The sequence below is a fragment of the Grampus griseus genome (genome assembly GCF_964374135.1).
Source record: "Grampus griseus genome assembly, chromosome: 11".
Lineage (NCBI taxonomy): Eukaryota > Metazoa > Chordata > Mammalia > Artiodactyla > Delphinidae > Grampus > Grampus griseus.
In genome coordinates this window covers 33,311,633-33,526,895 of record NC_139005.1, presented here as the reverse complement: position 1 = coordinate 33,526,895, position 215,263 = coordinate 33,311,633, and the positions used below count along the sequence as shown (strand labels likewise).

The following is a 215,263-nucleotide window of genomic DNA, read 5'->3' as shown; positions in this document are numbered from 1 at the left end:
CTAAAAGGATGATCCTTCCAAACACCATGGCTCATGGGAGTTGGGAACTGTAAAGGCGGTTGGTGCTTTTTTATATTAATGCTTGGGACTCTGAATGGGCAAGAGGTTAAACTAAACCGTGAAGTTTGGAAATGGTTATCTCCCTATCAGAGCATGTAGGCAGTCTGGAGATGGCATAGAGTATGTGGAAGACAAGATATTTTCCTCCCAAATGTTGTTTCTCCCCAATTAACAGGATGAAAAGTAAGATTTTTTTTCTACAATGCTATTGGCAGCATAGTCCGGAATCTCTGAACAAGTTGTAAGCAAAGCTGAAAAAGTGTTAACTGTTTAATCTTGGCTCCTAGAATAGGAGAGTTGAATTACCAGGCTCATTCCACTGAAATGGCTCTTGGCAAACCACAGTGGGTCGAGTACCGCAGCCAAAGAGCTCTGGCTGTGGGAGCTGTGACCCTACCTGCTACCTGCCCCTTAACAACCGCCTCTTAGGAGCCTCAAAGGTGTATTCTAAACTAACTAACTCCAAAGCACAGGTCATGGGAACTGACAGGTGAAAACCAGGAAAAATCTACCGAGCTAGGATTTGAAAGTTATCGAAACTTTTTTGTAAAGTTACTTTTATATATTGCCCATTACAATCATATCACACTTTAACTGTACATACCAATAGCTAGCGTGTCCTGGAGTCAGGATTGGAACCTAGTTCTGAGTGACCACCGAACTTCCACTTCTTCCAAGAACACTGAGTGTAGCGTTGAAAGATTTGGGTAAAACCTTGCCTCTGCCCCTTCCTGCTATATGACCTTAGATGACTTATACCTTCTGCCCTTAACAGTAAAGTGAGAAAAAAATCCCTATTGGCTTATAACATGTGAAAGTGTGTGTGAATCTAAAGAACACTAGTGTGGTCATTCTAACCTTGTTCAGATAACGAAACAAATGAAAAACATGGTGTTCCTCTCTGAATCCTACATTTAGTATCTTAAACCTGAAATGTACTGTAAGCTACATCCGATATGGTACATTAGAGTCTATACAGAAGTAACAGAACACAAAGTTTTTAAAAATGGGAAATTCCTACAAGGCGGGACTAGTCCCAGGCCCCTCCCCCCGCTTGGAGGGCGTATCTCCTTCACTCAACATTCCCACCTCAGGACAGGGAGGCCGTGGCCTTTGCAGCAGAGGTTGAGCTGCCCCAGAAGATGAGATGTTGAGAAAGCAGTGCCTCTCCTCTTGGCCGCTGGGGTGGACCAGGTTGCTCTTGTGTTGGAAAGGTGATTTTCACACAAGACTCGCCTCTCAGTTGAGTAAGCCCCACAGGGTTCAGCAGAACTCCACCCACTGGGATGGTGGAAAGCCACACTGGCCAAGCCCACATCATGGCTAAGGTTCAGTCCTGGCCAGTGAAGGAAAGGGAACACGAACGCTTGAGCACGAAACATACCTCAGCCTGCTGAGCTGCAGTTCTGCTGGGCTGTAGCTTCTCTCTCCCCTCCCTGAGCCCTCCACTCTCTCTCTCTCACACACACACAGCCCCATCTGCTGGGGGCTGACCCCCTTTCTGGCCTCAGAAGCCTCAGGCAAGCGTAGGGTGTGGGCACACCAGTCGGCTGGTGCTGGGCCCGCTTGAAGGCATCGCAGACGTTTGGTCCGTGTGTCTTTCTCAGGGGTTTGGTTATGAAGGATGGCCTCTTCCCACTCGAAGGATGCAGGGACAGCATACCATGTCTTGTCACCGGGTCCTCTCCCTCTCCCTGGGCAGCTTGCCCAGGCTTACCCTCTCAGTGAACCCTCGCTGCCCTCAAGGACAACAGCAGGGTCTCAGCCAGAAAGCCTGAGTGGGGGCACCGGCAGGAGTCCCAGAACAGGGCCCTGAGGCAGGAGGAGCTTTCCCGGATGGTGCAGTCCTGAAGGCCATGTGCCAGTCAGTCAGGCCTACTCTGTCCTCGCGTCCCCCCATCTCATACATGTTCTAACCAGGAGAACCGGGACAGCACATGGGCAGCTCAGGTGGTGGATAGAGACCTCAGATGTCCTCTTGCAGCAAGCGTCTGTATATGTTGTGGTTATTTTCTATCTTACATGTCCTCGAATGTTTATATTTCAATAAACTTCAACCTTTTCTCTCTCTCACATACACACACAAATGGGAAAAAGATTTAAAACCTTACACAATTTTAAACAAGTGTTGGTGAAGACGTGGAGGAAAAGGAACTCTCATACACTGTTGGTGGGAATATAAATTGGTGCAGCCACTACGGAAAACTGTATGGAGATTCCTCAGAATAAGTTAGAACTATCATATGATCCAACTATCCCACTTTTGGTATTTATCCAATGAATATGAAAACAGTAATTTAAAAAGATACATGCACGCCTATGTTCACAATAGCCAAGATATGAAAACAACCTAGAAGCCCATCTGATGAATGGATAAAGATGTGGTACATATATACAATGGGCTACTACTCAACCATAAAAAGGAATATCTTGCCATTTGCAGCAACATGGATAAACCTTGAGGGTATGCTAAGTGAATAAGTCAAATGGAAAAAGACAAATACCATATGATTTCACTCATGTGAAATGTAAAAAACAAAACAAATGAGCAAACCAAACAAAAACAAACATGTAGATACAGAGAACGGAGCAGTGGTTACCAGAGGGGTAGGGGTGGGAGGGAGGGTGAAACGGCTAAAGAGGATCAACTGTATGGTGACGGATGGAAACTAAATTTTTGGTGATGAGCACACTGTAGAGTATACAGAAGTAGAAATACAAGGTTGTACACATGAAACATATAAACAAATGTTACCTCAATAAAAAATAAAACACAACCCCCCCAAGAAAACCTTACACCATTTCAATAATAATGGTCTAACATTAGAACACCATTAATCTATGGGAGCAGAGCTCAAAAAACAACATGCTATAAAAAGCAGGCTGTCTCTACTGCTATACAAATGTGCACGCAGCCTTAAAAATATTTATCATCAAGTGACATCCTAAACACAACTTGAAATAGACTCAGGAGACTAGCAAAGCCTTTTATATAATCAGTCCCCATTACTTCAAGATCAATTATTATCGCACAACGGAAATGCAGGACTGGTGCAGCCTGCTGAAAGCCAACTTCAGTGAAGCTAACCCTCAAATATCATTTGTATTAGTTTGAGCAAAAGGTGAGCTGCTAACCAGAAACCAATAATATGGCTTAAACCGTAAAGACATTGATTCCTCTTTCACATAACAGTTCAGCACTCCGTATGGTCACACAGGGATCCAGGTACCTTCTATCTTGTGGCTCTGCAACAGTTCAAGGCTGGGTTGCTATTCCTATTACTTTAGGGAAGGGATAAGAGAGAGCATGAAGGAGGTACATCCACTGTCCTAAGGGTCCCAGCCCAGAAGTAGCAGCACTTCCACTCAAAAAAAAATCAGTGGTCACCTGATCACAACTGTGACAAGAGGGACACAGCAAATATAGTCCTAATTAGGCTGTCATGTGACTCAATTTCAATTCCATTACCACGGAAAAAGGGAAGAATAGATTCTGCTAACTATACCTTAGTTTTACTAGCTGCCCCCGCCCCACCACTTTTTTCTTTTTCACTGAATTGGGTACCATCAGTGCTCTCAAGAGAACTGGCAAGAAGGAGATGCTAACCCACAAACCTTGGTCTAACAAGCAGAATGTGGCCATTACTCACTGGAGGTGCCGGTGCCAGCCTGAGCAGTGTGACAGACATTATGCCGCTTGGGTGGCTGGCTGCCCAAAACACTGAATATTGTCCACCATGAATATTTCAGGGATGACCAGATCACCATCTCCAAAGTTGTTGCCAAAAAACTGTCAGCGTTTTCCTAGGAGTTTAGGATCCCTCGTGGGAAAAAGTGTGAAATGAAGCTGAAACCACTATACAATATTTTGGCATTGTAGCACAGTCCTTTCTTAAGGGGATCTGCCCTCCCTTTCCTTCATGAGGTTCTGGGTCTGTGAATTGGCTCAGGGCTGGGGCGCTGTGAGAAATCAACATTTTTGGCAAGAATAAATACAAAGGTAATTATTTTAAAATCTTATTATTCTTAAGTAGGAGATTTCGGATTCAAAGTCCTTCATATTCTGCTCTCAACCTACCTTTTCCTACATTCGTCCCCTATTGTCTTCCCCAACCTGAACTTCTAATACTTTTCCTTCTCTCCCTGAATAAGTCCTATTTCTCCAAGACCCGGGGGATCAAATGCCACTTCCTTTGTGAAGCATCAAAAACTAGGAGGACCTACAACGTTCCAAACTGTGCTAGGAACTGGGGTCACAGAGACAATGTGGTTCCTGTCCGCCAGAGGTTACTATAAAGACAAAGGATTTTAATTCTGTAATTCTCTGAAACTCAGAGTCCTAATTACACAATTATTGAGCACTACTGTACACTCAATCTTATCTCGCTTAACTGCTTTCTCAGATATGGAGACTCCCCAAGTCACCAAAGTTAATAGCTTCTCAAACTTCCTCCATCCTGCTGCTGAGTCAGGAGCAATCTTTCTGTAGACAGTAATAAAAATCTACATTTAAGCAAAACACTCTAAGCCTGTTAAGAAAAAAAAAAAAAAAAGACAATCTAATTATTTAAACCCAGTTGCTTTATTTTGCACTTTTAAAATTCACAAAAAGCTTCACAATATCTGCTCTTCCCCTGTTGATCATCAAGGCTTAATGGTAAGACAGTGAAACCTTTATCACAGGAATTGGGCATACTCAAAAACAATGGATCATTTACAAACAAATTTCTTTAATCAAGAACATTTTGCAACATACATACTCTGGCACTATCTGAATTCATCTATCTTAAAATAAGACTTTAAAAAGCTTTAAAAATAAAACAGATTTAACACTGACAAGCCTACCAGAATAATGCTGATGGCAAGCTATAAATAGCTTTAAATGTTGAATGTAATTTGGGGAAAGGGGAAAAGGAATTATCTGTTGAACCTATATTTAAATGCATCTGTGAGTAAAACGTCTCTAGTTTAATGAATTTCAACAAAGTGAACAACTCCTTTGCCTCAAGGTAGTTGAGTCTCAAGTTTTATTTTTAAACTTGTGACATATTGACTTAAGGAAATGAATCCTGGAATTAGAATATTTAAGAAGAAAAACATTGGCGCAAGAGAGAAACAAGACTACTTTCTTAGTCTTTCTAATGTGGATAACAGATAAAACCACTGTTCACATTAGGGAAGAATAGCAAAGATGATACGCAGGGTTTAGTTCTGGCTTATGTACAATATCTAAATTCAAGGTGGTCTCATATAGGAAACTTAATAATTGTTGCCTTCAATTAGTTTTTTAATTTGTGGAATGGCATAATACATATTTTGAGGCACGCATTACAGGATCCACTACAATTATTTACACTGCTGTTTTCACTTTTAATATAATTTTTATCTACTCTGGGGTAGCTCTCTGGATATAATCAATAGAGGCCACTAAAAATAATGCCAGAATTCAAGTGAGAAGAGAGTGGAAATGGAAAGAGGATGGGAGGATAATGAAATTGGGTAGCAATAACAAACATTTTTAAAGGTTTCCGAACACATGCCATGAAATTACATATTTTGGCTAAATGCCATTGGGCAGCTGGAAGTGATCAGGAAATGAGTGGAATATCCTAATTGTCCCAGTTAGATTCTTAACTAACCCGTGATTTGGATGGCTCGCTCATGAAGGACTGTTTACATAGGCTGCTTGGTGAAGGGTAGTTGTGCTAGGCTTACAGCCTACTCTGCTTTGTTTCGTTCAAGAACACTTTTAGAGGGCTATGCATCCCTAAAAAGGGCAGCAGAACAATCTGTTAGACTACAAACCGAGATTAACAAAGGCATAATCCGTAAATGGCTTAATTATGGATATGTCATCAATCACCTTCTTTCTTGAGATGGGGAATATGGGCCTATGGAAAAAATGAAACTCCACTACTCCCCCATATTGTAAATTTTTCTCTTCTGGTTAGAAAGTTTTAAAGAAATTTCAACTTTAAAATAGGCCTCATCTTTCATCTTGAATTGCCCCTTCTCTTAGTCTTATATATGATATTGTTTAAAACTCACACATCAGTGAGACTAGTCAGGAGTTTCAGGACCATTTTAATAGAAGACACTGAGTTTATTTACTTGGAAAACAGGATTTTATTATGGGGTGACTTTTAGAGATTTAAGTGCTCTGTTTTATCACAATGAGAATTATCCTCAAAGCAAATATTCTCTAAGATAACAAAGTATTCAGTTTACTTGGGTAATATACTTAAACATATTAAAAGTTACAAAGCCTAAGATAAGCAAGCAACAAGTCAATAAAATCGCCTCAGGATTCTAACATCTTCACATGGTGTCACTGACTATGAAATGCAAAAAGACTATAAATGTTTAAGTGGAATGGTCTCTAACCTATACATTACACTAGTGTGACCAAACAAATGATCGCATAACTAAGGAAGACTACAGGACATGAGTAAGTGCAGAAAGTTGCTCTCCAGGACTGCATTTTCAAGAAAGCTTGAAAAATTAACTGACCCATCACTTTAGGAGGGAAAAAAAGATAAGTATGGATTAGGAAGCTCTACATGTAGATAAAAAAAATTCTAATTAAAATATCTTAGACTATTTTAGATGTTTATTTGATATTGGAAATACGGTCACTATCATAAAGTATTTCTCTTCATCACAAAAATTCCATATATTAAGGATTTACACAATCCAGGGGGGGAAAAATCTAGAAACTTTTTTTTTGCCTGAGCAGGTGATCTAAAAAGGCTCTCCAAAATCTTGACTAGAGGTATCATACTCTGCAATAAAATGCTTGAGTTCTTCAACACACCGCTCACCTATTTCATGTAAATTCTGTCTCAATGCAAACTGTATAGACTTTTCTAATGAAGGATCTTTTTCAATCAGCATTTTCACAACCATCCCAAAAGTTTCACAGTCTTGTCGGTAAACCTAGAAAGATGAAATACATTGTGGTTAGCTAAGAATAATTAGCCAAACATTGAGCTGATTCAGCTGGCAGAACTATGGTGCTAAAAATCTAAAAGGGAGACACAATACTGCTGAACCTCTCTTGGCTCTGAGTATACACTACTGCCAAAGGCCATTTAAACCTCTGTCTCTGAGATTTGCTGACAAGTTGAATGAGTAGAAAAGCACTGATACACCACATCACTGACTATGGAAATCTGGCATGGCATTTGTCAAGCATAAGGCAGTCTACTAACAGGACATCAGACTAGAAACAAGAAGAACTGAAAACAAATGCCAGCTAGGTAAGGCACGTTGATGGCTTTATTCTTTACTTGTTTGGAAGAAGTAAGTTACCAAGCCCCTAACTTCAGATTATTTGTTTGAATCATGACCAGATGACAAATTTAAAATTGTTTAGTATACAAAAAACAACTATAAGGAGGCTGAAAGTATTTATTTGAAAAAAGCTTTTCAAGTTATAAATATTTAACCATAATTAAAATCACCAAGGCAGAGTTAAGATCAAAACAGTATGTTATACACGTACATGTTCATGCATGCATGTGTGTACACATATATGTATATATAGATACACATATGTATACATGTGTATATATGTATATATTTTTTCCACCTCAATGTATACATTATACTATTTTACTTCAATATGTATATATAATTTTTATCAATGGCAATTAGGTATTATTTCCTGTCCAAAAATTGCTAAATTTTCTCCAGACTAAATGTTATTTCTTCAGTTTACAGTCACAAAATGCACTTTAGACTTCTATGCTATTTTTCACTCTGCAATTCATGTATTTAAAGAAATATTACAGTTAAGTCTTCATGAAAATTAAGTGAAATACAAATTGTCTGATTTAAAAGAACTGTCACATTAATTTTAACTTTTCCAAATTTAACAAAAACAATCAACATAACATGTTTATTCTCTGAAAAAGGATTTTATTCATTTTTTAAAACCTTAGAAAGAAGTAATTTGAGACACTGCTTCGCTTATGATAGTTTTCATTCCTCAAATGATCACTGCTAGTTGTGGTGGTTGCTGCTAATATTTTTTAAATGTCTGCAAGATTGTTTTTATCCTTTAAAATAGCTATTTAAAGAAGAATATTTATTTTTGACTATCAGTACTAGGTTGCTAAATTATACTAAATTCACTTCTTTGCTCTTGAAAACTATTCACAAGCCCCAAATTAAAAAGAATAAGTTTTTCAAATGACCTAGAAATTAAAATATATAAAACCCTCAGCTGCCTTCTCCATCTCAGCACAAACACACACACACAAACACACACACACACACACACCTTTTTCTAAATAGTGATGAAATTTACTAATAGCCATTAAGTTTAATCCAACTATTTAAACCAAACATTTATTCCAGTTTATCTTAAGGTTTACATGACCCAGAATTGACATTACTAACTACTCTAATAAACCAACTTAGGAAACAGTATACCACTCACATGATATTACATAGGCTGTCAAGGCAATAGAGCACAGGAACTGGCCTAACAAACACAGAGTACCTAACCTAATGAAGCCAATGCAGTCCCCATGGGAGAAGGTAAATTCCTTACCAAACCAGTCAAGCCACATAATAACAGCATTCTAACACCAACCACAGGCCTCAGAAGACCACTTTGTGGGTGGCCTAAATTTTATAGGCTTCTTTATAGCAGATGTAACTAGATGAGGATAAGGTTACACTGTGAATTAACCTGCAAATTCTTTAATGTAAATCTGCTGTTTTACCTAAACTGTAACTCTTTGTTTAGCATATTTACAGAACATAAATGTACTACAGATTTGCATATCAAAAGTAAAACCATATTAAAATGTGTTCATACATTTAAACTGCAAACTACTGTCACTCTGGAGACAAGATAATACAAGCATTTAAAGGTTCTGTTTTATTTTTTAATTGTAAATCCTTTTTGAATTATTCACTGAAATAGACAAATTTTTGTACATTAGTTGACAAGAACAACTAGAACTGCCCAAAGCAATGTAATTCTCTACTACAGGGTAGATTTTCTAAAAACACTGCTTAAAATGCAATGGTTGGGCATTAGACAGGAAATAATCAGTTTTTTGTTAAAGGAAGAACCTCACCCTCCAAACTTTTATAAATAAAATTCACAACGGTCAGAAACATATTTCCGAAATCTGTTCCACAGTAAACTCAATCCCAAACAGGAAGGGTGTAGTCATCTGTGGAAGAGTTTGTTTGCTTATGGTCCCAAGCTGGAAATGCATTAATAATCTTCAGATCTGATATCTACAGGCCACACAGGAAGATTTTTTGTTGTTGCATTTTCCCTTGATTGGACCTCATCAAAATGGGAAACATGTTAAAGTTTGGGTGGGGCTCACATACACTGCATAGAAACATAGTTAAGTTTGCCAGCATAATGAAAACACTATCCAAATGTGCTTTCACACAGTCCCTTATTATAGTAGTCTGTGTTAATAGTTGAATTCTCATAAAGTGCTTCTAGGAATAAAGGGATATGATAAAATAAACTACCAAGGCTTTTTACTATTAATTATGCTGTCTAGTGACTGAAAGAAGAATATCTGGCAAAACAAACTACATACTTATACATACTTATAATGACATAAAATTCCTCTAAAATGTATATATCATTGTAGACCTTACCTCTGTTCCCACAAAAAAAGAAAACAAAATAGGCAAAATGAGTTGTTAGAATTTTCATTTCAGACAAACCATCTTTAGCATATATATTACAGCTCCATAAGAGTAGTTCGGTGGAATGATAGAACAGAGCCATTAGCCACAGGAAGCTACTTAAATTTAGGTAAATATGCATATACTTATCTTAATATTTAATTTATAATTTATATTAATATTAGGAGGTACATGGATAAACTGCAAAAGTCAGACATGCACACAGCCTTAAAAGACTGAGGAATCAAAAACAATGATTTTTCTCTATTGTTGATACCTCAACATTCCATATAATTTCCTTTATCTGAACTAATTTGGTTCAAATCCTATGTGTCCTATTTCAGGAGAGTCACATCCTAACGGGAAAGGTAAACACAGACAAGTAAAACACAGCACAAAGGAGATAACTAGATGTGGAAGGTGACGGGGAAGCTAGAAAAACTGAGTTCAAATCCTGACTCTACTACTGTGGTGGGCTGAATAATGTTCTCCACCCCCACCCCATCCCCAAGATGTCCATATCCTAATGCTTGGAACCTAGGAATATGTTACCTTACACGGTACAAGAGACTTTGCAGATACGTTTATGTCAAGGATTTGAGAAAGGGAGATTAGCCTGGATTATCCAGGTGAATAAAATATAATCACAAAAGTCCTTAAAAAGAAACGCAGAAAAAGAGAGGAAATGTAATCACAGAAATAGAGGTTGAGTGATGACCTTTAAAGATGGAGGAGGGAGCTACCAGCCAAAGAGTACACACAGCCTCCAGAAACTGAAAAAGGCCAGCAAAGAGATTCTCCCCTAGAGCCTTCGGAGTAAGTACGGCCCTTGCAGACACACCCTTGGACTTTACACATTCTTCTTAAGCTCACATGGAACGTGCACCAAGATACACCACATTCCAGGCCATAAAACACGCCTTAGCAAATTTAAAAGAACAGAAATCATACAAAGTATACTCTCAGACCACAGTGGAATTAAGTTAGAAATCAAAAGAAAGAGAGCTAGAAAAATCCCAAGATACTTGGAGATTAAACAACATACTTCTAAATAACACCCAGATCAAAGAAGTCTCATCAGAAATTTTAAAATATTTTGAACTAAATGAAAATACAACTTACCAAAATTTGTGAGATGCAGCAAAAGCAGTGCTTAGAGAGAAGTTTATAGCATTAAATGAGTATGTTAGAAAAGAAGATAGGGCTTCCCTGGTGGCGCAGTGGTTGGGGGTCCGCCTGCCCATGCGGGGAGCGCGGGTTCGTGCCCCAGTCCGGGAGGGTCCCGCGTGCCACGGAGCGGCTGGGCCCGTGGGCCGTGGCCGCTGGGCCTGTGCGTCCGGGGCCTGTGCTCCATGGCGGGAGAGGCCCGCATACCGCCCAAAAAAAAAAAAAAAAGAAAAGAAGATATAAAATAAACAATGTAATAAGCTAGGATTCTAGGAAAAAAAGAGCAAATTAAATGCAAAGTAAGTAGAAGAAAATAATAAAAATCTGAGCAGAAATCAATGAAATTGAGAAAAGAAAATTAGAAAATCAATAAAACCAAAAGGTGGTTCTTTAAAAAGATGAATAAAATTGATAAACCTCCAGCCAGGCTAACCAAGACAAAAAGAGAGAAGACACAAATTATTAATATCAAAATTGAAATAGGGGTCACTACTACTGACCTCCCAGGCATTTATAATAAAGGAATATTAAGACAACTCTATGTGCACTAATTTGATAAATCAGATGAAATGAACCAATTCCTTGAAAGATACAGTCTAGCAAAACTCAAACAAGGAAAAATAGATAATATAAATAGGCCTATATCTATGAAAGAAATTGAATTAACAATTAATAACATACCAAAACAGAAAGTACTAGGCCCAAGTGGTTTCACTGGTAAATTCTACCAAACATTTAAAGAAAAAATGATACCAATTCTTCACAATCACTTCTAGTAAACAGAAGCAGAGGGAACATTTCCTACTGTTCTATGAGGTCAGCATCACCTTATTACCAAAACCAGACGAAGACATTACAAGGAAGAAAAATTACACACCTGTATCTCTCATGAACACAGATGCCAAAAAATTCTGAAATCTAAAATACAATAAAAAGAATTATACATCACAATCAAGCGGTATTTACTGCAGGTATGCAAGGTTGGTTCAACATTTGAAAATCAGTTAATGCCATCCATCACATCAATGTGCTAGAAAAGAAAAATCACATGATCATATCAATAGACACAGAAAAGCATTTGAAAAAAATCCGACATTCATTCACAACAAAAAGTCTCTGGCAAACCAGGAATAGAGGAGAACTTCCTCAACTTGATAAAAATATCTACAATAACCCTACTGCTAAATCATGGTGAGAAAGTAGATGCTTTCCTCCCAAGACAGGAAACAAGACAAGTATATCCCCTTTTACAACTCCTATTCAACACCATACTGAACACAGATAATGCAGTAAGACAAGAAAAGGTATACCAATGATGAAGGGAGAAATAAAACTCTCTTTGTTTGCAGATGACATGACTGTGTAGAAAATCCCAAAACTGACCAAAAAACTAGTGGAACTAATAAGTGATTAGAGTAAGGTTGCAGGATACGAGGTTAATATACAAAAGTCAACTGCTTCCCTAGATGATAGAAATGAACAAATGTAATTTGAAATTAAAAACAAAACACAGCACCAAAAAAACTAAGTATAGTATAAATCTAACAAAATAGATACAGGATCTATATGAGAAAAACTATAAAACACTGATGAAATAAATCAAAGAAGATATAAATACCAGCATACCTCATTTTATTGCACTTTGCTTTATTGCACTTTACAGTGCCTGCAGTGTTTTTTTACCAATTGAAGATTTGTGGCAACCTTGCATCAAGCAAGTCTATTGGCACCATTTTCCAACAGCATTTGTTCACTTTGTGTTTCTGTGTCACATTTTGGTAATTCATGCCATACCTCAAACGCTTCACCAGCAAAAAGATTATGGCTCACTGAAGGCTAGCATTTTTTAGCAATAAAGTATTTTTTTAATAAGGTATGTATATTGTTTTTTTAGACATATTGCTATTACACCCTTAACAGACTACAGTATAGTATAAACATAACTTTTATATGCATCGGGAAACCAAAAAATTCATGTGACTTGCTTTATTGTGATATTTTCTTTATTAAGGTGGCCTGAAACTGAACCTGCAATATCTCCTAGGTATGTCTGTAAATGGAGATATAGTCCATGTCTATGGATAAGAAAATTCAGTATTGTTAAGAAATCAGTTCTTCCCAACTTGATCTATAAATTCAACACAGTCACAACAAAAATTCCAGCAAGTAATTTTGTAGATATTGACAAACTGATTCTAAAGTTTATACAGAAAGGTAAAAGACCCCAGAAGAGTCAACATAATGCTGAAGAAAAAGAACAAAGTCAGAGAACTGACACTCAACTTACTATAAAGCCACAGTAATCAAGACTGTATGGTATTTTCAAAAGAACAAAGAGATCAGTTGTACAGAATAAATAGCCCAGAAATACATTCATACAGTTGAACAGTCAACTGATCTTTGACAAAGGAGCAAAGGCAATTCAATGAAGAAAGAATAGTCTTCAACAGATGGTGCTGGAAGAATTGATCATCCATGTGCAAAATCTAGACAGAGATGAACTCAGAATGGATCATAGACCTAAATGTAAAATACAAAACTATAATACTTTTAGAAGATAACAGAGGAAAAAATCTAGGTGACAACACCAAAAGCATGTCCCAAGAAAAAAAAAAATTGGATTTCATTAAAATTAAAAACATCTCCTCTGGGAAAGACAATGTTAAGAGAACAAACAGACAAGCTAAACACTAGGAGAAAAATCTTTGCAAAGCGTATATCCAACAAAGCACTAGTATCCAAAATATACAAAGAATTCTTAAAACTCAAAAACAAGCTCAATTTAATAAATGGGCAAAAGATCTGAACAGACACCTCACCAACAAAGACATTTACATAGCAAATAAGCAAATGAAAACATGTTCAACATCATATGTCATTAAGGGTATTGAGTATTAAAACAGTGATGAAATGAGATACCACTACACACCTATTAGAATTGTTAAAATCTGAAACAATGACAACCCCAATTTCTGGTGAGAATGCAAGCAATAGGAACTCTCATTCGTTGCTGGTGGGAATGCAAAATGATACAGGCCACTTTGGCAGACTACTGAGAAGAATCACACAAATGAAAAAAAGAGGGAAAACGTTAGGTACCCTCTGTACCTTAGTTTCAGTATCTACAGACCTAACTACGCTGTTGTAAGGACTGAGATAACAAACAGCACTCAGTATAGTGCCTGCTCTGTAGGAAGCATTTAATATATGTTAAAGATAGTGATGCTGATGACGGAAAGAGGAAAAACACTCTTCTGACTTTGCCTAGAGAAGGGAGTATTAGAAAATGATATTGTAACTTCTTTTTAATGTTTAACATCTAATTATATTTCTAACATCAAAGACTACAGTTAAAATTTTATCATTAATGCTTTTATTTTGGTTTTAGTTTTATCTCAAGTCCTTTGCTTTCTGCTGACAGTAATCACATGCACATTGAAAAAAAAAAATCAATGTGAAGACCACATTTCCCATCTCAAGAGCTGATTAAACATGAGGAGTTCTCACTAGGAAAACATGGAGGAGGAAAAGGAAATAGCATTTTGGGGAAACTCAACTGGCTTGGCATAGTTAAAGCATGTTAACCTCAAAGTAGGTCATGAAGAGCTTTCTTTCAAGGAGTTTAGATGTCAACTTATACATTAACAATTAGCAAATGAGTAAAAAGCTACAAGCAGGAAGTGGATTCTTTTGATGTATCAGGGAGATAATGATTAGGAATCAATGAAATGGGTTCCTGAGAACCAGAACTATGAATGCCACATGGTGTGTTAAAGAAAGAGGCTTAATTCAGAGTAATTAAGAAGCAATATGGATATGATAATATCAAAAAAACAAACAACCCAATCCAAAAATGTGCAGAAGACCTAAACAGACATTTGTCCAAAGAAGATATACAGATTGCCAACAAACACATGAAAGGATGCTCAACATCACTAGAGAAATGCAAATCAAAACTACAATCAGGTATCACCTCACACCAGTCAGAATGGCCATCATCAAAAAATCCACAAACAATAATTGCTGGAGAGGGTGTGGAGAAAAGGGAATCCTCTTGCACTGTTGGTGGGAATGTAAATTGATAGAGCCACTATGGAGAACAGTATGGAGGTTCCTTAAAAAACTAAAAATAGAGCTACCATATGACCCAGCAGTCCCACTACTGGGCATATATACCCTGAGAAAACCATAATTCAAAAAGAGTCATGTACCACAATGTTCAGTGCATCACTATTTACAATAGCCAGAACATGGAAGCAACCTAAGTGTCCTTCGACAGACGAATGGATAAAGAAGATGTGGCACATATATACAATGGAATATTACTCAGCCATAAAAAGAAACAAAACTGAGTTATTTGTAGTGAGGTGGATGGGCCTAGAGTCTATCATACAGAGTGAAGTAAGTCAGAAAGAGAAAAACAATTACCATATGCTAACACATATATATAGAATATATATTTTTAAAAAAAAAGGTTCTGAAGAACCTAGGGGCAGGACAGGAATAAAGACGCAGACGTGGAGAATGGACTTGAGGGCACGAGGAGGGGGAAGGGTAAGCTGGGACGAAGTGAGAGAGTGGCATGGACATATATACACTACCAAATGTAAAATAAATAGCTAGTGGGAAGCAGTCACATAGCACAGGGAGATCAGCTCAGTGCTTTGTGACCACCTAGAGAGGTGGGATAGGGAGGGTGGGAGAGAGGTGCAAGAGGGAGGAGATATGAGGATATATGTATATGTATAGCCGATTCACTTTGTTATAAAGCAGAAACTAACACACCACTATAAAGCAATTATACTCCAATAAAGAGGTTAAGGGCTTCCCTGGTGGCACAGTGGTTGAGAGTCCACCTGCCGATGCAGGGGACAGGGGTTCGTGCCCCAGTCTGGGAAGATCCGACATGCTGCGGAGCGGCTGGGCCCGTGAGCCATGGCCGCTGAGCTTGTGCATCCAGAGCCTGTGCTCCGCAACAGGAGAAGCCACAAGAGTGAGAGGCCTTCGTACCGCAAAAAAAAAAAAAAAAAAGAAAGAGGTTAAAAAAAAAAAAAGAATAATGGGTGGAAGGTTTTAATTTATTTCAAGGGGGAGGGTATTGGGAATGGGAGATAAGGTCAGTACCTAATATGTAATTGAGGCACCTATCAAAGGGAAGTTGAGTACTGAGTCTAGACTTTAGGAGAAAGAAATAGAGGAGGGAGAGAGAGATCATTTTCAGCACCAGTGCCAGCTGAGGCCATGGGAGTTCCTTGAAGAACGGGATAAGTTCTTTCCAGCTCCAGTATCTGATAAAGTAGATATTCAGTAAATGCTGAATGAATAGCTAAAGTCAGCTGAGAGAATGTGTAGCGTAAGAACAAAAGACGGCCCAAAGTAGACATCTAAAAACGTCAATACCAACCCTAAAAGTGACAATAAGGAAGACTAAGAACCAGGAGAGAATGAAGGAGAAAGTTTGTAAAATAAGGACACAGTCAATCAAATGCCAGAGAAGGGTTTAAGAAGCTGACAAACAAAACATGTTCATCGGATGTGGAAATTAGGGAGTAGGTGGTTAACTGCAGAAGCAGTTTACTGGGCTGGTGGAGCTTATGGAGCTCTGCTGCCCAATCCAGTAGCCACTAGCCATATGTGACTACTTAACTTTAAATCTTAATTAATTAAATCAAAAATTCAGTTCCTCAGTTGCACTTCAGTGGCTTCCATATTGGGTAGTGCAAATACAAAACGTTTCCATCGTCAGAGAAAATTCTATTAAGCAGTGCTGTTACAGAAAATTGAGCAGTGAAAAAAGGGTGAAGTGACAAGTGTTGACCTGGTAAATTAATTAATATATATTTGCAACTATTTTACCATTAAAGTAGAAATAAAAGCTTTTACCACTTTTAAATAAGCACTGTGAAATATTAGTACCTGTGAAATATTCTATAATCTTTTGGTGAAATTCATATCAAAATGTAAGTTAAAAAAGGTAACTCCAATTGAGGCTTAATATACAAGGGAACATTCATAATGTCTAATGTGTTGATGAGGCTGGGAAAAAAGTGACAACGTACTGATGTTCAATACTGGAGCAAACTTAAACCTTTTAATTTGGGTCTGTGGTAATGCAGAAGGTATCAAAACTATTGTCATCTATGTTGCTCCTTGTGCTATATTAATAGAAAAAGATATCTTTGAAACATCCTCCTCAAAGCTGCACTGGCTCTTAAAAACACAGCTCCTAAAAAGAACACTGATGGTTGCTAAGAAATGCATTATGAATACATGGATTAGATCTCAACCGCCTACATTCAATATGTGGGTACAACTACTACAGTCACATAAAAAAGTAAGTCCAAAATTAATGACAAAGTAGTTAAATGCTAAAAAACCTTAGCAATTAATGTTTGTAGAATTCTCATCCATAAATACAGATCAGTTTATAAACTTACACAATTCAATCAAAGGTTAATATTTAAATGGTTTTCATTTTATCCTTTCCAGCTTATTGGTTCTTCCAATCCTAATATACTCAACAGACAAAAATAAAAGAAATAATTCCAAAGAGTCTACAAAATTTTTCGCTGATGCCAAAACCAGGGACCACTGAGATTAAATACAGGAACAAGACAAATCTCAAATTAACACTGAGCAAAAAAAGATGCAAAGGAAATTAGAGATACCATTTATGCATGTCTTTAAAAGTTTATTTCATTTAGGTATACATACATATAAACTAAAAATACATAAGAATGACAACCCTGAGAAGGGAGGGAGCCAGCAGGGATCTGCGAGGGGCTTTATCTACATCTGTAATATTTTATTTATTTAAAAAGAGGGGGGGAAAGCCACAAATATTAAACTCTAGTTAATGACATACATGAAGTATTTAGGTGTGAAGTGTACTGAGATGGGCAACATATGTTGACATGCACCTAAAAGTAAGATGAATTAATGGACGAACAGAAGCGTGGATAGATATGTCAAAGCAAATAAAACAAAATATTAATTAGAGAATCTAGGTGATCAGTATATGGGTTTGCACTGTATAATTCCTTATGCTTGGAATTTTTATAATAAAATACTAAAGGGAAAGAGAGATCTAAAGCAAAATAAGGCCTAATGATGGGTATATGGGTCTGGGCATCTCAGCTTACAAATGAAGATGGATCTCTCTTTTGCTTGGACTCTGGGTACTGAACTTTGCATCTTATCAAAGTGGGTTGAGAATTACAGATATTAATGAATCTGTAAATGCAGATATAAATTTGAATCACAGATAGCTGTGCCTGTCAACTAAAGCTCACCTACTATGTGCAAGGCACTGGATTTAGTCAGTAATAGAGCAGACCCTGCCCAAGGAAATTAGATTCTAATAAAAAAGAGTAATATGTTTAAGATAACCATAAGGCAAGGTAAAATACAGAAATACCTCAGAGATATTGCGAGTTCAGTTCCAGACCATCATAATAAAGCAAATATCACATCCCATTAATTTTTTTGGCTTGCCAGTGCATATAAAAGTTATGTCAGATAACCTATGGACTAGGAGAAAACATTTGCAAACGATGCAACCAACAAGTGGTTAATTTCCAAAATATACAAACTGCTCATACAACTCAGTATCAAAACCCCCAAAATCCCAATCAAAAAATGGGCAGAAGAGCTAAACAGACATTTCTCCAAAGAAAACGCACAGGCCAAAAGGCACATGAGAAGATGCTCAATATTTCTAATTATTAGAGAAATGCAAATCAAAACTACAATGAAGTATCACCTCACACCAGTCAGAATGGTCATCATTAAAAAGTCTGCAAATAATACATGCTGAAGAGTATGAGGAGAAAAGGGTACCCTCTTTCACTGTTGCTGAGAATGTAAACTGGTATAGCCACAATGGAAAACAGTGTAGAGGTTCCTTAAAAAACTAAAATTAGAGCTACCATATGATCCAGCAATCCCATTCCTGGGGATATATCTGGAAAAGATGAAAACTCTAATTTGAAAAGATACATGCATCCCAATGTTCATAGCATCCCTATTTACAACAGCCAAGACATGGAAGCAACCTAAATGTCCATCCAACAGATGAATGGATAAAGAAGATGTGGTATATATCTACAATGGAATACTACTAAGCCATAAAAAATACTGAAATATTGCCATTTGCAGCAACATGGATGGACCTAGAGATTATCATACTGAGTGAAGTAAGTCAGACAGAGAAATACAGATATTATGTCACTTATATGTGGAATCTAAAAAATAATACAGACAAATTTATTTACAAAACAGAAACAGACTCACAGACATAGAAAACAAACTTATGGTTACCAAAGGGGAAGGGGGTGTGTGTGAGGGGATTAACAGATACACACCACCATATATAAAATAGATAAAACAATAAGGATTTACTATCTAGCATAGGGAACTACATTCAATATCTGGTAATAACCTATAATGGAAAAGAATCTGAAAATATATATATATATAACTGAATCACTTTGTTGTATATCTGAAACTAATACAATATTGTAAATCAACTACACTTCAAAAAACGAGTAATGCTGGGACTTCCCTGATGGCGCAGTGGTTAAGAATCCGCCTGCCAATGCAGGGGTCACCGGTTCGATCCCTGGTCAGGGAAGATCCCGCATGTCTAGGAGCAACTTCTGAGCCTGCGCTCTAGAGCCTGCGAGCCACAACTACTGAAGCCCACGTGCCTAGAGCCTCTGCTCTGCAACAAGAGAAGCCACCGCAATGAGAAGCACGCGCACCACAATGAAAAGCGGCCCCCATGCGCCGCGACTATAGAAAGCCCACGCGCAGCAACGAAGACCCAACACAGCCAAGAATAAATTTTAAAAAGTTATGTTGACACTATACTGTAGTCTATTAAGTGTGTAATAGCATTATGTCTAAAAAATTGTGTATACCTTAATTTTAAAATATTTTATTACTAAAAAATGCTAACCCTCATCTGAGCTTTCAGTGAGTCATAATCTTTTTGCCATAATGACATCAAAGATCACAAATCACCATAACAAATAAAATAATAGTGAAAAAGTTTGAAATACTGCAAGAATTACTAAAATGTGACACAGAGACACAATGCGAGCAAACGCTGTTGGAAAAATGGTGCCAGCAGACTTGCTAGATGCAGGTTGCCACAAACCTTCAATTTGTAAAAAATGCAATATCTGCAAAGCCCAGTAAAGCGAAGCACAATGAAACAAGGTATGTCTTTACAGTAAATGCCATAAGACAAACACAAAATATTGATATTATAGTAATTCCAAAGAAAAGATCATAATGAGTGGAGAGGGGGAGGATTAAAAGCACTTAGAATGCTGGCTATTTTCAGGAATCCTGGAAGATTGCAAACAAAAAAGCATAGAAAGAAGAATGAATCTTGGAAGATAGGGAAGATTTGGAAAAGATGGCTAATGGATAGACTAGAATCAAATGGAGCGAACATATGAACAGACTGGACTTGAAATAACTTATGATTGGCCTACGGTTTAACTTCTCCTTGGACTTAACTTATACTACATTGTAGACAAACTTATATTACACTGTAGACATTTTTTCCTTATTCACCAGACAACAAACAAACCTCTGAAGATTGCTGATTAGAGGAAAATGAATGTATTCATTACCAATATCCTCTTCAAATCTGATTCAGTAGACCAGGAAAAGTAATTTGGTGCTCAATGCCAGTTTAAGAAAAGAAATTCTAAGATTCAAAACATTTTATAAAGAGGCTATATCTAGGGACTTCCCTGACGGCGAAGTGGTTAGGAATCCACCTGCCAATGCAGGGGACACGGGTTCAAGCCCTGGTCCGGGAAGATTCCACATGCCGCGGAGCAACTAAGCCTGTGTGCCACAACTACTGAGCCTGCGCTCTAGAGCCCGCGAGCCACAACTACTGAGCCCGTGTGCCACAACTACTGAAGCGCACACACCTAGAACCTGTGCTCCACAACGAGAAGCCAAAAAAACAAAAGGCTATATCTAAAGAAAAATAGTCATAATGAAGATAAAAGGCAATTAAATAAAATAGGTTTAAAAATTCTAATTGCTGAGAAAATGGTTAACAATAAGCATTTTGCAAAATGACCAAATTTATCTGGTGGCTTTTAATATTCTCAGGTCTAAAAACAATAAAAATTCTTTAATAAAGGCCAGGAAGGATAGGCTCAATTTAGACATTTTCCCAAGTTAATGTCTAAAACGTTCATCACCGTGAAAACAGATCACAGGTTAAGATGACAAGTCAGCTCCTTAAAAGATACTTGTCACTTAGAAAGTATTTCCCTTGAATAATAATAAAAAAATCAAATGTAAAATTTCTCATGTATATACTGAGCTGATTTTTTTAACATATAGCTATTTGTTATAAAAGAAATTATTAGTTGAAAATTAAATGAAGCTAATGAGTATACAACCAAAAGAAAAACCTAACATACAGTTTAAGTTAGTGTTATCCAAAGAAAATTTATTTTAACTAAGATTACTTCCAAATAAATCTTTTTAGAAATTAATAGATTTTAAATTGTTCATGAGGTTAGTCTAGTCCTCAAATGATTTAACATTATCAATCAGAAAAGTACAAAGTCCTGCCTTACAAAAGGTCAGATTTTAGATTTGAATAAGGCTAAAAGAAAGTAAATAATTAGCAACAGCTTGTTCCATAAGCGAAAAATCTTACACTGGTTTGAGAGAAGTAAGAGGAGCAACCTCCACCCACCCAGTAACCCTCTGACAGGAGAAACCATTAGGAGTGACTAAGCAGGAAGCAGCTTAGCTACTTCATGACCCGTCCACCACACCCCCTTCCTCCTGGTTCGTCTCTCACAAAAGAGGTCGGCGAGAATCCAAAAGTAAGGTTGCTTTAACCTTATGAAGATATGGAAGAACGACTAAGAACCTAAGCCCAGTCAGTGAGCCATCAGGAAGGGCTCACTACGCAGGAAGAATTTTAAGAAAATGGGGAGGCATCCTAAGCAAACGTCTCTATGACTAGAAATGGTTATGGGTTACAATTCTAAAGGCTTCTTTTTGTTGTTTGTTTAAACGTAACAGCATTTAGAAATTACTGGCATATTAGAAACATTAAGTCACTAACAACATCTTCTCATAGGCTTTTTACATTATTTTATGTACCAGGACTATCCTCATTTTACAAAAATACTGAAGCAGAGTGATTAAAGTTCACAGTTGCAAGAAGTATGACTAACATTCACAGCCTAGGTTTCTAATTTAACCTTTACAATACTGCTGCTATAATCCATGAGAATTATTTAAATCCAAAATTAGAAATAAAGCCACGACTGAGACTAAATCTTTGGCAAAGATAAATTAATCTGCTTGGTTTTGAAGAGTGGTGTAAAGAAAGATGACCTGGAAGGCAGGTCATCTGATCACGATTCCTAACTGTCTTAAGAAAATGAGACATTATTTCTGTGTGTGTGCTTCATGTCTAATACTTTATAAGTCATTCCCCTAGTGCAATCTGAAACTTGGGTTATTTTTCCATACAGTTTAAGGGATGCCACTAAAATAAATTTATGAAAAGTAAGTCAGATCAGCCATCTTCCCCATGCTGAGAAAAAGCACTAATGTTCTGTAAACTACTTATGCTGTTGGTTTAAAGAGCATTTTATGGCTGAAATGGGACATTTTCAATGAATTCTACAGGGGAGGCTAGTTCTTCTCTAGCTTTTTTGCCAGGTGATTCAGTGCACCTTTTTTGCTATGTGATTCACTCTATCATCCCATTTCTTTCAACATTAAAATTCTATACTGTAAAGTTGATTTTAAGGGAAATTACTTTTCCTACTGTGAAATTTCCCCATGTCTCACACTGAAAAAATTAAGTTATGGTTCAGCACATATGTGCTGTTGTGCTACTTTTTCTTTTCCTCTGTTTTCAGCAACACTAGACAGTTTAAATATTTTGCATGTAGTGCAGTTTAGAAAAACTTTCATTTTCGTTACAGTATCAAGGTACTGTGAATTTTCAGCTCAAGATAAGAAGTCCTTGCTAATAGTTTTGGGAGACTTAAAATGTATGCCATAGTCTCTTTTAGTGAAGGTAATGGGAGTGGGGGTTATGAAGAGGTCGCTGAACCAGAAGGTGCCAGTGAAGGGGTTGGACGCACTAGAGGTGGTCAGAATTAACTATAACTTCAGTATTCTGGCAGCTTCAGCAGTTTCTGCTTAGCTGTACCTTACCCACCCCCACCCCGACCCCCATCCTGAGAGAGGCCTCTGGCAGCTATATTTATATTATATTCCAATTGAAAAATATATATTTATAGAACAAAATTTAAGGGATTTTGGTGAAAGACATATCCCAGGGAGTACTAGTTTATGAATTGGGTTTATGATGCTGCATTGTCAAGGAACAGGAAAAGTAGACAGCTGGTGGGGAGGGAGGCATGGGGAGAAAGAAGGAAAATTAAGGAAGAAGTTCAGAAACTGCCTGGTAGCCTTCCAGTTCCAGGCTCTAAACCTGGTTTTTGCCTTGTATTTCATGAGAAATCCCCATAAGCTTTCAATACTTCCCCTTTATTTGCTAAAGGTAGTCTGAGTGGATTTTATAACTTGCAGCCAAAGAGAACTTCCTCCAGATACCTAGCATGATAGCCTGCTGCATGTAGTAGATGTCATCTGGCCTTCTGGGCTGGGGTGACGATCTGCAAGCCGCAAAGACCTGTGCAGTTACACCTGCACTGCAGCATATCTGCTCATCAGCAGTGCTTTCACACTGGCAAGAGTGCCAAGGTGATGGTAGAACTCTATTTTCTCTTCAATACAGTTGCAAACCTATCAAAAAGGTGCTTCACAAGGCTTTATCCAACATAGTTGAAGACAGGCTATACTGTTTCATGGTGAAAACTAAACAACTGCCAATCCTTGGAGTTCCATTGAAAATACAGCTTTTGTTACTCCTACTGAAAAAAAAAAAACAATGTATCTGCTTTCAACTCATCATATGCAAATGTAAGAAATAGAATATTATCAGTCTACTTAATTGTACTTCTACCAGAGAGAAGCTTTTCAATTAGATAACATATAGTACCACTCTGAATACTTCTAATATGTGTCCTTTTTTCTTTCCAGAAGAAAGGAATTATTCATAACTAACACAAATAGCACAGCTTCATTTTAAAAATAGGAACTGCAGTAACCGGTATATTAAAAGTAGGTTAAAATTAATGAATGTTTAAAATAATTTATTATTTAACTGTTATCTCTGAAGGTATTTATATTATGTACAGTGGGAAAAGTCCATAAATCCCACTACATATGAATGGAAATACATATTTTCAAGGTCTCTCTGCAAATATTTTCTAGTCTATACACTTAATAGCAAAGTCTACAGAGTAATTGGTATGTGATTTAAAATTAGTCTTGATATGTCTACTTGACATTACAAATAAAACTACTAATGACTTCTCAAATGATACTGAAGTACCTTCCAAGAATCAGAGACACACTTATAACAATACTGTGCACACAAATGAACAGACACATGCTAGAATCATGATGCTGTCATCATTACATCAACCAATTATGCCACTACTTCCATTTTATGTTCAAGATAAGGACTATGTGTTGTTATCTGATGTTATTAAATTTTTGTAAATAAGATGTAAATCTGGTCCTCAAAAAAGCCTTTTTGAAGATGGAATTTAGCTACAGCCAAGGATTTGAGATAGGAATCCAGTCAAATGAAATTTTCTGTTTACAGATAATTTGGGGTAAGCTGCTATTACAGAATATGACTACGTATTTCTAATTTGTGGTAAGCTGCTATTACACAATACAACTAAATACTTCTATTTATTTGAAATTATGAGGATAAAAATGAAAGTACTAAAACTGTACTTTTAAATTAATAACTTTTTTTAGCTGGCAAAAGTCACTAAAATTGGAGTGATCGGTATATTTTAGATAAGAATAAAGGGGAAAACCAGACATTAAATCTTTGTTTGGATTAGCAGCACTGAACACTGAATTGTTTCAGATAAAATAATGGTCAAAAGGCTGGCCACCTTACTACAAGAGCCAAAAGAAACTGTAGGCTATAGTTTCCCCTTTAACCTTCATTCAAGATTCTCATGTGCTCATGTTGATACAACATAGACACAAGTTTTTCATACAAACACATCCTGGAAAAATGCATTAAACCATTTTTCCCCCATACATATTTTCAGTGTCCTATGTCAAATAAAAAGCATAAATATCAAAATGTGGCTTCACTCTCTGAGGGTTCAGTGTGCTTCATGTTATAGTAATTAAAAGGCCAGAAATTAATATTGAAGGTTAGGACTTACTGCCTGAGAAAACACGAAATCATCTATAAAAATTAATTGCTAAAGTATTCTACTGCTAAAAGGGACTGTTTACACACTTTAGGAAGTACCATAGTGCTGAAATCTGACTCTGTTGTATACCTCCTTATTTCTTTTTTTTTTTTTTTTTTTTTTGTGGTACACGGGCCTCTCACTGCAGTGGCCTCTCCCGTTGCGGAGCACAGACTCCGGACGCACAGGCTCAGCGGCCATGGCTCACGGGCCCAGCCGCTCCGCGGCATGTGGGATCTTCCCGGACCGGGGCACGAACCCGTGTCCCCTGCATCGGCAGGCGGACTCTCAACCACTGCGCCACCAGGGAAGTCCCTCCTTATTTCTTTGTGCTATTTCTATAGTCACAATACTGGTGTGAACCTAACCAGTACAACTCTTTTATAACACAGTAGTCTTCTTTCTAATTGTTTTGTTTCTAGTCTTTTTATTCTAAACTCTCCTGCTCACAGAAACCATCATCCTATTGGCTTCTAAGATATGACTCAAATTCTTTAATAAAATCTTAGCTACTAAAATAGTCTTATCACCTTCCAAAATATCATGCACTACATTTTTCAGGATTTTACCTGCTCTCATATGCCATTTGCATTTCCTTGGTTGCTTTTCTACTTTAATTTATTCAAAATTTTGTTCAAGATATATTTCATGAAGTTTTTCCAGATCAAATTTTTCCAGTTACTTGAAATATCTAAGAAGTATACATTTATTTCTGGCCATCGTACCTCTATTATATTGAGGGTAAATACAATTTATTTTGCTTCCTTTGTAACTGTCTCCCATTAGGTATAAGGCTGGGAACAAAATGGATCTTTAATTCTCTGATTAATTTAAAGGCTTAACATTATATATTTTGGCCTTGGCTCAAACTTTAATTAGACGTTTTGGCCATCCATCCAATTGATCCTAAATGCAAATTCTTTGAGATTAGTAAATTAATCTGTTCATAAGTGTTGTGAATAAATATTGTTCCTTGATCAAGTAAATATCATAATTAAATTTTTAATTGATTTAGCATTACAAGGAAGGTATAACCAGCCCTGCCCACACCCACCAGTCTGTAGGCGTCAGTACTGGAACACATCAGGCCAAGCAACTAACTGGGCAGGGACACAGCCCCACTCACCAGCAGACAGGCTGAACCTGAGCCCACAGTCGCACTTGGACATGGCCCTGCCTACCAGAGGGCCCAGGAACTGGTCCCACACACCACTGTGCAAGTACTAGACCCAAGACCCCCAAGCCCTGCAGCCAGAGCACCAGGAGCCACCAGTGGGCAGAGAGTAGGCCCAGAATCCCCTGGGACTTGGCCCTGCCCACCAGCAAGCCACATCTAGCCTTGGGAAAAGTCTCATCCACCAAGAAGCAGACTCAAGCCCCAGGACCACTACAGCCACAAAGCCTGCCATCAGGCTAGTATCAGCCCTAGGATGGGATGGGCCACGGCCCTGCCAACCACAGGTCCAACACAAGCTTCAGGACGCCACAGACCACACAGTCAACTGTGTCATGAACTGGCAGAACACACCAGCAGTCCAACACCAGCTCTGGGACCCCTGGGCCTTGCACCCAGACGCCAAGACCCAGCTCTGCCCCCCCCCAGTGGGCTAGCACTAGTGTGAGGACTTTGCTTCATCCATCCACTGGTAGGCAGGCACCAGCCACATGATTTCCTGGACCCCGACTCTGCCCAACAGTGAACCAGCACTAACCCCAGTGCCCGCCGGGGTTCTGCAGCCAGGCACCTCATGATGCAGCCCTGCCAACCAGCAGCAGGCAGCCTCCACACAAGGCAGAACCTGGCAAACAAGCGGACTGGGAGCCAGCCACGCCTACCAGACTGCCAAGAGCAGTCAGCCCGCCAAAAGGGAACAACCCACACAGCCGACATAGGAGGGAACCCTGGGGCAGATAACTCTGGTTACCAAAAAAGAGTGCACTGCTGGGACCCATAGGATGTCTCCTACAAAAGGTCACTTCTTCAAGGTCAGGAAATGTAGTCAACCTACCAGATACACAGAAACAAAAACAGCAAGTTAGGCAAAATGAGGAAACAGAGGAACATGTTGAAAATGAAGGAACAAGATAAAACCCCAGAAGAACAACTAAGTAAAGTGGAGACAGACAATCTACCTGAGAAAGAGTACAAGGTAACAGTTGTAAAGATGATCAAAGAACTAGGGAGAAGAATGAATGAACAGAGCGAGAAGTTAGAAGTTTCTAACAAAGAGTTAGAAAATATAAAGAATAACCAAACAGAGATGAACACCATACCTGAAATGAAAAATACACTAGAAGGAATCAACAGTAGACTAAATGATACGGAAAATAGATCAGTAAGCTGGAAGACAGAGTAGTGGAAATCACTGAAGCTGAATAGGAAAAAAAGAAAAAAAAGAAATTAGGACAGTTTAAGACACCATTGAAACAACATCAAATGTACTAATATTCACATTATAGGAGTCGCAGAAGGAGAAGAGAAAGGGGCAGGGAACGTTTTTGTAGACATAATAGCTGAAAACTTTCCTAACCTTGGAAAGCAAACATACATCCAAGTCCAGAAAGCACAGAAGCATACAAAAACTGCAGAAAACCCAAACATGTGAAGGCTAAACAATATGCTACTGAACAACCAATGAATCACTGAAGAAATCAAAGAGGAAATCATAAAATACCTAGAGACAAGTGAAAATGAAAACACAATGATCCAAAACCTATGGGATGCAGCAAAAGCAGTTCTAAGCGGGAAGTTTATAGCAATACAAGCCTACCTCAAGAAACAACAAACATCTCAAATAAACAACCTAACCTTATACCTAAAAAGAAAGTAGAGAAAGAACAAACAAAACCCAAAGTTAGTATAAGGAAGGAAATCATAAAGATCAGAGCAGAAATAAATGAAATAGACACACACACACACAAAAAGGCAAAGATCAATAAAGCTAAAAGCTGGTTCTTTCAAAAGACAAACAAAATTGATAAGCCTTTAGCCAGACTCAACAAGGAAAAAAGGAACAGGGCCCAAATCAATAAAATCAGAAATGAAAAAGAAGTTACAACTGACACCACAGAAATACACAAGCTCATAAGAGACTGCTATGAACAACTATATGCCAACAAAATGGACAACCTAGAAGAAATGGACAAACTCCTAAGGCTGAACCAGGAGGAAAGAGAAAATATGAACACACCAATTATTTTAGAAATTGAATCAGTAATAAAAAAAAAATTCCAGAAAACTATAAAGTCTAGGAACAAGTGGCTTCACAGAATTCTACCAAACATCTAGATGGGAGTTAACACCTATCCTTCTCAAGCTATGCCAAAAAACTGCAGAGGAAGGAATGCTTCCAAACTCATTCTATGAAGCCAGCATTATCTTGATACCAAAACCAGACAAAGATATCACAAACAAAAGAAAATTACAGGCCAACGTTCCTGATGAACATAGATGCAAAAATCCTCAACCAAATATTAGCAAAATGAATCCAACAATACATTAAAAGGATCACACATCATGATCAAGTGAGGTTTATCCCAGGGATGCAAGGAATGTTTCAACATCCAGAAATCAATGTGATACACCATACTAACAAACTGAAAAATAAAAACCATATGATCATCTCAGTAGATGAAGAAAAAGCTTTTGACAAAACTCAACATCCATTTATGATAAAAACTCTCCAGAAAGTGGGTATGAGGGAATATTTCTCAACATAATAAAAGTCATATTATGAAAAGCTGACAGCCAACATCACACTCAGTGGTGATAAGTGAAATGCATTTCTTCTAATATCAATAACAAGACAAGAAGGCCCACCCTCAACACTTTTATTCAACACAGTATTGGAAGTCCTAGTGAAAGCAATCAGACAACAAAAAGAAATAAAAGATCCAAACTGGAAAGGAAGAAGTAAACTGACACTATCTGCAGATGACATGATACTATTCATAGTAAATCCTAAAGACACCACCAAAAAACTACTAGAGCTCATGAATAAATTCAGTAAAGCTGCAGGATACAAAATTAATATACAGAAATCTGCTGCATTTCTATCCACTAGCAATGAATTATCAAAAGGAGAAACTAAGGAAACCATCACATTTACAATCACATCAAAAAGAATAAAATACCTAGGAATAAACCTACCTAAGGAAGTAAAAGACATGTACTTGGAAAATTAAAAGACAGTGATGAAAGAAATTGAAGATGACATAGATGGAAAGACATGCTGTGTTCACAGATTATAAGAATTAATACTGTAAAAATGACCACACTATCCAAGGCAATCTAGACTTAATGCAGTCCCTATCAAAATACCTATGGCATTTTCCACAGAACTAGAATAATTTTAAAATTTGTATGGAAACACAAGAGACTGTGAAGAGACAAAACATCTTGAGAAAGAAGAACAGAGCTAGAGGTATCCTGCTCCCTGACTTCAGACTATACTATTCAATACAAAGCTACAGTATTCAAAACAGTTTGGTGCTGGCACAAAAACAGACACACAGATCAATGAAACAGAAAAGAGAACTTAGAAATAAACCAATGCACTTACAGTCAGTTAATGTACAACAGAGGCAAGAATATACAGTGGGGAGAAGACAGTCTCTTTAATAGGTGGTGCTAGGAAAATTGGATAGCTACATATAAAAGAATGAAATTAGAATTTTTCCCACACCATATCCAAAAAATAAACTCAAAATGGATTAAAGACCTAAAAGCAAAATGATAAACTATAAAAACTTGTAGAGGAAAACATGGGCAGAAGACACTGCCTGTCTCCCTAGGCAAAGGAAACAAAAGCAAAAATAAACAAGTGGGACCTAATTAAACTTAAAAGCTTTCACACAGCAAAGAAAACCATCAACAAAACAAAAAGACAACCTAGAGAATGGGAGAAAATATTTGCAAATGATATGACCAATAAGGGGTTAATATCCAAAATATAGAAACAGCTCCTACAAGTCAATACCAAAAAACAAACAACCCAATTCAAAATTGGGCAGAAGATATGAACAGCCGTTTTTCCAAAGAGGAAATGCAGATGTCAATAGGTACATGAAAAGATGCTTTACATTGCAAATCATCAGAGAGATGCAAATCAAAACCAGAATGAGACATTACCTCATACCTCACACCTGTCACACTTTTGGCTATCATCACAGAGACTATAAATAACAAATGTTGGCGAGGATGTTGAGAAAAGGGAACCCTTGTACACTGTTGGTGGGAATGTAAACTGGTATAGCCACTGTGGAAAAGAGTGGAGGTTCCTCAAAAAATGAAAAAAAGAACTACCAAATGATCCCTTTTCCACTCCTGGGTATACATCTGAAGGAAATGAAAAAAATAATTCAGAAAGATACATGCACCCCATGGACTTCCCTGGTAGTCAGTGGTTAAGACTTCGCACTTCCAGACTCCCCCCCTGCAGGGGGCGCCAGTTCGATCCCTGTTTGGGGAACTAAGATCCCACATGCCATGCGGCACAGCCAAAAAATAGAAAAAAAAAAAAAGATACATGCACTCCAATGTTCACAGCAACATTATTTACAACAGCCAAGATATGGAACCAACTTAAGTGTCCATCAACAGATTAAAGGATAAAGAAGATGTGGTACATATATACAATGGAATACTACTCAGCCATAAAGAAGAAGGAAATTTTGTCATTTGCAATAACATGGATGGACTTGGAGGGTATAATGCTAACTGAAATAAGTCTGACAGAGAAAGACAAATACTATATGATATCACTTAAATATAGAATCTAAAAACTACACCAAACTAGTAAACATATAACAAAAAAGAAGCAAGACTCACAGATATAGAAAACAAACTAGTGGTTACCAGAGCGGAGAGGGGGAAAGAGAGAGGCATGATAAGAGTAGGGGATTAAGAGGTACAAACTACTATGTATAAAATAAGTAAGCTATAGGATATATTGTACAACACAGGGAATATTAGCTAATATTTTATAACTATAAATAGAATATAACCTTTAAAAATTGTGACACTACGTTGTACACCTGAAACTTAATAATAATAATAATACTGTAAATCAACTATAACTCAATTTTTAAAAAATTGGTCTAAAGTTTTTTCCCTGTAAAACAATCATATTGTAGAAAACTAATAAAATTCAATTAGAAACACTGTGCTTCACTATACATTCATATAGTTTTCACTACGAAAACTGAACACCAAAGGAGAAAATAAGTTTTTTAAAAAAAGGCTATTATACAAAGAGACAAGTTGCAAAATGTCTAAAAATATACTTATATTGCCTTGTACAGAAAACAAACAAAACATACACAGAAAACCACAAGAACAACCACAAAACCCAAAGCAAAACTCATCCAGAAATGGTACCATTCAGATGACAGTACTTAAAATGTGAAGAGGATTGCATGTTACTAAGATGAAGCAATAATTAAAATGTAAACATATTGCATGTAAAACAACGGAAAATTCTGCCTCTGTCTCTACTGTGTAGGTGTGACAGGAAAGCTCTAAATTTTTCCCTCAAACACTGAATCATCTCCAGTGATTCAAGCCAGTGTTTATCTCATATAACTCAATTGTGTACCAGCTGCATTCTGTATTTTTCTTTAAATGGCACTTAAGTTATTTCAGTTTTAGAGAAAAAAGAAACCACATTAAATGGGAAAAACCAAATACAATTTTAAAAGTCAAATTTTGACTATAACATCCTATATCTCTGTCAAAAAGAAAAAAAAGAATAATATACCATTCTCCTCACATACAGAACACATTCTGAATTATCCATATAAAAATCAGATTAACTATGTTTTCTTAGCCTTCTATCATATGTGGGACATAATTACACAGTAAAAGCTTCAAATTGAAATCTTTTGCACAATAAGAATCAACTTGTTATGACCTTGAGGAATGAGCCACTTATATCCACAGATATTCCAAAAAAGAAAGGAAAACAAAATGTAAAAAATTATCATAGGTATCATTTCTTATAATTTTCTTTCTACAAAATAAGTAATTTTTTCATTCATCCTGAACATAAGTAGTTTAAATATAATTCAATATTCAAAACTAAAAAAAAAATCTTAATTCTCCAACCCTTTAAAAAATTCCCACAGATGCCACTATTATAAAAGGTAGGCTCATAAGCATTTTAAATGTCTAGTTTTATTTTTTCTTACTTTTAAAAATATGTATGAAAGAATTTAAATTATTAACAGGATGGAAGGGGAATATGGCAGAGTGATGGAGATGATGGATTTTAAGGTCATGGAGTCCCTAGATTTGGGTTGCTGTGTGTCTCTGGGCACAATATTTAATTCTGTAAGCCCCAGCTGCCTTGTTTATAGTGTGGGTATTGTAACAGGACCTTACGTCACAGGGCTTTTGTGAGTATTAAGTGACAGAGCAAACATAAAGTACTTAATACTCAGAAACCATTCACTCAACAAACATTTGAGGGCCTACTAGCCAACAAATATTTGAGGACTTACTATGTACAAACCCTGTGCAAGTGGTGAATAAAAAAACATACAGTCCCTATCCTCAGAAAGCTTTCTTTTTAGTGGGAAAGATATGCAATAAAAAGTATAAAAACATATAAACATATGTATAATTGTGGGAAGTGTTATAAAGGAAATAAAGTAGGTTCAGTGATGGGGGAACTACTTTGATTGGTCAGGGGGATAAGGAAATGTTTCAGTGAAAGGGTAATGTTCAAGCAGGGGCCTGAAAGATGAGAAGAGGCCAGCAAAAGCATTCCAGGCAAAAGTAATAGCATCAACAAAGGCCACCCAAGAGGGGAGAAAGTGTGTCCTATAAGAGGCCAGTACGACTGCAGCACAGTGAACCACGGGGGTAATACGAAAGAAATTTGGAGGGAGAGGTGGTAGAAAGAACCAGCAGATCTCTACAGCCACGGTAAAGACTTCCGATTTTTATTCTGAAATACTATAATGGGAAGCCACTGGAGGGTTTCAAATGGGAAACCATTATATTTAACAGGTTTAGAAGTCAGGAAATAACCATAGCAACATTCCATTTGGCTAAAAGATAGAGATTCAATGCATCCTGGAGCACTGCAACTCGCTTGTTTAAAATACTATTGTTTGGGACTTCCCTGGTGGTCCAGTGGCTAAGCCTCCGCGCTCGCAATGCCTGGTCAGGGAACTAGATTAGATCCCACACGCCCCAATTAAGAGTTCGCATGCCGCAACTAAAAGATCCCGTGTGCCTCAACGAAGATCCCGTGTGCCGCAGCTAAGACCTGATGCAGCCAAATAAATAAATTTTAACAAAGTATATATTCCCTATTTAAAAAAATAATATAATTTGTTTCTTTTAGGTGGAAAATTCTGAAATACATTAGCCATTTCCTGCCTAAGGCTAATATATATGTATTTTTAAAAAGACACCTCAAAATCATTAAAAGCTAAAGTAGTTTTTTCTTTTCTCCCCTTTTAAATGTATCATGATCAACCATTATGCGAAGTTATGAATGTAAGTTTAATTTTTATCACTTGCCTCTTCGATTTTGAGTTGCACTATATGTAGCTGTTCAAAAGCCTGGGCAACAGAACTGGTCAAACTTCCTGGCATATAAATAACTGAATTAAAGACCTTTAAAAGAGACTAAGTTTGTGTCTTTTTTTTTTTTTTCAGTAAAATCATCACCTTCATCTATCAGTGAGCTTTTTTTGATTGTTTAGTCATATTTAAGGTGTTCTTACTTGGTTAGCTATGGATAAACAATCTGGTTTGCTTTTCTACTCTTACTCAAAGGATACTGTGAATTGCTGGAAAAAATCCAAAACTGCAATTATTTGATCCACCACAAACTCTTTAATCTCCCTGTTGAGTTCTATATCAACATGCACCATTTGGGGTATCCTAAGCCCTTTCCTTGCCCAAATCAGGAACTCCAACTGCTATAGGACTCTCTCCTCCGTACCCATTTCCCCTTTTACTCTGAGCAAAACTGCCTCTCCTAAACTGATCCTCCTCTTCACCTCAAAAATGCTGCCACTTTATTCTCCTTTGCCCTAGTCGCAGGATAAAGGGTTCTCTAAATTTTCAAGGTTAAGTCCCTCTATCTGTGCTACTGATAGCCTCTCTTGCTTCATCAATTATTTCATCTGTTTTTTTTAATCTCTCTCTCTCTCATATTACCCTTAACCTTTCACAAGTGGTCAAAAGTAAGTAAGTAAATAAATAAATAGGGCATCAAGTTTTGTTTGTTCTCCTGCCACATGTTCTCACACACTAGCACTCCATTGCTGACTTCACCAATCTAATTCAGGCTCTCATCATCCCTCACCCGAAGAGTAGCCAAACAGCTCTACACAGCCAAACTCATCTTCAAAACAATCCTGATCCTAATTCTCATGTATTTGAAATTCATCCATAAACCATACTGCCTATCAACAGAATTCAAACTCTCTTTTTCTAGCACTTAAATTTTTCAGCAATCTGGCTTCAATCCACCTATCCTCAGAAAACTATCCTAGGCTTGCTATCTACTATCTTTTCCCTACCAACAAATTTCTGTAAAATACAGTCTATAATCACACCCTTTCTCACACTACCTTAGTTTCTCATCTTCTACTTGGAGACTGTGCCCTTTAACTTGTGGGATCTACACTAACTGTGAGTGGTTAATGCCAGAATTGAATTGCAGTACACCAGTACACCAGCTGAAACAGAATACTTCCTTCCTGATTTGTATCCTTTATAACAAAACTGTAATCAGAAGTTTAGCACTTTCCTGAGTTCTGTCAGTTGTTCTAGCACATAATTGGACCTGATGGGATCATGGGGAACCTCAAATTCGCAGCCAACTGGTCAGGAGTTCAGGGAGCCCCAAAGTACAGCCAGCTGGTATCTAAAGTAAGGGCAGTCTCGTTGTGCCCTTTAACTTCTGGGGTCTGCACTAACTCTGGTGGTTAGCAACAGAACTGTAGTACACCAGTTGGGACTGAAACAAAATACTTCCTTCCAAAGCCTTTCTTCCAAAGCAAGACAAAGATCTTAAGCCCATTACTCGAGACTATTCAAGATCTTTCTAATAATACCACAGGAAATAAAATTTTGTCAACATCTACTCTACGAAATCATAGCAATAAATGCTGTGGCTGGGGAGTGGAATAGGAGAATGAAGGGTATGGGGGAAAGATTAAAAAATATTCTTGTACAGATGGGCAATAGGCACATGAAAAGATGCTTGCCATTGTTAATTATTAGAAAATTGCAAATCAAAACTACAACGAGGATCTTCCCTGGTGGTGCAGTGGTTAAGAATCCACCTGTTAATGCAGGGGACACGGGTTCGAGTCCTGGTCCGGGAAAATCCCACATGCTGCAGAGCAACTAAGCCCGTGAGCCACAACTACTGAGCCTGCGTGCCACAACTAATGAAGCCCACGCACCTAGATCCCGTGCTCCACAACAAGAGAAGCCACTGCAATAAGAAGGCTGTGCACCTCAACGAAGAGTAGCCCCCCGCTCGCTGCAACTAAAGAAAGCCTGCGCACAGCAAAGAAGACCCAACACAGCCAAAAATAAATAAATAAATTAAATAAATTAAAAAAACCCACAAACCTACAATGAGGTACCACCTCAGAATGGTCACAATGGCCATCATTCAAATGTCTACAAATAATAAATGTTGGAAAGGGTGTGGAGAAAGGGAACCCTCTTGCACTGTTGGTGGGAATGTAAATTGGTGCAGCCACTATGGAGAACAGGATGGAGGCTCCTGAAAAAACTAAAAGTAGAGTTGCCATATGATCCAGCAATCGCACTCTTAGGCATATACCCAGACAAAACTGTAATTCAAAAAGATACATGCACCCCTATGTTCATAGCAGCACTATTTACAATAGCTAAGACATGGAAACAACCTAAATGTCCATCAACAGAAGAATGGATAAAGAAGATGTGGTACATATATACAATGGAATACTATTCAGCCATAAAAAAGAATGAAACAATGCCATTTGCAGCAACATGGATGGACCCAGAGACTATCATACTAAGTGAAGTAAGTCAGAAAGAGAAAAACAAATACCATATGGTATTACTTATATGTGGAATCTAAAATACAACTTATCTACAAAACAGAAACAGACTCACAGACACAGAGAACAGACTTGTGGTTGCCAAGGGGGAGTGCAGCGGGGGAGGGAAGGATTGGGAGTTTGGGATTAGTAGATGCAAACAATTATATAAAGGATGGATAAACAACAAGGTCCTACTGAATAACACAGGGAAATGTCTTCATTATCCTGTAATAAACCATAATGGAAAAGAATATGAAAAAGAACATATATGTGTATAGCTGAGTCACTCTGCTGTACAAGCAGAAATTAACACAATGTTGTAAATCAATTATATTTCAATAAATTTTTTTTAAAAGTAGAACCCCCCAAAAAATTCATGTGGAATATGGTTTTACCTAAACTAAACTATTTGTAATTGTTGATTGTTCCCTACAGTGTCCTATTTTTCATCTTATGTTCATGTCATTCACCACTATCTAGAATCTTTTACCTCGTATTCCTACCTATGAGACTCCTACCTGAATTTTAAGAGTCCAAACAATTGTCACTTCCAAAATGAAACCTTTCTGGTTCTCCTAACTGAAACTGATTCTTTAACTCTCAGCTTCAAGGCAAACAAGAATAACAGAATGCAATAAGTTAAGAAGCAGTCACATTTTTACCATTTCCAGTATAAACTTGAATAAGTCACTTGAGCTTTTTAAACTTGTAAAATAAAGATAGGGCAAAACAACATACTATTATTTCCCAGAAAACTCTCCTTCCTTAAAAAACTTAGAAACACATTCTTTTAGAAGCATAGCTAAGCTCTTAAAATAAGTAAGGGGAACTGTCCTTAACAGTCACAAACGAAGAAAGAAAAGAAGCAATAAACCAGAGTGCTAAGCTAATATCATGAGCCATGGCTGCCCCAAAGAGCCAGGAACTCACAGCCTGTTGGGCAATGAGAGACACGACTTCTGGCTCAATCAAGACAGAGTTGGTTTTAAGGCCTCTGTATAAAGCTAAGATTTTTGTGAAAGGTCGAACTAGAAAAAAACAAACAAAAATCACCTGTCAGTAAAAGAAAATGACAGGAAAACTTCTCTGCCTTGGTCTAGGCTCTCGAGGTGAAGAGAGGCAGTTTCCTCTGAGAATTCATAAGCACAGTCTACCTTCATATGCATTTGTAGTTCTAAATATAATATCACAACTCCAAAATACAAATTACGTAAATGAGGGAACATGCTACCATAAGCAAGGGTTAGCAGAAACAACAGCTGGATTAAAGACCTGAGACTTCAGCTATTAAAATGATCAGTTACAGAAAATAAGATGTTTAAAGAAATGAGAGAATGAAAACATAAGCAATAAACAATCTAATTCTAGGTAGATTTACAAAAAGAACCAAATTGAACTTCTAAAAGTGAAAAATATTAACCGAAATTAAGAACTCAGTGGATAGGTTAAACAACAAATTAGATACAACTGAAGACTTAGAGGGAGTCCTGAACAAAATACCCATAATTTCAAATAGAAAAAGATAGAAAAGACAAAAGAAAAAAATTTAAGAGAAATGAAAGATGGGATGAAAACCTGTGTCCAACTGGAGTACATAAAAGTAGAAATACAGGATACTCAAAATTCAGAGAGGTAACAGTTTATAATTTTCTAGCTCTAATGAAAAATGTAAATTCTCGGAAAGCATAAATTATCTTACACAGAATAAATTTTAAAACATCCTTATCTAGACACAGTATAGTGAAACTGCACTTCAAAAGTAAATAAATTTTAAAATAATAATCTCTTCCTTGTCCCTTCATAGGTTGCTGTAAAGATCTAATCTTTTACATCAATAACAATTTCTTACATCAATCTTCTAATATGTATTTTAGTCATATGTAATAAATATATGAGAAATCCTCTCAACCTTGTAGACTATGAAAACCATTAAAATCTGGCTATGTTTTTGCAACAAAATGAATGAAGATGGTTTTCCTTCTTCCTTTAGTTCCCAATCCCTTGAAGGGAAAGATCCTTGAAGCTAAAATGGCAGAGCAAAAACTACGTGGGACCAAGGTTGCTTTGGGCACTGCTTCTAGTTCCATTCGTTCAACTGGTAAACACTCACTGTGAGTCTACTGTAGACAAGGAACTAGATGATACAAAGATGATTAATTGGTAATTGTCCTTTCAGCCTATTAGAAAGGTAAATAGCATTGTGGATGAACATATGTTAACTACCAGTAGGAGAAAAAGATGTTATTAACTTTTGGCTGTGTAACTTTCATGGGCAAACAACAGTTGGCTGTGCAACTGACGAATTCAGTGAATAAAAATAAAGTTTTAGCATAAATAAAACAAAATTTAGAAAAGTAAACATGCTGCAAACAAACTGCCCTCTCTTAATACCCGGTTTCAACTAGAAAATCAATAATTTAATATTTTTTACACTTTTGCTTTACGTGGGGCCCTGATCTCTTTCACAATTACAATCAAGAATGTACTACGTTAAAAAAATGGAATGGAGGGCTTCCCTGGTGCGGCAGCAGTTGAGAATCTGCCTGCCAATGCAGGGGACACGGGTTCGAGCCCTGGTCTGGGAAGATCCCACATGCTGTGGAGCAACTGGGCCCGTGAGAAAGCCCTTGCACAGAAACAAAGACCTAACACAGCGAAAAATAAATAAATAAAAAGAAAGGAAAAAAAAAAGGAATGGAAAAATATTTTTATGTAAGAACAAATTCTTTACTGAGAGAATCAGATGCATTTCTTCTAGCTTGGTTTCAATAGTACCAAGACTTTTTACTAACATAGTTTGTGATTAAACACTTAAGTAGAATAAATGAGTACTATTTAACTCTCTAGATTAAAAAATCTGTGTTGGGCTTCCCTGGTGGCGCAGTAGTTGAGAGTCCGCCTGCCTATGCAGGGGACACGGGTTCGTGCCCTGGTCCGGGGGGATCCCACATGCTGCGGAGTGGCTAGGCCTGTGAGCCACGGCCGCTGAGCCTGCGCAGCGGGAGAGGCCACAACTGTGTTATTATTAAGACCTTATTTGATCTATAACTTTTGAACAACAAATATAAAGGACAGAAAAACACACGCAGTTGTTGAAGTAGTAAGTACAAGAGGTTTTTCTTAGTTCTCCTCAAACAGTGTCGATGAAGGATGTTAATAAACAGAATAAAATTTCAGGGCAGAGTAACGTAAATCATAATTAGAGAGCAATATAGTATGGAACTGCCCAAGCTCTGGGCAAAATTATAATTAAGAATCCTCAAAAGAAGTGTATGTATGCCTATATGTAAGAGAGAGAGAGAGAGAGAGAGAGAGAGTGTGTGTGTGTGTGTGTGTGTGTGTCTGTGTGTATATACACCCCTATAATTAAGCCAATGAAGCTAATGAAAACAGATAAATAATCTTCAAAGTCAGAAATATCCTGAAAATAAAGATAGAAATAAGCACCACAATTCAATACAGTCTATATATAGTAAAAGACAATGGAGTATATATGTTCAGGAAAATGTTCAAGAAAAACTGGATACAAAGAAGTGGTTTGGGCTTCCCTGGTGGCGCAGTGGTTGAGAGTCCGCCTGCCGATGCAGGGGACACGGGTTCGTGCCCCGGTCCGGGAAGATCCCACATGCTGCGGAGCGGCTAGACCCGTGAGCCATGGCCGCTGAGCCTGCGCGTCCGGAGCCTGTGCTCCGCAACGGGAGAGGCCACAACAGTGAGAGGCCCACGTACCGCAAAAAAAAAAAAAAAAAAAGAAATGGTTTAATGGGAGAAAGGCATACTACTACATCTGCTGACATGGAATTTTAAAAACTTTGTAACTTGAATTCACATACCATAAATGATTATTTCAAAATCCCCGGAAATAAAATACTTCCTATCAATCTAACATGCGGATTGTATGGATAAAGCAATAAATAAAAGACAAAGCCCTATTCAAAATATGAAATTTCTAATACATCTTTTATAGACTTTTTCCAAGCAAATTAATCTTTTAAAGATATATATACAAAAATTAAGTCCTACTATAGCCTCAATATAATCACTACCATCATAGGTAAAATGGAGATGACAATATAGCATCACATTATCACCATCCTACATGTTTCAGTTATTCAACATCTACTTTGCCTTTCACCTTTCACTGCTAGTAAGAGGGACTCACTAGATGAAAGTGAGAGTTGTCATTTTTGTCCTTTGTTTCAATGACGTTAATTATAATTTTAACCCATTCACAAAGATTATAATTTAAAATACAAGACTACCAAAGGAACAGATTATTTTTCAGTGTGACTTACAAGTTACTTGGTCAGTTTAAGCCTTAATTTTTCTAAGTTGGGATTCCATGAGAATCCACAAAAATCCTGTAAGCACACAAGACTTAATACTTTTCATCTACTATGAAAAATAGTACAAAACAATAATAGCAGCCATGTTGATACTGACAATATATTAGGCAACTTAAATATGCATTCCCACTTAATTCTACCTTTACTATGAAGTGGGTAATATCACCATTCCCATTAGAGTAGTGAGGAAAAACCAAGGCTCAGAAAAAGTTAAGTGACGTTCCCGAAGAAGCACAGCAAGCGGCTGAACTGGGATTCAAGCCAAATCCCCTAACTCTACAGTTCCTACACTACTTATTCTAACTTCTAAAATACTGCAGCAGCACTGTGGTAATTCTCCATAAATCCTTCTACTGAGTATACAGAATTCCATAGTGTGGATGTGCTGGAATCTATTGAGTCATTGTTCTTCAGGTAGAAGAAAATGATCCTTGATGGAAGTTAGAGATATAAGAAGCAATGAAAATAATACAAACGGTGAATATTTAAATAAACCAAATGAACATTAACTGCATAAAATACTATTAAGTATCTTGTGGGGTTTAAAATACATATGGGAGTAAAATACAAACTAAATCAAATCAATCAAGAGGAAGTTCAATGGATTTCAAACGATCTATGGTGCCTGCATTGATCATCAATGAGTGAAAAGTATTAGTTTATATTAGACTTCAATACGTCAAGGATGCACGGTGTAAAGAATGTATAACTACAAAGAAAATGTGGGAGTATGGGAGATGAACAATAAATTTAAAAATACCAAAGAAAGAGAAAAGGACTACAGAACAGGAAGAACAACTAAACATAAATATAACAGTAACTACAGTAAATGGAAATGATTCAAAGAAAAGACATATTTTATTCAAGATGGATTTTTTAAAAACGTAACTATATGGCTGCTTACAAGAGAAATAACTTAAATACAAGAATGAAAGTAAGGTAACAAAAACAGATATCATGCCCAAACTAACTTAGATAAATATGAGACATTAGAGATTAAGGGGACTATTTCATAAAGACATAAAATAATTCTAAACTCATATGCACTTTACATCATAGCCTCAATATATAAAAGGAATAGAAACATTTAAAAGAGATATGCAAATCCACAAACATATTTGAAGGTTTTGACACAACTCTTTCAGAAACTGTTAAGACAAGCAAAATCAATACGGATATGAAAGAGTTGACACAATAATAAACTTTACCTTATTGACATACTAATAGAACAATGCACTCAACAAATAAAAGGTACACCTTCTTTTCAAGTATATGGAACACTTAGAAAAACTGACTGGACTTCCCTGGTGGAGCAGTGGTTAAGAATCCACCTGGCAATGGAGGGGACACAGGTTCGATCCCTGGTCCGGGAAGATCCCACGTGCTGCGGAGCAACTAAGCCCGTGTACCACAACTACTGAGCCCGTGTGCTACAACTGCTCAAGCCCGCATGCCTAGAGCCCGTGCTCCACAACAAGAGAAGCCACTGCAATGAGAAGCCCACGCACTGCAACGAAGAGTAGCCCCTGCTCACTGCAACTAGAGAAAGCCCATGTGCAGCAATGAAGACCCAACACAGCCAAAAAAAAAAAAAAGAAAAGAAGTAAAAAAGAAAAACTGACGATGTGTTGGGCTGCAATGTAAGTTACAACAAATTTCATAGGGCTAAAATCCTAAAGAATGTTTTCTGACTAGAGTGGTTTAGAAATAGAAATTTATTTTTTTAAAAACCTACAAAATCCCCATATGTTTGGAAATTAAGAAATATTCTAAATAACTCTAAATAAGAAATCCAAGGAATATTAGGAAAATATTCTAAACTGAATGACAATAAAAATAACATCAAAATTTGGAAGATGAGCTAATGCCATGTTGAGAGGGAATTTATAGGTTAAAAGAAAAACTACAGGGCTTCCCTGGGGGCGCAGTGGTTGAGAGTCCGCCTGCCGATGCAGGGGACATGGGTTCTTGCCCCGGTCCGGGAAGGTCCCACATGCCGCGGAGTGGCTGGGCCCGTGAGCCATGGCCGCTGAGCCTGCGCGTCCGAAGCCTGTGCTCCGCAACGGGAGAGGCCACAACAGTGAGAGGCCCGCGTACCGCCAAAAAAAAAAAAAAGAAAAGAAAAGAAAAACTACAAATCAGTAAGTATCTATCTCAAAAATTTTTTCAATAACAGCAATTAAACCAAAAAATGAAGAAGGAAAGAAAACAATAATGTCAGAATTTAGTGAAATATAAAATCAAAACAAGAAAAAAAAAAGAACAAAACCAAAAGTTGGTTCTTTGAAAAAGACTAATAAAGCTGGTAAATTCAGGTTACAATGATCATGGAAGATGTGGCAGCCAACCCCCAGAGAGCCCCCAGTGATCCCCACCCTCCTGGTATTTTCATCCTTGTAATCCCTTCCTGTTGAGTGTTGGCTGGGCTTAGTGACTCACTTGTAATTAACAGAACAAGGTAGAAGTGACAGACAGTATGTGACTCAACAGACCAAAAAAGGCAGCAAAGCATTGCTCTTTTTTGCTCACTCTTGGGGGAGGCAATGATTACATGCAAGAAACTGAAACTCATGCCAACAGCTACATGAGTGAGCTTGGAAGTGGATCTTCCAACTCCAGTCACATCTTAAGAAACTATAGCCCTTGTTATCAGCTTGACTGCAGCCTCGTGAGAGATCCTGAGCCTAGATCCCAACAGGCTTTGTTTGTTAAACTGAGAACATGAGAAACCAATTCTAAAGTTTCTACAGAAATTCACAGTTCCAAGTACAGGTACCCTTGAAAAAACAACAACAGGGAGGAGGATTTGCTCTACTGGATATCAAGACTTAATTGTAAAGCTACAGTAATGAGGACAGTGCAGTACTTTTACACGAATCAAAAGACCAACAGAATAGAACAGAGTTCAGAAACAGATTCACACATACATGGACACCTGACTTATTACACAGGTGTCAATGCAGAACAGTGAGGAACACATGGTCTTTCCAAAAGATGGTTCAGTGTCAAATGGATATCCACATGGAAAAAAGTGAAACTCGATCTCAGCTACATTTAATATACACTATATATAAAATCATTTTCAGATGGATTGTAACTCAATGTAAAAGACAAAACAGAAAAGCTTCTAGAAGATAATAAAAGAGAAAGATATCTTAAATAGGAGACAAATAAAAGCAATATAGAATAAGACTCAAAAGTCTGGGCTACATTAAAAGTAAGAATTTTTATTCCTCCATAGATATCAAAAGAATGAAAAAGCAAGACACAAAATGGGAAAAGGTATCTGCAACACACATAACTAACAAAGGGCTTGTATATATATATATAAAGAATATATAAAGAACTTCTACAAATCATTTAAAAAAAAAGAACTCAACAGGAGAACTAGCAAGAATCTCAACAAGTACTTTACAAAAGAGTACTTGTGCTATGTGCGAATAACCATACGAAAATATCCTCAGCATCATCTGTAATCAGGGAAATGCAAATTAAAACCAAAAGGAGCTATATTACATGTAACAATATCAATGAATCTCATAAATACAACGGTGAACAAAAAAAAGCTAGGCACAAAATAATATATACTGTATGATTCCATTTGTGTAAAGCTCAAAAACTATACTACAATGTTAGGAATCAATTTAGTGGTTACCTTTGGGAAAGGAGGGGCAGTGATTAGGGAGGGGGTATGATGGGACTCCTGGGGTGCTGGTAATCTCTATTTCTTGCCCTGAATGGTAGTTTTCACTCGTGCTTGCTTTGTGAGAAATCATTCAGGTTAACAACTCTGTTTTGAACACTTCTCTCTGTACATGTGTTATACATCGCTAAGGTGACTTTCTTAAAGTAGAGCATATTAGCAATCATAGCAGAGTTTAGCATAATTGAACATCAGCTAACCAGAAAACTGAACGATGCTGAACTGCTCATTTCCTCTCAAGTCCAGATAACTGAAGGATTAGAAATCTTAAGATTCAGTTCAGAGGCAGACAAAAAAATCTCCAAATAATCTCCTGGCTAATTCAAGTAAACAAGTATTCTAAACAGAAATGATATACACTGCATTGTCCAATTTCCTGTACTACTTTTTTTAAAAACAAAATTTTAAAAAGAGAAAGAATAAAGGAAAAGTACACAAAATAGATAATTATATAAGTGACTCCCAACATCAACTCACTTCTAGTGTTTAATTTCAAGTTACCTTTAAGCAGAAACATAAGATTATCTTAGTGCAACTTTTAAAACACCGTCTGTAAATGAATTGAGAATATCAATTAACTCACACTGTAGTCAGCAAATGAGTGTATATAACGGACAAGCTTGTTATCTCCTTGCACAATACTTGAATTAAACAACAGTTAAGAGAAGACAGCAGATGTTATAGGAGGGATCACATGTTAAAAATAAGGGATGACAAGTGAAGGGTGATATATGGGAACAATTTATGTTTTAGGAATGGGAAGGGAAAGCAGGGAATTCTAAGGAGAAGGAAACATTAATCTTTTATGGTACTTCTTATGTCTAGAAAAATAGATAAGGACCAGTGAGATAAAAAAGCAATCCAAATGGAAAATGTGAAAGGAAAATTACAAAGCCGCCCAAAATAAATAAAATATTTCATAGTAAAATTATTTTCACATTTCATTTTGAACAAATAAAGGGGAAATCCCCCAAAATAAAAACAGAAGTAAAAGGACAAGAGGTAAACAGCCCAAATCTTCACACTGATGAGAAAATGGGCTCTCAAAGTTAAACTTATACAGGAAACTTGCTATAAAATATTCCTAAGAGGTAATCTGAAAGTAGTCAATATTCCAAGGTTGCAAAGAAACAGGCAAAGTAATACTCAACACAACCATAACCACTTGTATAGTGATTTTCAATATATAAAGGGCTTTCACATACAAGAGCTTGTTAATTCTGCAGGAAAACATGCAACTAATCCCATTTAACAAATGAGGAAAAGGCTCTGAGAAGTTAAAGCACTAAATGGAAGCATCCAGCAATTTCTATGCCACACTACTTAGAAATGTTCCCAATGTGAAGTACTCAGAGACTAAATAAAATTGTTAACTTACAAAAGGGGAACTGAATAGCAAGTGACAGTAATTTGGAACCACTAGAGAAAATCCTTACCTAACACTGGTTGACAGGAAACAAAGAAGGGAGGTGAGAGAAGGAAGCTCACACATGGGCTTACGCCATGGGGAATACCTGTATTGGGTACTTTTGTTTAAATGATGACATTCCCAGGTATAATGTCCAGGATGGCCTCATCTCTTCTGGTACTTGCAACATTTTAAGTATGGTTTTTATAAGGCTTGGTATTTGTATTGTCCAAATTTTATATTTTATGTAAAAATTGTATCTTAACAGAGTCATCAATCTCCGTATTTATGAATTTATATCAGGTATAAATAACTTACTTTTAATTAAACGTAAAAGCTAAGACACTTGGTTTTGACATTTCAAATATGATACAAATTACCTTCTGAGACAGCTTCCAGATGAAACTCCCTTAAAGTGAAAACTTTACACTTACGTTTCAGCAACAAGCATCTATAGTAAGAGCATGCACAGAATCTGACTGATAAATTTCAAAAACTCTGAAATTTAGCCAAAATAAATGATTTATTTTCAATGGATTTTGGGAATAAGAGATTTTTTCAGAGGTAAATCATATGTGAGTATATTTTACTAAATCTATATATGTAAGGTCCGAATAAGTGGTTGGTAATAATGGACTGTTAAATACAGTAGGGTAGACTTGATGTCTAGACAAGATAGTGGTAAGAGCTACACTTTTAAAAAGTTCGTTACTTGCTCTGATAAAAAGAAAAAACAAAGAATGTTTCTATCATGTAGGACTAGTATAAAATGCTTATTAGATCATGCATATACAATGATAGAGTTGCCACTACTTTGGAAACAATTTCGTTTTAACCCATCATGTGTGACTCTTCTCCATGTCTGCAACTCTAGTTGACATTTCAGGAAGATGGTTCATTTGATTAATTTTCAAGCCTTTTCTCTGTAAAAGTAAAACAAAAATATCCTATTTTATATTGAGGGAGAAAGAGCGACCCAGTGAGAGGACTGGGAAGAATCAGCTATATAGTTAGACGGTGACTGAAACTAGACACTCGAAGAAAAGAAGAGGGCCACAGGCAGAATGGTGACTAACGGAACGTCTTGTCTACTGAAGAAAACCCTTTCTGCACAATTCATTAGCTCAACAAGCACTATTTAATTACTGACTGATGCATAGCAATGATAAATATTTGAGTTTTTAAAAAGCATTTTAATGTAAGTACACTGTGTCCTCATTAAGAGGTTTAAAAAAGAATCAACGCTTAAATATTCTATAGTTAAATCTGAAATTAGCTTCTTTATGTACACAATGAATAGTGTGTACAGAAGAAGCAATATTTAGCTTTTAATTTTTAATATGATTTAGATTAGGAAGAGACCTAAGATTATTCAGCCTAACTTTTTTATTTTGAGGAAGAAAATGAAGAAAAGCCAGTGAGCAGCCCATATGGTCACAAAATGGTTAACACGTAGAATTCAAATTAAAATAAAAATCACATATTAAGTAGATTGATCTAGACTTACAGCAAAACTGTATTAACCTATAAGACTGATGACCTAGACAGGCAACAAAATGATTTCTGAAGTAACTTGATTTTTATTAACTAGAGTAAGGAAAGTGGCCCCAACATGGCTAAGAAATAAAATTTCCTCAATATAACAAGGCTGGCATAGCTATGATTGACTATAAAAAATAATGTCTTTACCAAAACAAATGTATATTCAGTTTAAGTCTTTGGAAGTTAAAAGAAGGAAAGAAGAAAAATACACAATCCCCCCTATCAAGAGTCTCTGAGTAGTCTCTCTGTTTTAGAACATTAGATTGGCACCCTCTCTGGATCTAAAATGATTCCTGTCTATATTTCAATTATAAATTATCAGATAAATATAGTAATCAACCATTCTGTTAATAGAGAGACTTAACTTGCAGGTAGAAATATCAGCTTTTTCATAAAACAGCTTTATTTTATTAGGATAGTGTCCTGAAATAGCCAGAGGTCTTAAAAATGAATTTGCCTTCATGGTACTTGTTCTTTTTTGAATTACTCACCAAATAAGAAGAAAGAAGAGATGGACCTTCCCCCTTACAAATGATGACTTTCTGCGATTTGAGGAGCATCATGAGTAATGTATTTAAAGAATATTATCAGGTACATCCCCGCAATTAGATTGGCTTAGATTTTATTAATTGCATCTACTAACATAATTTTTAAGAAAGGCTGATAAAGATTGGTACAAGCAAGAAATTCAGATTCTCTACAAACTCACATATTACAGTTACGCTCAAACTTGACATGCCATTAGAACCATAAGAGGTAAACAGGCACTCTGGTGATCTCCTATGCAGTTACTAAAACCTGTACAGCACTTCACAAAACATAAACACAGGCATTTGACACCCACAGTATTAAAGCAACTCCACAGCCCCAAAATGTATATATTAAATGTAATATTTTGTTTATTTAAAAAAATACATATATATACATTTTTTTAATGTGGAGAAATCAGAGGACCTATATTTTGAAACACGGTTCCCAAGGTATTATAAATGTCTATTAATAGGGGACTAGTTATATATACTGATATAGAATGGTCACTAAAACATTGAACAGGGTACAGAGTATGGTACTGTATTTAAAGAAAAAGCATGGAGACACACACACCAACTTTTATCTCCACTCATCTGAATCAAACATGCTCCAGATGTGTGTGTGTGTATATGTATGTATGTGTGTATACACACATACATAAATACTGTATATAAACTCTGTGTATACACATACATATGTATATATACACATATATACACATACATCACATATACAGTATATCTACACTCTGGGGAAAGAAACTGGGCAGCTAAGAATTATAGGTGAGAAGGAAACTTGTTTTCCCTGCATAATCTCTTGTGCCTTTTGAATTTTATCCTTGTGTATTTTATCACTTAAAATACAGCTTTCAATGGATGGGCTGGAGGACATTTTAACATAATAGAAAAGACTTTCATAAATAGTTGTTTTGGGTGATATTTACAAAGTGCTACAACTGTTACAACTTATCCAACTGAATATTTAAGATCTATGCATTTTATTGCATGTTAATTATACCACAATTAAAAAACAGACAGTACAAAAGTCTCTTAATTTACATAAAAGGTGGTCATAGTTTTCAACCTTTCAGTACATTAGAAAGTATAGAAGAACCTAAGAAAAAACAGTCACCTCCTTCCAACTCCTTGTTACTCCAAATATGGTACAGACTAGTAAAATCAGCGTCACCTGGGAGAATGTCAGACATTCCAATCTCAAGCCCCATCCCAGATCTACTGAATCAAAATCTGTATTTTAACAAGATCCCCCAGTGATTTACACCCACATTAAAGTTTGAGAAGCTCTGATAACTAACTTACCGGAATATTTATGGCAGATATCCAACAAGCTCTACTTTTTAAAAGCCCCACAGATGTACAACAAAAGCAGAGAATTACAATATAAGCATGGTGCCTTGAGAGTGAAGAGATGAAATGTTCTTTTTTTTAAGACTAGTTGTCAGAGCAAAAGATCCTAATAAACTTCAGTTACACACCAACTATCCTTACAGTTGCTTCACTAGGCACCTGCTTCTCTACAACTTCTTGGGTCTTTAGGAGGATTTTAGCCACCTGACACTCTTAGTCATATGATCTGCTAGGCCAACAATGCATATGCATATTTTTTGTCTGTGTATGTATACATATACATATGTGTGTGTGTGTGTGTGTGTGTACCCACCCCAGATCTACTCATATTATCTGATTCCATCTGAAGAAAGAGGAAGGTAGAACAATCAAAGCCAGATCTTGCCAGTGGGAAATTACAAGAAGACTTAAATATCATTAGATGCCAGGTCCCCAAGAAAACAGAGGATCTCACTGACAGGCTATGTCTAAGCACAATTTTATCAAAATTTATGAGGGATTTTGCAAATCTTAAATAAGAGAATTCCAAAGAGTTAAAGTAAATATTGCTTTATCCCTCAAGGTATAATAAAGGGAAGAAGGGTATGTAATAATGGAGGATTTCAATTTGCATCGTTCATTCAAAGTAACAATTTGTTAAAAGCCAAGATTCCTCACTGGTAAAATATCAAGGAGTAGGATGCACTTTCAAATCAAATAGTTCAGTAGTAGTAGGTATGTGAGGACTTGAGAGATATATCACGATCAAGGGGTTAATGCCAAATACCTGAACCAGAATATGAATCACCTATATATTTCTTTTGAATTTTAGAATTTTATTTATTTTTTATACAGTAGGTTCTTATTAGTTATCCATTTTATACATATTAGTGTATATATGTCAATCCCAATCTCCCAATTCATCACCTATATTTTTGTGGATTAAGTCTCTCTAGGAATTACCATAATGACAGAAGAAATTCTGAAGTTCGCCTTTCTAAGCTCAGAAGCCAGAAAGCCTAGGAAAATATTCCAGTATTTGAATGTAAAAGGTGGCCCAAACTGGGTAAGAGGGGATAATCTGGGGAAATAGGGGGAAAAGATACACCACAGGATCCAAAGCATAAGGAGGATAAATGTGCTGTAGCAAGAGAATGAATCATATCCACTAAAAGATATTTATGTAAAAGTGAGATGATTCAAATGATCTCTAGCAACATAATATTCAGAGATGCAATCTGATGTCTTCTGGCTCAAGGATTTTAGACCAGTGGTTCTCCACCATATACGACTATAAGCTGGCAGCTTTTTCAAAAGACACCTGTACCTCTACCCTACCGAATTCTTATATGCCCAGGAATGAGATGGCAATAATATGGCAAAGAACATGAATCTGCTCTTATTGAAGTGATTCTGATACACTCTATATCCATATGCGTGCCCTTAAACATCGAATAAGCCACATTTGTAGGCCCTCTGAATTAAATTAAATTTTGGCCTGAAGATTTAGTTTATTACATATTGTAATACTGCCTCAAGTTAATGACTTTCTTTGGATTCAAGGGCTGAAGGACCTAATTTATATAAACCCTCAAAAAACATGTGGAAATTTATAAGATATCTGAACATATTGCACTTGACATAACAGGGAGAAAAAGCAACTTGGCTATAACACCAATATTTACATTCCTACATTATTCTAAGTTTGATTTGTTGGCCTCATCTATGCAGGCTCTTTTTGGGGGGGCTATTATTCATTTTTTAAATCATGCAATATTTCAAGCATATGGAAAAATATAAATTACTAGACAGCTGTATAATAACTACCATCTAGCTTTCTCAAACCTTTATAATATTCCTATACATCTGGTATTTAATCTCTAAAAATAAAATGTGCAAATGTTGGAGAGAAATCCCCTTAAACCTAATTTTTTCATTTTCAAAAATCACTGTAACATTAAGACATGATTTATAAAATAATTACATGTCATTATTTACTAGCTTTGTGACATTTTGAGGAATTCTGGTTTGATTTTCTTGTCAATATATGAAAACCAAAGTACCCTAGCAACACAGTAGTTACATTCCAATATTTAACATCATTAAGTTCTCTATTTTATAATGGTTTTACTTCTCTAGTACATCAGAATACAGTAATGACCTTTTAGAGTTATTTTTCTTTCTTTAGTTCATCTTTCCTTGTTCAATATACTTTAGTATCAGATTTTTCATGTGTTTGAACAATGGACAGATGAAAACAGAAATACAGTCATACTTACAGGTCAAACATATATGGGTGTCTGTAAAGTATACAAACGCTGGTTTCATACTAAATAATTTTATGTGTGTGCTGCTAAGCTAGGCTCTACCTCTGACTGGTAACCCACCTTTTCAAGATCAAATAGATCACCTATGACTAATAACAAGAGGAGACAGTACAAAAATATTAATAAATAACAACCCAAAATACTCCCTCCCAATAGGGGAGTCAGTCAAGTTTTTCTACCAGTTATATTCTTAAGAAAACCTCTCCTTTAAAGAGCTGCAATTTAGGTGAAAAAGAAAAATAACATTAAGTAATTCATTCACTTAACAATCATTTATCAAGCACTTACTAAGTGCTGGGCCTAGGCACTCTGTTAAGTGGTCAGGTTAAGACACACTCTGATTTCAAGTGACTCAGTGACTATTCATACAACACATATTTCTTGTGAGCCCACTACATGCCAATCGCTATTCTGGGTAATGAAGATAAAGCAGTAAACAAAACAAAGTCCTTGCTCTCATGAAGCTTCCATATGGAAGGGAGACAAGCAAACATATGTCAAATGGTAGGGAAAAAAAAAAGCTACAAAGAAAAATAAGTCAGAGTAAAAAGACAGTAATTTTATATAGGGCAATGATATTCATATTCGTACTGGAAGATACACCTAGTGAGCAAACCATTTATTTACTCCCATTTAATTGATATCTTGAAAGGCACCAATCTGCCTTTCACATCACCAAATTAAACTGGATTTTCTCAGTCACCGTTTTCCTATATAAGCTGCACAATCATATCTAGGATTTAAATAAGATCTTCTACTTAACCAAGGGAAATAGATTTTAATTGATGTGGAAATGGACAGCGCCTTGAGAAAAGGTTTAATTTTGTTCTTAATTTCCAACAGTTTTTAGAAGATTATATAACAATATAATGACATTTACTCAAGGCACTAGAGAGTAACAACATCAAAAACAAACAGCTGTACAACATGTCACATTTTAGAAAGCCCTTTCACATTTCATTTACTTCATTTAATTCTCATAAAGTGATAATACCCTATAAAGCAGGTAATATTTCCATATTGAAACACTTTCAACTTTTCTATGCATAATGAGCATATGCGAGGAGGATTAAAGAGGAAATGATGGCTACTTTTTAAATCTTAGGTAAGACAAAGCCTCTAGGCTTATTCTATTCCAAAATTACATTTCACACTGTATTAAGATACAGATAGAAGGTTTTGTCCTATAACTATTCCTTAAGCAATCTATTCAATCTATTAAAAACAAGACCCTGACTTTTCAAAATGACATCATTAAAATTAGATTTAAATACCTATCCTTTATTTTTTCTTTAATATTTGAAAAATACTTAAAAGTATAATGAAAACCATCAAGAAACATCTGTAATCCCAGTATTCAAAACTAACATTTGCTATTATATTGGTATATTTAATATTTTTCAACCCATCTCTAAGTTTAATAGTTCTTTAATTGCTCCACACTAACTAGAATATTAATATTCTCTAAAATAGAAGCTTGCTTTTTATTAAAAAGAGAAAAAAAAGTAAGCAGGGGTGGAGGACCAAACTGATCAAAATTACTGTGAAATCAAATCAAACATTTTTTAGAATTTTTTACATTGTAATTTCAGGGTCACAAATGGAAAAAGACAAAATGAAATATTTATTCAATAAATATTTACTGTAACTACTGTGTACAAAATGACAGGAACAAAAGATTTTATACTTTAAGCAGACTGGATTCTCACCTGTTCAATCTCTTTGGTTTTTGAGGCTATTGCTTTAGAGCGACTGGTTAGCTGACTGTCTTCGAATAATTCTATGCCATCTGTTGCATTTGTCTCAGGTTCTTCTGGCTGGTCAATGAACAATGGTGCCGTGGATCCCGCCTTTAAAAAGAATTAGAAATCTTTTATTACTTTCTTAAAGGACATACAGCATTTTAGATGACTGAATATAAGCACCAATTGGCAGATTATCTCAAGAGAAAGTGCTAAATTTAACCTGTCTTAAGAAAAGAAACACTTTCAATCTTGCTATGCATAATGAACTTATGTGAGGAGGATTAAAGAGGAAATGATGGCTACTTTTTAAATCTTAGGTAAGACAAAGCCTCTAGGTTTATTCCATTCCAAAATTATATTTCATACTATATTAAGACAGAGCTAGAAGGTTTTGTCCTGTAACTATTCCTTAAGCAATCTATATAAGAAACACAGAAGAAAAAAGTCCAACTGGAAGTGAGAAGTGTGAACACACATAAGCAAATATATTACACAGAAACATAGAAAAGGACTCTACTTCAGAAGTTAAAAATACCCTGCCTCCTGTAACCTAAGAATTTATTGAAATAACTGAAAAGAAAACAACTCCAAACAGCAATAATTATTACTTCAACAATACTGCAATAGTTCATTAATGAGTAAATGATCCCATAAAAAGCCCAAGGCCGATTATCTTACTTTCTAAAAATACTTTTGATGAAAAGAGGAAAACTAAATAAATGAGGGAAAACTATTATTTAACTACAATGCATTAGTTTACTCAAAAATTTATTCTATGATAAATGCCAAGCACTGCTCAAGTGACACTAGATCTATCAATGAACAGAACAGACAAAAGTTCTTGGCTTCATGGAGCCTGCAGTAAGCAGTAACTTGGAAAGAGTAAAGTTTGAGCTAATATATTTTACTGTTGTATATTTTAGTTGGGTGGGAGGTGAAGGAGGAAATAAGAAAACTGTACTTATCACAAGTTTATCAAAAAACTTACGGTTTTTGTGATTGACGTAGCAGCAAACAGCAGTAGGTTTACAGAAGTCACAAGATATATATTAATTAGTGGTATTTTTCACCTGTAAGAGCAGTGGCATTCCAACACCTAATGTGTTGTACACTGCCACAACCTCTTTAGAGAGTAATTTGGCAATATTTATCAAAATGTACCACATATCCCTTTCACCAAGCACCTTCACCTGTAGGAACTTAATCTACAGATACACACATGAGCAACGAATGCTAAGATATGGTTGCCGTTAGTGGCAAATGATTGAAAACAACCTAAACGTCTATCAAGTAAATTATGCACTATCTAGAACCATGGAATACTAAGAAATCATTTAAAAGAATAAGAACAGTCTAAATATACTGCATAATGTATCCTAATTTTTCTCCTGGCAAGTCCTGAAGGTCATTCCCCATAAATATACTGCCAGTTGTGTCAAAAACAAAAGGGAAGAGGGAAGCATGGGTATATATACCTTTATGCATATATATGAACACACTATCTCTGGAGGGATATAACCTATGGGGAAAAAAATGATAGAAGAGGCTGTCTCAATAGGGATAACTTAGAAGACACTGTACCTATTCCAATGCCTTTTGAATTTCTGACATGTGCATGCATAATCTACTTTTTTAAAAAACCTGGTTTTTATAAGTCTGAGTTATATATCTTAAGGGATTTAAATTGAAAGTATACAAATCATTTAAGGGGAGAGGATTCTGGGAAGACAGCAGAATAGGAAGCACTAGCAATCTGTCTCCCAACCTACACAAAAAATTACACTGGCATAATGTCTGATTTAACTATTGTGGAACTCTGGACTCTCTTGAAGTCTTGTCCCTTCCGAGGAAGACATGGGTGGTAAAACTGAGGTTAAATTCAGCTCTTCACACAGTAGCAGCTGCCCATCTCCCACCCCTACCCACTTGGCAGGAAGCTGTGTACATGTTCCTAGAGCAGCTTACACATTGCTTATGGGAGTCAGACTGGGGAAAAAGTACCCTATCCTTCAAATATCAGGGAACTGTGCTCCGATCACTGATTGCTGCTTCTGATCAGAGGGGCAGACAAACAGGCGAACAGCCATTATTATTATACCTCCCCCGACTGTTGCAAGCCCCTCTTATTCTGACTGAAGTGACTTCCAGGGGATATAAAGGACCAGAACCCTCCCCCCTTCATTTTTCACACCTTCCTCTTTTGGGAGCCAGACATTAAAGATAAGAATGTTAAAAAAAAAAACTGTATACATGGGGGAAGTTAGAAAGTAAATGGGCACAACAAGGGAAAGGCTCAGAAAGAACAGAGAAGACTTTGTTTACACCTCAGACTGATCCTCAGTACAGAAACAGCCAACAATAAAAAACAAACAGTAACAACAACAACAACAAACCCAGCAAGCCCAGGGGAACAGGGGGAATCTGACTTACAGAGTTACCACATTATTAGATTCAAATGCCCAGTGTTCAACAAAAAAAATCACAAATCATACAAAGAAATGGCAAAGTACTGCTCATTCAAAGAAAAAAATGAATCAACAGAAACTGCTCCTGAAAAAGACCTAATGGCAGATCTACTGGATGAAAAAACTTTAAAATAACCATCTCTAAGATGCACAAAGAACTAAAGAAAGTTGTGGGAAAAGCCAAGAAAGCAATGTGTGAACAAAATAGAAATATCAATAAAGAAATAAAAAACCTAAAAGGAAATGAAAAAGAAATTTCATAGCTAATAAGACCAATAATTACAATAAAAAATTCACTAGAGGGATTCAAAGGCAGAAGAAAGAATCAGTGAACTTGAAAAACAGGACAAGGAAATAGGAAATTATTGCCTGAAGGACAGAAAGAAAAAAGATTGAAGAAAAGTGAACAGAACCTAAGGGATCTGTGGAGCACCATCAAGTGGACCAATATACACTTAATATATACATCCTTCTGGGAATCTCAGAAGGAGGAGAGAGAGAAAGGGGCAGAGAAGATACTTGAATGAATAATGGCTGTAAACTCCCAAATCTGATGAAAGACATGAATATAAACATCCAAGAAGCTCAAAAAAACCCAAGATGAACTCAAAGAAGCTCAAAAGACACATTATAATCAAACTTTAAAGATAAAGACCAAGGGAGAATCTTGAAAGCAGCAAGAAATCATCATCATCAATACAAGGAGTCTTCAACTAAGATTAAGCAGATTTCTCATCAGAAACTTTGGAGGCCAGAAGACAGTGGACTGATATGTTCAAAGTGTTAAAAGAAAAAACTGCCAACAAAGACTGCTATATCCACCAAAACTGTCCTTCATAAGTGAGGGAGAAATTAAGACATTCCCAGATAAACAAAAGCTGAGGAAGTTCATGATACTAGATCTGTCATGCAAGAAATGCTTAAGGAAGCCCTGCAAGGTGAAATGAAAGGACTCTAGATGGTAACTCGAAGCTGTATGGAGGAATAAAGAGCTCAATGAAGTTAAATGCATAGTTAAAACAGCTAGTATTACTGTAAATAGTTGGAAGCTGCACTTTTTATTTGCAACATGATTTAGGAGACTATGACATTTAAAGAAAAAAATTATTAGTGTAAAAACTAGTATCACTGCAATGTTGGTTTATAACTCCAAGTCTTATTTTCTAGATAATTTAATATGCTAATGTATTTAAAATAATTATTAGTTTATGGTTTGGGGCGGCACACAATGTATAACGATGTAATTGTGGAACATCAACAAATGAGGAGGTAGACACAGAGCTGTAAAGGAGTACAGGCTTTGTATGTTATTGCAGGTAAGCTGGTATAAATTTAAATTAGTGTTACAATTTTAGGATGTTAAATGTCTTCTCCATTGTACCCACAAAGAAAACAGCTATAAAATATACACAAAAGGAAACAAGATAGAAATTTTAACATTTCACTACAAAAAATCAACTAAAAACAAAAGAAGACCTGAATGCAGGAAATGAAGAACAAAAAAGTTACAGGGCATATAGAATACAAATAGCACAATGACAGGAGTAAGTCCCTCCTCAGTAATTACTTTCAAGTGTAAATGGTTTAAATTCTCCAGTCCAAAGACAGAAATTGGCAGAATGAATAAAAACATATGATCCAACAATATGTTATCAACAAGAGATTCACTTGAGACCCAAAGGCACAAACAGGTGGAAACTAAAAGGATGGAAAAAAAGATATTCCATGCACATAGTAAACAAAAGAGAGCAAGAGTGGCTATAATAATATCAGACAGATAAACTCTAAATAAAAAAAGGTTACCAGAGACAAGGACATTATGTATTAATAAAAGTTTCAATAAAGCAAGAAGATATAACAATTACAAACATTTACACACCTAATGACAAACTATAAAAATATATGAAACAAAACCTGACAAAACTGAAGGGAGAAATAAACAGTTTCACGATAATAAGTAAGGAAATAAGTAAGGGAATAGTGGGCTTAAGCAACACAATACACTAACTACATCTAACAGACATATACAGAACAATCCACCAAACTTCAACAGAGTATACATTCTTCTCAAGTGCACATGGAACATTTCCCTGTATTGGGGCACATATTAAGTCTCAACAGATTTAAAAAGAAAAATCTGGAAAATTCACAAAATTCTGGAAATTAATGTACTTTTAAACAAACAAAGAAAAATCACAAGGGAAAGTAAGAAATACTTAGAGATGAATGAAAATGAAAACACAACATACCAATGAAAAGAAAACAAAATGCAGTACACACACACACTGCTATACTTAAAATAGATAACCAACAAGGACTTACTGTAAAAAAATTTTTAAAAAAAGAATGTACTCCTAGCCCATCCAAAAACCCCAATCAATTTCCCAAAATATCACTAAAGTATCTTTTAAACCTATTTAAAAATCCAGAGGACTTCCGGGAAGATGGCGGAAGAGTAAGACGCGGAGATCACCTTCCTCCCCACAGATACACCAGAAATACATCTACGCGTGGAACAACTCCTACGGAGCACCTACTGAACGCTGGCAGAAGACCTCAGACCTCCCAAAAGGCAAGGAACCCCCCACGTACCTGGTTAGGGCAAAAGAAAAAACTAAACAGAGACAAAAGGATAGGGACGGGTCCTGCACCAGCGGGAGAGAGCTGTGAAGGAGGAAAAGTGTCCACACACTAGGAAGCCCCTTCGCGGGTGGAGACTTCGGGAGGCGGAGTGGGGGAGCTTGGGAGCCGCGATGGAGAGCACAGCAACAGGGGTGCGGAGGGCAAAGCGGACAGATTCCAGCGCAGAGGATCGGGCCGACCGGAACTCGCCAGCCGAGAGGCTTGTCTGCTCGCCCGCCGGGGCGGGCGGGACTGGGAGCTGAGGCTCCGGCTTTTGTCGGAGCGCCGGGAGAGGACTGAGGTTGGCGGCGTGAACACAGCCTGCAGGGCGTTAGTGCACCGCGGCTAGCCGGGAGAGAGTCCGGGGAAAAGTCTGGACCTGCCGAAGAGGCAAGAGACTTTTACGTCCCTCTTTGTTTCCTGGTGCACGAGGAGAGGGGATTAAGAACGCTGCTTGAGAGAGCTCCAGGGACGGGCGCGAGCCGCGGCTAAAAGTGCGGAGCCCAGAGACAGACATGAGACGCTAAGGCCGCTGCTGCCGCCACCAGGAGGCCTGTGTGCGAACACAGGTCACTAGCCACACGCCCTTCCGGGGAGCCTGTGCAGCCCGCCACTGCCAGGGTCCCGGGATCCAGGGACAACTCCCCCGGGAGAACGCACGGCGCGCCTCAGGCTGCAACGTCACCCCGGCCTCTGCCGCTGCAGGCCCGCCCCACACTCCGTGACCCTCCCTACCCCCCGGCCTGAGTGAGCCAGAGCCTCCGAATCAGCGGCTCCTTTAACCCCCTCCTGTCTGAGCAAAGAACAGACGCCCTCCGGCGACCTACACGCACAGGCGGGGCCAAATCCAAAGCTGAGCCCCTGGGAGCTGTGAGAACAAAGAAGAGAAAGGGAAATCTCTCCCAGCAGCCTCAGAAGCAGCGGATTAAAGCTCCACAATCAACTTGATATACCCTGCATCTGTGGAATACCTGAATAGTCAACGAATCATCCCAAATTAAGGAGCCCTGTGGATGAAAGGCTCTTGGTGCTGCAGCCAGGAGTCAGTGCTGTGCCTCTGAGGTGGGAGAGCCAACTTCAGGACACTGGTCCACAAGAGGCCTCCCAGCTGCACATAATATCAAACAGCAAAAATCTCCGAGAGATCTCCATCTCAACGCCAGCACCCAGCTTCACTCAACGACCAGCAAGCTACAGTGCTGGACATCCTATGCCAAACAACTAGCAAGACAGGAACACAACCCCACCCATTAGCAGAGAGGCTGCCCAAAATCATAATAAGTCTACAGACACCCCAAAACACACCACCAGACGTGGACCTGCCCACCAGAAAGACAAGATCCAGCCTCATCCACCAGAACACAGGCACTAGTACCCTCCACCAGGAAGCCGACACAACCCACTGAACCAACCTTAGCCACTGGGGACAGACACAAAAAACAACAGGAACTACGAACCTTCAGCCTGCAAAAAAGGAGACCACAAACACAGTAAGATAAGCAAAATGAAAAGACAGAAAAACACACAGCAGATGAAGGAGCAAGATAAAAACCCACCAGACCTAACAAATGAAGAGGAAATAGGCAGTCTACCTGAAAAAGAATTCAGAATAATGATAGTAAGGTTGATCCGAAATCTTGGAGATAGAATGGACAATAGAATGGACAAAATGCAAGAATCAGTTAACAAGGACCTAGAAGAACTAAAGATGAAACAAGCAACGATGAACAACACAATAAATGAAATTAAAAGTACTCTAGATGGGATCAATAGCAGAATAACTGAGGCAGAAGAACGGATAAGTGACCTGGAAGATAAAATAGTGGAAATAACTACTGCAGAGCAGAATAAAGAAAAAAGAATGAAAAGAACTGAGGACAGTCTCAGAGACCTCTGGGACAACATTAAACGCACCAACATTCGAATTATAGGGGTTCCAGAAGAAGAAGAGAAAAAGAAAGGGACTGAGAAAATATTTGAAGAGATTATAGTTGAAAACTTCCCTAATATGGGAAAGGAAATAGTTAATCAAGTCCAGGAAGCACAGAGAGTCCCATACAGGATAAATCCAAGGAGAAATACGCCAAGACACATATTAATCAAACTGTCAAAAATTAAATACAAAGAAAACATATTAAAAGCAGCAAGGGAAAAACAACAAATAACACACAAGGGAATCCCCATAAGGTTAACAGCTGATCTTTCAGCAGAAACTCTGCAAGCCAGAAGGGAGTGGCAGGACATATTGAAAGTGTTGAAGGAGAAAAACCTGCAACCAAGATTACTCTACCCAGCAAGGATCTCATTCAGATTTGATGGAGAAATTAAAACCTTTACAGACAAGCAAAAGCTGAGAGAGTTCAGCACCACCAAACCAGCTCTACAACAACTGCTAAAGGAACTTCTCTAGGCAAGAAACACAAAAGAAGGAAAAGACCTACAATAACAAACCCAAAACAATTAAGAAAATGGGAATGGGAACACACATATCGATAATTACCTTAAATGTAAATGGACTAAATGCTCCCACCAAAAGACACAGATTGGCTGAATGGATACAAAAACAAGACCCATATATTTGCTGTCTACAAGAGACCCACTTCAGACCTAGAGACACATACAGACTGAAAGTAAGGGGATGGAAAAAGGTATTTCATGCAAATGGAAACCAAAAGAAAGCTGGAGTAGCAATTCTCATATAAGTTTTATATATATATATATATATATATATATATATGTAGTTTGCTTGAGTGCAGTGTTTTTTGTTTTCTGTACTGAATTCATTAGCATGGGTCGGTATAAAATTTAGCATAGGTCAATATGTAATTTGTAAACTAATAAGGTCTTAAAAGTGAGGAATTAAGTCTTTTAAATTTAATTATTTATTGTAAAGAGCAGAATAGCATACATAAACAGGTGCCTAAGGAAAACTTGTATTCTAATATGGAACTCTCATGAACACCTTTTTTTTTTTCTTCTAACGGTATGATAGTAGGCCATTTGATTATTTTTATGGCTTTAACTTTACAACAATGAAATATTCGTAAATTTTAAAAAGTATTTTTCTTTATTTGATGCGGGTGGGATACTGGAGAAATGAAAGGTCAAACATCTATTGAGGAATCCATACTTGTCTATATATTGTGTACTTTTATTTCAAGAACTGATTTAAAATTCCTAAAAGGATGCTATAATAAGTTATTATGCCATTTTACAGACTGAATTAAGTGAATTTCAGGGAGGTATGAAACTTGCCTAAGGCTATCCAGCTACCAAGCGGTAGAAGTGAGAATTAAAACCAGGTATACCTATCGCCAAAAAAAAAAAAAAAAAAAAGTAAAGGCATTAACCCTTTTTTGTCATATTATATCAAATGTCTCAATTTGCATTCGTGTCTGTATTGACTGTGCTTTTGCGTGTGTGGTAGGGGAGGCACTGGTATGTATTTTCTTTGCCATATATAAGTTTTAATATAATTAATATTAATGATATTATTTCATGTAGATACATCTTCCTTTACCTTTAGAATATCAATTTTTGGTGTACTGATAAAAAATTATTTCCCCATCTAAAGATTTTTTAAATATTTTCTATTTCCTATAATACTGGTATTTTTTATTCCAGATTTTAAACAATTAATCCATTATAAAATTATTATTGAGGATAATGCAAGTTTTATAGATTTTTTTTCAAATGGAGATCAGATTTTTCCTGATTTAAAAATATCCTTACGTTTAATACAGAAATAACTAAAGGCTTTACCTTGCATAATCATGGTGCAGTGTCACACTCAAGGAAATGTGGGAGTAAATCCATCCCTCTCTAGAACTGGACAGTGATTGGTGCAGAATGTTCAACTTGCAATCCGGAGTATCACTTCTTGAAAGCCCTTGTTGCTTTTTCCTCTTACTGGCCATCCTCCCAGCTGTACCATCTTTTCATTCTTGGCACAAGTTATAGAGTGATTTGCTAATAATTAATTTAACTATTTGTGTGTATAATCTGTATTATTTCCCATAAAATCATTTTGCTTATACAGCAATATAATACATTTTAAAGTAATGACATAAAACAAATACTAACATAATTCATTAATTTTCCCTTGATTACCACTAGATTAGGTTTCAAAATATTAAGAAATATTCAACATAATTGCCAACTCCTTTAATTATTTATTGGCAATATATTCCTTAATTTATTCAGAAAGGAATGGCCTTGATTATTGTAAGCTACTAATGTTGTTATTTATTATCAAGCAATATTGATTTTTTACTAGAATAAAAAATGTTGCAGAATATTCTTAATCTTAATTTTCTATAGGCGAAGAAAAATTCACCAATCTAATTCAGTTAATATCATTTTAATAAAGTGACAAATACTACCACAGGGATGAATGAATAAATGCTAAGATATGTTTTCTTACTTAAAATTATAATTAATTCTATTTATGTTTATCTTGTTAAATTTGTTATATGTTTAGAATGTGTTTATAATATATTTTGAATATATTTTGAACACTTTTAAAGGACGATCTCATTGTGAATAAAACAATGTAATTCCTTAAAAAAAATAAAAATAAAAATAAAAATCCACTAAGGAATTCTAAATAATATAAAGCATTTAACACACACACACACACACACACACACAATATAGTACACACATACACAGTGGAATATTACTCAGCCTTTTAAAAGAAACAGGAAATTCTACAATATGCTACTACATGGATGAACCTAGAAGACACTATGCATAATGAAATAAGCCAGTCACACAAAAAAAATACTATATGATTCCACTTAAGTACTTAAAGTAGTTAAAATCATAATGACAGAAAGCATAATAGTGGTTGCCAGGGACTGAGGGAGGGAGAGAATAAACTGATAAAATTGCTTTGGAGAGTTGTTGTTTAATTGGTGTAGAGTTTCAGTTTTACAGGTGAAAAGAGTTAAGGGGATGGAGGGTAGTGATGTGCATAATAATGTGAATGTATTTAATACCACTGAACTATACACTTAAAATGGTTAAGATGAGCCTTAAATGACACAATAGACCAGATAGATTTAATTGATATTTATAGGACATTCCATCCAAAAGCAGCAGATTACACTTTCTTCTCAGGTGCACATAGAACATTCTCCATGATAGATCACATCTTGGGTCACAAATCAAGCCTCAGTAAATTTAAGAAAACTGAAATCGTATCAAGCATCTTTTCTGACCACAACGCTATGAGGTTAGAAATCAATTACGGGGAAAAAAACGTAAAAAATACAAACACAAGGAGGCTAAACAATACGTTATTAAATAACCAAGAGATCACTAAAGAAATCAAAGAGGAAATCAAAAAATACCTACAGACAAATGACAATGAAAACATGACAATCCAAAACCTATAGGATGCAGCAAAAGCAGTTCTAAGAAGGAAGTTTATAGCAATACAAGCCTACCTCAAGAAACAAGAAAAATCTCACATAAACAATCTAAACTTACACCTAAAGGAACTAGAGAAAGAAGAACAAACAAAACCCAAAGTTAGCAGAAGGAAAGAAATCATAAAGATCAGAGCAGAAATAAATGAAATAGAAACCAAGAAAACAATAGTAAAGCTCAATAAAACTAAAAGCTGGTTCTTGGAGAAGATAAACAAAATTGATAAACCATTAGCCAGACTCATCAAGAAAAAGAGGGAGAGGACTCAAATCAATAAAATTAGAAATGAAAAAGGAGAAGTTACAACAGACACCACAGAAATACAAAGCATCCGAAGAGACTACTACAAGCAACTCTATGCCCATAAAATGGATAACCTGGAAGAAATGGACAAATTTTTAGAAAGGTATAACCTTCCAAGACTGAACCAGGAAGAAATAGAAAATGTGAACAGACCAATCACAAGTAATGAAATTGAAACTGTGATTAAAAATCTTCCAACAAACAAAAGTCCAGGACCAGATGGCTTCATAGGTGAATTCTATCAAACGTTTAGAGAAGAGCTAACACCCATCCTTCTCAAACTCTTTCAAAAAACTGCAGAGGAAGGAACACTCCCAAACTCATTCTATGAGGCCACAATCACCCTGATGCCAAAACCAGACAAAGATACCACAAAAAAAGAAAATTACAGACCAATATCACTGATGAATATAGATGCAAAAATTCTCAACAAAATACTAGCAAATAGAATCCAACAACACATTAAAAGGATCACACACCATGATCAAGTGGGATTTATCCCAGGGATGCAAGGATTCTTCAATATAGGCAAAGCAATCAATGTGATACACCATATTAACAAATTGAAGGAGAAAAACCATACGATCATCTCAATAGATGCAGAAAAAGCTTCTGACAAAACAACACCGATTTATGATTAGAACTCTCCAAAAAGTGGGCACAAAGGGAACCTACCTCAACATAGTAAAGGCCACATACGACAAACCCACAGCAAACATCATTCTCAATGGTGAAAAACTGAAAGCATTTCCTCTAAGATCAGGAATGAGACAAGGATGTCCACTCTCACCACTATTATTCAACATAGTTTTGGAAGTCTTAGCCACGGCAATCAGAGAAGAAAAAGAAACAAAAGGAATACAAATTGGAAAAGAAGAAGTGAAACTGTCACTGATTGCAGATGACATGATACTATACATAGAGAATCCTAAAGATGCCACCAGAAAACTACTAGAGCTAATCAATGAATTTGGTAAAGTTGCAGGATAAAAAATTATTGCACAGAAATCACTTGCATTCCTATACACTAATGATGAAAAATCTGAAAGAGAAATTAAGGAAACACTCCCATTTACCATTGCAACAAAAAGATTAAAATACCTAGGAATAAACCTACCTAGGGAGACAAAAGACCTGTATGCAGAAAACTATAAGACACTGATTAAGAAAATTAAAGATGATACCAACAGATGGAGAGATATACCACGTTCTTGGATTGGAAAAATCAACATTGTGAAAATGACTATACTACCCAAAGCAATCTACAGATTCAATGCAATCCCTAGCAAATTACCAATGGCATATTTTACAGAACTAGAACAAAAAAATCTTAAAATTTGTATGGAGACACAAAAGACCCCAAATAGCCAAAGCAGTCTTGAGGGAGAAAAATGGAGCTGGAGCAATCAGACTTCCTGACTTCAGACTATACTACAAAGCTACAGTAATCAAGAGAGTATGGTACTGGTACAAAAACAGAAATATAGATCAATGGAACAGGATAGAAAGCCCAGAGATAAACCCATGCACCTATGCTCAACTCATCTATGACAAAGGAGGCAAGGATATACAAGAGAAAAGACACTCTCTTCAGTAAGTGGTGCTGGGAAAGCTGGACAGCTACATGTAAAAGAATGAAATTAGAACACTCCCTAGTACCATACACAAAAATAAACTCAAAATGGATTAGAGACCTAAATGTAAGACTGGACACTATAAAACTCTTAGAGGAAAACACAGGAATAACACTCTTTGACATAAATCACAGCCAGATCTTTTTTGATCCACCTCCTAGAGTAATGGAAATAAAAACAAAAATAAACAAATGGGACCTAACGAAACCAAAGCTTTTGCACAGCAAAGGAAACCATAAACAAGACGAAAAGACAACCCTCACAATGGGAGAAAGTATTTGCAAACGAATTAACGGACAAAGGATTAATCTCCAAAATATATAAATAGCTCATGCAGCTCAATATTAAAAAAACAAACAAGCCAATCCAAAAATGGGCAGAAGACATAAATAGACATTTCTCCCAAGAAGACATACAGATGGCCAAGAAGAACATGAAAAGCTGCTCAACATCACTAATCATTAGAGAAATGCAAATCAAAACTACAATGAGGTATCACCTCACACCAGTTAGAATGGGCATCATCAGAAAATCTACAAACAACAAATGCTTGAGAGGGTGTGGAGAAAAGGGAACCCTCTTGCACTTTTGGTGGGAATGTAAATTGATACAGCCACTATGGAGAACAGTATGGAGGTTCCTTAAAAAACTAAAACTAGAATTACCGTATGACCCAGCAATCCCACTACTGGGCATATATACCCAGAGAAAAACATAATTCAAAAAGACACATGCTCCCCCAGTTTTCATTGCAGCACTATTTACAATAGCCAGGTCATGGAAGCAACCTAAATGCCCATCAACAGACGAATGGATAAAGAAGATGTGGTATATATATGCAATGGAATATTACTCAGCCATAAAAAGGAACAAAATTGGGTCATTTGTAGAGACGTGGATGAATCTAGAGACTGTCATACAGAGTGAAGTAAGTCAGAAAGAGAAAAACAAATATCGTATATTAACGCATATATGTAACCTCAAAAAATGGTACAGATGAACTGGTTTTGCAGGGCAGAAATTGAGACACAGATGTACAAAACAAACGTATGGACCCCAAGGGGGAAAGCGGTGGGGGCGGGGTGTGTGATGGTGGGATGAATTGGGAGATTGGGATTGACATGTAGACACTAATATGTATAAAATGGATAACTAATAAGAACCTGCTGTATAAAAAAAAAAAAAGATACCTGTGTCCCTACTGCCACCTAATGGTTCTTTGAGCATTAAGGTTTCCATTGCGTAGTTCTTTTTTTCCCAACTGCTGACACTATACCAATAAACTGGCTAAATGTGACCATATCAAACTATGTACCACTAGTCTTACTGTGGCAAAACTCTGGGGCTCATTCTGGCTTCTGGAAAAAGTCATGTTAACTGTCTCCTTTTTCCTCTTTGCATTTGGGAATGTATATCCCCGTACTCCCCATGGTTGTTTGGTGTAAGTATCCTTTTAAAAAAAGATTGTTTTATTATCTATCCACTGTGCAATAAAAGTGATGTGGAACGTAAAAAAAAAAAAAAAAACCAGTTAAGATGGAAGTTTTATGTTATATGTATTATACTACAACAAAAAATAATTTAAGAAATAAATCACAATATCAGTATATGGTTTCTAACACTAGACAGACAACAGTTCATTTCAGATGATGTCAAGAAAGATTATTTATACTGTGTTCTGACTACCCCACAGTCAAAATAATTCTGCCACTAGATTCCATCTTAGTTAGGTCAATGCAAAACAAACAAAACAAAAAGTTATTAAAACACACTCAAAATAGGAACTTCAAGCTTCATCATAATTCTAGACCTACATACAAAAATATAAATTGATGAGCATAATAAACACATCAGAGTAGATGAGTTTTGGGAAAATAAAAGGCAAGTAACGAAGAGAGAAATAACTTGAATTGACACTAAAAGAGCTCATTAGTTACAGTAATCAAAACAGTATGATACCAGCATAAAAAGAGACACATAGGCCAAATGGAACAGAACTGAAAGTCCTGAAATAAACCCATGCATATATGGCCAACTAATATTTCACAGAGGAGGCCAGAATACTCAACGGAGAAAAGAAAGTTTCTCCAATAAATGGTGCTGAAGAAATCAGGTTATTCACATGTCAAAGAAGGAAACTAGAGCCCTAACATACACTATTCACAAAAATTGACTCAAAATGCACTAAAGACTTAAATGTAAGACTGGAAACCATAAAACTCCTACAAGAAAACAGGAAAGAGAGTTCCTTGATATGGGTCTTGGCAATGACTTTTTAGATATGACATCTAAAACACAAGCAACAAAATAAAAAATAAACAAGTGATATTACATCAAACTATGAACCTTCTGCACAGCAAAAGAAATGATTAACAAAATGAAAGACAAACTACAGAATGGGAAAAAATATTTGCAAATCATATATGTGGACAAAGAGTTAATATCCAAAATAAAGAACTCATACAACTCAATAGCAAAAAAAACAAAAAAACAAAAAAAACCCCACACAAAACCAAATAATACGATTAAAAAATGGGCAAAGGACCTGAATATAAATTTTTCCAAAGAAGATACACGAATGGCCTACAGGTACATGAAAAGGTGCTCAACATCCCTAATCATTAGGGAAATGCAAATCAACACCACAATGAAATATCACCTCACACCTCTTAGAATGACCAGCCTCAAAAGGACAAGATGTAACAAATGCTGGGAGGATGTGGAGAAAAGGGAACCTTTGTGCACTGTTGGTGGGATTGTGAATTGGTACAGTCGCTACAGAAAACAGTATGAGATTCCTCAAAAAATTAAAAAGAGAACTACCATATGATCCAGCAATTCCACATCTGGGTATATATTTGAAGAAAATGAAAACACTAACTCGAAAACGTACATGCACCCCAATGTTCATAGCTGCATAATTTACAATAGCCAAGATACAGAAGCAACCTAAGTATCAATCAACTGATACACAGACAAAGAAGTTACATGCACAATAAAATATTATTCAGCCGTAAAAGAAAGAAATTCTGCCATTTGCAACAACATGGATGGACCTTGAGGGCACCATGGTAAGTGATATAAGCCAGACAGAGAGAGACAAAAACTGTATGATCTCACTTATATATGGAATTGTTTTAAAAACTCATAGAAAAAGAGATCATATCCATGGTTACCAGAGGTGAGGGCTGGGGAGTAGTGGGGTGGGAATTGGATGAAGGTGGTCAAAAGGTACAAACTTCCAGTTATAAGATAAATAAGTACTGAGGACGTAATGTACAACATGGTGTTTATAGTTAACAATGCTGTATGGTGTATTTGAAAGTTGACAAGAGAGTAAATCCTAAGAGTTCTCATCACAAGGAAAAAAATATTTTTCTTTTTTGTGGTGTTTATATGAGACAATGGATATTAACTAAACTTACTGTGATAATCATTTCACAATATATGTAAGTCAATTCATTATGCTGTACACCTTAAACTTATACAGTGCTGTATGTCAATTACATTTCAGTAAAACTGGAAAAAAAGAGCTTATTAGTAATTAAATTTAGTTTAGTTCATTAGATATATATTATCCAAGGTACTGGAGGGAAAACAAGACATGAGATACATTCTATCTATCTATCTATCTAAATAACTAGACAAGTAAAAGAAATTTTTAATAAAGGCAATATAAGGTCATCAGTGAAATAGTGGCAAAAAACTTTACAACAGGAAAGGAAGAAAAGTGGAATCAAGAAAGATATTGAGTCTTATTATCTCGAGCACTATTGATTTCACTGAATGGATCTGAATTTGAAAGAGGGCCATGGAACTTGGGCATACTTCACTAGGGACAGGGTAAGCGGAAAATAACACCTGATACATGGAAACAACATAATTCACATTTTCACATTTAAATAAGAAACATTTAAAATTTTTCTTCTGCAGCAAGAAGCAACAACCTGCTCTACTGCGACATTCTAATAATCTCTGAATAATTTGCTTTTCATTTTGATAGCCAAAAGCAAAACTCTCATGGCCATATATTTACAGGTAGTAAATTATATCTCTACCAAACTTGACTGCAAGCTCTTTGAAAGCTAAGATGATGTCTCTAATGCAGTGTTTGACACAAACAGACACAGAATGAATATTTAGTGAATTTAAATAAACTACGAGAAAGCCAGTATAGTATTATTTTCTGAAAATACATGCCTTAAAACACTAATCCTAAAATTAGCACTGTGAAAAAAAATTCAAGCCAAAAATTTGATAAATTATGCAAACTTTATTATTCATCCTCCTGTCACAGACCACTGATGAGCATATTAACATATTAAAATCTCTGAAAAGTGCTGAAGTGCCAAAATCAACCTACTCTTTTAAATCTAGCATTTCCCAAATGTAAGGGGGCTAACAGAATCTTTTTTGTTCTTCCTCAGACCACTAAGACCCTTCAGAATTATCATTCTATCAAATACTTTGGGAAATTCTCTATTAGAGTCCAAAAGGTAAATGTATGCAAACTGTTACAGAAGAATGAACTATAATATTCCTGAATATTTAAACATATCACTGAATTTACCTTCAATTTCACTGGACTCTCTATAAACTACATGGTCTCCCAACCAAATTGCTTAAAACTATATTGATGACAGCAAGAGAAGATAAACTGGAAACTTAAATATTTAATCTCCTCTCTATTCAACAGCTAATATAAAGATTGTCACAATCAGATTTAAACACACACACACACACACACACACACAGCACTATGCCAAACTCTTCCACAGCATCAAAGTCCTTTTTTCCTTCCACCTTATTCTTTCAAATCAGAAAGGAGTTTATAGAACCAAAGTCAAAATTCTCAAAAAGTTTATTTCTCATAAAACATAGATCACTGAAATGAGCAACTATTTAAAAACTACCCAAAAACAAATGTGACTATCTGTGCCCAAAAGACAGAGTATCGTTAAGAATTTCTCAACTGCTTTATCTCCAGTATGGAAAAGTATCAATGTAACTTGAAGAACATTTAGATGCTACAAGATTGATAATGCTGCTCAACACTCATGATGCACACCAACTAACAAACATACTCAAGTAATCTCAACCCTGTTCTCACCTTGCCTTTGGTCCAACAAAAAATCATGTCTGACCTATGACCCACATATAGATTTTTAGGATTACTGACTTCTCATTAATTCAAAACCTAGCAAATTCTGGGCATATTTTAGAGAAAAAACAAGAAGCCTGAAAAAAAAGTCTTTCTAGACCCAATGTCACTGACTATTCAGAGTCAAAATCCAGTCAAGCAATGAAAAAAGACTATAAATAGAATATTTAAAATCTGGAAAAGGTGGATAATGAGATTTTTTTTTTTAAATTAAGAGATATCAAAAATGATGAGGGGGGAGAAAGAATGTATCTTAATAAAGCTTTGCTAATTGAAGATTTAGGAAACAAAAAATTAAGTATTTTTGGAAGTTTTTGGTTTAAGTACTCTGAGAAAAATTATCAGCTGTCCAAATTAGCAATTTTAAAGCACATATTTCTATTATTAATATAAAAACCATTATTCTAAATTATTAAGGAAAATAGGCAAACTGACCCTATTAATGTATTAGTGTATTGTTCACGCTTTTAAATAGTGCTAGAAAGGTACCAAAGAAGGACAGCTTGATATATTTATATCTTTACTTGAAAATACACGTAAATATCTATTATTATAGCTACAGTAACAAGGAAACCTTGACCTATTTAAGAACAACTGATAGCTAAATGACAGATCAGCATTTTAAAAAAGAAAGGCTCTATTTCTGAGTACTGATAGGGTTTGTACTGGTTTGTACTTTCTATGAGCAGTGTACATTAGTAATTTTGGAAAGGATCTTTTCATAGTGTATTAAGATGTATGTAGGTATACAATTTGTACATCGAATTCTAATGCTTGATCTGTTTTATCAAAGGACCTTCCTTAAAAGGCAACCAAAAATATATTGTAAAGTGAGAAATCTCCTCCGAATATACATAATTTGTCATCGTACAGAGATTTTTATATTCTCTGCCAGGTCAAAATAATTCCTCTAGTAACAAATTTTAAATCTAGAAGCTTAACTTGGCCCACAAAATATCTGTATTTCCCTCTATTACAGGTTATAGAGAAATTTTTCAGTTCATTTTCAAATATTTTAATGAAAACATTCTATAAAGAGTATTCTGTGGACCCAAAAATGTTCTCATTTTTTGGTACTCAAGACTCATCAAAAAGTACAGGTAGACCAAATAATGCATAATTGCATTTCTTGGAATATTTATGAGATAATTTGCATAGAATATAACATGCAATATAAATATAGCCCAAGATCAAAGGTTTAATTAGATTTTTGTTCTGAATTCACTGATTTATGACTAGTGGCTTAGCATGATTTCTAGAAATACTTTTAAAAGCTCACAAAAGAAGGATATAAATATTGCATTTTCCTTATACTCCATATTTATACTATTCTTACACTTCTAAACTACTAGAGACATTCAGACATAGTGTAATTACTGAATTCAGAGTCATTTATATTCATTCTATTATTGTGTGTGGTAAAATTTAATAATCCATGAGGACATTTTCCCCAAATATACTTTAAAACACTAGAACAAACTAAAATTTTCATCAATAATTTAAAATCCAGGCAAAACTCTCAGATGTGCAACATAAAGAAGAAATTTTGCCTTACCTCATACTCAGAAATTTCAGGTAAGTTACTTTCATCTGCCTTCTCTAGCTTTTCAGCAGCCCACTTGCTTGCAGCCTCAGCAAGTTCCTTTTCCGTTAGCCGACTGGGTTTATCTAACACCTAATAAAAACAAAAGAATGGTTCTGTTACAGTTCTCAAGGGCTTTTAAATTTCAAATACATCAAGAAGTATACCCCACTTACACATGAAATCATTTAAGCCTTCAAATTTATAAAGAGAACAAGTACGTTCTTCGCTTTTTCAAAAATATTCAACACAGAATTTCGTTAAGTTGCAATTTTGGGGGGACATATAGACTAAATCTGACTCCTACTTTCATTTATATAAAGCTTTAGAAATTCATCTAAGGAACGAAACGAAAAACACTGACAGCTAATATACTAAATATTATTTAGAATATACAAGACATTATACTGATTTCAACTTTGTATCTTTAATTATATTCAATGAAATAACCAATGCCAAAATTTCATCAAGGTAAATTTCTAATTAATGAAACAGAAAAGTCCAGATATGCTATTTTATACTTTGTAATAGTTTATATAAATCCTACTCTTTACATGAAATGTATACACTTAAATTTCATTTTTTGATACTATCACTACTTCCCTTCTCCAACCACATACAATACTAAACAAAGTATAGGATTTGGAGTTACAGACAAAGCTGGGTTTGAATAGCGGTTTCATCACTAGTGAGGGTAGATGATTTTATATACATAACTTATGACACTGTGAGCCTTCATTTTCTCATTTACAAAACAGGGATTAATAATATTATATTCACTCTTAAAGTAGTTGTGAGAATCAAGGGAAGTAACAGACCTGAAAGCATCCAGCATAACGCTTGGTACTTTAAATTTTGTCTCCATCTCTTACTTCTATAAAGTCACATCATTGATTCTAAATATACCTCCTCTGGATGACAGTGTCAGTAAAAATCCCCATGTTATGGTATACTATCATTTATAAAGCACTTACACATGCAAACCAAAAAAAGGTATTTTAATTAAATGGAATTCCATGAAGGTGGCTAGACTTTATCACCCCCAACTTATAAACCAAAAAACTGAATGTCAAAAGGTTAGTGATTTGTACACAGTTACCAATAAATGCTGAGCTGGAAGTTAAAACTAGGTCTTCTAGATGAGTAAGGCCCTTGACCACCTTCAATTCAATTTACCAAAAAACTGGTTTGCCATCCATAGTGTTTACTAGAAGATAATCACAGTGTATCTACATGGAGTATTTCCATGGCCACTGAGTAAGTCTCAATATCTTATTCCAAAGTCCTACCCATACATAAGGTTAAAAAGATATAAGCAATACCTTTACTATTACTTAGTAATAAGGTTAAAAAGTTTTTTTAAAAATAAGAAACACAAACAAAAATATTTTTTTAAATGTACACCTCACTTTTCTTTGGTACCTGTTTTGAAGAGAAAGAGCAAAAACAAAACAAAACATTGTAAATTATCTCTAGTAAAGAAGGAAGCAAAATCTTTTATAACTGAATCCTTCTATTCAACCATCATTAACTCTGTACACTTAAAAAACTCTCATTTGAAACTGACTTCTAACAGCAGAAAATAAACTCTGAAAAACTATTCCTACATGACAGTAACCATAATGTTTCAAAGAAAAAGTCCTCCACCATATCAGGAAATCTAGGTAATAAAGCTAGCATGTAACCCTGGGAAGAGGACACAGGAAGCTATACTTCCCCAATACATAAAATGATTATAGATCTAAAATTCTGAAATTTTAATTCCATTCTAAGACAAAAATGCAAACATCTAAAATAAAATGTCAGATGAAAATATCTAAAATCCATTAGGGTTGGATTTGATGGTTAAAATATATTTTCATCACGTACCACAAAGTCCTATGCTATAACATATTCACACCACATTATAGTTCAAGGGAAATAAATATTTCAAATATCATAATTTAAATATTCATAGTGACTTAGATGGGTATTATTTACTCTTCATTCATTTCTAGCTGGGGAAAAAAAAAAAAAACAAAACCAAGCCAGTGTTTCAGATGGGTAAAGCACCCTTGATATGATAAGAAAGAACCAAAAAATCCAATCAATCTTTCCTATTCAAAATCCAGCATTCTAGCATCCTCAGACTTCTGGGAAAGCTCCAAAAACACAAGTTGTCACAAAGACACCTTTTCTTTTTTCCATTTGAGGCAGAGAAGCAGCTGCCCACTGAACACCAGCACAGACCACCAACTGATATCTTTTCTTACAGAAAAGCCAAACATACCAAAGACAGAAAACAAAAAGAAGTGAAGAAAGACGAGAATAGAAGTAACAACAGTTATGGAAAGAGAAACAGTGTGAGGTTGGTGAAGAGAACCTCAGCAACACCCCAAAGTTTTAAGTTTTGAGGATTAGAACCATGCACCTTTTCAACACGTTTTCAGATGCTGAGAAGGAAGGACTGAGAAGAATGATGCAGTGAAAACTGGCTATGTCCTTGAGAAAATTATTTAACATCTAAGCCTTTTCCATAAAATGGAGATATATACCCACTTTTTTTAAATTGCAAAATAATCACAACCTTAGCATTAGCTAACACCTGCATCATGTCACATAATTACCATTTCTTTTTTGTGGTGAGAACATTAAAGATCTCTTAGCAAATTTCAATTATACAGGAGAGTATTATTAACTATAATAACTATGCTATATATTAGATACCCAGAACTCATTCATATTATAGCTTCAAGTTCATAGTCTTTGACCAACATCTCCCCTTTTCTCCTGTCCCCCAGACTCTGGTAACAACCCTTCTTTCTGTGAATTTGACTTTTTTAGATTCCACATGTCATCAGGATCATAGAATACTTGTCTTTCTCTGTCTGGCTTATTTCACTTAGCATAATGTCCTCAAGGTCCATCCATTTTGTCACAAATGGTAAGATGTTCACCTTTTTCATGGTCGAATAATATTCCATCATGTATGTATACAATATTTTCTTTATCCATTCATTGAGGGCAGGTTAGGTTGTTTCTACATCTTGGCTATAGTGAATAATGCTGCAACGAACACAGAAATGCAGGGGAGTTCCCTGGTGGCCTAGTGGTTAGGATTCAAGGCTTTCACTGCCATGGGCCAGGTTCAATTCCCCCCGCCAAAAAAAATGCAGATATCTCCTTGAAATACTGTTTTCATTTCCTTTGATTTCTTTAGTGATCCATTGGTTGTTTAGTAGCATACCGTTTTGCCTCCAATGTGTTTGTGTTTTTTGCAGGTTTTTCCCTTGTAGTTGATTTCTACTCTCATAGCCTTGTGGTCAGAAAAGATGTCTGATACGATTTCAATTTTCTTAAATTTACCAAGGCTTGTTTTGTGGCCTAGCAAGTCATCTATCCTGGAGAAAGTTCCACATGCACTTGAAAAGAATATGCATTCTGCTGCTTTCCGGATAGAATGCTCTCTATAAATTAATTAAGTCCATTTAGTCTAATGTGTTATTTAAGGCCTATGTCTCCTTATTGATTTTCTGTCTAGATGATCTGTCCACTGATGTAATAAGTGGGGTGTTAAACTCCCCTCCTATTATTGTGTTACTATTGATTTCTCCTTTTATGTCTGTTAATATTTGCCTTATACATTGAGGTGCTCCAATGTTGGGTGCATATATATTTACAACTGTTATATCTTCTTCTTGGATTGACCCTTTGATCATTATGTAGTGTCCTTCTTTGTCTCTTGTGACAGTCTTTATTTAAAGTCTATTTTGTCTGATATAAGTACTGCTATACTTATATAGCTTTCTTTTGATTTCCATTTGTATGGAATATCTTTCTTCATGCCCTTCCTTTCAGTCTGTATGTACCTCTACATCTGCAGTGAGTCTTTTGTAGACACCATATATATGAGTCTTGTTATTGTATCCATGAAGCCACTCTATGTCTTTGGTTGGAGCATTTAGTCTGTTTACACTTAAGAGAATTAGCAATATGTATGTTCTTATTGCCATTTTGGTAGACCTTTTCCCCCCCTTTCTTCATTTTTTCTCATCTCTTGTGATTTGATGACTAATCTTAGTATTATGTTTGGATTCCTTTTTCTTTTTTGTGTGTATATATATATTATAGATTTTTGGTTTGTGGTTACCATGAGGTTTCTGTATAACAGTATATTAAGTTGCTGATCTCTTAATTTCAAATGCATTTTTAAAACCCTGCATTTGTACCCTCCTCCCCTCACGATTACTGTCTTTATCTTATTTTACATCTAATTGTTTTGTGTATCCCTTCACTGCTTATTGTGGATACAGATGATTTTACTACTTTTGTCTTTTAACCTCCTTACTAGCTTTGTGTGTAGATGATTTCCTACCTTTACAGTACGTTTGCCTTTACTGGTAAGCTTTTTCATTTCATAATTTTCTTGTATTCTTGTTGTGGCCTTTTCTTTTTCACCTAGAGAAGTTCCTTTACCATTTGTTGTAAAGCTGGTTTGGTGGTGCTGAATTCTTTTAGCTTTTGCTTGTCTGTAAACCTTTTGATTTTAAATCAACCCTGACTGAGAGCCTTGCTGGGTAAAGTATTCTTGGTCACAGGTTTTTCCCTTTCATCACTTTTAAATATACCGTGCCACTACCCTCTGGCCTGCAGAGTTTCTGCTGAAAAATCAGCTGATAGTTTTACGGAAGTTCCCTTGTATGTTATTTGTTGCATTCCCCTTGCTGCTTTTAATACTCACTTTATCTTTAATTTGTGTCATTTTGATTACTATGTGTCTCAGCAGGTTCCTCTTTGGGTTAATCCGGAACAGGGCTCTCTGCGCTTCCTGGACTTGGGTAACTGTTTCCTTTTCCAGATTAAGGACATTTTCAGCTATTACGTCTTCAAATACGTTCTCTTCCCTTTTCTCTCTCTCTTCTCCTTCCGAGACCCCTATAATGTGAATATTAGTGTGCTTCATGTTGTCCCAGAGGTCTCTTAAACTGTCCTAATTTCTTCATTCTTTTTTTTCTATTCAGTGGCAGTGATTTCCACTGCTCTCTCTTCCAGCTCACTGATCTGTTCTTCTGTATCATTTGGTCTACTATTGATTCATTCTAGCATATTTTTTATTTCAGTTATTGTATTCTTCACCTCTGCTGTTCTTTATATTTCCTAACTCTTTGTTAAAAACTTCTCACTCTGTGCATCCATTCTCCTCCCAAGTTCTTTGATCATCTTTATGATCATTACTCTGAACTCTTTTACACGTAGACTGCCTATCTTCACTTAGTTCTTCTTCTGGGGTTATAGCTTGTTCCTTTCTAGAACATAGTCCTCTGCTGCCTCATTTTGTCTAAGCTGCTCTTTGTATTTTTATGTATGTGGTAGGTAGGTTATGTTTCTCCACATTGGAGAAGTAGCCTTCTGTAGGAGATCCGTTGTGTCCTAGCAGTACACTCCCCCCGCCCCTCATCACCTAAGCTATATGCTCTAGGCGTTCCCCCTAAAAGGGCTGTGTGGGTCCTCCTGTCATGGTGGGCTAACTACGTGGGTAGTCTGGTAGGCTTGGTTGGCCCCTAGTCCAGTTGGCTGCCCCCTAGTCCAGTTGGTTGCCAGGCCCTGCCTTGTGAAGATGCTGCTGGCTACTGTTTAGTGGGGCCTGGTCACAAGTTGGCTGGTTGCAGAACCCTCGGGGGCCCCAGAGCTAGTGCTGGCTCACTGGTGGGCAGAGTCAGGGTCTCAAAGACTCTAGAGCTGTTGCCCACACACTGGCAGGTGAAGCCAGATCCGGGGTTAGTGCTGGACTACTGGCAAGCAGAACTGCTTCCTGGAGTCTGGCTGCAGGGCCAGGGATCCCAGAGCTCATTTCAGATTGCTGGAGTAGGGGAGAGGCAAGTTCCTGAAACAGTTGGGTATGGGGTCTGGGGTGTCCTGAAGGTTGTGTTGGCCCGCTAGTGGTCAGGGCCAGGGCACAGCTGGTCCCAGGGTAGGGTCTGGCTTGCTTCTGCTGGTGGGTGAGGCTGGTCTAGAGGCTAGCGTAGGCTTCCTGGCAGGAAGGGCTGGTGCCTGTCCTCTGGTGGTTAGAGCTGGGTCTTGGCCCTTTGGTGGGTAGGGCTGTGTCTAGGGGTGTGTCTAGAGGTCAGGAAGTCTTTAGGCAGGCTGTCTATTGATAGATGGGGTTGTGTCCCCACTCAGTTAGTTGTTTGACCGAGGCACCCCAGCACTGATCCCTACAGGTTGCTGAGTGGGGCCAGGTCTTGGTGCTAATGAGCCAAGATGACAGCAGCCAGCAACAGTGTTCATGTGTTTGAGCGTTCCCTAATATGTCTGCCACCAGTGTCCATGTCTCCAGGGTGAGCCGCAGCTGCTCCTGGCCTCTCCAGAAGACTCTCCAAGACCAGTAGGTGGGTCTTGTCCAGGCTCCTATCAAATTACTACTTTTGCCCTGGGTCCCACTGCACATGGGATTTTGTGTGTGCCCTTTAAGAGTGAAGTCTCTATTTCCCCCACTCTGTGGGGCTCCTGCAATTAAGCCCTGCTGGCCTTCAAAGCCAAACGCTCTGGGGGCTTGTATTCCTGGTGCCAGAACCCCAGGCTGGGGAGCCTGACATGGGGCCCTGAACTCTCACTCCTGTGGGAGAACTTCTGCAATATAATTATCCTCTAATTTGTGGGCTGCCCACCTGGGGGGTATGGGATATGATTATACTGTGAGTCCATCCCTCCTACCTGTCTCGTTGTGGTTCCTTCTTTATGTCTTTAGTTGTAGATCTTTTCTGGTAGGTCCCACTCTTTTTCACTGATGGTTGCTCTGCAGGAAACTGATTTTGGTGTGCTCCTGAGAGGAGATGAGCTCAGGGTCTTTCTACCTTGCCATCTCGGCTGCTCTCCGTATGAGAGCAGTATGAGCAGTGGTCATACGTGCATACTGAAGCATCATGGCAGATGGACACCAAACTCCCAGTGTTGACACGTGGGCTGAGTTTTGTGGCCAATAGGAGGCAGTTTATGATAAAAGATGCTTAGGCAAGGTTAAGTGAAGGTGTGCAGAGCTTCCTTGCACTCTCAGAGCTGCCATGTGTTCACCCTGTTTTCAATTCCTTTGCATACATAACTAGAAGTGGCTTGCTGGATGATAGGATAGTTCTAATTTTTTTGGGGGGGGGGGAATCCCCATACTGTTCTCCAATTTACATTCCCACCAAGAGCACACTAGGGTTCCCTTTTCTCCATATCCTCTCCAACATTTGTTATTTGTACACTTTTTGATGACAGTCATCCTGGGTGTGTGAGGTGATATCTCATTGTGGTTTTGATTCACATTTCTCTAATAATCAGCAATGTTGAGCATTTTTTCATATGCCTGCTAGCCATCTGTATGTCTTCTTTGGAAAAATGCCTATTCAGGTCTTCTGCCTCTTCTTTGATATTGAGTTGTATGAACTATTTATATATTTTGGATATTAATCCCTTGTTGGTCATATCATTTGAAAATATCTTCTCCCATTTTGTAGGTTGTCTTTTTATTTTATCAATGGTTTCCTTTGTTTTGCAAAAGCTTTTAAGTTTAATTAGTTCCCATTTGTTTATTTTTGCTTTTATTTCTTTTTAGGGTTTTCTACATATAAAATCATGTTATCCACAAATAGTGACAGTTTTACTTCTTCCTTTCCAGTTTGGGTGCTTTTTATTTCTTTTTCTTGCCTAATTGCTCTGGCTAGTACTTCCAATACTATGTTGAATAAAACTGGTGAGAGTGGGCATCCTTGCTTGTTCCTGATCCTAGAGGAAATGCTTTCAGCTCTTTGCCATTGAGAATGATGTTGGCTGTTGGCTTGACATATATAGCCTTTATTTTGTTGAGGCGTGTTCCCTCTATGTCCCCTTTGTTGAGTTTTTATCATAAATGGATATTAAATTTTCTCAGCATCTACTGAGATGATCATATGATTTTTATCCTTTACTTTATTAATGTGGTGTATCACACTAATTGATCTGCAGATACTGAACCATGCATGCTAGCATGCCTGGAATAAATCCCACTTGATCATGGTATACGATCCATTTAATGTGCTTATGAATTTGGTTTGCTAACATTTGGATGAGGATTTTTGCATCTATCTTCATCAGAGATGCTGGCCTGTAGTTTTCTTTTCTTGTAATGTCCTTGTCTGGTTTTGGTGTCAGGATAATTCTAGGTTCATAAAACAAGTTTGGAAGTGTTCAATCCTCTTCTATTTTTTGGAAGTTTGAGAAGTACAGGTATTCTTAAACGTTTGGGAGAATTCATCAGTGAAATAATTTGAGGAAATTATTTAACTTCTGAGCCTGTTATATAAAATGGAAATATACACTTACCTACATCATAGAATTTTTATATGACTTAATAACAGAAGAAAATATATAATATAGTACATAGAATCAAGTCATTATACAATAAATGTTAGGTCTCTGCCTATTACCCCACTTCCAAAATAAAAGCACAGTCTCTCAAATATGCCTCATCTGGATATTCATTCCCACTCGGCTATGGTCAAGATGAGAAGGGGATCAGTAAATACTAATTTTAGCATAACCTGTGGAAATAATTCTATGAGAAAACTGCTCATTTACTCTGGAGGCAACTTTTAAGTTATGGTTACTTGAAACTCAAGCTTTCAATGCAGCAAATTACCTCCGTTAGGTGTGACAGTAAAGAATAAAAGCACCTGTACTATACAATCCATCTCATTTACTTTGTGTTTCCTCTTTGAATTGATTTTAGAAGTACAACAAACCTTTGATGAAGGAACTGCTGAAGAACTTGAGGGTGAAGTGTCTCTTGATGTTTTCAAAGACTGAACAGGTCTTTCTTTACCTATATAAGAAAATATAAAATGCAATTTTCTAGCTTATTTGTTTTCAACTAGAGTGTTTTTGTAAATGAATAAGGGGTGGAAGTCATACACTTATTTTAATAGTGAAATCTTTATTACATTATTAAATTAAATCTGTTAATATCTAAATCCTCCTATCTGTCTTTGAGGCTGGGCACCATCAAAAATTTCAAATAACCTAGAACCAAAGGACAGTATATATGGCAATCTAGGCCATATCAATGCCAGTTAGCAAACACGGAACCACAGAGAAGACCTCAGGAAAGGCAAAAAACATTTTAAAATCATAAATGCTTCCTCCTCCAGTTCCGAAAAGTTAACTTTTAATACATCACACTAAAAATCCAATGGAGGTTATTATATAGATGCTACCAAAGAGAATTAGCTAATTATTAGCTAATTAAACTATAGCTCAAAGAGAAGGGTATGTAGGAAACTTAGCAGGTATTCATGAAATGTTTTAAAAAAATTAAAACTAGAAAACTATAATAGAGCACTAATCCGGTACCTGATATGAATGAGTACCCAAATATTTGTTAAATGGTGAAAAATAAATCTATATGAGATAAAGTCACTAAACTTTATCTTTGGTCACTTCAGACACTCACATAGTGCTCTATGTATACTATTATTTTTATGGAAATATAAGCCAGAAAATAAATTTAAATACTATTTTAGCCAGTTCAACGAAAACAACAACAAAAATGGGTTTAGTTAAATATAATCTTAAAAATAACAGTGAGCTGTTGCTAACAGAAAAATGTTTCATTAAATTATCTATATGTCAACTGTAACAGATAGCCTCTGCTTTCAAGTGCTACGAAAACTTTAATTACAGAGAAGAGGAAAAAGCAGCACCAAGTTTGGAGTGACACAGAAACTGGTCAAGACTGGATAGTGGATTAAGGCCAGGAAAGCAGTCAAGAGCAAAAGCGGAGAAAAAACGACCTTGAAACTGAGGCAAAGCCAGCTTCAGTCAAAAAGCCTCTTAAGCTCTTCCTGCTATAGTCAAGACAGCAAAGTAAGGGCCTGGAGGTCAAGGGCTTCCAACCACCTGGGGACGTAGTGAATAACATCTCTTTCCAATGTCCTGCAGAGCCGGAAAGGCTTTCTCAAGATGCCCCCCACAGCTCCCCGCACCCACAACACGTGGCAATGTGTGAAGATATTTCTGATTTTCACAGTGGGTGAGTGCCACTGGCACATGGTTAAGTAGAGGTTAGGGATGCTGCTAAACATGCTACAAATGCACAGGACAGCCCTCCACAACAAAGAATTATCCAGCCTCAAATGTCAGTAGTGCTGAGGTTGAAAACTCCTGCTCTAGGCACAGTATTCCAACTGTGAAGCTCCAATAGTCTTAAAAAAGACCTAACTCTAGAATCTTTTAACTTGTGGTACCATTAAGAGACTTTCGCACTAAGCAAGTTTAAAAGTTCTTACAGACCTTAAAAATCAAAAGCAAAATGATACAACCATCACTACATCCCCAAATGGCTAAGAACATGGCTTATTTAGTCATTCCCTACTGCATTTCCATTGCACATGGCAAATTCCATATCATAATGTGACAGTGTCAGTCTATCCCACTGCACCAAAAGCCCCTAGAGGAACAAGTATCATAGCTCATTTTTTCCCGAATACCCAAGGCCTACCAAGCTGAGTCCTTTAAGAAAAGAGTAGGTACTCACAAACTTGTGAAAAGATGAATTATTTTTCTACCCTTAGGATTCAATGACCTCCCCAGTCTACTCTGATTAAGTATTTCCTTGAGAGATGAAGAACTGGACCAATCAGCACAGCACATTATGTTAATTAAAGACATAATTATAGGCTCAATTCTGGCACACAGCAGCTAAACACAGCAAAAAACTTTCACAAGCAGCTGTTAATCTCTTATTTAGCACCTCCTTTACAAACAAAGCATCAGCTCTACAGGTATGCCAAGTATGGTGACCAAGTGTAGTCTTAGGATCTTTCATGATTTTAGCTGCATAAGGCTAATTTAAGCAGATTTCAACCAATCTCAGTGTGCAGAAGCAAAGGAACATTGAAGGAGAGGGCAGTGGTTTATCAAATATCAACATATATTCATATATACCGGTGGCATGAGGGCAGGGACAGGCAAGAAGCAAAGGATAAAGAAAAAGGATGATACAGATGGCAGCAGAAAGAGCACAAAAATGGTAAATAGAAATATCCTGATCCTACTGATGTTGGGTCCTTTCTTCCAGTGACTTGTCTACTCTACAGATCTCAACCTCCTATGAGGTGGCAGTTGAACCCACATGTCTCCCCAAATCCTACTACCTGAGTCTGCTATTGTTCAGCTCTGGTTCCAACAGCAGACTAATGGAGCAGTTATACACTTTTCCCATTTCTATAACCTCTACAAATTATAGCCCCCCACCCTTCACGATCCCAAATCACAATCTAGCTCAAAACTCACCTCTTTCTGGCTTTCCTTCATTCTGCCGTTTGTAGGAGGCACCAGCACGCACGGACTCTAGGGAAAGGTGGGCAGGGAGGAATTAACACCAGCACCTCTGTGCCCAGGAGGAACAGGAGAAGAACCCAGAAGTAGGAGTAATGAGAACAGGAACTTCTGAGCATTTGCCGGTGACCCTAACCACCTTCCTACCCTGCTTTCAAGTTGGGCTGCCTGAGCAAACACCAATAAGAGAAATAAATAACAGAATAGGAGAAAAACTCTGTTTAAGATTGGGTCCAACAACAATGATGTATGAAGATGAGGCTAACCAAGGACAGCATGAGCAGAAAGAAATGAGAAAAGGATCCTATGATAAGACACCAAAAGTTAAAGACGGGGATCGCACGTCTTACTTATCACTATAAGCATCTAATCTAATCTCCTCCATAAAGTCAATATTCAAAGGATTAAAGAATGACACCAAAAAAATCAAGAGTGAAAGATGAATCACCACTAGAAATCAAAAAGGACACCTGGGAAAGTTTTCATGGTATATCATATCAGTTCCCTGAGCATAGGACGGCTACCTGCAAGTAATCATTCTGACTTGTTCTCAACAGGTAGCCTGTTACTAAATCTTGCTAATTCTTTTCATGCAAACTCTCTCATATATGGATTTTCCTTATAAACAAATCCACAGCTACTTGATCTCCTAATTATCCCATACTTAGAATCTTGTAAATATTTTGTTAGTTTCCTTACCTGCAAACTCTTAATGATGCAGATGGAATCGGCTTTCTAAATAGCCTAAATAAACTAGAAGGGGCTCTCAGCTATATTTCCAATATGTTTTCTTATCATTTATTTCAAATTATTCTATTATAGATCCCAAATTGCCAATTTTATCCTTTTTTCTGAGAAAATAATACATTTTCTGAATCACTTTGGCACTGTCAGCACCTTGCACTAAAAAAAAAATTCAAGAAATATCACACAAATATTGCCATCCTACTTTTGCAAGAATGTTGAAGCAGTATCCTTATCTAATTGTTCACTGATGTCATCAGAAAGTTTTGTTCCTCGTGCGCAGCTGATGTGTTTTTATCTAAGCTTCACTATGAACACTATCTATTGCTCATTTCCTCTTTGTTTTAGGCAAATCCTTAGCTCACTTATAGTAATTGCTGAAATCCTTATCATAGGCATCTATTTCATAAACTACTAACTTTATTCTTTTATTTTCACACCCTTATTTCCCTTTTTTATAAAATTCTTCACCCGTTTACTTAATCCTGTTTTAATAAGTGTTTATTTTTGTTAACCTGCCTCAAATTCTTTGTAGATGAAGAGGTCAGGACAACGATATTTTTTTATAGGAGTGTCTGGGGCTTGGGCTTGGCTCACACTAGCTGTTGAGAATGAACTGTCTGTATGTCTTCCAAACTCTTAAGTTCAGTGACTCCACACTGGTAGCCTGAAATCAGCCATGGTAAAAGTATTCACTCCACAAATACTGGCAAATGTCACAATCAGGTGTTTTTCCCCTGAAGAGTCGGTTTACTAACACACAACTGGTGCTGTGTTGATTGATTTTGATTCCAAATTTCAGAACCACTGTAGGAATGACTGCATTTAACTACAGATTCCCATCCATGTTACCTTCAACAGACCTGGGCTATTTAATAATATCCTAACAGACAGTAAAACCAGCTGAATCCAGCTCAGATTGCAAAATCATAAACAAGTAAGTGGTTGTTTTAGCCCACGAAATTTTAGAGTATTTTTTTTAACATAAGAGGTAATAGAAACAACCCATTGTGCTTAAACTCTTCATCCCAGAGTTTCCAATGATCTGCTTATATTAAAACTGAAGGTCTTTCTTCTTGTGCTCTACTACTGCAGCTTAATGATTCATACACAAGTTCTTCTTAATATTTTAGCATTTGCTTTTCATGCCTTTGTACGTTTCTGTTTGTCATCCTACATCTTCCTACCTTTCTCTTTCTCCTTTGTTGGTTATTGTTCCTTAAATATGAATGTTCCTCCTATCCTCAATCCTTTTAGTTTTGTTATTCTTCCGTGGCTCCAACCAATACTATGAAGACAAATGTCTCTCAAATCCACTTCTTTCACTCACACTTCTATATTTCTAACTGACAGAATGCTACTCCTTGGCCACTTAGCCATTACTTCAAATTCATCTCACATGTGATCTTAGTAAGTAGAAACTAACTCCTACTTGAGAGCAGGGCAAGAGGCTCAACACATTCCTGCCTTTGCTGTGACTTGCTAAAGAAAATGAGTTCTAAAGTAGAATGAAGGAAAGAAACCAGGAAAGAAAAATTCTAAAGTTGGCAATATGGAAATCAAAATCCAAGTCAATGTACTGGTGAGTGAAAGAATAAATGGTGAGGAAGACAATGAACAAGAATTTCAAATACTGGTTCCATAGACTAGGTATAAAGTGCTTCCCACGCAGGCGAAATGAAAGCCAGAGAAGCAGCTTCATGTTACAATAAACATTTAAAAGTTCTCTAAGAATTTAACAATATTTGCTGTCTCTTTGCATATAATAGCTGTAAGTCTGAAACGATCTTTCAGAAATATACTTTCTTGCTGATGTGTTCTCCTGATGAAAGCAGCGATGAACTTAACCAGACTCACCCAATCCTATCAAGTATTATTAATTACTGATAACCCATATAGGAGCAAAATACACTGCTAGGAAAAAAAAATAAAACCATCCCTAGAGGGACTTCCCTGGAGGTCCAGTGGTTAAGATTTCACCTTCCAATGCAGGGGGTGCAGGTTTGATCCCTGGTTGGGGAGCTAAGTTCCCACATGCCTCGTGGCCAAAAAACATAAAACAGAAGCAATATTGGAACAAATTCAGTAAAGACTTTAAAAAAATGGTCCACATCAAAAACAAAAAATCTTAAAAAAAAAAAAAGAAAACCATCACTGGAGATAATAAAATTAGGGGCTACATCTTGCAAACTATTAAATTCTTGGTACAGTGCCTGATGTATAAGAGAAAACCAGATACTTCTGAACGTCTTATCAATCAATCAATAAACTTAACAGCACAGGTAGTAGATTCATCTCTCCTTTATAGCTGAAGCATTAAAGGGGAAATTAAGATATGAACAAATGAAGATGAGGTGGCTATAAGGATGCTGAGGAAATGATTCATTTTTCTGGATCATGGATGAAGACATGCAAATTTGGGGCTCTTGGTTAGGAAGAACATGATTTCTCAGAGATCTACTGGTTCATTCAAGAAGGTATGAAACAGGGAATTCTCTGGAGGTCCAGTGGTTAGGACTCCGCACTTCTGTTGCAGAAGGCACAGGTTCATCCCTGGTCAGGGCACTAAGATCCCACATGCTATGCGGTGCAGCCAAGAAAAAAAAAAGAAGGTATGAAACAGAAAAATGGAGGGGACACAAGAAAAATGATCCTTGTGGTAAAGACACCAAAAAAACAACCAGACACAGGGGTAGAAAAAGCTCTCTCTGTACCACCTCTGCTTCCCACAAATAACAAACTTTTGGAGGTAAGACATCCAACAAGTTGAAATAAAGGCATATTAACTGTGAATACATGGAAGTGCATTTCTGAAGAGAACTTTCCTTTAATACATCAGTTACAACCACATGGGCTCACTTTTTAAAATATAAGTAAAATATTACATCATCTGTACATATTATGAACATGTACAACAGGGATGCTATAAATGCCTACACATATGAAAATGCCATTAATTGATTACTGTTTCAGAACCTCCATCACTCAGGTGCCAGAAAAGCTATAGCTGTACTCCTGGGATTCACCCAGAAAACTCACAGCCAAAGCTCTTTGTGATATAATAAATAGATTCTCACACAAAAGAATACATTGTAGAATCTAATTCAATAGCACATTTACAGCCTGGATCAGTTAACAGTCCAAGATTAAATTCCTCATGAAACAGCTCATCCCAATAATCCTTCTCCACTTTCATCCTTCCACAAACTTCTGCCCACTCGTCAGATATCACCTAAAATGCCTATTCCCATGTAATGATTTGTATCCTTCTCTAAATCATAAACTCAGAAGGCAAAGACTAGGTCTGTCTTGCTTGGCAAACCATTTATATGAAATATATTTTTGTTGAATGATTTTATGAGTACTGAACATAAATACAATGACTTTCAAACCAAGAAACACTATAATATTTAGCTGCTAAGAAAACAGGTTCTTACTGCGTAATAAACATAATCTGATGGTAAAGTCTTATTTCCATATTCCCATTATCACTTACACCTGCACAGAAAAGCCTTCTTTCTAAAGGCAGAATTAAACCTCTAAATTTTATTGGAATTTCAGCTATGATCCAAAAATTCATGTGGACTTCCAAATTCATTCACAGCCAACAGGTATTAAGACATGTGCCTTTTCCCATTATACTTAAGTTCAATAATAGAGTCTATCTTCCAAATACACTCTTCTCAAAATAGTATTTTTAATTCTTGTACATTTTCAGTTATTGTGGAAGATATGCTTTTGAAAAGGATTAAACACTGATGAATAAGTCTTTCTTAAAAATATCTTTCATTCTTAATAGTGGCTGCTGATATTGAGAAAGTAAGGGGAGGCTGGGCCCAAAGTCAGAGCTATAGAAAATCAGATACAGACCAACAAAAACAATAAACTGACAAATCTTCCATAGTAATGACATTTTAAAAATGTCATATACCTAATTTATATATGAGCATCACTGGTAAATTTGACATTAATCTGTAGCAAATGTTTAGAATGAATTAACAAAGAGTTTGTAAATACCTAACATAATCATCCCTAGGAGCCACAACAGACTTACAACACTAAGCAAGGCAATCTTTATGTCACTGTTTCCACAGTGGAAATGCTTTGTAATCCTCAAGTGGAAAAGAAAACAAGATGGGGAATCACAACTGGTTGAATAACAGCAAACACTGCAGATAAACACTGCAGAGGTTTCTATATTGTGCCTTATGCTACTCAACAGAATTTTTTTTTAACACCTTTATTGGAGTATAATTGCTTTACAATGGTGTGTTAGTTTCTGCTTTATAACACAACATAATTATTAATGATTAATACAAAACACATAAAGCATACTTCATTTGTAGATAAAACAAAGCTCTTTTTATCTGCTGCTAAATACATAGGATCACTAAAGAGATTATAAGACCTTTATGGAAGAGAATTATAAGTCAAAGTTAACTACATGAAATATATCATTCCCAGATATTTTTTTTAATGAATTAACTACAAAAAGTAATTGCAGCTGAAAAAAGTACAGGCTGCAGGGCTTTTTGTTTCATAGTAATATATGTGAAAATGGCCTAGGTTTCAGTTGCCTGCAGTTTCAGTAAGTACCAGTAATACAATATGGTTGACAAAATAAAAGTTCACTTCTGGCATCATGACTTAAAAGGAATAGAAAGAAAATTAGGAAAGCAAAAGGTCTGAAAACCATGTCAAATGAAAGGAACAGCTGAAGGAACTAAATATATTTAAACCTGGAAAAAAAAAAATCGAAAAGATTATGATGGTACTTTTCAAATACACAAACCGTTCCAACAAAAAAAGAAATATCTTTATGGCTCTAAGATAAATAACTAGTATTAAGTAGACATTACAGGAAAAGATTTTAACTGTTTTTAAAAATGAGCTATACAAAAATGGAAAGACTGTACTGTGATACAGTAAACATCACAGGAAGTACTTTAACAAAAAGCCTCCCATACCCATATGGGAGACTAAATATAGTGATCATTATTAATGCTATTATCCTAAACAGAAGGTAAATAGCAAAAGTATAAGATAGGAAAACAGTGAGATTCATTTGAGAGAAGGTAGGGAAAAAGGAAATAAATATCTAAGAGATAGTTGACAAATGGGGAGATGTTTCATTAGATTAATTAGAATAAAATAAAATTCAAGTAAAAATACACAAGGTATACATAACAAAACAATTTAAACTATAACAGTATCTTAATAATGTGTTAATAAACAGATTAAGAAGGACAACCTACACTGTTAGCATGTAAATATGAACAACAATAAGGAATGAAAAATAGTATTGTAGTCACTGTTATGAACAGGTTAGTCCACTTAAGTTATAGGCAGAAAATTCTTAAACGTGGAACACAAGGTGTAAACAGTTTGATTTAGGAAGCTAATTAGTCTATGTCAGTACAAAGTTCCATAGGATTTAACCCAAAAGGCTATGCAGAAAAAATTTAATTAAATAACATGTGTGTGCGTGTGTGTAAGCACAAAATGGGAACTAAGCAGCTGAGATGAAAAAGTAATAGTCATTCTGTGGCTTATAATTAAGCACAGATATATTAAATGCACAGAACAATTGTGAAGAATTAGTCCTAAAATAATTACCATGGACAAACTACTAGTGATTATTAAAATAAATAAAATTATTCTGAAAAGTAAGAACAAGAAGCAAAAAATTAAAAGTTAAAAAAGAATTAACAAAATGAGGGCATAAGGAATAAGAAAATTATTTTTTACCTGTTACAGAAACATTTAAAATCTTTGTCAAAATTTCAATTTACATTGGAAAATGAAATTAACCCATCATTGTTAGTTAGCCCAGTTTAAGTGATTGATAATTGAAGGATGATATTTCTCAGTCCTTTTTTGAAGAAAAGTAAGGTGCCATCAACATTTCTGAGATTTAGATTTAAAGCAAAAACCATTATCACAAATATGTAAAATAACAATTACTTTTTCCTTTTATTGTTTAAAGCAAGACTTTTACTGTTAACTTTTTGGAAGATTATCTCATGTAACTATTCTAAAAACTATGTAGTGAAAGGAGTACAGAAAAACATTTCAACAGTTCAGCCCCAACAGCTAAGGAATCAACCAAAGTAACCCATAAAGAGAGTTTTCCCAGAACAAACTTTTTTTTCTTGATTAAAGAACTTTACTTTCAAAGCTAAATGACTTAAGAAAATAAACATGAAGGCATTAACAAAGTCATACACTCTATTTCATTCAATTCACACCAGATTTTAGTCTCCCAACTTTCTCTGTTATCTTTCCATCACTGCAAGATATTAAAGGTACTAGACCTCAGAGGATGGGGAAAGCATATCGCAGACACTAAGACAGGAGCATCACCGTGTGACTCTACATTTCATCTTGAGATTTTAGAGTTCTGGCCACTGACTACCAGGCCAAAGGCAGATAGAAGATGCCTCCCTAGGAATCTGTTTTAGAGGAGAAATGTAAAAAATAAGGCTAATTCAACAGTAACTTAAATAACTTAATAGCTTCACTATAAGCTGTAAAGAAGGATCTCAAGCTTCCGTTTTACTCATGTTTTGTTAAAAAGGCTTCAAAATCAGCTTCCAAAGACACTTTCTTCCTCTTAACCAAATTATTAATAGATTTGGATTTAAGTCACACACATCTAAAAAAATATGGTCTTAGAAGGTATATCTAGCTAATTTGGGATATTTAGGTCTGTGCATGTGAGCATAAATTAGACTTAGAGGCTATTTATCCACTTGAAGGGTGAGGGGAGAAAAAGGAAGTAAAGCATAGGAGAAAATACCAAACTTTTAACACTGAACTCCACAGTAAAACTTTCAGTTACCTGGAACTATTCCAAGAATATTTTAAGCAGTCAGGCATGTGTAAGTGACTGTGTTTGTTTTAAATCCTTCAAATGGCATTCTTACACATATATCCAAAAATATGTTTTTTGGAAACCCCACTCTACCTAGCTCCTATCACAGTAGACAAGTGATAAATGCTTGTTAAATACAGGAATCCAGCAACAGCTACAATGGAGACAATCTAATGATCTGAAGTGATCTTCCATCATTCTGAACATGCAGGAGGCAAAGACTGTTGAACTAAAAACCTTATTATTTGAAAAAAACAGTTAAAAGGAAGGAAGTTAAAAAGGAAAGAAAAATTATTGGCTTATAATTCCTTCCACCTAGAAGATACTTCTCCACCTGTAGAAGTCTGAACTAAAAGATAAGCCCAAATGTCATTTCCTCCATGGCGTGTTCTTCCACCCCAGAGTGAGAGTCTCTTACCCTGACCGGCTAATGTCACGTTAACTCATTTATGACATAATGAGCCTTATATCAAAGTTATACTTTACATGTTATATTTACATAATGATAAAATTGTTATCAGTTGGGGAAAAATACACATATATATTCTAGTTCCTTGGTGACAGGGACATCGTTCTAACATAGTGCCCTGGATACAGAAGGCATGAGGAAGTGTTTTGTGAATGAGCTCAACTGCAGGTAGTAGAGTCTAGAATGACAACACAGGAAAGCATTACCTAGAAAAGTTGCTTCATTTATTTATTCCAACACATACTGAACAACTGGGCCAGGACGACATGCACTGAATGCTATGCATGACCAGGCACTCCAAACTTAAAAAAAAAAAAAAAAAAAAAAATTGGAGGTTGGGAAAGAATGAACCTAAGGTAGGTTTTAGCTCTAAATTCTATAAGGCTATACCTTATATTTAGGGGGATCCACTAATATTTTTCATGAAAAATATAAATAGATTTCCCCTAGTGATAGAAGAGTAAAGAAGCTGGATCAGCTCAGGAATTAGCAGAAAATACAGGAGGTGTGTGACTTTCCAACATGATTACAACCTCTTCCACGCTGAAGAACTAGAAGTGAAATGTCATACAGACTGCAATTTGAAATGGTTTAAAAATGTGTGTGTGTGTGTGTGCGTGTGTGTATGTGTGTGTATGACATTCATTATACTATTCTTTCAACTTTTCTGTATGTTTGAAATTTTTCAAATAAAGAGTTAAAAATAATATCTTATAACACATATAAGGCAATCTGACTCAATAAATTCTTATCAGTGGAGGTTGCAAAAAAAAAAAAAAGGAGAACTCTTAAAAATACATACTTCTATGTTGAGACTGATGGAAAGGGTAAGTTTTGCTTTTTTCTGGGGAGTAACTTCTACTGCTGACACTGGAGCCAGATCTGCTGTGTGGAGAATCCTTTCGGCCTGCAGGTGATTCTCTGAAAAAAGAAGTGTCTCTTTTATGAGGAGACCGGTCTCTCACATAATGGGAAGAGTAGAAACTTTTTCTTCTAAAGCCATCTCTCATGCCCCTTTGAAGAAAAAATAAAATAAGTTAATTATATTCTATACTTTATATATACAAGCACAAATGGCAAAAGCTCTGGTTACAAACCATTGTTTGTGTTGTAATTTATGTCCCCTTTTTCTACCACCACCTAACTTCTGAAATCAGTCAACAAAATGAAACTTTATCAGTGAATTATGTCATTTTTTCAGTTTGGGGTAGAACCAGGTGGTTAAGTGCAAAAGTTACTTTATTTTAAGCAAGGACAAAAATTGTTTAATGTGAAAAAGTCATATAGTCTCTACTTCTGCTTGCTACCAACAACATACCACACAGCTACCATACTCTCAAAGACACCTAGAGAATGCCAAAGATTTCCCCAATGAGACAGTTCATGGTCTACTACCCTCTTCTAAGTACCACTGGTTTTCAACTAGTGTGATTCCCCGCTGCCCCCTGTGATAATTTGGCAACATCTACAGACACTTTTGTTGTTACAACTGGAGAGGAGGGAATGCCCCTAGTGGTTAGGGGCAGGATGCTCCTAAAATGCTACAATGCCCAGGACAACACCCACACATATACACAGTAAAAACCTATGCAACCCAAAGTGTTAACAATGCCAAGGTTGAGAAACCCTGGTATATACCTATAAAATCCTTGCTCTCTGAATTTACAACAGATTGTTGCCAATCTCTAAATACCAACTTTTTATATCATCTTTACTTTTATAAATTAAATTTCCTTATTAAGCAATATCATCAACTCAAAGCAGAAAGCCCAAATAATAAAGACTTATAAAGCAAAACTATCTTTATAACAGTAAAGCAAATTAAAATTATTAAATACAACTATGAAGACACAAGCCTCGGACTTCCTTGGTGGCGCAGTGGTTAAGAATCCACCTACCAATGCAGGGGACACAGGTTCAAGCCCTGGTCCGGGAAGATCCCACATGCCACGGAGCAACTAAGCCCGTGCGCCACAACTACCGAGCCTGCACTCTAGGGCCCGTGAGCCGCAACTACTGAGCCCACGTGCCACAATTACTGAAGCCCGTGTGCCTAGAGCCTGTGCTCCACAACGAGAGAAGCCACCGCAATGAGAAGCCCACTCACCGCAACGAAAAGCAGCCCCCGCTCACCACAACTAGAGAAAGCCCGCGCAGCAATGAAGACTCAACACAGCCAAAAATAAACAGATAAATTAATTAATTTTTTTAAAAAAGACACAAGCCTCTATTTAAAAGAACACTTGGAGTCAAACAGGTTTTAATTGAAGATTTAGCAAATGTACCTCCATATTAAAATTAGAGACCATTATCTTCAGACAGAAGAATGGTAAAAAGATGAGCCAATTGTATGAAATTTCAACTGCTCAGAAAATAATTTCAGCATATTGACTGGTAGTCCACAATATATAAGTAGATTGTTGTCATTAACTGATTAATACCCAAACTATATCCTCTTTCCAGATATAATTTTCTCTGTGCAAAAGTAGAAAACAGTTAAAACTCATTTATGATAAATAGATTCAGACAAAATACTAATACTGAAATAAAGCATTAAAGAAATTCCAATATATTCAAGTTCAATCACTAAAGCTATAGGAATCATATGAATATCACTGAGAGCTGAAGTAAGTAGCTATATATGTATTACACAGATTTTAGGAACTGTACCAGGCACTGGGGACCCAATGGTGAACCACATGCATGCAGTCCCTGCCGTTACGGAACTCTCAGGCTAGTGGGAGAGGTTGATATTAAACATACAGATAAAACATGTAGCCAATGGTGTGTGCAGGGAGACTAGGAGTCTACTTAGTCCAAGCAAGAGACAGTGGTGACTTAGATAAGGCGGGAGCAGGGGAAGGGTCACAAATTCAACATGCACAAGAGTGCAGTTTTGTAGACTCAACGAAACAAGGTAAATGTTTGACTAATGAGTGTGAGAGATGGTGGATGACAAGATGATACCCAGAATTCTGGCCACGATGAATTACTGAAATAAGAAAAATAGATCTGAGAAATAGGGACAGGGTGGGAGATCCACATTTAGACTTGACAGTGCTATATTTGAGATGCTCATGTAATATCTTGGTAGGCAACAACAGATACTGGTGATAATATCAGAAGAGATTTTTGGCTATAACTATAAATTTGTCTGTAAACAGGAAGTATTTAAAAGCCTTGGGTATAGATGAAAACAAAGGATAAAAAGTGCAGAAGGCCCAGAATCTAGGGTTATAAAACTGCCACACTGAGAAGGAAATGGGCTGAGAATAGAGTGGCCACAGAAACATGAGGCACAGGTAAGTTATCAGGGAAGGCAATGAAAGAGTGCTCCAAGAAGGAGAATAAAGGTTTCATACAGCGAAAGTAAATGAGCTCTTCCTGATAACTTACTCAGGAAATGGAGAAGAACAGGCCCACATTCAGAGGAAAGACTGCCTATTTTCTCTGGAGGGAATGGAAAGATGAAATGCTGAACTACAGTTTCCTAATCCTGACACCAGATGGCAGTAAAATCACAACAGCACAGTTCAGAGCTATCAGAGCGGCTTGGGGTGGCTAGATACACATGGGGGAAGTGCACGTCAGATTTCAACATCTCAGAGCAGAGCAACGTCTCTCCTCTCCTTCACATCAACATCTCCTACTGACCATCAGATTAAACAAAACATCACCACAGGCATCATCTACCATAAGTATATGGTACTACTTTGATAAAGTGGTAATATTAGCCAAGTCATTTATTCATGTGTGTATGTATACATATTTTTTCATATCTATATATCTATGTCCCAATATATGAAAGGCACTATGAGGAATTACTCTGGCTCTGAAGAAGCTTAATATCTAATTGGGGGGATGGGGAGTAAATGTTCCAAAAGGCTGGTACTGTAATTTAGAAGAGACATATATACATATTAATAGATGAAAAACTGACCAAGGAGTCTTTAAGCAAAGGTGAAATTTAGATCAATACTGTCTAAGAGAAATATAATCAAGGCACACATGATGTAGTCATATTTCAAAAGTAAAGAGAAACAGGTGAAATTAATTTTAGCAATATTTTACTTAACCCAATATATCTAAAATATTAGCAACATGTAATCAATATTAAAAAATTTAGTGAGATAGTTTATATTCTCCCTTTCATCTTACAGCTTGAAAATCCAGTATGTATTTTACACTTACACAATATCTCAGTCTGAACTGGCCACATTTTAAGTGCTCAACAGGCACATTCAGCTAGTGGCTCCCGTATGAACAGCACAGAGTTAGATGGTCGGAAAGGCATTCCAAGCTTCAAGAAAAAGTAGAGAAGGATTAAAGGATATTATGCAAACAAGAAGAGAAGTAGTCAGAACAGTGAAAACTTAAAAAAGTAGTAACTAAAAAACAAAGGAAGAAATTTTTGAAAAGGGAAAATGTAGTTAATATCAAATACTGCAGAGGTTGGAACAGATCTTCATATTTAAAACCTAAGAGTCACATGACCAGTGAGTGGGCTGTCCAGTAAAACTTTGGAAACCAAATCAGACTATAAGAAATTATGACCTATCTACTAACGGAGTTAAACTATTACTTTTCTTCTAAAAAAAAAAGTTTGGTAGAGGGAAGAAGGAAGAAAATTGGGACAATACTCTGAGGAAAGGGGCTTACTTGGTCATATTTGGAAGTTGGGGGGAAAAGGCTAATTTCCTATAGATGGAGAAACTGATAAACCAAGACACAAAAATGGTAACTGAAAAAGGAGCCAAAAATCACCAGGAAAAAATGGGACAAAGGAACTAAGTAGAAGAGAATAGCACTGAAGGCAAGAAGAGAAGAACACAAAAAGGATAAAGAGGAAAATTTTCATTTCAAGAAGAAAAAATATGAGAAATCTCTCTTCAGAAGTCCTTTACCTCAGTAACATAATTCTAGAAGTCATTAATAGAAGGTAAAGAAAGTAAGGACACGAACAGACGCTTAAGGCAGAGTGGAAAGTATCTGTCCTTTGGGGGAATGTATTCATTTGAGCAGTGTTCCTCAAAATGCAGGTCCCCAGACCTTCATCAGCATTACCTTGGGAAGGTGACAGAAATTCAAATTCAGGGCATCAAACCACACCTACTGAATCAGAATCTCTGGGAGTGAGACCAAGAATTCCAGGCTTTAACAAGGCTCTCCAGGTGATTCTGATGCACAGGAAACTTTGAGAAGGACTGAACTAGACAAACTAACGTCTAAGAGCTGTGTACATATAAATATGGTATCTTTAAGTCAAAAACAGAAACTCAGGGCTAATGATAGAGGCAGAACATTTTCCAGGGATGATGATTGTAGGGTTTGACCATGCCAGTGGAGAGCTAAAGAGTTGAAAACACAAGAAAGAACTGGTGTTAATTAAGAGCATCATCAAATCAGGACAGGAAGGGATGGAGGAGAAGACTATATGCCAGAAACTATAATAATCCAGGAACAAGAAATGGGGTCCTGGAAATTCATCAAAGAGTACAAAGATGAGGACAGGTGGTACAAATGGAGAAGTTCAGAGACGACACTGGAACTGTGGCTGGGAGGAGGTAATAAGGAGCAAGAAGTATGCCCAGAACTCATCTCAAGAATCAAGGAATTAGGAGGCAAGTGAGTTGGGAGGTAAGTGGTTTCAACCCTTGGAAGTTAGGCTCCTGTTGCAGAAAATGGATGGAAAGAACAAGAGAAAATATATCCACTCTACGTTGATACTAAAAGACCAAGTCTTTGCCCTCACTGGGCAATGGAGAAGACATATAAATACAACATTTCAGATTGACAGGCAGTTTAAAGAAAGGTAGATGTGAGGGAGGTTATTTTTGATGGGATGATCAGGAAGAACATCTCTGAGAAGGTAATATCTGAGCAGAGATATAACAGAGGGGATGGAACCCAACAAAGAAGGAGGCAGTAGAGAGATCTGATGTACATTTACAATGATCACTCTAACTGCTCTGTGAAGGCATCATATGTTGGTGCCAAGGACACAATGATGAGTCAGAGAGCTTTCTTGGCGTTTATAGAATTATACAGCACCTACATTTCAAATATAATACTAGCCCTATGTATAGGACTTAACAGAAGCATAAGTAGTAGAGGAAGGAAAGAGACTGTTAAGGCCCTCTGTGAACTAGCCTCCTAAGTACTAAAAGCCCCTCCCAAAGTAACTACTGACTCCATGACCTTGAACAAGTTACTTAACCTCCTTATGCCTTAATTTCATCATCTACAAGGTAGGGATAATAACAGTACCTACTTACAGCTGCAAGGAGTAAATGAGATATTATATGTAAAGCACTTAGAACAGGGCCTGGTACACAGCACTCAACAGATGTTAGCTAATTCTATTGACAGTATTACCCCACTATGATTTCCATCAAATCAGTATAAAGGCTTATTCAAGAAATTAGCTAAGCGTGCCAATACAACCGCTTGATAGCTTTGTCATTCAGAAAAACTATGAAATCTTACATGTTTGTAAGAGTTTAAAACCTACTCAAAATAATAAAACCTCCAGAACAAGACTTCCACTTGACTTCCCAAGCAATTTGCTTTACAGAAGATGAACTGTGGATAATTCAACGTAAAGAATGGCAGTTATGGAGTTCTGTACACAGATGAAACACATATAAAGTGAAAAGTAGGCAGAATGGCCATTCGCTAGACTAGGGGTCAACAAACATTTGCTTAAAGGTCCAACTACAAATATTTTAGGTTTTGTGGGCTATATGGTCTCCATCACAACTCCTCAACACTCCACTCTAACACAACAGCAGCCACAGATGATATGTAAACCAATGTGTGTGGCTGTGTTCCAATAAAACTTTATTTACAAAAATAGACAGCTGGTCAGATTTGGCCCATGGGTTATAATTTGCTGATCCCAATGTCAAGTATGTACTTCCTGAAGGTTTCCAAACACAATTTATTAAAGAATAAAAAGTTTACCTATAGCTTCCTTTTTCTCACAGAACACAAAGAAAAGTATGGGGATTTTTTTCACCCTACCCCTTGCAAATATCTCAAGATTTTTATGCTTTAGAAGTTTAATTGTATTTTGGAGAGCAAATTCATTACATAATGATAGAAATATGTTTTGGCTGATTCATATTTTCTACCAGAGACCTGACTTTATATGTTTATAATGTAACTGTAAATATACAAATTTAGTATTTATTTACTTATAATATAAAAAAGCCTTTCTCAAAATATGTTCCACAAAATACTAAGCCACAACTGTGGGAAACACTGAGTTTAATAAAATTAAACACCTTTATTTACAGTGACACTTCTCAGAGCATCCTCTGCAGGAAGACACAGACCCAAAAATTAGTTCATCTGCTCATGTATGGCCTTTGATCTTAATTTACTTCCTAACTCCTTTAAGCACAGCAACTTTACAATGAATATGGTATCTATGACTATAGTTTTAAGCTTTAGTCTTTTCATTATCCGTTATCTTATTTTTAACCTTCCCCCAAACACATGGATCCTCAAGTTATAAAATATTTTACCTAACTTTGAGACAATGTGGGGAAGAGGGTGATAGATTCTCTTTCCTTTAACACATACCATGACAAATTCAGGCTGACTAAAAAGCTAAATGTTTGGAAGGAAGGAATAGGAGAAAAAGACCTGTCTCTCTGTCTGTCTGTCTGTCTGTCTCTCTCTCTCTCTCTATATATATATATATATATTTAAAAGATACTAAATAATTATAAGTCTACAGGAAGAAACCACTGTGTATCAAAATACCAAGTTTAAACTACATACAAAAAAAGAGCCTAAAGTTGAAAATGTAATTAGATTTAAAGCAAATTTCCAATTAAGAGGGAAAATTCCAACATCTGATGGCAATCTTAAATGTTAGTCTTTAATAATTTAATGAATGTTGACAACCCTTTGAACAAGATGAAAACACCAATAAAAAGTAGATGAAGGATATGAAGATAAATCAATGAAAGACAAATGTATCATCTCACTAAATATTTAATATAACTCAAGTTATTTTAATTTTTTCCTATCAAATAGGCAAATGATCCCATCCAATAGTGAAAACTAGGGTGGGATATATAAGCCTCATCATAATACACAATTTGGGTTGGGCTGGAAATTGCTAGGGATTTACTGGTCCTAAAAATACTACTCTAGTCCATAAAACAGAGTTAGACTTCAAGATCCACACTGACTGTCAGAATGCCTTTCTTATCTTTAAATAACAAGTTTCCTTTCTCTCTTCCTCTATTTATATTCTGTACAAATCTCACTTTTTCTAGGCTCAATGTAAAGTTACAAAATGCTACACAATACTTTGAATTCCTTCTTTTTCTTGGCGTAACACCTGGTTACTTTAGTTTGCGCTTGGTTTCAAATGTCAACCAGAAGAGTTTCTTTGACAGAAAAAAGTTACTGTTATCAAAACAATCCAGTAATCCATAAATAAGATGGGTGTCTTAATATATATCACTGGTGCACGTCATATTAATTTTATGACACAACTGAGTCTTAATTTTCTTAAATTTTTGTCTTCCACTATAATTTACGCCAGACTTAGGTAAAAATGGATATACTACAAGGGCTTAGCTGTTTTTTTCTTTTTTTCTTTAAATTAAGATAATATGGCAAGGACAAATTGAGCAACCTTGTATCTTTTACCTTATACCTAAACAAAAACCTTTCACTTCTATTTCTTTGGCATAAAATGTAATGTGAGAGTGCAATGAGTTTTTAAAGCATGTAATTCAACAGAAAGTCAACAGTGCTTTCATCTGTAAACTTATTCCTAGTAAAATCAAGGAATTTTTTCCTTTCTTTTTTTTCCTTTCTTTTCCTTTCTTTCTTTTCTATAATGTGATTGTAGTACTTCATAATGTAAGTTTTAAATTTTTATTTAATTAGAAATTAGTTGTTAAGCTTTTTTCTTTCATTTCATTGATTGATAGTTCCTATTTATCAAGTGGAAGACCAAATATTTCACAATTATTTAGTAAATCAGTTTGACTATTATGAAAAACTTATGTAACTAAATATTTTCTGATGTCAATATTCTAAGTTCCCTATTTTAGATTTTAAAAATTGATCTTCCATTACTCAAAGCCACCTCCCTCCAACACCAACCTTCCAATCCAAAAAGAAATCTGGATAGCTAATATTCTCCACAGTAAGTAGCTGTAATTATAAGTAATTAAGTAGCTGTAATTATACTTCAAAGAGGAAAAGCAACCTCTAGAAACAGTTTCCTGATGCTTAATGTACTCAAGTGAGGAGTACAACTATTATTACTGCTCTGAGAATCTGATACTCTAAATGCAAAAAAACCCTACTTATCCAAATTATGAATATGAAAAACAGTCAAAATATATGCAAGGATAAAAAAGGATTCTATTAAGTGAGGCTCCTTAGTATATTGATGGTTCTCAAGTGACAGTAATTTTGCTCCAAGCAGGACATGTGGCAATATCTGAAGACATGACATTTTTTACTGTCACAACAGGGGGATACTACTAGCATCTAGTGGGTAAAGGTCAGGGGTGCTGCTAAACAACCTACAATAAACAGGACAGACCCCCTCAATAAAAAACTGCCCAGCTCAAAATGCCAATAGTGTCAAAGTTCAGAAATCCTGAGACACACACGTGCATGCACCCACGCGGGCACACACACACACACACACACACACACACACACACACACACACACTCAAATTTAATCTATCAGTTTAAGAAATAAGAAGAAACATTCTAAAGCTTTCTTGGAACCACTTAACGATTCTAAAATGTTACTTTATAACATACCTAACTTCAAGTATTAAAATTCCTTCAACTCTTCTAAACATTCAAATTATATGTTACATTTTCAAGTAAAGTATTTTCTACTCTATTTTCAATCTTTAATTTATATACAGTCCAATAGTTTAGAGCACAGACTCTGGAACAAGTCTGCCAGGGTTCAAATCCTGGCTTCATCATTTGGTTACCATGGGAGAGGTGTGACAATTACTTAACTTCTCTGTGCCTGTTTCGTCATCTATAAAACAGGAATGATGGATTAAGAGGAATAATGCCTACATAATTCATAATACATAATAAGTATTCATACTTATTAACTCAAATTTTAAAAAAAACCACTGAAAATACCAAGTGTTGACAAGGATGTGGAACAACTGAAATTCACATGTGTTGCGAATGGGAATATAAATGGGTGCAAAGCTGCTAGCTCTCAGTCCACAAATCACCACAGGACTAGCAAATGCACATCATCATCAGTGACGAATCGCACTGCATTTTTCAAAGGCTTTTGGATTAATCACGGTGCATCTGTTACTCAGTTCATACACAGACAACAAAGCATGTAGTTTTGTTGCCTTCTTGTTCCCAGTGATAAACCCACGTGATATTTTATAAAAATGGATAATTGAAAGAGAATTAGTCAACAAAGACAAAAGTGCAGCCAAGAAACAAAGTGACAATGGTAGGAGTGGAATTCAAATTGAACGTAAATGGAGTTACCGAAGAACGTGACCATAGGAATGTTGACAATGTTGCCTTCAAGATATACAGCCTCAGGAAATTGGTGAAGGCAAGCTTACTGAAGGCAAACAACAAAAGGGACTGTGACAAAAAAGGATGAAGATGTCCCAGAGGAAGTGAGGCTAACAAAAAAATTCACATTAAAGTAACTCTCAGAGAAATTTCACAACAATGAAAATGCAAAGGATAAAATGTCGGAAACTGATCCAAACTCAGAATGGAGTACGTATGACCATTCACCAAGGCATAAAAAAGATGCTTGCTTCAAGAAGAAGACAAACACTGTTCAAACTACTCTTGATAAGTTTTTTTACAAAGAAATAAAACTCAAACTCTCAATGTTTCTAATGTTATAAATTACAGTGTATTAAATGAATATTAGTTTTACCATTTATTTTACTTCCCTATACATTTCTATTGAAAGAGTTTAACGTATTGACAAAAAGTTTTGCAAGTCACAACGACTGTAATTATTCTCATTGACTATTAAGATGGCTTTATGTCAGAATAATGATCACCTTTGGAGAGGAAGAAGAAAATAACTCTATAGGAGTTATGAATAGGAGCATGAAGAAGCTTCTGGGATGCAAGTAATGTTCTATTTCTTAACCTGGATGTGGTTACACTTATGGTTAACACTGAGCTATACACCTTGATTTGTGTACTTTATGTATGTTATATGCTCTAATAAGTGTCTATGAAAAAGAAAGCTATTGGGACTTCCCTGGTGGCGCAGTGGTTAAGAATCCATCTGCCAACGCAGGGGACACAGGTTCGATCCCTGGTCCGGGAAGATCCCACATGCCGCAGAGCCAACAAGCCCGTGCACCACAACTACTGAGCCTGCACTCTAGTGCCCGCAAGCCACAACTACTGAAGTCCATGCACTCTAGGGCCGGTGCTCCACAAGAGAAGCCACTGCTATGAGAAGCCCAAGCACTGCAACGAAGAGTAGCCCCCGATCGCCACAACTAGAGAAAGCCTGTACGCAGCAACGAAGACCCAACGCAGCAATAAAAAAGAAAGGTGTTTATTTTCCTCTAAAAATGTGATATATAAAAATTTAGCTCCTTATCACTTAAAATGATGTGAAGGGATTTTTAAAAGAAAGCAAAAAGGGACTTCCCTGGTGGCGCAGTGGTTGAGAGTCCGCCTGCCGATGCAAGGGACAGGGGTTCATGCCCCGGTACGGGAAGATCCCACATGCAGCGGAGCAGCTAGATCCGTGAGCCATGGCCGCTAAGCCTGCGCGTCCGGAGCCTGTGCTCCGCAACGGGGGAGGTCACAACAGTGAGAGGCCCGCGAACCGCCAAAAATAAAAATAAAAAATAAGAAACCAAACAGAACTTTCATCTTCGAGAAAAGAATTTTCATTTTCAATATTTATTTTAAGGGAAAACAAATTGTAAGACCAACTACTATCTAAAAATCATTATTATATTTTAAAGATTTATTTCAAACACCCGAACAGCATAGCATTACTCGCCAAACCCAAGATAAGGCAGCCTTGTCAACTTCAACTACCAACGTGGTGTCAGGTAATCTTCCCAGAGGATCACCAAGAAATCAGTAAAATATGATTAGCTTCCTCCACCTCAGGATATTCTCTCTGCAAAGGCAAACCTTATAATATGTCTTGACCAAGAAATAATCCAACTTATATTTTGTTGCTATTTATTTTTCCATTATTCAGAAAAATGCTATACCTTAACAAAGCAATTCTTAACCTTCAACATTATTTCCAAATATGATTCTCTTCACCTGACCTGCAGAATAGTGCACAGATTCGAAGACAATCTTCTATAGATAAAACATTTTAAAAAAATAATCCTTTATAACAATATATAAAATTTAAAGATTTTTTTTGTCTCCCATAGTTTTTCTTAAATCTTCGGTGCCTGCTACTGTATGTATGCAGCTAAACGTTATCAAATGACTAATGAATAAGCAAACACAAAATAATTTTTTTTTTTTTTTTGCGGTACGTGGGCCTCTCACTATTGTGGCCTCTCCCGTTGTGGAGCTGCGGACGCGCAGGCTCAATGGCCATACCTCACGGGCCTAGCCGCTCCACGGCATGTGGGATCTTCCTGGACCGGGGCACGAACCCGTGTTCCCTGCATTGGCAGGCGGACTCTCAACCACTGCGCCACCAGGGAAGCCCACAAAATAATTATTAACAGAAAAATGTTAAGTCTTCCGTTGCCCTTGCTTTAACAGCTTGTATTTCTGTAAACCTCACTCATGGTTTTACTCTGTACCATGTATTTAATAGATATTTTCTACTAATAAAATCTTTGACATATCATTTTTTAAATATTTCTGTTTCATAGAGTTTGACCTAAAGATACCATTACTTCAAGGCTCACCTCGATTTTTGCTACTTCAATAAAATACCACTACTACATTTAAGAAATATTTCTACGTCCAAAAATGGGGAACTAAATAATTCTAACTTGACTGCTGAAAAAAATCTAGAGAAACTGGACAAAAGATTTGTTTTTTAGTAATCTGCTCAGAGCCATCAGAGAGCTAAAAACATAGTAAAGAACTATGGATCCAAAGTACAAGAGAAGTAGGAAGCCCAGATTGCTGAGCCTGTCTTTTTTGGGCTGCTTTTGCTTTTATATATCTGCCAATTTCAGAAACAGTAGTTGAGAGGATGAAAAGCTGAGAAATAATTCTGATGGCTTCACAGAATTAGGATATAAAGATCTTCCTAAGGGTTACCCAATGAGCAGGGTGAACTGGAAGTAGACTAGCCTGGCTTCATATGACCTAATTTCCCTTAGGTTGACCCTGAACTGCTAATGACTAACCCTCTATTTGAAATACTTAGAGATTTCTGTCTTCTTGATCACTAATTAAGATTCCTTAAAATTATTTCAGATGTAAAAATCCCATTTTAACAAGAAAATCTAAGTATTTAAAATCGCGTAAGTAAAATAAATTTAAGTTAAACATTCTTAATTACAGAACTGTCTTCTGAAGAATGGTACAAATTAAAACAAACCCACATATACAACTGTCATTTAGTACTTAAAATGCAAAACATAAAATCTCTATAGTTTATCATTAGTTTGTCCAAAAAAAGTTAAAAGAATCGATTGAATAAGTATCACAGCTTTATTCATACTTTTTTCTTTTAAAGTGCGTTAGTCCCAACACTCATTATTAGCTATAAAATTCAATTAATATCAACTAGTATAATTTTCTTTGTGCAAGTATCATCCTGATTTTAAGAAAGAATTTTGTTTAAAGATGCCCCTGAGGCGTGCTAAACACAGCAACATGATACTGGGAACTTGAGCACATTTTAATTGTCATTCCATAATTCACAGGGTATAACTCTGCACTGCAAGTAAGACGAAGTTCCATTTACTGCACAAAGAAAACTTACATCAAAAGCCTTCAAACTCTAAAGTTTCTAGCTATGTTGAAAACGAGGATATCAACATATATAATGAATCCAATCAAAAAAGAGAAGAAATATAAGTACAACTAGAATGCTTACTATGAGGCCTCTCCCAAAAAAACATATATTTAACAGAACTGATCATTTTTATTATCAAAAAAGTATATAACTTGAGAGCTAGGACAGCATCTTTGGCTTTGTCACAAACATTTCAGCCATAATGCTGGACATATATATAGGGGGCAAAGTCACCTAGAGAATGGAAGATGGGAAGAACTAATATGCTATAAGGCACTGTTTCTCAAAATGTGAACCTGGGACAATCGACACTATAATTACCTTGAATGCTGGTTTCAAAAGCAAACTTAAAAAGTTCAGGATTCTCACCTGTTAATATACACCCCCAAACTAATTCCACCCCTCACACCAAGCCAGACAAATTGTGATCAACCTCTCAGTTTCAGCAGATGTATGTTTACTGGTTAAGAGTAAAAATCAGGCAAAGATACAATGGGAGGGAACAAGGGGGAGAAAGCAAGCATTTTACTTCTTATTCAGGACCTCATCTTTCTTTCCTTCCCACATTCAACACTCAGAAATACTTCACACAAAATACTGGCTATTTCATTTCTTGTCAACAAGAACTTCAAAAAGGAATTAAATTTTCAGGAATCATTTAGAGAAAGCAGCTTGGTAACTAGTAGAGCAGGGTTAAGAATAAGTTAAAAGTGCAGACCTCAAATATCTGTTTTTAAATGTGGAACAAGAGAACGAGGGGTACTGTTACTTAAGCTAAGGGATTTCCCGCATTACTTTTTATTCTATACTACCCCAAAATCAAGTAACTGTCTTATACCAGAGTTGAGATGGAAGTTTGGGGACCCAGTGCAGAGTTCTTTCCGCAAAACCACATCTTTACAGTTAAAAGTAATCTGGGAATGAGATATGGGCTGAGATCTCCCAGCTAGAATATAGATCTTTTCTGTGTTATTCACAATTTGATCACTGACACCTAAAACAGTGCCTAATGTTATTAAGGAAAAACGTTCCTAACTTGCTATAACAAAAATACCAAAAAATGTAATGTTGAGTCATTACACAAAAGAAGTCTATCTAACCACCAAGAAACAGTATAGGGCAGGCCTTCAAAGGTGACAGACTCTGCTCCATGCATCATCCAAGAACCCTGGCTGACCACTCTGCTATTTCAACATGTGGCTTCCAAGGTCACATGCCTGCTGCCATTGCATTCCAGGGTCCACCCTGCAACACGGGAAAAGGTAAATGCTTGTGGAAGAATATGTGTAGAAACAGAACTCCTACTCACATTATTCTGGAGATAGTTACATGGCCACACCTAGCTGGAAGGAAGGCTGAGAAAAGTAGTCTACCTACATGCCTAAGATGTGTGAAGAAGAGGTTGAAGTCTTTTCAAGAATGATGAAATAAAAAGTTTTCAATGAAAAGTCTGGGATTCCCAAGTGAAAATGTGTCTAACAGGCAGTTGGATGTGGAAATGTTGAGCTCAGAAAACAAGCCAAGGCCAGAGATACAGATTTGTCTGCCATCAGCAACAGACAGTACAGGTCAGAGATTCTCAAACTTCAGTCCTCAGACCCTCTGCATCACAATCACCCAGGGGGTCTGTGAAAAATACAGATGATTCAGATTCTAAGGCTCCATTTACTGAATCAGAATCTCTTGAGATGAAGACTGGTAATCTTCATTTTTAATGAGCTCCTAAGCAATTCTTACGAACACAAGTTTTAGAAACATAAGCAAAGGGAATAACTGCTGTCAAAAATAAAAGATTCAAGATGAAGTTAGCACAAATGAGAGAAGGTGCCAAGAAGTCACTGTTAACATGATCCCGCAGTTTCTGGACTGTTGTCGAGCCATACTACCTATTAGATCAACGGTTCTCAAGTCTAGCTTCACATTAGAACATCTGATGAGCTTTTAAAAAATACTGATGCACCGGTCCCACCCAAGACCAATTACATCAGATCACCAAGTGCGAGGACCAGGAATTATGGAGTATTTTTTTTTTTAAAAAAAAGCTTTACACCTAATTCAGAGTACAGCCAGGATTGAGAAACGCCATGATGAGACAGCTGCTTTTACATGCTCTTCATTTCGGAGTCCCAGATTATTGCCCTACTCCAGAGATCACAAGCCCTTGTTTTAATTAGCTGTGAACACTGAAAAATCAAGAGATCTAACATTTTTTAAAAATCTGGATTTCTGACTTCTTTTGAAGCAGGCCACAGTGGCCTTATATTATTAAACAGCAAAGATCAGCTGGTACCAGGTAGCAGCTGCTCCAATCTGACCCTTGGCATTCGTTTACATTCCCTAACTGGCCACCGTAGGCACATGAGTTACTGCCATTGATAGACAGGGGCATTATTACCACAGATAAACAAATATGTTAACTACTCACCTGTAAGTATTACAAGTACTTTATGCTTAATAACTGTATTTGTTTCACTCACGTAACAAAAATATAGTAATCTGAGTCAATCTTGTAATGTTTTCATATCAGCTTCTTCATAAACCAATCCCTCCAACTTCCTTTAACTGAAGCCTGGCAATGGAACACAAATACTATCTCCCCTCAAACTCCTGAGTAATAAGTGCACATTGATGACTTTACCTCAAGCTCCTGAGGTATATGGGGCACAGGATTATGTTCTAAATCCTCCATCCTCTAAAAAAAGGGAGAAAGGGCCCGACAACTCCTTATTTAAAGTAATGGCTTCCCACTGTAACCCCACATTGCCTATATTACCAACCTTCTGGGAATTTTCCCACATTTCCTAAAGCCTTTAACTCAATGACACACTGTAACACTGTAACATATCCTATGCACTGTAACATATCCTATCCACATCATGAGTGACTTTCAGAATTCATGTGGATCATCTGTGCAGCACGGTAGCAATTCCTTGACCCCCTCCTACCTCTTCACAATACTTAGGCACTCCCTGAAATCCAAAACCTTGCCACTTATTACCCAGAGGTGCTCTTCATCAGAATCCAATACTGCATTCTTATCACAATGTCTTATCCTTCAGTTTTCTCACTCCTACAATAACTCCACCTACACCTCACGGATACCTTAAGTCTCCTGTATTTCCTAGCAATCCATGAACCCCATTCTTATTGTGCTTCCAGCCTAAATTAGTGTTTGAAATACTTTATGAAAACCACTAACTTTCCCTCCTGGCAATTCTGATACATCGTCTAAGGCAACCCAAAGCCTGAGTTAATTCCAAAATCTGTGATTTTTTTCACTGATACAGTTGGGTTGCCATATCCTAGAGAAATTACACAAGCCTACAGATTGGTCCCCCTTTGGATACATGGTCTCTGATTTCCACTGTGCCTTCAACTCCACTAGTAATATTTTTATTTATCATTAGTGAGCTCCATCTCCCATTCATGCCAGCAAGTATTCTATATGTTGATAATTCTCCCCAAGTCCTTTAACCTAGCACCAAACTTTTCACTCTCAATGAGTTACCTTACATACTGAAAAATACAGCAATCTTTAGGCATGAACTACCTCAACTGCCAGCCCACACCCGTCTCCCCCAATTTGCCTTCATCTGCCCACCCCTAATTTTGTCCTTCCTTTCTTGGTATATAACTCTCTCCTCCCCACCATTAAAAGTTAGACCTTCTTAAATTGGAAGATCGGGATTAACATATACACACTACTATATATAAAACAGATAACTAGTAAGAACCTACTGTATAGCACAGGGAACTCCACTCAAACTCTGTAATGACCTATAATGGAAAAGAGTGGATATATGTATAACTGATTCTCTTTGCTGTACAGCAGAAGCTAACACAACATTGTAAATCAACTATACTCCAATAAAAGTTAGTTAAAATAACAAAACTATCTGTCAGGATGCCACACCACAGCTACCTAAAAAAAAAAAAAGTTAGCCCTTCTATCAATGGTGTTCATCCTCATTCTCATCCACCTGCTTCATCAGTTATCCCTTTTCTGTCTTGTATCTTCAACCTCTCTTTCCCTGCAACCTATAAATATGCTCAAATTACTGATCAGCTAAAAAAAGGTTTTAGGTGATCTCCCTTTAGCCAGTGTCCTTCTCCAGCTAACAACACTGCCTACTTTCCATCCCAGTTAAGTATTTTTAAAAAAGTTATCCACCCAGGCTGAATCTAGCCCCTTCACATGTCATTCATCCTGACACTGCCAAACCCAAGAGATATTTTAATCTTTATATCACTGAAATACTCAGTTGCATTAGACATCGGTGACCCATAATATCGTTTTAAAAAGCTTTATTTTCCACCACTTCCGTAAAAGTGTTCCCTAAGGTTCTGACCTTAGTCCACTGCTCTTGTCTAACTATACCTTCTCCTTGGACAACCTCAATTTTGAATGCAGCTCCTCCCTTGAAACCATTCCTCCTATACTGCCAATCTCAGATAATGGTATTATTTACACACACAGTAAACAAACAAAAAATCCAGATATTCCCCCTTTTTTTAAATAAATTTATTTATTTATTGATTTTTGGCTGCATTGGGTCTTCATTGCTGTGCGTGGGCTTTCTCTAGTTGCAGCGAGCGGCGACTACTCTTTGTTGCGGTGCGCGGGCTTCTCGTTGCGGTGGCTTCTCTTGTTGCGGAGCATGGGCTCTAGGCGCACGGGCTTCAGTAGTTGTGGCATGCGGGCTTCAGTAGTTGTGGCCCTCAGGCTCTAGAGCATAGGCTCAGTAGTTGTGGTGCACGGGCTTAGTTGCTCCACGTCATGTGGGATCTTCCCGGACCAGGGATCGAACCTGTGTCCCCTGATCCAGGTTCTCATCGCTGTTGTTGTCTTCCATGTCTGAGTCGATCACAACGCGGCCTTTCCACTTCTTTACCATCGTGGTCCCCTGGCTCCCATGCCGGACACCGCCCGGACTCCAGATATTCCCCTCTTCTTTATTCCCACATCCAACAACCACATCTTGCTGATTTTTCACTTCCTAAGCATTTATCAAATTTAACCCTTTTCCTCCACCCCTAACTCCCTTTCTCCAATTAAGATATTCATGGTTTCTTATTCTATCTCTAGTGCCATCTTTATTTTTTTTTAATTTATTTATTTTTGGCTGCGTTGGGTCTCTGATGCTGTGTGCAGGCTTTCTCTAGTTGCGGTGAGCAGCGGCTGCTCTTCACTACGGTGTGTGGGCTTCTCATTGCGTGGCTTCTCTTGTTGCAGGGCAGGGGCTCTAGGCGCCCGGGCTTCAAGAGTTGTGGCTCGCGGGCTCTGGAGCACAGGCTCAGCAGTTGTGGCGCACGAGCTTAGTTGCTCCGCAGCATGTGAGATCTTCCTGGACCAGGGCTCGAACACGTGTCCCCTGCATTGGCAGGCGGATTCTTAACCACTGCGCCACCAGGGAAGCCCTAGTGCCATCTTTAAAAGTCATCCCCTACAATGAAGACAAGCTACAACCTGACTGCGTTACTGTAGCCCCCCCCTTTCTACCAAGCTAAAATTTTTCAGTAGTTCCCCGCAGTTAACAGAATAAAACCCAGACTTCTTAGTTATAGTTTAATCCACAGTTCCCCAGCTCTTACATAATCACCCATTAATAGCTCTACACATCATGCTTTACACAGCTTTGCTCATGCTCTTCCCTTTGCAGGAATATGGTCCCTGTTACTCTTTTTCTGATTAACTCTTACTTTTCCTTCAGGTTCTGTTCAAATTATCCACCCCTACCAGAAACTTTTAATAAAACCTCAGTACAGGATAAGTGCTTATTTGTCTTCAGCACTTGATGAAACTTCAGCACACATTATATTATGCTATGTACTTGTGCATCTATTTCACTACCTAGACTGTAAGTCAGTGATACAAACACAGTGGCCTACACATAGTAAACACTCAATAAACATTTGTACCCCTGAACTAAATAGAAAAAGATGGGGCTTCCCTGGTGGTGCAGTGTTTGGGAGTCTGGCTGCCAATGTGGGGGACATGGGTTCGAGCCCTGGTCTGGGGGGATCCCACATGCCACAGAGCGGCTAGGCCCGTGAGCCACAACTACTGAGCCTGTGCGTTTGGAGCCTGTGCTCCGCAACGGGAGAGGCCGCGAAAGTGAGAGGCCGGAGCACCGCGATTAAGAGTGGCCCCCGCTTGCCGCAATTGGAGAAAGCCCTCACACAGAAACGAAGACCCAACACAGCCATAAATAAATTAATTAACTAATTTTAGAAAAAAAGAAAAAAAGATATTATACAGTATTTTTCTCCATCAAACAGATTATCACCTAAGAAGATAAAATAGCTATAATAAAATTAAAAATTAAATCTACTCTTTTAAAAAAATCAATATGTATGAAATACTTAACTAAATCAAAATTTTCCATATGTGAATGCAGGAAAAAAATACAGTATTTAAAAATAAAGTATACTGACCACTTGGTGACACTCTTGTTCCATATTTTTAGATATTATTTAGTACTTTAAATAAATTCCATCCTAAGGTTTATTATAAGACCTCATAAGTACAGGGGGAAAAGTGACTGTTAAAAATAACCTCATTCTATCTAAATCAATAAAGTATGACATGCTCCTTGAATACAAAATGAAAAAAATCCTAACATATTCTGAATTTCATCTACAAGTGTGTTTTGAACAAATAGATAATATAATCACTGAGTAAATACAGAACCAAGATTAGTAGGCAATGATATACTTGAAATGTAGACAAATTACCAAGTATGTGGCTCTATTAAATAAGAAAGTGAGGGAGGGGATATGGGGACATATGTATACATATAGCTGATTCACCTTGTTGTACAGAAGAAACTAACACAACATTGTAAAGCAATTATACGCCAATAAAGATATTAAAAAAAAAGAAGAAAGTGACAAGCCGGGGGTGGGGGTTGTTGCATGAGGATGATAGAAAACTTGATACATTCTCTTTTCCTCTGTTAGCTGTTATTTCATCCAGTTGCTTCCAGTGATTCCACAGTCCCATTAATAAAACATATTTGAATATGAACCACTAATACACACACACACACACACACACACACACACACACACACGCTAGATTTATAAAGTACGTAATGTGCTACAATATGAAACACATAAAACAGAACGTTCCACTGCCAGTAACAGACCTGTGGAAGATGGTGTGAAAGCAAGGCACCCCAGTAGCAGCCAGTGATGGCAATCCGCAAAAGGAAGGTGCTGGGGAGTATGAGAAGAAAGACCGACAGGGTCAGAGGATTAACTATGTACAGGAATGTAAGCAAATATATTGAGGGTGCTGGTTTCAGGTCTGAGATCAGATTTTACTCTATTTACAAGCTAATGAGTTAGACCGTTACTGTTTCATGGATGCCTGCAGAAGACACAAGACTCTTGGGTCAGAGACAAAGTACTTAATACATCAGCATAGCAAACAACATAAGCACTGGCACATTTGTGTCAGTTTCCCCAGGTCCCAAGTACCACAGGGATGATATGATATGAGCCCAGATGGATGCACATGTCATGGGTTTGGTTCATAACTGAGGAACACTGAACTTGGGGAACCCAAGTAAAAAACCACTATTTTTACCCCAAGCAATAAGCAAGACTGCTCTTTGACACAGAGGGTGATATTACCTTATCCTTCAAGAGTGCTTGCTCACTACACACTCAGCTCTGAGAAATAATATGGATAAAAAGTGATTAGGGCCTTGCACTCCTGGTGTAACTTGGCCAGATGTGTAGGAGTGCAAGAGACCCATGGAGGACTGTCTCTACCAACAAATGGAAGCCAGGTTTCTCACTGATGAAGAAGCAGGGTAAAATATGGAAAAGATACTGCCATGAACTCATATATGTAAATACTGTATAAAAATAAATACAGACGTAAAGGGGTGTGTGTGTGTGTGTGTGTGTGTGTGTGTGTGTGTGTGTGTGCACGTGCATACATGCACGCACCTAGTGTCCAGATCTTGGTTATAAAAAACCACTCTCCACTAAAGAGAACCTGTGTTCCTTAGAGAAATTGCTGATTTTAGGGTCAGGGCAGGGAAAGTATAAAAAGGACCATGAACATCTTTCAGCAGAAATAATCAAAAAATGAGGTGGATAAGTCAAAACAACACAGGTGATCTTAATTTGGCAATAAATTCTTACATGACACAAAAACATTAGCAACAAAAGGAAAAATAGATACATTAGATTTTATCAAATTTAAAAATTTTGTACATCAAAAGTGGACTTATCCAGGGCTTCTCTGGTGGCGCAGTGGTTGAGAGTCCGCCTGCCGATGCAGGGGACATGGGTTCGTACCCCAGTCCGGGAAGATCCCACATGCCGTGGAGCGGCTAGGCCCGTGAGGCATGGCCGTTGAGCCTGTGCGTCCGCAGCTCCGCAACAGTGAGAGGCCCGCATACCGCAAAAAAAAAAAAAAAAAAAAAAAGTTTTGGAAATAGTGGAGATGGTTGTACAACACTGTAAATGTAATTAATGCCAGTGAATTGTATAACTGAAAATGGTTACAATGGCATATTTTATGTCATATATATTCTACCACAACAAAATATTTTTTTAAAAAAAACACAGAAGTTACTTTGAAGGGATTCACACTGGCCAAATTTGGGCATCAAAATAATAGTGGCAACAGATTATACCACAAAGAACAAAGTTTTGTTTGTTTTTTAAAGGGGCTGGTGGAGAGAAGAGAAAGCTCTTCTCACAACAGAATGCCTGCATAATAAATATAGAAAGAAGCACCTAATTACAGAATCACCCATTTAAAAGCATCTCATTAATAATTAATTCAGGCAAGAAACATCAATGTATGCTAAAACTAGGGGGTGAAAGTGGGATGAAGAATGGCATAATCACATACTTTCAAAGTATCTCCCCACAAACACTAACTTTAAGGGAGAAGGCTAACTTCACAGTGAAGAAATTTCACAGGCCCCATCTTAATCAAGTGATAAAAGACAACAATACTAATAAGGGGACAAATCAACAGCATGTGCAACCTAACAGGATGCAATACAAAGAAGACAGCATCACTTCAGAAACTGCATCAGAAAAAAATGCATAACCTGGATCTAATCACGAAGAAACAATAGAAAAACCCAAATTGAGAAACATTCTATAAAATGTCTGTCCTGTATTCATTTTGCCAAAAACATGCATAAAAATCAAGGAAAGACTGAGAAACTGTTCCAGATTAAGGAAGTCTACAAAAACATGACCCATGAGGTCAGATAGATCTTTTTGCTATAAAGTGCATTACTGGGGCAGTGTTGGAGACATTAATGGGGTCTCTGGTGAAGGATTACAGGAATTCTTTGAATTATTCTTGCAACTTTTTTAAATTTTAAAAACTGTTTCAAATAAAATATTTTAAATATTCTAATATTTCCTTCCCACAATAAGGAATTATTATGTATACCCCACTGACAAAAACAAAAACACTGACTAGCATCGTTCTCCTAATTGCTCAGAGCATTATTCTCTTACAAAAATACACAACTACTCTCTTTGTCTGGTTTACAATGCAGTAATTTTTTCCCCCTAGAACAACAGTTATTTTCCACTCACAAAGTCTTTTAGGTAGAAGCTCCAGAAAGATGCCAGCCAGCAAAAGCTATAGTTTTGGTGATAGTGTAAAATGTGAAATGTTACTGAAGACATCCAGACATCAAGTGAAGGTACGGGAAGGTGCTGAAGTAGAAGCACTTTCCACTCCACTACGCTGTTTTATTTTTCTTCATAAAAATTATGCTTTTTTTTTATCTGTTACTATCTATAATCTATAGTAAAATGTAGGCCTCGTGAAAGTAGGAGCTTATTGTCTCCAGAGGCTAGAAGAGTACCTGACATAGTAAACACTATGTAAGTGTTTGGTAAACACTTACCAAATGAATGAATACACCATATAGAATTAACTCTATACCCTGAAAAGTTAACATTTATTAAATGATTACTATGCGACAGGCATGGTAAAATATGCATTGTATGTGTAAAATCACTTAATCCTTTTTTAAAGTTGAAGTATAGTTGATTTACAATATTGTGTTAGTTTCAGCTGTGCAGCATAGTGATACAGTATTTTTGCAGTTTATATTCCATTACAGGTTACTTCAAGATAATGGGTATAATTCCCTATGCTATATAGTATTGGGCTGGCCAAAAAGTGCCTTCTGTTTTTAAGTAAAAATAAAAGACACATTTTTCATTTTCACCAAGAACTTTATTGAACAACGTATTCACCTTTTTGTTTCATTACCTTCCGCCATTTTTCAGGCAACTTCATAATTCCATCTTCCCAACACTTTTTATCTTTTTGAGCAAAGAACTGTTCCAGGTGCCTTTTACAGTCTTCCAGGGAACTGAAATTTTGTCCATTAAGAGAATTTTGTAAAGACCAAAATAAATGGAAATCTGAAGGTGCAACGTCTGGTGAATATGGCAGATGAATCAGAACTTCCCAGCCAAACTGTAAGTTTTTGCTTGGTCATTAAAGAAACATGCGTTCTTGTGTTATCCTGATGGAAGGTTATGCATTTTCTGTTGACTAATTCCAGATGCTTTTTGTCAAGTGCTGCTTTCAGTTGATCTAACTGGGAGTAGTACTTGTTGGAATTAATCGTTTGGTTTTCCAGAAGGAGCTCATAATCCCACCATATACACAACATCACCTTCTTTGATGAAGACTGGCCTTTGGTGTGGTTGGTGGTGGTTCATTTCACTTGCCCCACGATCTCTTGCTCCACATTGTTGTACAGTATCCACTTTTCATTGCCCGACACAATTTGTTTTAAAAACAGAACGTTTTCATTACGTTTAAGTAGAGAATCGCATGTGGAAATATGGTCAAGGAGGTTTTTTTCGTTTTGCTTATGTGGAACCCAAATATCAAAGTGATTAACATAGCCAAGCTGGTGCAATTGATTTTAAATGCTTGATTAGGATATTTTGAGTATGTCGGCTATCTCCCATGTGGTATAATGTTGATTGTTCTCAATTAATGTCTCAATTTGATCGCTATCAACTTCAAATGGTCTACCCGCGAGTGGAGCATCGTCCAGCGAGAAATCTCAAACACGAAACTTCCCAAACCACTTTTGACATGTTCAATCAGTCACAGCACCTTCTCCATATACTGCATAAATCTTTTTTGCGTTTCAGTTGCGTTTTCACCTTTCTTGAAATAATAAAGTATAATATGCCAAAAATGTTGCTTTTTTTCTTCCATCTTCAGTATTAAAATGGCTACATAAAAATTCACCAATTTTGATGTCTTTTTTTTTTTAATGCACGCTGATATGACAGCGGTCACATACAATCTAACAAAATTGTTTCAAATGAAGTTAAAGACAACTAAGTTCTACTAGAGCCATCTTACGGAAAAAAACCGAACAAACCTTTTGGCCAACCCAGTATATAGTTGTTTTTTATCTGTTTTATACTGATACACAGTAGTTTGTATCTGTTAATCCCATACCTCTAATTTGTCCCTTCCACCTTCCCTCTCCCTTTAGGTAACCAGTTTGTTTTCTATAACAGTGAATCTGTTTCTGTTTTGTATATACATTCCTTTGTATTATTTGTTAGTTACCACATTTAAGTGATACAGCACTTGTCTTTCTCTGACTTATTTCACCTAGCATAATATTCTCTAGGTCCATCCATGTTGCTGCAAATGGCAGTATTTCATTCTTTTTTTTATAGTTCAGTAATATTCTATTGTATATATATATATATATATATATATATATATATATATATATATATATACACCATGTCTTCTTAATTCATTCGTCTGTTGATGGGCACTTGGGTTGCTTCCATGTCCCGGCTATTATAAATAGTGCTTCTATGAACACTGAAATGCATGTATATATCCAGAAAAAATTCAAGAAGAAAATATCTTATTTTAATGCTCATGGTACAGATAAGGAAACTGATCAACTAATGATCAATGAATTTCAAACAGTAGAGTAAGAATACAGGCAACATTCTCTGATCACAGAATAACTAGAATATACTATGTCAGAATCAGTATAAAATTGCTACATATCTGAATCAGTGGGATACAGTTACAATGCTTACAGGAAATTTCAAAACTTTACTTATGTTAATAAATAAGAAAAACACTTCACAAGGGTAAGAATGGCCATCAACAAAAACATCTACAAACAATAAATGCGGAGAGGATGTGGAGAAAAGGGAATCTTCCTACACTGCTGGCAGGAATGTAAACTGGTATAGCCACTATGGAGAACAGTATGGAGGTTCCTTAAAAAACTAAAAATAGAACTACCATATGACTCAGCAATCCCACTCCTGGGCATATACACAGAGAAAACCATAACTCGAAAAGATACATGCACTCCAATGTTCACTGCAGCGCTATTTACAATAGCCAGGACATGGAAGCAACCTAAATGTCCATCAACAGAGGAATGGGTAAAGAAGATATAGTACATATACATACAATGGAATATTACTCAGCCATAAAAAAGAACAAAATAATGCCATCTGCAGCAACATGGATGAACCTAGAGACTGTCATACTGAGTGAAGTAAGTCAGACACAGAAAGACAAATATCATATTTGTGGAATCTAAATCTTATATGTGGAGTCTATAAAAAGGGTACAAATAAACTTATTTACAAAACAGAAGTAAAGTCACGGATGTAGAAAACAAACTTATGGTTACCAGTGGACGGGGGGTGGGGTTAAACTGGGAGGTTGGGATTGACATTTACAATACTATATATAAAACAGATAAATAATAACCTGCTGTTATAGCACAGGGAACTCTGTTCAATACTCTGTAATGGCCTATATGGGGAAAGAATCTGAAAAAAAAAAAAAGTGGATATATGTATAATTGATTCACTTTGCTGTACACCTGAAACTAACACAACATTGTAAATCAATTATACTCCAATAAAAATTTTAAAAATATAAAATAAAAACTGCTTCACCAATGAGAAATAAAAAAGAAAAACAGGGCTTCCCTGGTGGCACAGTGGTTGAGAGTCCGCCTGCCGATGCAGGGGACACGGGTTCATGCCCCAGTCCGGGAAGATCCCACATGCAGCTCAGTGGCTGGGCCCGTGAGCCATGGCCACTGAGCCTGCGCGTCCGGAGCCTGTGCTCTGCAACGGGAGAGGCCACAACAGTGAGAGGCCCGCGTACCGCAAAAAAAAAAGAAAAGAAAAAAAAGAAAAACAAATTAAACTTGAATTAAAATATTAGATTTTTAAAATGAAAGCATAAGTGTTTTAGGCTTTTAGAAAGCAAACTGGAAACATCTATTAAAATTTAAAATATATATGCCCTTTGACCCAGAAACTCCACTTTTGGCAATCTATCCCATAGAAACCAAAGTATTGTTTCTTAAAGATATTATGTACTCAGATTTATTGCAGCACTGTTTTGTATTGGAAACAGCGTGAATATTCATCAATAGGTGAACAACTAAATTATTTGGTATAGCCACAAAATGGAACATTACTTGGTCACTAAAAACATTCAAATTAAAGGTAAACCAAATAACTCGGAGGGATTTTCATAAGCCTCTGAAGGAGAAAAGCAACTTAGAGAAAAGTGTGTGTAACATGATCTCATTAACAAAAATCAAATACCCCAAATGCCTATGAATATGGAGAAAAGTAGAATATACACCAAGCTGTTAATATAGCTGTTAAGACTGAGGAGTCACATATATGATTTTATTTCATTTATGTAAAATTATACACAGGCACAGGGAAAAAATGCTAAAAAAGACAAAAAGAAAAAAGATAAAAACAGAAACTCTTATTTTAAACAATGAAAAACAACAGAATTAAAATAATCCAAGAGCTGTTTCAAAAAACAAAAGAGCTGTTTATTTAGGGAGAAATATAAACCATTAGCTAATCTAACCAAAAGCTGTGTTTTTTTTTTTTTAATTTTGCTTTTCATATTCAGGTCTCTATTATATCAGATTATTTATGTTGACATGCCAGGCTTCCAATTTCACATTTTTTTCCCCCAAGTGGATAGCAGTTTGTCCCAGTACTATTTATTAAAAAGTTCATTCTTTCCCCATTTGATTTTTAATACTACTAATATCCTAAATTCCTCGACATATCTAGGTTTGCTTCCAGATTCCCTATTCTATTTCACTGTTTACATTACTACAGCTTTAATAAGTTTTGATATATGGCATATTCAGTCTTCACATGTTTTTCAATATCTAGGTTTGCTTCCAGATTCCCTATTCTATTTCACTGTTTACATTACTACAGCTTTAATAAATTCTGATATATGGCATATTCAGTCTTCACATGTTTTTCAATATCTAGGTTTGCTTCCAGATTCCCTATTCTGTTTCACTGTTTACATTACTACAGCTTTAATAAGTTTTGATATATGGCATATTCAGTCTTCACACGTTTTTCAATACTATTTTTTGCTATTTGGCCCCTCACTCTTCATATTAATTTTAGAATCAGTTTGCCAACTTCTATGCAAAAAAAAAAAAAAATCCTGGAATTTAGACTGGAACCACATTGAATTCACACCTGAATCTGAAGAGAAATGACATATTTGTGATACTGTCTCTTCATAGCCAAGGATGCTGTGCTGCTCCTTTTACTCAGGACTTTAAAATGTTCCTTAGAAATGACTTGTAATTTCATCCAAATAGGTCTCACACACTTCAGTTAAATTTATTCTTATTACTCCTTATAGTTTTCATACTATAGTATTTTTGTAATTAATTAATTAATTTTTATATATACATATATATATATATAGGCTGCGTTGGGTCTTCGTTGCTGCGCATGAGTTTTCTGTAGTTGCAGCGAGCCAGGGCTACTCTTCGTTGAGGTGCGTGGACTTCTCATTGCGGTGGCTTCTCTTGTTGCAGAGCACAGGCTCTAGGCGTGCGGGCTTCAGTAGTTGTGGCATGCAGGCTCAGTAGTTGTGGTTTGCGGGCTCTAGAGCGCAGGCTCAGTAGTTGTGGCGAATGGGCTTAGCTGCTCCGTGGCATGTGGGATCTTCCTGGACCAGGGCTTAAACCTGTATCCCCTGCATTGGCAGGCAGATTCTAAACCACTGCGCCACCAGGGAAGTCCCTGCTATAGTATTTTTAAATTACGTTGTCTAATTTATGCTGCTGATAGTTGATTTTATTATACTGAACTTTGCTAATATCCTAGTAGTTCTATAGTTTATAGACTCCTTTGGATTTTCTGCATAGATAATTATACAATCTGTAAATAGTTTTGTTTCTTTCATTCTAACCCTTAACCTTCATTTTTCTTGTCTTACTGAAGGTGTTGAGACCACCATTACCATAATGAATAGAAGCAGTGAAAACAGGCATTATTGCTTTGTTCTGGTTTTAAGGAGAATGCTTCTAACTTTACCATTCAGTATAGCAAATGCCTATCAAATAAAGGAAATTCTCTTCTATTCCTAGCTGGCTGACAGTTTTTATAATTACTGAGTGTTACATTTTATCAAAGTATTTTTCAGCATCTATTATCTCTGTTGCTTCTTTTGAGAGAGGCAGTCTGCCATGAGTTCTGAACGTCCTTGTACATGCCTGCCATACATACCAAACTGAAAGACCTAACCATCCAGTGATACTGAAGAGTTTCTGTAACTGGTCAAGAGACAGTTCAACAGGTCAGGGTGACCACAGCATAATTACCATGTGACTGCTTACTCCCTGGGAAAGGACTGGCTTGCTTCCTGATTGCAACAAAAGGTACCTATCACTTAACTCTGGGTTCCTTAGCTGCAATGCATAGCCACCATCTCTGCCAATCACATCACCCTGTGGGACCTGGGGGCAGGAAACCAATACTGCCATGCTGATGCCCCTTCTGTCTGCTGTGCTATGAGTAATTAACTGCCCTTATCCACTGAATCCAGCTGTCTACTTCTGGCACCTATGGAGCTGTGGCAGTTACTCCTTGCCATTCTCCATGAGTTTGGGGTTCTTGTCTGACAGTCTATAAGAGATCTTTAAAAGGCTGCTTTTACAACTCCCAACACTACCAAAGTGAAATCATTTAAAAAAACAACTATCAACCTGGTTAAAAATGTCCATCTTTTTTTTAACTATTCTATCAAATGCCTCTATTAAGTAACCAAAGCTAACAATGATCGAGGTCCTTCAAAAATGCATTTTCCCAACAGAACTTAATTGATCAAGATAAAGCAACTGAGAGATGCTTTTTAATAGGAGACAATTTGTAATGACTCAAATGTTTTCAAGAAGGATACTCCTGGAAAAAATGCCTTATTTTCTAATTAAGCAAATACATACCTTATAATCCACATGACTCATTAAGAATAATTAAATAATTAGAGAAGAATATAACAAGAGTTTAAATATTTTTAAATATATATTTTTACTGTCAATTACAAAATACCAAGAGATACAGAACGCTAGCTATTAGTGCCATTAATATATTACACAGTCACAAAAAGAATATAATGCTAGTTGCTTTCAAATTTTTAAATCCTATTAAATATTTCATTGATGTGCCTTGAGGTTAGATTTCAATAGCAGACATCTCAGTGAGGCAAATATCAAAGTAATTATGTTATTTTTATCTTTTTACCTGTATTCAGGCTGTCGGCTTGCAGAATGATCATCTCTTGTCCACCGATAGCCAGAGTCATCCTATAACAGAAAAACGTTACTTAGATATTCATTTACATTATTTTGGTCAGGGAGGGTATATATGTATCTAACAGAATTACTGGAAACTAGTCTCTAAGACCAAAATAATATGAGGGCAAAGACACCTTTCTAAATTTCTCTGAGCTTCAAAGGCATAAAAAAGTAAAAAGGATACCGCAAGCCATCCATTTCAACAACTAATTTGGTAGACTGAGAACCTGTGGTACCATTTATCTCTATTAAAATACGTAAAGTATTTCTTTGGTAGGCCCAAACAGCCTTATTACCAAAAGCACATGCCAGTATTCACAACATAGAAAGTCTGTTCGAGAACAAAGGTTCAATTTAAATTTAGCCAAGCACACATTTCTCAACCTTTCATTTTATTCTTCCTCTGTCAAGTTTGCTCAGCAATTTTCATATTCAAGCCCAATGAAGAACTTGTCACTTTTCCACTCTTCTTGTTCAAGTTTCCTTTTCTCAACCTACCTCCCATTAAAAACCACAACTGGAAACAATATAATAAGAAATCAACACTTACTGATAAGCTATATTAGAACAAGATGTGGCACTAAGTTTAAAATTAATCAAAGAAAGCACACTTTGTCCTCTAAAACAAATTTGGAAAAGATACATATAAAAGAACCACATGGTAATCCATACTCAATTACTTTAAAATTATACAAAGAACAATGTACAATCAGCCATCCATACCCACTGGTTCTGCATCGGCTCAAAAATACTGAGGAAGAGGGAATTCTAGAAAGTTCCAAAAAGCAAAACTTAAATTTGCTGCATGCCAGCCACTATTTACATAGCACTATGTTGTATTAGGTATTATAAATAATCTAGAGACGATTTAAAGTATATGGAAGATATGCATAGGTTATATGCAAATACTATGCCATTTTATATAAGGGACTTGAGCAACCTCAGGTTTTGGTATCCTGGTGGGTCCTGGAACCAATCCCCTGATATCGAGGGACAACTGTAACATGTGCATTACCTACAATCAGAAACACTGATTCACCTAAAATAAATACTATCTTCATCCTCCTCTTCAGCATCATGTACTCTATTCTTACAGAAGTAAAATGTATTTATCATTTTCCTTCCCGACATTAAACTATTAACAAACAAAAGAAAAAACTCAATAGCTATAATAGAATATTGGATCAAGTAAGCAGTTTGTTTTATACTAACTGAACCCTAGGTAAGAATTAGCATCATGAGAATCCTAAGGATCTCAAGTGGGCCTGCTTGTTTGTTTGAAGAAAATTTAAAGAGAAAATGTGTCAAGTATGAATAAACACAATTTGTAACAACAATAGTAAAAAATATTATCGAGGCACTATTATGCTGCAAGGTTTTAGAAAAAAATCTTGTCCATACGGCTTCAAATGCAAATTGGTCCAATGAATCCAAAATTCCCTGTCTATACTAAATGGCCACAGGGTTTTCCTAAGAGGGATAACAACTGTTTATGCAAAGGCCAAACTGTTTCTCCTTGAGACTACCTGGAAGAATGGTTCTGATGGCAAAATCCAGTATTTCTAAAACAGAGATAACACATAGTATTTACTTTTCAATACCAAACCCTTCTTCCTAAAGGAACAGCATGACATTTAAAATTGAACAAAATAAAAATCAATTCTATTGAGAAGTAAGGAAGCTGTAACACCCCAAACTTAAAAACAAACACAAGAAAATATTGAATAGTCTCACTGCCACTTTAGAATTGTCAAGGGTCACGATGATGTGGTAGTAAAAGAACTAAACTCCCATACATACTTATCTTGGGTAAATCACCTTAGTTCCATTTCCTCAGGTGTAAAGTAAGGAAACTAATTCCAATGGCTACTGTGAGGTCAAATTTATCATAAGCAATGTCTGAATATGTACTGTTAATTACAACATTATATAGAAGGGAAGGAGAAAATGTAGGAAAATGGTTTAGCAAAGGAATGTTATAAACATGCAAGCTAGGTCAAAGGAAGTGCATCAAGGAATAGTTTAATCAAGTTCAATAACAGGTTATTGCAACATTAAATATATACTTCTAGATTACTAAAGATGATCAAGAGAAAAAACATAATAATAATAGCAATAATGGCTAACACTTTAAAAGTGCTTATTATAGGAAAGGCAATGTTTTGAGGGCTTTCTAATCTGAGTTAGGAAGTAGACTTTAATAATAACAAAAATGAGACTGAGTCTCAACAACCTTAACCCAACCTTACCCACAGCATTTCATCATGATAAAAATAAAGTAACTGTAAGTGGGCACATCTAGTAAAAGATAACTACCTGGTTATCACTTATTGAATACAAAAGCAATAGATAAGATTACCTTTATCTGGTTCTGCAAATCCTTGCCAATTTAGGGGATAAAAAAGCAGGCTAGTTGGAATTAATGTAATTTAGATAGAGCTATCCAGAGGGCTTACCCACTTTGTCCAGCACCCCAAGATTCTTGACTACCAGTTCCCATTTGACAGCTCCAGCAGGCAAGTCAACAGAGCATCAAGCAGGAAGTGTTTATTCAACTGCCTTCATGGCCAGTCCCATAAATTCCAAAAATTACATGATTTTTTAAACTTATAAAAAATAACAATTAGTACATGGGGGAAATTTACATACTCCTCTGTGAGGTGGACCACTTCTTCGATCATGAGAAAAACTGCGGCCCTCGTCATATTCTCGGTAACCAACATGACTGTAATATCTACTGTAGCTTCCTTCACCAGGTCTGTCTAGCAGTGGTGGTTTCTTTGGCACAATATTAACTACTCTACGGTAGCCATCCTAAAACAGACAAAAAGAAATATATAAAAATCACTAACTTCTCTATTTGGTTTTGGAAAGGTTTTTAAAAAAGCACAGGAGTTCTTATCCTTAATCAAATAGAGTAAATGTATAAACAAACAAAAATGCATTAATGAAATAACATGAATATAACTAATAGTAAGGTCTTCACATGAATTAAAGGAAATAAAACTGTTCAATGAAGAAAGCCAGGTGTTTAAAGTAACATGCAGCAATGCAAAAAACCAATCATAAGTAAAAGAAAAAGTACAATATTATTGTTTTAATAAAAAATAAACTACAAAAGTGAGAATGTTACAGTAGCTCTAATCCCTAACTGTCTAGGAATTTTATAAGTAAAACCATTTAAGATAGCACACATCTTTGGTCTACTGTGTTTGAAGTACTGTTCAGAAGAAATATAAGATTTTTACACATAACCAACAGCAAACAGGGAGGTAATACTGAGCTAGAAAGATCTAGAGAAAACATTTTGCCATTTCTCCAGCAGCACTAGAGAGAGGAGAGACTTTGACATCACGAGTTTTGAAGCAAAATAAAACTCATTATAAAATTTGAACTAATTTTCAAAGTAATACGTTAATGTTTTAAAGTTTTAGCAGCTGAACGGATTCTTAGTGGGAGTTGGGAAACTGGACAGAGGGAGAACACCTGTCTTAGACAAGAAGCTGCTGTAAAATAACTAAACAAAAATGATTATCAACAAGAAGAACTGGAGAGCTACAGAACATGTATCTGTAAACAATCTGGTCTTAAGCAATCTTGCTATGTTTATCAATATCAGATGAGGTATATGTGAAAGAAACTGGCAAGCTATCTAAGTATACGATATGATCAATATCAGTTAACTAATTTGACAAAATGAAAAACCAAAATATAATGCCCAATGTTCGGGGCTGGTTATTTTACCACCTTAAGTCTCAGTTTCATTATCTGCAAAATTAATATTAGTACCTAACTCATGGAGTTGTAAGGTTTAAATAAAAACCAAATTGTAAAACATTTAGCATAGCAGGACACACTAAGTGCTCAAAAAATGTTTGCTATTTTGATTACTATTTTTGCAAGTCTAAGTGAAACACTAAATTCCTCAAAGTGTCTATTTCCTTACATTACTTCTTAGCATTAATAACTACAACTATTCAGACATAAATAATTACATCCAATTCAAATTTCCCGATGGGTAGGAAATTTGTCAATGTGCTAGGAAAAAATAAAATCAATAGTTCATATCTATTTGACAGTTAAAATGACCCACCTAATTTTTTTCCATGGGGATACAACTTGGTTTCCTTCTTTAGTATGTTAGACATTAGATTGTAATATATATTCTGTATGATTACATAAAATATAGTACACAAATGAATTTATTGACTCTTTCTTTAAACACTATCTTTCACAGAGATTTCAATTAAATCTAAACAAATACTGAGTTTCTTAAAAAAAATTGGCATTAAGCCAAAATTAACATTACAATTTATAGCATTTTCTATTTCAAAATTTATTATACATAAAATTAGAATCATTGATATCTCCAGTTTCAAGAAACCACAAAATTCCACTCCACAATACCCTTGTTTGTACATGCTTTGGTGAAGGGATGGCGGGGTGAGCATATACACCTAAATGCTTCTATTAATAGACAGCTTATTACTTTACCAAGCAGCCTGTTTCTGTGTTCAACTCCCCCAAATTACTACAAAGTTATTTCAGGATTTTAAAATGTATATGGTAAAACTTTCAAAGAAGTAAAACTCAAGTCACATTTAGTTATATATTTAACAAATTGTTTCTACAAAATAATACAAATGAAAATAATCATTCCAAACTTGTTAATCAGCAAAAGAAAAAGTCTCCTAATGACAGTTCTTACATCTAGCAATGAAGATGAAACTGGCATTTTCTTTATGTTTTGCGAAAGTCTTCAAATGTAAGTAACATTATACCATCTCTGCTCTGTAGGCATCTAATTTTAAAGAAAATTCCCTCATTCTATGAAAAGATTTAAGGAAACGAAGATGACTGTAGGAGTCTGTGACAAAGCAAGACTGTATTTTCAGAGAGTTCACAGCTCATCCAGATATACCATTCAAGAATTTTTTTCTTTCCGATAAAATCCATGATGAGAGGCAAAGATTTCAGAATTTCTCTTTCAAAAGCTTATATTATTAAGAAAGTTCAAACAGTATTTTATATTACTTACAAAGCCAGATCTGAATGGAAATACCACCACTGTTTGAAATTCTTGTACAAATCTTACATTAAGCTATAAATATGTAATTTTCCTTCCTAAATGCTAATGGAAGTACACAAGGCTTCAGATACTAATGTTTGGAACCTCCTTTTTAGAAATGTTTTGGAAAACAATGGCACCATAATACATAAACCAGAAATAAAAATTATGACTTATGAAGAATATGTTATAGAGGGTTTTTAAGGACAACAGGATCATTTTCAATTAATTAAAAAATAAACTCAATGGAATAGAAACATTTCTATTATTTAAAATGCAGATGGATCCATCGGATTTGCTTCTCCAAAGTTAGTGTTAATGGTATGATCAGTCAGACCAAAAATAAAAAGTATATGTAGTTCATTAAAAAAAAACAATAAATTTGAAAACCCATTTTACCTAATCATTTATCCACTCTGGCAGGACGTAGAAAGCAAAAACATGTATATAAACTTAACCATTTTTTTGAAAAGTTATAGTTCTATGTTTTTTACACTTTTGTAATTGTCATTACCTTAGAGACGAGACAATTCCTACCACAAGCTGTCTGCATTTCTGAAATATGTACTATTCACAGTTTGCTTGTGCTAATAGAAATCTGATCAGATTAAGATACATATCAAATTAGTTTTGCAATTTTGAAATCTGAAATGGTGATTGTGTCTTGTTGCAAAACAACGAATTATTTCTTCATTTTCTATAAATTCCAATTTAATATAACTACCTGTTATGAAAAACACTTTCATTTTAGTTAAGTAAAAGCACCAAGTTTGATGTTTTCTTTGATTCAATATATAAATTACATCAAATTTCCCATACTAATGTTTAGTCTCATTACTAACTGGGTACAGATTATGAGGATTACATTTCTTTAAAAACATTTATTTTCCATTGTCCTTAAAATATATTTTGCACTCATTTTAACACAAAAACATTTTATTTAAAATAAAAATTTTAATATATAAGCACCCCCTTAAGCATCTTTATCTTTTAGGAACACATACTGAAATATTTTCATTTGAAATAAGGCTTTTTGGATTTACTTCAAAATAATCTAAGAGGGAGGAAAGTGGTGAAGGCATAGACAAAACAACATTGACCATGAGTTGATAATTACCATTTGAATGATTTGTCCTTGGGAGTTCATTACATCATTTTGTTTACTTTCATATACTTAACTTTCACCCTTATAAAAAGTCAAAAACAACTAAAACATTAACCTACCAACAAAGTAACTAAGTACAATGGTACATGTAACTATTCAATGCCATTATTTCCTGACACAATCAACTTAGTATGAATGCAAGTTTCATGGGCACAGAAACTTTGGTCTTATTCACTGCTCTATTCCCAGCACCTGGAACAGTACTTGGCACACAGCAAGCACCACATACATAATATATATTCCACTTTGCTATCTCAATTTTACGCTCCTGTTGGCATCACATGCTTTTTACTAGAAAAGTACCACACCTAACTAAAAAATTTGATTACCCACCAGGCTGGTGGACTTCTGCTTTCAAAAGCCTGAGGTTTCCTCACTCTGATCCTTCATGTTTTATGACATGTCTCTGTATTGTAGCACTTATTGGTTTAATTCACTCACTGAATTTTCAATGAAATATTGATTTTTCTGGGTCATTTCAATGGCTTTCGGGAATAATGGGTCAAATATCTGAAACTGGAACTGCCCCAGAAAATTAGGATAGGACTTCCCTGGTGCAGTGGTTAAGAATCAGCCTGCCAATGCAGGGGGCACGGGTTCAAGCCCTGGTCCGGGAAGATCCCACATGTCGCGGAGCAACTAAGCCCGTGCGCCACAACTACTGAGCCTGCGCTCTAAAGTCTGCGAGCCACAACTACTGAGCCCACATGCCACAACTACTGAAGCCCGCGTGCCTAGAGCCCGTGCTCCACAAGAGAAGCCACCACAATGAGAAGGCTGTGCACCACAACGAAGAGTAGCCCCCACTCGCCACAACTAGAGAAAGCCCACGCATAGCAACGAAGACCCAATGCAGCCAAAAATAAATGAAATAAGATAATTTAAAAAAAAAAAAGAAAATTAGGACATATTACAGAATGTAGCCAAGAATTGGTCATATCTCTCTGGAAATAGTGACAACAAAAATAAAGTTAAGTTCATGCAATTCTGCCAGCCAAAAAAATTAAACACCTCCTAGGGCAGCTCTACACAAACGAACATCAGCAAATGAACACTTAAGATTTTGTATTTCACGTATGTAATTTTCACATTTCAAGTAAACTGTAAAAAAAAAACATTGCACTTTAGGTAACGATATACATGTTTAGGTAGGTAATGTAAAGTGTACTGTTGTCCACAGTTTACTTTGAAATGCATCCCCAAAATTTGATGGATTAAGTGTATGCATAAAGGACAGACAGATGGATAAAGACATGATAAAACAAGTTCAGTTAAATGTTAACAGTTGAATCTAAATGATGAGTAAATGGATGTTCACTATAAAATTCAACTTTGCTGTAGGTTTGAAAACTTTCATAATAAAATACTGAAAAAAGTTTTATTTACATGGGTAAATTTACAGGAACACTGACTAGGTAAAACAGTAAAATGCGGGGCATAAAAAGAATTAAATTATGCATGTGCACACTTTTAATAAAAGTGTTTCATGAAATAAGAGTGGGAAGAAAAGGAATATTTCCACATTAATATACTTTAAGCAACAGTATCTGGAATATGTATATAACTGAATTGCTAAATGAAGTAGACTTGATTATTTATTTCAAGTCGGATTAAAAACAGATGTCTGATTTTATCTTGGGTACATTTAAATATGAGAATATATGGAACAAATATATGTCCCATATATTATCTATAAGACCTTAGAAATTAACAAACTCATGTTCTGAATTCACTAAAAACTTGATTTCTGATTGGCTAGAGTCTCCAGGAGGGAAATAACCAATGACAAGAAGAGGAGATACATTCAACTAACCCAAGGAAATAAATATTGTTATGTAATTACTTAATTATAAAACCTAATTATGTAACTCAAAACTAATTATATGTGACAGAAAAATTTTTTAAAGAAAAATTTTTTTTGGCCGCACAACACAGCTTGCGGGATCTTAGTTCCCCGACCAGGGTTTGAACCCGGGCCATGGCAGTGAACGCTCCAAGTCCTAACCACTGGACTGCCAGGGAACTCCCCAAAAATAAAATTTTTTAAAAATGTTGCTGCTCATCACTACCCTCAGGCTTTACAATTCTTACTGCTACCAAGATTAGAAAATCTTTACTTAATATGCATTTGTTAAAGGAACAGAAGAAGGCAGGTAGAAGCAGATAGGACTGCTTCAGTCCCAGTTACATTACAGTGCCCCAAATATAAGCTGCTAGTGTTTTGATCCTAGTTTCCAAACTTTAAAAAGTTTGGAAAAAGTTTAAAAACATCTCTAAAAATCTGAAAGAAGCCAATGGAAAATGGACATTTTATGTTGCAACTTCATTAAAATGTTCCACATTACCTATCTGTTCCCTATCAAGCTAACAAGGCGGACTTCCACAACTGGAAATTTACTGGTATCTAAAAGCCATTGTTACAAAACTTGAAAAAGGCTACAAAATCATATAACCAAGCTCACAGAAATTACAGATTAAAAAGTAAAAAGCATGGTTTTAAAAATAAAGACCTTACAGGGACTTCCCTGGTGGTCCAGTGGTTAAGACTCCACGCTCCCAACGCAGGGGGCCCAGGTTCAATCCCTCGTCAGGGAACTAAATCCTGTGTGCCGCAATTAAAGATCCCACATGCCGCAACTAAAGATGCCACAACTAAAGATCCTGCATGCTGCAACTTTATTTATCCTGGCACAGCCAAATAAGTAAATAAATATTTTTAAAAATAAAATTAAAAAATTAAAAGTAAAGGCCTTACAGACATCTAGAAGTTAAATGTAGATGTTGGGTGACAATCAATGTCCTCCCAACAAAGGAATGTGTATGTTTACATGCAGATTCTGTGTAGTATACTTCTTTGAGCTTAAGTCTCCTATTTATCTACCCAAGTTTAAGACTAAATAAAAATTTATGTGAAGCACCTTAAAAGTAACTTATTATTGACACAGAAATAACTTTTAAATGCTCTAAAGTGCTAAAATAATAATTGATATATTTGTCAAGTTGTACACTGAGGATAAGCTTTCCAATACTCAAATTAAGTGTAATTTAACATCAGCACCAAAATACATGTGTCCAATTGCCTTCCAGGTTTATCAAAGCTAGAAGCTCACAAAATAGTTGCTTTATAACTGAGGTCATACTAGTGTAGTAGGTACCTTCTAGAGTCCCTATTTGATGTCATACTTTATGTCATAGCAATAGTTTCTCAAACACATTTCTGATGTATCAGAACTGGAAATGAATGGGACAAAGGGAACAGTAAGAAAAAAAAAAGAGAAATGCAGTAAAATTGTTTGTTGTTAGAGAACAGAACCCAAACATACAAAATAAAATAGAACATTAACTTTGTCTATCCCAGACACTAATGAGAGTGGGTTCTCACTTTATGAAGAACTAGCTAAAGTTTTACATTTAGAAAAATATATATATTCTGTCCTTTCAAACTTTTAGGTAAAGTTTTATTTAGGTATGACAGCCACATAAAAAAGTGTACAAACCGTAAATGTATTTCTGGATAAATTTTCACAAGGTAATCACACTGTGTAACTACCACCCAGATCAAGAAACTGAACACTCCCAGCATGGCAAAAGCCTTCCTGTGCTCTTTGTCTGTCTCCCAAAAGTAACCTCTTTCCTGGCTAGTTCTGCCTGTTTTGAAACTTTGTATAAAAGGCATCATACAGGACACACTCTTCTTTCTTCCAGTATTGCTGTTGCATATGGCAAGCAGTCCATTCTTTCTCATTGCTGTATAACTGCACAATTAATTTATCCATGCTGTTGGACACTTGGATTGTTGCCAGTTTGGAGTTCTTATGAATAATGCTGCTTGGGAACATTCTTGTACATATCAATGTCATACACCAATATACTTTTTAAAATAACATTAGATGATCTCTGCTTTGTAAACAAGTATTTTTAAACTTTTTATTATGTTTTTATTAGATCCAAAGTCAGAATTACAACTTTAGTGATTTACATTTCTAGTTCCAGTGTCACTTAAACACTTTAACCCAAGAATTCTGTCGGTCCCTGAAATCAGATGTGAATAAAAAATTACTTTTTCACCTAAAAGTAGGCGACAAACAACACAACAGCAAAAGCAGCATCTGTGGCTTCACCACTAACAGAAATCACAGATATTTTTATGTTCATGTTATAGCTGTTGCAGATACCTCAAAGTATCATTTACACTCATCACTCCTTTGAAAACACAGCAATGAAATCCCCACCACTACTTCTTGTTTGATAGCTAATGACCTACTAAAAGAAGTATATATTACTATATCACAAATTTGGTTTCTAATAGTTTTATAATTATATTCAAATATAAGTGGTCTCCTTTAATTCTGTGTATTTTATTTTACAGTTTTAAAAATGCTATTCTAGGGCTTCCCTGGTGGCGCAGTGGTTGAGAGTCCGCCTGCCGATGCGGGGGACACAGGATCGTGCCCCGGTCTGGGAGGATCTCACATGCCGCGGAGCGGCTGGGCCCGTGAGCCATGGCCGCTGAGCCTGCGCGTCTGGAGCCTGTGCTCCGCAACGGGAGAGGCCACAACAGTGAGAGGCCCGCGTACCGGAAAAAAAAAAAAAAAGAAAAAATGCTATTCTAGGAAGAGATCCATAGGTTTCACAACACTGCTAAAGGGATCATGGCACAGAAAAGGTTAAGAACCTATGCTTTTTTAACTAAAATGTAGGTGTAACATAAAAAGCAAAGGGATAATTTTCCAAGAGCCATCAAAGGGGTATAACATATCGAAAGGAAAGGAAGGCTTTAAATTACTAACCATAATAAGACCAAGTTCACCAGAAAAATGTAGTGTCTTGAGTCTTGTGGAGGGGGGATGTGGGAATACAAAAGGATTTATAAAGTAACAGAAGTTGATTGGTGGGGGGGCGGTTGGAGAGACCAATCTAATGGAATTAAAAGAAGAGAGACCAGAGGAATGAACTTGGACAAGTTCTGGGCACATTCCACGCTCCAGAAGGAGAAAAGCAGTCTGGGCTCCTCCCCATCTAGGAGAAACCTAGCAGCCAGAGAACTTAAGGAAGTGAGATTTACCTTTAGGCACTTACAGTTGAGTACATCTAGTCTGATTTTAAGGGCACTTGTGGTAAAAACATACCTCCCTATCTGCTTACCACTGATGAAAATTATGAAAATTGCCTCTGTTTCACTTTTACACACACACAAAAGGTATAAAATGAAAACGTTTGGGTTTGTTTAAATTTTACTACAATATCCTCATTCATTGAGGACTTCCCTCACCTGTCATCTTTACCTCAACTGTCATCATCAGCAACTTCAGTGTTCAGCTACAATCTGACTTTCTTAACTCTGCATACAGGAATCACCTGATGAACTTTTAAACAACACTATTGTCCAGATCTTATCCACAGAGATTATGACTTAATTATCTAGGGACCATTCACTGGTATTTAAGAGCCCTCTAGGTAATGTACAGTGAGGACTGATAGCCCCTAATCTAGATTACTGATCCAAAATCTAACCTCAAAGTTTTGTTGACCTCAACTCCAATAACCTTCATCCACCCTCATTCCCACCACCATATACTGAACTTCAGTCACCCAGAACTGTTCCATCTTGGAAACTCTACATTCCAAAATACTGATTGCTTATCTTTCCACCATACCCTGGTTTTCAACCTCATTAAGCCTTTCCTGTCCCTCAACCCCTTACTTCTTTCAATCCATTGTCCCTCTCATAGCCTTATTCCCTTTCCTAATCAGCCCATTCCATATATCGCCTCAATAATTCTTCAATATCCTTATCTCCCTGGATCCACCATTCATTTTGGAATCTTAAATCAATACAACTTGCTTTCTCTACTCCCAACCTGGGCTACTTAGATAATAAAGTACACAATCCTGCAGATCGGTGCCCCTATAAAATTTAAGGTACATAAGCTTACAGCCCCTCAGCAACAGTCTTTTTAAACATCTCTAGTCAGGAGATACCTACAATGGCTTCAATGGCCTCAAGTCTCCCTCTATCTCCTCCACTTTCAATAGATGATCTTGCCACCACTTACTTGAGAGAAAAATAAAGGCTGTTAGCTATGAGCGCTCTCAAATCCATTCTCACACAGACAATGATAGAGAGGGCCCTACTTATTGGTCTTTATGACACTGATAAACTGATTATTCCCATCTTAAAACTCACTCCTCCCCCAGCATATTTAAGCCAGCTTCCTTGATAAGCAATAACCTCTGGGCAGGTCCCTCAACTTCCAGTTTTAACAGCTCTTTAAGCCAACTCCCACTGCAGTGTGTTCTATCATATAACACAGCATGCACACATAATGCAGAATGGTGTCTTAAAAGTTTTATGTCATAACTTTCCCCATGATTTTATCATGAGCATTTCCCATTGTTCTCTGAAATTATATTTCTGTATATAAATCTCTGTCTACATTTTAAGGCTTCTAAAACACTCTACTACATTCTAGAAATGTACCATTAACACTCAGAATTGTTTTGAAGATTAGGAAGTTGATATATACCTCACTTATAGTAAGTAGGTACTAGTTAAATAGATGGTTACAATAAATTTCCATTTAAAGTAAGTCATCCCCTCTCTAAATTACCTTATTTTATAATTTGGAGCCATGTAAAAGTGTTACATTAAAAAAAAAATCTAATTAGAAAAGAAAAAAAAAAGGCAAACCCCCAAAATCAAAAACAAAGTACGGCTTCCCTGGTGGGGCAGTGGTTAAGAATCGGCCTGCCAATGCAGGGGACACGGGTTCGATCCCTGGCCCAGGAAGATCGCACATGTCGCAGAGCAACTAAGCCCGTGCACCACAACTACTGAGCCTGCACTCTAGAGCCCATGAGCCACTTGAGCCCAGGTGCCACAACTACTGAAGCCTGCGTGCCTAGAGCCCGTGCTCTGCAACAAGAGAAGCCACGACAATGAGAAGCCCGCACAACTCAACGAAGAGTAGCCCCTGCTCACTGCAACTAGAGAAAGCCCGCACACAGCAATGAAGACCCAATACAGCCAAAAATAAAAACAAATAAATAAATTAATTTTAAAAAAAAAAGGTAAAACAAACCCAACTATATATTCAGTTAATGGCATAACCACACAGAAAATTCTTTTAAGTATCCCAAATTTCTAATGGGATATATTTATGGGAGAGTAAGGGACCTAAAAAAATAATTTTTAAAAAATTCATCCCTTTTCCCATCCCTGTGTTAGTCCTACACCTTGTTTATCTATCACTTGTTTGCTCTAGGTAAACTACAAAATAATTCTATCAAGCTGAAAAAATTTTTAAATTGAGATTTTGATTAGAAACATCAAGACTATTAATTAACCTGGAAAGAAATGACATTTTATAATAATTAAGTCTGCCCCTTCTGAAATATGGACGGCCTCTTCATTTTTTCCAACTTAATTCATTTTAGATCAACCCCAAGCTAAGCTGTAACCCAGGCCAGATGACAACCATGAAGATGATATCACTCATTTAAGTGGGTTGTAGGATTTACTTACAAAATATACAAAAAATAACTAACATATAAACTAATATTTGTGCCCTTTGATAGTGTATAATGAATCCATAATATACCCATATACCATCACCATGAGCCCAATCCCTTGGTGCTTAGAATGGGCCTAAGCAAAAGTTTAATAAGATTGACAGCTTCTTGACCTTACCCAAACCCTCCCTTGGGTCTCTATAGAGGATTCTGAGGAGAGAAAGAGAGCATACATACATTCAATAAACAGTGAGCTCCTACTATGTGCCAGGTACTATACACAGTGCTGGGAATACAATAATAAGCAAAACAGCAAGCTCCTTTAGAAAAGAAAAGGACTGGTTCAAAATTACCAATTCCCAGAGCAACAAAGAGACAAGCAGTAGAACAGCAAAGCAGAAACTGCCTACCTCCTCCTACTTTAGAATTTCATATATCCAATTTGCAAACATTTTTAGGAATATAGAAAAACAGGCGACAGCCAATAGTAGGAGCAGGTGCTCAAATATTTCTTTGTTAACTGATGGTCTGAGCTTTATCAAACCTCAAATTTTCTTCACAAATTAACTCCCTTTTAGAAATTTAAGCAAGAAATATAAAATACAAATTTTCTACATAAATAAAATGTTGCCTTTCATTTTCAAACTTTTGACTTTTAAAAGATAAGCTTGATCTATCTACATTTCAACTAGCTTTTGGTAGACAAAATTCACTTGGACACTTGGTTCTGAATTATTCTACAGGTAAGAATAACTTACACTGGGGTGACTTCGAGGAGGTACTCTTTCTCTTGGAGGTCTTTCATAGTCATATCGTCCCTCAGACCACATTTCATCTCTTCTGTAAGCCACTAAAGAATAAAAAAAAAGAAATCAAAGAATAATGGGTTTATGTTACTATGAAATAGTAAAGAAGAAAAGGAAAAAGTAAATGATTACATTCTAATACAGATATTTTCCAGAGATACTTAAGGGAAAAAAAAAAATGTAAGTGACCAAAAGGAAAAAACAATGATTATGGCAATTCTTCAAAACAATTTGAAATTTTCTTAAAAAAAAAAAATGTAATAGAAAGCCCCACCTTCCTTCTATTTCCAAGGCTATTTAAAAGCTTCAAAGACCTTATTCTCATCAACTGTGGGAAGATCCATAAGACCACAGATTTTTCATTCTCATAGAGTAAAAATTAGAAAAGATTCATTTTAATGAACAGTGTAAAAGGCTAATAAGCAAAGCTGGATGGTGTGTACAACAGTAGTTTCAGCTTTTCTACATCCTTGGAGCTTACTGTCTCTTTATGTCCAATGAAGTGTTTTTAACTGAAAAAAATACTAAATAAACACTCCTGTAAAAACACACTCAACAGGACTTCCCTGGTAGCACAGTGGTTGAGAATCCACCTGCCAATGCAGGGGACACGAGTTCAAGCTCTGGTCTGGGAAGATCCCACACACCACAGAGCAACTAAGCCCATGTGCCACAACTACTAAGCCTGCACTCTAGAGCCCGCGAGCCACAACTACTGAAGCCGGCATGCCCCAGAGCCCAAGCTCTGCAACTACTGAGCCTGCGCTCTAGGGCCCGCGTGACGCAACTACTGAGCCCACATGCTGCAACTACTGAAGCCCACGCACCTAGAGCCTGTGCTCCACAACAAGGGAAGCCACCGCAATGAGGCCATGCACCACAACGAAGAGTAGCCCCACTCGACACAACTAGAGAAAGCCTGTGCACAGCAACAAAGACCCAACGCAGCCAAAATAAATAGGAAACCCCCCCCCCACAAAACACACTCAACAAACCCTGAGACAAACCACTCTTGATTTTGTTTTTAATATTATAATCTTATTTTAATGCAGAGGCACCTTCATAAAATTTGAAATTAAAAGTTCTGTCAGCATTTTTCCCATTTGGGATGCAGAGAGAGGCTTCCTACTTTAACAGACAGCTGACATTTTCTGGGTAGAGGGCTAATGCAGTGCATTACAGAGTCCAGATGAAAGAGCATCTGTGAACAGGTAAACAAGGCAAATAAGACAGAAGATGAGAATAGGGTACAGGAAACAGCCCAAAGGTCATTTACATGAAATGGTGATACAGTAATTGAGGGGTTGGCAAATGTTTTTTTAACGGACCAGACAAATATTTTTGGCCCTGCAGATCACAGGTCTCTGTCACGACTACTCAATTTTGGTAGTATAAATGACAGCAGTCATAGGCAATATATATATATGTATGGGTGTGGCCATGTTCCCAAAACATTTTATTTACAAAACCAGGCAGGTGGCCCACAGGGAATAGCTTGACAAGCCCTGGAGTAGATGACAAATGGTTAACAGGGCAGAACTGGGAGAGGGTGAAGTAATCATGGAACAGGTTAGAACTGTGAACCATCCTGATGTGTAGAAGGATGATCATGAGCGAGAAGTGAAAATGGAACAGGTACCAAGTTATGGCCTTTTAGTACATAGAAAATAAGGCAACAAGTCCACATACATAGTCCACAGATCAGTGAAGATGAAAAATATTTCAGAGGAGCCATATGTCAAGAGATTTTTGGTGGTTCTTTCTGATGTAATACTAAGGGGGAAGAAAAAGAAATAGACAATCCATTTCGGCCCCACAGAACTGTAATAGTTTAGGTTAGTTTAGGCTAAGGAAAAAACAAAGACTGGAAGATGAGAGCAATATTTTTTTAACACTATCATAGTAAAATCAATCTTAATTTTCTCTGTACAAACAAACCTATAATATTTTCTAATACAATTAGACCAAATAAAATGAACTAACTAACCAAAGATGCCTAGGGAAATGTTAATTTAAATTACAAATTAGCTTTTAACATTATGCATACATCAACCTGAATTCTAACTCTACAATCAGACATCATTAACAGTGTTATTTCAAAGTAACCAGTCTTTTAGGTAGAAGAACTGATGGAAGCTTAAAAGGAAAAGAAATAGTCAACATGGAAAAGAAATAGTCAACATTGCTTCTCCTCACCTACCTTTACTGAATCCAGGTTTCAGTAAAAGGGTTTCAGTCTAAAGAATGAGTTAGGTTTTATACTACTTAAGATACAGTACACAGAAATAGTAACAGCAACAAACTGAAATCAAATCACAGGAAAAAATCAACAACCCAAAAGAAAAATTGACATATGATATGAAGACAGTTTACAAAAAAGGAAACACAATGGCTCAATCTTTTGAAAAGATGCCCACCTTTCTTCAAAATAAAGAAGATGAAAACTAAAACTATAATGGAGTACCCAAAGCTCTGAAGAAAGCAAACTGTTTTGATGAGAATAAGGAAAGCAACACTCATAATTAATGGAGGAAGTATAATTTGGAATAGACTGGGAACAATTTGACAATATCTATTGAAAATGTTAAATGCACATACGCTTTGACCTGGCAATTCCACTTCTACGTATACTTGTACATGTGCATGGCAAAGACTGAAAGCAACCTAAAATGTCCCTCAGGAGGGTACAGGTTAAATACAGTGCTGTACATTCACATAAAGGAATTCTATGCAAACCATTTCAAAGAAAAATAATCCCATATATAACAATATAGAAAGATTGCGAAGATACACTGCTAAGTAAAAAAGAGCAAAGGGCAATCTAACATGTAGAGTATGCTGACACTCTGGAAGTAAAAAGGCAAGTTATGAATACATATATGCTTTTGCACAGACCAGTTCTGGGAGTGTAAGCAAGAGAACATAACCGTGCCTGCGTCTGGGAAAAATGGGGTGGCTGGAGTATAGGAGGGTAAATATTTTCACTGCATGTTTTATACATCTTATTATCTATTATAAAAATAAGAAACTGTTTTTAAAGGTCCTGAAAAATCATTCAATAAGTATAATGTGTCAATTGATGGCAAAAATTATGACTATAAATTAATGAACTAAAGGAGAACATAAGGAAAAGTAAGATTTTATAATTAATGAGAAACAAAAATAAACTACAAGAATTCTAAAGAAATCCTATATAGTTTCTTAACTAGATACAGCAATAAAATACTGAAATCTACTGGCTGCCCACAAAGAATGTATGAATAATTACTATACTACTTACTTGAGTCTCTTCAGGAATCAAATTTAAAGTTTTCAACAATCTCCTGTAGGTGGGCGGGAAAATACAGACATAAGGATTTGTGTCTGTATGTACGAATGGAGAAAAATAACTAAACCTTCATATTTGTATAAATAAAACTCTCAAAATAAAAAATTATGCGCCTTAATAAGCAAGACTCCCTTCAAACACATCTTTGAAAATAGAAGATATTACTTTGACCACCAGAGGCCACTCAAGTTTCGTAAGAACAACAAAATTACATCAAGAAGACTTCTAGTCCTAACTTTGCCAGCTGAGAGCTGGACAGGGCATAACTCTTATCCTTTCTCTGAAAGGATTGCACTAGATGTTTAAGTCATTTTTACCTAGAATATTAAAAACACTAGCTTTAAAATACCTCACATATTGAAAGAAAATCTGGCATCCTCAGTCTGGAAAACGCTACAGTTTTATATTGGCAATAAATGGTCCCAAGTTCAAAAGTAATCCCAATATCAAACCAGTAATCATTGACTCATCAAAGAACACCAAACTTATTAGGTATAAGTTTAATGGAGAACTTTTAATGACTTTCTCTTAAAATATACAAAGTACACTGAGCAGGCTTAGGTAAAATTTAAAAAAAAAAAAAGGGCATGTACGATTAACAAAGGAAATTCCAAGTATTTCAAATATTCTTACGTTTGAAAAAAAAGTGACTCCAAATCTACTCAAGGCTGTAGCCCTACCTACCACTTTACATGAAATTCAAAGGATAGAGGAGTGGGTCTACTAGAAAGACTAGGGTCACCTAATTGCTTTATAGAAATTTTGAGAAGTGCCTCACTAGCTGAGTGCAGAAATAAGACTGTATTTTTAGTCTTAAATTTATAGGTCACTCCTGATCTAGTTGCCTTTTTCTGCTTGGCAGTTTGGAAGACAAATAGCAAAAATTTTATTGCAATTACCTCACAGTATTTCTACTTTAATTAATAAATCCACAGCTTACAGAAGCTAAAAAAAAAAAGCAGCAAAGAAAGTAACAGTATTTAATTTTGATGAAAACCTAGCAATTGGAAACAAAGCTGCTAGAACAAGGCAAAAAACAGAAACATAATCATACAGAAAGTCAAAATAGCACTGTCTAGAATATACATCATCAAGAGACAAGAGGCCAATTAAATTCAGTTGTGGAAGAGCTAAATGTAAGCAAATGAATCAGAGTTAAAATCCAGAGACAGAGAAAAAACCTAAATAAAAGCAAACTTATCTGATGGGGAGTCATTGTTTAATAGGTATGTTGTTTCAGTTTGGGAAGATGAAAAGCATTGGGTGGTGGTGATGGTTGCACAACAGTGTGAATGTAAATACTTAACACCACTGAACTGTACGCTTAAATGGTTAAAAAGGAAAATTTTATGTATATTTTACCACAATTAAAAAAATTTTTTTAACGTGAGTTTATCTGGCACCAGCTGACTTTGCTGAATGTAACAATCACTTCTGTAAGGCATCAATCTGTATTTTGAACTTAATTTCTACTAGAAACAGAGAGCATCCACAGAACAGCAAGATATTACACTACTGTTACCAAAATTTCAATTCCTATAGTTAATCCTATGACAACTTTGCATATTTGACTTCATATCTGATGATGCCCCAATGGAATATTCACCTTACCTGGAGCTACAGAAATCTCAGTTTCAAACAAAAATGTTTAGTAAATAAGGTAAATTTTCTTTTACCTTAAAAAGTTGACAATTTTTAAAGATCTTAATTTAAAATTTCGATTACTGTAAATATAGGAATAATTTTATAAAAGGAAGTTAGTTTCCTTTACAAATAACAAATAAATTGCTTACATGTCTATATTACAATGATTAAATAGAAATATTAGGCTATAAAGTAATCTCATAATCAATTATTTCATTTTTAAGTTACCTCTTACCAGTGAGTATACTGAAATATTAATATCTTTACAGAATCTGCAGGTATTCAGTTTTTAAATGTACTCTTACCATACTTATTGCTTTTACAAAACAGCAATATCAGAATATAATTCTTTATTCTATCCAAATTACTGTGTATTTTCAGAATAAGAACATAAAAATAGTAGAACACAATGTAATGGTGAAATTAAACAGAACTTGGTGTAGCAAAATAATTACACCTACTAGTAGAAAACACCCCAAAAAATCAAACACCACTGATAAGGCCCATGCCAAATTATTAAACTTCTTTTATCTTTAAGAAACCTAGACTACCAAGGGGGAAGGGGGGTGTGGGATGAATTGGGAGATTGGGATTGAAATATATACACTACTGATACTATGTATTAAATAGATAACTAATGGGAACTTACTGTATAGCACAGGGAACTCTATTCAGTGCTCTGTGGTGACCTAAATGGGAAGGAAAACCAAAAAAGAGGGGATATATGTGTACATATAGCTGATTCACTTTGCTGTATAGTAGAAACTAACATAGCATTGTAAAGCAACTATACTCCAATAAAAATTAATTTTAAAAAAAGAAGTCTATATAATTGGGGAAGGCAGTAATATAAATAGACGATTCCATATGCAACCCTGTACTGTTAGTAAAACAAAACAGAAGACACAGTTTGATGATTACATACGAAAGAAAGAACATTGGGCTGTAAAGAAGATTGGCTTTAAGCCAGATCTTTAATTAAAACAACAGAAAAGGGAAAAGGTATTAGAGCAGGAGGATATAACGAAGGTACTATAGGATAATAAGGGAAGAATATGCTAATATCACCTTGAATTCAAAGAATCTTTTTTGTAACTTTCAAAGGGCTTTAAAATAACTGATGAGAATGGCCATCATCAAAAAATCTAGAAACAATAAATGCTGGAGAGGGTGTGGAGAAAAGGGAACACTGGCACTGCTGGTGGGAATGTGAATTGGTACAGCCACTATGGAGAACAGTATGGAGTTTCCTTAAAAAACTACAAATAGGGCTTCCCTGGTGGCGCAGTGGTTGAGAGTCCGCCTGCCGATGCAGGGGACATGGGTTCGTGCCCTGGTCCGGGAAGATCCCACACGCCGTGGAGCGGCTGGGCCCGTGAGCCATGGCCGCTGAGCCTGCGCGTCTGGAGCCTGTGCTCCGCAACGGGAGAGGCCACAACAGTGAGAGGCCCACGTACCCCCAAAAAAAACAAAAAAAAAAACTACAAATAGAACTACCATATGACCCAGCAATCTCACTACTGGGCATATACCCTGAGAAAACCATAATTCAAAAAGAGTCATGTACCAAAATGTTCATTGCAGCTCTATTTACAATAGCCAGGAGATGGAAGCAACCTAAGTGTCTGTCATCGGATGAATGGATAAAGAAGATGTGGCACATATATACAATAGAATATTACTCAGCCATAAAAAGAAACGAAATTGAGTTATTTGTAGTGAGGTGGATGGACCTAGAGCCTGTCATACAGAGTGAAGTAAGTCAGAAAGAGAAAGACAAATACCATATGCTAACACATATATATGGAATCTAAGAAAAAAAAATGTCATGAAGAACCTAGGGGTAAGATGGGAATAAAGACACAGACCTACTAGAGAATGGACTTGAGGATACGGGGAGGGGGAAGGGTAAGCTGTGACAAAGTGAGAGAGTGGCAGGGACACATATACACTACCAAACGTAAAATAGCTAATGGGAAGCAGCCGCATAGCACAGGGAGATCAGCTCGGTGCTTTGTGACCACCTAGAGGGGTGGGATAGGGAGGGTGGGAGGCAGGGAGACACAAGAGGGAAGAGATATGGGAACATATGTATATGTATAACCGATTCACTTTGTTACAGAGCAGAAACTAACACACCATTGTAAAGCAATTATCCTCCAATAAAGATGTAAAATAAATAAATAAATAAAATAAAATAACTGATGAGTACAGTAACCTTATGATTAGCGGCACATGTTTATGACATTATCCAGATTTAGGCTATTGACCAGTTCTGCAACTGAAGCCAGTCAGCTAAATTTAAACTAAGGTGCTCTGACTCCCAGTGAAGTGATCATGTTACTTACCCTGTCATCACTTCACTAATCTCCTCCCATTAGGGAAGTATCAGAAGTACTCCAGTAAAGTTCTCTGATCCAACACCGTATGAAAACTGAATACAACTGAAAAATGGAAGGACCCCTCTACATGACAATTAAGCAGAGAATAGAATTAGAATTCAGTGTGGGGAATGTAGGCTTCATTTAGAAGTTTGCTAATAACTGGTCGTAGATTACAAAAAATCTCATTCTCTTATGCCATATTCAATAGAGTACGTTTAATATACCATCATGGTATATTTATGTCCAGGAAGAAATAAGCTTTCTTAGAGCATTCCATTGAGCTACCCAACCACTGTCATGTTAGCTTCAATTGAGGGCGAAGATGACACGGAGGACTTGAATTCTCGGTAAGAGTAGCCTGGAAATTGAGAAACTGGAAAGTCACAGGCAATATTCTTCTGTCAAACTATTCATGCTTTGAATCCACAGGCAAGGCAACAGAGAAAGATCCATTTTTCATTTTATCTAAAAGGTTATAATAGCAGCTTAGACTACAGAGAAACTCTGTACATTGCTCTAGCCAGCTTCCAGTATTAAATACACACAGGAGAAATAGCTTTCCCTCCTTCCCAAATGCATTCCTTTCACTCTTTATATTCATTCAGTAACTATTTTGATAGCAAACCATGGTTAGCAATTAGGTCACATTTGACCTCATGCTTTAGATGAGCCATAGGCCTTCACACTGGCAACTGCCCACCCAGGATGCTTTTCTCCAGGTATCTGCATGGTTAAACCCTTCAATGTCACCTCCAATGTCTTCTTAATGTCATTTTTCTACCAGATCCCCCTAATCTTGCTACTTTTTTCACAGCATTAATCATCTAAGATACTATATAACTTTGATGTAAATTATTGGTCCCTTGCTACTAGGAATGTGAACTATATGAAAGCAGGGATCTCTACATTGTTCATTGATTAATATTAAGCACCTAGAATAATTTGCACAACGTATGTGCTCAGTATTCATGGAGTAAATCTATTAAAGCTGGTAACATGCCCCCTCTGGATAAATGATTCCCACATCTCCACTTCCTTTCAAGAGGATATCTCACAGCACCTCCAACTCAATATGCCAGAACAGCTCTTCACACTTCTCAGAAAACTGCTTTATCTCCTGTTTTCCCCATTTTGGTCAATGACACTATATCAGATACCCAAAGGCCCAAATCAGAAACCTGAGTCACACAAGACCCAAAACTTTTCATATCTAAGTAACTAAATCCAGGTATATCTACCATCTCAATATATAAGGTACATGTACTTCCACTTCCTGAACCCAGCTACCACTGTCTTTGTTCATATGCTCTTAATCTAGCCATTGGACTCTCTAACAGTAAAACACTGGTCTCCTTGCTTCTGATGTCATCTCTTCCACTCAGCAAACTACAGCCAGAGTGTTCATTCTGATAAGACACCTGATTTAAAAATCTCAGTTATTCCCCATATCCCAAAGAATGAAGTCTCAGCCTAAACTTGAAAAAGCTTATTTATGACCTTGCTCCTACCATTCCAGCTTCACCTCCTACCAATTCCCCAACAGCCTCCAGAACCTCCAGACATAACAAACTACATCCTGTTCTGCAAGTGTGCCACTATTTCTCACCACCATATCATGGCATGCTTTTCTCCTGCCTAGAATATCTTTCTTCTACTTATTTGCCTTCACCCTCTGCCTAGTGCTATATAACATTACATTCAATTTACTTTCCTTCCTCTCCTCCCTCCCAATCTAAACACCACTGCAAAGGCAACGAATGTGTACCTTTCTTATTCCTGTTGCTTAGCACAGTAAAGGTACTTATTAAATACTGATCAAATAAATATATTATTCATATGACCACTACATGAGCCATTCTGAAGAACCTAAATAATAGTTTGTACCTTTTGGTTACTCAGAAAACTTCCAATGAGCACTATTAGATTATGGCTCCTATTACACTTCTCATGACACTAATGCCACTTCATTTTTGAGCAAAAGGTACCAATGAGAATCCTTTAGCTCTAGCACCTAAAGCAGTGATTCTCAACCCTGTCTGCACATTAGAATCATCTAAAGAGCTTTAAAAAAAAATACTAATGCCTAGGTCTTGTCCTCTGAAATCCCTATACAGTTGCCTGGGACATTTTTTTTTAATCTTAAACTTATCTTAGGATGAGATCCATTGATGTTAAAGCAAGGTAAACATATTCCTGATATCCTAAATTAAAACAAGAAGTTTTTAAGTATAGACTTGAACCTAAAAATTACATAATACTACTTCTACTTGAAAATGTTTAAAATTCCAGACATCTAAAACAAAAATGAATTTTAGAATATAGTTAAAGTCTGTGAAGAAAAAAAATAACATTGGATGTCAATTAAAATGGTCAAAATAAAGAATCCACAGGAATTAATCATTGTTCAGTGCCCAGGGAGAGATAAATGCAGGCAATGATACTTTAAAAAAAGCCAAGAAAATTTAAATATAATCTTGAGAGAGTGCTTAAGTGTGGGTGAACAACAGTCAATGGTAGAATCCAAGAAAACAGAAAGGAATTGGGGAAGATAAAACGTCCATGAGAAAGATACAAAGTACCAGGGCAGAAGACTGGCATTGCAAAGGAGTGGGAAATGAGCCTGCATAGGTATTCAACAAGCTTTCATTTCCTCCCCTGAAGTAGATATTATCCCTCCCATTCCAGAAAAAAAACCACAGAGGCTCTGAAAAGCTCAAATCTCAGAGGCATACGGAGCGTGGAATCAGACTCAGGCCTGTATGACTTTAAAAACCAAGCCCTTTCCACCATATCACCTTGCTTCACAAAGCAAACAGGCAAGAACAGAGAAAACAAAATTCAAGGGCATTAAATGGCACAACAAAGCAAAAAAACAGGGACCTGCCTGGTGGCACAGTGGTTAAGAATCTGCCTGCCAATGCAGGAAACATGGGTTCGAGCCCTGGTCCGGGAAGATCCTACATGCCGCAAAGCAACTAAGCCCCTGTGCCACAACTACTGAGTTTGCATGCTGCAACTACTGAAACCCGTGTGCCTAAAGCCCGTGCTCTGCAACAAGAGAAGCCACGAAAATGAGAAGCCCGCGCACCACAACGAAGAGTAGCCCCCGCTCACTGCAACTAGAGAAAGCCCACGCAACAACGAAGACCCAACGCAGCCAAAAATAAATAAATTTTAAAAAAATAAAGATACATGTCAACTAAATACTTAAGAAAAAAAATGCGAAAAACTAGAGGAGGAGCTCCCTGTAGGCTTTTAAACCTAGAAATAAGGTGAGGGGAAAAAATGTCATTCCAAATGACATTAACCTGGCAGTATACAGGAAGGACTGAAGGTGAAGAGGCTAGAGGAAAGGAGATCGCTGATTGCTTCATAATGAACAATAGACCTTAGTACTATTAAAGCACTGCATTCTTTAGTAGTTTTACAAGTTACTTGACTTTTCACTGCTTTAAGGAAACTTCTTTTATGTAAGTATTAAATACTTAGTAGTAGATTATTGTTCATCATAAGTGATCAAGTAACAGAAATTACTCAAATAGGCAAAGTTTGTGTGTAATATTTTCAAATCTACATCTCATTTCACATCTGGATGGAGTTTACAGTCTTTAGTGGTCAGCCTCCTTCCAGTCTTTTACCCTCCATTTCACCCTTAAAAAAGGATACTCAGGGCTTCCCTGGTGGCACAGTGGTTGAGAGTCCGCCTGCCGATGCAGAGGACACGGGTTCGTGCCCCGGCCCGGGAGGATCCCACATGCCGCGGAGCGGCTGGGCCCGTGAGCCATGGCCGCTGAGCCTGCGCGTCCGGAGCCTGTGCTCCGCAACGGGAGAGGCCACAACAGTGAGAGGCCCGCGTACCGCAAAAAAAAAAAAAAAAAAAAAAAAAAGGATACTCAATTAACTTTGCTAATATGTCATTCATATTTGAAGTTTCCCTGATCAAGAACCCAAACAGTTTCTTATTAATTAACTGTAACAAATCCAAACATCTCTGCCCTTTACATGCCCCCTTCTACCATCTCACCTAAACTTCTGTTCTCTCGGAAAGGATCATTCATGCCTTCCTCCTCACTGGGTCACAAAGTAACAAACACTACCCTGGAATTGTCTTATTTCCCAAACCACAATACCTCTTTCCATTCTCTCACTCAACTTCCAAACATCCAGAGGCCCAGTTCAAAATCTATTATTCTCCAGAAAGCCCATTTCTGAACCCTACAACACTTACAAAAGATTCCATATCAATGGCTGCGAAGCCCACGTGTGACTTATGTTTGGCCCAGGTTTCTTTTTTTTTTTTTTTTTTCGGTACGCGGGCCTCTCACTGTTGTGGCCTCTCCCGTTGCGGAGCACAGGCTCCAGACGCGCAGGCTCAGCGGCCATTGCTCACGGGCCCAGCCGCTCCACGGCATCTGGGATCTTCCCGGACCGGGGCACGAACCCGTGTCCCCTGAATCGGCAGGCGGACTCTCAACCACTGTGCCACCAGGGAAGCCCCAAGTTTCTTTTTTCTTTTTTAATAAAACTTTAGTCCATTGACCACACTTAAAAACTGGAAGATAACCCTTTAAGAAACTATATTTCCAACTTTCCTTGAAAAGGCTGGACACTCTGGCAACGCTGGGATCACACAGTCACACAGCCACACAGCCACAATCAGCTGTAGCTGAGTAGCAGCTGACGTCTTTTGAAAGATTTTTACATTTTGTTTGTTTGTTTTTGTTTGTTTGTTTTGCGGTACGCGGGCCTCTCACTGCTGTGGCCTCTCCCGTTGCGGAGCACAGGCTCCGGACACACAGGCTCAGCGGCCATGGCTCACGGGCCCAGCCGCTCCACGGCACGTGGGATCTTCCCGGACCGGGGCACGAACCCGCATCCCCTGCATCGGCAGGCGTACTCTCAACCACTGCGCCACCAGGGAAGCCCAGATTTTTACATTTTAAAGTCAGGAGATGACATCAACCGCCTGACTTCTGAGGCTGTATCTGCAGCAACTGCAATGATTCAAGAAATACTTGACTGCCTATTAGGCACTGGAGTTACAAAAGTAAACAAGACAAACAGTCCCTCCCCAAAAGCCTAGCTTAGTAGCACAGACAAAGAGATAAACAATCAGGATACATCCTATAAGTGCTACTAAAAGGGAAGTAGAGGGCACTTAGCACACAGCAAGGGTACCTAATTCTGTCTACGGAAAGTCAGGGAACACCCCCTCAGAGAAATTGACTAAACTGAGATCTTTAGCAGGTATAGGAATTATCCAGAAAAAGGTAGGGTAAGGATCAGGAAAATCAAAGAACTTTTGCAAAGACGATGCCTGAAGAAAAAAGCATTAAGAAAGTGAAATCAGTTCCATATGGCAAGAGCCATGACCCGCCCACAAACGCAGGTGTCAAAAGAAAGGGCTCAATTGAAAGGGCTGGAGGGAAAAAAACAAGTGTTAGTTAGGGTCAGGAGACGTAAGAAAATTTCCATAAAGAGGCTGAATAAGTAAAAGTTTGTTAAGCAAGGAAGAAAGGTTTCAGAGAGCCCAGTTGTTGTGTTGAGGGGTGAAATGTGGAAGAAAAGTAAGGAGAAGCAGTGAAAGCCTAAATCAAGGCAGAGGGAGCGAGCATAAAGCAGCACGGGGATGGGGGTGTAGCATAGAAGACCAAAGGGGCTTACATCTTGGACGGTAACCAAGGATAACAGGGATGTGAAGCATGGCAGTTTTGGCTGGCCACAAGTTTGCCAAGAGAATTAGTCCCAACGGTCCCCTGGTGGACGCGGAGGCATTCGGGCCTCTCAAAATTCTGCTGCGCCCTGGCTGGATTGCACTTCCGTCTCTCTAGAAGACATCGGCTTCAGTCTGGATTGATTGTGCAGGCTCCAGGAGAGGCTCTGAGCTCCAGGCTGCTGGCACGCAGGCTCCCAGGGAGTGATTAGAGGCCTGGTCTGTGTGTGCTGGTTGGTAGAAGTTAAGTATAAACTACCTTGCATTATTTTCTGTTTTTTTCTGTCGGAATGATGGGCTTGTTTACAGCCACTTGGGGAAAAAGCAGTGTGTGCCCATTACAGATTTACAGGAAGAAAAAAGGTGCCAAGAAAGTTAACATGTGTCCATACCAATATTCAGGATGAGTCATTCTGTGAATCCGAGTCTCCCCAGGTTGACCTTGTCTCCCCAACGAGACTGAGATATCCTCCAGAAAAGGACCGCTTTACACTTTTTTGTAGCTGCCGAAGTGCCTATAACCGAACTGGGTACGTCGAACACATTCAGTAAATTTACCGACTTACTAACTGACCTCGGCTCACTGAAGTCACCTAGTTCAGTCCTCTTTTTGCATATTACGATGCTAAAGAGAAGCGAACCTGTATCACAGACTCAACACTTTCCTTTATTCCAAACTCCGCTGCGTCTCTCCACCCTCAACCGCAGGAGCAGAATCGTTGCACGATTCAAATGCAGCGGGAAACTCCAGGTTCCGCCGCGGAAAGGCCTGCCCGCCCGCGCACTCCCCTCTCCCCGGTGTAGCAGCCCGTGCCCGTCCCCGTCCACCTCTCGGAAAGGTAAAACGCGCTCACCGACTCTGGGCCGCCGGGAGACCCCGTAAACGTAGTCGTTCACTCGTCGCAGCGCTTCCAGGGAGGCACTTCCGGCGCGCGCGATGACGTCGGCAAAAGCGCCCGCCCCTAGACCCGCCTCCGGGGCTTGGGTCAAAGGACATCCTGGAAGAGGCACTGCTGCTAACTTCTTGTCGCCGGCTCCTGACCCTTCCCAGGACCCGTGATGCCAAGGCAGCTGCAAGGGGCGACGAACTGTCCGGGTTGAGCCCCGAGCGAGCTGAGGGCTCGCGCTCTTCTAATCTCCCGGGCCTGCCCCACCTGAAGGTAAACGCCTACCCAGCTGCGGCCTTTCTCCCTGCGGGCTCCTCCCCAGACCCAGCTGCCGGAAACATTTGACCCTCTCTCCCGCCACCCTTTTTATTCCAAGACCTTTACTTTTCCCTGCCCTCGCATTCTCACCAGAACGGCTAACGTGTGAAGAGTTTCAGTTGGAAGCTTTTAAAAAGCGACCTGTCGATGAAGTTGTCCCCCAAAACATCTCAAGTATCAAGCGGTTTTCCCATTACATCGCGAACTGGCACGCCTTAGAATCAATATTTTGACGTTTGTGATTGTAAATACACCACACACACTTTTTAAATCGAAAATTTGAACTTGGTTGATTGAGTCTAATATAACTTTCAGAGATAATTTTCTGACTTTGCAATATACGGTATGAAAATGAATTACAGATTATATTTGTAAACTGAAAAATACATTTACAGGTCAATACCCTTCAGGGCCCTGAAAACTATTCCAATAATGAAATGTATCATTTCATAATTTAGCAATAATATGCAAAATTAGAGATTTGAAAGAACTTTATTTACATCGTCAAAATGTGAGGCTAAAATTTCCTCTTAGCACAGCTCCAGAGAAAAATATTAAGACAACCAAAAAGTTACCCAGGCAAATTCGTGAAAATCAACAGCTAAGTTTCTTTCTGAGCTCCCAGGCTCTTTCTCACGTGGGTAGGCAGGGTATTAGGTATATGTGAAAGCACTTTCTTGCTCTCAGCCTGAGGGGAGGTTAAGAGTAGCCTCAGAGTTTTTCCTTCATCTGTTTGAAACCCACCTCTCCATTCACGCCATATTCCATCACTGAAAGGGGTTAGTGTAAAGAATCTACTTGAAAGAAGGACCAGAAAACTCTTTTAAGTGGTGTCTGGAGAAAAGGAATCCCTTAATTCACCCAGCTGGAGTCAATGTTCCTGAGTATTACTAAGACGGAAAGTATATAAATTTGTCACTTACCTATAGTATTGGTTTTACTTGGAATGAAGAATACCTGGTTTAAATTGCTTCTGGGTTTGTTTGTTTGTTTTTTAGAAATGAGTGGTGGATTGGCCCCAAGTAAAAGCACAGTGTATGTATCCAACCTGCCCTTTTCCCTGACCAACAATGACTTATACCGGGTAAGTTTTTGTATTAGTATTGTTATCCACTGAATTCTCTATTTGAGATACAAATGTAGCTTAAGCAAACAGTTCTCTTAGGCAAAATTCATAATAAATACATTACAATGCACTTAAATCATTAATACCAAAGACCTGTATGGTAAACATAAGTAAGTGAAAAAATTAGACACTTGTAATTTCCAAAGAGAATTCCCAGTGCTTTATAGAGGATAACAAGTTTTTTATAAACACAGAAGCCACTACTAGCATAATGATGCTGATTTTTCCTCCTTGCTTACTTGGCTTTTGAAACTGGTAGTGGGGTGGAGGTTTTGGAGGAAGGGCTGATGGAAGCAAAACAGATCCCTTTCCTAATCCTCCAATCCTGAAAGTATATCTTAATTTATATATGTGGCGAAAACTTAACAGTTTAATGAAGTTTGTTTTCAGTTCAGGATAGGGGTGACTGGAGGAGAAAAAAATCCCTTCCAACATCTTCTTTCACCTTGTTACCTTACAGAGAACAAAATTTCCTTCTGTGCCTGTCCTGCAGATGGGTGGTTGAGAGGGACTGGAAGGAATGACATGAGTCGTATCTACAAGTGTGCCTGCTTTTCTCTGCTACTTTGGGTAGATGTTAAGTACAGTAGAGAGATGCTGCATAGGTGATACATAGTACTCGATTAATTAATTAACATAGCTTGAGTCTCGAACAGAGAAGAAAACAAACTTTATTGTCCTTCCTTGTATCCAAATAGAGACATCTCTTTTTATTGAACACTTACTATATGCCAAGGACCACTTACAAGTACTAGGTACACATCAGTGAACAAAAAGGTGAAAATCCCTTTTGGCACTCACAATGTAGCAAGATAGAGAAACAATTTGAAATATAAAAAATTTAAATGATGTTATTTGTTAGATACTAAGTTAATACTAAGGTATTAGGTGCTAAGGAGAAAAAATAAAGCAGGAAAGGAGGGTTATTAAATAGTGAAATTTTACTTTAGGAAGGTGACTTTCGATTAAGACATGAAGGAAGTAAGAGGCAGCTATGCAGATGTCTAGAGGGGACAAGCATTTCAGGCAGACAGAGTAAATAAAGTGGAGAGAAGAGGAGGGGCAATCAGAGGTAAGCCCATTCAGGGGTGCCTTATAGGGCTTGCATAGATAATGGTAAGAACTCTGAATGAAATGAGAAGCCATTAGAAATGTTACGTAGAAAACTGTCTTTCATACAGATGGCCAATAGGCACATGAAAAAATGCTAAACATAGCTAATTATTAGAGAAATGCAAATCAGAACTACAAGGAGGTACCACCCCACACTGGTCAGAATGACCATCGTTAAAAAGTCCACAAACAATAAATGCTGGAGAGGGTGTGGAGAAAAGGGAATCCTCCTACGTTGTTGGTGGGAATGTAAATTGGTGCAATCACTACGGAAAACAATATGGAGGTTTCTCAAAAAACTAAAAGTAGAGTTGCCATATGATCCTGCAGTCCCAGTGCTGGGCATATGTCCAGAAAAAACTATAATTTGAAACGAGACATGCACCTCTGTGTTCATAGCAGCACTATTCACAATAGCCAAGACATGGAAATAACCTATATGTCCATCAACAGATGAATGGATAAAGATGATGTGAGATAGATATACATACATACACACACACACACACACACACACACACACACACACACAATGGAATACTACTCAGCCATAGAAAAGAATGAAATACTGCCATTTGCAGCAACATGTATGGACCCAGAGATTATCATACTAAGTAAAGTAAGTGAGAAAGAGAGACAAATACTGTATGATATCACTTATATATGGAATCTAAAATATGACACAAATGAACTTATCTACAAAATGGAAACAGACTCACAGCCATAGAAAACAGACTTGTGGTTGCCAAGGGGGAGGAGTGGTGGGGAAGGGATGGATTGGGAGTTTGGGATTAGCAGATGCAAACTATTATATACAGAATGGATAAACAACAAGGTCCTACTGTATGGCACAGGGAACTGTATTCAATATTCTGTAATAAACCATAATGGAAAAAATATGAAAAAGAGTATGTGTATATATATATATGTATATACATGTATATGTGTGTATATATACATATACACTTTGCTGTACACCAGAAACTAACACAACATTGTAAATCAACTATACTGCAATAAAGTAAATTTTTTTAAAAAAAGAAAGAAAATGAAAGGCAAACCACAAAAAAAAAAAAAAGAAAAGAGAGAAAACTGTCTTTTTGGTCTTCAGAATTCAGTATTACTAACACTGCAATCCAGTTATACTATGTTCCATGGTTACACAACTTATAGAACTCAAACATTTATTATTACTGATTACATACATTAATGTATTCTGAAGGACTTTTGTACCAAGCATTATATAATAAATAGGACCGGCTGAAACAGTAGAAGTAGATAAGATTGCTTAGAGTGAAGATGTAGATGTAAAAGAGAAGAAAGGGCCAACTTTCTTGTACCACCAACATATTAGGGTGGGCAGAAGGAGACTGATGGGAATGGATTTTTCATTATAGAAGCTTTTTTGTTTTATGAACAGTCTATGTAAGGATTTGTCTTCTGACATAGTGATTGCTTGATGGAGTGGGGGGCTGGGGGGTAGGCCAGGAACAGTGATATTCCACAACATTGATAGCTGAAGCACAGGGTTTCTCTGGAGCTATGGTGGGGTTGATAGTTGTCATGGATATACCACAGGAACACTCAGCTGTGCAATGTGTGTGCCTTCAATCTACCACACATGAATAGTGGGTTTTTTTCTCTGTATGCACTCTTTTGTCAGAAGTTTAGGAACTAAGGCAAATACCTGTGACACCAGTAGCCAAAAAAGGATTATGCTAGTCACTAAAAAAATATATCTTCGAGGGCTTGCCTTATAGACCAGAGGCTAAAAATTTTCATAAACTACAACAAACAATGTGGTCAGTATATACAGCCTGAAAATTTAATGTTCTTTTATGATTTTAAATTAAATTGCAAATTATTATGTGGTCTTTTGTTTCAGATATTTTCCAAGTATGGCAAAGTTGTAAAGTAAGTATATCAGATTTTGAAACTTCATTTAAAAGTCTATCAGAATTTACTTCTCCATTATTTTCTTAATGGAAGTAGATTTACTATTTTTTATAAAACAGATATTTGATATAAAAAAGAAATAAAAATACTACTGTTAACATTTTATATATATTTCAGTAATTTTTTAATATACATAAATATCTATAGACAAGTTTTAAAAGACAATTCTATACATGCAATTTTGTTGTCTTTTTTTTAACTTGACATTATATTGTAAATATTTTTCCATGTACCATATAGATACATCCTTGTATTTAATGATTTCATGGTATTCCTTTATATGGCCTAATTTATTTAAATAATATAATTTTGTACTATATTACTAAGAACTAAAACTGATCCTGTTATCCAATATAAGACATAAGTGAAAGGCTCCGATTAAATATATATTTTAGGTACTAGGAGGTGTGTTATCAAGTATACTATAAATGGATTATTATTTGTCAAACAAATAGAATATAAAAACAAACACAGTTGACTCCTGAACAATGCAGGGTTAATGAGAGTGTAAAGTAAAAGCAAGATAGTGTTATTCTATCTTACAACTAATAATATGTTCTGGTATAAATTTAAAGTCATATTTAAAATCCCAAGAATTTAGAGCATATTTATCTTGCCTAGTTGTTTTTCTTTTAGCTTTGATAAATGAATGTTAAACAGTTGAAGTTCATGTGCATCCTGAGGTTAACTTCTTTTAAACTTACTTCTCTATTAAAAAATAATCAAAAATGCTACTAGGTCTTCAGAATTTCAAACAGTGATCATTATCAATCAGAACACTAATAATGATGATACGTAACAATGAATACATAAATACGCTATGCATTGTTCTAATATCTTTACATAAATTATCTCATTAAAGTCTCACAACTACCTTTTAAGGTAGCTACTGTTATTATCCTGATATTATAAATGACAAAACTGAAGCACACAGTAAACCTAAAATCATATTGCTGGTTAGCAGTGGAGCCAAGGTTTGAATCCAATAGTTTGATTCCAGCCTATTCCTTTAACCTTTACCTTTTCTTGATTTTTCCCTGTCAGAATCGCTGAATGAATTTCCGTACAAATACATAATTATAAGCCATGAGAATGCTATGAAGTTAGACACAGAGTTATAAGCACCTGTAAACAGGGAAGACCTGATCTAGTCTAGAGAGTCAGGGTAGATTTACCTAAGTCATTATCCTTTGAGTTGAAACCTAGAGGCTGAGTAAGAGTTAAGTAGGTTAAAAGAATGGGAGGAACATTTCAGGTAGAGGGACTTGCTTGTGCAAAGGCCCTGTGGCAAGAGAAAATAAAGCGAGATCAAGAAACAGAAAGAAGGCCAGTGTGACTTGAGATGAGTGAGCAAGAGGGAGAAAGCACAAGACAGGTCCAGAGATGGAAGCAGGTTCCTCTAAGGGCACCAAGAATCCATTAAATAATTTTAAATGAGGGAGTGACATGATTTGAATTTTTAGAAGCTTATTCCATCCAGCTTCAGTGTAGATATTGGATTGGAGGGGAACAAGAGCAGGTGCAGGGAGACCAGTCAAAAGATATAACAATAGCCCAGGAGAGAAATTTGGACTAAGATGATACAGGTAGAGAGGTAAAGAGTGGTCAGATTTGAGAGATCATTAGGCAGGAAAATGGGTAATACTTAATGATATACTTACTTTGTATGTAAGGGTTGGGTGAGCGAGAAGGAGGTGTTATGGATGACACCCAGGTTTCCCAGAATAGTGTCTGCTTCACTTCATGTGCTTAAATGAGTACATCATCTACCTTATATCAGGAAATGGTACCACTGTCTAGCTTTTTTCCCATGCTGGAGACATGGGAATCATCCTAGGTTTGTCTTTTTAAATCCTTGATGTAATTATTTTTCTGTTACCGTAGAAGGTACCTCTATCAAAGTAATGTATTTTAATTGGTTTATAGGTCTTTCTCCACCTCTAGACTGTAAGCCTTTTCCTGAGGATAAAAACCCATCCTACTGCCAGTGCTTAGTACCTGTGCTTGAGGCTAATGGAAAGACTGAATGGCCACATGAACAAACAAATGGATGCACGCTTTTGAGAAACTGCTTTCCCATTTGTATCTGTCTTTTTGTTTTAACATATTGAGGTAGGATTAATAGGGGTTACAGAGACAACCTTAAAGAAGATTTTTATATCAAAATAGGTGAGATGAAAGGAACATTTTATAGATAAAGCTTAGAGGGGTGCCTGGCAAATAATAGAGTAAAAATTCCATCACATGTATCCAAACATAAAGATTTGTTATTACTGCAAAAATAAATTTTTTGAATAGGGGAGATGAGGCATTGTTTATACAGAGATTTCAGTGGAGACAAGCAGAAAAGAAAGGAGAAGAAATTATTTCCAGTTAAGAACTGATACATTTTGAACCCTGAAGAAGGAGTGAAATTTTAATGGGCAAAACATTGAGATTTGAAAGCGGATAGAAGCCATATGAACAGAGGCACCAGTTTAGGGGAAGTTCAGGCCATGCTTCATGAACACTGAGTGCCTTCTTGTGGCTAGACCTCATAGTTTGCAAGTGAGGAGCAGTGAAAGATGAGGGAATGGGAGCCATAATCATGAAGGATATTGATTGCTGGACCAAAGAATAGGCAACTTGAAGAACCAAAGATTTTTGAGCAAAGGAATAAGTGATTTTATTTATTCCTCAAGTAGAAGACTTTTCCACTAGCATGTGAGCATAACTTAACACCAAGGGAACCAGTAAGAATAGATTATGGAAACAGTAATGCCACCGTGGACAAGAAAAAAAGCAGTGGGAATGGAAAAGAGAGGACAGATGAAAGAGGTCATTAACTGAGTATGACTTAGAAAGCTAACACTTCCAAATAGTACTTTCAAAAAAAATGATTTATGACTTTAACTGACCATCACAAACATTATAAAATTTTTAAAAAGTTAAAGTAACTATCTTACTTTATACTTCTTTCAAAATTGGTTAAAAACTTTCCTGTTTATGCTAACTGGTGTGGCTTTGAAGAAAACCAGCCTAAACTTGAGCTGCATCAAGTGCTTGACTTCTCTTCCTTCCTTCTAAGCCCAATGAATAAACAGATGCAGCCTTTTGAGAAAGTAAACCATTTTAGTTGCCCATTTTTCCCTAAATTATTGTAACTTATATTTTTTTTAATAAGACATCACTTTTCTTAATATCGTGGCATCTTTTTACCAATTTCATTCCAATGACTCTATAGGTACCTAATCCCAAATCCAAATAAAATAAATTTTAATATGTGAAACGTAATACTAAATCAAATTTCTGTTTATTTATTCATTCATGTTCTCTTGTCTGTTTTCCTGTTAATTCAGTTTTTAGAAAATTATTAAGCTTTGTCTTAGAGCTTTGTCTCTTTTTTTGCTATTTGGAAATAATTTCAAATTTATAAGTTACAAAAATAGTACAAAGAACATCAAAATATCCCTTGCCCAGATTGACTTATTAACATTTTATCCCCATTTACTTTATCATTTGCACTCTCTCCCCAATGTGTGTGCATGTATGTGTGTGTGTGTGTGTGTATACACACACACACCTATATGAGTATGTTTATATATATCTATGTGTATACATACACACAATTTGTTTTTGTGAGTCATTTGAGGCTGTTATAAACATCATCACCCTTTACTCCTAAATACTTCAGTGTGTATTTCCTACAAATACAATAGCGTTATATGTTATATAACCACAGTACAGTTACCAAACTCATAAATTTATCCTGATGCAGTACTTTTGTTGAATCAGTCATCCATGTTCCAGTTTTGTCACTTGACCCAATAATGTCCCACATAGAATTTTTTGCCTCTAGTACAGAATCCAGTCTAGAGTTAGGTGTTATTTTAACTGTCCTATCCTTTTAGCCTCCTTTAATCTGGAACATTTATAAATAATATAGCTCTAACCCATCTTTTTTTCCCCTCATTTTGTGTTTTCCTGATGTTGCCTCATGATTATGTGGTGGTTATGTATTCTTGAGTGTTATACTCTATAGGTGATGTGTTCTGAGGGTGTCACATCTGGATTCATACAGCATGCATCTGTCCCTCATTAGTGATATTAATTTTGATCACCCAGTCAAGACATTAACCAACTTCTCCACTGTATAATTACTTTTTTTCCCTTTTGCAACTAAGAAGCAGTCAGTGGGAGACACTCTTGAGACAATGCAAACATCCTATTACACATAAAAACTTCATTTTAGACATAGCATTTGTTGATAATTCTTGACTGATCCAGTACCATGATTGTTTCAAATGGTGATTTTCCAACTCTAGCACTCCCTATACATTCACCAGTCATCCTTTGGCATTCAGTAGCTCTCCTTTCTCCCCCTTTTATTTATTATCAGTATGGACTTATGAATTCCTTTTTTATGTGGTTTATAATTCATTACTGTATTTAATTATTTTGGTACTCAGACTGTCCTAGATTTGGCCAATCGGTGCTCCCTCCAACTGGCTTCTCTGTTCTTGTGCCATGCCCCATCGTTACTATTTTTTTCAAGTACTCCCTTTCTTTTTTTTTTTTAATTAATTAATTTATTTATTTTTGGCTGAGTTGGGTCTTTGTTGTTGCACGCGGGCTTTCTCTAGTTGCGGCGAGCGGTGGCTACTCTTTGTTGCAGTACGCAGGCTTCTCATTGCAGTGGCTTCTCTTGTTGCAGAGCACGGGCTCTAGGCGTGTGGGCCTCAGTAGTTGAGGCTCATGGGCTCTAGAGCGCAGGCTCAGTAGTTGTGGCGCACGGGCTTAGCCGCTCTGCGGCATGTGGGATCCTCCCGGACCAGGGCTTGAACCCGTGTTCCCAACATCAGCAGGCGGATTCCCAACCACTGTGCCACCAGGGAAGCCCCAGTACTTCCTTTCTGACATAGCAAGATGTTCCAAGAGCCCTGTTGAATATTCTCTTAAACTGTATTTAATGACATATGATGAGCGAGGACCACAGGACTAGGGATGGGTAAAGCATCAGGAAAAAGAACAGGCTCTGTGCTCTTACGACCATCCCTACCACTTACGTACCTTGGGTAGTATGGCTAAGAAGCACAGAAGTGGAGATTCCTTAAAAGAATATTAAGATTATAGTTATGTTCTAACACCTAGAAAAAAATAATTTGAGTAAATCACTTTACTTTTTGGGTAGAAGAGAACATCTCAGTTTTGTTTTGTTTTGTTTTTTCCTGCAGAATGAGGGAGTCAGTAGAGAAGAGGAATTATGCTTACTCCTCAAGATTCCATTGTCTCTAATCTCTTCATCCTTCAACTCTGATTAATGTTAGATTTATCAGATACTCCTAATCATAGCTGTGTTCACTTGTGTGAAATCAGTATCACACTTTCCCATTTCCATTCTTCTTGATATCCCATGACTTTGAAGAGTTAGCTATTTGTCAAATATATTAATTTCCTTGCTTACTCTATAAATGTTTTATTAACCCTTTTTGACCACTTGAGTTTTTCAAGTATTTATTCATATATGTTGTTTATGCTGCCTTATTATTTTTAACTGGCTATTTGTTTATGCTTTAAGGGTTACTATAATGAAAGATAAAGATACCAGGAAGAGTAAAGGGGTTGCATTTATTTTATTTTTGGATAAAGACTCTGCACAAAGCTGTACCAGGGCAATAAACAACAAACAGGTAAGCCATTCATTCCCAACAAGGTTTTTAACCAAAAGCCTTTGTGCTTATCCAGGCTAAAAATGTGGGGATGAGGGGATAGTCAAGTCTGATGGATATCAGTAGGTCCTGAGGGTATTTAACGTACAGAATAGAGGTCAAAACTGTACTGGGTTCCCAAAACACTGGTAGAATATAAGGAATAAAAGTCTATTCTACAGGAAAGAATTTGTCACACCTAAGTAGGCAATTGCTAAAATAATCTAAAAAATAAAATGGAATTGAAGGTTTGAGGAAATGGGATCCAATAACTGTAGTTTTAGGTTTCAGTGAAATACATCCTATTGCATGTGCATTTTTCTCTGTTCTAGTTATTCGGTAGAGTGATAAAAGCAAGCATTGCTATTGACAATGGAAGAGCAGCTGAGTTCATCCGAAGACGAAACTACTTTGATAAATCTAAGTGTTATGAATGTGGGGTGAGTAAACCTAAAACAGTATAATTTTCCATAGTTTACTTGAAGGTATTTTTCACATCAGTGTTTTGTTTGTGTTCTCCAAGACTTCTGGATGGCTAAAATCAGGTTATGAAAGTTTTACTTTGGGACTCTAGACTCATGTAAGTAAACTCAATTGAAATGTCGTATGTAAAGTTAACCTGAGTTGGGTAATATAGGGTGGTATTTTCTCCAGTTTCCAAACCTTTGAAAGTTGTTAGATTAAAAAGTTTAAGACTAATTACTTACATTATTGTCTGAAAGATTTTAGTGACCCATAAATGATTTTAGTGACCCATAAATGATTAAGTATCACAAATCAGTAAAAACATTATGATATGACCCATCCTCTATGGGATATTGTTTTGAAGTTTTCCCCCCTATTTGTACTGCTGATAGTTCAGGAGCTGAACTATACCCAGATTTTCTTATCTAGTTCTCATCATCTGTTGTTATCCATTTAAACTTTGGGTGATTAGGAGAGATGTATAGCCACAACACAACGTTGCCCAAGGCCCATAATTGTATCAAGAGAATTTCAGTCTGGGTCTGTTGCTGCCTATTTCTAAAATGTCTTTATGTATACTAAAAAGCAGGATCCAGAGGTTAATGGGGAGCTTTCTACTGAAGAGTAGATTACTGAGAGACATTGTCCTGGCTACATGATCATATGGAAAATAGAAGGAAATGTGTTGGGGTCCTTTCCCCAGTGCCACTCACTCCCCCTCAAAAATATATACATATACAGACAGATGGGTGGGTGAATAGACAGATGGATGGATGGACGGAAAGAGAAAGCAAGCAAGGCACTGGGTACATTCTGTAAATTTTTATGATTCTGACACCTAAGTTAATGTTTCAAAACCTGTGTTCCAGAGTCCATCATAAAAAAGAAAAAAAAGAAAGGAAAGGAGGGTGGAGTTGTTATGGTCAGATAAATAAGTATATATCCACATATTCACAGTAAATATTAAATTATCTAAGAACTCCTGGATGAATCTGTTAATCTGTCTTTTTGGTTTATGGATCCATAGATTTGTCATATTATACTTAGTACATTATAATATTTCTTAAAACATCCCCCCACAAAAATCTGTTTACGTTTATTTTAGCCTGATTTTTCCCAAAGCTATTTCACTATTAAACCCCTGCCCCCATTTTTTTTTTTTGTATGGCATATGTTAACAGTTTTTGGTATACCATTATTCCAAAAACAATTTGAAAAATGGTTCTCTAAGTACATCCTCTCAGCAGTTCATTAACAATAACACCTCTTGGGTTCAGCCGTGTCCCCAGGTATACAAAATACACAGTCTATTTGATGCTTTGTAAAATATACTTGAAAAGCATGATTATTTTTCTCTTCTGTTGTTCTAATCCTGGCTCAGCCTCTCCGCACACCCTCATTCTCACATATTACTTCTAAAGGTATTTTGGTAAGCTAATACACAGATTCATTGTCTCATTTTACAACTCAAACCATGTTATGGCTCGTTATAATGTTATGGCTAGTCCAGCACTGTCAAATACAAACATATGCAAGCCACAGATTTAATTATAAATGTTCTAATAGCCACATTAAAAAAAGTAAACAGGGTAAAAACTTAATATATTTTAATTCAAAATATTTTCATTTGAATTATGGAATTAAAATTTTTTAAATTATAATATTTTACATTCTTTTTTCATACTGCCTTCACAATCCAGTATGTATCAATTCAGACAAGTTCTCAGTAACCACAAGAGAATTATAGCTAGTGGCTACCATAAGTGGACAGTGCAGGTGTAGTCTAGATATGAAAGAAGCAAAATGAAATTAATTGATAGGAAAAGTGAGGAAGACTTTAAATTTTCCATTTGTTTTTAAAAGAAAATGTTCAGCAACATCTTGGAAGTTAGGAATAGTTTTGTCCCCATTTTATCATAATAACTTAAAATTTTTACAACTAAGGTAGATGGTCCATTTAAATTTTGAATTATTTTATATCCTGAATCTTCAGATTTAAAATGTTTGAAGGAAGAAAACTTCTTTTACTCTTAGTGAAACGACTAGAATACTTCCTTATTGGGAGTTATAATATCATAATCTCTTCCTTCTAAATATTAAAGTAATGGGTTTTAATTTCTTTGTGTATATTCCCTGTGTGACAATATTCTTTTTTTAAATTAATTTATTTATTTATTTATTTTTGGCTGTGTTGGGTCTTTGTTGCTGTGCGCGGGCTTTCTCTAGTTGTGGCGAGCAGGGGCTACTCTTCGTTGTGGTGTGCGGGCTTCTCATTGCAGTGGCTTCTTGTTGTGGAGCATGGGCTCTAGGCACACGGGCTTCAGTATTTGTGGCTCGCAGGCTCAGTAGTTGTGGCTCGCGGGCTCAGTAGCTGTGGTGCACGGGCTTAGTTGCTCTGCAGCATGTGGGATCTTCCCAGACCAGGGCTCAAACCCGTGTCCCCTGCACTGGCAGGTGGATTCTTAACCACTGTGCCACCAGGGAGGCCCCTGTGTGACAATATTCTTTCTTAAGTTATAAAACATTTTAGTCTTAAGGAACCACCTAGTTTCTGTTAATAACACAACAAATTTAATATTTCTCCTTTCCTTTTTAATGGGAAACAAAAGGAAAGTGGACACTTAAGTTATGCCTGTCCTAAAAATATGCTTGGAGAACGTGAACCTCCAAAGAAGAAAGAGAAAAAGAAAAAAAAGAAAATTCCTGAACCAGAGGAAGAAATGTATGTATAGCCACTCTTAGCAAATGCATTATTGTGTAGCTTCTGTCTTTTTCCTAAGTGCATTCTGATTTTTTAAGTGCATTCTGATTTTTTTTTTAATAATTTAGTGAAGAAGTAGAAGAAAGTGATGATGAAGGGGAAGATCCTGCTCTTGACAGCCTCAGTCAGGCCATAGCTTTCCAGGTACTAAATAGTTCTTTTCTAAGGTACCATGCCATAGCTGCCTTGAGTTAACGGTTTTATATTCCTTGCTTACTTTATTAATCATCTCCTGATGGCAACCTCTGTCTTCCCCTTTGCCCCTAAACTTTAGGAGATAGGCTTTTTCTTTAAGGTCTTTAGAACAGTGTGGTGGAAAAGTGCCTATCGGTTCTTTCTAGATTTTGAGGGCCCCACAACACTTTTACTGTCTTAATCTGTTTTCATTATAGAATTGAACAGAACTATTTGATTCAAGTGAATTTAGCCCAATGGAAAAGATTTTACTAAATCGAAGATACTGTTTTAAAAGAAGCTTCATTTTAAAACAAAACCAAAAACATATTTTTGACCATTAAATATCCTAATACAAGTATACGAAACATTTTTTGAAGAAGGGTGTATAACTTCCTGATTTTATATAACCACTTATTTTGTTTTAATGTAGTTGATAAATCGTAAATGCATACATCAATTTATTTTTTCCTTTTAGTTAACTAATGTATTTTGTGTAACATTCCCACATCCAACAGGGATGACAAGTAGGCTTCATTTCATATGCCTGTTAATTAGTAGAACTTGTCTAAAATAATTTTGATTAACATGGTAAGACTGGGACAAAACTTGGGGGTAGGGGAAATGGCATCTTAATGGAGTAGAACTGTCTGCACGGGCTAGGAGGGTAGAGAGTGCTGGCACTTGTGATGTATGTTTTGCCATGTTTTGAATCAATGGACTGTAAATAATATTAAACAGATTCCTGATTTTGTTTTGTTTGTTTTCCGAACCACATTACAGCAAGCCAAAATTGAAGAAGAACAAAAAAAATGGAAACCCAGTTCAGGGGGTCCCTCAACATCAGATGATTCAAGACGCCCAAGGATAAAGAAAAGCACATATTTCAGTGATGAGGAGGAACTTAGTGATTAAAATTATATATATTATGTCAATATCATTAAAAAATTTTTTAAATCTTGGAGTATCAAGTTCCATTGGGACTAAAGATTACTTTTAGAATTTGAACATAAGAACACTTAGTACCAAATAGTTTTTTACTTTAAAATAGTTCATAGGAAATTGAAAAGTAATTTTAAAGTATGTTTATCTTGCATCAAGATTTGCTAATAATCATTAATCTTGAAAACAGTTCATTTGAATAAAAAAGAAAACTTAGTACTATCATAATAATGCTATTGTCATCCCAAGAAAAAACGTAGATAAGTAAAAAGATTTGTTTGAGAAGTTCATTATAAAAGTTTATTCATGATTGGCTTATTTGAGGACTTTTGAAATAAATTTCATCTTTAAAACAAAAACCTCTTAAAGACTGAAAAGGTTGAATGATTTATTGTGATTAATGTTAATAAAATTTTCTCAAGAGAATTTTATTTTTAAATGTAGGTGTTTTTGTCATCTTATTTCTTTTACCTTTATCCCAATCTGGATACATTGTAATTACCCATAAAATTTAAAGTAGAGTAGCTCTCAAAGGTTTGTAACCAAAGAGCAGTAATTTGTCCTTTGGCACAAAGTTCCATTCCCCAAAAACAGCCAGCTTCTATATTTGTGCCTTTTCACTTGTACATACATCTTGCTAAATAAAATACATATATTTCTGCCACTTAATCCATAAAAGGATGAAAGAAGACTTTTCAATCTCCTATACTCCCCTCTGCCCTCCTCCACCTTCCCAACATGGCTACGTTAAAATTTTTGGTTAAATCCATATTTTATTGTTTTTATTTTAGGACCATTGAAATACTGTTCAGAGCTAATGAGTGTGCTATGATTACATTTTTCCTAGAGTTAATAATTGCCTGGTTTTTTTCATGTATTATATTTCTTTGTATTTATGACTGAAGCTTCCCATACCTTTTGCAGATGGATATATGGGAATGGGATTACGGAGCCTTTAATTTTCTACTTTCTCTATTTCTGTACTATTGAATGCTTTTTAAAAGAACATCTATTTATTAGTTTCTTAATTGCTAAAAGCAATAAAAATATTTCCACTTTGAAAACTATAAAGGCAATGAAAGTGTTAACCCCTTACCAGCAAAATATCTTCTAGATCTCAGTGAGGAAACCAGACAAAAAGGTTGAATGCTGGACTCTATTTTCTGTTTCACCCATTAATTCATCAAATTTAAAGCAAAGAAAAAAATTGGGAAAAAACATGCCACAAAATACAGAAAAGTTTATATGAATACCTTAAAACAGAATAGAGAATGAGCTAGTGACATAAACAATATATAGAAAATTTAAAATAGTAAATGAAAATATTTTATCAAAGAGTCTATTCAACTAGTAGGACATTAGTTTTTTTTTTACCTAATTAAAAAAATTAGTGGTGATGAAGATGTCATAAGAATACTTGTATTATATACTGGCTAATTTCTGAAGGGTAATTTAACAAGTATCAACTATTAAGTATGTTCTATTGTTTGAACTAGAAACAACATTCTCTTTTATCCTAGGGTTCTAGTCAGAAATACAAATATTTATGTACAAAGGTATATATTGTTATTTAAAATTCAGAACACAAATAGTTAAATATCAACAAAAGATAAAGCATGATACATACAAAATGATTATTAGAAAGCATTAAAATGTTTCAGAGAATTCCTAATGGGATGGCAAAACATTATGGATTTAATGGCAAGTGCAAAATACCTGCTGTGTATGGATACATACATGCATATGGATGGGAAAGTCAACAACTAAGGTAGTAATGGCATAGCAGTTAAGACTATAGTCTCTTGACGGACATACCTAGGTTTCTGTGGCCACGTTTCCACTTAGAGTTGATGGCCTGAGGCCATTTACTTAACCTGAGTTCTCTGAAAAATAAAAAGGTACAAACAACACCAAAAGACAAATATTGTATAATTCTACTTATACGAGGTACCTACATTAGGTAAATTGATAGAGACAGAGTAGAATCGAGGTTACCAGGGACTGGGAGGAAGGGGGAAGGGAGTGTTATTGTTTAATGGGTACAGAATTTTTGTTGGGGATGATGAAAATGTTTTAGGTGTAGACAGTGGTGGTGGTTACACAGCGTTGTGAATGTACTTAATGCCACTGAATTGTATACTTAAAAACGGTTAAAATGGTAATTTTTTTTTTTTTTTCCTGCGGTACATGGGCCTCTCACTGTTGTGGCCTCTCCCTTGCAGAGCACAGGCTCCGGACTTGCAGGCTCACGGGCGGCCATGGCTCACGGGCCCAGCCGCTCCACAGCATGTGGGATCTTCCCGGACTGGGGCACGAACCCATGTCCCCTGCATTGGCAGGCGGACTCTCAACCACTGCACCACCAGGGAAGCCCTAAAATGGTAAATTTTATGTATATTTTACCACACAAACAAATATACAAACATAGCTGGTTAAAATTTTTGTGTAAAGAGCAGTTAAGCCACCAGGACCCTTCCTGCCACCCGCCAGTCATGCTGAACCATGATACCTGCAGTCTCCTTCCCCTGCCAATGTCCAAAACACTCTCAGATAAGTTCATTTCACCTCGAGCAGGGGATTGGTGGGGGGGGGGAGATGTCGTTCCTTCCCAGGAGAAAAGACATAGACACTGGAAATTTGGGCCCTAAAAATAGGTCAGTTCAACAATAAAGTCCCTCAAGTTGATATACCCAAGGTGGTGGTGGTGGTATATGCTTCTGATCAGCTTTTAAGTGCTCCACATTCAAATAATGAACAGACATATCAGCATCAACAAGTGTTTGAGGAAGTCCTCAAACAGCAGAAATCCAAATGACTAGACCAAAGAAAGGAGCTTGGAGGAGCTGAGAATTCTGGCTTTAAAAATCTGACTCCCTGGGTTTCCGGGAAAAGGACTGTGGACCTGTAATAAACTGGATGATTTCTAACGTAAAAGCAGCTGTCAATCAGAGAATGCCCATCCTACCAGATATAAGATATGTTTTCTTTCCCTCTGCAATCATTTATTTACTCATTTGTTATTTTGGGGTTTTTTTTGACTAGGTGCCTATTCTGGAACTGCTGGTTATAATTTTCAGAAACTGCTGCCTATTCTGGAACTGCTGGTTATAATTATCACAGAAAACAGATGGCCACATGTAATAGGACATATTTATATTATAAGTATTAACTTAATTCATTTCTTTGTTTTATATTCCATAAGTGTAATTTGTGGTACACAACAGTGATCACGAAATATTTAGGCATTAATACGTGTAAATAGTAAAAGAGAAGTACTTGAAAGCTTTACATAGAATATACCAGAGCTAGATCAGTAATTTAGGCACAATTGTTTGTAGAGGAGTGAAGCATGATTTTAAAAGGGGAGGTAAAGGATCACTGGATCACATAACTGAGACATTTAGCTTCAGAAATGGATGAAGGGGTTAAAAATCTAATTACAAATCTCTTTTTCTTTGTCTCTTAACCACTGCTTTCCTCTGTACTACCTTTGTTTTCCACAAACTTGCTTTATGAGATAGCAGGGTTGACCACCAGTATCTCTAAAGCTAGGAATCCTAAGAATGAGAACTCGTCTCCCCCAACGGTTCCAGCAAAAGTTCCAAGAAAAGCCCTAATATGCCAGTCCTGTGTCCCAGTCCCCATTCTGGAAGATGAGTAGGTCAGTCCGACCCAACTCACATGGATATTCCCATGCAATGTGGTATTTATGTTCAGTTTGGAAACAACGTGGAAGTTCCTTATCTTGTCAAGCCTGTTAGGCTCTCCCTTCATCATTGTCAAAGGCAGAATACTGAGGCAGCTGAGCGGGATGCACAGAGAAAACAGATGCAGCACCAAACAAAAAAGCTATTTCCCGGGCTTCCCTGGTGGCGCAGTGGTTGAGAATCTGCCTGCTAATGCAGGGGACAGGGGTTCGAGCCCTGGTCTGGGAAGATCCCACATGCCGCAGAGCAAGTGAGCCCGTGCGCCACAACTACTGAGCCTGCGCGTCTGGAGCCTGTGCTCCGCAACAAGAGAGCCGCGATGAGGCCCGCGCACCGCGATGAAGAGTGGCCCCCGCTTGCCACAACTAGAGAAAGCCCTCGCACAGAAACGAAGACCCAACACTGCAAAAATAAATAAATTAATAAACTCCTACCCCCAACATCTAAAAAAAAATTATATAAAAAAAAAAGAAGCTATTTCCCATAGTCAGCAATGTTTACGGGTAACTTGCAAAACATGGAAGGAGGGTAAAGGCTCTTTGGAAAGCAGTTTGATAAGCACTGTTACTTAAAGTAACAACGTAAGCAACTGCAGTCAGAGAGCAAGCCCAAGACAACAGGATGGGTTTAGCCATTGTCAATTATTTTAAAAATTGCTTTCATAAGATCCAAATTTTCAGAATCCTTAGGTACTGTTACAGAGGGAACCAATTAATAATTTTAGTTAAGCTCTGGTACCTAGAATAAGCAGACCAGAAATACAACACCTTTTATAGAATGTGGTCTTTTAAGCAGATTCCTTTCTGGAATTGTTGCATTTTTTATCACTACATCTTTCCAAATACATGGCTTTTTTTTTCCCTCTGATTGTATTTTTCTTTTCCATTATGGTTTATTACAGGATGTTGACTATAGTTCCCTGTGCTATACAATAGGACCTTATTGTTTATCCATTCTATATATAATAGTTTGTTTGCATGTGCTAGTCCCAAACTACCAATCCAACCCTCTCCCACCCCCCTCCCCCTTGGCAATCACAAGTCTGTTCTCTATGTCTGTGAGTCTGTTTCTGTTTCATAGATAAGTTCATTTGTGTCATATTTTAGATTCCACATGTAAGTGATATCTTTCTCTTTCTGACTTACTTCACTTAGTATAATAATCTCTAGGTCTATCCATCCATGTTGCTGTAAATGGCATTATTTCATTCTTTCTTATGGCTGAGTAACATTCCATTGTATATATGTACCACATCTTTATCCATTCTTCTGTCAGTGGACATTTAGGTTGTTTCCACATCTTGGCTATTGTAAATATTGCTGCTGTGAACATAGGGGTGCATGTATCTTTTCGAATTATAGTTTTGTCTGGATATATGCCCAACAGTGGATTTGCAGGATCATATGGCAACTCTACTTTTAGTTTTTTCAGGAACCTCCATACTGTTCTCCATAGTGGCTGCACCAATTTACATTCCCACCAACGGTGTAGGAGGGTTCCCTTTTCTCCACACCCTCTCCAACACCAAATGCATGGCTCTGTGTGAAACACATAACCTTTTATAAGGAGATGGTATAATTTGGTGAGATTTATTCCAGGATGGAAGGATGATTCAACAGCCACAAATCAAAACACCATATAAACAAAACAAAGGATAAAAATCATATGATTGGGCTTCCCTGGTGGCGCAGTGATTGAGAGTCCACCTGCTGATGCAGGGACACGGGTTCGTGCCCCGGTCCAGGAAGATCCCACATGCTTGCATACCGCAAAAAAAAAAAAAAAAAAAAATCATATGATCATCTCAATAGATGCAGAAAAAGCACCTGACAAAATTTGGTATCCAGTTATGATAAAAACTCTCAACAAAGTTGGTATAAAGAGAATATACCTCAACATAATAAAGGCTACATGTGACAAACACACAACTAACATAACTCAATGGTAAAAAGCTGAAATCTTTACCTCTAAGATCAGGAACAAAACAGGGATGCCCATTATCACCACTTTTATTCAACATCATATTGGAATTCCTAGCCACGGCAGACAAGAGAAAGAAATAAAAGAAGCCCAAATTGGAAAGGAAGAAGTAAAACTCACTATAGGCTGATGACATGATAGTATATATAGACATCCCTAAGCACTTGACCAAAAAATTATTAGAATAAATGAATTCAGTAAAGGTGCAGGATACAAAATCAATATACAGAAATCTGTTGCATTTCTATACACTAATAATGAACTATGAGAAAGAGAAATTAAGAAAGCAATCCATTTACAACTGCATCAAAAAGAATAAAATACATAGGAATAAAATAACCAAGGAGGTGAAAGATCTGTACTTTGAAAACTATACAACACTGAAGAAAGAAATTGAAGACAACACAAATAAATGGAAAGATATAACATGCTCATGGACTGGAAGAATTAGTACTGTTTAAATGTCCACTCTTCCCAAAGCATCTACAGATTCAATGCAAACCCCATCAAAATATCAAAGGCATTTTTCACAGAAGTGGAACAAATGGCCCTAAGATTTGTATGGAACCCAAAAGACCCAAATAGCCAGAGCAATTTTAAGAAAAAAGAACAAAACTGAGGTATCATACTCCCTGATTTTAAACGATACCACAAAACTACAGTAGTCAAAAATGTATGGTGTTGGCATAAAAACATATACATAGATAAATGGAACAGAATAGAGAGCCCAGAAATAAACCCATGCTTATGTGGTCAATTAATTTAGAACAAAGGAGCCAGGAATATACAATGGGGAAAAGACAGACTCTTCAATAACTGGTGTTGGGAAAACTGGACCACTTTCTTACACCACATATAAAAATAAATTCAAGGATTTCCCTGGTGGTGTAGTGGTTAAGAATCCGCCTGCCAATGCAGGGGACACAGGTTGGATCCCTGGTCCTAGAAGATCCCACATGCCACAGAGCAACTAAGCCCGTGCGCCTAGAGCCCATGCTCCGCATCAAGAGAAGCCACCGCAATGAGAAGCCCGTGCACTGCAACAAAGAGTAGCCCCCCGCATGCCACAACTAGAGGAAGCCCGCGCACAGCAACGAAGACCCAACACAGCCAAAAAAAAAAAAAAAAATTAAAATGGATTAAAGACTTAAATGTAGATCTGAAACCATAAAACTCCTAGAAGAAAACACAGGCAGTATGCTCTTTGACATCAGTCTTAACAATATTTCTTTGGATATGTCTCCTCAGGCAAGGGAAACAAAAGGAAAAATAAACAAATGGGACTACATCAAACTAAAAAGCTTTTGCACAGCAGATAAAACAATCAACAAAGCAAAAGGCAACCTACTCAATGAAAGAAGATATTTGCAAATGATATATCCAATAAGGGGTTAATATCCAAAATATATGCCTTCAGGGCTTCCCTGGTGGCTGCAGTGGTTGAGAGTCCGCCTACCGATGCAGGGGACACGGGTTCGTGCCCCGGTCCGGGAAGATCCCACATGCCGCGGAGCGGTTAGGCCCGTGAGCCATGGCCGCTGAGCCTGCGCGTCCGGAGCCTGTGCTCCACAACGGGAGAGGCCACAATGGTGAGAGGCCTGCGTAATGCAGAAAAAAAAAAAAAAAGAAAAGATCAAAATTAGAGGGCTTACACTACCTGATTTCAATACATAATATAAAGCTACAACAATTAAGAGAATGTGGCATAAGGATAAGCATATGGAAAAAATGAAACACAATTTTGAGTCTGGAAATAAACCCTTACCCGCATGTTCAGTTGATCTTCGACAAAGATCCCATGGCAATCTAATGGGGAAAGGATAGCCTTTTCCACATATATTGCTGGGAAAATTGGATATCCACATACAAAATCATTAATTTAGACACTTACCTCACACCATAAAAGTCACAGGAACTTAGTAAACACCTTGAACTCAAGAAGGGCCAGGCCTTATGAATAAAGATCAAGTTCCTAGAGAGGAATAGGCTCTAGGACAAAACCTAAACAGATTCATACTAAAAAAACCTACAACCAAGACTAGAAGATCAGGATGATTCTCCAATAATATAATTGCCTGCCAGAACAAAAATCAACACTCTGCAGAGGAAGATATTAGAATTCAGAGTCTCGTCATCTTATCATCCACCATGTCAGTATATGATAAAAAATTACTAGACACGTGAAGAAATAAATTGCCTACACTAGTATTTTTTATTACTGAATTTGACTCAGAGAAGGATGAACAAAATTTCTAAGGTTAATCACTAACCCTTTGGCTTCTTTCTTACCAAAACAGGCCAATATTAATTTTTAAATGTTTAAGGGAAAAAGCAGAACACTCAAGAATGAACTCCTTAAACAAGTTGTCTGAATAAAAAGTATTATTCAGATTTCATGGAGTCTGTTATTGTTTGGCTCTGGATTCACTTACCAAAATTGATGCTATGGAAATTTTCACTTTTATTTAAACTGGAAAGAACAGATAGGAAATTATGTAATTAATAATTTTGATAAAGCAATTATAAATGGATGGCAGTGTTTGCAAGAAGCTGTCAGAGGATAGCTGTTACCTATTAACACTGCCTTGATTTCTGGAAACTCAAAAAGGTTCTAAATTAACATAAGACTGTTAACAATGACCATAGAATTTTCTAATAGTAAAACTTAAAAGCCTTTCCATTGTTAAATCCTGCAAAGTTTCAGGGTGGGAGTGGGGAAACCATTATTATATCAGTGTGACTGTATATAACCCAGAAAATCCATTATGTATCATTTTGACTCATTCATTTGACATAATATGAATAAAACTATCTTTTCCCTTTTTCTACATAGTAAGTGTACTTTCCTAGGAACTAAATAGCTTCCTGCCACCACCTGATCACCACCTCTTTAGTTATTTTACTCACACTTAACACTGTATGATACCACCTCAAATAGAATCAATTAGTTAAATAAATTTGGTTCATAACCCAACCGCTCTCTCATTCCCCAAGGAAGAAAGGGGAAAATGCTACGCTAAATGCTGTTCATAGTGCCAAATAATTCAAGGTACATAGGCAGAAGTGTGGTCAGGGTATATTTGGAATAGAATGATGACAATTCTGTATTCAGGTCACAATTATAGGAAAAAGTCTGCATTCAAAGTTCACACATGGAGAAAAGATAAAATCAGAAGCAAAATATTTACTTCATAGGCAGAAGCTGAGGTTTGGGATTCAAGCCAACTTCAAGGAACCAGTTCGTAACCAGGCAGGAAACTTATCTGGAAACAAAGCAGAGAAATGAGGTCACACAGTAGTGGAAGCCTGGACTAACTGCCCACTGCCCTCTCAGTGATGTAACGGATTGAACAGATCAATCTCAACAAGTGTAGATTACTCTTTAGAGCAAAATATGTTTCAGGAGGTTGCAGTTGATGTGTCTTTATATAATTTTAAAAGAAGTGATGAGCAGACATAGAAAATAAACATGGTTACGAAAGGGGAAGGCAGCGGCAGCGGGAGGGATAAATTAGGAAGTTGGGAGTAACATATACACACTACTATATAAAAATAGATAACCAGCAGAACTGTTTAGCACAGGGAACTCTACTCAGTATTTTGTAATAAGCTATAAGGAAAAAGAATTTGAAAAAGAACATACATATATGTATGTATGTGTATATATATATATATATGCATACATATATATATATCTGAATTGCTGTGCTGTACATCTGAAACTAACATGATATTGTAAATAAACTATACTTCAATTAAAAAAATGATGAGGATCCTTTAAAAATTTTTTTATATCTAATTCTCTTCATCTCTAATAATACTGAAAATAAGAATTCAAAGGTTTCTTCTAAATTGTGATTTTCTATAAATTTTTTTACCAGGTGACTATAAAATGATTCAGAAACACACACACACACAGAACAAACATATGACCCAGCAATTCCACTCCTGGGCCCCTTTAGGGCCTCCTATAGGCAGAGCTGATACAGCTAACAAAGAAATGTTGTTTCCAGAGTCACAGAACCAGCATCACAAAGGGGGATTCAAGCTCAGAGACAGTAGCTTAATAACCAGCACACTTTCTAATCCTTATATCTTTTACTTCTTTTTCTTGCCTTACTGCCCTAGCTAGGGCCTCCACTGCAACACTGAATTGAAGTGGTTACAGCGGACATCCTTGTCTTACTCCTGACATCAAAAGAAAAGCTGTCACAATTTCACCATTAAATATGATGCATACTGTCACTTATTGGTAGATTAAGAAAATTCCCTTCTATTCCTAGGTTTCTAAGAAATGTTAAATGTTATCAGCTAATGGATATTGAACTGTATCAAATGCTATTTTTCAACATCTATTGAAAGGGTCTTATCATTTTTATTTTATTCTGATAATGTGTGAATCACATCACATTCCTTGAATAAATCCCACTTGGTCATGATGTATGTTTATGGACTGAGTATTTATGTCCCCTCAAAATTCATATGTTAAAGCCCTAACCCCCAGTGTAGCTCTATTTGGGAATGGGACCTTTGAGGAAGTAATTAAGGTTAAGTGATGTTATAAAGTGGGGCCCTGATCCCATAGAACGCGTGTCTTTATAAGGAAAGACTTCAGAGATCTCCTGCTCTCTCTTCATGGGCACTCAGAGGAAAGACCCATGAGGACAAAGTGGCCATCTCCAAGCCAGGAAGACCACTGTCACCAGAAACCCAACCAGCCAGAACCTTGATCTTAGACTTACCACCCTCCAAAACCGTGAGGAAATAAATTCCTGTTGTTTAAGCCATGTATTCTCTGGTATTTTGTTATGGCAGTCTGAGAAGACTAATATGATACGTTGTGTTATTTATATCTTGCTGGATTTGGTGTGAGAATATTTTGTTTAGAATTTCTTCATCTATACTCTGAGGGGCTTTCCTTCTCATGATATTCTTCTAAGTTTCATTTCTCTTTATATCCCTGTTGAGTTTTGATATCAAGATCATGTTTGCCTCGTATCCTCTAGCTGAGATGTTTTACACTGGCATTTCTTTCTTAAATGTTCCATGAAAATATGCAGGGGAGCTATCTGGGCTTGCGGGTTTCTTTGTGGCAATTAATCATAGACTCAATTTGCTTAATGGCTATAAGAATATTTTGATTTTCTAGTTTTCTTGTATCATATTAGATAAGCTGTATTTTTCTATAAATTTGACCATTTTTTCCTGAAATTTCAGAAGTATTAGTATAAAGTTGCTTACAATAGCTTCTATTAACTTTTAAAATAGCTTAGAACAAATAGCTATTTGTGCCTTCTATCCTTTTTGATTTATGCATTACCAGAGGTTTATCAATTTAATTTTACTTTTGTTGATTTAGCTTTCCACTGTTTGTTTTTTTAATTAATTTCTATTCTTATTGTCATTATTTCTTATTTTGACCTTTTGAAGTTTATTTTGTTGTACTTTTTCTAACTTCCTGAATGTTTAGATCATTGATATTCAACCTTTTTCATTTCCTAACATATACATATTTAGCCTAGAAATTAACCTCTAAGTACTATTTAGCTGCATCACACACTTTTTTTTTTTTTTAAATCAGGGGTGATATTATTATTTATTTATGGCTGTGTTGGGTCTTCGTTTCCGTGCAAGGGCTTTCTCTAGTTGTGGCAAGGGGGGGCCACTCTTCATCGCGGTGCGCAGGCCTTTCACTATCGCGGCCTCTATTGTTGCGGAGCACAGGCTCCAGACGCGCAGGCTCAGTAATTGTGGCTCACGGGCCCAGTTGCTCTGCAGCATGTGGGATCTTCCCAGACCAGGGCGCGAACCCGCGTCCCCTGCATTGGCAGGCAGATTCCCAACCACTGCACCACCAGGGAAGCCTCACACAAGTTTTAATAAGCTGTATTTTTATTATCACTCAGTTCAAAATACTATCGAATTTCCATTGCGAGTTCTCCTTTGAAACATGAGTTATTTGGTAATGTACTTATAAATTTCTACAACGTATGAATATTTTCTACTTCTATAATAAAATTCAAGTTTAAACTTCATTTTGATCAGAAAACATACCGTATATAATTTCAGTCCTTTGAAATGTGTTTATATTGTACAACAAATGGTCAATTTTTATTAACGTTCTTTTTCTTTTTGAAAAAACATGGATTCTGCAGTTGCTGCATGCAATAAAATTGTTAATTATATTGTTCAAAGCTAGGACCTGATTTTCTTTTCCATTTGTTCTGAGAGGAATGTTAAAACTTCCCATTATAATTTTCAATTTATCTATTTATTCTTGTAGTTTTGTCCATATTTGCTTTTGATTGGGGGAGCTGTTACTATATTCTGTTACCATAGGAATTTAGAATTTTTCTATACTTCCCTCTGAATTAAAACTTTTATCATTATGAAGTACTCTTCTTTATCTCTGGTAATTACTTTTGCCCTAATATCTATGTCAGCTTCCCTTTGGCCAGTTATTTTACAGTATATATTTTTTTCCTTTTTTTTACTTTCAATCTTTTTTCCATTAAATTTCTATTTCAATGTTATGCAACTGCATAAGAATAAATATTTGTTCAATATTTACTTTCAATCTTAATGTATTCTTACATTTTAGCAAAATATATTTGGGTATTTTTTTAGTTGAACCTGAAATTTTCTGTCTTTTAATTAGAGAACTTAGTCTGTGTATCAGTCTAGGTCCACTCAGAAGAGAGAAACTGTACGGTAATTTGAAGGGAAAATGTAATATAAAGAATAATGGGGCTTCCCTGGTGGCACAGTGGTTGAGAGTCCGCCTGCCGATGCAGGGCACACAGGTTCGAGCCCCGGTCTGGGAGGATCCCACATGCCACGGAGCGGCTGGGCCCGTGAGCCATGGCCGCTGGGCCTGCGCGTCCAGGGCCTGTGCTCCGCAGCGGGAGAGGCCGCAGTGGTGAGAGGCCCGCGTACCGCAAAATAATAATAATAATAATGAACTATAACAGGTGGTTGGATAATGAAGGGTTAGCTAGTAAAAAGCAGAGAATTCTAATAAATATAGCAGATATAAGGAAAAGCCACTACTCTAGGGCTGAGACAGAGTGTCCAAGGAAAAGTGCACCTCCCTCCCCCACCATCTCAGGACTGATCATAGCTAGGCTCACTGGATGGCAGAGAACTCTCTGTGGTGCCATGTGGGTGGAACTTTCTGGAAGTCTACTCTCTGGAACTTACCAGAAATCCTCACTCCAGGACGCTGGGGAAAGCTGTTCATGGGGAAGCATCTCAAAATGCCACCCAAGAAATGGAAAGGTGCTGGCCACTGCGTGCAGCTGGTCACCATGCGTGCAGGAACTTTGTGCTGGAAAAAGGACAAGTGCTTGAGGCTGGGGAAGCCATGTGCACTGCAGGAGCTGGATGCTGGAAAGCTGCGCATGTTGCCAGAGCCTGAAGAGTGAGCATAGTGGCACCAGGATGTAAAAACCCTTTCTCTCTGTAATGTCTCTCCAGCGCCCTCTACTGACAAAGCCTCAGTGCCCTCTGGCAAAGGAAAAATATTTAAAAGGCCCAGAACAATTTCCACAGAACAGAAAAAAGGATGAATTTGGAGCTGAGGCAATAAATTGAAAAACAGCACACAGTCCATTTATACTTTAATGTTATTACTTATATATCTGAGTTTAAATCTACCATCTCACAGTGTGCTTGGTATTTGTTCACCTGTTTTATGTTCCTCTTTGTCCCCTTTCTAGCTTTTCTTTTCTTTTCTTTTTGGTTAAGTACTTCTATTATTCTATTTCACCTTTATTTTGCTACTGTTTTAGAGGTAATTCTGATTACAAAGTATGTCATTTTACATAACAGTTTTTAACAGCTTTATTGAGGTAAATTACATACCATAAAATTCACTCATTTTAAGTGTACAATTAAATTGTTTTTTAGTAATTTTAGAGTTGTGAAATCATCACCACAGTTTAATTTTAGGACATTTCTGTTGCCCCCAAAAGAAAACTTGTGGCCAATTTGCAGTTTCTAATTCTAGGCAACCACTGATCTTTTTATCTCTATAGTTTTGCCTTTTCTAGAAATTTCATATAAATAGGAGCATACAAAATGTAGTCTTTGTGTCTGGCTTCTTTCACTTAGCATAACATTCTGGAGGTTCATTCATGTTGTAATATGTATCATTACTTCATTTCTTTTCATTGCCTAACAGTAGTCTGCTTTATGTCTGCACTACATTGTGTTCATCCATCCACCAGTTAATGGACATTTGAATTATTTCCACTTTTTTGGCTATTATGGATAATGTTTCTATGACCATGTGTGTACAAGTCTTTACATGGCCATATATTTTCATTTTGAGAGGGTAAATACCTAAGAGAAGAATTGTTTGGGTTATGTGGTAAATTTATGTTTAACATTTTAAGAAACTACCAAAATATTTTCCAAAGTGACTGTACCATTTTACATTCCTGCTAACAACATATGAGGGTTCCAGTTTCTATACATCCTCACCAAGAACTGTTATTGTCTTTTTTTTATTAGAGTCATTTTTGTGGGTGTGAAGTGTCATCTCATTATAATTTTAATTTTCATTTTCCTAATAACTAATGATATTGAGCATCTTTTCATGTACTTATTGGCCATTCATATATTCATTTAGCTGAAATGTCTATTGAAATCTTTCCCCATTATTTGTCTTATCATTGAGCTGTAAGAGCTCTTTATATATCATGGATACAAGTCCCTTATCAGATATATGATTTACAAATAGTTTCCAATGGATTGTCTTTTCACTTTCATATTATGTTTTCTGAAGGACAAGTTTTTAATTTTAATAAAGTCCAATTTATCAGTTTTTTCCTTCCATTGTTTGTGATTTTCATGTCCTTTCTAAGAAATCTTTGCCTAACCCAAGACCATGAAGATTTACTCCTATGTTTTCTGTTAGGATTTTCATAATTCTAGGTCTTACATTTATGTCTATGATCCATTTTGAGTTTATTTTTGTGTATGGTATGAGGCAAGGGTCTAAATTCATCATTTTGCATGTAGATATCTAATTATTCCAGCACTATTTGTTGAAAAACAATCTTCCCTTCCCTCACTGAACTGTCTTGGCACCTTTATTGAAAATCGACATAATAAATATGAGAGTTTATATCTGGACTCAAAAATATATCCATGACTTGTCAAATTCTAATGATAATTAGTACTTTACTTTTCTTGTGGTGCACTTTTATTCTACTTAACCTCTTCTATTGGTTTATATGCTAGTGTTATCATGTTTCAATTTCTATATACTTTGAACCCCCCCCCCCAAATCCTAGTATTATTATTTGATACAGTCCCTGTTTACTCAGATTTACCCATAGCTTTACCATTTTTGTGTTCTTCATTCCTTCTTGCATCTGGAAACTTCTACCTAGGACCATTCTCATTTTGTAACCTAGAGAACTCCCATTAGTATTTCCTTTAATACAAGTGTGCTGAAGATGGATTATCTTAGTTTTTATTTGTGTGAGACATTCCTGAGGAATATTTTCACTCGGTACAGAATTTTAGGTTAGTAGTTGTTTTCTTTCAAGTTCATTGAAAAGTGTGTTCCATTATCTTCTGGCTTCCACTGTCTTTTAAAAAATATATTTTATTGGGACTTCCCTGGCAGTGCAGTGGTTAAGACTCCATGCTTCCACTGCAGGAGGCATGGGTTCAATTCCTGGTCAGGGAACTACAATCCCACATGCCATACAGCACGGCCAAATATATATATATATATGATTATTACCTTTGGGATTTTTATTCTGAATATTCTCTTCCAGTTCTATCATCCAGATCAGTAATTACTTCTTAAACTTTGTCAAAAATTCTGTGAAATCAACATGTTGCAGTCTTAATTTTGTCCATAATGATTTATATTTCTAGAATTTTTTTCAAATTTGCAGTTGTTTAAGGATAGCCACAAATTCTTTGTTACACTTCCTATTGAGACATTAAGTCCAGCTCCTCTCTCTGAATCTGAGGTGACTTTAGTGATTTGCTTGGCTAATAGAATGCATTGGAAGTGATGTTCTGGGACTTCCAAGGTTAAATCATAAGAAGTTCTGCAACTTTGACCTGAAATGCTTGTTCTTGGGACACTTAGTACTCAAGATGCTCCCTTTGGGGGCCCAGCCATCATGTTAAACAAGCCACGTGGAGAATGTGTTGCCACTCGTCAGAAGTTCTAGCTGAGCTCCCAGCAGACAACAAGCATCAACTTGTCTGCTAATATCCATGCAAACAAGTTGTCTTGGATATCCAACCTGTTTAAATCGTCCAATAACTGTAGCCCCAGAATAGAATTCCTAAGTTTACAGTTGGACACGGGAGCAGACTAGGATCAGCACTAGATTAGCCTCAGTGCTTCTCTTTCACTTTTCTTTTTCATGCCATCCTTCTCCCACCTTTTTCTAATTAATTTTCAGAGTTTTCAAAACTCCATTTTTCTATTCCTTTTACTGCCACTCTTATTCTTCTTTCTCTGGACATGAAAGTATCCATTTTAGACTATAAAGAGGTGATGGAAAATGGAGTTAAATAATACAGTTGGAATTCAGGAGAGAAAACAATGTACATAAAATGTGCAGAATATTGAAAAGAATGGTTTTATTTTTTTAAGGCCAAATTTTACGAAGTTATTCTCTTAAGTTTAAAGATCAATGATTCAGAACTTGTACAAATTTTGGAAAACAATTAAACCAATTATACTGCCATAGTATGATGGAAATTACTTGCCTTACTAGACACAAATATACAGAAATCCTGGTGTTGGTGAGGAAAATTAATATCTTTTTTCGCCTAACATTATAATATTTGTTTTTCAGGGAAACATTATTTGACCCATCGCTTAAATAAAATAATAAATTAATGAGATTTTGTTTTAGGACAAGGTATAACTTTCAGTGGAAATGATTTGACACAGCACACAAATCTAAGTACTAAACAATCTGTGTTATAGGGACTTTAACATACTAATAATCTACAATGGAAGATTTTCTAGGGAACATTTAATTCAGGGAAAACTTTTTTAAACAATAAAAGGTATGGTGATAATAAGTACTACTTTATGTATTATGTATAACATTTTAAGTTTATTTTGTTTCCTTTGCTTAAGGGGTAGTAATTATATAATGTATTACTGAATGCTCACTAAATATTAATTGTGCCTAGGTTATTTTTAAGAAATTTTACTTTTTATTGATTAGGAAATATAAAATATTTTCTCCAAATTTTAGGCAGGTAAATTCTAAAACAATATGCCCTTTATTTATTTTCATATTACTACATATTAAGCCATCATTTCCCATATGCGGCTACTGCTACTGATAATATATATCCTATGTTGAATGCTTACAATGTGCCAAGAACTATTCTGAGCACTTGAAATGTATTTTCTAATTTAATCCTCCTAAGAATGGAAAGGGTAATGCCCATTTTACAGATGAAGAAACCAAGTCACTGAGAAGTTAAGTAATCTACATGTTTTATGGCTGTAATACTAGGTGACGCTTAAGTTTATGCAGAGTCAATCTAAATAACACATCTTGCTTAAATTATATAAATTACTTAAATTATATAAGTTATATAATTTTCTAATACCTTTTTAAAAAATGACTGTTAAGGACACCGCAATTAACTTCAGTAGAATGTCAGATGCTAATACCTAAAGGTTATGATAAAGTTAAAGGATAAAGATTAAATTGACCTGTGAAAACTTAAGCAATCAAAAAAATTCCAGCATAAATGAGAAAATACATCTTACTGGACTAGTCTTTTGAAACCCACATTTTCACCTCCATAGCAAATGTCAGGAATTCTAAGGTTGGACTTGAATGTTTTATGGCTGCAGTATTAGGTGATGATCTCAGTATGAGCTTTTCCAACATTCTGCATTTTTCTTATACTGTCAAAATGTATGATAATTGGTCTTTAAAATCCTTGCTCAGAAAGATATCTGTATTTTTATAAAAGTTTTATGTTCTATAATAATTGTTTAGCCTGGAAAATGTCAAGATTCTTTTTAAATAGAACCTCTAACTCCTTTTTAAAAAATGTTCTTGCATACCTTCATTTAGTTCTCATCTGATAAATCTGAACATATAGCTTTAGATAATGTATGCCTTCACCATACCATTTGAAATTAAAGAATCAAATTGTAGAAACCCATATACATCAAATTATGAACTGCGTCTTTAAAATAACCTCTGAAAAAATATCTTTACTTGAATAAGCTAGAGAGATGATGATTCATGCCATAATTTTATCTCATGAAACTATAGCAAATCTCTTTTGGCTAACATCCCAGCCAAACTCTAAATGTGACTTAAATCTAGATGGAACATAGTTGTCAGATTCTGTACTCATTTTAAGTTTCTTAACTCTATACTCCAAAACTGTATTTGACCACCTGTAGCCACCAATTACAGAGAAGACTGAAAATAAAACCACGCTTTAGATTTTAAGCCCTAAGTATAGCTCTGGGAGGTGCAATAGTTACATTAAGCACTAAGTAATTTTTGCATTTTCATTCAGTTTTGTGTGTTTCTGTATCTAGCATAGAGGATTTTCTTAAATAATCATAATAGGAAAATGAAAAAAAGAGCTACAATTTGAGGATCTCTGCACCATGTACATTACATATGTTACTGCCAACGAGCATTACGATCCTGGAAGATAGGTGGTGCTCACAGGCAAAGGTGGTACTCGTTGCTCTAGTCTTTTGTCCTCTGACTCAGTCTGTAAGGAGGAGTTTGGTTTGGCCTGGTTTGGCTTGAGGAACACTGCATTGGCCACATCCAGGGGCTCGGTGTATGGCCATTTATCAAATGCCGCACCAAGACTGGGGTACGAATAAGAGCTAAGAATTAGTACTACACCTTTAAAATGGGACCAGCTCTTTCTCTTTTGATTTTATCCTCACAAGAGACCTACTACCTTGGAAATAAAATCGTCCCTTAAGAGTTGAAAAACACTTTATTCTGAATGTTGGCAGTAAGGAGTTAAAATATATGAAATGGCAACTTGTAGGGATGCAAGCCTCCTTAGTGCTAAAATGAACAGTTTTAGCTCATAGCTGAGACTCAATCTAAAAATTATAGAAATCACTTAGATTCACATGTGGTGTCATTAATTACTCAAAGGAAAAACAATGAGATCTTTCTTTGCTAGATTTCTATCTATTAATTAAGTGGGCTAATAATCTGCATTTGTTTTGGGGAATAATAGCTCCAAGTTATTTCTAAAGGCAAGCGAAACACTTTCTCCTATGGATACCCAGCATTCAATTCATGTTATAAACAAAAGGATGGGAATTGAGAGAAGAAATCTTACTTTCAATCCATCCTCATTACAAGATGCTTACTTATAGGTCATAATCCAAGACTGTAAACAAGCTTCAACTAAAAAGCCTACAAATAAACTCATTTTAGAAGATGGGAGGTCATAGGGGCTGATAAACCAGTTTACACTGTTCTAATGTAGCTCTCCTATCTCATGTTGCACGACGGATCAAAGTCTCTACAGACCATTAAGGAAAAACTAAAGCAAAAGTAGTCAGAGGTTGAAACCAGATACAGAGAAGGGCACAAGCCGGTGCCCAAGGAGATCTAGTGAAATAAAGCAAAAGCAGAATCAGTAACTGATTCTGTGGCAAAGGACACAAACCAAGTTGCCCAAACGAAACAATAAAAACTAGTAGAGATAGAAAGAGCAGAGATCTAAAAGATAGTTAAGATTTAGATCTGCTTGGGCTAAAAGAATCAAATCAAAGAGAGCACACACACACAAAAATGTCTTTGTGGAATCCATCAAAGATGTGCTGTAGCAGCCTGAGCCAGAAAGCATGAGAATGAGTGTGAATCTCTCTCTGCTAATAAGACACAGCTCAAGGCACCTGACCCACCAGGATTAAATCAGAAGAGCCCTATCTGTATCATGTTACTAAGAGAAGGTATTGGCCCTTTTGAAAAGGTTCTGCCAATTGGCTCTTTCTAAATGTGGAAAAACACTTATCACCATTCTTGGGACCATTGGGGTTATTGGCTCTGACTTCAGATACGTAGGATAAACAAACCTCAACTCAAATGGAAGCTTCTTCTGTTGCATTCCTCCACACCAGGCTCTCACAGCTAATTCTGACTGAGAACTTCTAAAGGATTACCCATATCTATTTATTTGCTTTTCTCATGTGTCTGTATCTTCACATATACCTGGTTTAACGGACAGCTCTTAAGAGTGTTGTCATTTCAGGTATTTCCTAATGACTAAATATTTGCCCTATTTTGGCAGTGCTAATCAGCTCACCTGCAGATAGGTTGTCCAGTGTATTTACTTTTTGCTTTTGTTTTGGGCAAGGGTCAAATAGCTTATGATGGGCCCCTTTTTAAAAGCATTAGTGATATATTTATTTAAATAATATTCTCACTTAAGTTATATGGGGACAGGCAGGATAAGGTATCAATCTGCCAATGGATAGGCTGATTTCACATGATCTCTCCACTAAAAATTATGAAATAGGAAATGGAAAACATTAAGATTTCTTTAGAATTCTCTTTTACGGTTATACACATTGCCCTACACCTACCATTCTATGCTTAAGATTGCTATGATAGAAAAGCAGGATGGTAGAAAATGACTGGGGGTAAAGTGCAAGAAAATGGAATGAATGAGAGAGCCACTTATAATTTGTTCAGATTTAAGTACTGGATTATCGATTTGCTAATAGGATGGTTCCCCCCCCCCATGGAAAATATATGCAAAGCTGACATATAATTTTTGTTTTTTTTAAATTGCTATATATTACTATACCTTACTTGTCTAAAAGACATTCAGCCAACAACCTCTCACCTCTGTATTATAACCAAGAAGCAGGAAGTAAGGGGGAAGGCTGTAATAAACCAAATGAGAAATTAAAAGTTTTGTCCTCTAGTGCTCACCCAGAAAACAACCCTTTGGATTTTCAGTCAGTCTCTGTTTTCCCTGCCTGTGGCAGCATAGAGGCAACAGATTAGAAAGGAAGACAAGGCAGGTAATAGAAAGCACAATGATAGCATAAGAAGTAGAATAATGAATATGAAGGAAGTGACAGCTGAATAATGAGAAAAAAATGCAAAAGCAGATTAAAGACCTTAAAAAATTTAGGCATCTGAGGGTATCTATTATATATACAAACAAATTACACATCTGAATAAGGGAATATCTTTTATATGATACTAAGGAGTTTAGATAAGTAATTAGAAGTCATTAAAGACCTTTAAGTGTTAGAATAACACAGTCAGATTTAAATTTTAGTTTTAATCAAGCAGACAAGGAATATTTAGCAAGAACAATACTACCTGGGCTGGTACTAGGGCCACAGAGGTGAACAAGTTACATTCCCTGTTCTCGTGGGGTTTACAATGTGGAGAAGAAATTATAGAAGGAGTCAAAGGCACGAGACCAAGCAGAGGAATGGCTAAAATACAGAAGATGTTAAAGAGGTAAAAGCAACAAGACTTAGATGTGGATGTGGAAGGTGACAGGATGCCAAGATTCTAAGATGAGTCCTGATTTCCAATGTGGGCAGCAGGGTAGGTCATGATGACATTAAGCAGGATATGAGAAACAAGAGGAAAAATGTATTTTAGGGAAAGGATGAGTTCACGTTTGAGATGTTTACGGGACAGCCGGAAGTCAGAAATACTGTTGTGGAGTTCTAAAGAAAATTCTTGGCATTATCACTGATGGTTAATTTTATGTGTCAAACTGACTAAGCTAATGTCTGCTAGGATTACCGGTGAAACATTATTTCTGGGTGTGTCTGTGAACATGTTTCTGGAAGAGATGAGCATTTGAATCAGTAGACTGAGTAAAGTTCGGTGTGGGTAGGCATCATCCAGTCCATCAAGGGTCCAAATGGAACAAAAAGGCAGAGGGAGAGCAGATTCTCTCTCTCTTCTGGAGCTGGGATACCCACCTCCTCCTGCCCTCAGACATCAGAACTCCTGTTTCTGGGGCCTTTGGGCTCTGCCACTTGCACCAGGGGCCCCCAGGTTCTCAGGTCTTTGATCTCAGGCTGGGAGTTACAACATTGTCTCTCCTGGTTCTCAGACCTTTGGACTTTTAGTCTGAATTATACCATTGGCTTTCCTGGTTTACTAGCTTACAGATGACACACTGTGGTGTATCTCAGCCTCTAGGATCACGTGAGCCAATTCCCATAATAAATCTCACATATACAGCTCCTACTGGTTCTGTTTCTCTGGAGAACCCTAACTAGTACACTCATGTATACATGATGAGGGAAGCTGGAGGTGAACATGAGAATACTGTATATAGAGTGAAAAGAAGATAAAGTCCAGGAACTTGAAACATCTATGTTTAAAATATGCATAGACGAGGACAAGTTAGGAAAGATATTGAGAAGGATTTTGTTCAAGGAATAGGAAGAGAATTAGGAGAGAATAGTGCTATGAAAACTAAGTAAAAGGTCAAGTAAGGTGAGTGTTGAGAAACGATTTTTGGATTTGACAACTAGGGCATCTTTAGTAAGCAGTGAAAGGGGGAACCAAATTCTAAAGGTTTGAAAAGTGAATGAAAATGGACAGAATGGGGAGAGCAATTGCAGACTTTCTCAAGAGGCTTGGCTATGAGGATACGGCTGACAGTCTCTAAAATGGCCACCTGGTATCCATACCTTTGTGAAACCTCCTCCCCCTGAGTGTGAGCTGGACTTAGCAGCTTGTTTCTAGTGACTAGAATATAGCAAAAGTGATAGAATGTCACTTCCCAGATTGGATTACAAAAAGACTAGATTCTGCCTTACTCACCCTTTCTTGTACACTCTGCTCATTCCAATGAAAACCATCTGCCATGCTGTGGGCTGTTCTGCAGAGAGGCCCACATGGCAAAGAACGCTGGAGGCTTCTAGCCGATACCCATTAAGGAAATGAGTCCCTTGGTCCAACAACCTGCAAGGAACTAAACCCTGTCATTACCAGATGAATGAACTTAGAAATGGATCCTCCTCTAGACAAGCTTCGAGATGACGGTCACCCCAGCAGATATCTTGATTACAGTCTTGTGGGAAACCCTGAGCCAGGGGACCTAGCTAAGCCATACCAGGGCTCTTGAGCCCCAGGAACAGTTATTTTTAAGTGCTAAGTATTAAGGCGATAGGTTAGACAGCAATGGATAACAAATACAGAAGATAAGGTGTGAGACAGTGATGCCCTAAGAAGAAAAGATTTTGGAAAGAGACTTTTTTTTTAAGATCAGAGAAATTCAAGCATTTTATATGCTGAAGAGCCAGTACAGAGAGTTTGAAATTAAATCAGGGAGGAAAGATAATTAATCGGTAGAGCAAAAAGAGATGAGAGGGTATCAAACAACAGCCTTGTTACTCCAAGTGTGGTCTGTGGACCAGCAATATCAGCATCGCCTGGAAGGTTGTCAGAACTGCATAATCTCTGGTCCCACTCCAGACCTGCTGAATCAGCATTTTAACAAGATCCCCTGATTATTCATGTGCACTGACCCAGAACACAAGTAAACAAAATAGACCCAGTCAGTAGGAAGGTAATCTCCACTTGACACTAGAGGGACTAGAGAAAGAGATGGAACTGTAAATAAATTTGTAGATGAAGTTGAGAAAGTGAGAACTTGTTCACAAACATTGCTTCAGTATTTTCTATAAAATACGAATTCATTCAGAGCACAGAGCTTGAAATGAGTGGCAAAGAATTACAAAAACTACTAAAATGGATGGAAAAGGAAACTGGCCCAGAAAAATGTATAAGTATTTTGCAAAGAAGTACTAGGAGCTCAGCTGAGATGGGAGAGTAAGAATTTGCTGGGTGTGGGTTTAAATGGTTTCTGCAGTATTTCTCAGCAGCCTGTGTATAGCACCAGAAAAGGCAGATAGCAGAATCACTGCAAAGATGTGGTAGTAGATGGGAATTCCCTGGTGGTCCAGTGGTTAGGACTCTGAGCTTCCACTGCAGGGGGCATGGGTTCGATTCCTGGTTGGGGAACTAAGATCCCACATGTCGTGCAGTGTGGCCAAAAAAAAAAAAAAAAAAAGATGAGGTGGTAGAAATGGGATGGCAAGTTGAAATAATGCACTGGAACATCTTGGCTGCAAAGGAAAAGAAGCTGAGCCCAAGCTGGGAAACACAAGATTTAATTGACTAGTGTCTAGAAGTGAATATGAAGAAACAATAAGAATACTGGGAAAATAGACAATTATATTTGGAAACCAAAATAAAAGAATACAAGATTTCAGAGGTGAAAAACTTGGACTGTGAAAATACTTCATCTTTCCCCTCCATTCTAAGTCCCTCTAAACAACAGAACAGATATAAAAATTGTAACCATATCATTTAACAAGCTCAACGTAAGGTTATGATTGGTGAACTATGTTATCCCTTTAAAACTTATTAAGTGAGGGAAGTAGTTCTGTTGCCCCATTGAAATCTCCAGCAGGCCCCCAAGACTCTCTTGGTCTCTCTTTGGAAATAGACTCTTATGTTCACTTTAAGTCACCAAACAGTCTGAATATGGAAATTAGTATGGTCAATTCTTTGCAGGAATAATAATTCTAAAACTGATTTGGAATGAAATCCTCTCTTCTCTTACAGTTAGGGCCAGCTTCAGGCAGGCCTCCTGACACGTGAAAGAGGAGATGTTATGACTTTCTTTTCCTTCTTTGTGTTTCCTCCCTCAGCGTGCTACTCATAACTTATGGTCCCTTGAGGGTTGGGCCACAAAGAGAGAGGAAAAGAAAGGGGACACAGAAAGTTCTCATTTGACAGATACTGTTATAAGTGACCTCCTTCTCTCCAGGTCTTGCAGGTGTTCAAAGTGGACTCTCTCATGGGTGTTCTGTAGGTCCTTTGCTGTGTTTATCCAATTGCATGTGCTGTGATGAATTCATTTTCCTCAGTGGGCCCTGCTACTTCTCCTCTAGAATCTCAGCCCACTTGCACAGACCCCCTCTTGAGAGGGTGTCTCCTTTTCCTACGGCAGAAGCACTGGAACACTTTTTTTTTTTTTTTTTTTTTTTTATGGTACGCGGGCCTCTCACTGTTGTGGCCTCTCCCATTGCGGAGCACAGGCTCCGGATGCACAGGCTCAGCGGCCATGGCGCACAGGCCCAGCTGCTCCGCACCATGTGGGATCTTCCCAGACCAGGGTACGAACCCATGTCCCCTGCATCGGCAGGCGGACTCTCAACCACTGCGCCACCAGGGAAGCCCTGGAACACTTTTTTTAAAATATTTATTTATTTATTTTTGGCTGCGTTGGGTCTTCGTTGCGGCGTGCGGGCTTCACACTGTGCTGGCTTCTCTTGTTGCACAGCATGGGCTCTAGGCGTGCGGGCTTCAGTAGTTGCGGCACGTGGGCCCAGTAGTTGTGGCTTATGGGCTTAGTTGTCTTCCTGAACCAGGGATCGTACCCATGTCCCCTGCACTGGCAGGTGGATTCTCAACCACTGTGCCACCAGGGAAGTCCCTGGAATGCTTTTAAAATGACCCTTGGCTGATATCCCTCCCAAGAGTTCTACACTTCATCCCTGATGGTTGTGCACTTTGGTTTGTGTCAGAAAGGAATGCAGTTACTTCTCAAAGCAGAAACATCTCTCTGTGGCTCTGCCCTGACTCCCCAGCCCAATGGCAGATGCCAGACCAACGTGCTTCTCAAACTCCAGGGAACACATATCAAGCTCTCCAGTGGTCCCTTGAAGTCTACTCTGGCTAGGCTTGAGGGGATGAGGGAGTGGAGGGTTGTAGGACAGGAGTAGAATTAACATTATGGCAGTAGCTCTCCCCACAAAATCTCTCCACACATTTTCTCCCTCCTTTATTTTCTTAACCTGTTTATACCTTCATCGTGGGTCTGTTTTCTAACTGCTTTTCAATCTCCTGCTTTGAAAATCTGTATATGAGTCTATCACTTCACTTTGGGATCTGATTATCTACTGTCTTATGGTCTGGGTCAGAACTTCCAATTTCACAACCAGTCACACTATAAATAAATTCACGACAGTGTTGAAAGCAAGTAGAGATGCTCTTGGTGGGCCAAAAATTATGAAGCATCCCTCAAGGCAAAAAGTAGCTGGACTCAGTTTGAGGAAACAACCAAAGCCCAAAACAAAGAAAAAAGAGGACAGTTAAAAATATGGGAGTGGGACTTCCCTGGTGGGCAGTGGTTAAGAATCCGCCTGGGGGCTTCCCTGGTGGTGCAGTGGTTGAAAGTCCGCCTACCGATGCAGGGGACACGAGTTCGTGCCCCCGGTCCGGGAAGATCCCACATGCCGCGCAGCGGCTGGGCCCGTGAGCCATGGCCGCTGAGCCTGCGCGTCCAGAGCCTGTGCTCCACAACGGGAGAGGCCACAACAGTGAGAGGCCCACGTACTGAAGAAAAAAAAAAAAAAAAAATCCGCCTGCCATGCAGGGGACACGGGTTCGAGCCCTGGTCTGGGAAGATCCCACATGCCGCAGAGCAGCTAAGCCCGTGCACCACAACTACTAAGCCTGCGCTCTAGAGCCCATGAGCCACAACTACTGAGCCCACGTGCCACAACTACTGAAGCCCACGCAGCTAGAGCCCGTGCTCTGCAACAAGAGAAGCCACTCCAATGAGAAGCCCATGCACCACAGCGAAGAGTAGCCCCCACTCGCCTCAACTAGAGGAAGCCTGCGTGCAGCAATGAAGACGCAACGCAGCCAAAAATAAAATTAATTAATTAACTTAAAAAAATATGGGAGAGGTTTTAGGGATGTTAAAGGTTCAGAAGGACTGTACAGGGGGAGCAAGAAAGAGCCCAATGAAACCGTCAGAAATACTGGCTGGAGTACAAGTAGCCAGAGAGCTTAGGTCCTCCCCCTTCTTGGTTTATGCCAAGCGGCAAATAGTGGAAACACACAGATCTCACATAGTCTAGCCATTCTACTCCTAGATATTTACCCAAGAGAACTGAAAACATATGTCTATACAAAGACCTGTACGTGAACATTCATAGCAACATTCCTGATAAAAGCCAAAAATTGGAAACAGTCCAAACATTCATCAACTCACTGATAAATGAATAAACAAAAAAATGGTATACCCGTACAAAGAATACTACTCAACAATAAACAGGAATTAGCAGCTGACACATGCAACAATGGGGATGAACCTCAAATTATTATGCTAAGTGAAAGAAGCCAGACACAAAGATTACATATTGTATGATTGCAGTTACATGAAATTTCTAGAAAAGGCAAAACTATGGAGATAGAAAATCAATGTGTGCCTGAAGCTGAGCGAGAGAGGGGATTGACTGCAAAAGGACATAATGACATTTTAGAGGATGATGAAAGAGTTCCAAAACTGAATTGTAGTGGTGGCTACACAATTGTATAAATTTGTAAAAAATTATTGAAAAATCATCCACTTACAATGGGTTTATTGTATGGCATATAAATTATATACCTCAATAAAACTGTAAAACAAAACCTTATTGGTTACTACCAAAATAGAAATAGAGTGTGTAACTCCTAAACAGTTAAAATAAAAATGAAATCAATAAAATCTGATTAACAGAAAGCAAAACAGGGATAAAATGAAACGAGAACATGTACATAATAAATATAATGGTAAAATTTCTCCAAACTTATAACTGTGAACATCAAAAATGGATTAATTTGCTAATTAAAAATGGACTACCCTTTTAAAAACTTAGGTATACATTAAAATTCTAAGAGTTATCTCTATACAAAGCAACACACAGATGAGCTCAAGGAGGCAACATGGTCCTGACTGTGGCTTTGGGAAGGGGCTGGTTGAAGGAAGTCAAGGAACGTCAAGATCAGGGTGTTGGACATAAGTACAGGCACACCTCGGAGACACTGCAGGTTTAGTTCCAGACCACTGCAAGAAAGCAAATGTTACAATAAAGTGAGTCACACTAACTTTTTGGCTTTCTAATGCATATAAAAGTTATGTTTACCCTATACTGTAGTCTATTATGTGTGCAAGAGCATTATGCCTAAAAAAAAGCAATGTACATATCTTAATTAAAAAATACTTTATTGGGCTTCCCTGGTGGCGCAGTGGTTGCAAGTCCGCCTGCCGATGCAGGGGTCACGGGTTCGTGACCCATTCCGGGAGGATCCCACATGCCGCGGAGCGGCTGGGCCCGTGAGCCATGGCCGCTGGGCCTGCGCGTCCAGAGCCTGTGCTCTGCAATGGGAGAGGCCACAGCAGTGAGTGGCCCGCGTACCGCAAAACAAAAACAAACTTTATTGCTAAAAAATGCTAACCATCGTCTGAGCCTTCAGTGAGTCATAAATTTTTTTTTGCTGGTGAAGGGTCTTGACTCAATGCTGATGGCTGCTGCCTGATCAGGGTTGTGTTTGCTGAAGTCTGGGTGGGAATTTCTTAAAATAAAACAATAATGAAGTTTGCTGCATCAACTGACTCTTCCTTTCACAAACAATTTCTCTGCAGCAGGCAGTGCTGTTTGGATAGCCTTTTACTCACAATAGGACATCTTTCAAAATTGGAGTCAATCCTCACACCCTACCGCTGCTTTATCAACCAAATTTATGTAATATTCTAAGTCCTTTGTTGTTATTTCAACAAGTTTCACAGCATCTTCACCAGGAATAGATTTCCTCTCAAGAAACCACTTTCTTTGCTCATCCATAGGAAGCAACTCCTCATCCATTAGTTTTACCATAAGATTGCAGCAGTTCAGTCCCATCTTCAGGCCTCACTTCTAACTCTTGTTCTCTTGCCATTTCCACCACATCTGCAGTTACTTCCTCCACTGAAGTCTTAAACCCCTCAAAGTCATCTGTGAGGGTTGGAATCAACTTCTTCCAAATTCCTGTTAATGTTAATATGTGGACTTCATCCCATGAATCATGAATGCTCCGAATGGCATCTAGAATGGTGAATCCTTTCCAGAAAGTTTTCAATTAACTTTGCTTAGATCCATCAGAGAAATCACTATCTATGGTAGCTATAGCCTTATGAATTGTATTTCTTAAATAATAAGTCTTGAAAGTCTAAATTATTCCTTGATGCATGGGTTGCAGAATGGATATTGTGTTAGCAGGTCTGAATACAACATTACTCTCATTGTACATTTCCATCAGAGCTCTTGGGTGACCAGGTGTATTGTCAACAGTCATTTTTTAAATTTTTTATTCATTTAAGTCTATTTAATTATTTATTTTTTCACAGTGTCGGGTCTTAGTTGTGGCACATGGGTTCTTCATCGTGGTGCTTGGGCTTCTCTCTAGTTGTGGCACGCAGGCTTAGTTGCCCTGCAGCATGTGGGATCTTAGTTCCCCTACCAGGGGTCAAACCGGCGTCCTCTGCATTGCAAGATGGATTTTTAACCACTGGACCACCAGGGAAGTCCCCTATTGTCAACAAACAGTCATGTTTTGAAAGGAACCTTTTTTTCTGAGCAGTAGGTCTCAATGATGGGCTTAAAATACTCAGCAGAAGTGTTGTAAACAGATGTGCTGTCATCCAAGCTTTTTTGTTCCATTTATAGAACAGAGGCAGAGTAGATTTAGAATGCTTAAGGGCCCTAGGATTTTCAGAAGGGTAAATGAGCACTGGCTTCAACTTAAGGTCACCAGCTGCATTAGCCCCTAATAAGAGAGTCAGCCTGTCCTTTGAAGCTTTCAAGCCAGGCATTGACTTCTCCTCCCTAGCCATGAAAGTCCTAGAGGCATCTTCTTCCGGTGAAAGGCTGGTTTATCTATATTGAAAGTCTGTCGTTTAGTGTAGCCACCTTCATTATTTATCTTAGCTAGATCTTCTGGATAACTTGCTGCAGCTTCTATATCAGCACTTACTGCTTCACCTGTGCTTTTGTATTATGGAGAGTTTCTTTCCTTCAACCTCATGAACCAACGTCTGCTAGCTTCAAACTTTTCTTCCACAGCTTCCTTACCTCTCTCAGACTTCATAGAATTGAAGAAAGTTGGGTCCTTGCTCTGCATTAGGCTTCGGCTTAAGGGGAATGTTGTGACTGGTTTGATCTTCTACCCAGACCACCAAAACTTTCTCCATAACAGCAATAAGGCTATTTTGCTTTCTTAACATTCCTGTGTTCACTGAAGTAGCAGTAACTTGTCTGTTTGGTGCAAGAGGCCTAGGCTTCAGCCTGTCTTGGCTTTCCACATGCCTACCTCACTAAGGTTAATCATTTCTACCTTTTGATTTAAAGTGAGAGATATGCAACTTCCTTTCACTTGAACACTTACAGGCCATTGTAGGGTTATTAATTGGTCTAATTTCAATAGTGTTATTTCTCAGGGTACAGGGAGGCCCAAGGGGAGGGAGAGAAATGGAGGGATGGCTAGTCAGTGCCATCTTTATATGGGCTGGTGGCACTTCAAAACAATTAAAATAGTAACACCGAAGTTCACTGATCACAGATCACCATAACAAATAATAACGGAAAAGTTTGAAATATTGTGAGAATCACCAAAATGTGGCACAGAGACAAAAAGTGAGCAAATGCTGTTGGAAGAATGGCGCCAATAGACTTGCTCCACGTAGGGTTGCCACAAACTTTCAATTTGTAAAAAACACAGTATCTGTAAAGCGCAGACAAAGCAAAGTGCAATAAAATGAGGTATGCTTGCATTGAAACTGTCTGCAATGATTATGGAATTCGGGCTGGAGAGTGAGATTGAGGGGGATTCTCTGGGAGGTAGGACAATGATAGCAATAAGGAATGTTAAAGGGTGGAATCAGTGGTGTGTCCCTGGAAGAAGGAAGTGTTTTTCCATTAGAGTGGAAGAATGATGGTTAAAATTGACAAAGAGAAAGGCAGAGAAAGATGACTCCTCCTCTCAGGCCTTTGCTTTGTGGGGTATGAGAGAAGGAGCAACCTCTTCTCCATGGGCCTCTAGTGAAAATGGTGTGATAAGAAGGCAGCCAGTGAAAGCATGGGTTGGGGGAGACAGAAATAGAGAGAGTATGTAAGAGCTAGGTCTGGATTTGCTAGTACGTAAGAGAATTTCGACCTACATTAAGCAAATAAGGAATTCCTGGATCTTATGAAATAAAAAGTCTCAGAAAAAGCATTGCAGGGTCGGTAAGATGACTTTACGAGATCATCAGAGAAGGATCATGCTTGCTTCTTGAGACACCATTCTTAGCACCTGGCTTTTGACCTCATCGTACCAAGATGGCTCCTGTAATGCCAGACATCATGTTCTATTTACAGAAGGAAGAAGAGAAAAAGGGCAAAAGTGTGTGCCAGGTTGAGTCTTTCCCTTTTAATAGCAAAATAATAGTTTTTCTGGAAACTCTGAAGTAGACTTGTGTCTACATCTCATTAGCTAAAATCATGTCAAATGACCACTCCTAGCTTTAAAGGAGCTTGAAAAATCAAAATTGTTTGACCTGGGGCACATTGATATTCCAAGTAAAATTGGTATTCTGTTAGTAAAGAATAAGAGGTAATAGAATTCTGGATATGTAGTAAGTGAACACCAGAGTATTCATGTATTACGATCTCATGTTGTTCTGAAAGGTACTTAAGGAGGTTTTACAAAGATGTTAAAAACATAGCAAAGATTTTAAGAAGTCTTAGAGATAGGGACCTCCCTGGTGGTCCAGTGGTAAAGAATCCACCTTCCAGTGCAGGGGATGCAGGTTTGATCCCTGGTTGGGGAACTAAGATCCTACATGCCGCAGGGCAGCTAAACCCGCGCGCCACAACTACTGAGCCCTTGAGCCCTTGTGCCACCACGGCACAACTAGAGAGAGAAAACCCGCACGCCACATCCAGAGAGAATCTCGCATGTCGCAACTAGAGAGAAGCCCACGCGCCTCAACGAAGACCCGACATAGCCAAAAAAATAAAAAGAAAAAATTTTTTAAAAGTCTTAGAGAAAAAGCAAAGGAGAAATAAAAATAAGATCATACATTGGAGATGGAAGTGGGCTTCATTCACAGAAGTTGCTCTAAGCTTTCTAGCAGCCAATTCAAAGAGGAAAGCACTTTTAAAAGGAAACTCCGTGTCGTTAGAAAAGGGTTTGTTTGGTTGGTTGGCTGGTTGGTTGGTTGTTGGGGGGAGTGCTCCAAAAGGCATAGTAAAAGGGCTAGGATGGGTGGGCAACCACCAGAGGTAGAGTGATTTATTGGGGAGAAAGTACAGAGCAGTAGCATGACAGCAGTACTTCAAAAGACAGAGTGTAAATACTGGTGGAGGAGGGAGATCATGGTTTGCCATTGTGAGAGTGATTGAAAATGACAGAGATTAGAAGCATGTTAGTATCAATTGGCTTTGAGGTTCAACACTGCTCCAGGCTAAGGCCTCTGATGGTGTCAGACCTGATGAGGCTGAAGTCTAGACCTCTGTCAAGAGTCTGCAGCCTTCCTCTTATACACATTAGAACAGTGCATGGTCTGTGTTGTGAGCTCCTCAGGAGACATCCGGCCAGATGAGAGGGACGCGGTTCCTAAAGTGTTCTCTTGCTGAGTAACTGAGAGAGGAGGAGGCAGAAAGCTGTGTTAGTTCCAAGGATCTCACTTCTCAGTGTAGTTTGGGCCCAATGTGACTTAAAAGCTATAGTTTCCACTTAAGGAAATTAAAACTCTCTTCAGTGTGCAAGTAGTACTCACATTCCTAAAGCTGTCTCTCCACAAACAAAAGTTTGTGGGTACTCGCACCACTTCCATAGATGGTAATAATATAAGTACTATTGATTCTAAGACATGATTGTATTTAGCTTATTTATCTGTGTGTCTTTTTTTAACATCTGCAGTATATTCTAAATGAATAAGGGTCTAGTGTTTTAAATTCCTAGCATCTAGGACAATGCCTGATAAATAAATAATAATAAACATGGCTTAACAAATAAACATTTAGTTCTTTGTAGTTTTTGTATCTTTTATTTGCTTCTCATAGTATTTTAAAAACAGCATTATGGAAAATTCTGGGGACTTCCCTGGTGATCCAGTGGTTAAGACTCCTCATTTCTACTGCAGGGGGCGCAGGTTTGATCCCTGGTCAGGGAACAAAGATCCTGCATGCTGTGCAGCACGGCCAAGAAATTTAAAAAAAAAAAAAAAAAAGGAAAGAAAAGAAAAGAAAAATCTGGATGAAGCCATAAAATAGCTTATTAAAGAAATTATTAATTTTTTTAAAAACCTGGTACAAAAGCTATTTCCAGAGCTAAGTGCTTTGGAACGTCACATTTTCTTTTTGCAAACAAATAAAATTTAAAAAGTTAAAAATCCACATTCTGAATATACCTCTGATATTAGAATTTTAGAAAACAAATAATGCTGTGAACATACTGCTGCTCTAGTTGTCATGTAAGTACAAGGTAATGTTAGAAATTCTTTGTTGAAGTATCTTTCCTCTCAGTAGGTTCTTCCTGACTCTTCCCACGAGGCATACTATTGTCCATCGTCATCTGAAATCCATTTTCTTTTCTAAATATTCCTCTTAAATTTGGCAATAACATATGAAAAGCAACGTTAATTAAGTATATCTTTCTTTTAAGACTTTAGCCAATAGTGTGGTGGTTCCTCAAAAAATTAAACATAGATTTACAATGATCCAACAATTCCACATCTGGAGATATACCCAAAATAACCGAAAGCAGCGATTTGAACAGATACTTGTACATTAGTGTTCAGAGCAGCATTATCCACAATAGCCAAAAGGAGGAAGCAATCTGAGTGTCTGTCAACAGATGAATGGATTAAAAAATGTGCTATATATATTTTATTCTCAAAAAGGAAGGAAATTCTGACATACGCTACAACATGGATGAACCTTGAAAACATTAAGTGAACTAAGCCAGTCACAAAAGGGCAGATAGCATGTGATTCCACTTGCATGAGGTGCTCAGAGCAGTCAAATTCATAGAGACAGAAAGCAGAACCGTGGTTGCCAGAGGCTGGGGTGGGTGTGAGGGGGGAATGGGGAGTTATTATTTAATGGGTACAGAGTTTCAGTTTGGGAAGATGAGAAAAGCTCTAGAGATGGATGGTGGTGACGGTTGCACAAGAATGTGAATGTACTTAATGCCCCTGAACTTAAAAATGGCTGTATACGTAAAAATGGTTAAAATGCAAATTTTATGTTATGTATATTTTACCACAATCAATCAATTAATCAATAAGACTTTAGCTCATGTAAAGATCTAAACGGTTACAAAATTAAAGGAAAAAAATCACCATTTTAATAGTTATAACTAAAGCAATAAATAAAAAGTGACCATAGCTTTGTGTCACTAAAACTTAATAGCAGAGAGTAATCTATTACAACATAAAATCACCTGGAAACAACGATTGCTGCAGAAAAAACTCCATTCTAAACATCTGTATTAGGTTAGCTATGATAAGATGTCAGGTTGTATTTGGTAGAAGTGAAAGATTTGTTGCAGAAATTTAGAATCAGATAGTTGTATCCCAAAATAACCACAAATGTTAAAAAGTCAGTTCTTAACAAATTAATCTGTAGATTCACCCCCATTCTGATCAAAATCTCAGCAGGATTTCTTGTAGATATCAGCAAGCTGATTCTAAAATTTTTATGTAAAGGCAAAGGAACAAGTATAGCCAAAACAATTTTGAAAAAGAAGTTGGAGGACTCACACTATCTGATTTCAAGATTTACTATAAATCTATAGTAATCAAGACAGTGTGGTTTTGGCCAAAGGATAGACATATAGATCAATGGAACATACAGACTCCAGAATTAAATCCTCAAAAATATGGTCAATTAATTTTTGACAGTGGTACAAAGGCAATTCAATGGAGAAAGGTTAGTCTTTTCAACAAATTGTGCTAGAACAATTGAATCCACATGCAAAATATAAACTTGATTCATACCTGACACTTTATATAAAAATTTGCTTAAAATGGATCATAGACCTAAAGCAAAATTTTAAACCATTAGAGGAACGCATAGGAGGAAATCTTTGTGACACTGGGTTAGGCAAACTGTTCTTAGGTATGACATCAAAACCATAGTTCTTAAAAGAAAAAAATGATCATTGGACTTCATCAAAACTAAAATTTTTCCTCTTTCAAAAACCTCAAAGAAAATGAAGATAAGCAACAGATTGCAAGAAAATATTTGCAACTTACATATATGGAAAAGAACTTGTAAACAGATGTAAAAAGAGCTCTTTAAACTCAATAATTAGATACAATGGAATATTATTCAGCCAGTAAAAGGAATGCAACTTTGATATATGGTACAACATGGATGGACATTGAAACATTATGCTTAGGGAAATAAGCCAGACACAGAAGGACAAACATTCATTTATATGAGGCACCTAGAATAGGAAAATTAATAGAGACAAAAGGTAGAATAGAGGTTACTAGAGACTAGGGGAAGGTAGCGGAAAGGGGGTGTTAGTGTTTAATGGGTACAGAGTTTTTGTTGGGGATAATGAAAAACTTTTGGATATAGGTAATGGTGAGGGTTATACAACATTGTGATTGTATTTAATACCAGTGAATTATATAATTATAAATGGTTTAAAAAGTTAAATATTATATATATTTTACTAAAATTTTGAAAACATTAATAAAAAATAACCACATTTTTTAAAATGCACAAAAGTTTTGAACAGATACGTCACCAAAGTAGATGCACAAATGGCTAACAAGCCCATGAAAAACTGCTCAACATTGTTCATCATAAAGGAAATGCAAATTGAAAACACAATGAGATGCTGCTATATACTCACAAGAATGACTGTAGTTAAAAAAAAAAAAGAAGACTGACATACCAAGTGCTGATGCATATTTGGAGCACCTAGAACTCACATACACAGCTGGTAGAAATGCAAAATGGTATGGAACTTTGGGAAGATGTTAGGCAGTTTCTTATAAATTTGAACATAAAATGCCACATGACCCAACAATCCCAGTCCTAAGTATTTACCCAAGAGAAATGAAAATTTATATTCGCACAAAACCCTGCATGCAAATGTTTATAGCAGCTTTATTCACATCACCAGACTTGGAAACAACTCAGTGTCCTTATACTGGGGAATGGATAAACCACCTGGGAATTCTACTCAGCAATAAAAAGGAACAAACTATTGACACAAGGATCAGCACTGATGAATCTCAAAAGCATTATTCTAAGTGAAAGAAGCTGGACTGAAAAAGCTATGTACATATATCTGTATGATTCCATCTATATAAAATGGTAGAAAGGGCAACTCTAGGGGTGGAGAACAGATCAGTAGTTGCCAGGAGTTAGAGACTGAGGGGAAGTTTGACTACAAAGGGGCTGAATGAAGGAAACTTTTTGGGTGATAAAATTGTTGTACATCTTTACTATTCGGGTGGTTCTGTGACTCTATGCATTAGTCAAAACTCAAAGTAGAGTGAATTTTACTGTATTAAATTGAAATATAAGTTTTTAGAAATAATCACATATATGATAATGAAAAGTGTAGTTAATAATAATAATAGTCCTACCAAAACGAGATGGGTAGGAGGAGTGGAGACGTAGTACCTTCAAGTACATACCCCCGGGTAGAAAATCCACAAACTGGAGGATAATTACAATTTCAGAGGTTCTCCCCAAGGAGCAACAGGTCAGAGCCCCACATTAACCTCCACAGCCCAGGGTTCTGCACCATGAAGACAAGCCCCCAGAATGTATGGCTTTGAAGGCCAGCAGGGCTTAATTTCAGGAGAGATACAGGGTTGTGGGAAGTAAAGACTCAACTCTTAAAGGGCACACACAAAATCTCACACGCTCTGAGATGCAGAGCAGATGCAGTAATTTGAAAGGAACCTTGGTCAGATGAACTTGCTGCTATTGGAGAGTCTCACAGAGTAAGGAGGCTATTGGGACTCACCTGGGGGCAACGACGCTGGCAGCTGCCACTGTGGGAAGCTCATCCTACCACCAGGACACTGGTGGTGGCAAGAGCCATTTTGGAATCCATCCTCTAGCTTATTGGCACTGAAACCTGGTCCCATGCACCAGCTGGTCAACACAAGTCCTGGGATACCCCCAAACCAAGCAGCTAGTTGGGGAGGGACACAGCCGCACCAACAAGCAGGCCAGCTGCCTTAGGACCCCCTGAGTCCCAGCTGCTCCAGACCTGGTCCCACCCACCAGAGGGCCCAGGACCAGGCACCACATACCAGTGGGCCAGAACCCAGGCATCGCAACTAGTCATCTGACACAGCCCTGCCCACCTGCAGTCCAACACCAGCTCCAGGAGCCCCGTGCCCCACAGCCAGAGACCCCAGGACCCTGCTTCACTTATCAGTGGGCCAGCACTAGGCCTGCGACCTGGCCTCCACTCCCAGGGGGTGGGTACCAGTTCTGGGACCCCTGTGGTCCCACAGTCAGACATGTCAGGACTCAGCCCAACTACCAGCAGGCCACAGTCAGCCGCAGGACTCCCCAGGACTCAGTCCCAACAACCAGCCCTGGGACAACTGCAGCCCTGCAGCTAGCCATGTCAAGACCCAGTGCCTCCAGCAGGCTGGCACCACCCTGGGATTCCATGGACCCCCACCTCACCCACCAGTAGGCTGACAACAGTTTAAGGATACCTTGGGCTCCTCAGACAGCTGCCCCAGGATCTGGCCCTGCCCACCAGCAGGTCAACATTAGCTCTAGGACCCCTGGTCCTGCAGCCAGCTGCCTTGTGACCTGGCCTTGCCCACCAGCGGGCTGGCACCAGGCATGGGACTCCCTTGGCCATGCAGACAGCCATGCCAGGATGTGGCCTTGTCCATGAGTGGCCTGCAGCCTCTGCACAAGGCAGGGCCTGGCAACCAAACAGGCTGGGGACCAGTTATGCCTACCACACCACCCACAGTAGTCAGCTCACCACAACAGAAGGATACATGCAGCCCACATAGAGGGCACCCCTAGAGCACAGAGATCTGGTTACCAAAGGGAGTATGCTTCTGGACCCCATGGGACATCTCTCCAAAACTGGGAAATGTAACCAAACTACCAAATACATAAAAATAAAATTAGGCAAAATGAGGTGACAGAGGAATATGTTTCAAATGAAGGAACAAGATAAAACTCCAGAAGAAGAACTAACTAAAGTTGAAGTAAACAATCTACCCCCAAAAGAGTTCAAGGTAATGTTCATAAAGATGCTCAAAGAACCCAGGAGAAGAATGGATAAACACAGTAAGAAGTTAAAAGTTTCTAACAAAGAGTCAGAAAATATAAAAAAGAACCAAACAGAGCTGAAGAATATAATAACTGAAATTAAAAAAATACGGTAGAAGGAATCAGCAGTAGATTCAGATGAAACAGAGGAATGGATCAGCGACCTGGAAGACAGAATAGTGGAAGTCACTCAAGCTGAACAGAAAAAAGAAAAAAGAATTTTAAAAAATGAGGACAGTTTAAGAAACCTCTGGGAGAACATCAAGCATACTAACATTCACATTTTAGGGGTCCCAGAAGGAGAACAGAGGGAGAAAGCAGTAGAGAACATATTTGAAGACATAATAGCTGAAAAATTCTCTAACCTAGGAAAGGTAACAGATATCCAGGTCCAGGAAGCACCGAGAGTCCCAAAGAGGATCCACCTATAGAGGACCACACCAAGACACGTTGTAATTAAAATGGCAAAAATGAAAAATAAAGAAAGCATGTTAAAAACAGCAAGGGTTGGACTTCCCTGGTGGTGCAGTGGTTAAGAATCCGCCTGCCAATGCAGCAGACACAGGTTCAAGCTCTGGCCTGGGAAGATCCCACATGCCATGGAACAACTAAACCTGTGCACCACAGCTACTGAGCCTGCACTCTAGAGCCCGTGTGCCGCAACTACTGAGCCCGCGAGCCACAACTACTGAAGTCCACGTGCCTAGAGCCATTGTTCCGCAACAAGAGAAGCCACGATGATGAGAAGCCCGCACACCACAATGGAGTAGCCCCCGCTTGCCACAACTAGAGAAAGCCCGCGTGCAGCAACGAAGACCCAGTGCAGCCAAAAATAAATAAATAAATTTAAAAACAGCAAGGGAAAAGCAACAAGCTATGCACGAGAAAACTCCCATACAGCTATCAGCTGACTTTCCAGCAAAAACTCGGCAGGCCAGAAAGGAGTGGCATAATATATTTAAAGTGATGAAAGGGAAAAATCTACAGCCAAGAATACTCTACCTAGCAAGGTTATCATTCAGATTTGAAGGAGAGATGAAAAGTTTTACAAACAAGCAAAAGCTAAAAGAGTTCAGCACCACAAATCTGGCTTTATGAGAAAGAGACTTCTCTAAGCAGAAAATAAAAGACCACAACTAGAATATGAAAATTAGGAAAGGAAAAATCTCACTGGTAAAGGCAAATATACAGTGAAGGTAGTAGATCAGCCATGTATAAAGCTAGAAGGAAAGTAAAAAGACAAAAGTAGTAAAATCATCTATATCCACAATAAATAGTTAAGAGTTACAAAAACCAAAAAGGTGTAAAATATAATGTCAAAAACAGTAGAGAAGAGTTAATACTTATCTTTCTCAAGGTATTCCAAAAACTTGCAGAGAAAGAAATACTTCCAAACTCATTCTACAAGTACAGCATCACCCTGATACCAAAACCAGACAGAGATAACACAAAAAAAGAAAATTATAGGCCAATATCACTGATGAACATAAATGTAAAAACCCTCAACAAAATATTAGCAAACTAAATTCAACAATACTTAAAAGAATCATATACTGTGATCAAGTGGGATTTATCCCAGGGTTGCAAGGATGGATCAATATCTGCAAATCAATCAGTGTGGTATACAAACTGTGTGATATACAAGTCAGTGTGATTAACAAGTTGAAGAATAAAAAGTATATGATCATCTCAATAGATCTGGAAAAAGCATTTGACATAATTCAACATCCATTTATGATAAAAACTCTCACCAAAGTGGGAATATACTTCAACATAATAAAGGCCATATATGGCAAACCCTCAGCTGACATCATGCTTAATGGTGAAAAGCTGAAAGCATTTCCTCTAAGACCAGGAACAAGACAAGGATGCCTACTCTCACCACTTTTATTCAACGTAGCTTTGGAAGTCCTAGCCACAACAATCAGACAAGAAAAATAAAAGGAATCCTAATTGGAAAGGAAGAAGTAAAACTGTCACTGTTTGAAAAGATACTACACATAGAAAATTCCAAAGATGCCATCAAAAACTGCTGGAACTCCTCAAGGAATTTGGTAAAGTTTCAGTATACAAAATCAATATACAGAAATTTGTTGTATTTCTATACACTAACAATGAACTATCAGAAAGAGAAATTAAGAAAACAATCCCATTTACAATCACATCAAAAAGAATAAAATACCTAGGAATAAATCTATCTATGGAGGTAAAAGACCTGTACTCAGAAAACTATCAGAAGCTGATGAGGGAAACTGAAGATGACACAAACAGATGGGAAGATATACTGCAGAACGAGAACAAATAAATCTAAAATTTGTACAGAAACACAAAAGACTCCAAATAGCCAAAACAACCTTGAGGAAGAAAAAGCTGGAGACGTTATGCTTCCTGATTCCAAAATATACTATAAAGCCCCAGTAATTATAACAGTATGGTACTGGGACAAAAACAAACACACAGATCAATGGAACAGAATAGTAGGCCCAGAAATGAACCCACACTTATATGGGCAATTAATCTACAACAAAGGAGCAAGAATATACAATGGAGAAAAGACAGCCTCTCTAATAAATAGTGTTGGGAAAACTGGAGAGCTACATGCAAAAGAATCAGTCTGGAATGCTTTCTCACACCATACACAAAAATTAACTCAAAATGGATTAGAGACTTAAATGTAAGACCTGAAACCATAAAACTTCTAGAAGGAAACATAAGCAGTATGATCTTTGACATTGGTCTTAGCAATATGTTTTGGATATACCTTCTCAGGCAAGGGAAACAGAAGCAAAATAAACAAATGGGACTACATCAAACTAAAAAGCTTTCACACAGTGAAGGAAACTGTCAGCAGAAGAGAAAGGCTGCCTACTGAATGGGAGAAGATATTTGCAAATGATATATTTGATAAAGGGTTAATGTCCAAAATACACAAAGAACTCATACAACTCCACATCAAAAAAACCAACCCAGTTAAAAAATGGTCGGAGTACATGAATAAACATTTTTCCAGAGAAGACATATGGATGGTGAACAGACACATGAAAAGATGCTCAACATCACTCACCATCAGGGAAATGCAAATCAAAACCACAAATATCACCTCACACCTGCCAGAATGGCTATTATCAAAAAGACAACAAATAACAAGTGTTAGCAAGGATGTGGAGAAAAGGGAATCCTTGTCCACTGTTGGTGGGAATGTAAATTCGTGTAGCCACTATGAAAAACAGTAAGGATATCCCTCAAAAGATTAAAAATAGAACTACCATATGATCCAGCAATTCCATGTCTGGCTATTTACTCAGAAAAAACAAAAACACTAATTCAAAAAGACACATGCACCCCAGTATTCATAGCAACATTATTTACAATAGCCAAGATACAGAAGCAAACTAAGTGCCCGCCAACTGAGGAATGGATAAAAAATGTGATATATACACACACACACATATATATATATATACAGTGGAATATTACTCAGCCATAAAAAAGAAGCCTTGCCACTTGCGACAACATGGATGGACCTGGAGGGTATTATCCTAAGTGAAATAAGTCAGACAGAGAAAGACAGATACTGTATGATTTCACTTATATGTGGGATCTAAAAAACAAAGTAAATGGATGAACAAACATAACTAAATAGAAACAAACTCACAGATATAGAGAACAAACAGGTGGTGGCCAGAGAGGAGGGCAGTGGAAGGAGGAGAGAAATAGGTAAGAGAGATTGAGGGATACAAACTTCCAGTTATAAAATAAATAAAATGTACAGCTATGAAATGTACAGTGTGGGGAATACAGTGAGTAATTATGTAATATTTTTGTATGGTGATAGGTGGTAACTAGACTTATCATGTTGATAATTTTGAAATGTATAGAAATATCGAATCACTATGTTGTATGCCAGGAACTAATATAGTGTTATAGGTCAATTATACTTCTAAAACAAACAAGCAAACAAACAAACTTATAGGAAAAAAGATCAGATTTGTGTTTACCAGAGGTTGGAGGGATGGGGGAGGCACAACTGGATGAAGGCAGTCAAAAGGTATAAACATCCAGTTACAGAATAAATAAGTACTAAGGCTGTAATGTACAACATGGTAAATACAATTAACACTGCTGTACATTTACATGAAAGTTGTTAAGAGAGTAAATCTTAAGAGTTCCCATCACAAGGAAAACATTTTTTTCTATTTCTTTAATTTTGTATCTCTATGATATGATGGATGTTCACTAAACTTATTGCAGTAATCATTTCGTGATGTAAGTCAAATCATTTTGCTGTACACCTTAAACTTATACAGTGCTGTATGTCAATTATGTCTCAATAAAACTTGAAGGAAAAAAATAATCCTGTAGATCAATTGAGGTGATTAGTGAAACAATGAGTATATGATCAAGAAACATGAAAAATATCAACACAGATACTGCACAGTATGTGAGATGTGCTAATGTAAACATTTTGCCAGGTGTGATAAAGACAAGGTGATTCTGCACCAAAAGCTGTCTTTCAAATATGCATTGGTAAGTGGATCACTATACTACTGCAACGATAAACCCAAACCATATTTTAAAGAATACTATAGAATTAACCACTATATGACATACGAAGAGCCATAATAATATATGAACAAATTTTGCCAACAGATTAGTTATTCTGCTATCTGATAAAACTAAAAGGCAGTGGAAAAAATGCCTTGCTATTAAAAACACCAGAGAAATTTATCTGGGAGTCGGGGGGTGCAGTATGTGCCACTAGCAGAGGAGCTGAAAGCAAATGTGGAAACTCAAAACCATCAAAGTAAAGCTGCTTATCCTCCTAGCAACTGGCATGACTTCATATACATGAAATCTTACTTGGACATCTTATCACATAGAAATGCTTTGATGTCAGTTTAGAATAAAGGACTTCTATATGCTTCTTAAATAACCAGAGGTTTCTATCTCCATAAACTGTTATAAAGTTCTTTTGTTAAAATAAGTTAAGATTGATTTTTTAAATGATCACATCTAGGGACTTCCCTGGTGGCACAGGGGTTAAGAATCTGCCTGCCAATGTAGGGGACACAGTTTCAAGCCCTGCTCCGGGAAGATCCCACATGCCACGGAGCAACTAAGCCCATGCGCCACAACTACTGAGCCTACGCTCTAGAGGCCGCAAGCCAAAACTACTGAGCCTGTGTGCTGCAACTACTGAAGCCTGTGCACCTAGAGCACGTGCTCCACAACAAGAGAAGCCACCGCAATGAGAAGCCCACGCATCACAACGAAGAGCAGCCCCTGCTCGCCGCAACTAGAGAAAGCCCATGCAGCAACGAAGACCCAACGCAGCCAAAAATAAATAAATAAAATTATTTTTAAAAAATCACATCTAGTGTTTGTAAAGTGTATTAACTGTGTGAAGAATATATATGTGTGTGCATATATATATGTATATCTCCTCATTTAAACTTAGGTTGGAATTTTAAGGATTTTAGAAACTTTCAAACCTATAAAATTCTGTCATTCCAAAGTAGTTCAAGAGTTTTATGGCAATTTAGTCATGGAAATACATACATTATAAACATTCTAATTAACTTTGGTACTTTTTCTCCATAATAACAAGAAATTATAGGATTTGTAGAGACGTACAGTTTAGGCAGCTGCTACCAACAGTGCGTGGTATTTGAGCTGTGGACTTGATTCAAACAGCAACTGAGATTCCATCTCTCTCTCAGACCACACTATGTGGATAGAATGCTAGAATTTTAGAATTTTATACCTGGAAGGGACATGAGAGATTTTTTAGTACAATCCTCTCATTTTACAAGTAAGAAAATTGAGGACCAGAGAAGCTTAATGATAAATCATTTGACATATATTTAGATACCAAAAAACAACTAGATTAAAAATAGTTCCAGAGTAGGAAAACCAGAGCCAACTCAAATATGTTACAACCTTCAGCTGATTATATACCTCTCTCCTTGTTGTTTTCATCTAAAAGATAAATAATTATTATTACTAGTTGTCTGAAGTGCACAGGGAACCCTGAGCAGAAGAAATCCCTGTGTTTGGCCTGGCTACCACATAGGAGCATCAGTGGGTCCAGGGAGGATGGGTTGCCTAAAAGTTCCACTAAGTTTTTAGGGCTTTCAACCCTCACTGGCATTCAGCTGCTGGTAAAAAGAAATGTTTACATAGTTTACTGTGTACTAACCATAGTACTTTATGTATATCAACCCACAATAATTCTACGAGGCAAGTAGTAGTATCATTCCCATTTTATAGATGAGGAAACTGAGGTACAGTTTAAAAGGTTTAATAACTTGTCCAATGTTAACCAGGCAGTAGTAAATTGTAGAGCTGCGATTAGCAACTGTTAGTCTGGCTCTAGCCATTCTGTTGTTACCTCAGAAAAACTGCATCCTTTCTAAGGGCTTTACATATATCGATTTGTTTAACCTGCATAATAATCCTATAAATACCTAATATTATTAGCTCCATTTCATAGATGTGAAAGCTGAGGGACAGGTTAGGTAATTTGCCCAAGGTAACACAGCTAGTAAGTTTCAGAGCCAGAATTTGAATTCAAGCAAACTGCCTATGGATAACGCCCTTAACCACTGGTTAAGCAAACAGTTTTGTTTTGCTTATTGTCAAAATTTATTCATATTAAAATTTAAAAATATATTTAATCTGAGAAATATGAAGCAATAAATAACATGTAAAATATGTTACTTAAGTATATTACTGGTATACTTTTGAGAATATACTAATGAAATATACTGTTTAAATGGCAGTGTGTTTGCTGCAAGAAATCCTTGTAGGAATTGCTGGAGTTTTATTTATATTACTGCAAAAACCGATGCTAGTTCAATCACTTTCATATGAAGATATATGACAACAGACTGAAGTTTCTCCTTAAACATCTGTCTCCAAGATTATGTCTAAGGGAAATATTACTTTCACTAGTGAGAAATTTGACATTGCAGTTGTGTTTGTGCTATTGGCAGAAAGATTTGGGGCGCTTAATAAAATTTTCAGATGTTACAGTAGACTTTTCTGGGTCAAACATGTTAATATAAAAATGTTTAAAATATATTTGACTTTACTAGGGGTGCTAAGTGTAGCTATAGTATTTATATTTTGTATTGGAAGTCTATCAGATTACTTAATATATGATTGAGGATGAAATCTTTACAACTGTGGAGTCTATTAACATGCTCCTTTTTATAATAAATATAACACCATTAACTTACTTGGTTATAGGATATGCACATAGAGTTGCTTTCCTTGCACTCCTCTCATATTAAAGATGCAGATGTGTGAAGGCACCCAACAGAGTTAGTGATGCAGTATGACTGCAGTTAACAAAGACTATTTCAGTTTTGAACACTCTGATTGCTAGGAATATCAAAGTTATGACCTTCTCAACAGCTAATTCCACCATACTACATTAAATATTCTCATAGACTGTAAATTTTGCCATTGAATATCTGTAAGATCTATAAGCATAAATATAAAAAACTTATCCCAGGGGCATGTGTTAAAAACTTAAAATGGAGCTAATAAGAACTAGTAGAAATGAAACAGAATTAATAAGAAAATACAGAGATAAAAGTGGAGCTGGGAAAGAACAGGAAACCTAAGGAGAAGAAAGTGCGTCAAATAGAAAACTAAAATAAAGGAGAAAAACTTGGAAACGAGCAATTGAAAAGGCAGTATCTGTAGAAAACAAAAGAAGGAAAACATAAGGAAAAATGAACATAAAATAATGAGAATGAAACCAAAACAAAATACTGAAGACCAGCAGATTAAAGAACACATTTTTAAAAACTTTTTATTTTATATTGGAGCATAGCGATTAACAATGTTGTGATAGTTTCAGGTGCACAGCAAAGTGACTCAGCCATACATATACATGTATCCAATTCTCCCCCAAACTCCCCTCCCATCCAGGCTGCCACATAACATTGAGCAGAGTTCCCTGTGCTATACAGTAGGTTCTTGTTGGTTATCCACTTTAAATATAGCAATCTGTACATGTCGATTCTAGACTCCCTAACTATCCCTTTCCCCCATCCTTCCCCTCGGTAACCGTAAGTTCAAAGAAAACACTTTTAACAAAAAGACTTCTTTTTTTTTTTGGCTGCGCTGTGCAGCTTGCAGGATCTTGGTTCCCTGGCCAGGGATCTAACCCATGCGCCCTGCAATGGAAGCGCAGAGTCCTAACCACTGGACTGCCAGGGAAGTCCCCAAGAAAAATTTTTAACAAGAAAAAAATCTATAAGAATGGTGCTATTTACTACTCAAATAGCTGTACATATAAAATATTCACTCCATTGTGTAGTAAGCAGATATCCTTTGCACCAAAGGGAAATCACAGTGCAGACCGCTAGGGCTTTGGAGAAAATCCATGTTCCCTTTTTAGATAATTATTCTCCTTTTTAGGAAGAGCTCCAGTCTTGCTATTTAGCCCTGGGTAGAGACTGAATGCCTAACCATGGGACATCAAGTGACCACAATAACTGAGCTTCCTTTTATGAAATGAGTGCTGTTTGGACCACCAAATGATAAGGCTGATTGTGCTTGGCAGCAATCTATCATCGAGTGGAAATTGTATATGATATTGGATTTGAGCAAAGATGGAAGACACAAGTAATTGCATGAAGTGTCCTTCAACAGTGACTCTTCCTCTCCTTCAATCTATATTTACAGCCTTATGGGAGATTCTTATAACTGGTTTATTGAGGAGGAAGGTGAAAAACCCAGGACTGGTTTACAAATGGTTCTTCATGATATACTGGCATCAAGCTGGATGGTTGTATCATTACAGTTCCAATGGAGAGGTGGCCCTGGAGGGCAGTAGTGGAGGGAAATTCTCTTAACGAGCATAATCGAGAGCAACACATTGGACTGTCCCCCTCCTCTGGACTGAAACACGATCAGAAGTATGGATCTTCAGTGATTCGTGAGCACTTGCTAACATTTAGATTGGACTGTCAGGGACTTGGAGAGGACAAGGTTGGAAAATTGATACAAGAAGGTCTGGGGAAGAGGTATATGGATAGACCTTTCAGAACAGGCACAGGGTCTATGAAGATATTTATGTTCCATGCAAATTCTTACCAAAGGGCATCACTTGAAGAGGAGGCTTTCAATAATCAGGTGGACAAAAAGATGCTCTCTTGATGTCTGTAAACCACTGCCCCAGCCACCCTAGTGCTTTCTCAATGGACCCATGTGCAAAGTGGCCATGTGGCTGAAATGGAGGCTCTGCATGGGCACAGCAATATTATCTGCTCACCAAGGCTGACCCTGTAGCCTTGTTACATTGTCACTGCTGAGTGCCTAACTAATCAACAGCACAGACCAACACTGGGTCTTCTGTTTGACACCCTTCATTGGAAGGACAAACCAGCTACCTGCTGATTGGTTAATTATATTGGACTACTTCCCTCGTGGAAGATGACAGAGATCTTTTCACTGGAATATATATATATATATATATATAAAATTTATATATATATATTTATATATATATGATATAGATTTGCCCTCCCTGCCTATAATGCTTCTGCTGGCACCACCGTCCATGGACTCACAAAATGCCTTATTCATTTTCATTCTATTCTGTACAACACTGCTTCTGATTAAGGGCCTGGCCAGATAGAACAGTGGAGTGGATTACTCAAGATTCAGTCAGTTTAAAGACAACATCCAGAAAGAATGTGGTTTCACATTTTACATCATCCACATCTTAAATCTTAAAATGCAATATATGCTTTGAATCAGAGCCCAGTGTGTCGTGTGTCTCTCCCATAGCCAGACTAAACACAGGAATAAAAAGATGAAAGTGGGAGTGGCTCTTCTCACTATTATACGTAAAAACCTGATTGCAAAATTTTTGCTTTCCATCCTCCTAACATCAAACTACTGATCTGGAGATCTTGATTCCTGGGTTAAGAATGCTTCCAGGGCTTCCCTGGTGGCACAGTGGTTGAGAGTCTGCCTGCCGATGCAGGAGACACGGGTTCGGGCCCTGGTCCGGGAAGATCCCACAAGTCGCGGAGCGGCTGGGCCTGTGAGCCATGGCCGCCGAGCCTGTGCGTCCAGAGCCTGTGCTCCGCAACGGGAGAGACCACAACAGTGAGAGGCCCGCGTACAGCAAAAAAAAAAGAATGCTTCAAAAAGGGGCCACAACATGGTTCTTCTACTGGACTGGAAGATGAAACTGCCAGTTGGGCATTTACTGCTCCTTATGCTACTGAGCCAGCGGATCAGCTTTTTTTGGATGGAGAGATTGATCCTGATTACAAAGGGAAAACTGGGTATCTGGTATACTGTGAGGGTAGGAAGGACATGTCTTCAACCCAGAACATTCTTGAGAGCACCTCTTAGTAGTTCAATGTCCAAACGTAAAAGTTAACGCAAATTTCAGCAACCAAATCAAGGCAGGACCACTGAGCATTTAGGAATGAAATTTGGGGTCACCTTTTCAATCTGAATTCATCCTCAAATTCTTACAGATCCACAATCCTTTGTCCACAATTCTGTAATCTAAAAGCACTGAAACTTGAAAGCATTTTCACATTTTGCCTGATCTGTAATAATTTAGCAGTAAAATCTGAGTAGAACTGATGTGAAGTAACTTATAGACTTTATTTTTCCACTTAGTGTGAATATTTATATGTTTTGCAGAAACATTAATGCATTTGATTATAGGTCACTATTTCAGAACCCACGTGGAGTGTTAGGTAATTACACAGTTTTGGACCATACTGCCTTTTGAAAAATCCCAAATGTGTTACTTATGAAACATATCCAGCCTTTAAGGGTTTCAGATGAGGACTGTGAATCTGTATCAGTAGTGTTACAAGAATGTGCTGGATATGTTTATTTAAAAAAATCTTTGTTGAACTTTTTCACTGGTGTAATGGGGTGAATTCTGTTCCCCCACCCAATTCATGTTGAAGCACTAACCCCTAGTACCCCAGAATGTGACTGTATTTGGAGACAGGGTCTTCAAAGAGGTAATTAAGATAAAATGAGGTCCTTAGGTTAGGCCCTACTCCAATATGACTGGTGTCCTTATAAGAAAATGAGGTTAGGACACATATACAGAGGAAAGACCAGATGAAGAAACAGAGAGAAGGCGGCCATCTGTAAGCCAAGGAGAGAGTCCTCAGAAGAAACCAACCCTGCTGACACCTTGATCTTGGACTTCCAGCCTCCAGAATTGTTAGAAAATAAATTGCTGTTGCTTAAGCCACCCAGTCTGTGGTATTCTGTTTTGGCACCCCAGAAGCTAATACAACTGGTAACATATAATTTTTATGACCAACAAACGTCAATAAAGGTATCTCCATTTTGTAAAAACAAGACACCAACTGACTAAACAAAAACCAATCAACCTTTTAAAATGTGATTGGTTTTACAACTGTAGCTTGCTATTGTTGTACTTCATTTTGAGTTCTTTCAGGGAAGGTTTGTAGCTTATTTCTGCCTCATTTATACCATTTTCCCCCTCAAATTCCAGTTGATAAACAAGATGGTACTTCTCATTTCAGGTAATAGTTCCTGTTGCCTAATAACTATATATAAAACTTTAATACATAGTTTTTATTGCTGTTGTTATGCTTGCCTTGTTGATATAAACTCAGGACTAATCAGAACAGCCTGGGGTCTCTGGGATCCAAGGTCAGGTTCTTGATATAAGACAGGTGCACTCAATCTTTTTTATCCACCTCCACAGAGAACAGAATCCCGTGTGCAGGAGTCCATGCACGTTTCAGTAACTTCTCCAGTCTCTACCATTCTCGGAAGCACAAGAGAATGGAAGTTAATATTATTATGTTGATGGCCCACG

General features: G+C 37.1%; 2 protein-coding genes across 8 annotated transcripts; one reads left to right on the top strand and one right to left on the bottom strand.

Moving 5' to 3' along the window:
- Positions 1 to 6,652: 6,652 nt before the first annotated feature.
- Positions 6,653 to 151,096, bottom strand: PPHLN1 (periphilin 1). Of its 7 annotated transcripts, XM_082665327.1 has the most exons (11): positions 151,014 to 151,051; positions 150,552 to 150,685; positions 137,043 to 137,134; positions 125,189 to 125,353; positions 122,487 to 122,548; positions 92,695 to 92,906; positions 83,761 to 83,817; positions 81,213 to 81,292; positions 72,445 to 72,564; positions 53,236 to 53,376; positions 6,653 to 6,996 (listed from the first exon to the last, which is right to left on the bottom strand). In XM_082665327.1, exons 3-11 carry the CDS (start codon positions 137,112 to 137,114, stop codon positions 6,802 to 6,804), a joined length of 1,104 nt encoding a protein of 367 aa, XP_082521453.1. In that variant the 5' UTR covers positions 137,115 to 137,134; positions 150,552 to 150,685; positions 151,014 to 151,051; the 3' UTR covers positions 6,653 to 6,801. The 7 variants fall into 7 exon arrangements, with proteins under 7 accessions (XP_082521453.1, XP_082521452.1, XP_082521455.1 ...); XM_082665326.1 differs by lacking the exon at positions 150,552 to 150,685 and having other exon boundaries at positions 151,014 to 151,096; XM_082665329.1 differs by lacking the exon at positions 150,552 to 150,685 and having other exon boundaries at positions 92,695 to 92,813; positions 151,014 to 151,096.
- Positions 151,097 to 151,125: 29 nt separating this feature from the next.
- On the top strand, positions 151,126 to 166,645 carry ZCRB1 (zinc finger CCHC-type and RNA binding motif containing 1). The gene is made up of 8 exons (XM_082665325.1): positions 151,126 to 151,319; positions 152,363 to 152,448; positions 155,489 to 155,517; positions 161,117 to 161,228; positions 161,579 to 161,686; positions 164,321 to 164,433; positions 164,541 to 164,616; positions 165,430 to 166,645. The coding sequence occupies exons 2-8, from the start codon at positions 152,365 to 152,367 to the stop codon at positions 165,559 to 165,561; spliced, it is 654 nt and encodes a 217-aa protein (XP_082521451.1). The 5' UTR covers positions 151,126 to 151,319; positions 152,363 to 152,364; the 3' UTR covers positions 165,562 to 166,645.
- Positions 166,646 to 215,263: the final 48,618 nt, after the last annotated feature.

What these genes read in the sequence shown, in the direction of transcription:
- PPHLN1 (XM_082665326.1), bottom strand. Translation starts at nt 137,114, where the DNA reads ATGTGGTCTGAGGGACGATATGACTATGAAAGACCTCCAAGAGAAAGA. An exon ending in CTCCTCGAAGTCACCCCAGT is followed by an intron (nt 125,354 to 137,042) that starts GTAAGTTATTCT and finishes TGTCTGTTTTAG; the next exon opens with GATGGCTACCGTAGAGTAGT. An exon ending in AAACCAAAGAGATTGAACAG is followed by an intron (nt 6,997 to 53,235) that starts GTGAGAATCCAG and finishes TCATCTTTCTAG; the next exon opens with GTTTACCGACAAGACTGTGA.
- ZCRB1 (XM_082665325.1), top strand. Translation starts at nt 152,365, where the DNA reads ATGAGTGGTGGATTGGCCCCAAGTAAAAGCACAGTGTATGTATCCAAC. An exon ending in AAGTATGGCAAAGTTGTAAA is followed by an intron (nt 155,518 to 161,116) that starts GTAAGTATATCA and finishes TTATGCTTTAAG; the next exon opens with GGTTACTATAATGAAAGATA. An exon ending in GTCAGGCCATAGCTTTCCAG is followed by an intron (nt 164,617 to 165,429) that starts GTACTAAATAGT and finishes ACCACATTACAG; the next exon opens with CAAGCCAAAATTGAAGAAGA.